General features: G+C 43.7%; 16 protein-coding genes and 1 long non-coding RNA gene across 37 annotated transcripts; 7 read left to right on the top strand and 10 right to left on the bottom strand.

The window, feature by feature from the left end:
- Positions 1-2459: 2459 nt before the first annotated feature.
- On the bottom strand, positions 2460-27417 carry LOC121715482 (pikachurin). 2 transcript variants are annotated; one of them, XM_042101274.1, is made up of 25 exons: positions 27083-27417; positions 23901-24010; positions 21254-21340; positions 20783-20809; positions 20458-20575; positions 20043-20178; positions 16605-16785; positions 15129-15186; positions 14565-14680; positions 13941-14421; positions 10936-11036; positions 10655-10755; positions 10138-10282; positions 9585-9774; positions 8197-8322; positions 7513-7756; positions 7105-7216; positions 6320-6436; positions 5750-5930; positions 5340-5363; positions 5068-5146; positions 4278-4415; positions 3901-3984; positions 3619-3722; positions 2460-3321 (listed from the first exon to the last, which is right to left on the bottom strand). In XM_042101274.1, the coding sequence occupies exons 1-25, from the start codon at positions 27186-27188 to the stop codon at positions 3170-3172; spliced, it is 3318 nt and encodes a 1105-aa protein (XP_041957208.1). In that variant the 5' UTR covers positions 27189-27417; the 3' UTR covers positions 2460-3169. The 2 variants fall into 2 exon arrangements, with proteins under 2 accessions (XP_041957208.1, XP_041957209.1); XM_042101275.1 differs by lacking the exon at positions 15129-15186 and having other exon boundaries at positions 16619-16785.
- A 9635-nt stretch (positions 27418-37052) lies between these two features.
- Positions 37053-39268, top strand: LOC121715706 (glial cell line-derived neurotrophic factor). The gene is made up of 3 exons (XM_042101596.1): positions 37053-37121; positions 37639-37858; positions 38742-39268. Exons 2-3 carry the CDS (start codon positions 37666-37668, stop codon positions 39266-39268), a joined length of 720 nt encoding a protein of 239 aa, XP_041957530.1. The 5' UTR covers positions 37053-37121; positions 37639-37665.
- Positions 39269-50542: 11274 nt separating this feature from the next.
- nipbla (NIPBL cohesin loading factor a) lies at positions 50543-76566 on the bottom strand. 3 transcript variants are annotated; one of them, XM_042101069.1, is made up of 46 exons: positions 76425-76566; positions 76163-76328; positions 75804-75934; positions 75155-75263; positions 74837-74982; positions 74459-74514; positions 70776-70866; positions 70304-70549; positions 67807-68220; positions 67141-67272; positions 66766-66918; positions 66458-66529; positions 66279-66368; positions 66002-66102; positions 65809-65895; positions 65218-65449; positions 64741-64892; positions 64468-64548; positions 64155-64255; positions 63799-63922; positions 63131-63213; positions 62895-63027; positions 62555-62698; positions 62134-62220; positions 61633-61859; positions 60895-60997; positions 60658-60756; positions 60337-60483; positions 59824-59958; positions 59439-59537; positions 59240-59293; positions 59006-59114; positions 58620-58750; positions 58302-58442; positions 58101-58194; positions 57759-57913; positions 57563-57653; positions 56704-56877; positions 55901-56091; positions 55658-55765; positions 55209-55409; positions 53805-53951; positions 53205-53569; positions 52713-52887; positions 52350-52547; positions 50543-52100 (listed from the first exon to the last, which is right to left on the bottom strand). In XM_042101069.1, the coding sequence occupies exons 1-46, from the start codon at positions 76486-76488 to the stop codon at positions 51741-51743; spliced, it is 6699 nt and encodes a 2232-aa protein (XP_041957003.1). In that variant the 5' UTR covers positions 76489-76566; the 3' UTR covers positions 50543-51740. The 3 variants fall into 3 exon arrangements, with proteins under 3 accessions (XP_041957003.1, XP_041957005.1, XP_041957004.1); XM_042101071.1 differs by lacking the exons at positions 74459-74514; positions 74837-74982; positions 75155-75263; ... (1 more) ...; positions 76163-76328; positions 76425-76566 and adding an exon at positions 71588-71686; XM_042101070.1 differs by lacking the exons at positions 74459-74514; positions 74837-74982; positions 75155-75263; ... (1 more) ...; positions 76163-76328; positions 76425-76566 and adding an exon at positions 71520-71665.
- LOC121715390 lies at positions 70873-76431 on the top strand. The gene is made up of 3 exons (XR_006033595.1): positions 70873-71085; positions 74866-75001; positions 76130-76431. It is a non-coding gene; the product is annotated as an uncharacterized LOC121715390 (long non-coding RNA).
- A 2406-nt stretch (positions 76567-78972) lies between the features above and the next one.
- Positions 78973-87705, bottom strand: slc1a3a (solute carrier family 1 member 3a). 3 transcript variants are annotated; one of them, XM_042101806.1, is made up of 10 exons: positions 87558-87705; positions 86609-86856; positions 86210-86347; positions 82994-83198; positions 82660-82702; positions 82097-82368; positions 81444-81677; positions 81157-81351; positions 80835-80969; positions 78973-80154 (listed from the first exon to the last, which is right to left on the bottom strand). In XM_042101806.1, the coding sequence occupies exons 2-10, from the start codon at positions 86787-86789 to the stop codon at positions 79953-79955; spliced, it is 1605 nt and encodes a 534-aa protein (XP_041957740.1). In that variant the 5' UTR covers positions 86790-86856; positions 87558-87705; the 3' UTR covers positions 78973-79952. The 3 variants fall into 3 exon arrangements, with proteins under 3 accessions (XP_041957740.1, XP_041957742.1, XP_041957741.1); XM_042101808.1 differs by lacking the exons at positions 86210-86347; positions 86609-86856; positions 87558-87705 and adding an exon at positions 82811-82897 and having other exon boundaries at positions 82994-83027; XM_042101807.1 differs by lacking the exons at positions 82994-83198; positions 86210-86347; positions 86609-86856; positions 87558-87705 and adding an exon at positions 82811-82982.
- A 6172-nt stretch (positions 87706-93877) lies between these two features.
- lmbrd2a (LMBR1 domain containing 2a) lies at positions 93878-103191 on the top strand. Its single transcript, XM_042101701.1, has 18 exons — positions 93878-94029; positions 94522-94756; positions 94842-94948; positions 95146-95244; positions 95589-95756; positions 96996-97206; positions 97493-97567; positions 97685-97798; positions 98059-98242; positions 99182-99363; positions 99665-99798; positions 99891-99996; positions 100154-100251; positions 100480-100583; positions 100922-100968; positions 101091-101199; positions 101334-101439; positions 101644-103191. The coding sequence occupies exons 2-18, from the start codon at positions 94583-94585 to the stop codon at positions 101705-101707; spliced, it is 2082 nt and encodes a 693-aa protein (XP_041957635.1). The 5' UTR covers positions 93878-94029; positions 94522-94582; the 3' UTR covers positions 101708-103191.
- A 1920-nt stretch (positions 103192-105111) lies between these two features.
- On the bottom strand, positions 105112-111078 carry LOC121715492 (UDP-glucuronosyltransferase 3A1-like). Its single transcript, XM_042101284.1, has 8 exons — positions 110150-111078; positions 108247-108303; positions 107942-108043; positions 107698-107818; positions 107007-107535; positions 106361-106592; positions 105837-106056; positions 105112-105531 (listed from the first exon to the last, which is right to left on the bottom strand). The coding sequence occupies exons 1-8, from the start codon at positions 110253-110255 to the stop codon at positions 105267-105269; spliced, it is 1632 nt and encodes a 543-aa protein (XP_041957218.1). The 5' UTR covers positions 110256-111078; the 3' UTR covers positions 105112-105266.
- Positions 111079-112542: 1464 nt separating this feature from the next.
- On the bottom strand, positions 112543-129186 carry spef2 (sperm flagellar 2). Of its 3 annotated transcripts, none has more exons than XM_042102447.1 (38): positions 128998-129186; positions 128648-128750; positions 128202-128454; positions 127790-127960; positions 127545-127685; positions 127322-127386; positions 126865-127072; positions 126419-126607; positions 125938-126125; positions 125243-125411; positions 124840-125059; positions 124635-124735; positions 124449-124539; positions 124145-124203; positions 123947-124050; positions 123541-123788; positions 123309-123453; positions 123009-123163; positions 122544-122693; positions 122043-122138; positions 121783-121916; positions 121544-121671; positions 121186-121324; positions 120557-120694; positions 119706-119866; positions 119211-119300; positions 118830-118953; positions 118184-118358; positions 117756-117872; positions 117342-117480; positions 116833-117062; positions 116632-116738; positions 116231-116413; positions 115820-115912; positions 115430-115603; positions 114838-115026; positions 114423-114545; positions 112543-112667 (listed from the first exon to the last, which is right to left on the bottom strand). In XM_042102447.1, the coding sequence occupies exons 1-38, from the start codon at positions 129053-129055 to the stop codon at positions 112602-112604; spliced, it is 5424 nt and encodes a 1807-aa protein (XP_041958381.1). In that variant the 5' UTR covers positions 129056-129186; the 3' UTR covers positions 112543-112601. The 3 variants fall into 3 exon arrangements, with proteins under 3 accessions (XP_041958381.1, XP_041958382.1, XP_041958383.1); XM_042102448.1 differs by having other exon boundaries at positions 119211-119297; XM_042102449.1 differs by having other exon boundaries at positions 123309-123450.
- Positions 129187-130210: 1024 nt separating this feature from the next.
- Positions 130211-149944, bottom strand: lifra (LIF receptor subunit alpha a). Its single transcript, XM_042102456.1, has 18 exons — positions 149806-149944; positions 143521-143649; positions 142981-143123; positions 141924-142077; positions 141258-141542; positions 140748-140877; positions 140348-140475; positions 136602-136747; positions 136249-136402; positions 136003-136067; positions 135588-135807; positions 135192-135374; positions 134991-135092; positions 134661-134810; positions 134237-134374; positions 134037-134130; positions 133683-133749; positions 130211-132619 (listed from the first exon to the last, which is right to left on the bottom strand). The coding sequence occupies exons 2-18, from the start codon at positions 143585-143587 to the stop codon at positions 131999-132001; spliced, it is 2847 nt and encodes a 948-aa protein (XP_041958390.1). The 5' UTR covers positions 143588-143649; positions 149806-149944; the 3' UTR covers positions 130211-131998.
- Positions 149945-150159: 215 nt separating this feature from the next.
- Positions 150160-163718, top strand: osmr (oncostatin M receptor). Of its 4 annotated transcripts, XM_042102455.1 has the most exons (18): positions 150160-150973; positions 151778-151926; positions 152013-152178; positions 152371-152646; positions 153193-153322; positions 153739-153887; positions 153993-154126; positions 154357-154504; positions 154662-154741; positions 154889-155111; positions 155280-155477; positions 155565-155666; positions 155972-156130; positions 156259-156411; positions 156503-156584; positions 156670-156754; positions 156870-157212; positions 163138-163703. In XM_042102455.1, the coding sequence occupies exons 1-18, from the start codon at positions 150904-150906 to the stop codon at positions 163176-163178; spliced, it is 2688 nt and encodes an 895-aa protein (XP_041958389.1). In that variant the 5' UTR covers positions 150160-150903; the 3' UTR covers positions 163179-163703. The 4 variants fall into 4 exon arrangements, with proteins under 4 accessions (XP_041958389.1, XP_041958388.1, XP_041958387.1 ...); XM_042102454.1 differs by having other exon boundaries at positions 152013-152646; positions 153784-153887; positions 163138-163718; XM_042102453.1 differs by having other exon boundaries at positions 152013-152646; positions 163141-163713.
- A 74-nt stretch (positions 163719-163792) lies between these two features.
- On the bottom strand, positions 163793-188685 carry rictora (RPTOR independent companion of MTOR, complex 2 a). The gene is made up of 38 exons (XM_042102451.1): positions 188608-188685; positions 188445-188492; positions 187234-187331; positions 185107-185171; positions 184462-184593; positions 183632-183695; positions 183025-183151; positions 182015-182184; positions 181720-181787; positions 181559-181626; positions 181314-181396; positions 181100-181187; positions 180880-180970; positions 180726-180792; positions 180136-180216; positions 179864-179964; positions 179413-179578; positions 178627-178728; positions 178402-178448; positions 178157-178292; positions 177646-177845; positions 177387-177513; positions 175927-176091; positions 175430-175506; positions 175133-175211; positions 174894-175003; positions 174704-174791; positions 174375-174467; positions 174057-174163; positions 173316-173545; positions 171779-172970; positions 169530-169707; positions 169124-169205; positions 168790-169011; positions 167890-168048; positions 167201-167324; positions 166918-167056; positions 163793-166670 (listed from the first exon to the last, which is right to left on the bottom strand). The coding sequence occupies exons 1-38, from the start codon at positions 188681-188683 to the stop codon at positions 166596-166598; spliced, it is 5325 nt and encodes a 1774-aa protein (XP_041958385.1). The 5' UTR covers positions 188684-188685; the 3' UTR covers positions 163793-166595.
- A 2947-nt stretch (positions 188686-191632) lies between these two features.
- Positions 191633-202486, top strand: pias2 (protein inhibitor of activated STAT, 2). 5 transcript variants are annotated; one of them, XM_042100127.1, is made up of 15 exons: positions 191633-191707; positions 193067-193154; positions 193538-193994; positions 194078-194165; positions 194252-194302; positions 196976-197066; positions 197310-197444; positions 197689-197794; positions 198676-198749; positions 198841-199001; positions 199085-199218; positions 199343-199520; positions 199754-199893; positions 200002-200039; positions 200180-202486. In XM_042100127.1, the coding sequence occupies exons 3-15, from the start codon at positions 193541-193543 to the stop codon at positions 200372-200374; spliced, it is 1845 nt and encodes a 614-aa protein (XP_041956061.1). In that variant the 5' UTR covers positions 191633-191707; positions 193067-193154; positions 193538-193540; the 3' UTR covers positions 200375-202486. The 5 variants fall into 5 exon arrangements, with proteins under 5 accessions (XP_041956061.1, XP_041956060.1, XP_041956063.1 ...); XM_042100126.1 differs by having other exon boundaries at positions 191656-191772; XM_042100129.1 differs by having other exon boundaries at positions 191678-192049.
- On the bottom strand, positions 202155-208668 carry eef2l2 (eukaryotic translation elongation factor 2, like 2). Of its 2 annotated transcripts, XM_042100122.1 has the most exons (15): positions 208587-208668; positions 207576-207790; positions 206974-207155; positions 206173-206384; positions 205541-205725; positions 205238-205343; positions 205017-205130; positions 204767-204905; positions 204401-204596; positions 203974-204232; positions 203776-203883; positions 203336-203689; positions 203034-203216; positions 202584-202716; positions 202155-202454 (listed from the first exon to the last, which is right to left on the bottom strand). In XM_042100122.1, the coding sequence occupies exons 1-15, from the start codon at positions 208587-208589 to the stop codon at positions 202261-202263; spliced, it is 2583 nt and encodes an 860-aa protein (XP_041956056.1). In that variant the 5' UTR covers positions 208590-208668; the 3' UTR covers positions 202155-202260. The 2 variants fall into 2 exon arrangements, with proteins under 2 accessions (XP_041956056.1, XP_041956058.1); XM_042100124.1 differs by lacking the exons at positions 206974-207155; positions 208587-208668 and having other exon boundaries at positions 207576-207747.
- A 3327-nt stretch (positions 208669-211995) lies between these two features.
- fancg (FA complementation group G) lies at positions 211996-220039 on the top strand. Of its 2 annotated transcripts, XM_042100480.1 has the most exons (14): positions 211996-212194; positions 212363-212453; positions 212556-212681; positions 213032-213219; positions 213812-213956; positions 214961-215091; positions 215263-215409; positions 215539-215699; positions 217765-217843; positions 218022-218344; positions 218481-218521; positions 218669-218821; positions 219488-219602; positions 219806-220039. In XM_042100480.1, exons 1-14 carry the CDS (start codon positions 212132-212134, stop codon positions 219909-219911), a joined length of 1869 nt encoding a protein of 622 aa, XP_041956414.1. In that variant the 5' UTR covers positions 211996-212131; the 3' UTR covers positions 219912-220039. The 2 variants fall into 2 exon arrangements, with proteins under 2 accessions (XP_041956414.1, XP_041956415.1); XM_042100481.1 differs by lacking the exons at positions 211996-212194; positions 212363-212453 and having other exon boundaries at positions 213816-213956.
- A 562-nt stretch (positions 220040-220601) lies between these two features.
- On the top strand, positions 220602-230984 carry LOC121715108 (valosin containing protein). Of its 2 annotated transcripts, none has more exons than XM_042100479.1 (17): positions 220602-220760; positions 222696-222807; positions 222928-223100; positions 223225-223367; positions 223473-223603; positions 223910-224041; positions 224132-224234; positions 225365-225498; positions 226016-226151; positions 226285-226397; positions 226512-226676; positions 226920-227042; positions 227169-227381; positions 227812-228120; positions 228422-228577; positions 229750-229901; positions 230338-230984. In XM_042100479.1, exons 1-17 carry the CDS (start codon positions 220744-220746, stop codon positions 230441-230443), a joined length of 2418 nt encoding a protein of 805 aa, XP_041956413.1. In that variant the 5' UTR covers positions 220602-220743; the 3' UTR covers positions 230444-230984. The 2 variants fall into 2 exon arrangements, with proteins under 2 accessions (XP_041956413.1, XP_041956412.1); XM_042100478.1 differs by having other exon boundaries at positions 220603-220760; positions 229747-229901.
- A 929-nt stretch (positions 230985-231913) lies between these two features.
- Positions 231914-236849, bottom strand: akr1a1a (aldo-keto reductase family 1, member A1a (aldehyde reductase)). The gene is made up of 9 exons (XM_042100482.1): positions 236786-236849; positions 235870-235993; positions 235485-235604; positions 235062-235213; positions 234027-234222; positions 233035-233234; positions 232665-232737; positions 232248-232334; positions 231914-232152 (listed from the first exon to the last, which is right to left on the bottom strand). Exons 2-9 carry the CDS (start codon positions 235951-235953, stop codon positions 232087-232089), a joined length of 978 nt encoding a protein of 325 aa, XP_041956416.1. The 5' UTR covers positions 235954-235993; positions 236786-236849; the 3' UTR covers positions 231914-232086.
- A 2575-nt stretch (positions 236850-239424) lies between these two features.
- Positions 239425-256027, bottom strand: dnajb5 (DnaJ heat shock protein family (Hsp40) member B5). Of its 4 annotated transcripts, none has more exons than XM_042102031.1 (4): positions 255991-256027; positions 253244-253499; positions 249071-249747; positions 239425-241928 (listed from the first exon to the last, which is right to left on the bottom strand). In XM_042102031.1, exons 2-4 carry the CDS (start codon positions 253452-253454, stop codon positions 241695-241697), a joined length of 1122 nt encoding a protein of 373 aa, XP_041957965.1. In that variant the 5' UTR covers positions 253455-253499; positions 255991-256027; the 3' UTR covers positions 239425-241694. The 4 variants fall into 4 exon arrangements, with proteins under 4 accessions (XP_041957965.1, XP_041957963.1, XP_041957964.1 ...); XM_042102029.1 differs by lacking the exon at positions 255991-256027 and adding an exon at positions 255827-255979; XM_042102030.1 differs by lacking the exon at positions 255991-256027 and adding an exon at positions 255188-255683.
- Positions 256028-275000: the final 18973 nt, after the last annotated feature.

Below are 275000 nucleotides of genomic sequence, written 5' to 3'. Positions count from 1 at the left end.
GCACCATAAAAACAAAACAATTGGCAAAGTTGTTTCTGACTAAAAATAAATGTGCAAGATGTCAGCAACATCAAGCTGGAATTTAAATTATTGAACTGAATTCCATTAGCAAACACTATCTAAACAAAATGTCAAACAATATTTCAGAAATGTTTGAAAACCTGATGATGTCTATAATTCCCTTCTAATGGCGTTTCTTTTAGCTAACATTACACATGTCTCTCCTGAGAGCCAGTGGTGAGTCTCCGTCGGGTGAATATGAGGTTTGAACATGAGGGATTATCCCTGATTTAGTCTAATCCCTTCATGTTGTTTAAAGATGCAAGGAGAACGCCATGGCATAGAAAAAAAGATATAATCCCATTAATTGTATTGACTGGCTATAAGATCTACACAAGGGAGGCTGTTGGGTTGGGAGGTTTTTAGATTTTTAACAGAAGCCTTCTATTACTGTAAAATCACCTAGTACTTTTGCAAGGAAATTGAACTAAATTGACATAACCATTCAACTGTGCACAGTGGCATGACAGAAGTAAGCGGGTTACACTGTGTGTCTGTGTGTGTGTGTGTGTGTGTGTGTGTATGAGAGAGAGAGAGAGAGAGAGAGAGAAGAGAGAGATAAGAGAGAGATTCTATTTTCAATTTTGTTCATTTCTATAGTGCCAATATACACTGAAATTGTGACAAGGCACTTTACAGAACCTGAGCCTGACCCCGACCAAGAAAGCACTATAGCTACAGTAGCCAGAACTAAACTCCCTTTTACCAGGAAGTAACCATGAGCAGAGCCCAGCTCATAAGGGGGGGCCCATCAGCTAAGAGACAAGCGTGCATAATCAAGTTGTCACTGCATTCAACACATTGGGCTGAGTCTGAATATTTAATGCATCCAATAAAAACACCCTTCTGGAAAGAACAATGACCCAGAGCACTGCGCCCAATTATGTAAGACCAATTAAGGAGAGGCAGTCACACTGTAACGTGTGCAACTGCTGCAAATGAAACATTATTTCATGGCAAATTTCAAGCAGTTCACTGCACTACGCTACTACATTAAACCTTGTGCATGTCACAAAAAAAATCATCTGATTTGGTGGGCAACTGCATGGGAAAAAAAACTTCAATTGAAAAAATAATTTTCACATTGATTTAAATCTTTTAGTATGTCATAGCCTTTCCTCTTTCTCCTCTTCTTTCTCCCTCAAACAAATCCCACGTGTGATGTGACAGCTAGCCTGCCTCTACTGTAGGCCTATGTTAGTATGTGCTCTTAATCTTTCATTAGTTTATTGGTTTTCCGCAGGACAGATTTTCCAAGAAAAAAATGTCTTTGCAGAAAGCTTGCCAAGTTCTTATTCCAATGGGAATGGTCTGCACGCTTTGATGCCACCAGAACTCACTTCAATAATGATGAAATATAAGCTTAGTATGCTTTTGCTACTCACAAAGAAAACATAGTTCAGCATTCTCTTAATCTTTTGCTTCTTGGGATTATTCTTGTTTCAGGTCAGGTTGCATGCATTTTTAGGTCGGACAAATAGTTGTGATTACAAACTGATCCTTCACTCCAGTTAATCTTTTGCCCAACAATGCAAACCCCGTCCTGTCATGACTAAAAGAATGACGTCATGACAGCACCTTGGTATTACACAAAGATTATCCACAGCTGAGATCTGTGATTCAGCACTGCAGTTTATCAGCCAGGCATTTTAACAGCAGACAGACATCATCCCACGGCTCTCTTGTGCAGAACGATCTCCCAACTGATGTGCAAATGATCGAACAACAAATGTGCAACTGTGCACACGGCTGTGGGGTTTGTGGACTTCCAAGTCTCTGAAGCCTGACCCAATCAATCACAGTTATCAAGGTTATCACTGGCATAACAGTTCGCCACCTGGAATATGACCCCATGTCTCAGTGCATGCCAAATGCACATCATGGGGTGAGGGTTTTAGATGGCAAGGTGAGGGTTTTAGATGGCATGTTGAGAGATTGTATTGGACTGCCCTGTGCCTCCATGCCCTGGGTGTTGCTGTTGCTGGTTATAGCGTGTGAGCGGAAGCCCTCTGTGCTGCAGGCCCACTGGGTCCTGGGCATGGATAGACTGTACTTATCGACCTGTGCTCCTGATATTATAGAGGAAACTACAGCGTGGCCCATTCACTTTTAATTAACATACGGGTGGCCAACCGACCAATCCTGATATGCGGAGCACTACGCAGACTTTCTCACAGTCTTCAGGAGTTAGTAAATGCTTTCCGTGCTTACAGAGGCATAGCTGGTTTGAGTGGTTATGTGTCTTCAGCTGACACATTGTTTCTACACTGGCTTGTAATAGATTGATTTTCTAAGGAGGCTGCTCCCTGTATCACAAAACAAAATAAACCACAAAACCTTGTGATGAGAGGAAGTAATTCATTTTTGAACACAAGCCACGCTCTCTGGCAGAGAAAAACAGGCTTTTTCCAGTGGCAAGGCAGACAATGAAAACAGGGATAATTAGCTCCCACAAATAAAGATAGTTCTCTACCAAAAAAAATTTGCAAATTCAACACTCAATAAAAAAGTGGAAAATCTTGTTATAATTATAATAATATTATTACACTGAGAACAGAAACATCACACAAGGGAGGGTAAAGAAATTATAGCTTTGTGGTCATGAGATATCCTTTCATTTCCACAGCTGTTAGCCTATGAACACTTAACAATGAAGACTTTGAAACAGATACAGAGAAAAGAACAGGGATCTAAAACACAAAGACTGTTGCATTCAGAGAATTCCATTTGTATAAAAGAAAAGAAAATTCTAGAATGACCATTCCACAGACTTCTCTCACCTATCTCTCATGTCTACATCGTTTTCCCTCCAGAAACATCGCTACATTTCAACATGTTTCTCCCTTTTTCTTAAGTTATTACATACATACAAAAAATAAATTAATCAACATAAATATAATACATCCCAAGAAACCGTTCCTCATAGTTCTGATTTCTCTTCTGTAAGAGGAGGCAGTGAATGCTTCAGCTGGTCCTGTGCTGAATGCTAGTTTGTTTGTATGTGGTTTTGGCCCTAGGTTTTTTTTGGATGGCAGCGTCGGCACAGCGCCTCTGGCTTTCCCACTGGTGTGGTGAGAGTGTGTGGGTGGGATGGACGTCGGAGCCGCTCTCAGTTGGTGCAGGTGTTGATGTTCTTCCCATCGGTGGCGTCCTCCACCAGGGCCATGTGGTAGTCGGTAGAGAGGGTAAAGTGCGACACGCAGCCCACCAGCCCACGCATGTACTGTCTGTTGGTGTGTAGCGCGATCTCCTTCATCCCCCCTGTGTCGACAACAAGCATGAACACCATCATCCTCCCTCCAATGCCTCCAATCATCTTCAGTTCCATGCCACCATAATAACCCACATTTATCATGACCCTCATTCTGATCAAATAGACACAATTAAACTGGATTGTACAGTACAGTACTGTACTACATGGATGCACAAAGCCTCACAATTCATGTACTTTGTCACTTTTAAATACAAAAATGACATCATGACTCTCCATGTCAACCTTCATCTTTGAGGTCTTTGCCCCATTACTATGATTATGTATTGCATGACTGCGTGACATACCGACATATAAGATACCGTTGATATTGAGCTGCCTCATTTTACCCGGAGACCTCCCAGTTTTAGCGCCGTAGTCGTCCACTGTCAGTTTTCCAAATTGAGCGTCCCTACAAGTGTCAAAAACAGTGTCAGTCTCTGACAGCACACATGATTTCTTCTGTAGCTTAAATTATAGTAGTACAGCAATGCTCAAATGAAAAGGGAATGACAACACTTTAAAACACAGGTTTTTTGAAACCGCATAATCAACAAAACATACTATTTCATAAATTAATAAAGACCCACCTGACTGCTTTTACTCTGTGCCATCTACCATCATGGAAGGTTCCGTTGAGGACAACAGATGTTGGACCACTGCCGAGGTTATAACTGTGAAGAAAACAACGAAAATGAAATGGAATGGTAACCTAATTGAAAAGGAAACACAAAAACAGTGACAACCAAAACAACCAGTGAAGTCAGAAATTATCTTTGAATCCCCCCCCCCCCCCCCCCCACACACACACACACACACACACACACTAGATGCTGCTCAAAAACTAAATTGATGCAAAAACATTACATTTGTTTTGGAGCAGCATCTGGTCTAACTACTTTCATTTGTCTCCAGAATGATGCATTACGTGCTGTGAATGACCATAAGAAAGAGGCCGACCGCTCACCTGAAGACCAGAGCTCCGTCCTGCAGGCCCAGGGCCAGGTAGTCGCTGTTGGGCCTCATGTCCCCGCGCCACAGCAGCAGGCCGTCTTTGGACGTGCTCTTAAAGCGCATGAACATATTGGTCCTGACACCAGACACCCTGGGGTCCCAAGCACACACACAACACAGATGTCAGCAGCAGTCATGCTCGCAAACGCACCCACAGAGACACAACGGGGGAAAGAAAAGAGAGAAAGAGAAATAGAAAGAGAGAGAGAGAGAGAGAGAGAAAGAGAGAGAGAGAGAGAGAGAGAGACTCCAGCGAAGGCCCTTATTTGTGATACTACACCTCCCGCAGGGCGGTCGATGCATGTGTGATGGGAAAGGGGGGGGGGGGGCTTGCGCCTCTTTGCATCAGTCCACTGTGACACAGATGCTTTTGAACAGGATGTGACCCTGGGCAGAACTCCACGAGTGCAGCAGCTGCAACTGTCGTCCCTTCCGCCATACAGCCTCACACTCGTAGTGTATTTAAGTGGACAAAAGCCTGACAAAGGGCCCCGGCCTAGGATGATACACTGGAACTGTCCTAAGGTGGCGACGTACAGTACGTCATGGATGTGCCAGGTGAAGGCTTTTATAACGACCTACCACTTGTTGTCTGAGTCAAAACTGATGTCTCTCTGCGTGGACAGGGTTGGGATCGTGCAAGCAGTTGTGCGTGATAGAGAGTCTGTTGTTCTTTACAGAGTAAGCAGGAAAATTGGTTGCAGTGAAAAGAGGATTTCAGCTCTAATGCGAGGGGGAGTTACCTTTTTAAGATTTCCCGGCTGTCGTAGGTCAGATAGCTGCGGCCTGTGAACTGGGGTATTTCAATTGGCTCAGTTACAGCTGGGGGGGAAAAATGGATAGAGTTGTAATTACCAGAAATGTCCACTAGGTGGCAGCCTTGAAAAGCCTTACAACAGAACACGAACACAGTTGCAATAGGACCTCTTTTGTTTGACAAAAACCAGTGGAGATAAACAATACATAGCCACTACAGCCAAGCACAAAGCCAAACAGTGACAGAGTTAAGACTTACTGTTCAAGCAATAATTCCCACATTCTGCTCATCGAAAGCAAAAAACAGAGACAGACAAGTTTAGTAGGAAAGCAGTGTTAATGGAGCGAACAGTGAAACAGTTGAGCAGAACAGCCTATTTCTTTATCCATATCCTTAAAAATGTGACACTGACATAAATTATATATGAAGAAAAAGCCAGCTAATGAGTGCTAATGTAACAAAACAGTTTCTGTAAATACTCTTTAAATATAATAAGTCAAATAATGACAAACATTAAGGACAGGCTAGTGCATGCAAAGAACCCTTAAAAACATCAATGTGCACATTCCTGGTCCAAGGTGCATCCAAAATCTACTAAAAAAAGAAGTCTGCACACTTAGTCCTGTGCGGACCTCTTTTCATAGTTATTAAACAGGAGCTCCTCTCACCCTTCTGACAGTGTTTGCCATCGTAGCCCAGAGCACAGTCACACTCATAGCTGTCCCACATAGGCCGGCACGTCCCGCCATTGGCACAGGGGCTGTGCATGCACGGGTGGGCCGCGTTCTCTATGTTCACACCAAACGCAAAGTCCTTGGTCAGTGGTATGTTGCGGTCATTTAGCACGATCTAATGACACATGGAGGAGAAAACATGAGTGGGAAAGAAACTGCATGAGGGACAATGCAATTAGGAAACAGATCAAGCAAAAAGACACACAGAGAGAGAGAGAAGAGCAGCAGGAGCAATAGAACCATATTTTATATTCATGCAAAAAATAACTTTTACTCTGACATTTAGTCTTGCTTTTTGCGTACGTGGACGGCTTTCCATTACATCATGTGCTCTAACTCATAATATTTTATAATATAACAGGGAGCCATTTCATCTCCAAACATTGTCTACTCTCCAGTTTTTTTGCCACTGGCCAGTTAAAGGCAGAAGCCAGGTTTTCCCATCCATTCTAACCTCTCCTAACACGCTCCTGTGGGGCGAGGTGATGTGGTGCAGTGCTGTACCTTCTGAATGGTGCCACTGAAGGGCCGTCGGACAGCCGCGCTGCTCTTGGTGGTGGCGTAGTCCGGGACGCCTCCAATGTAGAGAGGAGAGCTGCACTTGATCTGAGTGAAGGCGCCCTGCAGGGGGCGACAGAGAGGCCAGCACTGAGTCCACAGGGCCACTGGCACTCATTACAGAGAACAGCAGCCTCTCACCCCACAGTGACCCCCTACGTTTGTGCCCAGTGTTAGCAGGCAACTGTGTGATGTACTGTTTAAGTGTGAATATGAGCAGGAAAATTATTAATAGTTTACTACCCAGAGAAATGTTGAGTTCAGTTACTATGCCATACTATCCTACACTATATTATACTATACTATACTATACTATACTATACTATACTATACTATACTATACCAGAGGTTTTGGGGCTAAGGCACAAACCAAAACGCCAAGGAACACCATCTTTATGGTTACTGATAATAAAGTAACGTTATGTCACACACATTACATAGGCAGGGGTGGTTATTCTAACGGCCATATTTTTTCTAAACATAGTATTCATGAGCTGAGACCACAGCAATAGGCATATGCTCACAAGATGTTGTCTTAGCTTTTTAATGAAGAAGCCCCCACCCCCCCCCCCCCCCCTTCCCCATCACATTAAAAAATAGCCTTATAGCCTATTTCGTGGACCTGTATAGAGAGCGCATTGGGTTCCTCAAAATTCCACGGCACACCTAATTTTTCCTCGTGGCACACCAGTGGAGGAAGATAGACCAGGTGAAATGAGTGCGGTGGGTACCTCTGCTTTGCCCTCGCTGGGGCTTTGGTTGTCCACTTGCAGAATGCCACTCTTTGCCGTGCGCGACACCCGCACCTCGTGCCAGGAGTCCATGTCGATTGCCTCCACACTTCTAAGTGGGAGATGACAGAGAAACAGTACCAGATAGCTCCATCAATCTGTTCCAAATAGCTGTGGTGAATAGATTGGGCAATGCATGGGGAATGGATTATGCTGCTACTGTATATATATGAGTTCATATAATTGGGTCATTTAAAAAAAAAAAATGCCCCCAACAAGAATGAACAAACAAAGTAGTCATCAATGCATTAAATATTAATTTGGGCAAATGGTGGGGTCACATACTGCAGTTACTTCTAGAAATGGACATGCATGGACATTGAGGGATTTTTAACACCAGTACCGCACCTAATGACAGTTGCCCCAGAGCCACAGTCGAAGCGGAACTCCACGAAGCCGTCCACCAGATTGATGGACAGAAAGTCGCGGCTGCCGAAGTCGTCGCTGTAGAGCAGAGTGCCGTCGGGCCGGGCCGGCTGGAAGACGATCTCAAACTCCATGAAGGAGAGGTAGCTATGGGAGGACTGGGGCCAGGGGGCGCTAGCGTACGAGCGCATGGTCTCGTTGAAGAGGGGCAGAGCCAGCAGGAAACCTGGAGGAGGAGAAGAAGAATGATGGAGACTCATGGCCAGTATAATAGTGTAGTAGTGTGGTAGTGTAGTAGATGATGCAGAGTTGAGTGTGTGGATGTATGTGTGTGTGAGAGACAGAGAGAGAGTGTCTACGTGTGTGTTTGTGTGTGTGTGTGTGTGTGTGTGTGTGTGTGTGTGTGTGTGTCTGTGTGTCTGTGTGTGTGTGTGTTTGTGTGTGTGTGTGTGTATATGTGTGTGTGTGTGTGTGTGTCTGTGTGTGTGTGTGTTTGTGTGTGTGTGTGTGTATATGTGTGTGTGTGTGTGTGTGTCTGTGTGTGTGTGTGTTTGTGTGTGTGTGTGTGTGTGTGTGTATACAGTATGTGTGTGTGTGTATGTGTGTGTGTGTGTGTCTGTGTGTCTTAGTGTGTGTGTGTGTGTGTGTGTGCTTGGCATGACTCACTTTCCTCGCAGAGCTGGCCTCGGAAGCCGAGCGGGCACAGGCAGATGAAGTCGTCTGCGCGGTTGGCGAAGCACAGCCCGCCGTTGGCACAGGTGACCTTGTCGCACACACCATCACTACACTCGCCTGGCACGTAGAACACCAAACAATGACACAAGAAAACAAAACAGATCTGCTGGTTAGCTCATTCATATGGGCTTCGTTGTTCACATATACTCATATACACATTATATATAAGTATGCATCCTTTGAATGGAGGTCAACATGGAGGTCAACAACTGTCAAATCCATAGCAACATTTGTTGAGAGCTACTGTTAAACAGAAATAAGTGAATGGTACTAGTGGCTAAGCATGTGCCCTCTTCAAACCAAAAAACCAAAAACAACTGCAAACCTCAGAGCTTCAAGCTTTGAGACTGCCCAATGCCAAACTTCTAAAGCCATCTATTGTCTGATAAATCCGAACATAACCCTGAACAACCTCTGAACAACCTCTGACTGAAAATAACAAGTGCATTCATAATGTATTTCAAAAGAGAGCCAGCCAACAATATAGAATACACTCTTAAAACATAGGATTATTCGTAAAGTTGGGCTTGAGAGCATTCCTCTCTGTTTATGTGGTATTGGTAGCGGTCATGGGTCTCACTCCATGGCCTTCTTCTGTGTGCCTGATGCGAGATTGTTGGCTGAATTCAAAGTCGAGTGTGTTTAAAGACGAAAGAGGACATACTGTAAGAAAGAGGAGTAGCCGCATTGAAAACCTTCCATATGCTCCTTGTACAAATGGACAGGGTCAGTACTCTTTGTACAGATGTACTGGGTCACATAACTTTTGAATTTACAGACTCAAACTCTTTCCTAATGATGCTGCACTAGTTGTAGGTGCTATGTACATGTGTTGTAAGCCCAATGAAAGAAAATATTACAGCGAACATCATCTGGCAATTGGAACCTGGCTTGTATTAATCCCAAAGTGCAGATCTGTTCTCTTACTTTGTTTCCCTACAGCAAGTGGCAGGTAGGGACTTCACAATATTGGCAGGTAGGGACTTCACAATATTGTCTGAAGGGCTGATCATTCATTTCCATTGATTGGTTTGCCTGGGGCAGATAGGGGGGGGGAAAGTACTTGATTCAATACCCTTCATAATCTTTTTTCCTCCAGATTTCCTCCAGACCTTTTTTGTCACTTGCAGGGGCTCTGATAATCACTGTTTACCACATGGTAAGGGCAATTTCTCTCTTGAGCACAACGGGGGGAATATTCCGGAGGGCCTCTGAGGACAAGAGAGGAGGCAGCAGAGCTGCTGTGCAGCGCATGCTAAGCACGCGTGGCGTCTGTGGCGGCCGCCCCGACCGGGCATCTGCGGCTGGCACTGACTCACCCACGTCCGCTCCGCTCAGGGCACTGCCCAGAGGCCAGGGCCGCAGGTCCAGCAGCCTGCCGTTGACGTTGAGCGACTGGATGCAGCCCTGGAAGCCGCGGTTGGTGCCTGCCGCTCTCACCAGCCAGTAGACGCTGGGCGCCCCGCCCAGGTACAGCGGAGAGCGGAAGGTGATCTTGGTGTACTGGCCCTGGTGGTGAAATGAATTGAACACAGAGGATTTAGTGATGAAAGTTGCAGTTCCACATACATGTCTATTCTATGTCCTATCCTCATATATTGCTGTGAGTCTGTGATGTATATACAAGTAAAAAAATGGTGTTAATATCATTGGAATGCAGACAAATTTCCATACCAAAATATATTCATATTGCAATGCAAAATATTGCAGTATATCAGCGATATGAATGTGAAAATAAATAAATGACTGCCTGGATTTGCCCTCAAGCATTTCTAGGGGCCACAGCTTCTTATGTCAAGATTTGCAAGGTCATTAAGTGTCATCTAAACAGTGGTTTCTACATGGCCATACAGATGTTAAGCATGACCTTACCGGTGATCGTCCCGAGACTGGGGTGTCGTTGTCCATGCGGAGCCAGCCGGTCAGGCCGTCCCTGAAGATGGTGACGGTGTGCCACTGTCCCAGCACCACCCTGCTCTCACTCATGATCTGGGCCGCGCCAGTGCCGCAGTTAAACCTGACTCGGCACCAGACAAGCATCAGCCATTCAAACCATTACATACATTTTTAGATAATTAAATACACATCAGCCACTCAAGGGATTGCAATTACGTACCGTACATGGTTATATAATTAAATATTATCTTACTGTAAATAATCCATGAGTATTTGAGCGCAGCTAGAGCACTTACAGTAAGAGGACATGCTCAGCGGTGGTCAACATGAAGTCCAGGAACTGAATAATAGCACAAATTACTCACCACTGCCCTATGCTGTGCCTTCATTTTCTGAGTGGCATCAGAGTGAACTGGACAATTTAGTTTAAGGCCAGCCTAGCTGAAATATTCCTGACTTGGAATAAAGCTGAGGATGGGTTCTATTGCCTTACCTGTAGTGAAGTTTGCCCCGGACCAAGGCCAAGGAGGTGAAGTCTCCTCGGCCATGCTCATTCTCCCCACAGTACAGCAGTAGTCCATCTTCAGCCTCCGCCTGGCAGACGCACACACACACACACACACACACACACACACACACACACACACACACATACACAAATGCATATGAACATTGACAATGACAATTACCTACTGTATATACACGTATTCAACAAAGCATTGACTGAGATAAAGATGCTGGGTCTATTACTATGTATGGAAACAGTTGAGTTACCTTAAACTGTACCGTCATCTGAAATGTCTGGTAAGAGTTCTTCAGTGGCTCAAAGGTCACGTGCGAGTAGCCATGAAATTTAGGGAACTGCACCATCACACCTGCACCACACAAAGCAGGACACAGACTCGCATATTTTACACAGACACAGGACAGACTTTAATTAGTTGCATTTGTCACTGCAAGTACATCCTTGGTCAGGCTCTAGGGGAATTTAAATCCATTTATCTAGCTGTAGTGGACAGGAACCTCATGCATATATTTCTCCACGCGAAAAAAAAAATGTATGCTGTCAACCATCACTGCTGGTCCAGTGAGTTGGTCCACTCATTCACTCCAATCCATTAATATCACTTCTCCACAAGACAGCACTCGAGGGGAAGGTCAGTGTGAATTTATCCCTAAACACAGGCTCTCATGGGCATGGCAGAGGCCATCACGTCCAGTCTTCTGTCATTCAGCAGACAGCAGCTAGCCATTTAGCACATAGTCATAGACCACTGTGAGAGCCCAGGGGATCCACCATGTCTGCTAACTGAAACATTACATTACATTACATTACATTACATTTGGCTGACGCTTTTTAACCAAAGCGACTAACAACATGGTAAACAGTAAGTTTTAGAACAATTCTCACAATTTTAGGACAGTTTAAAAAAACATTAGAGTACAGTAAGAATAAGTGCGTCGGTGAGTGCTGTTTTTAACAGTTACTTGTCAGTTTAAAACGGCTGGTGAGTGCTAGGATCAGTAAGACTTGTTGTAAGTGTTGCTATGAGAGTAGATGTTCTCTAAAGAGCTGGGTCTTCAGGAGTTTTTTGAAAGTGGAAAAGGATGTCCCTGCCCTTGTAGGAACTGGCAGTGTGTTCCACCAACGAGGAACAACGATGCGCAGTCTCACATTAACCCGTGCTCGCATGCGTGAGCCACTCCTCTCTCCTTAAAGTAACACGATACTGGGATTTAGTAGCATCTAGCACTACAGGGCCACCCAATTTGTCTAAAAGGATTGAAAAGAGTCATGTTCCTAACCATGACAGCAACATTACATAGTGCCATACCAGGCATTCTGGACTCACATCCGTAATGTCAGAGACTCCATCTAGCATCAAAATGAGTTTGAAGCTGTAACTTTAAGGTAAAAGAACTACAATGTGTTGTTTTAAGGAGACTACTGGGAAGCGGCTCAAACATTTCTGGTGGTGCCCTTCACAATCATAATCGGTGTGTACAAAGCGTGTCAGGCATACATATTGGACGTACATGACCCACAACAAATCCTACATTTGGATTCCAATTCATCAGCAGACACAAATCCTGCCATCTACTGTTACTGTGATGCCATGTTGCTATTTCCAATTGCAAATCCTGCCAAAACATCACTGAAAATGCCTCAAGAGTATGTTTTAAGCGACAAATCTGATATACACAAACCCTGTTCTGAAGAAAATCTGTTGTGAGATAGGACATGGTAATAAAAAATATATTTTTGTTCCCTCTAAAAAGGCTCCAACCTCAAGCACAAGCACCGCATGCATACACAGGGGTTCATGAAAAGGCTACAAAGAGAGAAATGGTGAATTGGAGGGAAAACATCAGCAAATGGTCTCTGACAGAACAGAGAGGACAGCATCAGCAGTGAGTGAGGAAGAGGAAATGATGACTTGCTCATCCAAAACTAAATCCTGCCCACAGAGAATTAAGTAGAGGTTAGAGATATGCGAAACATAGACAGATAAATGGAGGGAGGGAGAGAGAGAGAGAAAGAGAGAGAGAGAGAGAGAGAGAAGAGACACATATGATCTTTGGGGCATCTACGACAGCTAACACAGACATGCTGTCTCAGAGGAATTTTTCAGGCGACAGAGAAGAAGTGAAGCAAACTCTCTGATTGCGAGCTGAGTCAGTCCCTCTGAGGAGACCAGCTCTATAGGCACCTCCAATTTAAGTGCACAGCAATTCTGCCACTTGGCATGAGCCGCTCAAACGCAGCATGCACGAGGACTGAATAAGAATTCACTTCTCCTCCACAAGTTGGGTTTCCAGCAGGAATCTGCACTAATGAACTGCGCTAATGGGATTTCATACTCTAAGAACACCAAGTGAGATTGCAACATAATCTGAAATAAAATTCACTCTGCAAAACTCAGAAAAACAGTTATATTACCACTTCACCCAAGAGAGCACTTCAACACTCTATGTAACTTTATGACGTTATTAACATTCATTCTATGTCTTTTTTGTAATGGAACACTGTGGGCTCTATTTTGACGGACGGTCACATTTTATAGACATTAAAGGTATAGCCAGTTCACATTCGTTAATTTAATGGCGCAATTACCGGTATGTGATCAAACGTAGAGGAGTTACTGCTTATCTCGTGATAGTGCATCTTCAGCTGTGCTTTATATGCGCCTTTCGCAATAGACCAGTTTTTTTCTTGGTCAGTGGCGTAATGACTTTTAGATGGTGTAAGATAGTGATTTTTGGAACATGCGCCAGATCACACCTTATGTTGCTAATTATCACACACCGGGGCGCAAGGTTTAATAAAAGTGAAAACAGTGAAAAGTGAAAACACTTACACTGGGTGTAAGATAACAATAAGCTTTGTGTTGTGTTTTGTGCCACATTGCGCTGGGTGCAAGATACAGTAGGGGCCTGTGTCTTAACAATTGTAATGATGTGCATCATTGTATGGCAAAAATCACTTTTTACCCATATAATGATCAAATTCAGTGCCACTACCTAAACTGTAATGGTTCTTAGGAATTATCGACCAAATGATTGATTAAAGAAGAAATATCTACATGGAACCCTAAGCTTTCATAGTACTTTTCCAGCATTGAGATAGGAAAGAGCTACAGGTAGGCCTTAGAGGAGTGTGTGCTTCTAGAGAGGGTTGGTCTGGTTTTTCTCCAGTGGTGTAAATGAGCTCTGCCATTAGCCCATCATGTGTGGCCCTAGCAAGAGAGACACGCGGCCAGCTGTGCCTCTGGACTTACCCTCAGAGCAGGTGTCTCCACGGCGACCCAAGCTGCAGTGGCAGCGTGAGCCCCCGCTGTCATAGTCACTCAGGCAGAAGCTGTCGGACGGGCACACCGTGTCCTCGCACGCCAGGTCATACACCCGCGGCACGTCGCCCTTCCATGGGGTCAGGGGTCGAGAGAGCGTGGGGTCAGGCAGGACGGGCGTGTCTGCATCGGTGCGGGATGGGGTGGGGATATAGGCGGTGGTGGTGGTGGTGGGCAAGGCCTGGGTGGGCGCAAAGCCACCAGTGAAGGAGGCGAGAGGGGTGGAGAAGGTGGGGCTGGCGGTGACGGAGGGGGAGGGGGAGATGGAGGTGCTCCACACTGGCACGGGAGGGGTGCTGTTGGAGGACTTTGGACTCATCCGGAAAATGACGTTCCCATTCCCTGGAACTCCAGTTCTGGATCTCAGCTGGGATCTCCTGTTATCGCCAGTGACGGCTGGAAACTTTTTCAGCTGTGGAAGTAAGACCATGGGATTGAGTATGCAATGGATGGGCGGGCACAGTGAACAGTGTGTTCAGTCCATTTGTCAGTACTTAGTTATGTACCTGTTGGTTTGTTAACAGCCTCTCAGGAAAACCATGGTGATGAACTTACCTCCTCAATGAAGACGTCATAGTCGGAGTCATCCACGTCAAAGCCATCATCATCCTTTATCTTTGATTCGGTGATGTAGCGCTGGCCATAGTCTCCACTGCCAACATCTGCTGAGCCTGTGTGTGTTTGTAGAAGCAAACATGTGGGATTAGGGCATATTAAAGTGCATCCTTAAATAGCAACATAATAAGATGAGTGGGTGAAAGTCCTTATATTTTTGGCGATATACTTCCAAACACATGGGGATAAATGGCATCCTACAAGCTCCCTGGGATGCATAATCACGTACAGTAGCACGATTACACAACACAACACAAGGGAGAGATGTTGAGGAGGAGAAATTAATATAAAGGTTTCTCCAAAAACAACATGGAACCACAACTCAATTGACAAATTCAAACACAGTCTCTCAGCATGATACGCAGCATGATGGCATGTCTTGTGACTTCATTAAATCACAGCTGTTGTTATGATGGTGGAGCACCATGATCAACGACACATAAATGGAATTGGAGATGTTATGAACGTGGAGCACCATGACCTCTGACACTGTCCAGCATATACCTCTCCGTCTGGAGTCGCTAGGCCTCACCACGTACTGGAAGCTCTCACCCCAAAGGGCCTCGGCCCAAGTGGGGAGGGGGGCTTTAGGGAAACACAGACAATCAAACACACACCCCTAAGTGTGTCAGTCAGTCAAGGCAAGTTAGACACCCCCCACCCACCCACAGCTGGCTGGATGGCAGCTCCTACAGCTGGTGATGTACCACTGCATATTACTGACACCTGGTAACCTGTTGCTACGGGGCCTTGAACACTACCCAGGTAGTGACAGTGTTAGTCTTTTTCCACTGATATATCTCCCATGGACATAAGCACGCTATGCAGCAGGTAGGAGAGCAGAAGCAAGCGCTGTAGTGTTGTTGATCCCTGGAGCGTTAGGTGGATAGGTGGGGTCCTGTGTGGGATCGCTTTATTTGGATGGGCCTGCCCTGCACCACGGGGGGCCTTTTTGCTCTTAATCCCGTCTGATGAGGCCAGCGTTAGTAACCCGATTTCAGCATGCGTGTGTATGTGTGTGTGTGTGTGTGTGTGTGTGTGCGTGCGTGTGTGTGCATGTGTGTGTGTAAGCATTTGTGTGTGTGTGTGTGTGTCTGTGTGTGTGTGTGTGTATGTGTGTATAAGTATAAGTATATAAGTATATATATACAGTGGATTTCAGCATGCGTGTGTATGTATGTGTGTGTGTGTGTGTGTGTGTGTGTGTGTGTGTGCGTGCGTGTGTGTGCGTGTGTGTGTGTAAGTATTTGTGTGTGCGTGTGTGTGTGTGTGTGTGTGTGTGTGTGTGTGTGTGTGTGCTGTATCTGTGTACTGTATCTGTGTGTTTGTGTGTGAAGGGGTGGCATGGGATGCCTGAGTGGATGGGGGGTGGAGGTGGGGGGGTTATAGTCCCTCCAAACAGCCAAGCTTTAAGATGCTTAATTCAATTAGCCCACTTTAACCCACTCACGTCCTCAAGGCATGCAACGTCTGAGTGCAGCTAACCCGCACTCTGGGCCAAACAAGACGCCCACGCACAAAGCCCCACCCCGTGCACCCCACCCCGGCCAGACCACCACCCACAATCTCCATCAGCACTACACCTCAACACGCACCACCAGGGGAGCTGGGGCTTAGCCCCACCAGCATTAGTGCTTACTCTGCTGCACATCCATTAAGACATTACAATGGGAGTGAAAACAGTATTGAATGTTATCTATCCGCGTCTTTGTCAATACATATTCAAAATAATGGACCTCATCCGCTGGCTTTTAAATAGATTACTGTCATTACTGCAGGCCTTACTCAGTTCATGCCCCCTATGCCATTGCACGCATGACAAAAGCCCATGCACACACACACATACACACACACATACACTGTACACGTAGGTCGTACCATACACCAACACACACACACACACACACACACACACACACACACACACACACACACACACACACACACACACACACACACACACACACACACAGCAATAACAGCAGAGCACTCACCAAGGGTCCGCACCGCATTATTGATGGTGCTGGGAGGGCTCAATCCATGGATGTTGACGGCTCGCACCACAAACTGGTACTCCGTGTCGGGGAAAAGGCCTTTCAGCACCATGGAGTTGGACTCCACCGGCTCCCGGATGTAAGTCCACTCTGTGTCCATTTCTGGCCTGAGGCGGAGGCAAGAGAACTGGGTTTAATTATAGGTTTTATAATGTTGAATAATAAAGGCCCATTTGTCACCTGCGTTATAATATCCTCAAATTAATTAAATGTGTTTTTATAATTCAGAAAGGTCTCCCATTTAGACACTGATGGATATCAGTTACAAAAAAGGATCTGCAACCAAATCTATTGTGTGTTAACCTGCAGAGATCATATCTATGTTTTCACCTGGAAGCGCACCTCGACAAAGGTGACTCACTACACTTTATGGATAGAGCAATATGACACACTGTGCTGCTTGTGCTGTGTAGGTCAGGGCTCTCCAACACTTCTAAAAATAGCCAACAAGTCGCCTGAAGATCACGCTCTAAAAAACATCCTCCTCCAAGTTCTTAATAGGTATTCAATTGTAGACCAGTACCATTTTCAGAATTTATGTAGCCTTACATTTGTAACATAAATTGGTATTGATGATAATTACATTGATGATAATTACACATTGTAGCAGTGTTAAATTTTAGCCTAGGGGGTCTAGCGGGTTGGGGGGGGGGGGGGGGGGTGGAGCTCACTCGTCTAGTGTAGCCAAAGGAAACATATATTTTGCCATAGGGTTTGCATGATTACTTAAGGACCGAGAAATTATTGCTTCAGATCACAGGCCTTTTCTCCTATGTAGTCTGCTGCCTGGTGTAGCTATAGCGCCAAAAGTCTTGCGGCATGCATGCCGTGAAATAGGGCTGCGCATTACCTGGTAAAAAAAATGAAGCCATTTTTGTCAGATCATGGTGAGATTTTAGATGTGCATAAGTCTTCATAAGTTAGGGTGATGTTGGTGATTGCTATTGAAATGTTTTAAAAAAAAACTATTGTCCACTGAAATGTCCACAGAACTTTACCAGCTCTAACTCTGAATCGATTTTGGCTAAAATTGTAACCTAAATTATGAATTGCACAAGAAAATTACATTTTTTGTTTAAAAATTGAGATTAGATTCCCCATACAACATTTGAAATTAACAAACTGAACAAAATGTTGGTAGTGTGTTGCATATTGATATTTAAGTGTTAAGCCTACTGAAATATTGAAGAATCAGACGTCTATGCGTATATGTAGGCCTATGTGTCTATTCACTATTTAGGCTACTTCACATATTATTTAGGAGGATTACCCTCGCAAAGAGGGGTGAGGGTCCCCTGGTGTAGGCCAATACTGCATCTTTCTACTTGCTGTAAGCCCATTATATTTGCAAGAAACGTGATGACATTGTTAAGTATGTCAGGGGCCAGATTAACTATAATGATGATAAATATCAAAATTGAAGTGGTAAATAAATTCATAAATCCATAAATTAATTTATGACAGACTTTAACATTATTTGATCCCAAAAGAGATATTTTCTGCACGCACCATGAGCATGCTCCTGTCCAACCAAACCACAAACATCATGGCATTAGCCCCCCAAGGGGAGATCTCACAATACACAGCACTGTCCAAACCTTCTTCAAATGGAGACAATACTGAACCACAGATTCTATTCATCTAATAGTCCCTCTGATGGCTGAGCAGTAGCCTTTCAGATCTCATGCTATGTCAGGCTCAATAACTTTGTTGTACACAATTACAGTTAAGTATTGTATTGTGGGAACACGCCAGCCCTTCTCCACAAGGCCACAGCCTCTCGAGGTCTCTCTAAGGGACTCAGGAGCTCACAGAGCCTGGAGACAAGTTGTCCCACTGCCACTATTGAGAACTTCCCGACTAGCAGAAAAATTACTTGAGATACACAACACAGTGCTGGAGTCTGTTATCCACTTTCTATTTAACCAGACCAAATGAGAAATGCAGTAAAATCCTGTGTGGGCTTCTACTGAGAATATCTTCATAACAAACAAAACAGTATTTACCCATTTGTATCTATTGTTATTCACTCGTTAAATAGCTTGTGGAATTGCTTCACATGAGATAAAGTAATAAACTGGCACACAGTCCTGGGGTGGGTGTCTCGTATGGGCTGTGGTTTCGGTCTCCCACCCAGACACACAGTTCCAGTGGTCTTTACCTCCCTTCCTCTGCAGCCTCAGGGACCCAGTCTGGACGTGAGGTAAGGGCTACGGTCAGCACACCACACCACACCACACAGCACCACACCACACAGCACGGAGCAGGAATGCACATCAATAACCTTGTCAGTCCAAGGGCAAACATGACTTTGCAATCATCCTCATCTAAACAAGCCACCTCAGTTCAGCCTCCGCTGTGCCCAGTCACCCGTGAGTGGCGGTCTCAACTCACTCAGTCAAACATTTATTTTTATTTGACTTTACTTACTGTCGCTAAAATATGTCATGCAAACTTCCCAAGAGATAAAATAACTCCTCAAAATGTACTGACTTTTAACATACTGTTGTCAGTCCACATAGCTTCAATAATTAGTGTGTAAGTGTATAAGTGTACCACATGTGCATATATAATTATATATTATATCTGATATACAGTACATACTGTATATATAACTCAGTAGCTCTTTTAATTAAAATAAGATCTCTTAATATTCTCTTCTGCGTTACTGTTATTTTTTAAATAAAACACTCTGACCTAAGTAGAATGACAGCTGTTTAAATACACTAGCACTTTGTGAGATTTTATGATTAACCAATAACCAGTACCTCCACTGCTGTTTTACAGGGGATAGGTCCAAGGTGACATCAGAGGAGCATTGTTCTGCACAGTATCTAATGAACACCACCACATTCCAACAACAGAGTCCAGAGAGAGGGGTAAAATGATAGCTGTAATGACATGGTTCTGTCCACGAGAACACAATACACTCGAAAGGCGCTCGTGTATCACAAGAACTGTACTTTCTCCGCAGAACAACAACCGACTGCTGTGAGTTCAAAAGTTTAAGAATCTTGTGTGGAACTCATGAACGCCAACCAAAGCAGGAGTTCCCTCACCATAGGGGATGTGAGCAGAGAGACTCAAGAAGGGGGAAAAACTGTGAATCACCCATCATTATAATGGGCAAAGACACATTTCTGACAGATTCTCAGTAACTAATTCCAGACGGCTCGTGGGAAGATTCAAAGGCAGTAGCCATGTGACTCCTGGCAGACTTTCTGACATGTTGGTGTGAGTTTTTCTCTGCCTAGATAAACCATAGGCAGCCCTTGACCACGCGCGCTGGCTGGCTGGCTGGCTGGCTGTCTTTTAGTGCCACTGGGGCTGGCGATGAAAGGAGGCTGAGATGTGTTGCTCCTACCTGATGTAAGCCACGAGAAAGTGCAGCACAGGAGCGCTCCCCTCGCTCTCGCCCTGTTGCCATGACAATGCCAGCTCAGTGTCGGACACCGCTACGACACGTGGTTGCGTCGGGGGAGAGGGGGGCATACACATCTCTGTGGGGGGGGGGGGGGCAAAAGGTGAAGAGTTGAAAGACTCAGTATCTTCAATAGGATGTTAGATATGACAGTGAATAAACATGTAATAACAAGTGAATGCTTTTAAGTGTATGCTGGCTTTTACAATGCAAGGCACACAAATGAGCAAAAAACAGCCAAACAAAAACATATTACATTTTTCCTTTGTTTGAAGCAACGATTTCTAAGAAAACAATCACACTGATGCTGTATAATAACCCATAATCTTTGAAAGTGGTTGAGTAGACTTTTGCCCACCATGTGAAGCAGTGCTGACGTCCCGCGGCATGCTGGGACGGCCCTCTCCGGCCCATCCGTATGCCCCAACACTGACCCTGTATAGGGTGGCCACTTTCAGGTTGGATATGGCCACATCCTGAGAGATGGGGCAGGGGAAAAAACACTTTGAGAATCACACAATTAGTTTTTCTTGGCTCCAAGTTATTGGCATCCTTCACATGAGATCATTTTGGAGGTTATTTTTCTGTTTCTTTTTCTTAGTAATAACAATCTCACTCCTAGTTGTTTCTAGTGGTTTCGGAACAAGTACCCAGACAATGAAATGTTGAAAAGAAATACTTACAAACCCAGCTTGTCCATCAAACTGGCCCTGAATGTGAAAAAAGACACCCTCTGCTCAGTATGTTATTAGACTGTTGGACCTCCTAGCAACAATCCATGACTATATTTCTGTTTCTTCAACAAGAACACTGCATTTGGACTGAATTGTAAGTCTATCAAAGGCATATAGCATAACCTTGTTATAGGAGATTTGTTTTTATGTTGCCATTTACATTCCTGACATCTCTCATAGCAGTGAACAGTCACATCTTATTAGTCACATATTATTGGAATATGCCATCTGGCATTAGGAGAGCTCAATAACTTTTGCTGTAATATCATTTCAAATAAACTGTACAGTATATGGTGATTAATGGTAGGATCAGGCACAAGGAATGGTCATGTCATTCTCTTAGAAGATTTGGTTATTTCACTGAATAGCTGTCTTATTTCCATATGGTTTATGTCCAAGTGAAGGCATGATTACTCTTACAGTGGTCAGCATGTCCAGGCTGAGAGGCACATCCAGTGTGGCTGCATTTCCAAACGTCCGAGCACCTCTCATTTCAGTGTAAAAGACCTGAAAAGCAAAATAAACATTCAAACAGTCATATTACATACTGTCAGAATATCACCATAAGGCATAGACCAAATGATAAATGGCATTCTAGCTGGCTTTCTGCTCTGCTGAAATTAATGCTTGAGTAAAGCATATTGCACATGAAATATGCAATAGAAACTGGGTCACCGACAAGGTTTCATAAATGGAAATATTCACCTTTGCAATCCATTGACAATAGAAGAATTTCTGCCCTGTGTGGCTAATTTATTTATCAAAAGACCTTTATCTATTAGCTATGTAGCTTATTCCTCATTGTAAGTCATTTTTGTCAGGTAAATGAATAACTCTGTGTAAATGGACATTTTCTATACAACAATGAGATCAGACAGGTCATCATTTTTAACACAAAAAACAGAAGTGGGACAGCATCCGTCTGAAGAAATGCGGAAGGGTTGAAGGGCTGGATGGCTGAAGGATGGCTGAAGGGCTGAGGCTTAAGATGTCTGGCCCCTTTGGCTGGTTGGAGCCAGAGGTGGGAGCTATCTTTCAACCTGGACGGCTCTCTGTCTCTCACTCCTGGCTCCAACCTAGCCCTGACCGACTGCATGTGCACACACACACACACACACACACCTCCATCGCATAACCAACTGCCTCTCCTTGCCACATTAAGCCTCTCTGACTGTCTTACCTTCAGTTTCACTGCCCTGCCTAAGTATACACAGCCAAGGCGGGAATGTCTTAGTCTGTGCACCCCCACACAATGGCGCCACGGTCAAAAGTTCAACTTGGTGGCTGATGGAAAGTGACTGGTATGACTGAGTGATCTAATAAAGGATTTCATGGCAGGAAAATCAAACTCTATGTCAATATAATTGAAGGCTGGATTACAAAGACTGTTGAAGTGCTGTTTATGCCGTAATCACAATCAAATTTGTCAAAGCTAATGGGATCCTATATACTGGAACTTGAGACGACCCCCATCTAACCAAGACTTCATGTTCAGTCATATAGTTGTATAATGTCATAAATCATCATAGGAAACAGAAAATCGGTGATTTCAATATGACCCATATTTCTTGGCAGCACTAAATAGATTTTGATGTGATACCTATGACCTGTGAAAAAAGACCACTATCTCACAGATCTACAGAGGAGTCATTCAGGCAGAATTAATAAGTGCTTATCTTACACACACTTTATCTCTTTAGGACTGACATATAGCCTGCACTCAGAAACATAATGCTAAACTGATACTTCCTGCATGAAACCTCCCAGAAAACAAAAATCACCTCAGATAGCTGAATATTTTGTCTCCACCTTCTCAGTGTGAGTTTAAATAGGTTAAGCCCTTGCAATCAGGCCGCCTGATTCCTGAGTCACTCTGATAAGAATACCAGAATTCTCGTCTCACAAGGATGCGGACCACATTGTATCTGAGACAGTCATCATCGGGTTATAATCCAATTACTTGGAAACTCATTGCCGCACAATGCTGCATATGAGAAAGGTGTTTCGCGAGGGGTGTCTGTTAAAAGTGTCTCACACTCAGGTTTTAAAAAAAGGTTCTCCAAGGGCCAAACAATGTGCAAAGTATTTTCATCCTTCCTCGCGCCTCGAGACATCCACTTCCGTGCCCTGTGCTTATCTGCAGGTGCAGCTAAGGTGATTCACAGGCTGGAGGGAAAGCTGTAGCTTGTTGAGAAAAAAAAAAAAAGTATGAACACCTCAAGTTTATTTGCTTTGGCAGCTGTATCTATTCAATGGCTTCCCAAACTACACGGATATCATGTGAATGAGTAGGATAAGTTTCTTTAAAAAAATAAAAAAATTCAAAATATTTTTCACAGAGCACTGGAAGGTGAGAGATTTATTTATCTGAGGTCTGGCCAGCAGCGGAATTATATATGACCATATATTCCGTCAAAAGCTGCAGAGGGGATATTATGTACAGCAAGGGCTCTGGATATCAGCGCATGGACTTTAAATTAAATGTTAACCTCTCCGCACGAGAGCTGTGAAACATAATCTTGGGAGGAGTGGTGTCTTTTCAGGTGCAGATAAAACCTACAGCAGGAAAAGTTGAGAATTTGGCCTGCACGTGAGTGAATGTAATTCTGTGATGAGAGTGCAGAGAAAATGACTTTTTCTGCACGGCAGAAGATGTTTGACTTACACTCTATTATCTCCGATGAATCCATTTTGAATTCCGAGACTAAAAACATCCTGGTGAGCTTATGTGAAGATGGAATCGCAACAGATGTGGCAAAAACGACACCTCATGGCCATTAACACGTCGACTGTGCTTTTCTCATTTCCTTTTCCAACCTGCTACCTGACAGCCAAAGCAAAGTTGATGGATTTGCCAGCCCCTCTGGTAGGGGTGTGCGGAGAACAGGAGGGCTTTTAGGGGAGGAGTACTTACTTATTCCGCGATGCTCCAGCAAGCAAGGAAAAATCCCTGACAGTGGCACAGCATGTCAAAACTGTGCTAATACACAGGAATTAGGGACGGGGCCCCGTGACAGGTGCAGGGCAGTGTTAGGGGATGGAGGCGGGTGGAGGCGGGGAGCGCTACCTTGTACCCTGTGATGGTGCTCACATGGCGCCTGGGCATCTTCCAGCGCACCCGCAGGGCTGTGCAGTTGAGCGTCTCCAGTTGGATGTCCAAGGGGGGGCTGAGGCGATCTGTGTGTGTGTGGTAGGGGGGGGGGGGAGGGGATACAGACATGGGAGATGAAATGAAACGAGTAAGACAGGTTAAATCCAGAACTTTGTTGGAGCATCGCAGTGACACTGTCTGAACTGCGTTGAAAGGATCAGAATGGTGATGAAAGAGCATACATTAGACATTAGGGGCAAGCTTAAAGTATTCTGCGTCTAGACATAGCTAGACACACACACACACACACACACACACACGCAAACACACACACAGCTTTCCTGCTTAGCTGAAGTAAGAGATAAAAATAGAGAGAAACATGAGGATGCACACCACGGTAGGCTTGCTGTCTCAGCGCAACAATACAGCCTGATTTTGATTTGGTGTGGATCTCTGTCAGCTTGCCCATTCTCTACGGGGCTAAAGATTGCATGGAGTCACAGTGTCACAGCCTCTGGTGTCCTTGAACAAAAAGTAAAATCAACGGTTTCAATTAGACATTCCAGCAGGCACTAGCAGCGGTCAGCCTGCATTGGTGTTCCTATAACGGCCCACAGGTGACAGCACACGGGGCCGGGGAGGACAGGTAGGTAATCCGCAGTGGTTAAGTGCTGTCAGCTGTGTTTTGGAGAGCTGCCCTGAAGAGTGACACTTCTCCAAGCCCCGAGCTTCCGATCCCGTGTAGACCGAGACACTTCAGTGGCTCAGAAAGTTACACACACTTGCGCCACACACACACACAAGCACACACATACATGCACACACACACACACACACACACACACACACACACACACACACACACACACACACACACACACACACACACACACACACACACACACACACACACACAAACATACACTTACTCACAAGCATGTGCCCATACAAACACACTCACACACAAACACACTCATTCACACACACACATGCACACACTTCACGAGTGCTTTAGACAAGTGAGGGAGTGGACAGCTTTCCACATGGCCTGTGCCTGATAGTAGCCAGACCTTACAGACACTGACCAAATGGATAGCATGTGTAGGGAGCGCAGCGTGTCCCTGAGCAGGACCCAATCATGCAGCCTGTCAGTGGCAGCACCAGTGTCCCCCCCTGGGGACGCCTCAGCCTTGGCCAGGACAAGAGAAACGGAATAAGGCCGAGAGCAGAGTGTTGCAAGAGGGACGCTGAGGTCAAGCCCTCAAGCCGGCAGCAAGTTTACGAGAGCATTAGCCAATGCCCCAGTCCTCGACTCCAATGCCACTGCAGAATGCCAGGAGTCTAAACAGGAAGTGGGTCCAGGGTATCCACTGGAATGAGACCCATATGTCAAAACCAGAAGCAATCAATTTCTGCACTTGACGCACTTAGTTGTACACAGTGGCCTCTCTGGAGAGGGACCTTCAGCTGCTTTGCCAGGAACATACATTTCACAGTGTCAAAACCTGAGGGATTCTTTAGCATAACCTAAAGGTAAACATGCTTCATATTTCTATAGACAAATCTGCATTGTATAAATAAATGTACATATACTAACAGAGCGAGTATATCGTATTGTTCTGTACAATATGTTTTTCTTTTGTTTGTTTTTTTCTGTTTCATTGTTTTAATGTGGCATATGCTGTGATATATCCCAATTGTAAGTATACACATAGCAACTTGTATTTCTTATTCCTTATGTCCCTCATACTTTGTATGTCCGCTTTGGCAATATTGATGTCTTATTCGTCATGCCAACAGAGCATTTGTTTTATTAGCAACATATGCATAAGAGTGGCTTAAGGAGGTTGGGAGACAGTCAAGGGCAGACTTGGGAATTGTCCGACGTGAAGAACTAATGTTTCCTCAAAAAGTCAACTACCATTCCACTAACGACTTAGAATGGTGGCAAATGCCCTCACTTCTTAACCTGAGTATGAACTGAGGTGTCTGTGATTGTTTGAATGGCATAATGTTGAGGGGTTGTTGTGCACATTGAAGTCTTTCTGTCTAGACAACCTGTAGTGTGCATTGAAGTCTTTTTCGGTCTGTCAACATTTCGATCGATTGGTGCCTGGTCTTGTTCAACTTCCCCTGCAGTCAGTCTCAACACTGAAGTATATCAGAAGTTCAGATGGACTCTCAATGGCGTGACTTCTTTTCAAGTATGAGGTGGATTTCTTTCATGTTGTGTCCTTGTGTCCAGAGGCAAGCATGATCATGGAGACTAGTGTGACAGTGGCAAGTGGTTTGCGACCTGCAATTGAATACTAGCTATGCCTCGTCATGTGATGCTCATGTGTAATCTGATTAATATACTCTTCATTCTCTGAGAGAGAGAGAGAGAGAGAGAGAGAGAGAGAGAGAGAGAGAGAGAGCAGGTATTGTTGAAGGCGACACACAAACCATTCAAACAATCACTCATCATTCAGATGGGTCTTCTACCTCTGTCATATAAAGAGCACTAATAGATTCATCTCCCTGTTCTGATGATGCCCACAATCAACCTGAATGGCAAAAAGAAAATGAATACCTGAGTACCTGTGAACAATTGTCTTAATGCCTAATGAGCAGAAAAGTGCATTCCAAATGGCTAAATTGATCACTGTAACTACCGCTGCCACCATCAAAATTAATATCAGAGATGGTCTGAGTGACTGGTTGTTAGCTTGGAGATACACAAGGATTAAAATATCTATGAACAAGTCTCATAACACCAAATTTTACATAATTTTTCCTATATATTCATGTATACTGTATCTATGTCAATGTAAGCCACAACCATCACAATTATTCCTTGCAAAGTCAATGTTTATAGTGGTAAGGTATGAGACCACATACTAATATAGAATAATATTCATATTTGTTATTGTCTATATGAATTTGGCGTCCAATTGGGGGTGAATACAACAATTAATAAACAGTTTCAATGAGGACAAGAACAATGTCCATGACATTCCCTTCGATACAGACAGAAGCCTAAAAACTATCAAGTCACAGTGAGGTAGAATTTAAAAAGTGATCACATGCATTGTATCATATAGGATATTGTTGTTGTTGTCTTCGCCTTGGCAGCCTTTTGTGCGACTAAATGAGATGATCCGTACATGCTACCTCACCTGATTTTCTTGCGTTGCCTCTCTTGACACAAAATGAAATATCGATCATGGTCGTAGAAAAAAAGAACATAAACAGCAGGCATAGCTCTTTCCTCTGCAGAAACATCCTCTCCGCAATTGGGTCCGCGTAAAGTTTGAAAAACTTCAGCGGTTAGTGGCGTCTGGAATAAAAAAAAAAACAATCTGCAAAAATAAGTCAGTCGGTCACATCCACGATTTGGCTGTTAAAGTTCTCCAATCCAGAGACAGATTTCGGGGAGGCACGGTAGCTCTGTATGCTCAATAGCGATGGGTTTGACACTGATGAGATTACAGACTGTTAAAGATCAGTCTAACCGACGGCACGCGCTCCACGGAAACAGGCACATGCACTCGTGTAAAAGCACTGGAAACGGCATCGCACGAGTTTGGCTTGTTTTGGGAGACAGCTTTTCTGTCCAAAGGATGTGCGTATTTCTTTCACTCCTTCCCGTTTGATTCGGAAGTTTGCAAAGCGACAAAGAAGAAGAGGACTGAGAAGACACACCGAGTTAAGAGGATAATCGCAGTCTAATCTACCCAGATGGAGACTTGAAGCTTGCTCCAGCCAATCAGACTAATATAGAAACACCATAAGCAATCACTAGAAAACAAGAAACAAGGGATAAATGGAGGTGTTAAGTTGTCATGCTTGAGTGGACTTTTGCTCATTAAAACTCTAATTAAAGCACTTATTTCTCCTTACTATCATTTTTAGCTATATATTATGGTTAAATGGATGTCTTCACATTTGTTTTCCTATAGTGATTGTAAATGTAATGACCTGCATAGTTTTGTACATTTATCCTCCTCATCAGCATAGTCTGTGGGTTGCTGTCCAGTTTAGCACTAGCATATTATAAAATGATATTTTTTTTTACAAATGTCATCAAATTACCGGTATATAGATATGTCTAATCACATGTATGTGCATTTATTTTTCTGAGAAACATCCATTAACCCATTTGCTTTTGTGTTTTGTTTCTGTGTCTCTCATTGATCTTGGCCCATGACTTACAGTCCCCTCAGGCTATGTGGTCGTTTCTCTACCACAGTCAAATGAGTTGGCAAATCCTTGTTTTAGTGTCCTGTTGACCACTGTAATGGAACTTGCTGTCGCGCCGCGCACTCCAACTAACTGACAACAAGCTGAAGCCCTCCATAATGGAGGTATTAAATTTGTTTCCACACAAAGGTAAATCGATTTCTGACACTCCAGGCACTACTCTTCCCTGTCAGGTTCACCTTGACAGTCCGCCCTGTCAGACTGATATAGAAATAATACATGCATTTCACTTGGCAGACACTCTTGGGCACAAAATGGCTCCTCTGCGATGATGGTGGCGCATTATTGTCCCTGTCACTGGACGAGAGACCGCCGGCGACTGCTCTCCAACCAGTCTGTTATTAGTGCCAGCCAGTCTTCCACATCTATTAACTTTCCCGACAGGTCACTGCAATTTAACCTTGCTCTGCAAGGAAAGGATATTAGGAATCACAAGCAGAAGTCAAGAGAAAATTGTTGAATTCATTACCTGTCATATTCCCTGTAGTGATTCTGTTTCCTTTTATTTCCTCAGAGGGCATGGGGAGGAATGCTTATAGAATGTTGTCTTGCTTCCACGTGAAAACAAGAGTTGAAGTGATAGAGCAAATCAGAGAGACGAATCAGACTTTATATGAAAATCAGGTCAACTTAAGAAATTAAGAAATTAAATCTACCTTACAAAGTGAATGATACGAGTGCATGATGTATGCTGACATGCCCTTATTGAATAAAGGTGATATTGGGATAATGTGTCATAATCTTCTTTCTTGGCTCTCAGTGTAGTGCCTCTCAGACAGTTTTTAGTGATCACTAACGCCCCCAGGCCAATCATTTATTACTCCATTTCCAATTGAGTTTATCTTCAGTAGAATGAGAAACAGTAATTTGCTATCCCAGTGGTAATAACAACACAACTACATCTGTGCTGAGACTAGAGGCCAAGCATATTTCAACTGAATTCAACAGAGAAGGAAATAATGCTGTCGCTGACAACTTTGCAAAAACATCTCTTTATCATCTTCCCCATCCTTCCTCATCTTCGTCCACATATCCCATGCAGTAAACATTTCACATTTAAAACCAGTTTCAGGGACAGAATTCTCCGTCTTGGTGCCAGTACCCAGTGGCTCTCTGAGATAGTGGAAGGAAGTCATGCCCCACAGCTGTGCTGACGCCTTTCTGGCACCAGTCTGGGCACGGGGCCCTGGTCCCCACAGAGAGCAGGCATCACCGAGGACACCAATGTCACCACGGCGGGGGCAATGTCATGCCACCAGCTGCAATGGCGGGGCACAGCATCTGCTCTTACCTTCTACCACGCCAGCGAGCTCAGCGAACAGGACAGTAACCGAAGAGAATGGCACAGCTCAATGTGCGGCGCTACACACAGCACCTCCAAATGACATGTCCATACAGGAATATTTCCCCCCTTAATTAAACAAACAGTTCACAAACTTCTGACAGTTCGCACATTCCTGGAAATAAGGATGAGGATTGCATCACATGAACATGGGTCAAACACAGATGCTGCTGTGTGCGGTACCAAATATACAGCACGCAGAACCAAAGGGAGGCAAAAACAGTATCAGAATGTCCTTTAATGTGTGTGGTGTACCAAGCCAATAAATGCCAGATGATCAAACCAAGGTTATGTCTTCCTGTATTAGCCCTTAATCTTTCACCCTACAGGCTGCATCTGCAGAATGAGATTACATTGTGAACACAGGCCTTATTGTATGAACTGGGTGCCAATCTCAGTGTAGTGGACAGCTCTGGAATTTTACAATTTGGTCCTGGGTGTGTGTGTGTTGGGGGGGGCGGGGGTTGCAGCTGGATAGATTAAAGTAATGCATAAAAATAGACTGGCGGCACACAGTCTAGATAGCTATCCTCAAACTATGGGAACAGATGGTCTGTATTTTTTCGTAATGGCTGCTTTAAATATAGTAATGTGATTGAAAATGGAGAGAGACAAACAGTATATAGCTAGAGCTTGGACATCAGACATCTTTTTCTTTTGTGGTGAAAACCTTGCCTGGAGGCTGAGTTTGAAGCTGTGGTCTTGGAGAAACGGGGCCATTTCCCCCCTTGTGTAGAGTGAAAGTGGAAGTAAACGTCCAAAATAAATATTCAGAGAGGATAGTGAATGTTCAGATGACAATGAGGGTGAATGCATTCTTTTGTGGTCCATTACTGATTTACTGAATCTGGTATGGGGATAACTGCTACCAGTGCCTTAGATATACAGTATGTCTCTGACTGCTCCATACTCTGATTGCCCTCTGCTGGTCTGCCAATGACATGACATGCATTTTCTTGTAAACAGATATTCACTCTAAATGACACATTTATGCTAAATGACACATAATTGTTTCAAGTGTCAGGCCTAATAAAACAAGAGATTACATTTGTAAAAAGGGCCATTAGCAATATTACCATTCGCATAATCAGGACCGTCATGTGATGCTCTTTCAACTAGAGGGCTAAACTATAAGTAAACAAAACTGGGGGCTAAACTATAAGTAAACAAAATAAATCATTCACCTATAGATCAGAATGTGTGTGTGTGTGTGTGTGTGTGTGTGTGTGTGTGTGTGTGTGTGTGTGTGTGTGTGTGTGTGTGTGTGGTGTGTGTGGTGTGGTGTGTGTGTGTGCATGTGTGCGTGTGTGTGCGTGCATGCGTGCGTGCGTGCGTGCATGTCTGTGCGTGCGTGTGTGTGTGTGTGTGTGTGTGTGTGTGTGTTTGTGTGTGTGTGTGTGTGTGTGTGTGTGTGTGTGTGTGTGTGTGTGTGTGTGTGTGTAGTGTGCGATCAAGTCTGTATCCATATCCATATTTACTAGTGGGACCTCCTGCTCCTCTGTGTCTGGGGACTATATGGTGCTGTTTGACCCAGTTAAAAATGTAGAGAACAACCGTCACAGCATCATTAGAATGACATATGGCACACGCTATGAGCATATGGACTGGAAGCATGATGCTAATTTAGATTGGTTAGCTTTACACTGACCCTGTGCGGCTTTATGCTGCTTGAGGCAGCCTTTGAGGTTATAACACATGGCTCCCAGCTCTCCTTTCTCCTGAACATCCGTTTCCCCACTGGATCGTGGCTAATTGTGAAGGACATCGCAAGCATTTGTTACCGATGGGAATACAGAGGATCAAGCCAATGATACATTCAACACATATGGGAAGTGTTCCTTACCCTCCTTACATACAGGTGCCTCAGGTGAGACATACAGAAATGTTGAGTAAATGCATCATAATTTACAGTTTGTAAAGAGATGTTAAAATTACTATCTGACAATCAAACACAATCCATTGTCATTAGAAATATTGGTAACACTTTACTTGACAGTATCGACATAAGAGTGACATGACACTGTCATGAACATATGACACTGTCATGACACATGAACCCTAATCCTAACCCTAACCTTAAACCTAACCCTAATCCTAACCTCTAACCCTAATCCCGAATGTCACTTCAAAACAGAAGAATTATGTCATAAACGTTTATGACTTGTTTATGACACATTCATGACAGTGGGATATCACTCTTATGTCGATACTGTCAAGTAAAGTGTAACCGAAATATCTATTGGAAAGGTTGGTGCATTGTAGACGCGACAATGCAAATTGAGTAATTATGACACAGGCGTAACATTGCAACAGGCAACAAATCCAGTCATCCCAAAGGACAACATGGAAGAGAAAGCTCTTATCCAACAAAACTAGCTCATATACCTGTTCTGTGGCTAGAGAGCGCTGACAAGTGAAATTGGTCTAATCTTAAGTTGTTTCATAAACTAACTCCAACATGAACATTTTAAGTTTTAAGTGTTTTAGATCTTAAAAGCACCCCCAAAATCTACACTGTTGTGAAGTAATCTTTTGAGTATCTGGAAGTGCAAGGTTCCTCATAGAGTGAGTAATCTGCCATCAAATAAAACATATCACACTTCATAAATATTTTTCTTAGCAATGATTAATCACTTGGTTAATGAAAATACCCTCTGGGGGCAGAGTGTAGCACTGTGGCTGCCTGATAGCTCTAGCTGTTGGCTGCAGCAACTCAAGCTAGGTTGAACCGATTGTTTTCTGGGGGGTTTTTTTTGTACCAACAGTACTCGGTGACCTTAAAGCTGCAGTTGGCAAGATTTTTTTGATCATATTCACTGAAACCGACACTATGCTGAACAGACACTATGCTGACAGAACAACATAAATCAGCCGGTTGAGCAGGGCTGTGTGAGTATCAATCACAGTCTGGTGCGCACTGACGAGCACAAACTTGATGAGAGGGTGCTCGGTGGTAGTGGGGGAGGGGCATGAGAGTTGTAAACATTCAACATTTTGGCTAAGTCCCCTAAATCTGTCAGACTTGCCAACTGCAGCTTTAAGAAACAAAGTCTATGTGAAAAATCGCGCGGAACTCTCCTTTAATGAAAAGTGACATTACAAAATGGGTCCTACGAACACTGGCAAAAGATTTTTGTTACCATTTGCCAAACCTAGCAAGAGAGACTACTCAGCCAAAACATCAGACAGAGATGAGTTGTAGTGCAGTAGTGGGTCAAGCCACAAGGGTGTGTACTTAGCAAGGCTGGCAGTGGACAGACAGGGAGTGGTGAAACTGGAGATAGTTTTACTATTTTGCAGCAGCTTGGTGGTAGTTCCATTACAAGCATATTTACATAGTGATTCTGGTAGTTAAATTCCTTTTTTGTATGGTTGCTTTTAAATTAGCTTACCCTTGAGAAATATTTGGCTATAGCTTTTAATGTTTTGAATCTGAATGCGCAAAACTAAATGTGAATATGGTCAGTTAGTCAATTAGTCTGTGCCGTTGACCCCAATTCCGAAAAAGTTGGGACGCTGTGTAAAATGTGAATAAAAACAGAATACTATGATTTATAAATCATGTTAACCCTCTATTTAATTGAGAATAGTTCAAAGACAACATATCAACTGTTGACTGTTGGAGAAAAATGTTTGTTAATTTTGAATTTGATGCCAGCAACACCTCTAAAAAAAAGTTGGGACTGGGGACATTATGGGGCCACTATATTGCTCCACCTATTCATTTAACAACATCCTGTAAATGTTTGGGAACTGAGGAGACCATCTGAATGAGATTGAGAATTAAATGTTGTCCCAGTTTTGCCTGTTTTAGGTGCCTTCTTAATCGTCTTTCTCATTCCATGATGTACCAAGTGTGACAGGTCTTGTCTGCAGACAGGCCATTTTAGAACCTGGGCTCTTTATGGAGCCATTGAGTATCAAACTGTGCTCATAGACAATTGTTATCGGTAGTTTTCTGGGGCCATACAATGATTTCCTTTACAGAAACAGGATTGGTTTTAATGCAATGCCATCTGAGGTCCAAAAGACCCTTTTTGGAATTAGGGTTGTATGTTGTATCAATTCTGCACTAGTAAATGTTGTGCTATGAAGGCCTGAAAACACTTCAGTTATTTCTCTATAAATATTTCTGTTTCTACTGGTACAATTAACAAGAAAAATATCAGTACTGGAACCGGGTATCAACCAAATTGTTATTTCATACACTGTATCGATATTGGCCCAGAGTTTCACAATCAGTGCATCCCTAGTGAAGATAGAATGTCTGTCAACATCTTCCACTTCCAAAGACCTATATGGCCTAAAGGCTTCAGCAAAGCTATGCTTTTAAAGCAGCTACCACAACACACTGAGATTCCTGTAGTGCTGCAACCTTCTCATGTAATCCTGAGTCATGATGAGAGCTATTAAAGGGGCAGTCTTTGATTATGATCCATTACGCTATTCTTCAAATTCAGCGGCATTCTCCTCACATTCCTCTAGCTGCCTGTGCAGTGCGTGCTCTGCTCTCAGGACAGCCCCATAGAATTCCTGCACAGTGCTGGCTCGGTAAATGGGAAGCAATCAAAGTGGTTTGAACTGAGCCATAGCTTCAAAACATTGAACAACATTTTTTCAGGTGTACAGAGAGGAGTGTATTTGATTGGCTGTTGAAAAAATATCATCAACCTCTCGCAAGGGTCAGAGACTACACTGGCAGAATGCACATACTGAAACCATAGATGGATTACCATCTATAAAAACCAGGTTTGCCACATAAATGCACACATAGTTGAGGGCAACCTCTGCACACAGAATCAGCTGGTAGCGCCACTCTCACACGAACAGTCCAAATGCACATGTGGTGAGAATTAAGACATTAGCATTGCCCCTTCTCCTTACTTAATCACACTTCCATTAGAGCTGTCAGATCTTCCCTCTGGGAGGCCTGCAACTGGACTTTTGTGTGTGTGTGTGTGTGTGTGTGTGTGTGTTTGTGTGTGTGTATGTGTGTGTGTGTGTGTGTGTGTGCGGGTGTGCGTAATAGTGCTAAATGTTCCTGCAGGACTAATGGCAGGCCAAACGGCCCCGCGAGGGCCGCCAGCACTGATAAAAGCACTCGTTCATTTGGCGTCAGGAAGAGAGGAAGAGAAAGGCTGGGTGTCTTCTCTCCATCTTGTCCTCAATTGTTGCGCTGTGTGTAATAATTGCCGCGGCATGCTTGATTTCCACGGCGCTGCTTGGAGAGGTCAGGGGAGGAGGGCGGCAGCAGGGGTAATGGCAGGTGATTGCTCATGCGTCCTCGCGGTCCGGAGCTTTCCACCAGGGCTGTATCACTCCCAGCTGCCACATGGCTTTGCACGACGACTGTGTGGGCGGCTGGATATAGAGCATTAAAAAGTTCAGAAAGTCATTCACCCATCAACCCACAAACACACACACTGAAACGCAGACACACACACACACACAGACACACTGACATACACACACACAGACACACACACACATTTCCTAAATGGGTTTAGACCACCAACACTTTGACTACTACCACTTTGAATTCAACTTAAATATCAAAAGTTGCTTTATTCTAACTTTTATTTTGCAAACTCCTAATGAATGATGAAAACTTTGAACCCTTCTGTAACTGGCTAATTTTAGTGGATCTCAGTTTAATTGGCCCTTTGTATCTTCCTCCTTATACTCAAATTTCAGACGTGATTGATGCAGACACATAAAGACACTCTTCTTTGGCTATGAAGGATCGTGGTGCTTGATTTCTCCCAATCTGTGCTTTACTTCACCCAGATTGGACTCTCCTGGAGTTACTTCAGTAATTGCAAGCATTCAGTTATATCATAGCCTTGGGGATCTTACTGTGAGTGCATGGCCTGCTAACTGTCATCAGTCCACTCCTGGATAACTACTTAGAACTTCCAGAAGAGTATATGTTTTTAATTGTTTTTATTTTTGCCCACTTACCATTATTACATAAGTCAGAAAAGTAGGGCAACTTAATTCACTTCATACAAGGGTTCCTAGAGTTACTGTGGTCCAGTGTTGGATGTTACATGAATGTGTGTGTGATAGTCAGTCCACTGTACAGAAGTTCACAACTACAGCATGGCCCACTAGAACTTGAGCTAATTTTCTGCCTTACGTGTCTTAGGTAAGGAAAATGTTTGTCTATATATGAAAGATACAACCACACAGTATTCCATGATATCTAAATGCAGTGTGCAGCCACCACTATCTGTAACAGTAGTGCCACAGAGATGTGTGAAGCCTCTAGGGTAGCAAGGTTCCCAAACAGTCTATAGAGGGTGCAATTGCCATGTAGGCTAACATTCTCCACAGAGCATATTCATCTCTTCTAACACTTGGCTACAACTGATGATACTGATACACATTTTGTTGTAACATATCAACTCATCAATCATTTAGAGAGAAAAGAACATAGGGTTTAAGGATTGTTTTTATGTTTTACATCATGTTCAGCTACCAATTGCCGCGTGTTATCTACTTGTAGGCCTACATTGTGAATCATGTGAAATGTTGTTCTAATTATAAAGTGGCCTACTCTTACTAAATCGTTGTAAGGTAGCCTACAGTGGTAATTTTGCCTATAGGCATCGATTCATCACAAGTTATTATTTCCATGCCTGGGTCCCAGTGAAAGTGAACCTCATGAGGTAAAGCACTTTTGCAACCCCCTGGTGTTCTATCTGTCATCATGCTACGCCAGGCATGAAGAAGGCAACTTGTCTTTAACTGAAAGGTTTCTGAAAAGTCCATCCAATCACACGTTGCTTTAAAATGAGGCTCGAATAACAGAGTAGCCTCCTAGCCTAAAAAAAAAAAAAAAAAAAAACATTACTATGAAGTTGTCTGTCCGGCTTTTCGCTGGCAGGGAATTCATCGCGGTCTGGGGCTGTGGTTAGGTCTCCATCACCTATGTAAATGAACAGCTCATTCTGCATTACCTCATAGAGTGGTTCCTACTACATCTCAGTCCTACATTTGCAGTGCGCACTGTTTCTCAGAATGCAGAACTCACAGAAATTTCAGAAGCTTTCCGTGTTCATATAGTCTACAGTGAAATAACGGATCGGCTTTCTTGACAACGATAAAGTTTAAGTGTGAAAGTTGCGCAAAGGGCAATTGCTTTCATTATCGGCATCAGCAGGAGGGCAAAGAAGGCATTCTGATATTCAGGAATTTGATGAAAACATTAAACTGGAGATATTTTGAACGCCACTATTTTTATCTATTTTTATTTTATCTACCGACTATCAATGAGGCCCCTGGAACGGGTTTTACCATTTCTGATCAAAAACTCTTCGCTGTTCACTTAGGCTATGTGATCAAGTGTGGGATTTGCTCCGGACCATCTGCTTGAATCCCAGTTTTGCTTACGGATTTTGTCTGAACTCTTATTTGACATTTCTTTTCATTCTGGGATGTGATTTCATGTTGTATCCATACCATTTCGCGTTGCAAATAACAGTTTGGATATTAGTGAGCGCAGAACTGAGTCATTTGAAGAAATACTTCACTGTTGTCCATCATGGATGTGAGCAACAAATGTATCTCTTGTATTCTCTGATGAATTTCAATCATGGACCAAGTATAAGGTGAGTCACTGTGGCTATGTTGTACCTTTAATTTAATCAAATTGTTTTTGTTTGTTTGTTTCAGTGCACTCACTGCTTTAAGTTTTGCTCTTGATTTGCTTATGTTCATAAAAAATAATTAGATTGTTTTAGTTTTATGTCGGTTAATAGAAAATTACAATAGCCTACAGCATTAAACATGGTGCAGTTCTTATATTCACAGAAAATGTGTTTTACAGGACACAAAAGCTTTTACAGCAAAATGCTCCATTCACTCAGATCACTGTTGTTGTGTGCAGTTTTACATTAGGTTTGAGTGCAAATGTTGCCTCATCTGGTGGTAATCCAGACACCCTGGCATCCCACTGTTACTTAGAGATATGTCAAAGTCATTAGCTTCAGTCAAATAAAATGCTTATGCCTGGAAATATACAACTAAGCGAAGTCTGACAACCCTGTGTAGGTAAAACTCAGATATCAGTAGAAGACGATGGCATGATCATCATGTTGCTTGTAAACTTAAACTGTTTTGGTGCAGATCCCCCCTGTGGAACTAGGACCTATCATGAAGTTATGGGATAAAGTTTTCACTTGTTACTTGCTGCTGGACCACGTCCTCACAAACCCACTGCTGAGAAGTTTACAGTCCCTCCCAGCGGGACCGCTCCGTTATGACTCACAGAGGAGGCTGGATACATCCTCAGCATCTGAGTCAAGAAGTATGACGGACAACAGACAACAAAAATCACCATTCAAAGGTAAAATGATTCATTTCTGTGAATTGTGAAGTGTGGTCAACCAGACATTGTGTGCTTTTTAGTGAGTCCAACTGCCAGCATCAAACTTATCAGACCCCTCTGTGCATCCATGCTGTTAAAGTAAAACTTTACTCTATTGAAATCATAGGAGGGCGGGGGGTTATGTAATTGTTAAACTGTATTGATTTTGTCGGATGCAAAGAGGTGTGCATATGTAGGCCTAACCTTGCCTTTTGAAGTGCTCCTTCTATGCAACCCATTATCCTGTTTCATACGTCTACAATTTATGGTTGTGTGAAAGAATTATGGTGCTGCGGTTGTATTTGCACCTTGGTTTACAGGTGTCTTTGGAAGATCATTATTAGACAGTGACATGGCGATTATCCTGGGTCACACCTGATACTGTGGTTGATTGAGTGAAGTGAGGTGCAGGAGTCAGGTTGCATGTCATCTGTGCCAGGGACCGTTGACACCTCTGAAAATGAGCTCTAGTTCTGGCCTGCACCTGTTTGATGGTTGATGGTTTACACCTAGACCTTGAAGCCCCCGGAGTACACCTTTTGAGCCATTATCTATGCCGTGAACAAAACAGGCATTATGAAAGATATCTTTTATGTAACGGTATGAACCATATCATATGTTGGTAGAGCTTTGTGTCAGGCTTCATTGTGTGTGGCCACTTTGAAAGCAATCACCGCTGAAGTGCAGTATCATGTCTTCTTAGAGAGACCTTGAAGGACTTATCTTGGGTCTTTTTTTGGTCAAAAAAAGAAGTGTGTGAGATGTGGTTTTTGTTGTTAAGAAGGAGGGGGGTGTCTGCGTTCCAACGTGACAGGCTCTGGGGTTAATCGCTCACACATCTGTTTGTCTGTTGATCTTGTAGACGATATGATAACCCAGAGCCCCCAGCAGCTAGAGGATGTTCTGGACTTCATCAAGAGCACTATCAGTAGACTGAGGAGATCAGCCGAGCAGGGCACAGACTTGGCACTGATGGAGAAGCGGCCGAGGAGGAGGGCACAGGCAGGAGGGAGGAGAGGGCAGAGTGGGGGCACGTGGGCATCGGGTCAGGGCGGCGGCGGCGGCAGGCGTCGAGGGAAGGGAGGCAGCGGCCAGGCTCATGGCTGCAAGCTGAGGCAGATCCAGCTGAACGTGTCCGACCTGGGGCTGGGCTACCAGACCAGAGAGGAGATGATCTTCAGGTACTGCAGCGGGCCCTGCACCAACTCCGAGACCAACTACGACAAGATCCTCAACAACCTCACGCAAAACAGGAAGCTGCTGCGGGACAGCCCGCCACACGCCTGCTGCCGTCCAATTGCATTTGATGATGACCTGTCATTTCTGGATGATAACTTGATATACCACACCATGAAGAAGCACTCGGCCAGAAAGTGTGGCTGTGTCTGACTACCACTTGAACAAGACAGGAGGGCAAGGTTATGAAATGGATGGGGTAACATTACCCAATGCCATATTGATAACTAAATGGTATGTACTGTAGTTACCCCAGGGATATGCCACTCCGTTGGGATTTCCCAAGGAGGAGTTTTAAGAACAAGAAACGTATGTGATGCCCCTACAATACAAAAGTTTAAATTTATCTACAAATGTAGAAATTACAAAGGCTATTCTAGTTTTAGTTCTCGATTCTAGTCCCCCAAAAATCAAAAGTACCTATTTATGTGGGTTGAAGCATGAAATTAAGTTATTATTATAACAGTTTATTTATTTTAATGTTTTTGTTTGCATTCTTATATTTATTTCACATCTTATAACGTATCGGAAACTGGTGCCAAACATGATAACTGTAACAGTTACAGGTTAAGTAACATTAAACCTGACATGAGATGAACTTCTAAGGACAAGTGCTTACAATTTAAACACGTTAGAATTCATTTTTACATAGTTTTCAGAGGTGAACATACATTACAAAATCAGAATAGTTTCCCATAGTGAGTAACAGTGTTCTGTTGTGTTTGTTTGTGCGTGTCAGAAATCATTTCATTATTGGGTTAGGGTGAATAGTGGGTTGAAATGTGTTTCCCATTCCTTAGGAATTACAATAGTTTGGTTCCCTCTCTTTTGGAATGAGTCAGATAGACTGGATTGTGTGACTTACTCCGTCCTAGACCTTGTCCTCCTAACATGCACAATCACACACAAGCATACAGTATGTACATACACACACACACAGACAAACACACACACACACGCACACACAGAGTTGACGAGATGAGTATGATAGATGTGTTTCAGTAATGATACTGACTTCATCATTCCAAATAAGATATACAATTTGAAAATGATATAAATTATATTTATGTCTTGATATAATTTTCCAAAATATATAAGACTTTGTGAGACAATCATCTCATTGCAAATGTTGTAAGTATTACAAGGGCATTCAAATATATTACTGTATATCTACTCCTGCAATGGATATTGAAGCAAAATTACAAGCTGAATTATCATGCTATCAGTCCAAAGTTTCCAGATTTATAGAAATCAAGTCATACTTGCACTGCATCCCCTCCAATTCAGTAAAATATTAACTATCCAGGTGGAGTGAGTGAGAAATAGGCTGTAAATACTGTAAAATGGTCCTAAGTTTGAATGCAAATAATAGATGTTGACAACCAAGCGATATAACAGCAACAGACTTTATTTTTGTACTGTATTAGTTTTATATTGTCATCATGAAGTAAATAGTCTGAATGTAAAACCTTCATTTGTATATTGTGTTGTTTATGTCAGATGATTTTCATCCTCTTATTTTCAAGAAGATATGCAATTGCAAGCCAGTTGATGGTTGTGACATTGCTGTAGTTAATTTTTTGGTCTGGTCATGTTTTAGAAAAACTACCCAGTGACTGCGTGTAAGATCAGTTTGGGCCCATCTTCTGCAACAAATGTAAAATGGTTAAAAGTAATTATCTCTGTTCAATAATAATCTAAAGATAAACTGACTCCATGACTATCATGGACACTATTTGGCAGCAAAATGATTGCAAATAACTCCTTACAAAATACTAAATCATTTAACAGCACCTTACTTTATTAGTGTTGCTTCAAAATGTTCTAGATTCAATCTTTGGAATCATTGGACTAAGGGTGTTGAATGATAACCTTTTTTTTGCTCCTGCTTGTAGCCTCCATTGTGCATCCATTAGATTCCTCTTTAAAGGCTAACATAACAGGGTCATTACAAACAGCAGCAATCATCATTACCAGTAAGGTGAATTCATTAGCACATCTCATCTATGTAAAAGCAGTCATCCCTCACATCCATGTCAAACAAAATGGCAGAGGGTTACCGCCAGGAACTCACAGGTGGAAAGAACATCTGAGAGAATCTGAGATGGACCATGGGGCTGACAGGTGATCCACAACATGCAGTTCAAATTTCTGTCTTCCTCCCCGTTAGTAGCCGCTCCCTTGCATGTGGGGGTCTCTTACAATGAGTCAGGCTGGAGACATGAGCTGGAACTACAGCTCAGGCAATTAGCCTTACGACAGACACGCCAGGCAGCAGATCACTGGTCAGATAAGCATGCACACTACAATGGCCCTTGTTAAAGTGTCATTAGCAGCTGTAAATGAGTAATTTGACCACGGGGGTGAGTGATGTGCTGTGTGCCTTACACTGTTTCACTGATGCATAAACCTTGCACACACACACACACACACACACGTCACATCACATAAGCCCATTTTATGGTCATTCCATAGAGCGAGTTCCAAAAATGACTTGATGAGTTAACAAAGACACCCCCTCTAAGGGGAGACTGAGACACAGAACAAGTAGACAACATGTGCGGTTATGATGTGTGTCTGGGATTTTTAAACGTGAGTCAGTGGTCTGGTGCGGTGGTGCAGGTTGCCTGTTTCAACACAGGGTGTGTGTGTATGTTGGGGGAAGAGGGGCAATAGAGGGCATCAAGTCTGCCATCAAACAAGCCAACCATCATGCTCTGGCCCTTGGCCAGACAACTACGTCAGCCCAGTGACCAAAAATACCCTCCTCAAGCCACGGCAGAATTTAAAGTGTGTGAATGTGTTTGATTTCCTCTATGTGTCATCGTCAATCTCTGATGCTTTTTTGACATGGTCATGCAACACTGACCACACAAATTACCATGGTTGGTGCATTCTTTACACCAAAGCAACGCAAGCACTTAATCTGTTTTCAGTAAACAAGACAATATAAATCATGCGGTTCTGTGACTTATTCTGGGAAGCATCAGTGTGTGTGAGAGAGAGTATACAAATGTGTATAGAGTAAAGTCTGCAACTGTGTGTGAGTGAGAGCGTGTGTATGTGTGAAACACTGAACGGTAAAAGATTGACTGCCCTTTTGGGTTTGCAGGGAGAGACACAAAGCAATTTTCCATCCAGGAGCTGTTTTCCCTTTAGCGCAAACATAATTGCAGGCAGGAGCGCTGTTTGGTAGAGACGGTCAATACTCTTCCCCTGCACAGTACATTAAGCAAAAAGGGTTAGCACTGACAGACTCCACTTCACAATGCTTTTCTGTGTGGTTTTCCAACACGTGCCATCATGGTACTGCTAAATTGGGATCACTCACCTTGGAGGACCTGTCAGTTCCCCTGGCTAAATTACTACTCTGAAACTGGCCCTAATGCCTGTTATGGCTGACAGCTGAAGAGAGAGAGGAAAGCCCAACCAGGAGTTATTCCTACATTTCCAATTGATAGCCTGGGTCCTTGTGTAGCATAGTCATTTTCTTAGAGGCATTGTCCTTACTAGTGGTGCAGAAACTGTTTTTGAAATTAAAATGTGCTTTGAAAATGTGTTCCATGTAGCCTGGGGCACTTCAGAACATGTGTTGAGGAAGATCAGACAGCTTTATTTCAGACTGCTTTTTTCCTGCAGATCACACATTGAATAAAAAAATCATGCGAATTCAAAATGTGCTGAAAACACCTTCATTTCTTTGAAATTAGACTTTTTAAAAAATGAATTTAACAACAGCTGTGGTCCATTTTGATGGATATGCCTCACCCAAGAAATACTGAGGCCTCACGCTTGGCCTCAGTCACTGAATGCACAGATGCAGTGGCAGGGAACTTCAAGTACACCTCTCCAGTTGATCATTTATGGACTTTGCTTGTGAGGCAAATCATTTTCCACATGTTGGAGAGCAGTGTTTCTCCAGTGGAGCTTTCGGAGAGGTTCTGTCGGAGTGAGCCTTACTGTAGTTTACGGGCATTAATCCACTGCCTCTGAGATCTCTTATTTCTCCCCTGCATGCAAAAGCCACTCTGATAATAAACATACACACCAGGAAGCTTGGCACAGAGAGGAAACATTTGATGAAATTCAGGTTATTGTGTGCATGTGTGTGTGTGTGTGTGTGTGTGCATGCTTGGCAAGAGTAGCCTGGTTTCACCAGACTCACTAGGCTACATTTGATCTGGCTTAACCATTGTCCAACTGTTACAGCATTCTGTCTGCACCTCAGACACTGTCAGCATGGACATTCAGCCACTGATTCATGAGTATCTCTAATTAATTTAATCCACTGGCACAGCTCTTATACAGGTTATCTAGGAGACTGGGCCATCTGAAGTGTCCAAGTTGAGATTAATTGACTTTAATTAGATTAATAAACCATTTTTGTTCTCAATCAGAGACTGGGGAGTAATACACCAACATGTTAAATCACTTCTTCCACAAACAAATCCAGCTAATGCAATTACAGGATTCTCTGCAGCCTGTTTCCAAATGTTAGCTTATGTGGTTTTATACTCTGAAACTGTTCAGTGTAGGCCTACACCCCAAATCGCAACGGTAACATTTAAACTTCAGTCTCCCTGCTGGTACATACATTTCAGTTGACAGGGACATTCCCTTGAAGAAATGCCTGTGTGAATGGGTTCTGTTTCGCTTTGGACCTGACCAGCCGGGTTGTACAAGAGACCTGACACATCGTGAGGAATAGTGCGGAAATCACCTAATCTCCTCCGTAAACACAGAATCCCTGTTTTACCCCTGAAAGAGGAAACGCCGTCTCTGAACATCCATGTTTCAGTGCGCTGTCCACTCTTTCATATGTCTGCGTGTGCTGTTCCTGGCAGGGCGCCAATTCCCTCTCCTCACCGCCGCGCGCTGAAGTTCCCCTGAACTACACAGTGTACACAGCTTCAACTTTCACCTGGGCTAACGAATTTAACTATTTCGTCATCGTATGTATAGTCATTCCATATCAAACGTCGTGTTTGGTTTTGTATAAAATTGTTTGGTATAAAACTGAGTATAGGCATGCGAATGTTTCTGAAACTCGAGTGTAGCCTATTTGCACCATCAGTGAGACCACTGGCCTCAACATCATGCTGTAACGTTTGTCTCTCAACTGTATTTACAAGACTATTCCACCTTAATTTTTTGGCATTCGTTGATTGAATCCCGGAACATGAGCCCATTGTGTATTCATTCTCCCAGCTTCAATGTTTATTCGTGTCGTGCCAAATGTCTTCTCTGCAAGTAAAATGGCAGTTGCCTGGTATACCTTGCGTGTTTACGTTCCAGTGGATTTCTGTCAAGCCCAGACACACCAATGTTTCTTTTTTTCATCGACCAGGGTTCTGTGTTATGACTGTGTTTCTATTTCTATTCTAAATATCAGAATACCAGGCGTTCGGCTGTTACCTCAAGTGTCCCATTGCGCAGCAATATTGTTCATCATCCGTTCAGAAGACACCGATCATCAGCCATCTCCGTAGACCTACTCTGCATAGCAAAAAAATGAAATTATTCATTTAGGAGGACCGGCTCTTGTCAAAACTTTTGTTTAACGAAAGATGTAGCTATCACATGTAGATATGGATTTTGTAAATCATATGGATGTGTGTTTCATGCAAATGTAGGCTGCGCGCAGTTTTCCAGAGGGGGGAATGTTTTGTGAACACAATCACACTTATTTTTTTATTTTAAAGATTTGCCCTGGTTCATAGGCTCTGAGCAACCTGTCATTCAGTGCTGTGTAAATTACCTGAGGGTATTGCAAGCCTGATGCTCCCCCTAAAAGCAGGCCCTAATAAATTACAGGTTTATTCTATAGGCCTACTATATAACTGTAATCAGAATCCGTCTTCACCAGGATTTTAGATCATTGGAGTTAATGTACATAATGTAGGCTACATTTAATTCCGATCACTTTGAATTAGCTATCTCTACACCATACATTTGCCTCAGTTTATTAAAATGATTAAATCTGATATTATGTTGTCTGTGTCCTGCATCATCCAGTTATTACAGTATCAAATCTGTTGTTGCCAGCGTCCTCTTCTATGCTGGGGAGGAAAGCACAAAGAAGAAGGATGCTGGGCGACTAGATAGGCTGGTAAGGAAAGCTGGCTCTGTTGTGGGAGCCGAACTGGAGTGCATCACTTCAATATCAGACAAAAGGACCCTGAACAAACTGATCAACATCTTGGACAATGAATGTCATCCACTCCACAGCACTACAAAGCAGAAGAGCTTGATCAGCTGGAGACTTCGCTCACTGTCATGCACAACTGACAGACTGAGGTAGTCATGGGCCATTGAACTGTTTAATGCTTCACTTAAGGGTAGAGGAGAGATAGACTTCTTTATCTCTTCACCTTCTCCATGTTTGTGCGTACTGTCCACTAGCCTACTGTTTTTACTACTACACTGTTTACATGATATATTAGCACACATGCACAACCCCTCCCTCCCTCCCACAGCCTGGATTGTGGCCGCACTTAATGCTTAATACCTTATACTTAATACTTGACCAATGGTTGTAACCCTATTACCTCAACCTTGTACTGATATAGTTTTTTTATATTACCTTGTCTACATTATACATTATTCTCTTATATGTCCATATTTATTTTATCCTGGTCTCTACACTTTATTCTTCAACTGTTGGACTTACTTATTTGCACCATCACCATGACACTCACTCTCATAGAGCACCTTACAATGCACACTGAATTATAGGCTCAGTCCCTGCCCTGTCATGCTTGATCATCCTTAAGCACACTATGTGGATATTTTATTTAGTTTATATAGTATATTTAGTATTTTTATCTTCTACTGTCTCTGCTGTTTGTGCATGTTGTGTGATGTCTGTATGCTACTGAGACCTTGAATTTCCCCTTGGGGATCAATAAAGTATCTATCTATCTATCTATCTCTTATAAAAGTAGTAGCCCATGAACTCTTCACAGGATTGGAGTTGCCATGGTCAGTCAGTGGTGTCACTGCATATCAACAGATCTGATGTAATTTCTGCCCTGCTGTGAAATGAAAGGTTTAACAGTATGTCTCTCTCATCAATCTCTGTTCGGCTCAATCACGTACATTCACAGGGGACAGAAAGGCTGTCGCCACGCACAATAGACAGGAAATGGTGTGTCCCTGGGATGGAAAAACCCCACTTGTGCAGGTCCTTCCATCAACATCCAACAGTTTTCCATCACATGAGCACCTGCCCCGAGAGCCAGGAGGATTTTCCCCTCCCCAGTGAGCAACACACTTTTGAACACAGAATCCTTCCCACAGTAAATGGCACAAATATGCTAAATTGTATTTTGCCCACAGTAATTCACACAGACATCACATAATAATTCAACTTAAATGATGACAGTAGGGGAACTGTGACTGACAGAAGAGAGGAAACAGATTGACTTAAGCATTCACACTATGCTAATTACTTAAATAAACTGTCTTGTTTATCATATACTCCCAGAATATTTGACATGAAACACAATTCATATTGCTCAAACATGTCTTTTGAAATTGATTTATGGAAAATTAGTGTAGATCAGAAGTGACAGCTGCATATTGCCAACATCTGTTGAACACATTACTGTGTAGGACAGAGGAATGGAGCCTTTCAACAATGAAAAGCATATTATGATGGAGCTTATGCTGGAATATGTTATGTTGCCACATCCATTATGTACCATAATTTAACAAACAGAAGTCAAATGCAAACCTGCATGAATGGCAAAGCCGGCTTTCATCCTTCTGTTTTCATATGAAATAAAGATACAACATGACATATGTGATGCAATAAATCATCGCTATTTTGAATGTCACACTTGTCCTCAGCACAGTCTCCAAACGTATAGCTAGAGACCCACATGCCTTCGCTTCCATGTTGCTCTTGAACATTTTTGGACTGGCTCCACACCTTCACTGACCCGGGCAACATTATTCGGTCCCACCGGTGCAGACAGGAACACACAGCGTATTAACAATTAATGTTCCCTATCGTTACTTCTAATGACCCAGCAAAAAAGAGGCCTGCCCACAGCATTCGGAGCACAAGACCCCACCAGACGTGGGCCATGCGAGGGCCTCATCCAGGAGCAGAGCTGGGGGGGGGGGGGGGGGGGTACTGGTGCCCATGTGTCCTGACACAGTGAGCCCGACACAGAAAAGCAGTGAGAGGGAGAGGTGAGGGTGGGAAGCCAAAAACATGTCAGCTCTCTTGTGAAAGTCAATAAATCACCCCTCTGCAGTTTTTTGTGGAGTGAAAACATTTTGTGGCCAGTAATGCATTGCTAACACAATGCTTTGGCTCAGGCTGTTGAGAGAGTCTCGTTTTTTAGGACTGTTTTATGTCACTGTAATGATCTGCATGGATGATGTTCTCTCGCGAGAGTCGACATATGAGCCAAAAGAGGAAACCATTTTCATATCATTTTGACACCCCAACTCAAGTCCAAACAAGTGTCTAGATCTGCTTATCACTGGACCTGCAAATACCATCTATGACAGAACAGATGCCATCTCAGACACTAAGAAGCAATATCTTGATGATGTGATCTTATCTCGGACAAACAGGTGAGTGATCTCTGGCGAGGCTGAAAGAACAATTTACCTGGTCATCAGAATCTTGCCAAAGCACACTGAACATGAACAGCTTTCATCTGTAGACCAGGTTTGCCAACACCAATCCCTATTTCTGTGTTGTGACTTACAACAAAAATGTTCAGTGAAACCAGGCTGTTCATTCCCTTGGTGCAGCAAGCACTGCTCAATCAAAAGGGTGTTGGTGAGCTACTGTAGAGCCGCTTGACACTGTTGTGAAGCAAATCCAAACAAAATACTCTTTACTGAAAGTTTCACAATGAAACTTTGTGCTCTTTCCCTCTCTCTTCCTCCCTCCCTCCCTCCCTCCATCTCTCTCTCTCTCTATCTGTCTGTTCTTGGAAGCAGTTTGTGGTCAGGGAATCCACACAGAAAATATCACAAGAAAAGCTAAGGTATGAATCCTAAGCTGGAGAGGGGGTGGGGTGGGTTGGGTGTGCTTTCAGAGCTATTAACACATTAGCACATGCCTGCAGGCCTGAGTCTCTGCGGGGAAACTGGCCCGCGGCCACGCAGGGTGGAAGTTATCCATCACCCTCTCTCATCTCCTCCCCACCAGCGCTGGAGCACATCACGCTCCTTCTGAGCCTCCACACACGGCCTGCCAGCCCTCCCCTCTCCAGATCCAGCTCAGCTTTGAGTTACACAAGACTGTTAAAGAGAAGCAACTAATGATGACAGGTCATTAAATACTTGATGCTAAGGTCTTTTATGTATTTTTTTTTACTAGATACTAATAAGATAAATGTTTTATTATCATGTTCTTGTAGACAATGTGGGCCTCCCTCCAGAAGTTACTGCTTATTCTCCCAGCCCTCTCTGCTCCTCAGCAGGTGGGGAATCTCTAGTATTACAGCCCCACAAACTCCCTCTATACAAATCCTACATTACAGCATCCAGGCCCACCAATGACTAACACAGTCTCATGGTAATCATACATCGAGAGAGTACTTCAGGCCAGAAGCAAGCTAATCCTCTGCTGCAAGGCATATCATGTCAGTCATGTAATGTTCCCGTGCTCTTCAGATAAATTGTGCAATTTCTGGGGTCTGGGAGAGCAGTAATCTGCAGAGCTGAAGCCTGTAGTGTAGGCTAGCATACAGAAGTCTTTGATAACACGAGCAGGCCAAAATAAACTGCACAGGAATGCAAAGTGCACATCTTGAGCTGTCTGAAGCACCTATGCTTAGTGTCAGATACTTTTCACCCAGAGAGAGGGGGAGAGAAGGAGAATACCTGAAAGAGTTCACTGGCAGGGTGACCATTTGGGAATGACTAAAAGGCAGTCACAAACAAATCAGGAAGTATAAACAAACAAACTTTCTCTCTCCCAAAAATAGCATAATTAGGAAACGATGCAGATGCTATCATCAGAAATAAACTTTTCTATGGGCTTCAACACCATCAGAGTATATGGATTTCCTTTCTATCAAGTACAAAAAAGACATATACAACATAAACATGACATTACACACACACACACACACACAGTGAAGCAGGAGTCATTCATGCCCATGTACAGCACATCAGCACCCAAGAGCTTTTGTACAAGACCACTACGTCACAAAAGCATGTAATTTCCCAGTGAACTATTCTGCATACAGTGTGCTTGCAGAGCTGGTATGTATATTCAAATGTCATAGCACCATAGGAAGTCAATGAAAACAAGGCACTGACATGAGTGAATGAGGTAAGAAGATGTCGAGGGATATAAATGAATCTAGTGAAGCACTTTTTCCTCCCCAGCAGTTCATCAGCAGTGAGAGAGACTAATCTACCAAAGCCCTGTGAGAGCCCCTGGTAGTCCCCTAACACAAAAGCCAAAACACGAAGGGGACATAGACATCCCAACGAGGAAAGTTCTAGACTAATGATTCCTTCATTGGCGTTATGGATTACACTAATTCTGGCACACACATTAGGTTTCGCTAGGGAGTACAGGAGCTCTTGGAGCCTACACACACTCAGACATACTCAGACACACACACACACACACACACACACACAGCCTGGTTACACAAGGGATGAGGATGGAGCTCTGGAAGATCCCCATCTATCACAGCCCTTTAGTGTGGTCCTCCTGGAGCCAAGGGGGGAGATGAATGCATCCGTTTGCAGTCAGACGGCATGCAGAGAAAACACAGTGACTTCCACCCAGGGAACATACATTCACACCGCCACACCACACAGGAGTGGGGCGGTGCCTGGTTTACACATGCAGTACAAAAAGTCTGCAAAAAAAAGGTTAGCTAATGCTAGTTAGTTAATTAGTTGGCAGTATAGTTGGTTAGTTAAATGATGACATAATATACATTTGTGAAAAATTGGGTGTTTTTGACATTGAATTCTTCCCTCAAAGGGAATATTTCTATTCTGTCTAACAAACAATGGAGAATATTGACTCCAGATATGACTCGATGTAGCTATCAACCAACTGGCAAGAGCCTGACTACAGGTTTATAACCACTACCAGACGCACTCATTCACACATGGCTCAGACCAGACCAGCTGCCACCTGGTGGCTGAACAACTCCCAAGCAACTCAAATTGAACTTGAATTAAACAAGACACTTCAAAATAACATTAAGACAGATTACAGTCATATTGTGATGAAGTATGGACTAACAAGTAGTACAAGTAGTACATTTATATCATTATGATCCTAATTGTTTCACTGCAGGACAGCTGCCAGACTGCTAAGAGACAGCATAAACTAGTCAATACTGTTAAAACAAATAGAATAGAAAGGCCTCACATGAAAACATTTACACAGCACTGCATAGGAAAAGAAAGAAGCAAGATAGGCGTCTGTTAAGTTACAATATTATTTTAATAGCTCTTTGCCAAAATCCATACAAGAGTTCAACTACGTGGCTAAAAAGAATTATACTTTCATATAAAACCATTCCGATCATATTATCATAAGCTTAAATAAATGTCCTTGTTTTAAATATCAAACTAGCTGCAAAGAGAACACTGTCAACCTTCTACACTTCTGCTCACACGTTAAGACCTAGGGTATGTGAGGTAGGAGGTTTTTCGGTTTTGATTTCCAACAGTTGGCAAATTAGTGTCGTACAAAAGCCGACGGCCTGTGCACTCCAGTAACGCAAAAGGGAGACAGATATGATGGGGATCAGAGAGAAAAAGCACACAGTATTATTTTTTATTCTGTTTTTCTTTCTTTAAATTGAAACAGTGTGCTGAATATATCCACTCCACCCATAGCTTACAGGGGCTATATTGCCCCCCTGGGAAGCCAAAGCAAAAAATAAACAATAATAACAAAAATGCAAGTAAAAAATGAATTGCAGTATGTGTACTGCCACAAGTGCTTGAATTTTTTTTTTGTCTTTGTTTCTTTTTGATAACCAGAGAGACTAAATACAACAAAAGGTACATTTACAAAAGGAACCCTTCGAGTAGCTCAGAGGTACTGCATGCGTAGGGTTTCGTCAATAAATTACATCAAAAAAGTATATCTCTGTTATAGTACAGCATAGACATACACAAAAAATGGAACAAAATGGAACAGAAATGGAAGAGCTAACTAATATAAAAGTCGTTCGGTGCTCTATTACTCCAAAAGAACTTTGTGTCTCATTTTCAATAAGAATGTTAAGAAACTAATTTATTCCCCCAATATTCACTGCATCTTTTTACACATGTCATTACCTTTCAGATATATAAAGAATTTTTTGTGTTGATGTGAAAACTTTTGTACACTCAAAGTAGAAATCAGACAGCTGCACAACAGCGAAGGAGCACCCAACAATGTTTTTCAAACATTATTTTCCTTAACCGCATCCTGGGATCACTTTTTTTTTTCTTTTTCTTTCTTTTCTTTTAAATATATATTTAATATATGAACAAAAAAAAAATATGCACAATATAAAGCAAGGATGCACCGTAACGCCGCTGGAGTAGTGTGTTGGGATTGTGGCCTCTGAGATTTGGCAGTTTTGTGGGGAGATCAGGCCTGGGTTGGGATTGAGGGGTTGGGGGTTCACTAGCTGGAGGTGGCCTTGGACGCATAGAGCGCCCGCAGCGTCTGCGCTACTTTGTGGGTCAACTTGTTGCTGGCGGTCAGGGGGAGTTTCTTGTAGATGATATCCGACTCCTTGATGGTATCCAGCCAAGGCACTTGTTTGCGTCCCTCTCGCCTCTTGGCCTCCGTCCAGGGGCTGTTGTAGGAGCCAGACAGCCAGCGGATGCTGTAGCCGTCAGCGGTCCTCTGTATCACGCGGGCAATCTGAGGCCGGTCCTTGTACTGCGGACGCAGGAAGGCCACCAAGTCGGATGGCTCCACGCTTTCAGACATGTTCCCCACTGCTTCACCGCTATCCCCCCCACGTTTTGCCTTCCTGGCCTGGAGACAGCAAAATGGTAGACAAAGATATTGGAAATACAAGGAAAGGTGAAGAGGAGAGCGGAGGGATTAAATTAGATAAGACAACTGAGACCAAACCATTCAAGATCTAGATGTCATACAGATCAGTATCATTTTACTAAAAAGTAAAGAAATATTTCTGAAGCCTTGATAGCAACTGCATATGTGTAAACTATTCTAGTAATGAGCACATAATACTGTATACTGTGTCCCTGAGTGGTGTCTTACCCCAGGGGTCCTGTCTTCGGTGTCGCTGTCATCCTCCTCCGTGTCCGCTGCGTGATTCCGGGGGCTGTGAGCCGGGCCAGCACTGGGGCCAGACCCCCCCAGCAGGGCGTTGATGGCTTTGTTCCGGGCGTTAGCACCTGTCTCTCCTTCTCCCTCTTCATCTTCATCTGGGTCCAGGTGGTCCATCAGCAACTTAAACTGGAGACGGGAGGAAACCGGAGACAGTGAGACAATAGCAGACATGATTATGCAGAAAACGTTTGGTGACCCAGCAGAGGCCTACAGAAATTATAGCACAACTTTAGAACTGAAGTAAAATGACGCTAATTTGGAGATCGTCAGTATGTGCGATGGGCAACTCACGTCGAGGAACTGCTGGACGATCCTCTTCTTGAGCTCGAAAGTGAGCTCAGCGTTGGCTACATTGTTGGACAGGAACTCGAGGGTCTGGCGAGGGTTGAAGTGAATATTTGCCTTCCGATTGACAGCCTTGTCGTATACCTTCGCTGACTCTGTGGGGGAGTACTTGAGGATTTTGCTGTGAAACAAGCAGGCAAAAGAGTCATTAACAGCCTTTAAAAACTAGTTAAGTCTTTCACCCTCTTCTTGTAATAACTTGGCTTAATTGGTCGTTTTATTTCCACCTGCTCAATGGTTAATTCATTTTCCTTATCTGTGCTTTTATGAAACTATATGCCAATACTGCAGCACACCTGAGCTTCTAATATGCAACTTAATAAAGTTTAACCTGAACATCGCTGATTGGCTGATTACATGCTCAGGACCAGATTTGCAACTACATTATTCTACAAACAGGTTGGCTCTTGTGTGCAGTAGTTATGGTAGGCAGCTCACCCGTCTGAAAAGCCGTAGAGAGCTTTGAGGTGCTGCTTGAGGACCAGCAGCAGCAGGATGCCCTGCGAGGCGCGGGCGAACTCCATCAGGGGCATGGTGTCCTCCGGCAGCCGCTCCATCACCACGTCCACGTCCTCCAAGTCGGAGTCGGACTCCGACTCGGCGTCGGCTTTCTTGTCGACGGGCGGCGGCGGCGGCGGCTCCTCCTGCTGCTCCTCCTCTGGAGGCTTCTCCTTTGTGCCGTCGTTGTCCACATCGACGTCAGGGTTGTCCAGCTCCTCCTCGCTCACGTCCACGTCCCACGCGGTGCTATTGGCCTGTCGCTCCTTTTCTTTCTTCTCCGGCTGACCGGGCTTCCGCAACGACTGGGGGTATAGAAACAGCAGAAGTCAGCGGGAGACAATATTATACAGTTATCAAAGCAAGTGTGTTCAAATAAAGAACTTAGACATAAAAGGTCATAATGGGGACTGATAGCGACTGTGTAGTGTGTAAAAGAGCACATTTGGGGAGTCTGTTTCAGAAAGAGAGAGAGAGAGAGAGAGAGAGAGAGAGCTTATGCATGTGTATGACGGGTAGTGAACACGGATGAGTGAGCACCTCTTTGAAGGTCTGCAGCAGATTGCTGCCAGACACGGACAGCCTGATGTCGATGTGGTGCATGATGAAGAGCGGCTCCTCCTGGCTCTGGTAGGGGAAGTAGGCCAGGTTGTCGGCCACAAACAGCAGCATGTTCACCTCCACCTTCTGCAGGGCCGATAAAAGCACATTCACGTTAGCCGCACATGGACACACTGTACAACTCTTCCCTACCGTAATTTAAATGGAAACATTGTTGTAAACAACAGTAACAGCCTTATGTAGTTGTATTCATTTATTTATCAGGGGTGTGATTGGCAAAGGTACAAAAAAAGGAAAATATACGGAGTGACAACCCCCCCCCCCCCCCCCCCCCCCCCCCCCCACACACACACACACACACACACTGAACTTGAATCAAGCATTCTTCAGAACGCAGCTGATCAACCCGTCTACTTTCACTTTCAATGAAATCCACTAGTAAACAGAATACACTACTTGCGGCGTGATATTCGGAAAGATGTGAAGCACAAAGCCCGTTGTCATTGTCGGCGGCCTGTTATAGCCTACATAATGCATAATGGCCTGTGTAATACAGAATAGCCTACCTTTGACCGACAGGACCCCCCCCCCCCCCCCCCCAAAAACAAATCTCAGCGGATCTATACGAATTGCGTGGGTCTCATTTTCAAGTAAAAAAAAACGGAATTCCGTTTAAAAACGGAAGAATCACACCCCTGAAATTATGAGTGAATTCGGGCACAAGAATGTCCTACAGGATTAATAAAAATACTGTCTGTCTGCTTGTCTGTCTGTCTGTCTGAGCGTTGTCTCTGAACATGAGCCACACGTCTCCCTCCTGCCAGACAGTGGCGGGAAAAGTGAGTGAGTGTGCAGCATTGCGTTTGGCTCCAGCCCTACTCAAGCAGAGCACATTTGGCTGATTAAGCCGTCATGAGAGCAGAAGGAGCAGGTGCTTCGGACAGGGCCAAGAGCAGAGGTTGAGCGACCGCACAGACTGCAGCCGTGAGTTGGCCCGGCGAGAACTTCACTTCTCAGTCCACACTAAATACTCACGGCCGACGCAGCCCTCTTGCAATCATCTGTCATTTACCTGTCTTTCCTTTTTTAAACCCGAGTCAACTGGAAGAGTGCTGCACCAGCAATGCCAAAAGTAATGAGACACAAGTACTCCCAGGGAACTCCACTACTTTCATTTACCTGTCTTTCCTTTTCAAATCAAAGTCAACTGGAGGAGTGCTGGACTAGCAGTGCCAAGGGTAATGAGACACACTCCCAGGGAACTCAACTTTCTTCACTGAGGTGCATTTTGGAAATGCCCTTTTGTAACTGCAGTGGGAGGTCTGTCTCCATCGCCATGTCCCTCCCACACTCCCCTCTCCGGGGGCGAAGAGGCCAACTCACCGAGGTGTCATCGAACAGGTTGAGGAGCGAGATGAGGAAGGCGCGGCGGTGCTGCCTGTTGCTGCGCACCATGGAGTAGAGCTGCGCACACAGCGCGCTGATGGACTCCTCCTGACGGAAGCCCCGGATGATGCCCTTACGCTGGGCCATGATGGCCTCCTGCACCTGGTAGGACATCTTCATCCCGGCCGCAGCCTTCATCTGCAGGGGTGAAGAGAGAGACATACTGTTGATGTGCATGTTCATTATTGGATTCAATGTCCTATATCTGGGGACTGCTTTGGCAATACAAGTGCCTAAGGGGACGGAGTTAAGAATTGTTCATATATCCATCTGTCAATTGTTCACAACTAGCGGAGAAAGGTGCTGGTCCAGCCCATAGACAGAGTAAACACCTGCACGGGGTCAGTTGTGTCTTATGTTTCAGTGAACTGTGGACTGTGACTTACGTGAATGAATCCGCTGTATTTCTTGTCAATCTCCACTATCTGCTGGTCTGCCTTGTTCCTCATAGTTGGCTCTGTGTCTGTTCCCATTGCAATAAGGTACGGAACACACTACACACAGAGAGAATGAGAAGCATGAATAAGCATTTTCTTTGTACATAAACAGGTTATTTATATACAACAGAATAAATAAATAGTCAATGGAATTTTAGAACAATGCAAAGCAACTCCACAATAAATCCGTACCTGCACAGGGTGGATAAGGCCTTGGTTGAGAGTGAGGGCGATGACGCTGAGGGCGAAGTGACGCACGTTGGACTGTGTGTGGAAGAAGGCCTCCAGCACCTGCTTCAGATAGAGCTGCATGATGGAGCTGCTCATGCCCGACGTGATGTCGCCCATCTCCTTCAGGTCCTCCTGCTTGGACAGCTTGTTCCCTGAGCACAGGAGGGTCAGACCAAGACACAAAGGTCAGAGGTCAGCGCTCAGGGTCCTTTACGCATCTTTGGCCCTCGCTCTGACAGAGGTTATATGCTTTATGTTACATCATATCTTGGGGAAGGCTAAACCTTTTGTAGACCGTCATGGGCTGCCAATAAACTGGGAGATGATCAAGGTTCATGCAGAGTGACAACTTGGCTGCAGCACATGCAGCTTTACTGCCTGCTTTATCATACTGGGGGCAGCCGTGGCCTACTGGTTAGGGCTTCGGACTTGTAACCGGAGGGTTGCTGGTTCGAACCCCGACCAGTAGGAATGGCTAAAGTGCCCTTGAGCAAGGCACCTAACCCCTCACTGCTCCCCGAGTGCCACTGTAGCAGGCAGCTCACTGCACCGGGATTAGTGTGTGCTTCACCTCATTGTGTGTTCACTGTGTGTTTCACTAATTCACGGATTGGGATAAATGCAGAGACCAAATTTCCCTCACAGGATCAAAAGAGTACTATACTGGACTATGGCGCAACATGTCTAACGTAAGGAACGCATAAATCATATAGAATCCATCTGGCGACAGACGCCACTGGTGTGCGGGTGCGTAAGAGACTCACACTCCCTGTCAGCCTCCAGCATGCGCATGTCTTCCTCCTGCAGATACATCTGCAGGTTCTTCAGCACCTGGATCTTCAGGTTCACCGGGCTCTTCACGTCAGACAATAGCCCGTTGTAGAGGCGCTTCACCTCGGGAATGAACATCTGGCTGGGGTGCATGATGAGCAGGTTGCCTGTCAGACGAGGACAGCACAGGTGAGACGATGGAGGGAACAGATCAGGTGAAGTTATACAGAGATGAGTGATGCACTAATATAGTGGTGGCGGGCCCTTCCTATTGTTTTGCTTACACCATATCTCTGCTTACGAACCCCACGGGAGTATAAATGCTGTATTGATGTATGTCTAAGGGAAAGTAGAGGTATTTCCTGCGCATAAAACCACTGCCTATTCGCAGTGTGTAAATTACATTATCCATTTCTTTACTCAGTTGCATTGCAGTTGCAGTTTAGGTATTAAAAGCCCTTTGTGGTGAAACTAGTGTTCAGAACACAATATCTGATCAATATAACACTTACTTCTTTGTGTCAAGGAGCCTATGATTTTGGTGCGGTTTGTTTATGTTTTTGTTTATATGTATGCAGGATTACACAGAAACGTTGGCCTGGTTTTCATGAAATGTGATGGAAAGGTGAAGCATGGACTATAGAAGAGCCCGTTTAGTTTTGGAGCAGCTCCGACAGGGTGGCTCTACCAATTCAGCGTTACGAATTTGGCCTTGGCAGAGGTCTGCGCTCTCCAAGTGCTCTTCTAGTTTAAATACACAGCATTAAGTGTCTTAAGTGTCTTTTGCAGTGTGATTTTGCATTTTGCCTCAAGGAATGGAAAAAAGATGTTATGTACTTTTTTTATTCTTACCTAAACCAATGATGGCTTTCACTTGCACTTCCTCATCCTCATTGTTTATGAAGTACAGAAGGAGTTCCAGAACCTTCTCTTTGATAACAATCTAGAAAATATGTTTTTTAAAAATAATGAATTTTATGATAAATATTGAAACAAAGAATCAACCATCAACACCGAAGGCAGGATGCGTCACCCAATAAGAACTCACTTGGCTGCTGCCCTTGAAGCGCTCCAGGTCAAAGTCGAAGTGGCGACACAGAGCGCCCACAGTGAAGAGGGAGCGCATCAGGATCGGACGCTTGGCGTCCGTTATGGAGTGGTTGGAGTCCTGCTGGTGATGGACCTTTAGCTTGGTCAGGACACCTGTGGAGCAGCACCACAAACCATCACCCAGCCATCACTGAGAACTCACTGAGCACATCCCTAAGCAGGAAATTCCTCACTGGACATTCATTGATATTCATTGAATGTCCAGAGGTTCTGCGATGTACGACTGACTGAAGGTACTTTATTATGCATCAAATGTAAACATCAGAGGTGTTGAGCTTACCGTAGTATCGATTAAAACAAGCCCAAACAAACTTGTAGTTGTGTGTCACTTTGTTGACCACTGCACCAAGGCAGCTCACACAGTGTTGGACCACCTGCGGAATAAAAGAACAAGCTTTCAGGAACCAAAGCAATGTAAGTCCTCGAAATTGTGAAGAAGTGCCTCCTTGTAGTTTTTTCTGAGGTCTAAAAGGTGACGCACCAGCATGCCATATTTGATGATGAGCTTCATCAGGTCCTCCTCAATTGTGGTCAGGAAGCTCTCACTTGGATGCTCCATCAGAGGCACCACCAGCTCCAAGATCTTCGCCACGTTGCAGATCACCATGAAGTCATTCGTGGACTGCAATTCACCACCAACATTGTCAAACATTATTTTACAGAAATGAGAGGCCATCAATGAGACCTTTGAGACCATCACTGAATGTAAAGTCAACGTACAAATAGGCATAATAAGGTGATTTATAAATATATCCAGTGTTGTTATGGTAATGGGTTGAATAGTGAAAAGCTATCTTACGTTACACTTGGTGGTCAGGTAGGGCTGCATAGTCATGGCATGTTTGACCATGAAGTCGGCCTTGACTTTACTGAACAGATAGAGGGTGGTGATGCAGGCGACAAGCCGAGTGGAGTTCACATTCTTATGCTCTGCAGGAGACAAAAAGAGGGTGCTCTGAGTTCATCCAACAGCAAAGTAGTGGTGTAAACATGCCAGTTCTAGCTGCCCTGGCTTGACTGACTGAACATTTGATGGTGATGAGCTTTTGCTTGGATTCTAAAACTGCAGTGTACTACATCTACATCTGCTTTCATTCAACTGTAGGAAGCACCACTGGAAACCATAGCATTGGTTGACACATGGCTAGTGTAGATTATTAACACGTCATGTTTTTCCTCTGTTACCTGAGAGGGACTCCTCATAGCGCAGGATGTGATCCACTAGACTGTCAACCAGCTGCACACAGGCCTTCCTGGTGGGCTTGTAGGAGGAATCCTCCTCAGACTTCAGCAGCTGAGACACAAGAAGGAATGGACACATATTACAGCACTTTTAAACATTTATTGTAGATAAAGCAGAGCCCATATAAATTTGTCTCCTCAACGGGAGTCCCATTATGTTATTTCTTGGACACTTACATTCTGCAGAAGCTGTTCAAACCAGTCGTAACCACTGTCTTGGCAAGCAGCAACCTATGAGGATTTCATTTTGAAAGGTTGCATTTATAAAACAAAAACAATATATCAGCAATATTGAATATTAAAGATCATTTTAATCTACAAAGACACACTAGAGGAACAATGCAAACACAAGTCCACTGAAACTATGTGCACCCACCACATCTGTGATGTTCAGAATCTTCCTGTTCATGGCCTCTTTGTCGTTGCCTGGAGTTGGGGTGAACCACAACTTCTGGAATGTCTCATTGACCAGTTTCTGTGAGTCAAAAACCAAACAAACAAAAAGTGGTCAAAAAAAAAACACAACAATTTACAAAAAATCTAAACTAAACGAACAAACGAACAAAAAAACTACCCATCACCCTCTAAATGCCTTAATAGCTTACAGCTTAATGGTGATCACCATGATAATCTAAGCATTTTTAAGACAAATGCAGATAACTCATTTTGCCTTTCCATGGAAAGAGAATAGATTAAATATATGGAAAACATATCGGAATGACCGCAAGTGTGGCTGCTGTTCAGCAGTAGGTTTGGGTCACCTTGATGCCCTCTTCGTCATTGACCCTGCGGATCATCTTCACACACATCTCGGTGATCTTGCTGAAGGTGGGCTGCTCCAGGCAGATGTCTCTGAGGATCTTAATCACCCTCTTCCTCACACTGATGCCCGTGTCCTGAGGAGAGAGCAGGGAGAAAACATGAGCAGCTGCCATCACCTCTCTTAAGAGCACTGCTGAGTCAGCCAAACTTACAAACGCACACTGGGGAATGCTCAACAAAGTAGCTGTGAGCAACATTATGGAAATAAAAGGGCTTATTAATGATTAATTAATGTTATAATAAGCCTGTCAAAAATCTCTTATCCCAAACGTGTTGCCCAATTGTCCAAAACCATTTGTGAAACACACTTAGGTTCCACAGGAAAAGCCATCTTTAGATTTTAAGAATTTAACACGCCACAGTAACCCTGCCCATCTAGAGCTAGAACTGTGAACAGACGGAGCTTTGCAGGCTCTTCACATCCAGCAGGCTGCTGGGGAATGAGCACGTACCAGTATCCTCTTGATGAGCATGTCGTAGTACTGCTCTGTGAGCTGGGGGCGGCTCAGCACGAAGCGGCCCAGCAGCTCCACTGCAGCCTCCCGCACGCTGGTGGACGAGTCCATCAGACGCCCGTGAACCCCGTTCTGCATGTCCTTCTGCAAGGAGAGAGAGCATACGGCAGCTTCAGACTACTGAAAGACACCCTGCAATCTTCCCTATACATTCTAAATAAATACAAAATATAGTTACAAAATACATAATACTTATATATTACTATAAAAATACAGTAATACAGGTTGTTTAATTAGAGGTAAAGAGAGCTTGCTCACCCGTGCCAGTATGCTGGGGTCCACGGCCACCACCTCGGACAGACATTTCATGGCTTTAGTCCTGACGGCTATGGCACTCTCGCCCAGGACCCTCAGGATCTGTAAAAGCAACAGCAAACAGACATGTTGCTCCCATCAGGGAAAGGACTGACCAGACGACCTGCACTACAGCCTCTAAGGAAAGGTTTGGAGGGATGCAAATAAATGACAGCATTGTCCAGTGTGACAAATTCTCACCTGGGTCAGGTAGATGTCAAAGCTTTGTGCGAATGGCCTCATAGAGGCTAGGTAGCGCACAATCAAGCCCGCATCATCATAGTCCACAGTGTCTGAGTTCATTCTAGTGAAGAGAAGGTGACAAAATCATGTACTGAATCATGTTTCTATTCACACGTAAGCAGTGATATAAAGGTGATGATAGAGAGAGCATTTTTTAACAATGCATTTTAACGATGTTTGTGCACTTTCCTACTTTAACTGTTAACCCATGTGTGCATAAAGTATAAAAATAGTATGTTACAAAAAATGCCCAGAGTTTTTTTTTCTGTAGGCAGCAAGGATGCAGGAACATGAAATGTGGTTTGATACCGCTTAGGACAAGTGGTCATACATACCCTAATTTCCTGCCTATTAATCAAGGTTTATACCATGATTTTGCCAAATTTCTTCAGCTATGAGGTTAATACACAGGAGCAGGCTATACATGGGAATGCTTTTATTTTCTTCATTCTTCTTTATGATTAAAGCATGATCTGATTCTGATGCACTGGGCTATTGAGCACTAGGGTTAATACATGGTCCTGTTTAATTAAGTTTTTTAATCTGCGTAAAAACGCTGTCCTGCGGTTTATACACAATGCACGAGAAAATATTGTATATTAAAAAGGTTCTCCTGTGTGGGTTAGGGATGCTATTAACAACCCACCAAATTGCAACCACATTTAACAGATGTCTTTAAAAGGATGTTGTAAGTACCTGAGTGTATTAAACTGGGCAGGAGTGGTCTTGATTATGTTGCGCAGGAACTTCTTGCGGGCCTCGGCCCGCTGCATGATCTCCCCAGTGCTCTTGAGCTCCTTGGCGTGACGCCGACCCTCCGTGGCGTCCTCGTCCTTCTCCTTCTCCTGGCCCTTCTTCATCGCCTTCTCCGCCTCCGTGGTGGAGTCCCTGAACCATTGCGCTATGTAGAACTTACGCGCAAACTGAACAACAAAGTGGTGAAATGAGGAGATGAACGGACATATCCAGTGTTGAATGAGCACTGACATCAGTAGAGATGTATGTGAATATGCTGGCTTACGGGAGCAAGGAAATAAATAAATGTCTTCAACTGTTTTTTTGAGACAGTATTGTATTGGGAATTTAAACCACAGTGACACATCGGGCCATGGTTACCCAGATTTACCAACGTTTTCCCAAAGAGAGGAGTGCAAACTACTAGAACAAGGGGGCAAAAGAAACATCAAGATAACTCACAATCAGTGCAGGTGCAGTCTCTGCATTCTCTTCCAGATGATCGAGCAGAGCCTTCTGGAGCTGCTGGATCTCATCATTACCTGAGGTCTGGAGAGAGAGGACGCAAAAGGCAAAGATCAAGAGTCAGAGCTCAGGGCATGGAGGGAGCAGACGAGGTGATTCATTAGAGTGGAAATGAAGTGGAAATGAATTCAAAGTGATTAAATTCAGCAACACATGTAATTACCGGTGACACATTTAATGAGGTAACACCAATTACCAGTTTCCCTTGCGTAGCCACCCCCATTCCCAGGCTAAAACTAAATTTTACCAGTTCATGCAGGATCACATTCTGTGCTGCCTTTTATTGCCCTGCATTGAATTAACTCTTGAGTGGTAAAGTCTGTATGTATGTGTGGGGGGAGGTTGCTCTGGCCTGTACCTCTTTGAGGATGCGGTCTATGGTGCGTTGGTCCATGTTGCTGGTGATTGCGTCTTTGCGGAGCCTGGCCGCCACGGTGCCCAGGTAGTCCAGCGAGGCCACCCTGAGAGCCATCTCTGTCTGCTTATTACTGAACTGGTGGACCTGAAACAAGAACAGAGAGAGTTAGGGCTACAACAGGTAGTTGTGATTAAAATGATAGAAAGATGTAATATGTAAGAAGAGTAAATAGGTAAGAAGACAAGAGGAATAAGAGCTCCAATGAGGGTGTGTGTGTCTGTGTGTGTGTCTGTGTGTGTGTCTGTGTTGTGATGATGGATACTATTAGTGAGGAACTGACCAGTAGTCTCCCCAGCAGACTGAGTAGCAGCTCGGCTGCTGGCCACTCGGGCTTGTTGACGGTGGACAGCAGATCCTGCACAAAGTTCTCAAACAGTGGCCGGTAGTCCTCCTCCCCCTGCTTGCTCCCACACCTAGAGGATTGAGGAGACATCACAGACAGTGGGATTAACCTCCACCATGTCCCCTTCATACACACCATGCCAAACTCAGAGACAACAGAGAAAGTGAACTCACTTCTTGAGGAACACAGAGAGAAAGTTCTGGGCTGTCCTCCTGGCTGTCTCATAGGAGGTGTTGATGAGAACATCCTCATCCATCTGTGGACACAAGAATAAACTTTACACCATTGAAAAAAAACGGATCTATTTCTACCTACCTACCAGCTCAATTCATTTTGCATGGTTATAACAATGAATCAAGGCCATATGCAGTGGTTCTCAAACTTTTTCTGTCATTCCCCTATTTGAAGGTGGGGAATTTTCAAGCCCCACCGGACCCCATCAACCCGGCAAAATGGTAACGTTAAAATACTTTTTTATCTTAGTTCCACATCAGCCTACATATCCTGTCTCAGTCCACTGGATCAGATATTAGTCAAATTCATATGTCAGTCTGTTAATGACTCTTATGTTTGTGTGTGCCTATTTTGTTTTGAATCTATGATCTTCCTTGTCAAAAAAGAAAAGGCATTATTAAAGATAGGAACAGGAGAAAGTTTGTTCTTTTGTGCCTAACGCCCCACCTGTCATGTCTATTCCCCACTATTGGGGCCTTCCCCATACTGAGAAGCACTGGCCATATGTCAGGTTATAAGTGATTATTTGCCAGCTATGCTACTACTGCTACCTGACTGGTGTGTTCTTGGAGGGGCTGATGGACCAGTGACTGTGGGGATTTCTTACCTTACTCTCCTCAATGGAGTCCTGGTCAGAGGGCAGATGGACCACGCAGTGGATGAGCTGCAGCACCAGGGCCGTCACCATCTGGATGTGCACGGACTCACCGTCCGCGTCGCTGCTGTTCAGCCTGTCAGCACACAGCCCGTCAACACAGCTCTGCGTTAGTGTCTCACGGCCTAACCATCTGCTTAACACCTACTGGGTACAACACTGCGGTAGGGGGGAGGATGTGAAGCATAGCATGTCAGCCAGTGTGTGTGTGTGTGTGTGTGTGTGTGTGTGTGTGTGTGTGTGGTGTGTGTGTGTGTTGGGGTGTTTTTCGTTGGGGTTGGGGGTGTCGAGGGTGTGGTGGTTGTCACCTGAAGTTCCTGAGGCTGCGCTTGCTGGTGGGCAGTCTGGCCAGAGAGGTGAAGATCTCCTCCAGGATCAGCTGTCTGTGCTTCTCGTAGCGGGAGAACACCTGATTGGGCACCAGAACAAAGTCAGTGAGCGAGGATGATGACAGCATGATGATACAGCAGCAGAGCCGCCCAAGCGTGTGGTTACTGCTTTCAGCGCGCCTCTGCAATCGGACATCGGGCCTTCTGGGTCCGTGTGAAAGTGTTAACTGGGACAGCAGCATAATGGTTGTTTTTCCTGAGCTTACTGAGGCTGTGAGAGGAGGAAACTCACCACGGTCACCAGCTTGATGGCACACAGCTGCAGCTCACTGATATTTTCCACAAAGAAGGGCGTGATGCCCATGGAGGACACCTGTCAGGAAGTAAGAGAGCGAGACCATTAAACAGACAGATCGCTAGTGGCAAGGGAAGGACAGAGTGAGAAGGATGGAGAGAGACAGAGACACCAAGGCAGAGGGAGACACACAAACAGAGAGAGAGAGAGAAAAAAAAAGGGAAAGAGCTAGAGACGGAGAAAGAGAAGTGTGAATTCAGAGGCACATACCTGCAGGATTGTGGTGTCTGTCAACAGTTGGATATCAACCAACTCAGAGATGCTGCTCACAACGTCGCACACTTTGTTGTAGAGCATGATGATGACTCTCTGCTTGCTCGTCGAGCACCTCGCCCGCTTGGCTCTGGAAGTCAACAGACCTCCTGCAACAAACAGCACAAAGCTTCAGTTTGTAGATGTTTGGGATTAATAATGTGTGTGTGTGTGTGTGTGTGTGTGTGTGTGTGTGTGTGTGTGTGTGTGTGTGTGTGTGTGTCTGTGTGTCTGTGTGAGCATCCATGTATCTATCTTTACTGTAGTAACTCCAGTAGTTCCAAGAGCTGAGAAATGCCACCAGAGGATTTTCCATATTACACCTAAGCTGTAAATACCAATGACATACCTACACCCCTACCCTACCCCGTGTCTACAAGACCGGCATCAGATCACAAGACTGTCCACTCTAAAGGTGTCCCGGAGTCTCCTCACCTCCCTGAGGGTCCACCCGGTACACAGGGTCGTACTGGGGGTAGAGCGTGTTCTGCAGGTGGAACTTGGTGTACTGCAGGGTCCTCTCAATCACGTCCTCGATGTAGACGGCCTTGGGCATGTGCGGCGACGTCATGATGTTGAGCGCCGTCAGGCACGCGTCCGCTGATTTGGTGACGCGCTCCATGATAAGGTCCCGCCACAGGCGCTCCTCATCCTCCGTGTCGTTCTCCTGGGTGAGGACAGACACGGGCGCTCAGAAGATGCAATGTGACTAAATGACAGATCAGGGGTTCCAAGGCTCCTCTGAAAGTTCCAGGCTCCCCAGTCACTTTTCCTGACATTGTAAAACATCCCCCCTTTCTAGAACTACTGAACCATGAAACATGAACATCTAAGAGGGAAATTCTCCATTTCTAACATGTAACTGAAACCTCCATCAATTCCCTCACTGTGTCCTTTCTCTCTCATCGGCTCTCTCTGGGTTTCGCCCTTCAGATGATCTCAAGTGCCGCTGATGAACATTTCATATGTAGCAGAAATCTTCAATATTATCAACAGTGTGTTAAGAATAATCTCAGCAGAACTCACAGGGTTCATCAAGGTAGAGAGATTGCCCCCATCCTGAATGTTCTTCTCCAACATGCTCAACACCTTCACCAGTCTCTCAGATGGAATCTGGCAATGGCAATGACAGAAAAAGTCAAAAGGTAATACACAAACTCATTCATTACAATCAGTATGAATGAAATTATGTGTTGCTGAGCTCTTCAGGCATTGTTACCTTGCAGGTGATGCCCATGGCTTTGATCTTGGCTGACTCACTGGCTAGCTCACTCAGCTGCTGTTTGCCCAGAAGCAACTCCTGTGGAATTTCATCATCATCTGCCAAGCATGAAAAAAAGGGCGTGAGTTTAGGGTTCAGATCTCTGCTAGAATTCTGAATGGCTCAAACAATAGATGTGTTAAAAAAAAAAACTAAGGTATGTTGACCTTACTAATAAATAATTAAAAGATGTTAGGAAATGTATGGCTAGGCCAAGATAGGCCAAGCTATTCACCCTGTATAGAGAAGTCAACGTCCTCAAGGTTTTCTAGAATGCTGTCCAGACTGGCAATGAACCTCTTAAAGGTGGATGACTCCATCATTTCTGCAAAGACATCATGTCAATACAATCGTCCAATTCAAGTGCTTAATATAGATACAGAACCTTCAGTAAATTAAAAACAGGTTGGCTACCTTCTGGTGTGAGCTTGGGCTCATATGCCTTTCTTTTCTTCTGCTTCTCTTTCTTCTGGAGACTCCTTGCAACTGCAAAAACACAGAACACACCAGTTTAGACTCTAAATATGTCGTTCTAAAATCAACACAGGATTCTACTTCCATCAACAACTCTCAACATGGAGAGTTGGAGTAACAATAAGATCTCACAAGATCTCACAAGACATCTGATCTGATGGTACTGAAGATTGCATAAGTCATTTTAGATAGACACAGGAGAGGTGTTCAACTCCTTGTGCTGTAGGCAGGGCATTCCCCATACTCACCATCACTCAGGCTGGGAGGAGGCGGTGAGTCCCGGTCGGAGGAGTCAGGGCTGCGGTCTCCATAGCGACTGCGTGAGCTTATGCCTCTCCTGGACTCGGGTTCCTCGTACTCCCAGGCTCTGTCATTGTCCTTCCTCTGGCGCTTCCTCACAGCTGGGAACAAAAATATAAACACAAACTGGTTAGGAGCTCACTCGACTCACAATGGTCAAAGAAATCCAACTGGGGAAAAGTCATTCTTTGTTTTTCATTTAAAAACACAACTGAGTTTTAGGCAGTCTGATGCCAAAAATCCATTTAGATGGCTTTGTGCCACACCGTCAGACAATCTACATTACGAAATATTATGTGTGTCACTGTAATACGTCTACTTACAGTCTCGCTCGGGTTCGCTGTCATCTCCAGAGCTGACCTCTGCATATCTGGGTCTGTCATTGGTTGCGCCTCGTCTGCGCTTGCCAAGCTTCACCCTGTCAGCAGCGCTGGAGTCCATCCCTGCCTGCATGTCTGAGAGGAGAGACACGCAAGGGTTCTAGCTGTGCCGTATTACAGTCACGTCTACACTGTTCAAAGTGAGCATCAGGTAAAGCCAAACGTTATGATTCTCAGCAGTAGTGTGTTATTACTGTATTTGTAAGAGCTTATCAGTGGCAAAATTTCAGTTAGAGCTTCAACAAGTTTACTGTCCCTTGTGGCACAGTATTGCCCGCCTGATAACTAATGAGCATATACTGCAGCTGTGCCAAGTTCTGACATAGCCAAGTTGAACGCAGCAAAAATGAAAACAGATATGCCCAAGGGACTAGCCATTTGGGAGCCTCCAAGTCAACAAATACATTTCTAGTTCAGCTAATAGCTTGTAAAACATAACACAGGTGCTAAATATCCATCATGGGTGTTGACTGTTGAGCGTTATATGGCTTCAGCAGAAGCAACTCTCACTTAATAACTACAATTTATTACAAGAATTTCCACACTACCCATCAACAACTAGGCCTATGAACAGCAAAACATTTACGGCCTGTGAATCCCTTCACATACCTCTGCTGGAGCGCTCTGAGTGGTGATGGTGCTTGTGTGAGCTTCTGGGGCTCTTGTGCTTCTCCTTAATCAGCTTCTGCACCTCCTCGTGGGACAGCTTCTGGAGCACCACCACGGGTGCAGAGCCCTTGACAATGTCCCTCTGCTGCGTTCCTTGGTCCTCTTTCCTGTCTCTCTCCCCTTCCGGAATGTTCCTCTGTGACCCCGACTGCCGGAGTCTACTCGAGCTGGAGACTCCCGGGCCCTGCTGGGACTGTTCCTGCAACCTCTGGGCATCCGAGTGGGAGTGCTGTCGAGTGGTGCCGTGATCAGCCGCGCCAGCCTCCTGAGGGGCCATCTGGGTGCCGAGTTGGTCCTCCACCGCTCCAGGGTCCTGAGGGTGAGGGTCCGGTCTCCGCTTTTTAAGCGGTTTGTCTGAAATGAAAGTCAAATCACATAAACTTCAAGAGCAAAGAGCACAAGATGTCCTCATACCCTGACACACAATGGATAATATAATGCCCACACTGCGTTCCAAATTATTCAGATATCAGATTTTCCTAAATAGTTGATGCAAATGACAGTCAGTATAATTTTTAAGTCATCAACCGTATAATTCCAATTTTATTGAACAAACCTCCCAATGATAACAGTATTTTTTTTTTCAAAAAGAAAAAACTCAAACTGCACTGTTCCAAATGATTATGCACAACAGTGTGTCAAGACATTGTATAGGTTGTAAAGAACTAAAAATGGTCATTTGTTTAATATTTGCAGCATTAGGTCATATATAATTAAATCAAAAGTTATTTCAATCAAAAACATCTTAACAGGCCAAGTTACATGTTAAGATAGGACCCCTTCATTGATATCACCTTCACAATTCTTGCATCCATTGAACTTGTGAGTTCTTGGAGAGTTCCTGTTTTAATGTCTTTGCAGGATGTCAAAATAGCCTCCCAGACCTGCTTGGATGTGAACTGCCCCCCACCCTCATAGATCTTATACTTGATGATGCTCCAAAGGTTCTCAATAGGGTTGAGGTCAGGGGAAGACGGGGGCCACACCATGAGTCTCTCCTTTTATGCCCATAGCAGCCAATGACCCAGAGGTATTCTTTGCAGCATGAGATGGTGCATTGTCATGCATAAAGATGATTTTGCTACGGAAGACATGGTTCTTCTTTTTGTACCACGGAAGAAAGTGGTCAGTCAGAAACTCTACATACTTTTCCGAGGTCATTTTCACACCGTCAGGGACCCTAAAGGGGCCTACCAGCTCTCTCCCCATGATTCCAGCCCAAAACATGACTCCGCCAGCTCCTTGCTGATGTCTCAGCCTTGTTGGGACATGGTGGCCATTCACCAACCATCCATTACTCCATCCATCTGGATCATCTAGGATTGCACGGCACTCATCCATAAACAAAACTGTTTGAAAATTAGTCTTCATGTATTCCTGAGCCCACTGCAACTGTTTCTGCTTGTGAGCATTGTTTAGGGGTGGCCGAATAGTAGGTTTATGCACACTTGCAAAATTCTTCAGGATCCTACACCTTGAGGTTCGTGGAACTCCAGAGGCACCAGCGGCGTCAAATACCTGTTTGCTACTTTGCAATGGCATTTTAGCAGCTACTCTGAATCCTATGAATTTGTCTGGCACAAACCTTCCTTATTATGCCTTTGTCTGCACAAACCCGCCTGTGCTCTGAATCAGCGACAAATTTCTACACAGTACGATGATCACGCATAGGTTTTCGGGAAATATCCAATGTTTTCATACCTAGTCCAAGGTAATGCACAATTTCACGCTTTTCAGCAGCAGAGAGATCCTTTTTCTTTCCCATATTCCTTAAAACCTGTGGCATGCTTAATAATGTGGAACATCCTTCTGAAGTAGTTTTCCTTTGATTGGGCTCACCTGGCAAACTAATTATCACAGGTGTCTGAGATTTATTTCAATGATCCAAAGAGCCCTGAGACACAATACCATCCATGAGTTTAGTTGAAAAACAAAAAAGTAATGTTTGTGACACTTAAATCCAATTTGCACAATAAATTGCACAATTTGCACAATTTGGAACACGGTGTATTTATTTGAACATCAGCACCTATTCACTTTCAAAGCTAACTTTAAAACATGTATTGTTACATAAATCAGTGGTTCTTAAACCTTTTGTCTGGCCACGCCCAATAAAATATTGCCCAAGTCACTGGTCATTGGTAAGCTTGCGCACCGCATCTTCAAGATCAAACACTCACTAGTCATTGCTAGAGATGCAGATAGAGATTTCAGTTAGCATAAAACAGAGCATCCAGTCCATTTCTTTCTTTTGGAGAAACAACACTGAATTGTAGGCCTACATTGTGGGCTACTGAATACCTCAATTTTAAAACCTGTTTGACTACTTTTTTTAAAATTAAGAAAACATCTTTAATTCAGACAAATGATGCAAAACTAAAATGATAAAAGAAGGATGCATAACCCATTCACCTGGGTATGCGGCAGTAACACCCACCTTTTTCCTGTACTGGCTCTCCTGGCATGAGTCCCTGGCCTGCCTTCCCTGCATTGAACGGCAGCTCATCTTCTGAGGCCATAAAGTCGTAGGTGGCAGCCTTATCAGCTTGCCTGCGTTCACCTTGGGTCACCTTGCCTCTCTTCTGCTTGTGGTCAGGGGAGTTGAGCAGGAGGTCTGGTAAGCCATCTTGAGGTGAGGAGTATTGCGGAGGTGACTGCATTATAAGCGGTGGGCGGGAGGCAGCTGAACCAGAAAAAAAAAACAAGAGTGGAGCAATGTGACTGCATCTGTGGTTCACAGTATATTGCCGATTACCGGTAATCTATTAATTTCATAAATGAATATGTACTGGTTAAATGGTACCCCTTGTCTGAGCAGATCATATTTTCGATAAATTATTACTTAGTTATTACAAATTTTTGCAAGCATTCTGAAGAGAAAAAGACTCTTCTGGCAGTTTTTTTCTCACCTTTGGGAATTCCATCTCTGTCTGGTGGTGAGCACACTGCCTGTGGTGACCTTAAAGGAAGTGAGGGGTTTCTTAAGGACTGGTCCCTCTCCTGGAAATATCCCATACAAACAGTAAACGCAGTGGTTTAGTATACCAATTCACAACACAAAGAGTTCAAAGACAGACATTTTGATCAACGTGATCTCAGATCACTCATCATGTGACCTCACCAGCAGGACGTATCCAGAGAGGATCTTGAGTTAATGTTACATGTAACGTTAACATGACGCGAACAATCACGGATACATAAAGACCCACTTTCTTCAAGGTAACGGCATTTGAATACCGAAAGTACCGTGCCATAGTCCTCAATATAACGTTAAAGTCTCTACCGTTAAGCACACGTTACAGGGAAAACTCTTTAACTTTAATGTTAACTGCTATACATCATCACCTCACAGCAGGCTTACGTTATCACAATGTTAGCATAACTTATTAACCTTAACTTTAATGCTAAAATAGTCTCTTAAACTTTTCCACATGAAGAATTATCTATAGGTTGATGCATAACATCAACAGATTTTAAGCTTACGTAAACATGAAAACTTGTTTCCTTACAGTGGATGGCTAGCAGCTATCTTGATAACCAATGACCTTAACGTTAGATTCTAGCTGTGCAAAAGTAACCGCTAAGGTTATGCTAACATACGTTATAACATATCATATTCTGGGAAACCGGGACAGCTGATTTTGACTGCCTACCTGTTGATGACCCTGTTAAATTACCTTAAACTTATCTTAAAGTGCTTTAAATACCGTTTCATAATTACCAACGTTATGGTTCGTAACTTCCTGAATTATGTTGGAATAACGTTAGCAGCTACACCTCACTGAGGACCAACATTTCTAACGGTTTACTTCAGACTCATGCGCAGACAATGAACTAATGACAGAACCTAAGAAAGAACACCTGGGGTGTAGAAGCTATTCCAGAAAGCGGGTTTACTGGGTAACGCCTGAGATTTCAGTTCCAAAATGGTCAGGCTATGTACCTAACCTGGTAGGGGGTAGGTTTTGTTCAGGTTATTTTCAGCTGTTTTGACACTTGTCACACAATGGCGTTTCCTTTTGAGGAAGGTCCGAATCACAAATCATCCGTGCGTGGATTTCCATACAACGTCACGAAAACATGCGTGCTCAACCAAGAGGCAGAAAGCAGCATAGAGCAATGCAAAAGAGCAAAATAATAAAATGAGTTTTTGTGCTGAAAACTGCACCAATTCGAAATCACAATGGTTAGAGAATGTTAAATATGTTCAATATTCCTACAAAATACAATGTTATAGTAATAATGCAAATGAACGGCAAACTTTGAAATATAGTCTGAAATGAGATGTTATTATCATTGAGACAACAGGGGTATACAAAAAAATCCGATTGTAGCTTACAGCAGCTGACTATTTAGGTTAAGTTTATAACGTTGTGGACGGCCACCAAGCGTCTTCTGACCCACGGCTGCGCGCGCATCTAGTTTTGTTGGTAAACGGGGAAACCCCTGTATTCACCGTGAGAGGGTAATAAGGCCACGACATATAATATCCTTTCTTTACCAAAAGGCGAGAGCGCGACCGTTTATCACAAAGATACTACTGACAGTGTATTTATGCGTTTTTCAGAGGAATCCTTAATATACTTGAAAAACATTCCTCATTCCTACATTGTGGATCAATTAGAATAGAATAGAATCAATCTTTAATGTAGCCTATACCATGGTGGACATTTGTCTTTGGCCCGTCCAGACATACAAGACAGATGGACATACAGACATCTCAGACACATTAAAGATATCATTAAAACAAGTAAGCTACGGTAAAAAAGGAACAAATATAGAAATTTCATAAATAAGTTTAAATAGGCATAGAAAGTCAGCCCAGTCAGGTATGTGTGTTGTCATTTGGTTTGGTTAAGAATGCTGATGACATTTGGGATAAAATATTTTTTAAATAGGCTACACTTTTTGCCTTTCTCCAAACTATGTGCATCGGCGATCACTCTTTGACTGGGAGTTTTTGTACAGTGTTGGAAACGCAGAGCATATCAGCAAAGCAACTGTCGGTGGTAGAGTTTACTTTCCACTAAAGCGGTTCCTGTAGCCTGGAAATCCAGACCCAAATCTAGAAAGATTTAGGGTCTGGCTATGAGTAATGAAAATGGCCCAATTCGAGGGGCGGCACCAAGCATGCATTTGAAAAAATCACTGCACGCAATTGGATAACACTACGACCAATGTTTACTGACTAATTCCGGACTTTGACGCAATTGGATAACATTACGAGCAATGTTTACTGCCGTCATCTGTTTAGCTCGCCTCTGGCCCACCTATATCATATACACCGATGTGATTGGTACAGCTCGGCTCCAAGGGCATGGGTAATGAGCATCAATATTGATTGCCAGAGTGACTCGCTGAGCAAATTCAAATTGTGTTCTCACGAGAACTCTGGATTTCCAAGGTATGGTTCCCGCGCAACTTCATTCATTTTCCTGGCCACAAACCTGTGAGGGTCATTAAAGTGTAGTTTCACCAACTGGCAGGTCAGCATCACCTATTTTAATTTTTCCAAATTTGCACCGAAAATATCTTTGCTTGGCTATTTCAGGCATTCCTAACATCGGCTCCATGGATGGGATGTAAGTGCCCATTAAAGCGTCATCCATAAACGAGGCAGATTATGTCAATAGGTTTCCACAGCATACATGTCCAAGTAGGTCTAATGGATACGCCACTTATTTTTGGATGCTCTCTTAATGGTGTTGGTGTTTAAAACACATTTTTATTTTAATAATTGCCAGATGATATGTGATGCGTCAAATCTTATCACAAACGTGGAGGCGAAATGGCCAGGGTCAGTACACAATGCCAGGAGGGTGCATTAGACCTATACCTTATTGGAATATTATCATATCCACTACAGGCTAATTAATGCGTAGGCTCTAACTTGTGCAATATGTGCAATTACAGGAGAACTTGACCCATTCAATTTCTGACAAGGTAGACTAGTTTAAGAAAAGCATAATTCAAAGCAGTCAATACATAATGTCCACTGAACTATTTAATATATTGTGCTTTTGACATTAATAGGCTATCGTAAACGTACGCATTTACACAGTCAGTTAGGCTATTCTCTGCCAAGCAAGGTGTCATTCTTGGCAGATGCTCAAGTATTGCTTTTTTGTTATTACAGCTCTCTCCTCCTCGTAAGCCTCGAGGAGAACTTGTTACTCCATCTCTGAAAAATAAGGTGCTCTTCATTTCGTCGTTTTCACTCATGGTTTCGACTCTCAATAGGTCGTGAATGTGCACAACTCTAGGTTAATTAACATAGGGTTGATTGAACTAATTGGTAACCGGTGTTTTGGAACTGACAGCTCGGGTTTAGTCGCCACGGGTTCAGACATCCCAGAGGTTAAGTTTTATCTTAGTGTTTGTTAAACCTCCTTCCTGGAATACCCCCCTGACCTGTCAACCTAACAAACATTTACGCCAATGGGATATTTAGTTTTTAAAAATCTCATCTCCATCCAGTGCACTGGTAATTAAATTGTTGGCAGAATTAAAATAATGAATAGATTAATTCCATGAAACATCAATTTAATTGTCTTGTCTGATTCGATAATACCCATGTGAACTGAATAAATACCTGATTTTCATGAATGTTCCTCATGCCACCAGGGATTGTAGGGCTCAGTACAGACACTGTAATAATACAAGCATGACAACACATGATTTAAACAAATACAAGGTGTTGGCCGACAAATTATCATATTTTGATGTGGCCAAAAAAACAGCTGCACAACAAAATTCAGTTCATACTACTCTGAGACATTATCATATCTTACTCGAATTAAAATGAATCCTACTTGTTTTCAACTAGCATTAATGGTTCATTAATGAAACGTACATTTAATACATACATTCAATCTGTGCAATCGAAAAAAAAGTCTGTTTGTAGAAGAAGAGAACATATTTTTTTCTGCTGATACGTATGAAACATGTTTATTCTGACATGAGCACTCACCTTGCTGCATCTGTTGCTGCTGATTGTAGCCAGATGGATGAGGGTACTGCATGTACGGGGCTGGGCTCTGAGGTGTGTAGGGGCTGGACACATGGCTGTTCTGGGGAAACCTGCTGCCCGGACCCGTCTGCTGGGGGACAAACCCACTACAAACGCAACCAGAAGGTAATGTAAGAAATATAGCCCAAGACAAACAACCATGCTAATGACTCAAAATTTAAAGAATGTAACAAAGCATTTAGCTTACAAAGAATCACAACATTGATAAGCCTACTTCTGTAGGGTGGAGACTGTGTCAAACTCTATTTTTAAACTCACCTTGTTGGGCTCTGTGCCATGGAAGCAGGCTGGTAATTTGATGTGGCTGGGCTGTTCTGCATGGCATTCTGGGTTACATTATATTGTGGCGTCATAGGCTGCCTTGTGCCTGTAAATATGAAAACACCAGAGCTACATTGGCACAATGCATTTACTATGTTCTATCTTTCTAAAGATGCTGTATTGCTTTGAAGTGGGCCTCTAACCACATGTTTGTATTTAAATACTTGTGGGTATAAGGAAATCTAATGATACATCACATTATTACTATATCGGACTTGGGATAATAGTTCACATTTAAGTTTGTTTATTAAAGTGTGGCGAGGGGGTGGGTCTAGGACACCACTGTTGAGCCTTCTGGAGTTGTCATGGGCCTAATTCAATGAAACACTGATGAAGGAAGGTGCCTGCTTAACCCTAGTGAAATACTCTGTAAGGCTGTTCTGTTGGTGGTGGGGTTTTTTTGCCCACAGAAGTTGCTTTCTTAGTGATTTTGTTTTTGACAGTAAATAGACTTGATTGTTGATTGGTTGCTGTGTGACATCGCCTATCCATAGAACAAGGATTTTACCATCTCTCCTGTGTATATCTGAAATATGCGAGTACATTTTGATTTTACAAAAAAAGTTACGCAAAATGTGTCACTTACCATCTGGAGTCCCATATTGAATTGGCATATTTTTTTCCCTGAAGATATTGGGGCTCCTGGACAGAACAATCTGTAGCAGGACTGGCATATCACCTTCCAAGTCATCTCTGCCCAGGTTGTTCTTCAGTTCTCTATTGGGTACACAGTTTGATTTATGTTTAAATGCAAAGTGGTGTGACAACTTTATTTGTGGACCATTCATGAAGTATTTGTTACTTTTAGTAACTACCTTATTAGGAAAGTGTTTATTACATTAGATACCTGTATATTGTTGCAAACAGTGGGAACAGGGATTAACTCATTTTAACATAAATATTTTCTCACAGCATGATACTCGGAGGAGAACTGGAGATACTTACATGTGTTCAGTGGACACCTGGCTGAGACTCTGAGACAGCTGAGCCACCAGATTCTCATCCTGGCAAGCCAGAAGACAGCTGACCTTCTCAGCAATGCTGCCATTGTACAGTAAGCTCTTAGTGGTGGTAGCAGGGTGTGGGGAGGGAAGGGGCAGTTGGTTCAACACTGCAAGAAACAAAAGGAGATATATGAAACAATCACTAATACACCTGCTATTACAATACCAGAACACCTCACTAGAATGTCTTAGCGCATACTTACAGTCTGTGAGACTAGTGATTCCTGCTACAGTGGTGATGGGGACATGGGGCGTATCCCCATTCATACTGGAGACAGGGTCAGGTAATTGTGTTGACGCACAGATTGCTCAGTGTTCACAGCTCTCTGGCCTCCTCTCACATGACAGTGGGTCTTCAGAAAGTTCATAAGTTGATGGAGGAATTAAGCAGACAAGCGTTGTTATTATTATTTTCATTAATTAAAACTTCGCAAACAACATGAATGATTAATACATCGTCTGTTGCTGTTGGTCAGCAACTCACCATAAATATGTGCGCTTGTAACTACTAAACTCATATGAGTTCAATGCATTTAGGGCAATATGTTATCATACTTTAAAAATGCACACACTTACGTTAAACATCATAGCTACATTCGCCATTAGGCTAACGTTACTAAAATTACGATTTCAGCGTTTATATTTCCGTGGTTGCAACAAGGATGTACGATGAAGTTTGTTAACGTTACTGATTGTAACCATAACGTTAGCTAACGTTAGTCAATTTGCTAAACAGATCAACATCATGTTCGATGAAAACATATAACGTTACGTTATAACAAAATGGTCTAACTGTGTCATTACTAAGAGATGCTGGGGCAACTAACTATAACGTCAGTATTTTGCAACAGAAGGGGTAGTTTGCTAACTGCCTTGCAACATCCAATACCTGTTAACGTTAGCTGGTTAGCTATAACATTAGCTAGTTCACTATCCTCACTCGCAACCTACAATCATCAGTTCTATGCTTGGTAGATCGATACGTTAGATCAGTTAGTTAACTTACAAATGTCTAAAGTAAGATGGATTCAATAACAGCTTCCTAGATTGTGTACGAATCGTAACTTGTTAGAAGAACATTGCTTAGCATAGATTAGCTTGCTAGCCACTGTAAAGGATGTTGTATAGCTCACGTTTAGCCACTGCTTTGAATCAACTTCTGCACAGAAAGCTAGTCAACGTTAAATGGCTAACGTTAAAGCATAAATACAACGCTAGGAATGTTGGCTTGTAATTACATATATCTGCAGCTGTAAGGCGTTGTCAATGGTAGTGTGTACAGTTTATGAACGTTCATATGAATGCACAAAAATCAAAACAAGATGTGCTCGGTTTATTCATATCTGATCAAACCAATGGATAACGTTAAATGAACCCAGAGTTGACTAGCATCTAGCATAGCTATGCAGCTTAACTAAGAAGATAATGTCTGAGCCTTGGTTGACCACCGTTTCGCCTATTTACGTTTTTTTCCCCTTAAGAAAAACCGCCACGACCACATTAGCTACAGATAAGACACACTTGAAGCAACTTTACCAGCAAGCGTAAACAAACGGCTCATTTTTGAGAGATGTTACTATCATTACCCAGAGGCCTCCACTTCTCACGATGACTTCTTGGAATCCTCGGACTCAAAACAAGACAATCACCGCACGCATACGCCTCTCAGCGGGGAAATTGCCACATAGTCTGGCTGTCCATTATCGTCAAATCTACAGTTTATGTTAGATGTTCATGTCGATACAACGGCATGTATGAAAAAATAAAATAATTAAATGTTTTGTAAATCGCTTTAGAGTCCCAACAACTATGTGCATGCAGTTATATTTACCTGTGGTTAGGAGACTGCTATAATCAAAGATGGGCTCAGCTCTGGGTGGTATGGTCTGTGGCTCCCCCTCCTGGATGTAATACTTACAAACCAAAACATTGCGACGTGGGATGGTCGACAATTGAGCTAGAACGTAGGCTACATTGTAAGCACACATTCGTGCTAGAACCTTTCTTTTACTGTCTATGGCTAGAACACGCACTGTATGCAGGACTTCAATCCAATAGAATAGTATAATGTCTTGTTGATTTTTATATATTTGTCGTACTTAGGCCTATACCTATAAGCATATGACTTGTGAGGGACATTTCTACCAGAAACTTACACCTAAAAAATCTTGGAAAACAAATTGTTCTTATTCTTGAATCAATCTTGAACTATGAGAAACACCTATTGTGCCATCTCAGGATATGTTTTATTCTGGAATAAAATGCATTTTTGAAAATACCTAATAGGAACTAATAGGCGATTTGTCAGACCCATCACGCTCCATCTATGGCATTAATGTAGGGCTGTGAGAGGGCCTGTTTTAAAGTGGTGTTTTATGTAAACGTAATGAATCATGACTTGGGGACAGTTGTAAATTCCCATTTATTTCAAGAATTATGTTTAATTTAATGTTTTTGTTTGTTTGTTTTTTTAAACATCAGTCTTTATCACAACGAAACTGTGAAAGAAGTAGCTCAGATTTGGCTGGTGACAGCCCATTTTTCAAGATTTGTATTTTTTTGTATGTGTGCGTGTAATGTGTGTATCACTTAACACAACTTATTGCATGTGAATTCAAATAATACAGGGATGATCTGATTATATATTTTTTTCATGCAATAACATTTAAATATTCAACACTAATAGATAGTTCCAGTGCATGGTTGTCTAAAGGATTGCATACATTACATCAAACTGAAGACAAGGGGGGAAACTGTAAAAGAGGGGCTTTTATTAGCTGTACAATTTCAAAAACACCTCTTCACCAAATGTGAAAGAGGTATGCAGGTAGACTTTAAATCATCCGAACCACTGTGGTTCACAGGTTTATTGTAAGTGGAAAGCAAATGTCCACATCTTTTCTCTCTCCCTTACTCAGTACCTACAGGTTATCACATTTAACAAAAACAGTTTGTTAGCTTCCTAGAATAAATGTAAAAAGCCATCACTGACAAGTCACATACAATCAGATGTATTTTAAGCTGTCTTTGATGCCTCAGCGTGGTATGGAATCCATGCAGCTTGACGTCAGAAATGCACATATGCGGTTTGGTGTTGTGCCTTCTTTGCCCTTAGAAAATTCACTGTTTCTCACAATCTGTTTTATTTCTATGTTATACTCACATAATTCTATCACAACATTATAACCATAAGAGTTTGAACAGTTTTGTACAGTTCCACTTAGGCTAACTATAATTATAAAGATTAAATCTAGGTAAAAACAATTGTTGTAATTTGGCAATTTGGTATTAACTGTTCTATTCCCCGTGGTTGCAGCACTCTAAATTTGCTGCCCAGGGTTCATAACCGACATAACAGTTGCAGTTACTCCCTCCCAAAAGTAATGCACCAATGTTTCCAGTTGACAATAGAAAAAAACGTAAAAACAGACCCACAGAAAAACAAAGTTACAAAAAAACACACAGAATGTAAAGCTACCATCACAGCATTTATGCTTGTAATTTTGGAAAAAAATCTAATTGGACATTCAAAAAAATATATATCCATGATTGAATGGTTAAAAACTGTACACAGGCCTGGGCCTGTTTTGTTTGACACTAGCTTAAACCTCAGCTTTGTTTTACCTTAAAAAGTCAAGTTCCATTATTACTCAGACCATTAGGGAAACATCCCCGATTTGTACACCATTCTCCTGTAGAAAAATGACACCCACAAACTGCATGAAGCTGCTCTACATATTGGTTTCACTATCAGGTGCTTTGTTGTCATAGTCAGGGATGAGCTTGTTTGTCTCCTCCATCCGTTGCCTCTCCTCCACCACTGAGTTGCCCACCTCCGCATCCTTAACTTCCAACTCATGTCGGGATAGGTGCTCCACAATGCCTGCTCCAATGGAGTCTCCAAGCACATTAGTGGTGGTCCGCAGTCGGTCACTGTGTGGCAAAATCAGAGGGGAATGAGATGATTTGGAGGATGAAAATAGATACCCTATTAGCTGGCCTAATTACTTGTGATATTTGTGCAATATTAATAACTGACTAGAAAATAGTTTACAGTTTTGCTAGTCTATATTTCCTTATCTGTTGTAACCTATTTCTTTATAAAACTTACAAGGTTGAATGAATATTGCTGACAAAATATAAGAATAAAACAACCTAACACTTAGATACTGAACTGCAGTTATTCAATACTATACACTAGTGCTTGTTATATGTAGCCTGGGAATACCCATACGAACTTTTGGTAAATTTGGGATTTGCTCTGCAGGTCCGTCTGGCCAAGAGGCTATTGAAACCCATTTCCAATGTCCCTAAAAATCGGGCATGCAAATACAATTGCTAATCTGGCATGGACGTGTATTTCTTTGGAATTGAGTAAACAACTGCATTTTAAACCTTTGTTTACAGCTACACTTCTGAGACAATTTGGTAAGAGTTTAATGCACCGATTTAAGTTTAATTTCTCTGCTAGTAATGCCCTTGCTGGAAGTCGTAAATCAATTAACCTTTTCCAGATCCACTTCCAATTGAGAAGGGTCGGGTGTCAACGAGCCTATGTTATAGGGTTATACTTTAGGAAATACCAAGCAGAGGACACAATTAACTGAACTTACAGAAACCAGTCCACAGCGATGATCAGGGTGATGTCATCAGTGGGTAGTCCTACAGAGGTCAGCACAATCACCATGGTGACCAGACCAGCCTGAGGGATTCCAGCTGCACCAATACTAGCGGCTGTGGCTGTAATGCTGTTCCAGAGGGAAAGAAAATACACTTTTCTCACTAATCAGCTGGGATCTTCTTGTATTACATGTATATTACACATATACACATGAAGTCATTTACACGGGTGAAAAGATCCTGGAATGCACTTAAATTAAGTTCAATATTTCCACAATCTTCTGGAATTACTTCTGAAATCAAGAGGCACTGCACCTGATGGTGAGAATCTGGCCAAAGTTCAAATCCATATTGTTGACCTGGGCAATGAAGATGGCGGCCAGAGCCTCGTATAAAGCTGTGCCGTCCATGTTGATGGTGGCCCCGACCGGCAACACGAAGCGCGTCACCCGCTTGTCGACTTTGTTGTTTTCTTCAAGACACTTGAAAGTGATAGGCAACGTGGCAGAACTGTTGAGTAGCAGTAATTAAGAGCAGTGAGAAACACACCGTAAAACAGAGACCTCGCAGCACAAACACTCTGGTGAGATGGCGTCTCTCACCTGGACGACGTGCCAAGGGCCGTGATGAGTGCCTGCAGCAGACCGCCGATGAACACGAAGGGGTTCTTCCGTGTGACAATGAAGTAGAGCGTGGGCAGCACCACGATGGCGTGAATAAGCAGGCCAGTTATGACGGTCACCGTGTACATGGCCAACTGGCTGCCCATCTGTGTGATGTCATCCATCTCCACAATCTTCCCAGCAATCAGGAACATGATACCCACTGGAGCATACCTGTCAAGAAACACACACTCATCAGAACTGCTCCACTTTTCGGCTCCACTTTTTCCTGTGACTTTGTAGACAGCTCTAGATAGGTATTCACTCACCATACTGTAAAAAGAACTATGCATGAACAAAATATCACTAATCAAAAACAAATGTCTTCCTGAGAAAATGCAGTTATGATATTATCAAATTGGGAGGATTATGGACCTCCAATGTGGGAAATATTTTCTCAAAGATAAGTTTTGTTTTTCCCTCAAGTGGTGTGGCTGTAACATGTGGCCTGACTGACGTTCTTACAATCCTAAGCATGAAAACACTTCAGTTCAATCCTGAGCATGAAAACACTTCAGTTTAATAGTGTGGGACACCACCAAATTGGAAATTACTAGATTTCTCATACTTTTAAGCCATTTCCAAGCTCTTACCACATAATGATGGCAACCAGTCTCATGATGGCCTCGTTGAGGCAGTCGAAGAAGTCTTTTAGAGGCTGTCCCTGCTCCTTCATGCTCCCAATGATGAGGCCAAAACACATGGAGAATACCACCAGTCCCAGGGCATTAATGCTGTTCACCGTCCCTAGGACAGGGATCACCTCCTCCCGAGTGATTTCGTGAGAGCCATTAGTCAGGTTGAAAATGGAGTCATTTACTGTGATCTTCACATGCACCACTCGCTTCCCATACGTGGTCTTGAACTATGAATGAAGGAGAGACCATGACAATGGTGTGAGGATTGCATGACGATGAATAATTACTTAGTGAAATACTGATGGAAATTATGTACAACAGTGTATGCAAGATAAACAAGAACTGAATGGTTCTTCAAATGTTATGAACTGTTAGGTACAAGAGACACTTGTGTACACACAGTAACTGAAGTCCTGCACATGAAGCTCATGCCTCATCAGCCTCAGTACTTTGAAGATAATATTTTTACAAAGACAAGATTTTCTTTGGGAGAAGATAAGCAACCCTAGCAGTATTACCTGGTGTGTGCATGCTTGCACAATATTCGGTGGGAACATGTTTCTGTAAAAGAATAAACAGAAAAGTAAAATTATTCCGGTAAAAGACTAATGACAACACTGCAACAAACGGCTTTTCTTGGTTAGTCAGTAAACTGTTAATGAATGTTACCCTCATGGACTGTTCTAGGGTGCTGTTGCAGTCACAGATCAGAGCTCTGGGCCAAATCTAGTTTGGACAGAGTAACATGGCAATGTGCTGTGGAAGAACCAGAGAGACACACAGTCCGTATTTTCTCATAGCCCCCTCCAGTGCAACCAACCTCACCACTCCCCCTGCCCACCGTGAGAATACCTGATGAGGTCCAGGAAGGCGTCGGCCGGGCTGACTTGCTCGATCTTTTCTTGCTTGGTGAATTCATCCTTGCCACCTTTGCCCGGGTGGATTATGAGGACCATGACGATGCCAATGAAGACGGCGATGATGGTGGTGGTCGTGTAGTAGACCACCGCGCGGATGCCCATCTTGCCAGACGCTCGGCTGTCCAGAGCAGCCATCCCTGGAGTTCAGCGGAGGAAAACAGTCAGTGATACTGTATTTGGCTGTGATTTTGGGCTCTTAAGCAATGATTTTAAACAGTTGAGCGCTGGAGCTCTGTCAAAATTAAATTGTGCAGCCCGTGAGGCAGAAGGGCTGAGGGGACTTCTCTGGGTTTACAGAGATTGTACAGAGAGATATGAGATTCCTGCATAAGTAGATCAAATAGAAAACTACAATAGTCAGGGGCATAGCCTACTGCCTATTGTGGGTTGAATTGAATACATCAATATGCTCTGCACAGAATGCAGTTTTCAACAAAATTCACAAGCTTTCACCCTTCAGAATATATAGGTGAACCAAAGAATGTGGCATAGCAATAAATGAGAGACACTAAGCTAGAAGCACAAGAAGCACAAGAAAAGAAAACCTCAGAGAATAGGAACAGAAGCCCTGAAAAAACAATAGATCCATGGGGCAGTAAAATGAAAGGTCTGGTATTTTTTTTTTTTTTTTTTTTTTTTTAACTGTCAGCCGCCATTCCACATTATTATTGCTTTTCAGCTGCTGTCCAAGCAAAAGCACTTTTTGTGTCGGTGAGATGTATGTGTTCTTTTGATAGTGAACTACATGCCCTCTCCGTGGCCTTGGGCCTCCTCCTCTTTTACCCCCGCACACACTGATCTCATGGCCCTGGACCTTTCTCTTTCTTTGCTATCCTTCCTCTTCCTTTTTGTCAGGCCTGGGAAACTTGTTGACTAGTCATGTTCGCCCCCTGACACAATAATTACCCTCATCGCCCTGGAAACAAGGAGCACTGCAGCCGAAGGCTTATCCTTTCGGACAAATGACTTTCTTATTCAGGGAGCTGTTGCAGGAACAAAGTGTCACACAAAAGTGAAAATGCAGTGCCGGCCCACACATAAGGTTGTGCCACTTCAAAGTTGTTCTCAACTTCTGGACAGAACTAATAAATAGCAATTGCCATTACGGAAGCCTTTTGTATTCTAAGGAATCACTAAGATGGTGCATGTACAATAAAAGCAGAAGTTTTCCCTTAACTTGGAATACTCTAAAAGCAGTGCTGTGAGGATATCACAACTTATCGCACATGTTTTAGACATTAAAGGCACATTTAGTGATCATATGCAATTTCATGCCCATGCTATTTTTTTGTCACATTCACATCTCACTCACAATCCTGTCTAACAATCATATCTCACAATCTAACTCACAATCCGCTAGGTGACTATTCTGTCACTGTAAAAAAAAACGGCCTCTGTCCTCTGTAGGCAACCTGGGCTACGAAAACTGGAAACAAACAAAGTGGGGGCAGTCTGTCCCCCAAACAAAAATGAAATGAAATGAAACCCTGTATGGAGTTTCTCTTGGAATACTGAAGGGGGAGGGGTGAGCCACCTCCCTGGCGTGTTTCCTTTTGTTCTTGGTTAAAATATAACACAATGTCCTGCACAATTGTAGTCTGTACTTTTAATTGATGGGCCATGCTATACATTCACTGTGATGTGTGAGGTAAAGTTACACCATTGTAAGCAAAGTACTTTAGAGACACATGTGAAAGCTGTAAGACAACTGATAAACAAAGGCTTTCAATACAAACTAGCGCATCAGATGTGTAAATGCCTTCCAAAGTAAAGGTGTTGCTGCTGAAAGCAGACAGTTCATACTCCGTGGGTTTGGGCTCTGTTTTGAGACACATTCCTCTTAATTGCATTAACTGGTTAATTGGCTCTGCCTTTCATGTTTACCTATTCCTTCTTTCTCAGCGGCAGGAAAAGCTTTATAACTGTGAAATGCTATTACAGAGCAAGACAGAGAGAGAGAGAGAGAGAGAGAGCGCTTCAGGGAATCTACAATAGAAATGACTGCTTTCAGTGGCTGGTGAATGAGGCTTTTGTGTCCTCTGTCCATACCTCTCCACGGCTGTAGTGCCCTCTGACCCCCCTCAGACCCCCCGTGCCCCCCCCCCCCCCGCGCCAATCTCTAGCTTTGAAGAGGAGCTTACTGAGGACTGACCACACAGGAGCGGTGCACACTGGACTCCTCCTGTGGCACACAGGTCATTTCCCCTGCCCTGCATCACTTGCTGTTCTATCCATCTGTGCTCCATGCATCTGGATTCAAGACTCATGTTTCCTGAAGAGACCAACCCCAACCCCACCCCCCCCCCCCCCCCTCCACTCTCATATCAAAGAGACATCTGTGCATTATCTAAATAAGGTGTAGTGTTTCTGGACTGCGCTGCTCAAGTGTTGCTGCTAATGCAACCCAGGTCTTACTTTCATGCTGACCTTGTGGGAAAAATCGTTTGTGGTGCTTTAACTGAATGTTTTCTGAAAAGTAACATTATATTTAGTTTTGCGTTCTTGTGATTAGTCTACTAAAATTAAACAAATAAAATGTGACAAGATATTACTATAATGTAAAAAGAATATCACTCAAAACTTGTTCAGTCGTGGGCTTTCAATGAAGGTTTTTTTTAGATATTTCCCAAAATACCTGTTTTAATGAGAAACAAAATGTTTCTCCCATATAATACGTTAACAGAGAAGGCTTTCTTTTACACTGGTTCCCAAACAACAATGCTGCCATTAGATATTTGCCATCTGAGAGAGTATCAAAAATAAAATGTCTACTGGGCACACACAGTCTAATCACTGCCTTGTCCTCAAAGGTGCATGGCACATTCCCAAAACAATGAATAAACAAATAGGGGCAGAGCCTGAAACTATGCTAAAGATTACTAGGTCATTCAGTCAAGGCCATTTTCCCGCAACACCTTACCATAACCCAATGAAAGGTCAACATAGGCCTACATAAAATGGGATACTCTGAATTTATAGTATTACAGTGTATTTATGATTTTTGTTCAAATTGTTTGTGCCCCACTAATCCTATAGCAGATGTGCAATGGTTGTGGAGTGAATATGAAATATGAAACATATTGCTCCGGGAGTTGTTTTATCACCATGCAATCGAAGGTGGCTGATGTGTAGCCTTGGCTTCACCTACCTGTAATTAAACTGGAGACCAGGAGTGGAAGCACCAGCATCTGCAGCATGCGCATGAGCAGCTCACCAGGAAAAGAGAAATATTGCACGTCCCGGTATGACATCTTATAGGGACGCAAGGCAAAGCCCAATGCGATCCCTACACAACAGACACAAAATAGTGCACATCAATTTCCATTAACTCACAGAATGAAAAGATCACAAATAATACCAAGTCCATCAAGAAGTAAAGTGCTTTTTCTTGAAAGGTGCTCTGCAAAGCACCCTTAACTGTACACCGAGACATCTTTACCAAAAACTGGCAATTTACTAATTATAAAGTAGTTATTTTGTCGCAACATATTTTTGGCATATGCATATGGCAGTGAGTGGGGGAATATTACATGTTACAAGTTCTTACCTAAAATAACTGCAACGACGGTGAGAATGACAAAGGCATTTTTGTAGAAAAAACCCTTTACGTCCTCCTTGGAGATATTTTCCACTTTCTTCCTGGCCTTCATTGAGCGGCTCTGTATGCCCTGCCGGATTTGCTGCACCCGATTCCTCGGTAGCGGATTCTCCTTGTTACTCTGAGTCATGCTTCCAGATGCCAGAGACCTGTCGCTGGATTTTTTTGCTCTCTTATGGAAATGGATTCCTCTAGCCCTGTGGGAGGAACGTTTCCTGAAGTGAGCTCATCTTTCAGCTTAATGAACTGGTTAGTAGGTGGACCTCAATAGCCACAAAATAAAGAAAATGGGGCTTTAAAGAAAGCTGCTTCTTCTTCCTGTGGTGTTGATGTCCTGGATTGCCATGTCACAAAACATCTGTTAAATTATCCCCTCAGCCATCAGCTGGCTGGGTCTCGTGCCACATCTCAGAGGGAGTGCATTCCAAGAGCCATCAAGCATGCATAAAAGAACTCATTCATAAAATTAAGTTTTACAAATGATTGCCGATTAGGAAGTTGAAACACACACACACGACAAAGAGCAGTTAGTTCCCTCCAATCGACTTCCCCAAATGACATCTTGGGGACATTGACCACATGGTGAAAAAATCACACATGAGGATAAATTCAGTTGATGGCAAATGTAAATAAGTGTAGTTATGTAACTACTGGACGCGTGCTCAGCTTCTGTCGCCGTAAACACAGAGTTCGTATGAGCTAAGCCAAGGAGGAAAGCCAAGCAAAGCATGACCAAACTCTCTGCACTCCACCGAGCCACAAAAGGAAAACAGCCTCACATGGTGTCAATGATAAGCACATTGTTCTCCAGACTAAGTCAAAACAGTAAAACTATCTTGGTAGTGATCATATTTTGAATAAAAAGGGGGGAGTTTAAGGAATGAAAGAGTGCATTTACCTCAGGAGACGTTTCTCAGTCTTGGTTGAAGAATGAAATGGAATATCTTGAGCAATATCAGCCCTGAGCAGCTATGTGTGTGTGTGTGTGTAAGAGAGTAAGTGAGGCGCCAACTCCAGAGGAGAGAAGAGGAGAGGAGGGACTGAGGCGAGTGGAGAATCAAAGAGCCAATAATAGAGGGGAGTGGGGGGCGGAGGCGGTGCATGGGACTGCCAGCTCGACCCTAGAAAGGGAGGGGAAAAGAGGAGACTTTCCTCTCTCTCCCTCTCCCCCTCTCTCTCTCGTTCAGAAGTAGAATTGCTTGTGGGTCTTCCCTCCAGTTAAAGTATGTCAAAGAATAATGAATTGGCAAACAGATCAAAGTCTTTTTTCCCCTCCCTTTCTCCTCTCACACTTATGTTGCACACATGGTCATTGGATGAGATACTTAACGTTGGTCATTATAGGCCTCATCTTAATTTGTTGTTTCCAAGTCATTATGACCCGGTTTTCAAGTACTATAAGCAGTCTGAAAGTAAATATTTACCCACCAAAGTAATGTGTGCTTTTCACCTACTTTCAGCAGTGGAAGGCTCTGTCCAGTTAAATTCATGGAAAGAGATAACAAAATAAACAGCCCACGTCAGCTCACTTTGTGTGGTGTGGTTTGTAGCCTGTCATACAACGCAGTCTGCTCCTACTCAGTGCCTCTGAACTAACTTTAAAAGTGGTAAACATATTGAACACAGTTGTCTCTGTCAGATTATCTTTTTTTAAATATCATAAATGAGTCATTGAATGACATAACAATAGTGCATGTAACTATTCAGACATCCATGCTATCAACAGTAATAGGTTTCCACGAGAAATGGTTTATATTTATGCAGAAGTATCCATTAGCCAGTAGCCAATAAGAATGTGGTAAAACAGTTTGACTGTGTGAGCAATCATCTTGGCTGCTGACAAAAGCCATTGTCAGTATTTCAAAGCTAAAAATGTTTACTGCTGTAATGTATTCCTTATGTTAATAGATCATATATTCTTATTAGAGATAGCCTTGCTTTTGCAGGCACAGCAAGTTAAACTGTCTGACTCTGTGGTGATGACCGGGACATGTAAGTCAGGTTACACAGAAACCGTGTGTCAGTTTGTGGACACATAGCACTGATGAGCACTCTCTCCCAAACAGTATAGGGTGCAACTGCCATGGGAATGGTAGGCCACATCATATTACTTTACAAATGGATTAGCTAATGCTGAGATTTGGGGAATTCAATACCAGCCTGGGCTGACGTCTTTTACATGCGAAAACCACTGGTATTATAATGTTGAAGGTGGTCCCTGGACCCTGACAGGTCCGCACAGGTGCAAGTGAGGTGCTGTTGGAATGCAAGCAGCTGATGGTACAGTACCCACAGCGTGGTGTAGAAAAGACTCCCAGGAGATTGCACTGTTTACAAAGCTCGTGCAACCCCCTGAATACACACAGACGGGTACAAAAGTGAGAAAAGAGCCAAGAAAATAACTGTTTACCCATTATGTAACTAACACTGGCTGATGGGAAAGAACATTGACAATGCTTTCGAAGTGTGACTGACTTGCACATTAGAGACTTGTTGAGAAAAATGACTCCAAGATCTTTGTTTTGTGTACTAACAGTCCCACAAAGGGAATTAACGCTGCTATCAGCAGACATGTGAATAGATCTTCTGTTGTGTCTGTTATGCGAAAGCACAGTCCTGAGGTTCCAATCCTCAGCCTCTCGGGGTCAGGCTCATTGCTCTGTGGCCGTATTCACCAGCAGCACCTGTTGGCCATGCTCTACTTCGCCCGGGCCCCTTTCCATGAGTCGTCATAAAGGTGTGATGCAACCCTTGGAAATCAAGAGAGAGAAGTGGAGAGGACGGTGTGGGAGGAGGGAGGCAGCTCATGTTTCTTGATTGTACGTACAGTCCAGCGAAAAACACAAATGTGTTACATTTACACATTTACAGGCAGCTCATGTTTCTTGATTTTGTACGTACAGTCCAGCGAATAACTCAAACGTTTGACCACGTTTCAATAATGTGTTCCTGCGCAGGGGAGGACCTGAAGTCACTCTGTAGTGAGAAGGGATCTGGTCTTGGCCTTCAGAGTGGTTTCAAAGACACAGTTTTTCCGGAGCATTTGCCTTTTCACTTTACATGCTGTCATTGAAAGCATTGTTCTCCAGCGAGCATGACGTCCTCTTCTGTACTCTCTCTCGTGGATCTTCAGTAGTATCTGTGGAATAGATTAGAGATGGAATGTGGAGCTGGAAGACCTCTATACACCCTACCGCAGTTTCAACAGGCTTGGCAAAGGTTTGGTGACGCTGATCACAGGCGGAAACTTCAAACCATAAATTATAACACATTCTGCCCTTCATTGACTCCTGGGGAATGCCTATTTCATATCTGTGGTCCATAAAAGCATTCACTCACATTTTTAGGATATATGTATATATATATATATATATATATATATATATATTGGCTTTTTGGTCTTTAAAGCTACAAACACAGCCTTTTGATGAATTGAAGAGTCAAAGCACACTTCGATAAATAATCCATTAAGACAATCAGTTTGTAGAAGTCATAATTTTGTATTGTCCAGTCCTGTGTAATATTGCACAATCTGTTCATTTACGTCAGCTTGACCACAGACTGAGCTCCAGGTGTGGAGTAATTGTTGAATCCACTCATGGAGACAAATTATTCAGTATAAGTACTGAACACATTGTCTATGTCCTTTTCTCCAGTCAGTCTTTGTAGCTCCCTTCAGAGGGCAAACCTTGTTGGGGGAGTGCCTGGAAACAGTGGCTGGAAAAAAACAAACAGGTGTGTGTAAGCGGCACTATCAGCACCCTGAATGCCCGGGATGAATTACACATGAGAAAGAAAAACAAAACAAGAGTCCCTCAGAACTAAACAAGCGAGGGAGAGGGAAGAGGTAGCATCGGTATCCCATACCACACTTGGGTCTATAGTGCCCATGGGGATAAAGGTTCGAATCCGGCCTGAGGTAATTTCCCGAGACCACTCCCCGTCACTCTCCCACTCATTTCCTGTCTAATCTTTACTATCTTGCCAAGCCCCAAAATATAGCTTAAAAATGGTAGAAAAACATCTAGAGTTACCACCATGATTACAAGCCTGCTTAACTTCAATGATAATTGCCCGCCCACCGCATACAACAGAATGTCCCGTGTTTTACTGAAGGATACAGTAGTTGCAGGCTCTCCAACTCTCATGAACTGCAGAACACCCTGCCCTCGATTGCCGCATGTAAGTCTACACCTGATTGTTGGGTTATCTCAGGCAACCAACATAGGTAAGACCAGGGAGGGGCCACACCCAAGGGACTTAATTTGGGGCAGGCTACGGGATCCGTGCTCGACGGTGCCACCCTTGGGACGGACAGCACTGTGCCCACATTGTCCCCCCAAATCATTGTGCCCAAGGTTTCCCATGGATCAAACTTCAAACAAAGCCCTCCATGTTGCCGTACCTGTTGTTTTGGGCCATGCTGGGGACAAGGCAAGCTGCTTGTTCTCACATCTCAATAGGCCCCACTGGATCCACTCAAGGGCCCTCGGCTAGTCTGCCCCGACCCTGCAGGGGCGCCCCAAATGTGTCAGGAGCAACTTCACTCAAGCACAGAGAAGGAAGCAATCTTGGTAGACTTCAGACAGTAAACAGAATAAGCCATGAATCTGTCTTGATTACGTCAAAAATGTCATCTTTTCGCATTAAAAAAACCCAGCAGTCGCTTTGAGGTAAACTGTTTGCCCTGACTGGCGCCAAGGGAAAGCCTCATCATCCAAACAACAGCCTTTGTTAGCAAGTGTTTTAGGTTACGCTCCTTTGGAAAGAAGGAAATGTGAATGATCCCTGATACTTTAGTTTGAACTGGCTGCTTGATACATGCTATACACATAAGACGCCATCAAAAGTAATAATCTTTTGAAAGTGATACAGAAAAAAAATCACAGTTCAAACAATGATTGTTTTGAAGAGAGAGTGTCTCTTGTTTCTCAGGGCATTGGTATCCAAAGAGAGGGATAATGTCATCTCAGGGTTCATTTAGTGGTTTGGCACCGTCTGTGACCCCAGGGCAGGGACACACAGAGTGCTTACTCGGATGTGGAAGTGTTTTCATCAGTGGCATAAGCTATGCTGTTTCCTCCTGCTGCTGATGCTGCTGTAGACAAAGGAATGGGCATTTGAATCATCACTACATGCTTTGGAGTTCACTTTGCAAACTATTTGTTTTTCAAATCAAAAGAGTAGTAATAGGGCCTTTATACAGTAAAAACAATACAGTAAAAAACCCAGTTACATTATTCATATATAGAATATAAATAAAATATGCTCTGTGTTTGTGTGGTTTAGCCTATGTTTGTTGTTTAAAAGTGGAGCTCAGAAAGTATTCTCTGGCAAAGCCACATATGGACCAATTTCTACATTGAACGCCACCTAGTGGCCCCTGTAAAAAGCACCATTCCAGCTGATCTGCGCTACTGCATGTGCCAACGGTGAGGGGAAAATGTAAAGGATGAGGCTTCTGTCTTGATTAGAACTTTATGATAGTGACTCTTGACAAATGCACAAGACACATGATTATAGCTTCATGATTATGTCAGATTAGGAGCTCTTGCTCAATGTCCCAAAGCGCCTCTGCAGTTTGACCTTCCATGCTGAAATGCTGAACCCTTGAGATAACTTTCCAGAATGTTCTCCTTCGACCTCTCTCAGGGGGCCTTTCAATGCGACATCCTGTATTCTCTTAATGTTTCTTGAGCTTTGAGTTGATAGCTGTTTTGCTGTTTTCAGACGGAAACGAAGATTCATCTATTCATCTGGTTTGCTCCTACAGTATTTAATATAACTGATGACCACTGTTCATAACTCAATACATTTCTTGAAATATATTTAGAGTAAGTATCAGCAGTGTTGGTTATTGTGAATGTCAGAAAACATCCAAGGTGCATGTAATGTGGTGTATTTTATACTATTGAAAGACTTATCATTCTTATGTAATATGTATTTATTAAAATAATATTGAAATTACATCGGGTAGGCTACAGTTATTGCATTCAAGAGGGATGAGAAAACTGCCATGCTCTGTAATCCTCTGCAAAGTACCTGCGCCGTGCACTATGGGTAAAGGGTTTAACCCCAGCAGAGGAAGCAGATGGCCAGCATAAGCACTTAGACACACCTGTCCAACCGACAGTAACAGCTCCACTCCAAGCATGCACCGCGTGAAAAGCTTTCTGAAAATTAATGAATAACAAGGAGCACAAGGTGTATATCTCTGGTTTGAACCAATCATGGAGGAGTTATTTGAGGATTGGCCACTGTCGCTGGACATGTTTGGATCCTTGTGGTTGACTGTCCTGGGAGGCCCAGACCTGTGCGAGGACTGGAATTGCTGCCTGGGCTTGCTGGAAAACCTTTGTTTAGATCTCCTGGGAAACATAGATTCTCTGGTAGAAGACCCAGATGTGTGTCTTAACTTGTTGGGATCACTCACCTCTGACGACCCTTATTTTTGGACCTACACAGATCTGTGAACAGGACACTGTTTTCAGAAGGGACAGCTTGTGATTATTGTACACCATGTGAAATCTGGGAAGCATCATAGGCTTGAAGGTCTCCAGCAAAACAGGGAGACCATGAAATGTTCATGTGACATAAATCAACCTCCAGATAAATCAAATCAATGACTTGGAAAAGCCACAAGGTGAAAGGCAAAATCTTTGTTGAGTAAATAAAAACACTTCATGGCTGTTGTCACATGAATGTCCTTTATAGGCTAAATAAACTGTACAATTTATGCTCATTTTGTCAAAATTATTTAAATGATGTTTACTACTTGAATGAATACATGGATGAATCAATACATTTGCATGACACTGATAATCATGTGCCTATGTGTTCAAATGAATTGTGAACAGCAGGGTCAATTAACTTTTAATGGAACTGAGTTGCCTTTCAGTGATTAGTCTAAATATGAGAAAATACTATTTTTTACTTGTAAATCACTGACAGTGCTGTGTAGGGTATAAATTATCATCAGTCAGTAGGTCTAAACAGGCTAAAACAATATAGAATAGGAGCTTCAGGTCTGCCTACGCACCCCTGATTGTAGCATATCTAAGGAAAGAGTTAGATTCGTAGAAAAACCGATAACATTTTCAGGAAATCTATATTTCTATAAGTTATAGCCCATGCCATGCACACATTTGACAATGGAACAGAGCGTCAGCTATATGGCTACGTCGGGTTAATGTACTACACATCCCACAATACATAGCTCAAATAGGAAACGTGCAGCTTCAGATTACGCAAGACTCCCAAGGTTCAGAGGCAGCACTTAGTACGTTGCCTTTTGACACGCAATGACATCTAGAAATAGGAATGGGGTCTGGATTTTGTCACCAGTGTCTATGTAACAGACACACAGAAATGTAAGACTTCATTTGTCTATTTTAATATTTTGCCAAGAGAAGCTTTTGAATAGATTCCATCTCAGTAACGTTACTGGAGCTAGCACTAGCTAATGTTAACATAAATGTGTTGCTTTCACAAGGCAAGCGTTGTGTGTCAGACAACCAACCAAGCAGACAGTTGGCTAATGTCGCTTAGATATGATTTTTAGACGTTTACTCTGCAATGTAAGAATTGTTGGTAATGGGTATACCTAAGTGTGGGTAATTCCACACTAGTACATTTGTTTGGGTACTTTTATGGGGTAAAACGATATCCCCGTCGACTCCTCATTCGAGCTCTTTTTTCTGTCAATGTTAACAGTAAGGCTACTTCTGTTTATTTTCCCCCTGAGCTAGCTATTTTCTCTTCTCTCCCTGAGCTAGCTATTTTCTCTTTGAAACCTGCCTAGTTATTTCATTGTGTTGTACACGTGAACACAGTTGACGCATCTCTCTCATGTTTCCGATAAGGTGTGTTGAGTGATGGCTTAGCTCAATTTGGTGTGTTTGGACACACACTTCATCTGTCAGAATGAGTGGTGTGGCCCTGGGCATCGAGATTGTGGTGGTGTTTTTCCTGGCACTGTTCCTTCTACACCGCTATGGAGACTTTCGCAAGCAGCATCGCATGGTCTTGTTTGCAACTCTTCTTGCCTGGTTCCTTTGCTTCTTGATCGTTTTCATCCTGCCGCTGGATGTCAGCACGGTGAGTTGACACATTCCACACCTTGACACACACAAGACTTTATCTTTATCGTACATTGACACCTCCTATGTGTTTCTTATTGCAGAGTATTTATAACCAATGCAAGATTAATAGCAACAAGGAAAAGGCTGCCGTTTTACCAACAGTATACTCAAATCAGTCGACAAATTCTTCTATTTCTCCAACGACAAGGTCCTTTTAACCGCCTCCTTTCATGCATTCAACTAATGTCATATTTTCTTGATCTGAACAAAGCTGCTGAGGCAATTATTTCAGGCTGTTGGTCAATTGAACAAGGTCATATCAATGTTTTCCTTAATATTTTTTGAGGAAATTAGATAGACTGTGTTGTGTAAAGTCCATTCTTTTCTCCATGCCATATACTACAGTACAAAAAAGGTCTGTCATAAGCCTTGGAGCTACATACCTGATGGAATTCTACCTGTGTTCTGGCGAGTAGTATACTGGACCTCACAGTTTTTGACATGGTAAGAAACACACTGTATCATGACATTAATCAATCATTGGCTGTTCTTTAATATTACATTACATGACATTACATTTGGCTGACACCTTTTTAGCCAAAGCGGCTTACAACATGGTAAACAATTTAAAGCTTTTTAAAACAATTCTCTCAACAATTCTAGAAACATTTAAAACAATTTAGAAGGTAAAGTACAATAAAAAAAAAGTGCATCACTGAGTGCTGTTTTTACAATGTAGGTTATATGATATGTGTGTATTATATCGAGGTAAGTGACTATAATAATAATTTTTCTTTCTGGGTCTGGTTGTAAAAAAGTTCATCATCATGCATCATCTTTGTTTGCAGGTTGCTCATCCCGTTTATGCAGTCGTATGCACGCTCTGGAGGCTTCTCCATCTCGGGGAAGGTGAAGACGGCTCTGATTGAAAACGCCATCTACTACGGCACCTACCTGCTCATCTTCTGCTCGCTGCTCATCTACGTGGCCGTGAGCCCCAAGCTCAATCTCTCATGGTGAGCATTTCACTGCTTCCACACTTTTGTCCCACAAGTCCTGGAAAATTACCTCCAAGGGGCAGATATTTCCAGTCTAAGGTATGGTTGAGAAACTGCCAACAGACTAGAGGCATAGTCGTGAGACCTTGTAGACGACTAAACACAAGGTCTGTCAGTTATCTAGTTGTCTTACACGATATATTAGTGGCTTGTCATTTGTAAACATTTGTTCATAAGACATCAGAGATTGTAGTACTCTATATCTTATCATGACCTTAACATTGGCACATGTTGTTCACAAAACCCCCACTATTATGTACGACTTTGTGATCTCATAGCTCCAAAATGTCAAATGGATACCAGATTACCAGTTCACAGTCCAATCACATTATTATGACCGCCGCGCAGCGAAGCGGCGGTCATATAGGTTTAGTCAGATTTTTTTTTTTTTTTTTTTTTTTTTTTCTTTTCTTTTTCGCATGCCCAAATTTTCGTCAATGATTCCCGGGACACTGAAAGACCAGGGTACACGAAACTTGGTGTGCATGTAACCCCACATGGATAGCATGGAACCATCGTTTTTCGTTTTGATCTGTAGCCCCCCCCGCTGGACTGGACCCCCCAGAAAGGAGGGTAGGGCAGACACAGTTCTCTGTGAATATCTTGAGAACTGTAGGGCCTAGGATGACCATTTTTTTCCGTATGTTTGCCTCCAGGGCTCATGTTAACCCATTTCATGTGCACACATGTGCACAAACAGATACACACACACACACACATACATTCACAGTAATCATACGTATGACACATACTCACACAGTAGACATATGTATGCTTGCATGCACAGGCACACACACACACGCACACACACACACACTCACACCCACACACACACACACACACACACACCCACACACATAACATAAACATAACACAAACAATCAAGAATTTCTCAGAATTATGAACAGGCAAGATGGAGGTGGGGTTGTATAAAATGAATTTTACATGTGAAATCTATGAACTAATCATGTTTTGGTACTTGTTGTCTAGCAGATACCAGTGAGAATTGAGTGTGGATAATGCAATTCAGTGAGACAGTTAGAATCATATAGGCTTTTCAGCGTGATTTCTTTTTGTGGAAAAAATGTGCTGGACTGGGTGGCGGTCATATTTTGTACCGCTCTGCGGTACATCTAGTTTATGTGCAGTGTTGAGACTGGTGCCTGATTGTGTGTCTACTTGGGTGTGTCTGTCCAGGACTCAGCTGCAAGTCATCGGTATTACAGCAGCCAACACCTGGGGCTTGTTCCTGCTGGTGTTGTTGCTGGGCTATGGCTTGGTGGAGATCCCGCGCTCTTACTGGAATGCCTCCTGTCACGGTCACCTGCTAGCCAAGACCTACTTCAAGGCCTCCAAGCTGATGACGGAGAAGGCCGACGCCGAGGAGAATCTGGAGGACGTCATGGAGGTGAGGGAGGTTAATGGATCTCAACTGGCAAAATAGTGCAGCCATTTCACTGAATACCTCACATTTCCTCCAAACGTTGGAATGAACCATTTAATTCATTGGAACTTCCTGCAGTAGTTTGGAAAGCCTTATATAAAAATTGGGACAGATGAGCTCCTATGATACAATGATGATTATGGATTGTTTGTGTCCAGCCAGCCAGATTTGTCATAATGCATAATTTGACAGTATTTGCTCCTAACTTTATAAATATACATGACATCACAATCATATCTCCACTCTCCAGGATGTGAGGAATGCCAGTGAGGCAATCAAATATAACCACCCTCTTAGGAAGTGCATTGACACAGTTTTAAGAAAGGTAAGGTCAACATGGGAAAGAAGTATATTTACCAAGTAATAAAACAATATTGCAGCGACCATTCTGCCAGTGATTGGTATGGCTGTAGAGTGAACTCATGATCCCCTTCTATTATAGAGCCCTACTGAGTACCAGGAGAAAATGGGCAGGAACATGGATGACTACGAGGACTTTGATGAGAACCGTAACCCGTGTCCCAGTAAAAAGAGCCTGGTGAAGCTGCACAAACAGGTACAGCAGCTGCTCAGTTCTCAAGGCGTGTTTGCTTAGCTCCCTGGCCTGGCAAATGACATTCAGTTGGGATTTAATTAAGGCCTTCAAGATTCAATAAAGCTGCTGGAGGCTAAGCATATCAGTAAACAGCATTACACTTATCAGGTCTGAACCAGAACACGGCTTCATCAGTCACGACCGTGTCACTCATGTGGTCCTAAACACGATGGACATTGTTTGTGTGACCCGCTAAAGCGTTTTCTCCATCACCCCCCCAGGTTATCTACGCAGTGCAGCGGCACAACCGCACCCAGGTGCAGTGGCAGGCGCTGCTGGAGGAGGCCTTTCACCTGGAGGACGTGGCTAAGAATGAGACCAGTGCCGCCCACCAGTTTGTGCACAGCTTCCCCTCCTCAGAGCCACCCGGGTGGCTTAGCAGAGTCCTCTATACACCCACCATAGGTATGTATGGTATGTTAGGTCAGAGGAAACATGGTCAACTTTAACCCTGGTAGGAAACCCTTGTTTGGAAGCATCTTGTATAGGTCAGAAAACTACTCCTGAAAACATATGGAAAGAGTAAAGACAGTTAACTGTGTGGTACTAAATTGTGGAGTTAGACCATTAAACAGGACATCATCATGTTCAGTGGACTTTACCGGAGAGAAGTGACACGGATTACTCGGTATAGCACTGTATGACTGGCTCCATACACTCTCACTTTATGGCCCCATCGTGAACATTACTCTATACCTAAGCTAAAAATTATGTCATGAACATGTGACTTTCAGTCACGCAGGAGAGAAGTGACAAAGTCTTTGTTTTATGTTTCTGCAACTCTGACATAGCATTTTAGAAAGTGTCACAGTGTGAAAAGTTGTGTATTATCTCCATGAAGGAGACCAATATCCACTTTATTCCACTCCTTGTAGTTGTGGCATTTTATTGTGTTCTGGGACTTCAGACCTGTCTATCTAGATGTCTGAGTATTGGCCAAGCCCTTCAGATTACTTGAGTAGTGTACAAAGCCCTTCAGATTACTTTCTAAAATCTTACAAAGCAGACACATCACCAGTGTTTATTTTTTCAAATCAAGAGGTTAAATATTGGAAGGGGAACAGGACCGAATGAATCACGTACCATCATTGTTAGATTATTAAAGGGAGTGTTATACTCCCTAACTGCTAATCTCAGTTTGATATGACTAATAAGATATATGGACTTCTGTGTATGCAAACCTTTCAATCATTCAGTCAGCGCTAACAATCTCCTGAAAAGACCCTTGAAATAGTCAGGTATTAGCAAGATATATATATACATATAAGATGTATATTGTGCTCTGTGAAAGCATTAATAAATGTAGGTGTTTTGTGTTGTTGTTGTCTTGGTGATTGTTTACAGAGTGGTACTGGGAGTGTCTGCTGCGGCGCTGGTTCTACAGGGCGCTGGCCGTGCTCCTGATGCTGGTCTCCGTGGCGGTGGTCTGGTCCGAGTGCACCTTCTTCAGCCCCCGTCCCGTCCTCTCCCTCTTCGCCATCTTCATCCAGCTGGCCGAGAAGGAGTACAACTACTTTTACATCGAGGTGAGAAGGACCCTTGGAGGATGGACTGTGAAGCGAGGTTACTGGTCTATCCAGCTCACTTTGGGAAAGAAAACTGCACCAAGCATCATCTATTGTTTCAAAATTGATGTGTTCTTTTGTTAGTTACGTCATTTTGTATAGTAGCCTTCTGAATCTGCATTCTAGCAGGAGCTAGAATGGATAGAAGTCGTCATTGAAATCTATCAGTGTGTGTAACGAGTGAGTGAGTCATCGTCAATGCCCTACCCTTACCCTCCTGTTTTTGGGACTGTCTGATGCCATGACTGCTCTTGTCCACCAGATGGCGTGCTTCTTCACCATATTTTACCTGTGCTACTGCGTGTACTCCACCGTGTTCCGCATCAGAGTCTTCAACTACTACTACCTGGCCCCGCACCATCAGACGGATGCCTACAGCCTGCAGTTTAGCGGCATGTATGTCAACAGTATCAGTGATGGAATAATGTAGCATGCACTGTGTTTTAATGTGCTGTGCAGCCGCAAGTCAACGCTAACTCTGTCTGTAGGTTGTTCTGCCGACTGACTCCACCCCTCTGTCTGAACTTCCTGGGTCTGATCCACATGGACTCCACCATCTCTGGCCAGCAAAGAGAGCAGACCGCCTACACTACTGTGAGTTACTACGCAACTGGTGAAACCTGTTTACTACAAATGAGTGAAACCCGTTTACTACTTTAAACCAAACAATGGATGGTGCCCTTTAATCACAGATTCAAGCATTCTTGATGCTTATGTGTGTGGGTGTGTGTTTGTGCACTGTCATCCTTAGATTATGGGGTCCATGAAGGTTCTCTCGTTCATCGCTAAAGGGTTCTACATCTACTACCCCATGCTCATCCTGCTGCTCTGCATTGCGACCTACTACAGGTGAATAACCCGTCTGTCCACACTCTGTCCACCACTAACCAATCTGTGGTCAGAAAGAGAAAGAGAGCAGGAGTGGGAAACAAATTGCGAAACAACAAACATAAAATCCACCCAATCAGTGCCTGGGTGGAGTAAAACATAGTAGTTCTTTTATGTTCTGATTGAACCGCACACTTGTTATGTTGTGTGACGTCAATATTGTGTTTGTTTTGTCTCTTCTATCTGCAGCCTTGGAACACGCTGTCTGAATATGCTGGGCTTCCAGCAGTTCATGGGCGAGAGCAACATGACCACAGACCTGGTGGATGAGGGCAGAGAACTCATCAAGAGAGGTGACCACATCTCCTACATCTTACTTACAGTATAAAGTTTGAATCTTTTTAAACAGATGAAATGACATTTAAATAAGCTGTGTTAAATGAGGAATTTAGAAAGGATAGGCCTCCTACCAGTCAAATTTCATGTACTCTTCATATGGGGCTAAATAACAGTGTAACCCAATCCATGGAATGCATCTGGTTGGCCTGTAATTAAAATGTGCATTATTTATATCAGAGTTGTTCCATTCTATGTATAGAATCAGCCTTCTATTCCGTTTTTCTGTCTATGTCTTTTTAGAGGCAGTATGTAAGTTGACCTCTTTTCTGTGTTCTGTGTTCTGTGTTTGCAGAGAGGAGGAAGCGTCAGAGAACAGAGGATGGGGAGAACCGTAGGAGAGTATGTGTACTCCAGAACTATTAGAACCACGAGCAAAACACCAAACACAGCCTACAACATCTAGCGTGAGGGTCCAGGACTGGTTCACTGAGATCTTTGTTCTGGTTCTGGTTTTTTTCCAGGAATGGAGGGAACGGTACGGAGACCCACGAGAAAAGTATGCCAGCCGGAATCGGAACACGTATTCGGAACTGAAGGAGAACAACGAGTCAGTTATGAACAGCAGTGCATGTGAGTAGAACCACAGCTCGAGAGCTTGTCAGCGTGGAGTGGACCGGAGCGCCAGGTAGCATTATTCCTCCATGTGAGAGAACGGAAAGCTGGAGTGGGTGCTGACTGGAGCATCTCCCTTCCTCTCCCTACAGTTGCTCCACTGTCCAGGAGAGACCGGAGTGACCAGACTGAACTCCTGCAAGACGCTGAACCTTTAGACTTCAACGCAGAGGAGATCACAGAGACCGAGGACCGGCGGTAAATGAATTATTTCTTCACTCAAAAGATAAATGATTGATCCATCGTTGGGATGATTAGTTATTTAGTTGACTAATTGATTGATTAATCACTTTATTAAAAAGCATGATTGAGCACATGACTTGAGCCCTGTGTGGAGTGAAAGATAGCAGGATCATGTCACCTGACTTTAGAATTCTGTTTTTATTCATGTTTTCTCCTCAGGTACACTGGGGGGCGCTATCTAGCCACATCATTGTCTCGTGGTCGCATATTTGACGACATCTGAGTGAAACGTACATCCCAGTGACAATACTGACAGACTTTTCTTACTCTGACCCTACGAGTGGACAATGGAGGATATTGTAACGGAATTATCATGATGTCACCAGACTTGTGGACCTTTTTAGGACTTTGTTGAGCTGTTTCCTGGTGTTTTCATAGTCATTGTGTTTATTTATTTGGGGCTTGCACAGTTGTGTATGGTTCTAACCAGCCGAGGGCTTCTAACCAGCCGAGGGCTCCAGCATTACATAGGGTGGATCCCGTTTCGTTCACTGCACGAATGAACGAGTGAAGCTTTTTCAGAAGGGAACTAGCTTCCAAAAAATGTCTATTTTTATGCAAAGGGAATTGTTAAAGAATCACAGAAGTGCTGGTTTTGAACACTATTGCAGAGACCCCAAATTGAGAGCCCTTTTTTTTGTGTGTGTAACATTATTGTGTAATATTGCTTAAAACCCCTAGCAAAGAGTCTGTAGTGGAACATTGTGAAGTGGCACTTCAGCACTATCATGTGGACAGAAGTTAATGTAGATCTCATCATCAGCGTTTCTGTGCTCCTGAAGCATTGGCTGGAATTTGGTGGTAGATGGTGTTTTCCATCAAAAGTGCCAAGACCGTATACAATCTCCTTATTTTGAGCCCATAGAAAGGACACCACATAGCTGAATTTCACAAAAAAATATGTATTGGATTAGAGTCTCAGACTACACCTTTAAGGTAGAATAGAAAATTAGGGAGGCCTTTTAATCTATTCACCAGTAGAGCTAATACATAAGATTAGTGTTCCAGCTCAGATGTAACAGTCAGAACTGAGGCCACTTGGTAAATAATCATCTCCACTTCCATTGTCTTTTAGTTGTTATCCTTTTGTTTGTTTTTTTCCTCTTCTGTAAACAAATGCCCTGTATCTGTGAGCCTCCTGTGGAAGACGTCTCTGTATTGTTGTATGAGAGCCGGTCACCTCCTGACCCTTCACCCCTGGTGTGGTGCAGCCTACCCATGGCACCACAGGGCTTTCCAACACAACAACAAGAAGTGTCACCTCTGACCTCAGGGATAGCTTTAGCCCAAAAAGGGTCGTCCCCCCCTGACGCACATGCTTCCTCTTCAGCTTGCTTCCTTGTAGGTATACGCTGCTGCCAGTTAACTGTTTGTTGGCCCGCAGTTCCATGTTGGTGTGAGCAGGGGAATCAGTGATTCTTACCCACTGCACAGGCCTATCTGATCTGAAAACAGTTAGAAGTGATATATGTTTGCTTTATGTCCGTGTTTGTAAGGGGACTGCCAGTGCCTTGAGTTCATAGTGGCAGAATGGATGTAAAGAGACACTGGTCCAGTGAAAGATTGGCCAGACTATTTTTGAAAACTCATTCCTTTCGCATATCATGTATATTTTTTATTAACATCCCCCTTTTCATTGTATGTGTTACTTGGTCTGACTTGGAGGTTTTTTTTTTTTTTCTTTCTTTTTGAGGAAATTTGTGTAAATCAAGAATGCTGTGTACAGTGTGCGTGATGGTATTTATGATTTTTTAAAAACTCCTCTGAACAAAAAAAAATCCTACTGTGTCACGTGACATTTGTTTATTTATTTCCATCTCTTCAATACCTCAAATAATAATAATAATAATAATAATAAATAAACTTAACAGCTTCTGTGTACATGTTATTTCACTCAGAGTGAGACGCTGTTTAAATAGACAAGTGAGAGAGCGAATGACAGGGTTTAAAATTCTCTGGCACCATGCCAGAACATTTGCTTTAAGGCCAGGAAAAAGATGAGTATGTTTTCCCGCTGCACCTGTGCAGGGTGGGGGGGGGGGCTGGCCCTGTGCGGGCTCTGCTGGGGTTAATTACTGCTTTGGAAACAGTGGCAGAAGTGGCCAGCCTGCCGTTAACGCGACTCAGCGCAGTGCTCAGTGCCCCGTTAATTCCCATTCAGGCTTGCAGCCTAATCAGGCCCTGCAATCAAAACCACTCAGGCTCCACACACAACACAGCGGGCCCAGGGCTTGCGTGACAGAGAGCGCTTGTCTGCGAGGGGACACTTGTCACCGCGGCACCTGGATCTACGCATAACCTCCCACCAACCCACACTACTCTAATTGCTTATTATTCTCCCTGATTTATATTTTCAACCCCGATCAGCACACAGATGTAGAGTGGAGGGAAGCTCTCTTGTCACGCGAAGGGGCAGTACAGTTACGGTTCACGGAAGACGGATACTCTTTTGTCTAGGCGGTGACGCCAAGGAGGGGTGGGGAGGAGGGGTTGTGTGTGTTTGGGCGGCAAATGGGGCTGGGAGGAGACAGGTGGTGGTGCTGGTGGTCACCACACGAAGCCCACTAGTGGAGACTCCGACCCACCCACTCCGGTGGCCCCTGCCTTCCCTGCCCTGAGCACTCAATGAAGGCCAGGGAACAGAGAGGGAGGGAGAGAAGGAGGGGGAGAGGGACAGAGCCCATCTTCAATAGGGCTGACTCCATCCATCCAGCCATGGGCCGGCTCTGGGGGCCTGGCTGGGGGAGGGCTGCTTGGGCTGGAGGGGTGAGCAGGGGTGACTGGCAGTGAGGCATGACGGTGCAGGCCTCATTTGCGGATCGGCGTCGGGTCAGCGCTGCACAAAGTAGCACTGCTGAGGAGCAGGAACCAGGGGAGGCTGAGTGACACAAGCAATCAGGACAGCCGTCAGTTTGGAGGAAACATCAGTCAAGTGCCACCCTAAACATCCACTGCACCCCTCCCCCCGCACCCCCCAACACACACACACAAGGCCTAAAGTGGGCTTCCCAAAACCTGCCAGGGAGAGTGGGTGGAGAGAAGTGAAACGTCCAGGCCAACCCTCCACACTGGTCAACCAAATCCAATAATTGTAGAGCAGCCAACTGGGTATGTGGCTCCAGGCGCTATTTCCTCGTTTGTACTTGTGTGGGAAAAAAAACGCCTTCACGCCTGCAGTAGAGCATATCAGCCTTTGAGTCATTATTTGATTGTCACTCCAGATTATAACTGGCTGCATCAATCAAAGGACCAATTATCAGATGATCCAATTAATTTATCTCCCACCGTGTCCACTGGATACACAACACTAAATGTGACATTTGTGTACAAGTGCAGCTTTGCCAGAATCTATTTTTAAAAGGCCCTGTTTACAGCCATAATAGAGTCACGCAGACTGAGCTGAAGACAGGCTCAGAGAAAAACAGGATGCTCAAAATTCGCATGAAGACAGAAATCACATTTCAGATCAGCTTGGAGGAGCGTCAACTCTAATCATTCTTCTAAGGAAAGGACAAGTTTTTTTTATGAAAAACAGAAACCGCACTTGGTCGATGGCCAATTGTGATAATTGAAATGTTTTTGATAAGCAAGCATGCTGATAAAAACAAAACCTCTTGCAGATATTCAGTGTGTCATCCATTTAATTAACTCATCTGGTCCACTGCAGCAATATATGCAAGAATATAAAAGCATTACTTCAATCCATCAAACCATCCAAGTCCCTGTATGTCGGTTTCACAGCATTATCCAAAACAAACCCCTGCACATGCACCAGTCCTACATCAGTCCTGTTTAAGTTTGCTTCGCCCCTCGTAGCTCTGAAAGGCCGCTACTCCCAAGTTCACCAGTCCGAGCGTCACCAGGGCGACGAGGAGAGCCACGTCCAGCAGGCAGCGCTGGTACCAGGGCTGCTGGAGCGAGAAGGGCCACAGGTGAGACCCACCGCCACTCTGCATCACATGCTCCACCCACAGCACCAGCCGCTGGCCCGGGGGGTGCGGGAGTGACCGGTGGATCCGACTGAGAGACTCAGCGGAGGCTTTATACCTGCAGGGGGACACAGGAGTGGGTCAGGGAGATGACACGTTGATAGCAACACAATACACTGACAAAAGCAAAAAGACAGCTTCTACCCAAGAACAAGTCTGTTCAACTCTTTATGTTAGTGTATATAGTAGATGACATAGTTGTTAAAAAGTAACATGGACCTTGATAAAAAAAATAACAAGGACTATTAAACCATGAAGTATTCGGTATTCAGTTTTTCCTAGAACCTGTGGAGGGAGAACACAACAAGTATAGCCTTTTTTATCCTTGACAACATCATTGCGTCATCATGTTAGCCTCTTTACCTTGGGTCTGTTATGAGTGTGGTCACTGTGCCACTGAGGACATCTCTCTGGATATCTGTGGGTTTGACCGCTAACCCCAGGCCTTTGGCTTCCACTCGCACAAGGTTATCAAACTGGTCGCCGAAGAGAGGCACGCCTAACACCGGAACAGCGTGGTACACGGCCTGCAGGAGGCTATTCTGACCTCCATGAGTGACCAGGAGACGCACCTTGGGATGCCCTGAGGAAAGAAAAAGGCAAATGGAACTCCAATACAGCCAGGATCAGAATCAGATTTCACTGGCCAGGTATGGTTACACATATATAATAATAATAACACATTTGTTTCTGGCCATTTGGAGTCACTCTATCAGTACAGACAATACATAGACAATGATGATATATACAGTATATAGGAAATGTGCACAATATATACAGGCAACACCATGTACATATTATTTACAGACATGTTACATACAGATAAGACATAATAAGCAATAGGCCAACGTGTGATGTTTTTTCAGTATTTTTGACCACACTGGTACCTAGCAGGTCGTTCTGAGGCAGCCAGTCCACCAGTTTTACATTGGGTGCAGGTTGAATGTGGGGTGGCCATCGCAGCGGGTGGTACCTCCAGACGACGCCCTGAGGGACTTGGGCGAAGCCTGCGTTCATCTCCCTCAGCAGCTCCTCCAGAGGGACAGAGGACACCATGGAGCCCAGGGTGACCACTATGAACCCCTCCTCTGGATACTGACCAATGAAGTCCTCCAGGTCCTGCAAAAAAAAAACTTTTTTTTCAACATTTCCTCAAATTCAATTAGCAGATATGCAATTGTGGAAGACATAGACAAGTAGAAATGTGTGTACTAAGTATTTATCTGTGACAGCCCTACTAAGGCTGATGCTGGCCCCTTTTAAGATATTCATTAGATCCTAGTTCTGGAGGGAGGAGAGTGCATTATGTGGAGGGCATGTGTTGTGTCCAGTGAAGTCTATCTCTCTGGGGATAACTGGCTTGTGGCTGCAAAGTCGTTTTTTGACCCTTCAATGTCGGCTCTTCTTATCATTGTGAAGCAGAATTCACCAAGTGTTGGATTGTTCACGCACTAATAGGGAACGTGAGCTGGGTTAGACTGTCGTGAGACAGGTTCGTTTTACCCTACTGATTTGTTGTTGGGGACTGGGCACCTGAGACAGTGGCCTGGCGGGTTTGGACAGCAGTCCCCCCACACACACGGTGTAGGGCATCAGTGGCTGTGGGAACTCCAGGGAGAAGTCTGTGTTAAAGGCCCACAGCTCCGCTCGGCTGTACAGCTCGGACATGGCCGGCGGCGAGAGGAAGTGGCGCTCAGCCACGTGCTGGAACCTCTGATGGATCAGCTGCTCCGCGATGGGGGATACCAGGGAAAACACGACATTCTTGAGACGGCCGAAAAGCCCCATCCGGTCAGACAGCTCAGAGTTGAAGACTGGCACGTGGGACAGGGGGCTGGGCAGGCCGACGGAGAGGGGTCCGTTGAGGGACCCGGGATAGAACGCCACATAGCGCAGGCCCAGGAAGTGGGCCAGCAGGAAGGAGCAGGGGTTGAAGGCGTCCAGTATGGCCATGTCAAAAGATTCCCTCCGCAGTAAGTCCATCAGCTCAGAGTCACTCAAAATGAGATCGCAGTGGTAGGCCAGGTGTCCCATGAAGTTCAAGAAGCCACTAAAGTTACTCCTGTGTGCAAGTTCATAAATGAAGACAAATGAGCATCTCATATCATGCCATCTTCGCTAGTATCTCAACCTCTGTTTGTAGCCCACTTATTAACATCACAAACGTGAAATCTTCTAGTTTCTAAACAAAAATACAAATGAATAATACCACAAACAGCTTCACCTGCCAAGAAGAAACTCTTTTTGCTGCACAAAGAACCATCCATTGTATTCTTCAATGTAATTCTCACCAGGTGACCAGGTGGTTAATTCATAGCTGTTTGGGCGTCCAGCATACTCAAGTCCTAGAATGACAATATGTGTTCCACTGTTGACCAACTGCTACTGTCAGCTTCATCACAACCATAGAAGAAGAACAAAAGTGGAACAACAGGTGAGTGAAGTTTCCCATCTTCTGCCAAGCTCACCTTTAATGACCGGATTGCCCAGCTGAAGCAGCATCCGTACGCTGTGGCCACTTTGGTGGAAAGAGTGCGAGACCTCATCCATGAGCATGTAATGGCTGCCCCCTGCAAGGCAAAACCAACCATCTCTCACAGCCTCGGAATAAATGTTCCAGCAGCGGTCACCTCTACAGTACGTTTACATCTTCGCTCACTTGGAACTGGCCAAGCTCAAAACACTTACAGTAAACACACACCACTTACTGCGGAACCACCAAACCACAAAACAGTCCCCAGCCAAAACACTTAGACCTTACTGAGGTACTTACCAATCAAACAGACTGTGAGGATCTTGGCGCTCTGCAGGAGGACGAGCCAGTCCAGAACTAGAAAGAGGATCACAAACACATTCGCCATGTCAAATCTCCAGTGCTGCCTGGTAGGGGCCGTGCATAAGATGGTGCCTGAAGTCTGTCTGGGGATGAAGTCTTTTGGCTGGATTAGTACACCCAAAGGTCTGTGGACAAAGAGTCGGGGCAACAGAGAGGGAGAAAGAGGGAGAGAGAGAGAGAGAGAGAGAGAGAGAGAGAGAGAGAGAGCAAGAGACACATTCCCAACCCCCTTTCATTCCCTTGCATAACCGAGTAAGACAATGGAGGCAAAGGACGGCGCAATTTCAGTTAGTTCTGTGCGTTTTGGTCTGAAAGTGACCATCATGTAATATATGTAGCACAAGACACAAAACTGTATCATGAGCCTTTATAAAAGATATAGAGGAAAGTTTTACCTAATGTTTTCAGGTTATTATCAGAGAAGTAGCAATTGGTTCAGGTCAAATTGTAGCATTTCAGGTCAAAATGCATCATTTATTTGAGTCTTATTAATCTTTTTTTAGAACACCTCATTAAGCAACTTAATTTGATTTCAGTAATAACTACACAAATGTAACAAAAAAAGGTAAAAATTCCTCTCAAATTCCATCTGCCCTATGTCAGTCGTTGCAATGTGTGCATTATCTTCTACAGACTTTTAAGAAAAAAATGCCCACACTAACTGGTAGATGTCCAGAAGATACAGCAGCTCTCTGATGTTCTCAGAAGTACATACGTCCCGCGCTACCTTCAGACACAAGCGCCTGTATTGCAGTCACTCATGGATATCATGCACACAAAAGAATGCATGTGTGCTTTAATAGTCTAAATTGTACATGCTTTCAGATATGTCTTAGATTTTGCCTAAATGTACGGAACACTACATTAATAGCAAAGCCGGACAGTAACGGAGTACATTTACTTGAGTACAGTGTACTTGAGGCCAATATTGTACTCTTTACTCCACTACATTTCTATCCATAACCGTGAGTACCCGTTACTTCTTCTAAAAGAAAAATCTCGGAAACCCTCAATTTGTTGTTTCCCTCTCAAACGTGATTGGATTGTGCAGGCACCACTGATTGGGACAGCCTATCAGCAATCACCTTCAGCTTTCCGCCAAAGTCAACTCCATGGTCAGATTTAGATAAGAGACGAAACCATGGACGAAACAATGGATGAAGACGCAGCAGGTCCATCCCGGGAATGTGCCAACCCGTGGCCCCACCTCGCCAGACTATTTCAATTTTCTGAACAAGTTAATGATAGTTTTCGCTTCAAGTGTTTCAATTACAAAATAGTATTTTGTATTTGAAATATGTATTTTAAATACATGTATTAGAAATACTGCCCATCCCTGGCAACATGATAAAAAGATTAAACTGAGTTGATTTTACTTTCAATTCCTTTTACATTCACCAAGGTACATTAACATTTTTCATAACTCCATGTAGGACGTTTTTGTACATAAATGTAAGCACTGTGGCAGTACTAATGCAATATTTAAAAAATGTAGGCTACTCTTGTACTCTTGATACTCAAGTACTTTTAAAAACAAGTACTTCAGTACTTTTACTTAAGTAGACATCTGACTATTGTACTTTTACTTGTACTTGAGTAAAATTTAGCAAGGGGTATCTGTACTTTTACTCAAGTAATGAAGCTGTGTACTCTGTCCGCCTCTGATTAATAGCACAATCCCATTTTCATGTCCTGTATGTCTGCACTGTATAACACATTTTACTGAAGATCAAGTGATGTATTTAATCTAACTAAACAATACGTATATACCCATCTGAGGGTCACATTCTTCACTGAAAGACACTTGTAGATCACACGTCATGGCTGACCAGGAGCTCACCATAAGCCTGCAACTCTGCAGCATCTTCAGCCTTTCCATAAATGCCTTTCTTCACGCATTTTTTCACGCAAAGCTGACATCCGCAGATCCCAGCAGCAACATTCATCCTTTCCCCACATTGGCACTTCTGGATGCGTACGCGCGTGGGCTCGTCTCTTGAAACATAAACTCTCCAAACAGACTAAAACCTGGAAATGAATTCAAACTGGACTCGGCCATAGCTGGCACAACCACAGTAGAAACAGCTCCAACATCTGAGATCTGAGAGAAACGGTCATCATTAGGGGACTGATGGGCGGCGCATTGGTCTCCATAACTGAATAATAGGCAATAGGCTCAATCCTCTGCCAAGAGGATGAGGAGGTGGATTTGCATCAGTAAGTTTGAAAAAGGTGGTGGCCATACTGTCTCCTGTTAGATAGTGCTTAACGCAACACAAAATAGGAAACAAATCTGTCACAGATTAAAATATGGTATATCATATGCTATAAAATATATAGATAACAAATTATCCAACATTAACCTGGCTAAAATAACACTAAAATAGTCATCCAAAACTAATATCAGATTACTTTAAAGAGCAACATACAGAGATGATTTTATATATTTAAAATGAATGCTAAATAATCCTTCAAATATATACACACAGCATCTATATCAGTGCACTTTGCATACTCATCGGCATTCTCCATCTTTGTTTGTTTGCGTTTGCTAATCAAATCACTGCCGTAATTACCACAGAAACCAACTAATGATGGCAGAGTCATGGCAGACACTGGCATAAGTTGGGACTTAGATCAATTATATCTGTTGCCAGTGATTTTGTTAGGACAGGGGCTGTTAAACTGTATCAGGGCATCAGCGATCTCTAACTGATGTTCACCATCCAGTTCACCATCCAGTGTGTGCTCTGGTCATTCATTATGATCTAAAAGTTTTTCTTTCGATATTTATTTATTGTGTTCATATTTTCCAATTATAAACAAGATAACTTTATCACTGAACAATTTAGTTGAAATTAGACAAAAATGAAATTTAGTTTTCCTCCAATCTGACCCATAGATATTTTAGCTCATACAAAAACATAGGCCTACCTTTCATAACATACTGAGATGTGCTAGGGCCTAGAGTTAGTGTTAGTGCAGCTTTTCAAAGTAGAGAGCTTTTCAAAGAGCGTGTATAGGACTGTGGAAAGCTTTTACTTTAATTATGTGATTCAGCAGTGGCAGACGCATTATGTCAATCAATAGTGTCTATCCGTATTAAATGATGCATTCAGTTCAAATTATGAAGTCGCATTGATGCTGTTCATAGACTGGAAAACAAGTAAAGTTACCATAACAATCCCTACCATGCTCGCGAGTGATATGGTTCCGAGTGAGCCGATTGGCAGTTGGCAATGAGTCATGCTTGACATGTTAATTTCCTGGACAAAAGCGTCTTTGTGTCCTATCAAAAAAGTATGTGAAGTCATTAGGAGAGAGGGGCGCGCGGAGTCTCCTCACTGGAGCTCTGGGAAGCTTTAATGGCCCACTCATTTTACTGGGAGCTGGACAGTTACAACTATAGTGGCATTTATACAGTAAGAGTAAGAGTCAGGAAAGCTATTAAGATGGTCAGTATTGCGTCATTTGAGGTCTCTTTTACTCCATCTTGGTAAACTTGTAAACGTTTAATACTTCTGAACAATAAACAGACACAAATAAATAATTCTCCTTACACTTGTTTTTATTTTTGAGAGGCTGAGAAGGCAAAGTCCACACTAAAGCTGTATAATGGTTGTACGACCACAGGAGCAGAGAGATTGGCACTACACAAGACCAGTCCATAATTCCTTGGACCAAAACTGTCAAAGTTTCTATTTATCACAAACATTTTAGTATCTGTCCTTACAGTATATGAGATAACCAACAAATGGATTGTTAGCTGCAAGAAGCCTGTTCTGAATGAAATATATCATATGAAGGTTATTCAAATGACTGGGCACTGCTGAGCCCACTTCACTGTCTCTCCTCTGAGTAGATGTGTGTTTTTGCTTTGGAAACTTCCACCTTGGACAATTAGAGATGGCGCAGAAGGCCTCCCAGCTCAGACAAAAATAGACGAGAGGCTGTTGCCTGTCTTGCCTCTAGGCAATATAAAACACATCAGCGTCAAGGGCCGATGATGCACATCTGACTCGCACGCATCATTACTACAGGTGACTCTCAAGAGAGCAAATTATTTCCAGATCATTCTTGGAAAGAGTGTACGACTGGGCTGTAGAGTCACGGTGAATTCACAATGCATTTCCTTCAATCCTGAACATTGGGACGAGAGATACTGATTACCTGTTGTTTGCCAAGCACACTCTAAACTATATGCATTTGGATAGAAAGGCAATTATGCATGTATAAAGAATAACCAAGTTTATTGTGGAGATACAGTGGGTACTTATTTTGGATGGTGTAGTTTATGACATGCTGAAGCCCAAGGGTTCTCTCCTACTCTGCGGGGCATACAAGATCCTATGAACATCCTGTGGGTCAAATAGCAATGACAGACTGAGGATATTGCAGGAAGATTAGTTTCAAGACTGTTTTATGCCATGATGTTAACAATAGCACAATAGCAAGTGTGTGTGTTTATGTGTGATTATGTGTGCCTTTACAGTGGGGAAATAAGTATTGCGCCTCAACATTTTTTTCCAATGAAGCTATTCACATGAAATTTTCCCCGGACTCAGGAAATCTACGCATATAAAGAAATTCAAACATTAAAGTTCTTAAATAAAGTTATATTTAATAAAGTGGAATGACACAGGAAAAAAGTATTGAACGCAAATTTGAACACGCCCAACTGAAATGTCTTAAATACTTTACGGAAAAGTCTTTGTTTGTAATGACAGCTTCAAGATTTCCTGGATGAAGGAACTAATCCGTCGCAGTATTCAGGTGTGATTTTGGTCCATTCTTCCAAGTCTGCCAGTACCATGAGATAAATAACAGCCCAATACCATGATGCCTCCACCTCCAACTTCACTGTTGGTGTAGTATTATTAGGGTGATGTGAGGGTGATTGTTTCTCCTCCAAACATGGTGTGTAGTATTACAGCCAAAAAGTTCAATTTTGCTCTCGTCTGACTACACTACATTCTCTCAGTATTTCATAGGCTTGTCCAAAGGTTGTGTAGCAAACTTTAAAGGGACACCTGGCAATGTTTTCGTGTTAATTAATCATCTTCGTAAGTTGGTATATGGTTAAATGACTCATTACAGGGCGAATGAAGACACTCTCGCCTGCCCCTACTGCCTGTTGGAAGAATATCCCGCTTGCAAGTTCGGTGTATCCTACCCGCGACCTTCAGTCTCACAAGTCTCAGATATCGCAAGAAGCAGGATCAGTTTACATCCTGCATCCCCAGCACAGAGGCAGGCTACCGAAACCCGGCTAGCGATTGTTGCAAACGTGTGTATAATGGCAGAGCCGGCGAAGAAGCAGCGAAAACCCTTGACGGAAGATGCAAACAAAAAGAAAAGAGCTTCAGACCGAGCGAGGGCTCGCACACGTATCGACATGTACAGACGCTAGGGGGAGCTTTGTAGAGAAAAGGCACTCAGGCAGAGACTTTCTAATGAGGAGACACAGCACTCAAAAAATCCTCCATAGAAATGCATGGGGCTAGTTTGTAACGCCGTTACTACACATATCACACCACTTCCTCGGCAAAACGTCGACATGTGAATACATTGAGCCAATCATGTGGTGTGATGTGAATACACTGTGTTGTGAAGACATCGCGCCAACCATGTGTTGTGATCTCGCCGCTGGAGCAAGACTGATGTTGTGAAACCTTGCGCACGCGCATTTCTGCCGAAATGGATGCCCGACGAGTGCCCAAAAAGCGTTTCCATATGGCCGCCGAGTGGAGGGACTTGCCTAAAAGGACTTGCCTGGTGTCCCTTTAAACAAGCTTCAACATGTTTTTCTTCTGTAATGGAGTCGTGAGGTGAGCGTGCATAGAGGCCATGGCGGTGGAGTGCACTGTCTATGATTTTTCTCTGTAACAATTGGACCTGGTGCCTCCAAGTCTTTCTGGAGCTTTCTACAAGTGGTTCTTGGCTCTTGGGCTACTCTTCTGACTATCTTTCTGACTCAGAAAAAAATGTGTGACGTGTTCAATAAAAAAAATTGTGACGTGTTCAATATTTATTTCCCCCACTGTTTGTGTGATTGTGTGTGTGTGTGTGTGTGTGTGTGTGTGTGTGTGTGTGTGTGTGATTGGAGGACTCACAGGGAGTTGGTACTGCAGGGTGCTCTCCATCAGGTTCTGAATCCAGGGCACCTGGGACAGAAGTGAGAACGGAGCCTTCTCCTCCGGCCCAAAGCCCAGATCCTTGTAGATCTTCATTAATTCCTGCACGGCAAACCAGCCGCCATGTATTAAGATCATTAGGATCGATTGTTGAATCAGTTCTTAGCACTAAACAGATTCAATACCACCTTGCATCATACATATTATTTAACATTAATGTATGTATGTAATGTAATGTATGTATGTAAGTATGTTTCTGAAGCATCAGTGAAATTGGATTGGATTGGAAATATCCAAGACACTTGTGTAGTGTGTAAGTATAAGTGGAGTGTATAAGTTCACTGTGCTGAATAGTATATAATGTAATATGAGTATGTATAGGTGTGTTCCAAACCTCCTTATACTCCTCCTTGCTACTAAGGTTCGGCTGAAAGGGGTTGTGGCAGGAGGTTTTGCTGTCTCTGTGGCAGACCACGTGCAGCAGGGCAGAGATGGTCACCCCCTCGCCGTCAGCGCCCTCGGGGCTCTCCTCCTCCTCCGCCTCGGCCACCTCCTCAGCCTCCTCTCCCATGTATAGCACCGACTGGGGAACACACACACACACACACACACACACACACACACACACACACTCTTCAGAGTTAGATAAGAACGTGCGCTCAAATTCGCAAACATAGGCGAACGTTTGCAAACAGGTTTCTGTTTGCCTTGAGTTTTTGGCGAGCGATTGCAAAGACTCGCAAACAATCTGAGGAGGTAGTTCTCTGCGAACATACAGTGGAACTGGACGTGAGCTTGATGAAGGTAACAATGCAATTATCGTTACAATGGAATGTTAACACCAAATCGTTCAAATTTAACTGTTGAGAGAAAACATGTTCACCACAAACGTTCGGCAATGTTTGCCGAATTTGAAGGCACCTCAGAGCTTTGAGAAAATCGTATAACCTTCTTTCATGAACACACATCAGGTGATTTCTACTGACCTTGAGCAGTGAGCTGGTGTTGGACTGGTAGTGCAGAGGTTGTCCAGTGACCAGGCTGAGGGCCCGGACAAAGCCCTGGACGGCGTCTCGGTGGGCGGCCAGGTACAGCAGCATGTCCATATAGTCCAGACGGGCTGCAGGTGAGTCCGGCTCCGCAAACAGCGTGAAGAAAAACTATGCAGCAAACCCCAACGCATGAGGAGTGATATTAGGGTTAGTTATGACCCCAACACATGAGGAGTGATATTAGGGTTAGTTATGACCCCAACACATGAGGAGTGATATTAGGGTTAGTTATGACCCCAACGCATGAGGAGTGATATTAGGGTTAGTTATGACCAGATACTGATATATGCGTTATAAGTGTTGCCTGCATGCATAGCAGCTCACCTTCTTTAGGTTAGCCAGCCTGTCATATGGCAATGGTTCAGAGGGGTCATCAGGAATTGCTAAAGTGTCATCGTTTGTAAACCACAGCTCAATCTGAGAAGAAAAAGAAACAGTCTGTATATAAATAACATACTAATGAGCTTAAAGCGTAACTCTCGCCAAAATGCAACCTAGGGTCTTTTTGTGAATGTACCCGAATCAAACTTTCAAAAGGCCATTTGACCCAAAAACGACAATACAGTCAATCTTAAAAGTGGCACTTCCGTCCTAATTATGCTTTTAAATGAAATTCACAAAAAGACCCTAGGTTGCATTTTGGCGAGAGAAAAAGCAAGCAAAAAGACTAATCAGTATTTCATCAGTTGCTCATCAGTACTTTCGTGGAGGTGGGGGGGGGGGGGGGGAAGGTACCTGCAGGTACTGGTCCTCTGTGATGAAGCCCGTGTGTTGAGGGTCGGCGGCCCGGAAGCGGTTGAGCACCTGGAGCAGAAGCTGCTTGGTGGGCATGGGCCAGGGCAGCGCGGCGCTGAGCAGGAAGAGGCGCCAGTCCAGCATCTCCGAGTCCTGAGACAGGACGGTCACCAGGTCCAGGATCTACACACAAGTCATGGCTCATTGAGGTCAGTGTACGCATGGTTAAAGCAACTTTAGAACTTGCTTCTGTAGGTGTATGGTGTCTGGTTACTATTGGTTATCTGTTACAACCAGACAGTTTGGTTCAGGCACTCCATGTGATTAAGAACTGCTTTGTGTTGTATGTGTATGTGTATGGGTGCTTTGTATGGGTACTCGACAAGCATGTAAACGAGTACCTGAGACTCTGAGATGTTCATCCAGGTGTCTGGCAGGTCGTTGTCACCCATGTTCATTAATGTCAGCTCCTTTAGGATCTCTGAAAATTCATTACTGGACAGCATCCCTAGAAGCACGTGAGGGAAAACAGGGCTGAACATATCTGAAAAAGGATCGTCAAATACACACCACACAAAATAAGGTGAGCTCCCGTTTCTGACCTGAGGGGGCGACCTTGAGCAGCTGGCTGTGGAAGGCCTGCAGCTGGAGGATGGTGAGGGTGGTGTCCACGGGCACCTCCTGGGCAGGGGGCCGCGGCGGAGGGCTGGGGCTGGGCAGCACGCGCAGGTCCCCGTCCACAAAGAAGTCGGTGCACACCAGCATGAGCTCGTGCGGGACTTTGGTGGCCGATTCAATGTGGTGGCGCGCCACCTCTGCCAGCTGATCGATGCTGTGGGGTGTCACAAAAACGTTTCCATCACACCACACTGCATCATTGCTGAGACAAACAATGCACACTAGAAATGTTCTGACACCACAACGACTTCACACACACATACACACACACACACACAAAAGCTACAGTGCTCAGCAGTGATGTACTCACATATACTCCTTATGCTTGACCATCACCCACACACATCCCAAGATGTCCCCTCTCCAAAAAATGACGGCTCAAATCATGTGCCTCAGCTAAACACCTATCAATGAGACCACAGGCTGCCCTCACCTGCCCATCTCAGCCAGGAAGCGAGCGCCCAGCCAGTCCTCCAGGGTTCTGAAAGTGTGGTCAGCGCGGGTCTGCAGGCTCTGTATCGTCTCCACAGCCTGCCGCTTTATCAGCTTCAGACGCTGCTTCACCGCACAGTCTGACGGGCGCACAGCACCACACACACAGACACATAGACATGCGCACGCACACACACACACACACACACACACACACACACACACACACACACATACACACACACACACACACACACACACACACACACATACACACAAAACCAACAGAAGGGGGAAAATGTGTTTCATTGTTCGTGGTCACACTATGTCACTCTCGAGACCTAAGGGAAGATTTTCAGACCCATATGTGATGTGCTCAACATTTCCCAACACTGAATGAACACGCGGCGGTCACCTTCATGCTCCAGGGCTGCCAGGTACTCCTGTCTGATCTTGGTCCTGAAGGCCACCTTGCGGGCCTCCTGCAGGTCCAGGACAGGCGGAGGGCTGGGCTCCTGGGTTGGGGACGAATCTGAGAACCAAAGCAGGCCCAGCGGGGGTAAGGTCAACACAGAGAGAGAGCAGGGCTCACAGACAGAGCGAGAGAGAGAGAGTGAGAGGGAGAAAAGAGAGCAAAAGAAAGAAACAGAGAGAAGGGGAGGTAGATACAAGGGAGAAGAAAGAAAGAGAAAGATTAAAAAAAGAGAGAAAAGGAGAAAGAGAGAGAAAGTGTGAGAGAGAGAGAGAGAGAGAGAGAGAGCGAGAGAGAGAGAGCGAGAGAGAGAGAGAGAGAGAGAGAGAGAGAGAGAGAGAGAGAGAGAGATGGGTGGGGTGGGGCTGCACCTTTCTTCTTGGCTGCTCCTCCTCCTCCTCCTCCTCCTCCTCCTCCTCCTTTCTTCTTGTCCTTGGCGGAGGTGGCGGGGGCCGAGGCCTGGGACATGCGGAGTTGACGCTCACGCTCCAGCACCTGCTTGTCTCGACTCTCCTCCACCTCCTGCTGCTGAAGCTCTGCCTGCATCTGGACACACATCCCACACAGCGCAACTTGACCAACAAGCCCCAGCACATGCCATTACATCTGGACACCCAACACAGCGCAACTTGACCAACAACCCCCAGTACATGCCCCTATGACACCTCATAGTGCTGCTTTTGTAGAATTACATCATTGCTGTAAATCAAAAAGATCTTTTTTAACGAAACTACTAATGACACCATTTTTTTTTACCACAAATAAGTAAAACGGATCAGCTACTATGACAACCATCCCCTTGATTGAAACTGGCTCTTAAATTCCAATTAAATTCTTGAATTTCACTTGCATTTCAATTGAGGTAGCAAACAGGAAGTAGAATTGCAATTCGAATTGTGCACAACCCTGGTGAGAAAGTCTTCCAGGATGATGTGCAAATAGATTGTATAATAGTAAAATGATTCCCTGTTCTGATGATGATGGAGCAGACCAGGCCATGTGTAAATAAATACCCACCAGGTTGTTTACAGCCGTCAGGGCAGCTTGGTACGTGTCATTGACCAGCTTCTCATCAGCTTGGGATGAGCCCCTCTGCTTTGCCGAGTCTGCAGTAAGGGGCCTCCTCGCAATCAGGGGGACGCTGAAACCAAACGGACAGAAGTCAGTACTTACTGTGAGTGGGACTGATTCAAAGTAACCCAATCGACGTATTCACTTCAGACAATAAAAGATAGAATGTCTATGGATTCTCTTGAAGACAATGCTCGACTCTACATGCAATTAAATGGAAGGTTTTATTTTTTCAATTCATGGTTTGATCTAACATAATATGATCATTGTAGCACTGAACATTGAGCACAGTGCGGTTTGATCTTAGGCCTTCTGGGCGTCACTTACATCTTTGTTTTCTTCTCCTCTGGTCCATCTGAGTCCTTTTTCCCGCCACTTTTGCTGGCTCTGTCGGGGGTCACTGAGCCAGGGGGGCTGCTTCACACACCGGCACAACACACACACACACACACACACACACACACACACACACACACACACACACACACACACACACACACACACACAGCATTGACCTACTGATTCATTGACTGATTGACTAAAGGCCTTGGTACTGCAGTAGGAAATCTAGTTCACTGACACTATATAGATATGAAAAAAAAAAAAAAAACACACACACAAAATCAAACCTGTCCCCAAAACTTTTTTTGACCAGAGTCGGTGTGTGCAAAAATGATTGACACAACATAAATTCATACCTATTATTTAATTGTGTGAATATTTCGGACGAGAAATCTGGGCTCCGTGTGCAGTAAAGATCTGCAAAAGGCCTTTGCAATAAAGATCCCAAGTGTGACTGGAGCCAGACATACCTATACTTACCTTTTGGATTTTTCTCCAGCGTTCCCCTCCTCGTCCTCCACGATGTCCAGCAGGGGAATGCAGGTGAAGTCAGCAGGTACCTCCGGCAGCACGGTCCCACGCATGCTGTAGTAGTAGTCCCGCAAGAGACGCAGGGTGTCCTGGAAACGGTCCACCTCCACCTTGTGTTGTCCGGACAACACAACACAACACACAAACAGGCTTTTGTGATGATGTGATATCCTGAACACAGTTGAGTTACAAGAGAAATCTGAAAGGCCAGCCCTGATGAGAATCAAGTTTTGAACCCGGTTAACATATGTATGATGTCTGCCACATTTTATAAGACATCATGAGTGAAATAAGCTGTCAAAGTCATGGCCAAGGATTTCAACCAATCACAGCGCAGGTGGGCCAATTCAGGCATCAAGAGTGCACAAAACCAATCCTGAATACCTGGGGACGAGAAAATTCTTAATGAAGATGCTAACAAGCTAGCTAATGTGTCAGCTGCAGCAGCCAGTAGCAGGTGAGCAGTGTGTGGAGAGGGGGCGGGGCCAGATAGTTAGGTGTAATAAGGTGTAATATTTAAGCCACTTTAAGGCCATGACAGGATTTTTTTCATGAAAACAACTTCTGAGTGAATGTAGACTTCAGAGGAAAAGAGAAGAGATTTAGGGGTATAATAAACTGCTGGAGTGTGTCTTGAAATGTTCTGCAAGGAAAGCTGTTCAACTCTATTCCACATAGAATTTGTAGACTTCCCCCTGTACCTCTATTCTACCCATACGATTGCGTTGTCATGTACGCTCATGGTCTGGGAGTGTGGCTGCCTGAGAGACTGGACAGACAGGGCTCCCTCCACACTGTACCTGCAAGAGCGAGTAGAAGTGGTTATGGAGCAGCGCGGCGTGGTCCTCCAGCCAGCCGTCCTCCGTCAGCGCCGCCCGCTCCTGCTCGGCCTCCTCCTTCTTCCGGTCGCAGATGTCCCACAGGCGCTCACGCAGGTCCTGTGGACGGACACGGACGGGGACACAGGAGAGCGGACTCAGAGAAGAGAAGAGCTGACCGTGGCGCTCTAGTTCTCTAAACAACACACACTCAAGAAGAGCAACGCACTGACAGTGTAGCGACAGCAGCTCATGCAGAGCTGTAGCTATGTCATGGCCTTTAAGGAGCCCATGGGTTAGGGATATTGCAGTCACACACAATTGCTCTGTTACGCACTCATTGGTTCTAATACAAGAGGCGATATATGAACAAATCTATTCTTATTTTTGGTCGTACTCATTGACTTCTGGGATTCACCAGACACACAAGTTTTTACTCGTCTCATCAAGTAATCTGTTGGCCCACAGGCGGAGTCATGCCAAACATTTTGTGATATATTAGCACAAATGTAGGCATCCCTGATATGTGAAGTGCTTTTCCTTAAGTGTACTGGTGCTTCTTTCCTAAGCAGAGTAAGTGTATTCAAAGGCTGTCTCTCTTTTTCAGTTACATCCAAGCGCTGGTGCAGCTCTGCCTGGGTTTCCTCGTCCTCCCTCATGTCGTCTGGGATGGTGTTAAAGTCCTGCTGCCACTGGCACACAAACTCCTGCTTCAGGTCGGGACGCTTCAGGTACTGCTTAAAATCATCCCTACAACAAGCAAAGGTAAACAACCGGCTAAAACAACCAGCTAAAAATGACACCTATGTTTTTCACTAGTTTTCAACAGAACTTAGAGAGAAGTCAGACATGAGTTTGATCTCAAAAATTAGAACTGCATTTCAATGTGTGTCCCTCAGTGTGTGTGAAACACACACGCCTTATGATACTAACATCTTTGCCAGCATTAGTGAACACTATATTTGTTACCTCACACTGTGCAGGTGATGGATTATCAGGTTCCTCTCCCTGCGTAGGTTCTGCATCACTGCCTTCACGTTTGTCACATAGGAGTCACACATGTTGTCCCAGTAGGGAACCAGATACTCAGAGACCTCCTGAACACCAAACACAAAAGACAGATGAATGGGCAGATGGTTAATAAGGCCAGTCACTGCATTCTGAAGAAGGTGGCTAGACAGAGGGAGAACCCTGGGCTGTGGTGGTACCTTAGGCAAAGGCTCGTCCACGTACACCCAGTCATCAGACCCTGGAACAGCTGAGGCTGGACTGCTACTCTCTCTGAGAGCATGCTCAAAGGAGGAAGACACTGATAGCCTTCTGACTGGCGCCAGCCCACTTCCTAGGAATCAAAAATGTATGATTAGATACTGTGTGAAAAAGTAATCCCAGACACGCATGCACACTTAGCTTTCGATCTCTAAATAAGTGAGGGAAGGGAACCGATAAAGGAGTGCTCTGCACCTACCAGAGAGTTTTCCAGAAAGCTGGCGGCGTGAGTCCTTCCCCTCGATGGAGTGAGTTGATTTTTTTTCTTTGAGCCCCTCTATTTGACTGAGTGATGCTGTAGGAGAAACAGATGTTAACTGGAGCAATTGGATCTCCCAGCTTCAGGTATGATAATATGAAGACTGATGTCTCCCCTCATCTTCTCCACTGTGTCTACGCACTCCGATTTAGATTCTGATTGACACTAAGGGCACTAATTTACATGGTGGGCAAAGTGCAAAGTCTAATGTCTAACCAAAACCAATTTCATAATGAGGCAAAATCTATTTGCTAATTCAAGAAAACTTTAAGAACAAACACTGGTGGGTCCGCTGCTCCCACATGCCATACCATCATGTGCCTTAGTTCATGTTCAGGACTAATTGCTCATAATTTACTGTATGTAAAGTCTCTAAAAATATACTGGGAGGGGCTAGTAACATCCAGGACCTGACCATGGTCCACCTGCCAGCCTGCTCACCTCTGGGGGACTGGGTTATGGACTTAGAGCGGGGTCGCTGGGTGGTCAGGCCCTCCTGGGCCAGAGCAGATGAGGAGGCAGCGGGGGTCGTCGTGGACAGAGGCGGTCCGGCCACAGATGAGACCGACTCCGATTGGGCAGAAATCTCAGCTGACAAACAGGGCACAGCACCTTCAGAACTGCCATTCAAATTGCTAATCTAATCTAATTACCCCCCCCCCCCCCCCTTCACACACTTAACCTGACAAATTCTTAACAGACAAATTCTAATATGACAATAACTCTATTTCCGGAACACAGACCTTTGTAGCGTCAAGCCAATATGGCCATCAGTATTCTGCTTCAAAATCAGCAGCATGGACTGGGTTTAAACTTTAAACTATAAAGAGTCACCTCTAAATAGGAACAAAAGATGATGAGCAACATGAAACAAGGGAATTGTACAGTATAGTAAGGTGCATTTACCTTTCTCAGTGGTTATTATGGTGTCTTGAATAATTTGTTCAACTTTTTTGAAGACTGTCACTTCATCTGCTTGAGCATTGACCTTTACCAGAACATTTTGCTTCCCTGAAAACCACTCCTCCAGTTTGGGCCACGTGTCCTGGAAACCTGTTATCCTGTCACAACGATGACAAAACATGTTTTCTTTAATTTTTTAATTAACAAATAATAATAATGAACTTACACAGACAGAGAAAGAGAAAATACTTGCAAACTAAATACCAACCCAGCTCTCAAGAATAGGGGCAAAAAAGATCCTACCAGTGCTGTAGCTGTTTTCCCTTCAGGTTAAGTTTTGAGGAGCTTCTAACAGCCTGTTCTGTTGTGTCGTCCTGAGTAGTGGGCACCTCTCCTTCAGGTGTTTGGTCATCGTCCTTCACTTGGGCAGGGCTCTGCTCCTTAACTACTAGAAAACATTTACATGTCATGCCAACAGGAACATAGGCACAATAAGGCAACCTGGTGGATTACGACGTAACACACTGTTACTCACTGGCCTGCTTGGCAGCGCGGTCAAGAACAACGTCGTCCGCCACCTCCATGAGGATGACCAGGTCCAGGGCTTTGGAGGAAGGGGGCGCCTCCTGAGGCACGTTCTTGTCCACGGCCAGACTGGCTTTGCTGCTATTCCCGCTGGGCTTGTCGGGGTCAGAGCCACTCAGGGCTTTCTCCAGGAGCTTGGCCTGGGCCACATCAACAGGGAATCCATCCAAAATCCAGCCACACCCTGCTGGAACATGCCTTAACAGAAAAAAAACACACGGTCAGAAAAATAAGTGTCCAACACATGTATTTGACAATACTGAATGTCAACTGTTGCAACTGAGGTATTAAAATGAATACATAGCATTCAAACAAAACACATAATGTACAGCACATTACATGAAACATTTCATCACCTAATAGCATCGACAATAATGTCCACTAGAAGCTCATTGGGGACCGCCTGGCCTTCCCTCAGGACCTTCTCCACTGCAGCTCCATGCTGCGCTCTCATGGACGACTATGGACAGACACCTCACGGCTGAGTGACTCAGGAACCCAAGACAAGTCTCTGTTAAGGTCTGAATTCCCTATGGTGTGTATGACGAACTCACCTGAGGCGTGACCTCTTTCTCTGGAGTTCCTTTCTGCTTAGGATCCTCACCTGGTGTAGCTGATAATAAGATCACACATTTTTTTTCTCATCTTTTGCAAATGAGACCTCAGGGACACCTATGCTATCTGAATTGCAGTTATTATACAGCATGGAATACCAAAATAGGTCTGGTACATTTCCACATAAACTATCCAGCACAATCACCTTGAAAAGGTTTTGCCCATAGTTATGAAAAGAACATCAAAATGGTGGGGCTCAATGAACAGAATAGCACAAACAAAAACAACAAAAAACGCACAAACCAGCTTCATGTGATGTGAGTGCCTCCTCTTTCTCACTTTCCCTTTCTGACTCATCAGCATCCTTGTTTGGGGAATCGATGCCCTCTACAGCCTGGCACCAAACAGAAAAAAAACAGAGTTCAGGGTGTGCTTCAAAAACGTCTCATGACGCCATCTGGATTACTCATCGGGGCAGATATCACTGACCTCACATTCTTTCTTCTCAACTACTTCAGTTTCTCCTGCTTGAAATGCAGCAAGGGCTTCTTGAATCAAAACTGTAGCTGAGAGGACATGGATGCCATGGACTAAACAAAACAAAATAAGAAAACACTTAAATACACACAAAGCACTGACAACTCAGAAATACCAATTACTGTACAAGGACAAGGTGTTCCCAATTCAATCAAACCTTGTGCAATTTTGGACAGGCAAGTTGTCTTCCCAGAGAGAACTTTTCCGAGGACACAGGCTTTCAGTAAGAAGCAAGGAAACAGAGGTGGTGGGGTCCCAGGTTTAGGTGGGTTCACAATGTTCTGCAGCCGGTGCACTATGTGTCCAAGGATATCATTGTTGGATGGTGGACTTTTTGGATCTCCTTCCTCAGGCCAAGCCCAGTCCCCTGTCATGCTCTTACAAATGTTATGTATTTTTAATCTCATGTAATAGAGCTCCTTGAATCTTTTTTAAGAACATGTCTGCTAGTTTTGTACTATGAAACACTCAAAGCTTAACATTTTCATATGTGTAAGTAAAGTATGTACGGTATAGTATTATGGAAAGAAAAATAGTGCTGCCCCCCTTTCTGCACTTACCACATACTCATCATAGTCCTGTCTATTGAGCAGTGCCTCCTTCTCTAACTCTATGAGCTGCTCAGGGGTGGGTTCTGCTGGTGCTGGGTCCACACAGGCCTGCTCATACAGGGGCTTCCCACTAAAGAACAGCTCCTTCCACTCTCGCATCATCTTAGCGGGGATGAGACTGCAGAAACATGGGGTCTCATGTTACTGAACACAGCTACTTGCCAAACAGTGGTGGTGGTGCATTATACAAAGCAAGTACCTATTAGATTGCTCTCACATGCAACCATGTTGATGAATGTAGAAATCAGTCTATTTAATACATCATGGGACATGGGATATTATCTGATATGAAAGGTGATTTTTGATTAATACTGGTTAATTGGAAATTAAAATGTATTCATAAATATGTTTCGGTATATTTCCATATACAGTTTATGAGTTGCAGGAAAAGGAAGCAGACATCATTTACAATAAGTTACATTTTTTATTTGAACACCTCATGATACCATATAAAATGACAATATCAGGGTCTAAAAACTGAGCTTATTAGGATTCCAGGAACTCCAAAACAATTATCACGCACATAACTATAACAACATTTGAGTGAGTCAAATAAGTGAGACAGAATGTACCGGTATTTGGACAGGAACAGTCCATCTATCAAAACTACGGCATGGTGCACTTCAGAAATATGCTGTACATACTTTGCAGTGAAGAGGCGATACTCCCCAGCTTTGGTGGCCAGGTCCACTACTTGCTCCAGAACCTCTTTGCAGAAGTCATAGTGCTTCCTGTACCGCACCTGGGCCCGGTCAGCTGCAATCCTATCATGTAATTCAATTTCCTTCTGGGCCTCCTCTGTCTGCTCCAGTCTGGCCTGCCTGGCTAGAGCCTGATAAATAAGGTTAGCGCTTCAATCACCTCTCACATAATCATGATTAGCTAATACCTAGAGTATACAGTATGCAAGCATGTCAAGCAGCAAAGAATGCAGTAAACTGTCCACAAGATTGCAGCTACTAGCATGTTCATGTTCTGTATGTGGTTGTGTATCTCTATGTCATAGTCATTTTCAGTGTAATGCATGTTTTCAGAGTGACGTCTATCTACCACTGGGAACACAGGAAGTGATGGCCAGGAAATGTGAACTTTGACCCCTGTCCACGCAGCCCACCGCTATCTCACCGCTTCCCTGTCCAGCGCCTCCTGGAAGTCCCTCTGGCGCTGCTCCTGGTGCTGCCTCTCGCGGAGGATGCGGTTCTGGCGCAGGACCTCCTTCTGCTGGCGCATCTGCATGAGCTGCACGGCCAGCCGTTTCTCCTGCTGGGACTGATGCATCAGACGCTCCACCAGCTGCTCCTCCCGCAGCGCCTCCTACACGAGCAAGCGCGCCACTGACTCATCAGCATGCAGTTTACACTGAGACACAGTGCTACTGTATGTCATTTTAGCTGCTCATGGAAATTGTGTTGACTTATAACACTGCACATTGGGTACACAAATGACATCTCAGGTGCAATAACAATTATGATCAGATCCACATACATGAATGGCTCAATGTGAAGCAGCAGGTGAACTATTATGTCAAATAAGTTAGTAAGACTAGTAGAGTCCAGTCGTGCAGTGGTCACCTCCTGGGCCTCGTGGGCCCGAAGCTGTTCCACCAGGACCCGGCGCCGCCGCTTCTCCCTCTGCTCTCGGGCCGCTGTGTCCTCCTCCAGGCGCTGGCGGATCTTCTGGATGTACTCTGAGTTGGCTTTGATCATCTCGTCTGGGCTCAGGGTGTGATGCAGCACCTGGGCCGTGTCCGTACTGCAGTCAAAGGCCACCTCTCCATCACTGTCACAGAGAAAGAGAGAGAGAGAGAGAGAGAGAGAGAGAGAGAGAGAGAAAGAGAGAGAGAAAGGGAGAGAGAAATGTAGAGGGCGGCACATGATCGAGATAATCAACCACTTTCTATTTGCATTACAGAATATCTGTTTGTAAGAATCTATTTTCATCACAGAAAATATCAACATTAGGACATAAAATTTATTAATTAGCATGAATAATACCATAATCAGAGAACGCACATAATAATTTAAATACCTCAAGCCTGGAGGACACAGTCTCTTTATGCTCTTCTCAAACTGGGCAATTTCCAGATGAACATTCTAGACAAAGCAAAGTTTGTCAAACACTTGTCTTACTGGGTGAGGATACCATTGGGATTAGAAGTGACTCCTACTGATGTGGCAAATCTTTTCCACTTTTCCAGACGATTCCACTACACCCAACTACAGGTTAATGCTAAAGAAGATTATCTCTCTACCTTGGCCTCAACCTGTTTCCTCTGGTGGCGTTGCCTCTCGAGGGCTTTGAGGGTGCGGTTCGGCGGGGGCTTAGGAATCTGGATGCTGGCCGTCAGAATGCGACTCATGATCTCCTGCTGTTTCTTGCGGGTCAGTCTGAGCTGCAATAACATTCCAACAGAGTAAATATGAGCATAGAATAAGTATTCAGTGCGGTGTCACTAAAACCAGACAGCTGTTTCCCCCCATCTCTCCCACTGAGTACCTTTTCTATATCCTGGAGTCTCAGCTGCTCCTGTTCTTGTCGCCGTTTCTGGTCCTCCACCAGGTCCGCCATGACGGACTTGTTGTACATGTCCTGCGCTTTCATCTCGAACCGCTGGCTGATCAGCTGCATCTTGATCTCTGCCTCTCTCTTGACCACCATTTTGAGACGCTAGAAGACGTCCGAGACAAAAACAGACACATCACAACAAATCACACAGTGGGATGATATTTCAGTGGGATGATATTACTGTGACCTAATTTATTCTGATTTATTCTTATGTCTGATTCTGTCTGAGTCTGGTTTTGTGCATAACATGTACAGCACATTGAAGGACCACTGTGTATGACAACGTGCTATATAAATACATTTTACCTAGGCAGAGCACTCATTGCTATGATGGCCAGCTCACCTCAGTGTATATGTCATTCTCCACCCGGTGTAGGCGGGCAGTGGCGGCCGGCTGCATGGTCTCCATTGCTGTGCCAGTGAGCCCTGCCTTTTTCTTATTCTGCAGCAGGATGAAGAGCTGGTACAGGAGCCTTGTGGCTGCCCCAGGCTGGCCCTGCATGACCGCCTTTGCCAGGGCCAGGTCAAAGGGCACACCAAGCAGGTGCAGTGTGGGTTCCATCCTTGTGAAGTTGTTGAGCTTAGCATTTGATGAGCTAAAGGGAGGGTGGAAGATAGTGAGCTGGATCTTGATTTATTGCATCATATTTGAAATCCATGATGAGAACTCTGAATCTAATATTTCTGGATATGAAAATATTGAGATCTTGTTTTTTGACTAACGTTACTTAATAAGCACTCTTAATTTTTCGAGCATCCAAGTAGCCAAGGAACTAAAGTAGCAACTACCTGCTCTTTGAGAACTGGTCGAAGTCATTCTGAAGTTCGTACTTATGCAAAACTTCACCGATCAAATACCCATTTGAAAAATCCTTGGAAATAGTGGACTGCTCTGTGAATATCAGCATAAATCACGGTTACAATAGCTTCTAATTACATTTTTAGTGGCAAACAAAATTACTATAACATAATATTTTTCTAATAATAACATTTCCTACCTTGCAAGAAAAACATAATTAACGTTTAGTTTGCCAGAAAGCTAGCTGTTGGGTTGGGAAGCTATCAATCAGTAATAACGTTATCATATCACTGCTAACAACAACTGAATAAAGATGCTGAATAGTTAGCGGGCTACTTACCCACAACTTTTGACAGCCGAAGCTCTGAGTTCAGCCATCGGCACAATATATCAGACATATTGCCCAAGATAAATCATTGAAATCTATTGATTGCAATTAGATAACGTTATGGCTTTCCATGGCTTTGGTTTTCTGGCTAGCACGATATCTTAACCAAATTGTACACAGACATCCGTGACTGTCGTTGCCGTGGTAACGTGTCAACTGAGTGGAAGGTGTCGTCAGGTGCTGAGAGCAAGAGGTGGCCGAGACATACAGTACACCAATAGGGTTTCACAAACGAACACGCACAAATAAAAGTGCATGCAAAAATCTGCTTTTTTACTCTGCTCCCTATTTATTTGTTAAGTATGAATGTTTTTTTTTTTTTTTTTTCCTGAGATAAAGAGGATTGAGAGACTTCTTCCCATGCACAGGCGGCCAGTGGTTTTCAAAGTGGGGGCAACGAGAGGGTGCCAGGGGGCCTCAGCAAGTTGGAGGGAAAAATAAAAGCAACAAATAAATACATTTGACAATTTTAAAATATACCTATTACTATGAGGGTTGTTATACAATGCCATTATAATAATGTGACGCATATCTGAAAATTATTATTATTTTCCATGATAATGACTGGGAATAATAGTCGTGATAGCTCTCATATAGCAGAAAGCCCCAAATACAATTTTTACACACTGTATGCTCCATCGCGAAGTGCTTGTGGCTAAAATAATTATTAGGATTAGCTTAATGTATTTTTACATTTGCCGTAGTATTGTCGATGGGTTTAATAAGGGGGTCCTTGGCCAGAACCTAGTGGTAGGCTATTTGGGGGGCCTTGTCGTGGAAAAGTTTAGGAACCCCTGGGCTAGGCTACCAATGTGCAGTTTAGTTACTACATTGAAACAATTCAGACATACAGCCTTTTCTTTTGATATAGGATAAAATACATTTATTTATTTAAAAAACTTTATTCAACTGATTGCTGTCCTATGTTACTTAATTATTGCCATGAAATGCCTGCAATTGTTTGGCTATTAAGGCCCTTGAAACCATAGAAAATAGGTAATGACAATTAATATCCAATGCATATTTTGTGATAGGCCTATGCAATCTGAAAATCAATGTGTCTCCTAATATTTTCACCCATAAAAAGAAAGACAGACACATTTCTGATACATGATTAAACTTAATGTTAAATAATGACAAAAAGAATACACAAACAACACAGTTATAGGGGTATTCAGTGTTTTAATGGTTATATAGTTTATGATAGCTTTATCGTAGTCATAATATCATGCACAAGCTGTCAGTTATTAGTTTAACAGTTGATATAAATACTAAACCACACAGAAGCAATGAATTACAGTTAGTGTTAATTACATCTGCGATGCATGCATGTAAAGCAGCAAAGAATGCAGAAATTTGTCATCAACAAGATGACGGCTACTGGCAAGGTCATATTGTTTTTGTCATTGTGCACCATCACATCTACAGATGCGTCCTTTTTATCCAAGAGCTACATCTTCTCTCACGTTTGCAATTGTAAATGATGCACTGATGCATCTCGTGCCTGCAAAAAACAACAACAGCTGTCTGCACTTCTGACCCCCTATTTCACAGTTTAAAAGAAATATACCTGACTCTTTCGCACACACACACGCGCACACACACACACACACACACACACACACTGCCTACTGCACATATATCCTCTTAACATGTAATGAAAGTCTTTATAGGATTTAAGTCACAGTAGCACTTACTTACAGCCTCAACACAACAGGCTAAGAACAATAGTAATTTCTAAACACACTATAATATATTATCTAGTTACATGATGCCCCCGTGTCTTTTGTTGTTATGTTTTATGCTTCACATGCAACTCCATGCAAGTCATCCCATTCCTTAACCTGAGAAATGACCACTGCATTTTTGTAGTGACTCCAGTATAACCTGAACAGCAGTTAAGGAAAGAAAATGTCCTGCCATATATCATGAAGAGTATCTTCACAGTAGTCTTTCAAAACATTGCCTTATCTGCCCTGACCAACTGCACCATTAGTGTTGCCTAACACACTCGAGCTAAACCACAGTGTTGAGTCTGACACAACACTGTAATCTATCAAAAGAAAAAAAAAAAACCCCTTAGCATTGCAGATTGCACAATGTTCACAAGGCAACAACACACACACACACAGCCACAAAGAACATGTGTCTACAATGTAGGATTTTACCTCATCTTCAATAAACTGGGACCTCATCAATAACTTGATTTTGTTGTACTACAACCTGTACTACAATCTTTGGACCTATCTGTTACAAGTCTTTTGGAAGTTTTGTCTTCCTAAAAACCAATCCCTTTCTTTAGACCAGTAGAACTCACAAAGAGGATAGTGTTTTTGTTTGACTGGTACAACACAAAAGGAAAACGAAAAGTGCATTTTGTAGGCAGCATAACAATTAAAGGCATAATGTGAGATAAGGTGTTGAACGGTAAGCTCCAGTAAGAGTTTGACTGTTAGAAAATTACTGAAGAACACAAAAATGTGTTCAAGTGTGTTTACATTTCGTAGCGCATATACTTCTATTGTCCAAAATATCTGTAGTGTTTTTGTCAGCTTATTAAAAATATGAACATGGACTCTCATTGATAAACCATCATAGACGCACGCACGCACGCACACAAACACAAACAACACTTAATAATACTTGCTTAACATCAATATTTAACACACTAACGCATGTTTAAGAGGTTCACCAAGACAAGTCTCTATACTTGGCATCCTCTTAGCGTCCGCAATGTCCTTGTCTTGTCTTGTCAGTAGTACAGGTAGATTCTCATTGAGCTGCTCAGAAAAAAAATATCTGTGAGTAGTGTATCAATCAGACATAATTTGATTAGTGTTAGTACATGCTTAGGTGAATGTCAAACTTTCAAACAAAGCTCAACGGAACAGCCCTTCAGTCTTTGGGGTCAGAGCCACTTTTGGGAAGACCAATGTGAAGACCTGAGCTGGCTTCAGGGCTTGCTCGACAGAAAGCTTGGGATCCACGTGGTCGAGGACGCAGGGTTCCTGGAATCCTCCGAGGAGACGTCAGGGATCAGAAACTGCGAGGAGTTGACCGACGTGGGGCTGCCCACTGAGCCGTCAATGGCGTTCCCATCTGGGGAGTCCGGTCTCCAGGTGCACTGAGGCTTGTAGCCTCCGAACGAGGCTGACGAAGGAGCTCCGGCATCGGCATCTGACCGATCCACCTGCTGCTGCTGCTGCTGCTGCACTACTTGGCCCTGGGGTCGGTACCCCCCAGCGGCCATAGCTTCCATCTGGGGCGGGGTGTCAAGGGGCCCCGGGGACGTCTGGATGCCTGTGTAGGTGACGTCGGTGTCAGCCGAGCCCACCGAGCTGGATGACGAGTCGATGGGGAGGCGCAGGACCTGGCCGCTGTCGCCCACCACCTGGTTGTAGTAGCGAAGCAGGCCCGGCTCGTCCGAGTCCGTGTCGGTGGGCTCGCTGCCCGACTCGTCGCCGTCCTCGTCCTCCTCGGACACGGGCACCAGGCCCTCTTTGCTAGAGTCCCACTGCGGGTTCTCCACGATGTGCACCATACTGTGAGGAGAGGGCTTCACGTCCACTGTGGCCTGGAAGGAGAGATTTAGCGTTTGGAAATCAAAAGAAATAGTGACTTAAAATAACAAGTTCCAGGTGCGCATCTGCAGTGTCAAAGACTCTGTTCTCTTTATTTTAAGTTAGTGTTGCATCAAAATGAATTTAAAGCCATTATTTTAAAGGAGAATTCCGGTGTGATATTGACCTAAAGTGTATTGAAACATGATACCGAGTGTGAACGTATGTCTCATAGCCCATCTCGGCTTGTCCCCTGCACTCCAAAATCTGGCGCTAGTTAGCCGATGCTACCAACAGCTTTTTCAATAGTGGTGCTTCGGCATCGGGCTAGCCATGCAAATAAATCACTGTTTTACACCCATTTACGAGGCTCAATGTATCTCCACACTTCATTGGTAGACTTCCGAGGGCCCTGACATTTAAAACGAGACATTGAGAACTTTGAAAAAGCACTGGTAGTTTACTTACAAGACGATTTATACAGACAGTATCTTCACGAAGTTTAGCGTTTGCAGCCATCTTGAATTTAGTCACGATAAGTCGAGCAACGAGTAAGAATGAACAGGTATGATAAGGGATCAGATTCCAAAAATAATTCAGTGGAAATGCATGGATTCCAGTTTCTTCCAGTAGCAGCAACTGGAATCCATGCATTTCCACTGAATTAATTTATTTTTGCATGGCTAGCCCGATGCCGAAGCACCACTATTGAAAAAGCTGTTGGTAGCATCGGCTAACTAGCGCCAGATTTTGGAGTGCAGGGGACAAGCCGAGATGGGCTATGAGACATACGTTCACACTCGGTATCATGTTTCAAGACACTTTAGGTCAATATCACACCGGAATTCTCCTTTAAGGTAAAAAAACTACATTGCATTGCTTTAATGACTTCAATCTCTATTTGAATAACTTTTAACACAAACTTTGCATAGTATTGTCTGTGTATTCTTTTAAACAGTATGGTTGAATGTTCTATTAAAAAAAAAAGAAAAAAAAAAAAAGAGTTTAATTCATCTTAACATATTTCTAATTTACTTGATTTAATGCCACAAGAAGGCTAGACCAAGGGAAACTCACCTGGGATGTGCGCCACTGCCCTGGAAGCTTGGGCTCAGGTATTTCTGGGTAGAAGGCCTTCTTCACCCTGTGACAAAGGAGGTCAAAACCATCAGTGAAATTTTTAAAATAAAAACATAGGCATCTCTATATGAAGAGTTTCGTTCCAAAAAGCTATATCCTCCATTTTAATGAATTTTCATAAATCTTTTTTTTTTACATAAGTATTAAGTAAGTATAAGTATATATACTTTTTTGATCCCGTGAGGGAAATTTGGTCTCTGCATTTAACCCAATCGGTGAATTAGTGAAACACAAACAGCACACAGTGAAGACATATTCAAGCCAAAAAGGATTAAAGTAATGAAAGAGTACCATTGTCTTTTCCTATAGCACAAAGCGGTAACCAGGATGAAAAAAACACTCATGGCTGCCAGAGAGATAAGTATCTCAAACACGAGGAGGTCAGCTGGAGAACACAGAAGACAAGATAAGGGGTTAATGACTCTCACTCACTCCTTCATCATCTACTCAAAAGCCCACATTAGCATCTGAATGAGTGTATCAAAACGTACTGTAAGGCTCCAACATAATGGAGACCGTAGAGCCGCCATCCTCTCCCGCTGAGGTGTAGGCTCTGACAGTGAACTTGTACGTGCCAAGGCCAAGCTTCCTTATAGTGCAGTTCCTCACACTGGGATCTGAAATCTTTGCTGTGGAAAGCATACAAAAAGCTACGTTATCTTAAATGATAACATGAGATTGAGTGTAATGGTTGGACATGAAATATATTACTAATACAGCTTCACTCCAAAAAGTGCAATCCATAAATATTTTTGTTGGCCATTTTTTAATCTTAACACCACTTACACAAGCATAAACATGTGCAGGCATTCCTTTCTGAATAAGTACTTATTTTGGTCATGGTCCAATCTTTAAAGAAAACCATGCAACCGTGCACTTGCTATTTGAGATCTGTATCACTGGGTTTAACGTTACCTAAGAGGGTGTTTTTAGCGACATTGGCAAGATAAACATTGTATCCCCGAACAAATCCCCTCTGGCTGTGCAGGGGGATCTCTTGCCAGGTGAGCAGCACACTGGATTCGTACTGACTTGCCTCCAGAAATGGAACAGGTTCAGCTGGAACTGTGTTAAAAAAAATATATAATGAAAGCAAGTGAATCAAACAAGCCCAAATCTCCAACCTTGGGAAAGAATGTCAGATGAGAATAAGATAAGGAGTGGGTGCCTGTCTAAGATTACAATGGGACTGAGACTGCGGGCTGGCTACGGTGCTGCGACTTGTCTGGGAAGTCTCCTCCTTACCCATTTCCTCAAGGTACCCGTGCCTTCTCTCCAACAGCTCTGGGGCTTCATCGGAGAGGGTGTACACAGAGATGGTGTATCTTATTCCTGCCTGTAATCCACCTGGCAGAAAGACAAAGGTCACACATGACATGAGACACAGTTAAAGAAACCAGTGGGATTTCAGAATGTGGCCATGGGTGAGCTGTAGTTTACACTCACTTGACTCAATCCTTGCACTCGTATTAGTGCCTGGAACTTTCCGCCAGTCCACACTACAGTACTGACCGCAGGAGGTGTTGAACCATTCCACCACATACCCACGACTCGCGTTGGCAGAGGCAGGCCAGGACATGTCGAAACCTCCATCACGGCTGGAGATCTCAGAACCGGTCACATCTACATCTACAGGAAACGAGCGGTATGTGTGTTGTGGTAACCATTCAGTTCCTGTCAACGTGCTTAACTGCCCATTATAATTAAAGTGTCATGCACACTTCCAACAGACAAATGGTATCATTTGTGCAACACCAGTACTTAAACTATTCACCGAATAGAATAATAATTTTTAAAAAAAAGAACAGTATCTTACAAAGTGACCAGGAGATGTTCTCCTACCTGCCCAGTATTTGGGAACCATGAGCTGTGAGGTATGAGAAGTCCATTCCGAGTTGTGGGCGAGGAGCATGACGACTGGCTCACTGACGTTCTGCAGGCCGAGCGGAACACTCAGCTGGCTCACTGGCACGTCCAGGCGCTGTGCTCCATCACCCGACACACTTCCTTGAGTGACCTCATAGCCAATGAGGTCTCCATTGCTCTCTCTCTTAGACAGAGGCTTTGGGGAAGAAATGTCGAAAAGTTACATAATTGGTGTTGTTATGTGGGCAATGTATGGGATACTTTTCTGCTGATGTTGGATGCTTGTTTGCTTTTCCCGATTGTGCATTTATCATTGTGAAATCCATTCCGTATTAAGAGTGAAGATTGGGTTTTAAGCTGAGAGGGACAGTGATTCTAGAGAATTCCTTACTTTCCACAGGATCTGGCCGGAATTGTCACTTTCCATCCATATCCACATATCTGGCGTCCCTGGCCCTGTAAGTAATAACAATGCTTTTAGCACACACTACCTTAGTAATTTAAAACCCAAACGAAAATCAATACAACATTAGTCTGTTCTTCTTGTAAGGCAATCAGCTTAACATGGCAAATCAACATCTGACTACAGGGTCCAGCATCACAGAGGATCTGCAACAACAAATATGAAGCGACTCACTGTCCATTTTGGTCTGGAAGCTGCTCTCCGAACTCCAGTCACCCCACATCCAAAAGTTGTTCTCAGCTCCACAGCGGACACGGACCCTGTAGGTCTCATAGGGCCACAGGTCCTCCAATACGACCAGGGAGAGTCCTGCTCCTGAGTAGTTACGCTGGTTGGGAAGGAGACAGGGAACAGTCAGGGAGAAGCAGTGTTGTTTCAAGTCAAGTCAAGCTTGTCTAGCTTTTGTGTTTAGAATTGTCTAGTTAAAGAGAGGAAATATTACACCATAGAAGATCAATGCAATGAACTAGCATAGACTAACTGTCTGTGTGTCAAAGGAGAATGAAATCCATTCGATTTAAACTTACTGTGACTGACACTCCATTAGAAGCCACATTGACCTGGCATATCAAGGGGAAAGCCTTATATCCCAGATATTGCCAAGACCACTGTAAAGTGGCATTCCGAGAATTTTTCACCAAGATTGACAAATTCTTAGGAGCCACAGGGTGCACTGTAAAATACAAACAGCAAAACAAAACAAATCAAGACAAACAAGCAAAGAAAAACGTGAATTAGAACTAGACTGCATTTCCGGCGGGAACTGCGAAAGTGTGCTTGCCCTGGTCCGGTCACCAACGTGAGCAGACAGTGACATACGCTATGCTGAACCTGGCTTGATCCAAGCATTCTAACAGTACCTTTCAGTGTTGGAGCAGTGGCAATACCTCAAAAGCTCTATTCAACTATTGCCTTGCGGGGTGAATGCAGTTCGTTGGATTTTACTTTTTACCTACGGGGCAGCCGTGGCCTACTGGTTAGCACTTCGGACCTGTAACCGGAGGGTTGCTGGTTCGAACCCCGACCAGTAGGCACGGCTGAATTGCCCTTGAGCAAGGCACCTAACCCCTCACTGCTCCCCGAGCGCCGCTGTTGATGCAGGCAGCTCACTGCACCGGGATTAGTGTGTGCTTCACCTCACTGTGTGTTCACTGTGTGCTGAGTGTGTTTCACTAATTCACGGATTGGGAAAAATGCAGAGACCAAATTTCACTCACGGGATCAAAAGAGTATATATACTTATACTTACTTACTTACCTGTGGCCTGCCTTCGAATTTAGCTTCTATGACTAAAATCAAATCAATAAAATAAAACAACAGCAGTGATTGGCTGAAAAAATAAATCAAGTCACGCGTCTTGCACCTCTCAAACTGGGCTATCAGGTAACCTAGAGAAAAATGTGAAATTATGAAATATGACTAAGGCATTAAAATGCTGCTTGTTTGTCAGGATACTTTTTCACTTATTTTAAAAATATGAGCTATGAGTGTGAATGTTATATATTCCATCCCCTAATTCTGTTTTACTGGTTTATTTGACAAATAATCTATATGGATTTGCTCTATAAAGACCTTATGTCTGTTTGGGATTGTTTTGAGAGCCTATTGATGTATCTCAGAATAAAGGAATGTCCACAACATTAGTGATGTTTTTTTTGTGTGTGTGAATGTATTTTACTTAACTCATTGAATGTAGCTGGATACTCATGAACGCATGTCTCTAATAGCCACAATAGGAGTAATTTTAGAAACACCGTATTTTGTGTGGCCCATAACGACCCAGTGGATCATGAAAACGTGCCAAAATTCACATTCCTTGCTTGTTGTTGGTACATTAATCCCATTCAGATTGCCACTTATCTGTGATGTAAGAGTTCAGTATAGGTTTAAGGTCTGGGGCAGGGATATGACATTCTATGACTTCTTCATTGAGGGCTTGCTTAGCAGCACTGTCCGCTTTCTCATTTCCCCTCAGACCAACATGGCCTGGGACCAAGCAAAAAACTACATTCAAGTTCTGGTTCTTTAGGCGTTCTAGTTGATCAAGCTACGCTTTGGTTGTACTTTTTGCGTGACATTAAAGCCTACTGGAAAGATTTTTAATTGCAATTTAATTGAATGCAATTTACTTTTACAATTAAATAAAATTAATTTATCCCTCTCACCCATAGTTTTCTATTTATTTACAAATGTACATAGGCCTACTGTAATTACATTTATACATAGTTATTCTACTGATCTTCATACTATTCATCCTGCACATAGACTTATTCTTACTACTCTTATAATGTTGTTTCTGCACTACAATGACACTGTTTCCACACTGCACATAGCTGTATGTTATGTACATATCTGTTATATATTTGTCATATTGAATATCCATATTTATTCTGTTTTATTATATTCTGTTAATACACTGCATATATCTATATTATTATTTCTACTATTATAATGTTACTGCTACATCTACTATTCTACTTATTGTATGAGATAACTGCTAATACACTGCACATATTTATATTTAATTCATATTACTCTAAACCACCTTCTGTAAATCAACTGTATACTACTGTCTACATTGCACTGTATTTCTTGACCTGTCTCTGTATATTTCATCACCTTTCTATACTTTGCATCACAATGAATGCATACTGTACATGAATCACAGCTAAGATCTTTGGTTGCTATGAAGGCCAGTCGTTCTAAATGGATGCTATGGCCAAAGGCCAGTTCTATCTCTGCCGTTGTCAAGCGGGCATATCCTAACCTTATCTTATTTGATCTTATCTATTTTACTTAGCCTAATTCCAAACAGCGAGTCCCATTAAGAAGTGGCCACTTCATTCACACTTACCGTGATCCACGCAGCAACATTATTAAATGAATCTGTCACCATATGCCTATGCCAACGTTTGCAAGGAGGAGAACCTTTTAATTTGATTCACAATGAAACGTTACATTTAATGTACATGTTGACAATGAGTAGGCTAGTTTTGGTTGTTGTTGGTGGGGTTACTGCATCCCTTAGTTATGCCTACAATGCAAAATTGTTCCCTCGCGATTGTTAGCTCCTGCAGACGCATTTCAAAACATCGCGACGTGAAATGCCACCACAAAAAATTGTTCGGTCTTAGTGAGTTAAGAGTCTTCGCGACTTCTTTTAAGCAGTCACAGACTCAGGCGCTACTTTTAGGGCTAAAATGCTTCCTGAATTACTCTTAGTAAAAAAAAAATAGGAGTCCTAAAGTTACGAGTACAAGCATCTCATATCAAATGACCATGGCATCACGCTTAGCAACATAAATCCCATACAGCAACATCTCCTCCGTAGCTTCTAGCCACACAAGAAATGAATAATGTTAAATCTCTGCTTGGCATGCTTCTCCGCTTAGCATTCTAATAACAGAAGGGGCACGTTTATGTTGACCACTACCATATGACTCATTATATCTGTAACTGTATAAAACACTTACTTTCATAAAGGACGCACACCATCCAGCACATACACATGGAAACCGATATTTTAGGCACTTGGCCACGAACTCAAAACGTGTCTCTCTGAAGCTCTGTTCTAGAATCTTTGCTCTGTTGTTCCCAGAGTTGCTAGGCAACAACAAATAAACTAAATGACAGTCTTTGATACCAATGGTATCAAAAGTGTACGAGTGATTACGAATGGATGTGTGTGGTTTGCAATTAGAATAAACAAGAAATAACATTTCCAATAATTTCCCATGATCGGGAACCCATGATTTCGTCCTGACCGGACGTTTTAAAGTTGGAACGGTGTCTCTGTCTCAAAGGGCCTAGGCGCTAGAGCTGACAATAATAATAATAATAATAATAATAATAAAACTTAAGAAGAACAATAAGTGTGCTGCTTTGCAAGCACACTTAATAAATATATGAATGGCCATGAATTAAATTGATATAATTAGCCATGGGTTTCCCAATGCTTCCTTATGCGCACAATTTTATTCACGCTGCTAGGCAGCCTGGATTTCATGGACCCGATTTTTACCTCAACGAAGGAACCGATCACAGAACGGAGGGGGGACAGCAAGACGATGACGACACACCAACGTGGTTTTGAGCTACGTACAGACGCATTTGATAGACATTCGTAGCGCTCAATTAACGGCTCTGAGCATTCGTAAACCACATCTCAAATACGAGAAAATGAATGTGTAGTTCCCAGACCCCATCTCAATGAGATGAGGTCTGATGTTAGCCAGGCTATGTCCATAGATGTAATAACTAATGGAAACCTCACCTCTGTGGCTGAGTGGTGCTGAGTCTTTGATCTCTTTCTTTCCTAAGGGGTTTTTGGCCACGAGGGTCCAGTTACCCTCCCACTGTTCCCAGGTACATCTCCTGACATTCTTCACGACTTCACAGGTTCTAAAAGAAAAGACCATATACTATTGAGGAAAAAAGCCACAAACACATGAATAAACAACCAAGTTTAGCTGAGAGCAGTGTTAACATATAACCACATTTAAAATTTCACAGGGAAAACTCATGTAAATAAAAATAAAAAAATATTTTGTTACAATTAATTTTAACAATTTAGTTAAAATTACTTCTAATTATTATTTGTATTATTTGTGCTTCAAAATTACTAATAATTGTATATATAGGTGTTTGAAAGAGAAGGGCAGAAGTATCCAAACCTTCCGTTCAGGGTGTAGCGTGTGCGCCGTAGTTTGCCTTTCAGGTGAGTATAGCGGCCTTCTTTCCACTGGCATATGGCAGACACCAGGTCCTGTGTCTCACACATCAGCTCCTCATCAGCTGGTGGGTCTGCACAAAGGCACGTGTCCAAATATTCAGAAAACTCTCAAGAACATGTGATGTTAGACATCAACCACACTCAGTCATACAGAACAAGACATCATAGCAGTTATAATTTTACCAACATATTCTCAAAATCGATTTTCTCCCACAGTGGTTCTGACTTTGCCAAAAGCCTATACAGTATATTGTATTAGAGACACCGATGGTGGAAAGCAGATTTTCAGCAATTCATTCAGCTACACTGGGCTTCGTTGCAATATGGCGTGTGCCTGGAAACGCTCTTAGCTTAAAATAAAGGTCTACTCCATGAGTGTATTTAAATGATTCGTAAACATCATTGCTCTTTGAAATCAGTTCAGTCCTTCTAAATGGTAAAAAGTGCTTACATCCCACAAATATGACAGCACCCTCCACAGTGGTCTTCATGGAGGCATCGGTGGCGCGACAGAAGACGTTTGTCCCGGAGGTGTTGGAGGGGGGCTGCAGGGTCTGAGTGACGGCGTAGGTCCTCCGGCTCAGCCTGACCTCCCTCATGATGCTCCTCATGTAGCGGATGTCCTCCAGGACCTGCCCCTCACCCAGAATACAGCAGAAAGTAGTGCTGCTCCCAACCAGGACCACCTTGTCCAATGGATACACCTTGGCCCCTGTGTTGTCCGGGAGGTCATCCCCTGAAAAGATAGAAAACTAATTTGAACCTATGGGTTTTGCATTTGTATACATTAGCAGGCAGACTGGTCGGGTTCCTGTGCTTGGCGGTAAATGCAAAAGAACTTCTTTATATTTCCAATGCAAAGTCAGTAAGACCACAGTTCTTTTTAGGCTGGATATTTTGAAAAACTGCTGACTGAAATGAATCAATACATTGCTAGCATAGAAGGAAGGGTGGCACACACATCGCAATGTACCTTACAATCAAAAATGTTAATGCTTAATTTTAGCATTGATGAATATTGACTTATTTTCCTACATTCAATTCAAACTGCAACCATTGTCATTTTCCATTTTTAAAAAAATAATGAAATTCCAGGAAAGTGCTTTCAGATGTCTACCCTCAGTGGTTTGCAAAGGGCTCCAATTGCTGACGCGTAGCTGGTCTCGGGAGCGGATCCGGACTGAGAGAGAGGTGCACTCTAGAGGCACCGCCGAGGTCCAGTTCCAGTGGCAATCCCCTGCGTTTTTCTCACCACTCAGCTCCACCGTCTCCTGTGAAAACAGCACAGGAAAACATTAGCAAGGGGCAAACGGAAAATAGTCAGCAAAAATGATGTATTCCCTGAACGTCTAAACTTTTACAAATGTTCACAGACACAGATTTAAATAATTGGGTGTTCAGCAAGCTCCTTGATAACCACAAAATTAAACTGCAATTCAAACCCACTCATAGCTCATTGCTTATGACTATATAAAAATGCAGGAACTTAATAAGAAAATGTTCTTGGCCTTGACCTATTCCCACTGAGCTGAGGAGGTACATGGTGCCAGTGAGTTGAGCAAGAGCAGTTGAGGAGTCAATGGAAGCATCCCATCTCTCATTACCTCAAGAGACTCATGACAGAGGAATGTTTGGTGGAGATGCATAAACAAGCTTGACGTTAGCCTGGAGTACACTGACACCTGAGGTACAATGAAAACCTCGTCTATTTTTTTCACACCCAACAATTATGGCCTTGTCAACCTATCACTTGTCATACGCTAAAAATACAAAGACGTGATGGAAAAACATTTATTAGGTGTGGTGGGTGGACACATCTACGATGGATGCACCAATGCAAGGTGTGTCCGTGTCAAGTGGTGCCTTGCAGACACTTGCGTAAGAGAAGCGGGAAAAGCAAACAAGTTCAAGGAGTTCAACAACCTGTTTACCAGATATATTGTATCTTGCTAAAATTTTCATCAGTGTCATAAAAGGCTTGTTACCATGTTTTGGAAACAACACATAACATAGTTAATCCCCATTGACTCACTGAAACAAATTGAAAGAAAAAATAAAACTTTTCCCTCTGTGACTATTTTAAGTGATACCTTGGAGTAGAATATGCCAAGTTGACATTACATGAATGAACACAAAAGGTCACATTTAAAATAATGTATTTTTCTAGTACTTACATTAAAAACAATTTCCATTAACTCAGTGCGGTAGATCTCAATGTCGAAGACAGACACAAGGTTACACTTCCATGTGACAGACAGCCTCTGAGCCTCAGAGTCTTTCTCTAGGCTGATCTGTTGAGGGACACCAAGTGGGGAATCTGAAAGGACAAGGGCATCGTTAAATTAAATAAACCAGTGGCCTGTCTCTCCCTCTCTTTTTCCCTCTTGCAATCTCTCCTGTGCTAAATTTATTTCAGACTAGGCTCTTTACTCCAATTTCACAAAGAGGTGAATGCTTCATAGCTTTATTGCTTTGCTTTCAAACCTGCACGACATACATCAGTATGCATACATCTTACAATATATATTCATTCATATTTCAATCAGTGTTACACAGAAAATGTTTGCTGCATATCTGAGCGTCAGGCATTTTTACAGAAACACACAACTAATAGCCTCTTAGACTGGCTATTACAATACCACTAAGTAGATATTCAATTTCAATTTAATTGTACTTATTGTACTTATAGAGCGCCATTATCACTTATCACTTACCATCTTGAGACAAACTGGGTCTAACTGTGAGTATCAGACACAGGACGCAGAGCAGTGTGGAAAACATGCTGGGAGGCTCGTATGGGTGCAGGTTAAACAGTAGCAGCTGAGATTTTCCCCTGTTCCTCCCTATATTAAAAAAAACAAAGTGAATCAAAAAAGGAGAGATCATGAGGAGCTAAATGAGAGGCATTCAGGTCTGCCACGAGCACCTCATTAATCTGGGCTGGGTCTCGGTCACTGCCCACGAGGACGAGAACAACAATCCAACCGTTTACTACCACTTCGCCCCTTCACCAGCCTATTCTAAAGTAAACAAGACACCGCTCCTGGGGATTAGCTGTAGCCTCCAGCACTTTTTTAGGGGGGCCCATCGGTGAGTCAGGGTGTGCGTTAACGTTTTACTGAGCTGAGGCCGAGCTGCCTCGAGGCCAGTTCCAGCAAATCAGTCACCATCACGGTTGGCGCTCGGCTGAAAACACCCACAGTCTGATGGCAAACACGCAACGACGTGTGTGTGTGGGCGTCAATGATTTAGTTGCTGCGGCAGTCTTTTATTTCCTATAGCATTCATTTTATTTGTCATTTATTTTTCTTGATTTTAGTCTTATCTTATTTTGGACTTTTTAGTAGCCCCTTAATTTATTTATGTCTGTTTTATCTCTAGTTTTATGAGCATTGCAACCTTTATTTCTGGCTTGTGTCTTACTGTCATCTTAACGCCTTTACTATATATCCCCCCTTTTTTATTTTTATTTTATTTGTCATTTTCCAAGATAGCCTTACCTGTGAAGAACTTTGGGTCAACTGTTGTTGTTTTAAATGTGCTATATAAATAAAGTGACTTGACTTGACTTGCCTTAACTTGACTATAACAATAACAACGGTCCCTTCACCGTGTGAGAGGCATGTGAGTTCTGTTCGGTAATGACACCAATTAATTAAGGATGCGAGAAATGTTCCTGGAGCTCTTCAAAACAACAAGGGACAGATGGAGACACCCACAAGCGGGTGTGATGAGCTATTACTCAGCAGCCCAGTCCAGCGGGTTACTTTATGCCATGAAAGTTTAATATTTCCAAGAAACCTTCACAGACCATCCCCAAAAGGTTTTCAGCCTTCGTGCGCCATACCTTGAGTAGAAGAGGGCTAATCTGAAATATTAATGATGTATGCCAGGGGTGGGCAAACTGCGGCCCGTGGGCCGGATCCGGCCCGCCAAACATTTTCATCCCGCCGAGCATTTCATTTGATTATCAGGCTGCTCGCTATTTTTTTCCTGCGATACAGACGACGTTGGTTAGCCTTACTGCAAACTGCTTTTCACTCTCCTTAGAGAACGTTTGCAATGTCAATGTCAAAACATCATGTTAAATAGAGATAACATCATGTTAAACTAAGTTAACTCTTAGTTCTCTCCTTTGCAGCAGATCTAACGTGAACATTATGCGATCCATTTAATTGGGAACAGAGCCATATAAAGGTACCTTTATATGTGTTGTGCGGCCCGCCGGCCAATTTTCAAAACCCATTGTGGCCCTTGAGCCAAAAAGTTTGCCCACCCCTGATGTATGCAAATGTCAATATGTTTATATCAATGATGCATGTCAATGTCAATATGTTTATCTCTTCCCAGAAGAGTGCAATGCAATACTGCACTGGGTCATTCCACGTCAGTTCAACCAGGGCCCACGCACTTAGGTCTCAAAAAATTCTGAAAAAAATACCAGGTGTACCTATGTTACCCAGGAGACACACTGCAAAATTACTCTTATGTAAGATCAATACTTTCCAAGATACAGCCAGTTTTACAGGGGGAGGGGGGTGGCGATTTTGTTCGGCCTTTTTTTTTGTCAAAGTTCACAAGCCCTCAAATTTTGCATGCTGGTACATAAATAGGAATAGTATGTAGCAAAATCGTTACGTTTGGTCTGGATAATCCTGCATGGTCATAGCTGTCCCTCAAAGTTGATACAAATTTTATTGGAGTTTTTGGCTGGGCTCTGTTTAAGCCTTTAGAAGACATATTTGTACTCAACATAGGCTCTTGATTTATTTTCCTTACTGAGATAAGTAGAAACACTCTCACAAAAAGCAATGACAAGAAAACAAATCCCTTCAGGGTCTGAACAGCAGACCTCACAAGTCTGAAAAATCATTTTGGTTATCATTTTCAGAGCACCCAAACACCTTGGGAATATACAAAGATTTTTTAAATATGTTTTTCTTTATTCTCCATGATCCCTTCTTTTTGAAAACACCAATTTGACTTGTCTTATGCAAATCTTTCTTTTTTATTTTCCACCCTGAACATGGGCAAAATGCCCCATTGACATTAATATGTTTTATATAGTCACCACACTGCCACCTGTGGTTGTATAGAGTAACCTGTGGTAGCTCTATACAAAACATATTGATGTCAATGGTGCATTTTGCCCATATTCAGGGTGGAAAGTGAAAAAGAAAGATTTGCATAAGACAAGTCAAATTGGTGTTTTTAAAAAGAAAAGATCATGGAGAATAAAGAAAAAAATATTTAAAAAATCTTTGTATATTCCCACAAGGTGTTTGGGTGCTCTGAAAATGAGAACCAAAATGATTTTTTAGACTTGTAAAGTCTGCTGTTCAGACCCTGAAGGAATTTATTTTCTGTTCATTGTTTTTTGTGAGTGTGTTTCTACTTATCTCAGTAAGGAAAATAAATCAAGAGCCTATGTTGAGTACAAATATGTCTTCTGAAGGCTTAAACAGAGCCCAGCCAAAAACTCCAATAACATTTGTATCAACTTTGAGGGACAGCTATGACCATGCAGGATTATCCAGACCAAACGTGACGATTTTGCTACATACTATTCCTATTTATGTACCAGCATGCAAAATTTGAGGCTCCTACATGGTTTAGTTCTTGCGCTGTGGGCTTGTGAACTTTGACAAAAAAAAGAGGCCAAACAAAATCGACACCCCCCTCCCCCTGTAAAATTGGCTGTATCTTAGTATTGATCTTACATAAGAGTAATTTTACAGTGTGTCTCCTGGGTAACATAGGTACACCTGGTAATTTTTTCAGAATTTTTTGAGACCTAAGTGCGTGGGCCCTGGTTGAATTGACGTGGAATGACCCCACTGTAATATAACATCAGATTGAGTTTTGATTGCTAAACATTTTTTAACAAATTTCGACAAAAATATGAAAGGGTCTGATTTGTATATTGGAGTCAACAAGCAGGGGGGTGGACGACAGGAAATAGCTATGCTTCAAAGGGAGTCCACCCACACGCCAACCTGACAGACAAAAGCTCCTCTAATACAGGAGTCAGGAACTCCACAAGGAAAGGAAACTCTGAGGGAGTATTAAGGGAAGGATATTACTATCCGGAACCACCTAGAACACACAGCGTGATTCTAACCCCTTCTGGGGGACTGAAAGAACAACATACATTGGGAAACAGTAGGCCTGGATCCAAAGTCTCTGGGAGAAGAAATTACTCGCACAGATTATGGCAGCCTAAATTCATACTGAAAGAGAAAGTCTCCAACAGTCTCCAAATTTACTTTCACTTGTAGGCTGGGTTAGGACCAGAAAAAGTCCCGTTTTCATCTCCAACAAGCCTAAGCTTGACACATACAGTTTGTTATTACCTCGCTTGATCAATGCATGCCATCGTTAGCACAGCTAGTGTGCAGGCTATACTGTGCTGGAAACATCTGATTTTGATACTTTTGAACAAACCTAACACTGACAACACCTGCCTATCTCATCTTGTCTTCAGTTTTACATTCACTGATAACTACATGTCTTCCTAATCCTCACAACTGTTAAAGGGCACAATGTGCTGCTTAAGTCAGACATTACACAGTTATTCCTTCACAGAACTAAACTCCTGTAGATGCACCTGAGCACCATCTGGTCCTCTGACAGTTTCTCTCTGTCTGGCACTCCCCAACTCGAACCCACAAAACTACTGGAAATGAAGCCCTCATTAAATAAACATGCTCCAGTGTGGTCAATTGATTGTGGGTCTGTAGGACTGCATTTCTCTCAGACTGTGGTCATTCTATGACCTCCCAGTGAAGCAGAATGGTCTCTTCCCACTATGCCAGGCCCAGTGGCCTTCATGCACGGAGAACAAGGCTGCAATTTTCCTTCTTGGCCTCAGAAAAGTCACAACACAATGTGGTTTTTCAAATGAATCTGTGTGTGTGTGTGTGTGTGTGTGTGTGTGTGTCTGTTGAAAGACAGAAATGGCCTCATGTTCTGCAGGCCTTGCAGTAAATGACAGCCGAGAGAGCGTAAAATATTGCTGCAGCTTTGAACTAATCGGCCATTTTGAGCGCACCTGTTGAGTTATTTGACAAAGTGCGTGTGCAGTGCTCACTTGTACAAGTGCACATTTGCACAAAAGCCTCGGAAGAAACCGACAAAAAAAACATTCCAAACCAAGCCTTCCGATAAAAAAAGCTTCATTTTCTTCTCCCGGAGGACTACTCCTTGGCTTCACAACTGGGTGTGATTTTTGAAGGGAACTTGCGTTTAGAAATTTTGAAGGGAACTTGCGTTTAGATCTCTCTCTCTCTCTCTCTCTCTCTCATTTACATTTGTTTTTACATGTGTGTAGTATCTATACGGGGACAGGATGAGTTGGCAGAGGAGTAAAAGGTCATTTGATGAGTGCCACCGTGTCCCTCTCCACAGAGATGGCTTCTGTGAGGTCATTAAATATTTACATGGTAGGGCCTTGCTGTCCATTTAAGGCAATGAACACAAGATTCAGTCCATAGACTGTATTCAGTCAATAATTTACTCAGGGTAAATTTACATAAGAAAATTGAGTGGGATATTCTTGCACTTTTCAACATTTTTCTGCCTCATTTTTGGGAAACAATTTGTACACACAGGGGCGCAGACTTTGGTCTAGCCTACTGAGAAATGAGTTCTGAGTGGTGACAGTTTCAAACATCAAAACACATGTTAACACAGGTTAACACAGGTGAACAACTCAACTTTAGCAGCTGCTAGGCTTCGGAAACCACAACAGTCTTCCAATAGCAAACAGGTTTGTCCAACAATATTCAATTGTGGGCTTCATCAATCAACATCATCTCTTGTATGAATCAATCATAAACTTTATACAACACCAGGTCTTTGCAGGAATGCCAGGGCTTCTGTTCAAAAGCTTTAATCCAAGCAAAAGATTTCAAAATGAAACAGTGGCCAGAATGAAAGCCATGGAAGAGAAGGACATCCAGGAAGAAGGGAACCTAAGGGTGTCTGTACAGGGTTTTCATAATTTGTTTGTCATAAACTTTTAAATTGTGGGCAAAAAACAGTTTGACGAGGTTTTTCCCCCACATTCTCAATGTTATGTTGAAAATCAATAATTTTGGGATAGGAACATTAATAGGGATAATTCGACCATAGGGCATATTGTGGTTTGGACCTTTATCAACACTATCAAAGCTGGCAGCTTTTCACGTCAGGGCCAAGCACTGATAAGTGCAGTCATTTATAAATTAAATCTGTTCTCTGCATTCTTTGCATAGCACTGAAAAGACATTGAAGTGCAAAAATAGGCCTATTCAATCAAGCTGCCTCAATCTGTAGGCCGTTTCTCGGAAATTGTCCCACTAACATTTTTTTTTTTTTTTTGTAGGCTAGTCTATATTACAAATAATAACTGTCTGTTATAGTTTTGGTTTATTGAGTTTGTATCCTATGTAGCCTAACGTTAAACCCTGACTCAATATTCTACCAACATCATGACATGCTTGCCTTTTCTGTTGTTGTTTTTTTGTCTGTTTGTTTTTAACCATTGTTTTGTGCTTCAATAAATGCCAGTTTACACTCTAAACATGTATGCCAGTTAACCTAGCTGAAGGTGTTATAAAGTAGGCTAGCCTAGCCTAACTGAGCTGATGAACACAGTGTAACAACAGCCATGTCAAGCCACCAACAACATCATGAGAACAGAACGGTCAACGTCCGAACGCAAATATTCCCCAAGTAGCGTTAGCAGATTAAAAGATAGCACGTTTATAGATTTGTGTGTTTGTTTTTCAATTATTTTACTGCCCGATAAAGGTAAGCCAACTTGCTCTTTTCCAGACATTGATTGACGCAACAGTAGCGAAATGTTACAATGGATGTACTGTTATGTAGCAAATCTGCTAGGATATATGCTAACTAGCCCACTCACTCCCTCCCTGGGAAAAATGAAAAAGCGGTGGCTAACGTTAGCAGACTAGTTACGGGCTTCACCAAGTAGCGACGATTGGCTTCGTGCTTACCTGATATTATGTTTGAGAGTATCCTTATTCCAAAAAGTATGACCGAATATCATCCGCATGGCAATCTGTAGGTATCCTGGATGGACTAGTTAAGCTGTATTTTACAGTTGCGCACATGATACTCTCAACCAACAATTCGGTCCCTCTATCAGAATTCCCAGAACTGGAAGCATAGGAAGAGCAGGCGGAGTGGAGGGTGGGACCGAGAGAGTCGACGCGTTGTGGCTTCCAGTAAAATGAGCCAACTGGCATGGGCCAGTATAAAAACATATGATCAGAGAGGTTGAAGCGGAGCAAACTCTGTAGACTATAATTGGGTCGCCTTATTGGATTATAATATTGGATGAAGAGAAGCCTAAAATGTTATTTCAGATCTTAAGTCTTTAACATAGGGTTATTACTTAGGGTAATTTTCATTGATTTTGTTTTGGTTAGGCCCTGCTGCCATGGTGTCAGGTGTTATCCATCTCATAATAAGCCTTTACTATCGTAGGCCTATTTTAATAAAAGCCTAAGCCCTAGCCTGTCGAAATTAAAACTTATAATTAGACTACTTGAGACCTTTTCATAACCTGATCATAATGTAACAAACCAAAACACTTTAACCACAGGGCCTAGTCAATAACCATTTTCAGACAATTAAATGCCTAATAGGCTAGACAGAAAGAAAGAAAAAAAACAATGCTGAACCTCATCTCTAGATGGCACTGCGTAGTGAGAATTAGTAGCGCGGCTAGAAATCTGATAGACAGATTCTTCACACTTCGCATATCTCTAAAAAAGGCGTAGACGATGATCTGACATCAATAAGTGACCATGTAGACCTAGGCTACTACAGTAGTCTCATAGATATAGGCCTACGGTAGGCCTAAGATAGCATTACTTATAGGAGTGTGGATTAATTAGCCTACATCAACTGTGAGGGTCACTTGATGGATGGACTACCTGAGAAAATCTCTTGCAACCACGAGATGCAAGCAAGCCCATAGATTTTACCATAGGCTGAACGACTTGTTTTTCATAGCCTAGCCTATATTTTAGCTATTCATATGTGCTATTTGTGTTTTGGAGAAACTGAGGAGTGATTGATGGAATCCAATGGATCAGGCGTTGTGGTGTACATGTCTTATACTTGCGATCATTTGTAACGGCTGGTGCAAAGGTTTTGGTAAGTGAACACCTGCTGCTGCTTGCTCATACAGACAATAGGCTATAACCGCTGTGTTCTGGTCCGTTTACAGTTTTTTTAATCTCAAACTAACAAGAATTAGGCTAATGACATCCCTCGACCCTCACCATTTGAAGATACACAATATATCAAGACTCTCAGCGATTTTTTTCACAGGCTACTCTATTTTTACATTGTTACAAATGTGGCCGCCTGGCCGGCCTCTGGTCAAAAATAATAGGCTACTTAGAGTAAAAAGTTGTCAGGTACATAGATTTCAGTCAGTTGGGAGTCGATTTAAAAGATGTGTAGTAGGCTATCCTACAATCATAAATCACACTGGTCATTTGACTGAAGACTCAACAAGTGTTTTCTGGGGTGGGGGGTATTGTAACTATGAAATTACATTTCCATATAGGCTATTTCAAATTGGCCTATTTGTTCGATCTCAATTCTTCAATAGGCTAGCCTATATTGTTAGATTTAGATTTGCACTTGTGTTGAATGGGATATTGCAAATTTCCCATATTTCCTTTTATATAAAAATGAGGTTTAAAAACTATAAATTATGTCAACAATTAAAAACAAAACGTCATATACACATTTAGGCTACTCAGAAGTTTTAAATCACCATACTGTAGGTCAAAATCAAGTGGTTACTGTTAAAGTGAACATTTAGGTCAAGGTCTGGCCAAAGAACTATGTCCAGAAACAAGTGTAGCCTAACCATATATTGCAAACACAACATGAAGGTTAAACTGATTTCTAGGTTCAAGCTGTCCTATTTGTCATCCTGTGTCTCAGATTTTATGGACTTTACACCGATTAAATTTAAATTGTATCCACAAGATCATCAACATATTGTGGTAAACTGGACAGTAGACAGCGCACTTGAAAATGTTACTTATGAAATCCAAGTGGCCCGCACAGAGAACTTCAACCTAATTGAAAGTGTAAGTAAAGCCTGCAAATCACTTCAAAGTTTAATCAGTGACAGGCTACTTTGAGTTTGACATTTAAAATACATGTTTTTCCCTAGGTAAACATAAGCACTAAATCACAAAACTCTGAAGAACCATTCCAAACTTGGACATGGACATCGAAATTGCCTTTACAGTGCACTGATCACTCTGTGAGGATGAGACTTATCTACAACTACAACTCTACTTTTGTAGATTCCTGGAGCCAGTGGAAAACTCATACAGGTAAGAAAATAAATGTTATAAACTGTTATCATGTAAATGAATCAGTTATTGTAACTGATGAATGTCTGGCTCATGATTACATTCGTTTTTTATTAACTCGGTTCTCCCCTGAGTCTTCTCCAAGACTGTCTCCAAGATGTTTTTTGGGGGGGGGATTTTGTCCATGTGTGGTTCGTTTTTTTTTTTCTTCAGATGAAGGTGCTCATGATGTCTGGGATGAGCCGCAGATATTTCCATCTGAAGAGGTTTTCCAGGAGAGATCTGAAGTATACTTCTGTTGTGTGGCACCAAGGGACGCCCAAGTCACCAGCATAACCTTCAACAGAACACGATACCCCCTCATCAGCATCAGTAGCCAGGTCAAAGCCATCGCAGTGGACAATCTTAATATCACCTCTGAACTGGGGGTCAGCTTAGTTTGTCTTGACTCCAAAGGCGATGAGGGCATCACTTCAAACTTTGTCACTTGTTAGTATTCTTGATCACCATTGCTTTGTAATCAACAGCTGGAGCTGTTATAATAGTATGGCTGCCCAAATGTGTACATTTATGATACAGTGTTTTAAGCCAGTGGTTCTCAACCTGAGGGTTGCCAGATTGTGTAAAAAAAAACATTTGAATTCTATATTAAGCCTTTACACTTTCACTTTTCTTTCATTTTGGTGAATTGTTACTATTTCTTAGTGCACACACACACATGCAAATAGCATGGTTGTTCACAGTCTTTAGGCAGCCTGGCCTTAAGCATCAGTGAAATTGACAATAGTAATATTGTAGACTTGGTGGGCTATTTGATTTGATGTCATGATAATGTAGTCCTCTGCTGCTCCATTAGCTGTGCATTGTTGTTTGTTGTTTGTTGTTGTTGTTTATGGTCAGGAACTGTGGTCATGAACATGAAAATGTTGTCCTATGTATTTGTGTGTGTGTGTGGGGGGGCCTGATTATTCCAGGGGGTCGCGGCTCAAAAAAGGTTGAGAAAGGTTGAGAACTTATGAAAACATGTATCACCAGTCCCTCCACAGAAGCCCAGAAATGTGAGCTGTGAGACGGAGGATTTGAAAGTCTGGAGCTGTAGATGGGATCCTGGAAGACCGCCTAACTTGCACAAGCGCCACGTGCACCACTATGCTCTGCTTGTAGAGTAAGTTAAAATTGTTATGTTTAAATTTCGTATTGTTATTATTGGGAACCTCTTCCTTTTTTTTCAGCAGTTCAGTGCCACAAATTCTTTGATGTTGAATTTAATCTGTAAGGACTAAACAGAAATATCTGTAATATGTTGTAAAAGGTGCTATGTCGAGTTGTGTTTTTTTTTTAAAACGTTTAAAATGACATAGAAATATCAATGGAATTTGAAGAAGCAAACATTTGAACATTAAGTAAAAAATGCTGTGTGTTGTATCTCTGTGTGTCAAATGTCCACTGAAGTTAGCATGCAAACCACGTAATGTTGGCACCCGGCTCTCTTGTATTATCACTATACAACTATGTGGCTGTATTCTAGAGAGAAAATGGCTGTCCAAGCTTTATCAATGCTTCATCTGTGTCTTTGTGAAGGAACTCAGGCCATGATCTCATCAGGTGTGACATGTCCTCATGTAGCTTTCTGGCTGTTTCACACCTGAGTGAGTATTATGTCACTGTGGTGGTAACAAGCAGTCTAGGGCAAGAAATGGAGAGCATCAAGTTCCATGCACTGGACAGAGGTTAGTTTGTTGTCTAGCAAACCACAAACTTGAATGTTATTGACTATAATTAATGTTTACAGTGTCCTGCCTAGAATGTTTAAATATTTTGATAATTGTGTCCAGTTTTTCCAGTTGCCAAGAGTTTGTCTGTGATTCCTGACGTGCATCAAGCGAATGTCTCTTGGACTATAGAAGGGAACTTTACAAAGATTCCAATGATTTGTCAAGTCCAAATTATTCCTGAGGGAAATGTCTTGGTATGCATTATATTCATACACTCTTGACCAAGTCACCATACAAATAATTATAAACATTATATTAACACAATTTCAACGACATTCTATTCATAGTTTTCCGTGTATATCTATTCACAATTATTAATTAATTAATTTATGTATTTATTGTAAAGCGACATTTTGCATTGTTGTAACCCATTAGATTAAACTCTTGATGTTGTGTGTAAGGTATCTGTGAACTGCTTTTGTAGACCATTGAACAGACTGGAGGTTTAGCGCTACACTTTTCTTGTCAACTGGAAAACTTAAAACCCAGCACTCAGTACTCTGTGAAGGTACAATGTGCAGTTTCTGGGAGAAGATGGAGGAAGTGGGCTGGCCCACTATTCTTTAACACACGTAAGTTCACTATGAAATTCACTAACATTATGTGTCAATGTGTCAATCTTTGAGCCCTTAAACCTTTTTTAAATGTTCATAGACCACAATTTACATTTTTCTCACAGAGATGACATTTGTATATTGTATAATCTTTTTTACTCCTAACCTTCATCAGATCCCCTGGTTCTTTTGGACATCTGGAGGAGTATACAAGCCCTTCCAAGTGGTCGCCGTGTCATTTTAACATGGAGGACAGTACGTTTCAACCACAGCAGGACAATGACCTGATGAATAGAAGAAATACCTCGAGATAGTTTCAAACAGTAAACAATCATTATCTATGACATTGCTATAACAGTAGTTGCTTCTCAGTATGTAACCCAAACTTGCCATACCTTTCAGTATACCAGTGACATGCAGCTTGATGTCAAGTCATATGAAATTCGACTGCAGCAGGAGAACAGCCTGGGAACGTTGTGGACTAACACAACGAGTGTTAACCCACAAGTTAATCAGACTGAGTTCTTCATCGATGAGCAAGGGTGTAACATTTCTGTCTATGCCAACATCACAGCTGGAATCTCTGTTGCATCTCATATTTTCATCCCTCCTGCAAAACACTCTGGTGGGTAAACAGTGGGCTCTGAAATGTTCTCCAGTGGCTGTCCCAACATGTATGATATTCAGTATGTAAATATTGCTTTATACTGACTGGTTTGTCTGACGGTGCATTTGCATAGAAATGTACATAACTGCACCTGATACATTATGTATTTTTCCTGTGTCCCCACAGAAAATGCTGTTATCCCAAAAAGGGTGGTTGGCAGTGTCAGAACTGGGTTTATGCTGTCATGGACAGAAGATCCTAGTGCTGTATGCGGGTACACAGTAGAGTGGTGTCACAATGGGAGTGGTGTACTGCCTTGCACCCCTAGCAACCTTCAATGGCAAACAGTGCGCAGAAGTAACACATCCTTATCACTCAAAGCAGGTACAAATCTTTGCTCTTCATAGCTGTGAAGATTTGTATCAGTTTCCATGTAGCAGAGGCTAATATCAAGCCCCATCTGTTTTCTAGGATCTTTTATGGGCGGCTGCAGATATACATTCAATGTGTTAAGGTGCAGAGAGGATGGACATCACCTGATTGAGACACACATTGGCTACTTACAGGAACAGAGTAAGCGTTGACAGGAAGAGGCCCTTTTCCTGTCTTCTGCACTGTCATAGTAACAGATAAAGGCTGTACATGTTGCATCAGACCATAGTCAGAAGAATTGCTCAGCAGCATACATGGCTTAAATCACAATGTCTTTGTAAAGTTTGAAAAAAGCAAAAAACATTTGAATTTGAGACCATGCGACGTGATCAATACCGAGTTGTTAATGTGGTTACTTAGGATTCTGAAGCTATTAAGGCTCAGTTTTCTTTGGCATAGAGAACTTTAGTTGCCAACATTTAATTATTTGAATCTTTATTTTACAGCACCCACACAGTTCGTACAAATTCAGAATTATCCAGTGGTGACATCTTCCTCTGCCACAATTGAATGGAGTTTTCCGGAAGATGATCCCCGGCACCCCGGTTTCATCTCAGGCTACCTTGTGACTTTTCAGAATGGCCACTGGAGTGACCAGAATCATAGTGAGTTCAAGGATCCTGACTTTGCAAGTCATTGTTACTTGCTGTTCACTGGCCTTTTTTTGAGTGTATTGGGGGGGGGGGGGTTAGTTGGGAATCAACCTATTCACAATGCCACATTATGTTCCCAGATTCCTACAACCTTTCAATAGACAACCCACACAGGAAATCCATCACAGTCAACAGTCTGTGGGAGAGCAGAGAGTACAGCTTCTGCGTCCAGCCATGTACGTCAGCAGGCCCTGGCCCCTCTACGTGCCGCACATTCAGAACCTCCCCTGACTGTGAGTATCAGGCACAAACCCATGATCGTGTAACATAAGGAAGGCATTCAAGATCACGTACAACTGATGGTGACTGGATCTTCTTTCACAGACACTCACTTTTGGGTGAAGATTTTAATCCCGGTGATATTCCTTTTTGGTTGCTGCATTCTTCTTTGGCCATATTGGAAAAGGTCAGTACAAAGTTCAGACATTTGTAGATTTGGGTAACATCTGCCACCGCCCCACCAATCTTACAGTGACCCCTGTATTCTTCAGACTGAGGAGTACAGTTGTGGAGATTTTCACGCATCCAACCAAGGTGAACGTGAACGTATTACAGCTGGACAGCTCTCTTTACGAGGTGTGTAAGCATTCCGCTATCACTCCAATCTCACTTAAGAACAAAAGACACACGAAGACGAGACAAAACACGACACATAGAATTGTCTCAATGTTCTCTCCTCCTGTGCTACCAGACGAGCGAGAGGATTCGAGCCCTGACTGTGGAAGACTGTTTGTGCTGTGACCTTGAGATCATAGAGGTCAAGCCTGGCGTGGCAGAGTGCAAGTGTCTGGTCTATCCCAACGAGGCCAGTTGTTCTTTCGCCCCGTTGACGGCCTGCTGCTGCACAGAGCTGACCGACGACGTGTGGGGCGATCCCGTTAGTGAGAGGGGCGTGAGTGTGTGCAATTTCACATACTCGCCGACCTTCACAGAGGTGTCATTTTGTCGGTCATCGTTCAGCTCAGATGGTCTCACAGAGGGACAGCCTGTCCAACCACACGACACATGTACCACAGACTATGTTGTGTCTGCAGGTATGCCGGCATGAATTCTGTCCTGTATTTTTTGTATTTATGTCCTAGAATACTCGGATATAATAGGATATAATATTTAACATGGTTGACACCACAGTGATTTGAAGGACCAGTATCCATAGACTTTCACACATTATTGCTGTGAATGAAGACTTTATTAATTGTCATGAGCTCTCTCTCTGCCTGGTAACACGTGCTGATTGAAGTCTGATGACCTCCACCTGTTCCTGCTCTGCTCTGCCTCACCCTCGTTACCTACCAGCTGCACTGCATTCACCACTCATCATGCCCTCTATATAAAGCCTTGCTTTTCAGTCCACACTTGTCAGATCGTCTGCAACCAGCACCAGTTACCTGCCTGTTTATTGAAAACGCCTCTGACTCTTTGCCTGTGATCCCGGACCCGCTCGACTACTTCTGTGTTCTCCAGCCCCGGTAATCTTGACCTGCCTTCCGTCCCTCTTCTACGAATACCGCCTAGTCCTTGACTGTACTGCTGCTTCGTTTCAATTGCTGTTGTGTGTGTGTTTCCCCCAGGACTTCCCGGATCATCCAGCTCCTGCCTTCGCTGTTCGGCTACTGGGGGAACACACACACTCCTGTACCCCCCCCGGAACCCCTGAAACCCCCAACCCTTAAATAAACTTTTGAACGTGACGCAATTGTGGTCCTCGTCCTGTTTGGTGTCTGACAGTACGATCTGACCAAACATGGACCCAGCGCACGGTCGAACCAGCATGGAAACCGACGAACCAGAACCACCCACCGCCATGCAACGCCTGGAAGAGACAGAGAGAGAGGTAAACCGCAACACTGCTGACATTGCCTCCCTACTTCAAGCCGGCTTGAGCCAGCGTCAGCAGTTCCAGCAGCAACAGCAACAACTTGCAATGATCATTCAACTTCTCACCAACCTTTCTTCTCTGCCTGCTCCCACCGGCCCAGCCCCAGCCAGCCTGCTCACCGGCCCAGCACCCGAGTCTCCTGCCCAGTCCACTGCTACCGTGGCTGCCGGAGTCCCAGAACCCAGGATCGGCAATCCAGAGCGGTTCAGCGGCGACCCAACCCAGGTACGGGCGTTCCTGACGAGCTGCCGTGTCCAGTTTACCCTGCAACCCAGGACTTTTGCCACTGAAGGGGCGAGGGTCGGTTACGTGATCACTCACCTGACGGGCCGAGCTCGACTCTGGGGAACGGCGGAGTTCGAGCGCCAGACCCCAGCATGTGCAACCTTCAACCTATTCGCAGAGGAGATGCTCAAGGTATTCGATTTGGAATCCACAATAGCCGAGGCATCTCGGATCCTGATGAGTATTCGCCAAGGCAGAAGGACTGTTGCGGATTACTCCATCGACTTTCGAACCGTGGCAAGTCGGAGCTCCTGGAACATGGAAGCATTGGTGGATGCTTTCCTCCACAGCCTGGCGGACTACATAAAGGACGAGCTGGTTTCCCATGATCAACCCCCCACTCTTGATGAAGCCATTGCTCTGGCTGTCCGCATCGACCGCAGGATCCAGGCCCGCCGTCATGAGAGAGGGCGCCAGAGTCCATCCACCAGCACACGGAGTGTCCCAACTGCCCTTCTGCCCGCACCTGCCACACCATCTAGCCAGCCGGACCAGTCTGAACCGATGGAGATCGGCCGCACCTCCCTAACCCCTGCAGAGCGCCAGCGACGCATCACCTCCAACTTGTGCCTGTACTGTGGTGGTGATGGTCATCGAGTCGCCACCTGTCCAGCAAAAGCCGGAGCTCACCAGATGTAGGAGGAATCCGGATGAGCTCAATGAACATTCAGCCCTCCATCAGCCGTAAACCCCTCATCCAAGTCTGTCTTCACCTGTCTGATTCCACCCACACCCTGGCAGCCCTGGTGGACTCTGGCGCAGAAGCAAACATTATTGACACAGGACTTGCTCGTCAGCTGGGCTTGGAAAGCCATCGCTTGTCCACTCCTGTTCCAGCCCGGGCCCTGGACGGTCACGCAATTGGCACAGTTACCAGCATCACAGCCCCCATCTCAATGATGGTGTCAGGAAACCACCGAGAGACCATCCGCTTCCACCTGCTCAGCTCTCCAGGCCAACCCCTAATCCTGGGCTACCCTTGGCTCCGTCTCCACAATCCTCACCTCGATTGGGCCTCCGGAACTGTGAAAGAGTGGGGAAATGCCTGCCACCTGACCTGTTTGCGTGCTGCCTCGCTGCCCCCCGGCTCAGTACCCCCCAGCATTGCCCACGACATTTCTAATGTCCCTGAATGTTACCATGGCCTCCGAGAGGTGTTCAACAAGACCAAAGCCACATCTCTGCCCCCACACCGTCCGTACGACTGTGCCATTGATCTCCTCCCTGGGACTGCTCCACCCAAAGGTCACCTCTACTCACTATCCCCTCCTGAAAGAAAAACTATGGAGGATTACATCAGGGACTCCCTGGCAGCTGGACTCATCCGCCCGTCTTCCTCTCCTGCTGGTGCCGGGTTCTTCTTTGTGGGAAAGAAAGATGGTTCTCTTCGCCCCTGCATTGATTATCGAGGTCTGAATGATGTCACAGTGAAGAACCGGTACCCTCTGCCTTTACTCACCTCTGCTTTTGAATTGCTCCAGGGATCCACTATTTTCACCAAACTGGACCTTAGAAATGCTTACCACCTAGTGCGAGTAAGGGAGGGTGACGAGTGGAAGACAGCATTCAACACCCACACCGGCCATTATGAGTACCTGGTAATGCCATTTGGCCTCACCAACGCCCCAGCGGTATTCCAGGCGCTGGTGAATGATGTGCTGCGGGACATGCTGAATAAATTCGTCTTCGTGTACCTGGACGACATCTTAATTTTCTCCAGAACTCTGTCCGAACACACCCGTCATGTCCAGCTGGTTCTTCGACGGCTCCTGGAGAACTCTCTCTATGTCAAGGCGGAGAAATGCGAGTTCCATGCTCAGACTGTGTCATTCCTGGGATACATCGTCGCTGAAGGCAATATCCAGATGGACCCCGCAAAGGTCTCGGCAATTACCTCCTGGCCAGTTCCGGGGAATAGGAAGAAGCTGCAGCAATTCCTCGGTTTTGCCAATTTCTACCGGAAATTCATCCGGAACTACAGCTCCGTCGCCGCTCCCCTCACAGCTCTGACCAGCATCAAACACCCCTTTTCCTGGACCCCAGAGGCCAACACAGCCTTTCATACCCTCAAGGCCCGGTTCACCACTGCCCCCATCCTCCAGATGCCGGATTCAGACCGGCAGTTCGTTGTCGAGGTGGATGCCTCAGACGTGGGAGTCGGGGCCATACTCTCTCAACGGGCAGAGGAGGACAACAAGTTGCACCCCTGTGCATTTTTCTCTCGCCGGCTTTCACCTGCAGAGCGCAATTATGATGTTGGAAACCGTGAGCTGTTGGCTGTCAAGCTTGCCCTGGAGGAGTGGCGTCACTGGCTGGAGGGGTCCACAGTTCCGTTCCTGGTCTGGACCGATCACAAAAACCTCGAATACATCCGCAATGCCAAACGTCTTAACCCCAGACAGTCCCGCTGGGCCTTGTTTTTCACCAGATTCAACTTCACCCTGTCATACCGCCCAGGTTCTCGGAACACCAAGCCGGACGCTCTCTCCCGTCAGTTTCATAAGGATGACGCCCCTTCCCAGGAACCTGCATCAATTCTGCCCGATCCCTGCGTCGTAGCTGCCCTGACCTGGGATATCGAGGAGGAAATTCAAGAGGCCCTCCGTGACCATCCCAGTCCCAGTGCATGCCCAGACGGTCGTCTCTTCGTCCCAGATAATTTGAGGTCCCGGGTCATACAGTGGGGACACAACTCCCGCCTTGCCTGCCACCCGGGCTCCGCCCGCACCTGCCATCTCCTTGCCCAGCGCTTTTGGTGGTCGTCTTTGAGAAGGGATGTCCGAGAATTCGTCCGTGCCTGCCCCACCTGCAATCAGAACAAGTCCTCCACTCGGCCCCCCGCTGGTTTACTCCAGCCCTTGCCTGTGCCCACACGACCCTGGTCCCACGTCTCCTTGGACTTTGTAACTGGCCTCCCACCATCAGGTGGGATGACTGTCATTCTCACTGTGGTTGACCGGTTTAGCAAGATGGCACACTTCATTCCCCTCCCTAAACTGCCATCTGCCAGAGAGACTGCCCAGGCTGTTCTTGATCATGTCTTCCGTCTACACGGGCTGCCCAGGGATGTTGTCTCTGACCGAGGCCCGCAATTTACCTCTACATTCTGGAAGGAGTTCTGCCGTCTTCTAGGGGCCACAGTGAGTCTCACCTCTGGGTTCCACCCCCAGTCCAATGGTCAATCCGAGCGGGCAAACCAGGAGCTGGAGAAGGCGCTGCGGTGCATGGTTTCTCGCAAACCCCAGGCTTGGGCACAACAACTGATGTGGATAGAGTATGCTCACAACTCCCTCACCTGCTCTGCCACTGGTATGTCACCTTTCCAGTGTGTGTATGGCTACCAGCCCCCCCTGTTCCCCAGCCAGGAAGGAGATGTGTCCTGCCCGTCTGCCCTCGCCTATGCCCGCCGTTGCCGTCGTACCTGGTCACAAGCTCGTGCCACGCTACTCAAGTCAGCTGTCAGCTATGCCACTGGGGCTAACCGCCGAAGATCGCCGGCACCCGCCTACCGTGTTGGCCAGAAGGTGTGGCTGTCAGCCAAGGATCTCCCACTGCGGGTGGAATCGCGTAAACTGGCACCTCGATTCCTCGGCCCGTTCCCTATCCAGAGGGTCATCAGCCCAACCGCAGTCCGGCTCCAGTTGCCAACCTCCATGAGGGTGCACCCTACTTTCCATGTTTCGAAAGTCAAGCCGACGCATGAAAGCCCGCTGGTCCCCGTGCCGCTTCCTCCTCCTCCTCCTCGCCTCGTTGACGGTGGGCTGGTGTACACCGTTCGACGCCTGCTTCGGTCCAGACGGCGAGGTAGGGGCCTCCAGTATCTCGTCGACTGGGAGGGCTATGGACCTGAGGAGAGAACCTGGGTGCCAGCCAGTCGGATTGTGGACCGGACACTCATCGCCGACTTCCACCGTCTGCATCCTGATCAACCTGCAATCCGTAGGGGCCGCCCCAGAGGGGTCCCTAACCGTCCTGCCCGCCCGGCTTCCTGTCATGTGCCTGACCCTGACCCTGTCTCGGTACCTGTCCCGTCTTCTGTCCACGACCCTCCAGCTCCCTCCGAGGATGAGGATGTTCACTCGGACCGCTCGGAGGAATTCTAGCCCTCCACCGGCTCCCCTCCGCCCTCCCGACGTGGTGTCACTCTTGGGGACTTCTGGGGCCGTCCCTTAGGGGGGGGGTTCTGTCATGAGCTCTCTCTCTGCCTGGTAACACGTGCTGATTGAAGTCTGATGACCTCCACCTGTTCCTGCTCTGCTCTGCCTCACCCTCGTTACCTACCAGCTGCACTGCATTCACCACTCATCATGCCCTCTATATAAAGCCTTGCTTTTCAGTCCACACTTGTCAGATCGTCTGCAACCAGCACCAGTTACCTGCCTGTTTATTGAAAACGCCTCTGACTCTTTGCCTGTGATCCCGGACCCGCTCGACTACTTCTGTGTTCTCCAGCCCCGGTAATCTTGACCTGCCTTCCGTCCCTCTTCTACGAATACCGCCTAGTCCTTGACTGTACTGCTGCTTCGTTTCAATTGCTGTTGTGTGTGTGTTTCCCCCAGGACTTCCCGGATCATCCAGCTCCTGCCTTCGCTGTTCGGCTACTGGGGGAACACACACACTCCTGTACCCCCCCCGGAACCCCTGAAACCCCCAACCCTTAAATAAACTTTTGAACGTGACGCAATTGTGGTCCTCGTCCTGTTTGGTGTCTGACATTAATGGTATTAATGGTGTCATTAATAAAGTGATGACGTTTGCACTGTATTAGGTTTATTTTTCCCAAATGTTCTTTCAGAAGATCAGGATGCCACGGGCCCAATTGTATTTTCAACGTAATTAAAACTACTTTTTGTGAAGTAATACTGAGTGGACAATGGTGCAATATTATAGTCACTTTTATCCACTCATTCATCACCTCTCGTCTGGACTATTGCAATGGTGTCCTGTCTGGTCTGCCCAGCAAGGTCCTTGACAGGCTATGTCCAGAACTCAGCTGCCAGGGTCTTAACAAGCACAAAAACCCTGGCAGCATATCAGCCCCCCCATCCTCATACAGCTTCACTGACTAAAATCCTCCTCACCTAGAAATCTCTCTACACCAGTATCTTACGGGTTCCTCACGGTCCCTGTGGTCCTCTGACAAGGATCAGCATGCCATTCCCCGCACCAGACTCCAGACCTTTGGGGACAGAGCCTTCTGTGCTGCTGCCCCCAGTCTATGGAACAAGCTACCCCACCATATACACACTGCCCCCTCCCTAGGTGTGTTCAAAAAACACCTGTTCTCTGAGGCCTTTGGCCTCTGACCCCCCATTCCCTACCCATCCCTTTATTTGTCAAGAGACCTTGAGTATCCTAAAAGGCGCTATATATTTAAACTATTATTATTACTACTATTACTACATATACTCAAGACCAGTTTTTTTGGAAATAATTCAAACCATTCGCCATTGTCTTTTTTTCCTTTTTTAATAATATATCCCTTTGATTGTATGTTTGTCAAGGTCAACAGCACCTAAAACATACTGTACACATTATACACAAGGGAGTCACAAATTCAGCCAAAAAGGAAAAATGGGGAAAAACCCAAAACAAGAAAAAAGTATTTTAAATTATACTTGCAATATTATCTTAAGGAAAAATATAAATATTCTGTCTTTTCTGGTCTCTTTCTCGCTCGTTCGCTCTCTCATTCACTCACCTCTGGTACACATACACAACATTGATCAACTCAGTCAAAAGATTTAAGTGATCCGCAAGTAATCTCTACAAATCCAGACAAGTAGCAGCATATTAAACAAAAACAATGACAAGAAACAGGGTGGAGGGAGGGAGGGAGGAAGGAAGTTCAATTGCCCCCCACAAACTCCACCCTAGGCATCTTACTTGTACTCTTACACAATTATTTCCACCTTTCATGAAATACGCTAATGTTGAAATCTGGGGAAAAGCGGATTTAGACGTGTACGGTTGACATATAGCAATGGATAACAGTGAGTGTAGTTTGTCATGCATGTTCCTTGAAAAGCTTAGTATACAATGCTGAGAGTATGCTGTATGAAAGATGCTGCAAGGAGAAATGTATTGTATGTCTGTTGTAGTCTGCACATCTACTAACATTACAACTCTTTATGTTACCAGTGCTTTAAAGATTTACTTAATCATAAATAAAAGATCTGACAAATTCTGGATATAGAATGGTTCTTCAGAAAGTACACAACCGACCTTGTTGATTAATAAAGTGACCAGGCATAAAAGGAGCTCCTTGCTGTGTTGATATTTCTTAAATAGAAAGTTAAGACTATTGTAAACATTTGAGAGAGTGAATGTAAAACAAAAGTGTCAGAGCAGTTGTGCAAGGAAACGGTGAAGTCAACATAGGGTTGTTCAATACATGGTCTAATTCTGCACACACACGCTGCACAAGTTACATCATGAGTTGGTCAGAAAACAAAAACATGTTTTCAACTGTTTTTCATTGTTTGTATGGAGTAAGGAGTTAGTTCAGGTCTGACATACAGCCCCTTGGATCTGAGGCGTAGGGAAGAGGTACACTAGTGATGATCTCACGGACAAAAGTATATATTAAAACCACAGTAACCATACTTATTTGGCTTCAGGATTATAGAGGATGACATGGCAACCATTTGATTTTTGCCGAATCTTGAAGAAAGAAGATATGATGTCCCTTCAGTGATGTACGTAGTAGGTCCTACGTAGTATTTTAGCAAATAGTATTTATTTATTTTTTCAAAATAAAGGACCCCTTGCATTGACTTGCTCTGGTGGAATGACACGTCTTCGCAAGGAAAAAAAAGAATAAAAAAAAAACTTCTTACAGGATCTATCTCTCCTCAACTCTTCGATTTATTCCTGTTGTTGGCATACAGAAGCAAGAAAAAGCAAGGGACAAAAAAAAAAAAATCCTTTCAGCTTTTTCTTTTGTCTCAATGTCATATTGCTAGTTCATATGCCCATGTGCAAAATACCTGTGAGATTCTCACCTCTTGGGCTCAAACAAGCTGCAGGGACAGGGTCTGTTTGCTCTAACAGGTCTAACAGCACACAGCGCATAGCCAGGGACATGCGTCTTCCTTTGACTGGTTGAACATTTAGTGGGTGAAATGCAGCTGGGTTGTGCATGATGACAAAAAAAACTTGCCTTCATGGAAGCTCCAAACTGAAGAAAGTACCAACGCCTACAGCTGAAACTGAAATAATAATAATAATAATAATAATAATAATAATAATAATAATAATAATAAACAGCTCTCTCCAGAAAAAAAGAAGGAATTAGAAAGAGAAATGACATGGCTAAAGACCGAGTGTCCCATTGAGGAACAGTGGCAAAACATGATGGATGCTCGATGTTTTGAAGGTTGTAATAATTAAAAAAATGCACCATAAACTATGAAAAAAATACACAATAAATAAGATAAAACAACAGCTGCTGTTGTGTGATTTCAGTCCTTTGACTGAAGGTTTTGAAAGATAAAATCCATCAAGTCGTCATATGATTGTTTGTCATGAAACTGAGGGGGACCCTGTCCTGTAATGCTTGTTCCAGTTGAGGACACCTCTAGTTTTCTGTAGTGTTAAGAGAATACTGACAGGCTTGAAGTTCTTTAGCAACCGTGTCGATATTCGGATCCTTTTGAGAATGTTGTCCTTCATTGCAGGTAGAATTTACAAAAAAAAACCTGTTCTTTACTGTCGCAGTAATGCTGAATTGGTTTGTTCAGGTTTACAGTTAGTCATTTGAATTTGTGTTCGTTGCTCAACTGGCTCCAGCCATAATATTTGGTAAACGTCTATTTTTGTTTTGACAGCAACCGAAAAGAACACTAAGTTTTGTCTGATTTGCTGTTATGGTTTGGGTTTTCCTGTGTTTCTGACTGCAGCCATGATCCATGCCCTCCTCCACTCCTCCTCCATGCCGCACACAGAGTGAGATACGTAATTCTCTCCATCTTTCCATCTCACTCCTCCATATCCCTTCTTCCTCCACCAGCACACTCGTCTGTCCTCTTCCCATCAACTCGCTCCTGTCCTCCAGCTTCTCTCTCTATGCACTCTTTCTGGCTTCCTTTGTTTCTCTGCGTGTGAGTGGGGATGTGTGGAGGAGGATGAGAAGTGTGTGTGTGAGAGGTATCTCTCGAGCATGAGGGGCTTGTGTGTGTGTGTGTGTGTGTGTGTGTGTGTGTGTGTGTGTGTGGAGGGAGGTTGGGGTGTTGCTACGCTTCTACGGGAGGATCAGGACACAGCAGCAAACTCTCCTTCCTCCTTCTTTGGTGGCATCGACAAGATGGTGTCAGCTTCATCATACATCTTTTTGAAAAAAAAAAAGAGGGGAAGAGAGGAAAATGAACAAACAGATGCAACAACAACTGCACTAAGCTGAATAAACTGAATGAAACCCCTCTAGAAACGCTGAGGACAGAAAAATATCCACGATGTGTGTTCAAATGACTTTCTACTTGCATTCAGTAGTAGGGTCAGATATCGTTTCTGGTTTATTGTGAGAACACTAAGAAGAGAAATTCAGTGGAGTAGGCTTACGGGGAGAGAGACTTACGGGGCTGAACTGCACGTCCTGGAAAAGCTCCTGGATGAAGCGGCGGGAGGGCAGTCGGAACATGCAGTGGGCCAGCAGGTAGGACACCTCCGAGTACAGGCAGATGTCATCAAATGCGTGGGGGAACTTCTCTTTTATCCTGCGGAGAGGGCAGAAGAGATAGACCTCTGGTTAAAAGGTGAGGGTGATGGTATTAGTCACACTCTAGAACTCAAAATCATGGAGCGAAAGCACAATTCTACTTTTTAGGCACACACACACGCACACACTCTTTCTGGCTTACGTGAGGAGGCCTGTTTCATGGCCCTTGGTGCCAACGGAAGAGCTGAGGTTGACCACCAACCGCAGCACCTCCTTCCTGAGGAGCACTCTGGATGCCGGGCTGTCCTCAGACATGGTCTTGCAACCTAATGGGGCACAAAGGTGAAAGAAGAGGTCATTATTAGGTCAAGTCACTTTTATTTATATAGCACATTTTTGTATGCACAGAGTGCAACCCATTTGTACATTTACTCTGTTTACCTACACCATATTTACTAAATACATACATTTGTGTGTGCTCTCTGATCTGTGTCGAGTATCTGCACGCTTATTTTGCAGACCATGAGCTGATCACATGAACATGCAAGTATGGGCCTTTGCCCCCATGTCCAGCATTGATTACTTAAGTTTAGATGATTACACAAGTTCAGATGGTTTGAATATGACAAGACAGATGGCCCAGATGGTCAGAGATGTGGCGATAACCTTCCAGACATACAAAAAAAAAATGTTATATCATTTTAGGAACTGATTTGAAGTGCAGACACCCCCTAGTGGGCATACGAGCTTTCAGCTGATGTCAATGTTTGGGCCCGTCAGAATCAAGCAAGCTTTTTCCCCCCTCCAACCACTGCAGACATAGCCAAAGTTCAACCTAACCAATGAATCAAATAAAATCTGAAAAAAAAAAAAAAAAAAAGCCCCTCTTACCCAGGACGAGGACTGTGCTGGGGGTGCTACTGTTGACCGAGCCGCTGGACACCGCGTCACTGCAGCCTGACACGCCCGAGTACTTGGACTGGGGCACCACCTCCAGGTGGTTGTGGCTGGTTGACCCAACCCATGGAGGGTACTGGTTGTCACTGCCTTCTGATGGGAGAATGAGACAAAATAGACCTAACTGAGAAACTCCTGATGTCTGGTTCACTTGCAATATTAACATTTATTATGAAAAACATTTTGGCCCACAGACCTTCATCAGCTTAGGTAATACAGGTAATATATTTAAAACAACCTCCTACAGTTAAAAAAAAAAACTCCACTGCCTGAAGAGATGCGCAGCGTCCTCATCAGTGGAATCAAAATAAAAGCAAATCAAAAGCAATCCATGTATCAAACTAATTCATCTCCTTCACAAAGCCGCTCAGCGCGACCCTTCTCCGATGATGTGGACTTTGACTATTGCCCTTCTCTTTCTTACAAGAGCCCAATTTGAATAGTCTCTGCGAGACACTCTGGCAATGAGTAATGATGCACGTTACTTTTGCCACTTGTATCGCGGGGAGCCAATCACATCGGTGTATCTGATATAGGCGGACCAAAGGCGAGCTAAACAGATGGAAGTCGTAGTGTTATCCAATTGCGTTGAAGTCCGGAAACAGTCAGTAAACATTGGTCGTATAGTCGTATGACATTTTCAAATGCACGCTTGATGCCGCCCCTCGAGTTGAGATCTTTCTAGATTACCAGGGTCTGGAATCTCCAGGCTACTTCTCTTTGACAATTGCCCTTCAATGCTTTCATTTGTTATTACTGTTTGCTTTTGTTTATGTAAAGCAAATTGAATGACCTCTGTGTATGAAATGCACTCTATAAATAAACTCGACTCACCGTTGCGGTTGTGTGTGGAGTTGAGGTGGTTGCTGCCGGCGTTGCAGCCCAGCACCACCAGGCCCACGCAGTAGAGGCAGTTGTCCTCGCTGTGCTCCTGCAGGCCTGTCTCCTCAGGGCCTCCCCCGGTCTCTGGCTCCCCCTGCTGGCCTGTGCTGTCCTGTCTGGCCAGCAGCTCGGTGATGCTGAACTGCGTCTTCAGGGCAGGGCCAGAGACGAAGCCTGATAGGGAAGACGGTCAAGTCCTTGTTATTTATCTTCAATTCCAATTATGTTAGCTCACATTTTTATTATGTATGTAAAAATGACAAATGAGATTGTTTAAAAGCATTACCATCTGACTCCCCAAAGAATTTAGCCACTTTCTCCCCAGCTGTTGGACTTGTTCGTTTCTGGAAGTATGAGGTCTCTTTAATCTGCAAAAAAGGAAACACAAGCACATCATAAAATGAAACTGAATCCCTTTCACCTGCCAGTGATGAATTGTTGTAAGCCTCTTAAGGCTGGGACCGCAAATATATTGCAGAGTAGATAAAAGCAATGCTGAAACACAGCCAGGAAAGCAGGTAATCTGAGCTGTGTGTCCCAAATCACTCATGGTAGGATTAGAAGTAGAATTATGAAAAATACTGGATGTCTCCAGACCTAGCATGCATCAGTCTACCGGGCTCCATGCCACATCTGGTTGTAGACATGGTAAAACCCACGCGGTCATGTTCCCCCTGCGGATTGGACGTTACCTGGAAAATGTCGTTGATGTCCACGGGCAGCGCCAGGCCTACGTAGTCGTCGGAGCAGCCGTAGGTGGCGCTGGACACCATGGAGCGCACGGAGGAGGAGCGCTGCAGCGTGGCGTGGTTGATGGGGCTCAGGAGGTCCTCCTTGTCCAGGGAGGCGAAGCTCAGAGCCTTGAGGAACCTGGAGAACGTCAGACACACACAGACGGTGAGGAGCAGCACACACTGGAGCTCAGGGCAGAGGTGTACAAGTCTGGCTTCAGGAAGTAAAACCCTGTCCTGTAACATATTTGTTTCAACCATTCACAAAATCAGCTGATTTACATCAGCACATCTCCGCAGGCAGGTAGATCCATAGATATTAGAAAGCTAGATGCCGCATTGTCCGTTGAGTTCTATTAGGTGGCATACGTCAACGTGGCCGCCATATTGCTGGGGGCAATGCCTTTACTCTCTATCTATGGGCAACACTTGCCGGCAATCAGAGACACCTGTCTGATTTCCAATCAGTCACATGCTTCTCCATCGGCCTCCAGTGATTGTTGCCCCCACCAAGATGGCGGCAGCATTTCCGTACACTCTGGGGCCCAATGCGGTATCTAGCTTTCTAATACCTATGGGTAGATCAGCTCCAGATTTGTGAAATCGCCTGTGGTAAGTGCACACTGCAGAAGCAATACATGGGAGGACTTCTACTTTCTGAAGCCGGATTTGTACAAGTCTGCCTCAGGGCTGGGCTGATGGGGGAAGCTAGTCCAACACTGTGACCAACAGAACACAGAAGAAAACAGAATAAACAACTACCAAAGACATGGCACTGCATCTCAACTCAAAATACACCACAAAGCTTTAAAAAAAGAGGAGCTATTATTCCTAATGCACAAACACCAAATGAGCTGCCTGGAATGATGGTCATACTTACCAAGTCATCGTCAGACTAGACCTTACTAATCAAACTTGAAAAACTATATAATTAAACAGCATCTCACTAGAAAGACCACACCCATCAAAAAAGTGACAAACACAATCATCAAGCAGCACCAAACTAGGCTGTACTATTAGCTAGTCTAATGGCGTAGCTCAGTCTGAGGGAGAGGCACGACACTGTACGTGGTGTCTAAGGAAGGGAACTGTGGCACTGGACGTTCTGTAGTACTTCCACAAAATATCCGCACACTGCCGCTAAGCGGTGGGCTTACAATCCTCTACAGGGGCAGGGAGGAGGCATCAACCCACCGTGGGAGAAAGGTGTCGGACACCCTGCGGTTGCCCCCCACAGGTAAGTAGCCTGAGCAGCTGTGGCGCTTTTCATGGGACGAGTACCTGAAGAAGCAGCAGATTACAGCAGTGCGATTAAAGCCCTGGAAGAGCTCTTCTAGCTGGGCCTCTACTGGGTGCGTTAGCGCCTAGCCTACGGGAGGAGACCAAAGAGGCGATGAACACGCACCGTGGGAGCAGGTGGCGGGACACCCTGCGCTGGTAGCCCGTGGGGATGTAGCCCGAGCAGCTGTGGCGCTTTGTGTGTTGCGGGGGCAGGTGGTGTTGCGGGTGGAGGAGTGGTGGGTGGTGGTGGTGGTGGAGGTGCGGGTGGTAGTGGAGGTGCGGGTGGTGGTGTTGGTGCAGGTGGTGGAGCGGGTTGTGGAGTGTGTTGTGGAACGAGTGGTGGAGAGAGAAGTGGTGCGAGTAGTGGAACGACTGCTGAAGCGAGTGCTGGACTGAGTAGTGCAGCGTGTGGTAGTACCTGGAGAACCAGCAAATACAAGGCCACAGATGAACACGTCCTACAACTAGGGTCTACCACAAAAGTCAAGAGTTAGACTGATTTCAACTGATTCAGGGAAGGCACTGAGAAACAACAACATATATTGCAGATGCATTCCTCACGCTCTCAATGACTGGAGGGCTGTCCCTTTTGAAATGAGAGTAAATAAGATTTGTAAAGGCGTCATTGTCACAGGTCAGTAAGAACAACAAGCTACCATCTACCTCATGCTGGTCAACTACAATCATTACAAAGACAAGACAAGACCTATGGAAACTTCAGACAGAGAGACAGAAAGTAAACATGTCAACAGCAAATTAAACTTAAGCAACCGTTAATATTCATTATAACTCAATCTGTAGCAAGAATGCAACTGTCGCAATGCAATGCCTTTCAAACTTGCGGTCAGTGAAAATAACTTCCACGATTCCACTCAGGATTCCATGCAGATTTGCACTCCTCTGTGCTGCCAGTCCAGCTGCCTCCTTACCTGCGTGAGGTGAGTCTGGAGTCCAGGCTGCCCGTCTTCATGGTGATGGCGTCGGTGAAGAGCACGTCTTTAGCGGGCGAGGCGAGCGCCTCGCTGTGGGAAAGTGAGGGGTGGATGCGCTGCTGCTGCAGCCGCTTGAGCGTGGCGTAGCCCAGCGCGTCGCGCGGGCTCGTGTAGATGTAGCTATAGTCCATCAGGCCCCTGACGGCCGCCACCGAGGGCGACTTGAGCGACTGTGCCCGGCGGGGAAGCGTGTGGGCCGAGCCCGGCGGCACCAGTGACACCGAGCTGGCCTTGGACAGCGGCATGTGGTTGGATTGAGGCGGGGGGGTGAGCGAGCCCACCGTCTTGACCGGCTTGCCGCCGGCCACCGTGTCCAGGCTGGCGCAGTCGGTGTCGTTGGTGGCCTCCACTGTGGTGGAGGCGGAGGAGGAGGCGGTGGAGTCCGTGACGGAGGAGCCCGTGGCCCCGGGGGTGACGGCGGTGCCCCCAGCCGTCTCGCGGGAAGGGCTGGAGCTCATGGAGCTGATGCCGCTGGTGGTGGTGTCCGTGTTGAAGCTCTGGCTGCGGCTCTTGAAGGTGGGGCCGCCCGAGGTCAGGCAGGACGGGCCGTCGCTTGAGGCCAGGCGCTCCCGCTGCTGGACAGTGCTCGGGTCCCTCTCGCCGCTGCCCCCCCCTGCCGCCTCGGCCCCCGGACCAGGCCCGGCCCCGGTGCTCTTGGGCAGAGACACCTCGATCTCACAGACGCTGGAGCTGCTCCCTCCAACACCACCACCCCCCCCACCGCCTCCAGACTGGGCCACTGCCGTCCCCACCACGCGGTTGCCCAGGAACGACGTCTCCAGGCTGACGGTGGGGCTGCGCGGCGGGTGGCTGACCCCGTTGAAGAACACTTCGGACGAGGGGCTGTAGGAGAGCGAGGAAGGCTCGGTGACGGTGCGGACTCGCCGGCCGCCACCGCCACCGGGCATCTGCTCCTCGTGGTGTCGGCCGCTGAGGCTCTTGGGGTCGCTGGTGCTGCGCGGCTTCTTGCCGGCCAGCGAGAGCGAGGTGAGGAAGCCGCGGGGCATGAGGCGGCTGGAGCCCAGCAGGGTGAAGCGGCTGCGGTCTTTGGGCTTAGAGCGCACGTGCTGGCAGTGCTCCTCGGCGAACGTCAGGCCTTCGCACCGGTCATCCTCCAGGTAGAAAAGACCTATGGGACAACAGGCAGGGAGTCATCTCCTTTCCACTAAGTAGGGATACGCTTAAATGCACAAAGTAAAAGCACTATCTATTTATGGTGAATTTGACCATAATGCCCAATATCCCTCTTTTGCTAACTTGCTGCTAATACAAATTGTGTGAGCTACTGGACAAATGAATTTGAATAAAATGTCTATGTATCTATCCTGTGTTTTTGTGCCATCCAAAACAGCTAGCTGACTTAACGACATTGAGAAATGATCATTAGCAGGTAATGGACAGAGACATATAAATGTAGACAAAGACTGTCTCAGACATTGTACGTGACCATTGTCCACTGTTTGTGGGCACTCACTGGGCTGTGACTCGCTCTCGCTGTTGTGCCGGGAGCTGGTGGACTCGGAGTTGAGGCTGAGCGTGCTGGGGACCGACGACAGCTCGGTGGCCAGCGGCTGCTCCACCTCGTCCGGGGCTATTGGCCAGGCCTGCCGGCGGCTGTGCCGCACCGCGTCCCAGCCCTGCTGTTTCAGCACGTCACAGCCCTGCTTCGTCTTACTGATCAGCCCCAGCACGTACAGACACGTCCTGCACGGAGGGAACGATAGATAGACAGACAGGCAGGCAGGCAGACAGACAAGCAGGCAGGCAGAGAGACAGACAAACAGGCAGACAGACAAACAGGCAGACAGACAAACAGGGAGACAGGCAGGGAGACAGGCAGGGAGACAGGCAGGGAGACAGGCAGGGAGACAGGCAGGGAGACAGGCAGGGAGACAGGCAGGGAGACAGGCAGGCAGGCAGGCAGAGAGACAAACAGACAGACAGACAGACAGACAGACAGGCAGGCAGGCAGGCAGAGAGACAAACAGACAGACAGACAGACAGACAGACAAACAGGCAGACAGACAAACAGGCAAACAGGCAGACAGACAAACAGGCAGAGAGAGAGACAGACAGACAGAGAGATAGGCAGGCAGGCAGACAGACAGAGAACAGGACGAATGGTTAAGGCTGAAGATTATCTTTTAATAATCCTACAAAAAGGAAAATCCCGCAGCACACAAGGCCAGGCTCAGGAAGAGAGGATGCTACTTACCCTCGGATGGATAAGACCTCACAGTGCTGCGCCAGAGCTACAATGTCTGGAATCACACCCTCCTCTTGGAGAAGATTCAGACCCCAATTTGAGGAACCAATATTACCCTGCAGAGGAAAGACATTTTAAACATTAAATCATTCAACATAATGTATGTTGAATATACCTAAAAGACCACACATTTTGACACTTAAACATACTGAAAAGAATATATAACATAGATAAATAAAAAGCAATGTGAAGCATGTATTTAAAATATGATTTACTTTAATTATATGTCTATAAATCATTTCAACTAAAAAAAAAGTTTGAACTCACCAAAGCCCACAGCGCTGCCTTGAGCTGTTTGAGGCCCTCCCACTTGTCCAGCACTGGAGAGCGCACAGTGTAACTCAGGTCAGGAACAACATTCTAGAGAACAGCACAGCGCAAAACACACAAATCCTTAACAATGGAAATATGGTGCAATGTAATATATAATATATGAGTAAAGTATAGTATACAGTACAAGAACATCATTAATATGCCATTATATCATACATTAGTGTACAACACTACATTAAAAAAAATATGCATCCATGAATCATATCCATATATAATATTATGGAATTTATCTTTAAAGCCATATAAAAGAGAAGGGCTTTTACCTGAGCTTCGATAAGGTGGCAGCCAGTCTTATCATGCACAAGCTGGCCATACAGGTGCACAGGAATATATACATTTGGTCTTTGTAACCTGTCAAAAGCAAACAGTTATGGTTCACATGCAAATCAAAATCAAATTATGCAGCTGAGCAAGTAAGCCAAGAGCAGCTGCTCAGGGGGTCATCGCTCTGACCTTTGGTTGCTACGTCGCACATAGTTATCCCCATCTACAGGCTTGCGGTACGTCGTGAGTGCTTCGTTCAGTTGCTCTTCGATCAGGTCCACATACTTAAGGTTATATTCCTGCAACAGAGAAAATAGATCACACTACTTTCAAAGCACAATGATGTCTTCTAAAGTCAGCCACTGAAATACAGTAACGGTCACACATTCCCAATGACGAAATAGTGGCCACTAGTATCAATGACTTACTCTCTGCCATCTCTCCAACTGTTTGGAAACATAACCCCTCTCGTTAAGGTAGGAAAATCCCTTGGGTATCGACAGGAATCTTGAAGGACAAAAAAAACAAAGGAGAGGGTGCTGTTGAAACGCATGACTCTCTCAAATCATGATCTCACTGCTTTTACAGATGGATCTTACTGCTGTTTCTATGTAGATTGATTTTGATTATGAGTTGCATTATTGACTTTGATAATAACCACAAATACCTAAACATAGCTACAATGATGTGTGATGAGGGTTTCCTGCCCTTCAGTGTCCACTCACCTTAACAGTAATAGGATTCCTTTGTCTCCAAGGTGAGAAAGTGCTGGCTTCATTTGGATAAGTGTGTGCAGATTAGCCTTGAAAGCATCCAAATCAGCATTAGTCAGCACAGGGAATATGACACCATAAGGACAAGCAAAAGCATTCCCATGTCTTCCAGAAACTCAAGCTAAGGTCATTGTTAGGTCGGTTACAAGTTCAATTACATTACATTTACAATAAGCAGAATTGTATCTAGCTCAATGGGTTAACTGTCCTCTGTATCTCTTTAAACAAAAGCACTTCATGACTAAATAGAATTCGGAACTAATGGGTTGCATTTAGCTGGCACTCGGACAGCCTGAGAACTGAGCCTCTCATCAGCTTCTCATTATCATGCCGAAGATGGAAAACAGAGGTCACACGGTCTTGCTGTATCGACTCCTAGCTGCCCTCACAGTTCTCCATTTATCCTTGAGGTGACCTTGAGGGCAATGGTCATTCATTCCCACGCTCACCTTGTCCTCGCAGGCCTCGTCCAGTATGTCTAGTGCCTCCATGGAGATGGCCTTGTTGTGGTCGTGCAGCTGGGTCACCAGAAGCTCCATGCCCCAGTTGCTGAAGAACTCCACGTTGGCCCGCAGCAGCACCCGAAGGTGCTTGGTGGCGTACATGCGGCAGGTCTGGAGGAGAGGATAGGGCGAGAGGGGGAGAGGATAGAGAGAGAGAGAGAAATAGAGAAAGAAAAAGAGAGTGTGAGAAATAGAGAAAGAGAGAGAGAGAGAAAGAGTGAGAGTGAGAGTGAGAGTGAGAGAGAGATAGAGATAGAGATAGAGATAGAGAGAGATAGAGATAGATACCCACTAATCATTAACATCAACAAAAGAGCACTCAATTTTCTGAATCACCTTAAATCCAGCCCACAAGACACCCTTCATTCTAAAGCCCTCCAAACCCAAGAGCTGAACCCAGAAAAAAGTCCCCTACACCAGTTGTTGCAGAGACTAACTGCCTTACCACACACCCACTCTGATTAGTCTCACAACAACACTGTTTTCCAAAAACCAATCAAGAGTAAACCAAATTATGAAACAATGTAAAGTAGCCTATTTGGAATATTGGAAAGAAGAAACTAAAAATCAAAGTAGATTACAATGCTATCTGTCCCTAAACCGAGAATATAAAATAGCAGAATATCTTAATACTGTCAGAGATAGAAAACAGAGACTGACCCTAACCAAATACAGGCTAAGTGACCACAAATTGGAAATCGAAAAAGGAAGACTCAGAAAATCATGGCAACCAAAAGAACACAGAATATGTGGTTACTGCATGACAGGTGAGGTCGAGACAGAGATGCACTTCCTCCTACAATGCACATCCTTCAATCAAACAAGAAACCTTTTCTTCAACAAATTTAACTCAGAAATCAGAAATTTTAATGAACTTAATGACATATCAAAATTAAAGATATTATTAGGAGAAGGAGATAAAGCATATCTTGCTGCCCAATATATATCAACATGCCACAATCTGAGGGACAATGAGTGACCTATATCACCAAATAAATACACACACAGACACACACACACAGACACATGCAGACAGGTGCGCACACACGCGCGCACACACACACACACACACACACACACACACCACACATACAAACACACACACTGCATCATACACTACATTTTACTTTATTTTACCTATTTATTTTATTCCTATGAAAATCTACTGACATGTATGTGTTCAGATTTATTGTATAACTGCTTTGGCAATATAAGTGAGCTTGTCATGCCAATAAAGCATTCTTGAATTGAATTGAATTGAATTGAATTGAATTGAGAGAGAGAGAAAGAAAGAGAGAGAAAAACACAGTTTGTCACTCAGAAGCAGGTTGACATGGGGACATTGCAACCGAAGTGGAAAAAATGCTGCCTTAGATTACGGTTCTGAGGGCTTATTCAGTTCTTACATCTGTGGCTGCCGTGAGAACCTTTGAGAGAATGACCCGTGGGAGGCCTTCCCGACTGTAGTCCAGCGACGCCACGGTGAGCTTCAGCATGGCGTCCTGGTTCTTCATGGAGCACATGTTCAGCAGGCTGGGGGTCACCAGGGAACAAAGGGCCATTAGAATCACTTCCAACAAGAGGCATCACAATAACCCACGCATGGCTTCAACAGCACAAACAAAGGCTGCTGCTTTGGATTCTGGGTAAGATACGGGCGCTCACCACTGGAAGACGCTGCACTTCTCCAGGACCTTGACGCCGTACGGCTGGGACGACAGCGTGCCCAGGAACAGGAAGTAGTGCTGGCTGAGGGTGTTGAGCAGGCCGTTGCTCTGGAGACTGCGTTCAGGCTTCGCCCCCGAGGTGGACGGGAGCCATTGCACCACGTCCTTCACCAGGTCCTCCAGATACGCCTGCCCTTCCTGAGGAGGACACATGGACACAATAGAGACAATCAGCAAACTTACCAAGCAACAGTGGAAGAGATCTACACATGAAACCAACTGAGAAATGTAATAGATAAATATAAAATACTTGGTTGAGATGCCTAAACTGAAATACGAGAGGAGACCAGACTAATGGAGACTGTTCATTTCAGAGCAACTTGGTCAAAACACAGAAGGATTCATTCTCTTTAGGCGGGACACCCAGAACCATAAAAAGGTACCTTAATATGGCTCTGGGTACACCAAACACTTGGCCTGAGAGTATTTGCTTTGTACTGACTACTGACCTCCTCAGAGTCCATGAGAAACTCGACAAACTGGCAGCCCACCACGGTCAGCTGCCGGCCCTTGCTGTGGTCTAGCTCAAGGGCAGCGTACAGCTTGCTGCTGGGCTTGTAGAAGTACAGCAGCCGCCGCACAAACCTAAAGAAGAGCGAGATCGGCTCAGTCAATTAGGGTTTCCTGTGTTAGGGGTCTGTTCATCAACAACTATTTGTCATTATTCAACAGGGAGTTGGTGAGTCAAGCTTACCTGTGCATTTGTTCATCTTTGCTGTTTTTGAGGTTAGTGCTTGGCCACTGGGAAAAAGGTTTCAAAGGTTTGGTCAAAAGTTCTGATTAATAAAGTAATCTATTATACAAACAATTTTTATTACGGAACTCTGGGGGGGGGACTAAAGATTTTTCTTCCATTGTTTAATCATGTTAATCATGTTTAATCATATTATATTATGTCACAGACATATCTGTGTGTCACCTTCAGTATAGTGGAGATCAGGACCCAGCTCCACTCCAGGTTCTGCTTGTGGTTGAGGATCTGACTATCCCTCAAGTTCATCATAAGTGCTTCTTCACTGTCCTGGAAAGACATGGGGCACGGGGGCATGTAAGAACCAATTTGTGACAAACAATCTTCAATAGTTTTGGGGGCCTGGAATTAAATGTGTGTTGTGCAGACTTGCTATAGTATGAAAGGAACATCTGAAGAGAACATTAAGACAAAAGACAACACTAAGGAGATAAGCCACTTAACAGATCATAAGCAATGCCATACATTTCCATACCCTGGAAACTCCAGGGTTCTCGCAAAAGCACAATTTGAATTGTCTCAAACACTTCAAGACACTCTTCGAGACACTCTGGCAATGAGTAATGATGCATGTTACTTTTGCCACTTGTATCGCGGGGAGCCAATCACATCGGTGTATCTGATATAGGCGGGCCAGAGGCGAGCTAAACAGATGACAGTTGTAGTGTTATCCAATTGTGTTTAAGTCCGTATCAGTCAGTAAACATTGGTCGTATCGTGTTATCCAATTGCATGCAGTGAGGTTTTCAAATGCACGCTTGGTGCCGCCCCTCGAGTTGGGCCATTACATTATTCGTGGCCAGACCCTTAATCTTTCTAGATTACCAGGGTCTGGAATCTCCAGGCTAACATTTCCATACAACACCAACAACACATAGTATAAGTAGTTTCTCCCTTCCCTTCTTTATTGTGTTTTGTTTTTCCACACACACACACACACACACACACACACACCTTAATGGCGTAGATGTCCTTGTGGGTGCGCACAGGCTGCTCCCTGCGGTGAGGTGAAGCCGCGGCCTTGCGGATGATCTGGTCCAGGTACAGGCTGTGGGGCCGGGGGCCTCGCCTCTTCTTCTCATGGAAACGCTTCAGGTGGTTCACCGCTGCACTGGCACGTCTGGGCAAACAGAAATACACTAAAGGTTAAGCATGAGTTAAGATGCTGGAAGATTATGAACTTCCGCATTACGGAGGTGAAAATAGCTTGAGTTACGCAAAATGTCTGCAGCTGTGGCTCAAGTGATGGAGCACAGTGCTAGACATGTCAGACTACTAAGGCACTAACTAGACCACTAAAAAACAGGGAAAGGATCAGACATGTATAATAACCATAATCTAAACGACACAGAAAAAACAGTCTTTTGAAATGTTCCATATTGGTGCTCAGTAAGCTGCGACTCACAGTCTTTTTTCCTGGGTGATTTCAGAGGAGGCAGCCATGTTGATGAGGGTCGGTAAACAATGCAGGTGATGGCTGTGCGTGTGAGGGAGGATTGTGTTGGCCTAAGGGAAACACAAGCACCAAAAAAAAGAAACGTGCTTAAAAAAAAAAAGAGCCAAACATTTCTGTGAAGTTAGCACTTGTTTCTTAAATGGAACACTTCAACAATGTTAGAGACAGGATAAGGGCTTTTGGTGGGGGTGAGTGTTGAGTGGTGTTACACGACACTCTACCATGTGCAGAAGTTCTCCAAGGAGGATGGTGGATCGCACAGCAATCTGGTCGTCACTGCTGGTGATGACCTCCACAAGACCCTATCATAGGAAACACAGTTACTTCAATGAGCCCATAGTCCTCAACACTGCTTTCAAAAAACAAAAACAATAATTTTTGCCACAATGGAATGCAAAATAGCAGGCAGAATTTCCCAACTATTAGCTGTGGCTAATACATTGATTTTGCAAAATTTCTTCAGCTATGAGTTTAATACACAGGGGCTGTTAATATGGTATTAATATGGGTTTGTTTCTTTTAACTTGCATAAAACACTGTCCTGCAGCTTATACACAATGCAGCTAATACACAGGAAATTACTGTATGTATTTTAAAGACACTGCACATACAACGCAGTGGCTAACCATCTCCACCAACTTTCATGAAATGTGGTGGAAGGGTGTAGCATGCACCAAGGAGGAAGCCATTAGAATTTGGAGAGGATCTGAATCACAAGGCGGATCCTCAAATGTAGTTCCACTTTCGTTAACACAAGATTAGCATTCATGTGTCCTTCTGATTAACATCGTTATGAAGACGGATAACATACCTCCAGAAGTCCACTTGTGATGAAAGCAGATAGTACCAACGCTAGGTAGTTGTCCATGAGGTCAGGCCTAGAACACAAAACCAAAATGTGTTTTTAAACTTGCCCCGTGGGATTGGAGATGATCAACGGTCTGTTTTTGGGCAGGAGACCTCACCTGGACCGGGCCCGATGAGGAAGAACAACCTTGGCCTCAGCCGCCACAAAGCCATCCGAGAGTCTCCAACTGTCCTGAAACCTGCTGGGGTCTGTGAGGAGAGACCGATGAAAAGGTGATCAGGACTTTTGCTGGCCAAACACAAGGCTACTCAGTAGTGCACTGAATGTTGATGAGAGTCTGGTAGGGGGATAGGAGACTGGTAGGCAGGATCTCTCACCAATGCTGTGGAGGGCTTCTTCAAACTCTTCGGTCACGATGGGGACAGGAAGTCGAAAAATTTCATACAACACCTCCAACAACCCTTTCTGTAGGGGGCAAAAGACAAAACTATAAGGATACATGTACAGTACACCATTTCATCACCAAGAGAGATGTGTTACACTGTATTGCATATCACATACAGAGTTTCAGTATATGACCGGCCTACTTACTCTTACTTCCATATTTGGTATACAGAGTACACCAATTAGAGACTGTATTCCAGAGTTTCCAGATTTACAAAGGTTAATGATTCCTGCACACAAGAACATATTGTTAACATCTTGAACATGAACTGAATTAAAACAAATCCCCATGCTCATCACCATCATCATCATCATCATCTATATCATCAACAGTTTAACTGACACCAAAGCCGACTGACATGCTAATTAGTGCAGTATTGAGTGTAACTCACCTGACCAGGAGCGGAAGGCTGCCACGATGGCCATTTTACTGGCTAAAAAACGAGCTTGTTTGTCCTCTCTACAAACACAAACATGGAGAAAAATAGGTCAGTGTTAAATACTTGCAACAAACATTATTGCTGATGTGCCACCAATACCACAGACAACTCACTTGAGCTGGGCTTCGGTCGTGTCTGGATTGTGCCTGTAGTGGAAGTCTGTATAAGGTGCTAGGATTTGCTGGAAAACAGAGGATAATTTGACCATTAACAAAAATAAATAAAGATCTGTATTTATTTCTTGTCACTATTTACTAAATCAAGTCTGAGTGTCAAATATGATCCAGTTTTGAGATTCTTCTGTGGATGTATAATTTATCAAACAAACCACCATCAAGGAGAGTGTGGCTACCTGTGGTTTCAAGGTTAACAGAAGTGCAATCGAGCCATTAAATAACGGGGCCTTACCTCCAGGTCGACATCGGACCGTACGTACTGGCGCGTGTGGGGGTGGTTGAGGAGGTGCAGGATAGTGGTGATGAGCGCCTCGTTGATGCGGCTGAGCTGGCAATCGATGACGTTCTTCAGGATGGTGCACAGCCCGCCCCTCTGGGCGACCACCGCGGGGTTCTTCAAGGCTACAGGGGTGGACGAGACGGGACACTATTCCAATACTGGACGCATTTGTGCTACTGACTATAAAAGTATTTAGGTGGAACAACAAAGGGACACTGCAGTAAATGTTCCAACTTGGAGATGAGACCAAAAAAAATAGAGGACATATTCCTACAGCTGTCGGTGCTTTTACATTTATACAACTTTTGTGAACCATTTATTGCTTTTACATTTTCCACATGAAGGTTTGTTTAGGTCCCAAAACGAAGACCTGTAAAATAGTTTTGTTCAATTCCAATCTTTTCATATTTTCTTGGATTTTCACTCTATAAATGCATATCTTGGGTGTGATGTTTGACCATTAACATCTTGAATGCATGCTAGCATACTGAATTATGCTAGCAGTGAGCATGCCTCGCAAACTTTTAACCCTTAAAGGTGTAGGTTTTAGAACATTCTAAGTTCCACAACAATTGAAGGTTCTAAAATTCTATGTTGAATTCAATGAACCCAGATATTCTTTAGAATGTTAATTTCCCAACATTCCGTACTCCTTTAAGGGTTGGTTTAGTCATATCTTCCACTGAGAACATCTCTATTTCCCATCCAGCCGTTTGGGCTGGCTATGAATAATACTTGTCATATTAATGCACAAACATTGCTTCCCAGACAGCCAGGGCAGAAAAAAAATTGAAGACATAGGATTTAAACATAGATTTTTTGCAGGCCTTGGTTTTGGGACCCATTAATGATATAGACCAGGTTTAAACAAAATCTGAGGCTGTGCAGCAATAGCATTGCTGATTTGCCACGGAATGATCCTAAAAGCTTCGTAAGGGAACTCCTTTAGGGGGAATACCAACCCAGCTCACAGACGATGGCGATGCAGGCCCGCACCATTGGGTCTCGCTCCTGCAAACCATCATTACCAATGGCGATCAGGGAGTTGGTGACGGAGTTTGGGAAAAGCAGCGCATTCACAGTGATCATCTATGGCAGAGAGGGTTGGGTTGGGGCGGGGCAGGGCGGGGGGAGGAGAGGTCACAGGGTGGAGTTGGAAAGTTGGAGTCATGATACAAAATATAGCTGAAAATTCCATTCCTTAATGTGAACTGACTTGTGTCCTTTCAAGGCTATATATGAATGTGTGGGCACGCACACATATGTACACATTCTCACTCTCTCTCAGTACTGCACACGCACAATGGCAAAATGAGCTGCTCCCCAGAGCAGCCTGAGGCCAGTTTTAATTGAGACATGCTCGGCTGCAACAGGAAGAGAGGCTTGTCATTGTGAGAATTCTGCAGTGCCTAAATAGGCTTACAGTAAAATACAGTCACCATAACCAGCGAAGGCGCCTCATACATGAGCTCTCTGTTTAAAAAAGGAGAGCGTCACAATAACAACAACTCACAGCACAAACAGAGTCATCTCAGTGGCACATGGAGAGGAGAGTGGGCAGAGCCTTACCTTCCTGACCAGCCGCAGAGCTTGCGTCCGTTCCACCTCATTACTCTGCTTGATATCGATGCACCTAGAGGGTGTTTGTATAGAGATATCAGAAATGACCTTGAGTTGAATCATATTTAGCAACACGACAACAATGTACTATCCAGTGATGATAATTATATAACGACTGAAATTCAATACCATATTCAAATAAGGTCTATTGGCTTGATGGCTAAATACATTAGCACAAAAGCATCCAACAGAAGCCAAAAAAAGAAGGAAGAACTCTGGGCACATTTCACGTTGATGCACGCGCACTGATAGGAAAGGAGACAGGGAAGGGAAAAACATCACCGTGGCACTGAGGAATTATCAAAGAGGACACTTGTCTCTAGTCTATTTTAAGCACTAGCCGACCATTAATGAGATTTGCAAACTCAATGATCTAGTTTGACACATTCTCCATGGCTCCCATGTGATTGCGTTCACATGCTTTCTCCCTGGCCCTCACCAGAGTGCCAAAGCTCTGACAAAACGACCGAATCTACACCAAGCTGACCCTTCTATTCTACCTTGCCTTTTCTTTTATTACTTTTTTTACTACTTTTGCCTTTGTTTGTTTTTTTTGTTTGTTGTTGTTTACTAATTCTTTATTTTTAAATGATTTTACCTTGTGTGTTTTATGTTTTCTTTTTATTATGATCTTTACCTTTTTCTTGACCTTTTTACTTGAATTGACCGTACGAAACTGGGCGAAATGAGCAAAAATAAGCCAAGAGAATGAATGGAACAGAATCAGTAATGAGCATTCACAAAACCCTTCATCTAGGGTCCAGCTTGTTGGGGCTCACCGGGAGATTAGGTAGTCCACCTGCAGCCGGAGGATCCTCTGCAGCACGCTGCTGTCTCTCATGAGGTAGCGCAGGGCCCGCAGGCCCGCCGCACGCACCTCTTTAGCCTCGTTGAGGAGCGCCAGCCGCAGGCTAGAGAGAGAGAGAGAGAGAGAGAGAGAGAGAGAGAGAGAGAGAGAGAGAGAGAGAGACGTGTATTGCTTTTCACAACTTTGGTTTGTCATTTATTGCGTTTATATTTTCAATATTTTGGTTCTATAAAGACAAGGTGTTCCTTAAGAGCTTTGTAATGCAACTCCTTTTTAGGAAATACCAATAGGAGGTAAAAATGTTCATGTCTTCCATTATACATATGTAATCTAGCTGGGTCTATGAACAGTGAACCCAACCTTTCCACTTTGTTTGGTCTGACGCATTATACTAAGCTTCTCCACAACAAAATGAATGCACATCTAGGTCACAATTAGTGACTAAACGGCTCTGCCGACTATTTTTAATCCAAAGTCATTTGCATTGGAGGAAGAGCACAGGGCTTAAGGTACCTCTGGCCTTGAACATCTTACCCATGCTGGTGACATCATGTTCCACACAAAAATAAAGAATAATTCATCTGACAAACTGCCATAGCAGACAGACAAAACTCACCAGATAATTATTTCTTCATATGTAAACCCCAATGTCTTCACACAGTGACCAGTGCTGCAGAGAAGCTAAGGGGACACCAACGCAGAAATCAGTGTCACAAGAACACAAAGAGCATTATTTAATCAAAAAACCCAGTACTCTCTGATCTATGTATTCCTCCTCGAGCGTTTCATGTCTGAGACACAGTGTGAAACACATGTCAGTAGACTCCATTGTGTGTCTTAGCACAGAACATCATAAAATGCAATATAAAGTCTGTGTGAAATGTGCTTTTGGGCTTTAAAAAGCTCCCTCAGACATGGCTTGAGGACTTGTTGTGGCAACAGGGCACTTGCGGGGTACAGAGTTCAGCCCCTCGTGCCAGTCCTGTGTACTCTTGTGTGTTGTTTGGATCAATGCTGATGTCAGAGCAAAAAGTAGGCTATGGGGAGTGGCCTGGACATGTGACACTGGGGGGATTTAGTCACCCCATTCCAGGCAGGACCCCTTAAAAGGGGATGCGGGCTAATGCGCCCTCCCCATCAGACAGAGTGGGAACCGGGGAATCAGGTGCACAGAGATGACTCGGCCGTTCCGGAGGCTCCACATGCCCGGCTCTGGACTAGAGTCAGAGAGTGCTGCGCATATCTCCTAGTTCCATGGGAACTTTGGGTAATGGTGGTGTATACTGTGTAATAATGGGAGTTTGGCAACTTGTGTGCTGAGAAATGTGAGATGCTGTATAGTTAGAATCCAACCAACATGGAAGAGGAAAACAGCACGTGCAAAAACAAAACATATCTTTTGGCAAAACACATGGGAAGCTATTCGATTAAATCAAACTGCAATTTTAAAAGGCCTGATGAAATTGTCAGTGGTCACTATAAATTTCAGATGTTGGTTATGAATACTTTCATATGCTCCAGGTCTTATTTTGAACTCCAATTCTTCAACTAATGTTGAAGAATTACAGAAGATCTGGGATTACAAAAGCACCACTGCCACAATTTGTGTCCAACATACTCATCTCAATAAAAAGTGTGTTTTAATTCAAATGTTATCATATGCTGCAATAAACTTAAAACAACTGTGCTGAGCAATGTCATCAGGGTTAGACAGACAATGAACAGGTTATGGCTAAACGGTTTTGGGAAATCTAATTACGATTTTTTTTTTCTGACAAATATAGCAACTGCATTGCAAGTCAAACTTCAGTAAAATATTCCCCATATAATATATTCCTTGAATCTGATATAGTCAGTCAGAAATAGTCTGAAATAATGTCCATAATCTTGTCTAATTGGGCAAGACCAGCTCTAGTTTTTCTTGCTGTTTTTGCTATACATTCATCATACCAGCCTGTGGTGCATTTCCAAGTTGCTAGTTCGTTGTGCTGCTTCAGGAGGTAACAACTGCTTGACACAACAGGTTTCGCATTATACCTTTGTTTGCACGTCACTTAAATCCAAAATACTCGCAAATAATGAGTCACGAGCTGTACAATTGGTTTCAGCCTTCTTAATTTGCTGATTACATTAGTAGAAATTGCCATTTCAATAAACAATTGATTAATCTGTCAGCCCTTGACCAAGTAAAAAACATGAATGAAATTTCACCAAATTAAACTAAATAACATATGTTCAACAGTGCTTGCAATATAGCAGTTTGTGCACCGAATGCTAGCAGTTGTATTCTGTGCCATTCACGTTGCTAGAAGCAATCCTTTCTGAGGATGGCCATAAAATTAATTGCATAGATAGATACCTTTGCATGCCAGTCATTGCTACTCTACATGACATAATCAGCTGTCTTGGTAAACCTAGACTAGGGTTTGTGTACTACCCACCATATGTACTAGAGTTAGAAGTGACGACATTTCACAAGTTATGGGTTGTCACAAGCCATCAGCATGGACAACGGGATCACAGGAAAATACCTACATTTGTTTGTTTAGGTCTTGGTGTCACGGGTACGCTGGCGGGTACGCCGCTCCGTCCGCATCTTTTGTCTTATGTATCAATGTGTGGAGCGCTTTGGGTTGCGTGCATGTTAAATGCGCTATACAAATATAACTAACTTGACTTGAAGCCAGCATGTACAATGGGACCACAGGAAAAGACCTATGTCGGGGGAACTCAGATGGCTTACCTTAATGAAATTGTTCAGATGGCCTAGTTTCCGCATGTTAGAGACTCCATGTGGCTTGGCTACATTCTGAAGGATTTCACGCATGATATCGGAGGGCACTGGCATAAAAAAATGTCAGACAGACAAGACTTGTTTACATAAAGCAGGCATAATCCTTGCATTTGTGGTATACACTTCATTCGCACAAATTATGCTAGATAATAACATGATACACAACTGGTTCGGTATCTTAACATGCGTCAAATCATTCAGTATTCACAAAACGTGGCTTAACGTTGTGGTCCCAAAACGTGCAACATATATAGATGATGTTTGCCCTGACTAGAAAACCAAATGCATCTTATGGATCGTCTTAGCTTGTCTAGTACAAGCCTGAGTATAGCCAAAGCGTTTGCCTGCATGGGTTACTTCAAATGTGTTCTTAGCCTCCTTGGTGTGACGGGATGCAAAGTCTCAGTGACTTGCCAAGTTATTTCATTGCCTAACCAAGAAGTGAAAGCATAATGATACAACTAAATGTGGGTATCATGGCAAATTACTAAAATTAAGGATTTTTTCTCAGTGCAAACGGAATGCAGCATTTGACACAAGATAGGGGCGTTGCTCTGATAGTGAAGCTCTCTGTAACGTTAGCTTTTAAGCTAACGGCTAGTTCAAAATCACAAAATCACCATCAGTGTCTCAATGTGACAAGTGCATTTACTGCGCCAACTAGCTAGTTGATTTAGCGAGCGAAGATAGCGGTTGCAGACATCTCGACAAAACCCAAACAATTCATTCAACAAGGTCGGCGTTAACAAGCAGTCAGCATTACCCCAGAATAATGTAGTGGGCATTAATACATTGCGTGTTCCATAACATTTATATTCAAAATCTTGAATTATTACTAAATAATACAAATGTAACGTTGAATTACTATCCACCCAACAGTATCTGATGTGGTTTACACAGACCTGAAAAAGTCTAGTAATGTGGGTGTGCGAAGCTGCCCGCATCGATCTAGCTAGTAAAGCTAACCAGAACTAGCTATGAAAGGACTGGGAATTAATGAATAACATGACGCTTCTTGTGTGAACGCGTTTAACTGACTACCACTCCCAACGAATAAAGCATCCGTCTGTCACAAGTGGCCTGCAAATAAATCATTGTACTGATTTCAGTCCTGCAGTCATCTGGCTAGCCACTAGCTATACCCGCTAGCTAGTTGTTACCTCTAGTGAGATCCAGCGGTACGTTTTCCTCTCCACTGTCATTGCGACCTGTCAAAGGAAATCAACAAAAACGTACTGAACGCAAATTATCAGCTCGGTAATTGAAACACCACAACAACTTTTATTTTGTCATAATTTATCAGTGCTAGTCGATCATATTTACATCGTTTATCTCGCAATCGGACACTTCGGATAGGACGGCCGCGGACGCTTGCCGCCATGTTCCCAGGGACATTCATCACAACACCGGAAACCTCGCGGAATCTCGCGTCTAAATAGTCTCGCCTGGTCTCACAGATAGGGGGGGTTCGAGGGCTAGTGGGAGATTGATTGAGAGTCTAGTGAAGTGCAACATAACTTAATTCATTGTATTATATATTAGAAATAGCCTACCAGACAATCGTGTTTCAGTTCAGCTTTTACAATTATCTTTTTTTTTTAATTTCGAAAGTGTCAATCAGACCTAACAGACCTAAACTAACCTAGACTAGAGCAACCAAGTTTCAAGTTTCAAGTTTTATTGTCACATACTTAGCAGTAGGCTAAAGCGAAAGTCTTCTGCCACAGTTGCATTAGTGCAAGAAGGTGTAAATAAACACATGGGGGGGGGGGGCAGTAGGGGGGACCTTACATAAAGAGAGTTGAAGAAGGACTGTACAGTAGCCTACCATAGCCACAATATCCATATATGCTCACATTATAGACCCTTTCAACAAGGTAAACAAAAACAATGCTTGAACGTTCTATTTGGGCCCCAATCTACTTCCTCTGCATTAAGATAACATATGGAATGTTAAAAAGGAAGCCTTGTGATGCTGATACATAGATGTGAACTATGATGCTGATAATATAACTCTCTTGAAAGGGTCCATACAGCCATATACATGGTGCTGGTCATATAATTAGAATATCATCAAAAAGTCGATTTATGTCAGTAATTCCATTCAAAAAGTGAAACTTGTATATTATATTCATTCAGTACACACAGACTGATATATTTCAAATATTTATTTCTTTTATGATGATTATAACTGACAACTAGGCCTAATGAAAATCCCAAATTCAGTATCTCAGAAAATTCGAATATTACTTAAGACCAATACAAAAAAGTTTTTTTTTTTAGAAATGTTGGCCAACTGAAAACATGAAAAGTATGTACAGCACTCAATACTTAGTTGGGGCTCCTTTTGCCTGAATTAGGCCTACTGCAGCAATGCAGCGTGGCATGGAGTCGATCAGTCTGTAGCACTGCTCAGGTGTTAGAGTCCAGGTTGCTATGATACTGGCCTTCAGCTCTTCTGCACTGTTGGGTCTGGCGTATCGCATCTTCCTCTTCACAATACCCCATAGATTTTCTATGGGGTTAAGGTCAGGCGAGTTTGCTGGTCCATTAACAGGAATACCATGGTCCTTAAACCAGGTAGCTTTGGCACTGTGTGCAGGTGCCAAGTGCTGTTGGAAAATGAAATCTGCATCTCCATAAAGTCGGTCAGCAGCAGGATGAAGTGCTCTAAAACTTCCTGGTAGATGGCTGCATTGACCCTGGACCTCAGAAAACACAGTGGACCAACACCAGCAGATGACATGGCACCCCAAACCATCACTGACTGTGGAAACTTTACACTGGACTTCAAGCAACGTGGATACTGTGCCTCTCCTCTCTTCTTCGACTCTGGGACCTTAATTTCTAAAGGAAATGCAAAATTGACTTTCATCAGAGAACATAACTTTGGACCACTCAACAGCAGTCCAGTCCTTTTTGTCTTTAGCCCAGGCGAGACGCTTCTGACGCTGTCTCTTGTTCAAGAGTGGCTTGACACAAGAAATGTGACAGCTGAAACCCGTGAAACCCAGCTGAAACCGCATACATCTGTGTGGTGGTTCTTGAAGCACTGACTCCAGCTGCAGTCCATTCTTTGTGAATCTCCCCCACATTTTTGAATGGCTTTTGTTTCTCTCCAGACTCCACTCTGCAGTTATCCCTATTGCTTGTACACTTTTTTCTACCACATCTTTCCTTCCCTTCGCCTCTGTGCTTGGACACAGCTCTCTGTGAACAGCCAGCCTCTTTAGCAAGGACCTTTTGTGTCTTGCCCTCCTCGTGCAAGGTGTCAATGGTTGTCTTTTGGACATCTGTCAAGTCAGCATTCTTCCCCATGATTGTGTAGTATAACTGAGAGATGTAAAGGCTTTTGAAGGTGTTTTGAGTTAATTAGCTAGAGTGTGGCACACACACACACACATATTTACACACACAACCACTATACTTGCATGTAAAGCATAAATAAAATCTCATGGACATATGGGACATGTCATTTAGGATTCTTGTTGGAAAAAACTCTCTCTGAATCGTGTGCGGGTGGTAATGCTCCGAAAGCGCTTGCCAGAGGGAAGCAGAGAGAAGGAGTGAGCTGGATGGCTGTCATCTTGATTATAGAATCAGCCCTCCTCTGACAGTGTGTGGAGATCATTTGAACCTGAGAGAGTTCAGCCCCAATGATTTTGGATGCAGTCTGACAGTCGACTCGACAACACTTTGAGATCGTGAGCAGACAGGTTCCCCAGCCACACTGTGATGCATCCAGTCAGGACGCTCTCAGTAGTGCAGCGATAAAAGTTCACCAGGGTTTTTGTTCCCACCCCAAGCTTTTGCCTCCTCAGAAAGAACAGTCTCTTCTGTGCCTTCTTGAGGATACAGGTGGAGTGTAGGGACCATGAGAGGGAATCATGCAGGAACCGATCTGGTCATTTCCACAGGTGAATCATTGATGCAGAGACGGACGTGATCGACCTTTCTTCCTGAAGTCGATCTCCTTTGATGTTCAGGGAGAGGCTGTTGTTGTGGCATAGCCTCACTCTCTCTCCTCCTTTCTGTAGGAGCCTATATTGCTAATCACTGTAGTATCTTCTGCAATTAACTTGATGATACTGTTGAAGCAAGGCCAAATTTGGCCGGAGCATGACTGATAAACGATATTCAAAGTCTGTAGCCTTCCCAACTTTTTTTTTTTATTTAACTGAGGGACGTTAAAAACCTTTCCTCTTCACCATACACAAAGTAGTCTACCACTGCATTTTGGCAGTGCACTACAGGTTTGTTAGCCACTCAACTCTGAGTTGCAGTTCTTTTGTCTACAGATTACAAAACATTTTAATTACGAACTTCGCCGGTGCATTATTAATTTATTCCTTAGTCACGTGAGGCGCAGCGGCCGATTCGTTTAGGATGACCACAGAAAATGGCGGATGTTGAGGAGTTACGGGTAGGCGAACGTGTTATGACAGCTAGCGACTGTAATGCTTTATTTCAAGTTTACAGTGCTCTGTTGTAAGTTAAGAACATCATTTTTTAGTTTACTAAAATTATAGCTTTACACTTTTCACGGAAGGGGCAATGAGGCTCATATTTTACCATCAGGCGGTCACCTTTAGGCCAGCGTAAAAGAAGAAATGTTCTCATCTATCACAGGGTTCGCTATCCAGCTAGCTAGATAGCTAGCATATCTGCTTAGCAAACGCTAGTCAAGTTAGAAGGTTAACTTTTGAATAGTTTGCTATTAAATACTAAAATAGCCTAGGTGTATTCAGCTTAATTAGATGGTGAGGTAGGTAAGTAACTTCCTAACTTACGGCTATCTTAGTGGTAGTTTTGATAATTCCGCACTGTTCTGGAAAATGTTTGTTATGATAACTAGCCATTCTTCGACACACTGCTAGCAAGCTGACAAGTTATTTTAGACAACTGCATTTTGTATGTTTTTCCATTACCCGTTACGGGTTTGTTTGGTGTGCGCTTGCTTACTTAGTCTATCTAGTCTTTGGAAATGTCTCCCATGTGAAGTGTTATGCTAAAGCTACAACTTGTGGTCGTGTGCTATTTTGTCTTATTTTTCCTTGAATGTTATTTTAATCGGGCAAGGCAAATTCTGACCCTGCGATATAGCAATGCTATTTTGCTAGCTACTTAGCCAGGTGATGGTAAACAACTAACCGACATGCCTCTTCTTAGTTTACCTGGACATGTTTTACTTTTGTTTTTCCAAGTTAACTTGATATGTATCTGAGATACAAGAACGTTATATCTTAAACTAGAAAAACATTGCAAACTCTTGCCAACAATTTCGCTTGGTTTGGTTAACATTAGAGTTGGCGAGCTCTGCCATTGTTTACATGCAACCACCATCACTTAGCTTGCTAACGTTAGCTGTTGATGTTGGATTAGCTTGCTATCCTGATTATAGATAGGGATTTGTTTATCTGATGCATTGCTGAAATCCTGTGAAAATATGGTTGAGTATTTGTGTCACTATATCCCTATTTAGCTAGACTCCACAGCAGAGTACTTGTACAAACCCCAGCAGGTCATATAAACTTCAGTAAATCAAATAAGTTAGTATGTTTGTTGGGGGTAAGATGCAGGGGGTCCCTTTGTCTTATTAGTTCGTGGTCTTTCAAGTTTTTAAGATCATGTGAGCGTGTTTGGTAATGCTTTGAACAAGATTCCGTGAACTACCTTCTAAATTTATGTGGGATCTGATCATTAATTTCTGGAATTCTGGAAACGTTGTGTGATGTCTCATTGTTAATCTAATGGGTCTTGGACTTTATTCTCAACATTTTAGATGCTTTTAGGTCACATTTGTTAAGGATTTAAAAAAGAAAAATGGATAAACACGTAAGAACAATCAAGCATGGACCATATAATGAAGGGTCAGTCGGGGTTTTCTTACTCTTCTGTGGGATTTTGAAACGGGATTGTTTGGGAGGGTTGTGGTCAGTGTCTGGGCTGGTGTTGGTGGGATCTTATACTCTCCAAAAGTCATAATCCTCCATGTGTTCTGTATAATTACGTTGTGACGTTTTGAAGTATATTTTTACTATTATGCTGTGTGTTCAAGAAAATGTGAGCCTATAAATTTGGATGACCTAATGCAGTATAACAAGTTACTTTCTGTTCTGTTGTTTTGATATCTGACACAGCTTTGCTTATGTCCTCTGCTATTCTTGTGTCCTGTGGTTACAGTAGCCATGTTATATGTTTGAATGTGTGTTAATGCAATGCCTCTGTGTGATTTTCACGTTTGTTTTTGCAGAACATGGTATCAAGTTTCCGAGTTTCCGAGCTACAAGTGTTGTTGGGCTTTGCTGGACAGAACAAAAGTGGTCGCAAGCACGAACTTCTGCTGAGGGCCTTGCACATGCTTAAGAGTGGATGCAGCCCGGCAGTGCAGATCAAAGTCAAAGATCTTTACAGACGACGCTATTCAAGGGCAATTGATAGTCTTCCTAATTTGGCAGCCTTCAAGGCAAACCTGCAGAGCTACTTTCAGGCAGAGGCTGAGACGGCAGTTGTTGCCACTGACCTGTCTGGTTCTGGGCACTCGGACTTGGAGCATCTCAGCCCAGATTCCTCTCTCTTTCCGGAAGCGAAACCAACGATAAATATGCAGCAGGGCACGCCACTCATGCCTCCTGTGCATCCTGATGTGCAGATGAAGTCACTTCCGTTCTATGATGTGCTGGATGTCCTGATCAAGCCCTCTAGTTTGGGTAATTGTTAGCCACTCATGTGATTCTTCAGCTCAGTGTCTTTGTGATTAATACAATTACCGATCAAATGTTGCTATTTGCAGGCCCATGTACTGCTCAGAGGTTTCATCAAGAGAAGTACTTCATCTTTGCCTTGACTCCGCAGCAAGTGAGAGAAGTTTGCATATCCCGGTAAGGCCTTTTATTAAACAGTAAGAGCACGATCAGTTTCATGTGTATGCTTCACACCTGAACCTCTACTTTGTTTTTTGGCATAGGGATTTCCTTCCTGGTGGCAGAAGAGACTATATGGTCCAAATTCAGTTGAGGTAACAAATTCTTGTCATCATGGCGCATATCTAGCTATAAATTTGTCTGTCTGTCTGTTATTCGCATATCTCTCAAACCGTTCATCCGATTGATTTCAAACGTGGCAGGTGTCTTGCCACGGGCACAAGTAAAGTAATGCAAATTATATAGTTAAATATATCGGTAAAAGAAGCACACGTTGGCTTTCTCTGCTCTACTTTATCCACTCCCCCTTTCACACAGCACTGTAGGCTTGCATATTTATCGAACCGTTAGTCCGATTGATTTCAAACTTGACCGGTGTCTTGCTACGGGCACGAGTAAGTGCAGTGCCAAGTAATGCACAAGATATCGTTTCTCTATATTGGTAGGAGAAGCACAGCACTGAATCAGGGCACAGCGTGGGTCAAGATGCAAGATATTTGGATGATTACCTAGCCTGACGTTGTCATACTAAAATTCTAGTCAGAATATGAGTCTGATACTGCTCCATTGGGACGTAATTATGGGGCGTGTTTTTAACCGATACAGGGGGGGAATGCCTCTGCACTCAATTGGATAGACCTAACCAATCAGAGCAACAAAATAGCTTACCGTGAGATGTAGGAAGAACACACGAACCATCCTTCTTCTTCACAAATGCCTTAACATTGTTTTCTGGTCTTTTGTAAAAGTTATTGTGCCGTCAATATCTCCTACAACTAGGGATGTAACCATTACCGGTATAATGGTAAACCGCGATAAAAATGTTGACTAACAATTACCGTTTTCATTTAAAATATCATAATTATCATGGTTGATTACCGCGGTGTGGAAACCGTGTGTTTAATCCTTCCCAGCTTCATCGAGCCTGCTTCTGACATACAGTAGGCCTGGTACAATGAAACAAAACTGGTACCCTACTGATTCTGTTGTCTGATGGTTTTAACTTGGATTCGGATTAGGCTACACCTGATTATAAAAGGCGGAACATTTTCACCGCAAAATGTGCACTGTATCATGTAGCCACTCTGCGTATTTTTATATTTGCGTCCACATTAAATCCATCCCACTCACATTATCAGGAGAAGACAGTAGCCTAAAGTTTTATTTTAAACAATTACCTTGGTCTCACTCATTGGATCGAAATAATAGAAATGGCAAACTCCAAGTCATGGTAGGGTAAGTTAAGCTATAAGCACATAGCCAATTAAACATGACCAAGGAAAAAGTGAACAGGACACTTTTTGAAACTAGTTCAGCTTGTGTAGGCCTATCAGTGCTTTCTGAAAATATTGAACAAACTTTTAAAAATACCGCGATAATACCGAAAACCATGATAATTTTGGTCACTATAACCGGTTACATTTTCATACCGTTACATCCCTACCTACGACACTCGTTAGCGAAATCTAAGAGATACGTAGCAGGGTAGGCTATTAGGAAAAACTGATATTTCCCCTCCGTTTTTAAAAATAATTCCGTTGAACACAGATATGCTACAAACATGTTATAAACAGCTGGGGAAGGTTGTCGCAAATCCCTCGAACAGGTGGTCAATCAGAGATTTCAAACGAACGACAGAAAAACATGTCACAATGCAACACGCTGTTTTCCCTTAATGAAAGTGAAACCATGAGTTTTCCCACATCTCATCTTTGGCCAAAGTTTTCAGCAATTATTGTTTTCAGTGATGAAACCTCATTGAAAAAATATGCATTTTTCCATATGGGGTCTGTTTCCTTCTAGCCACAGCGTTTTTGATGCAAACAAAATCCACCTAAGCGTGCTCAGATGACATGATAGACAAGGCGCTGTTGCTCACTTGTCTATCATCGTAAAGCCTGATTTGATTGAACAGAATTTGTCGGAACAGCTGGTTCGAGCATAGTTGCTCCACAACGGAGCAATGCCACACCGAACATCCCGACCTCAAATGTTGTAGGGGGGGCTAAGTTCGGCTGGCACCCAGGCTAATGATTACCATGTCTGACCTCAACAATAAAGACTCCTTGTATACAGTTTGCTTGCATAAAATGGTTTCCGCGAAACAACACGCCATAAAACAGTATGCAGTGGCTATTCAAAATGACGTGCAATAAACTGACACTTCGAATAGCCCAGGCTACTTTGGACTTGAGACTTTGAATAAACAAACGACAATTCCGACTGCAAGGTCCCAAATTGAAACAAGCGATAGGCTAATGGTCCCAAATTTAAGGACGTTTCAGAATGCCACACAGCTAGACGACGAGTGGCAGACAGAGCGACATGTCACTATAAAGGCTACCAGAGATTGTTGACTCACATCGTTGCAAATATCATACGATGATGCATCATTCCACAAAATGCTTTGTCTTCTCAATCAGGAAGTTACTCAATAAGCTTAACAATAGACGTATAGCCTTACCTCAAAACAGCTGTTTGGCTTATGTCACATTAATTATAGGCTAGTATATTATAATATAATATTCAGTATTCATTATTGAATGCTTAGCTTATTTGTTTTTTTCCTATCATCCTATCTATTTTTAAGCAGGCATACATGCGAGCATGTTATTGGGCTACAGGTTTTCTACAGGAATGGCATATTTGAATGGGCACTGCACTAGTAATTACTAATTTGGCAAGACTGGGAATCTTATACTGAGACTTAATTAATTATTCAACAAGTTCTTTCAGAATATGTACATGATCTGTGTTTTCTATGCTAGGTTTTGCCTTTCGGAGACCAGCTGTCCTCAAGAGGATAATTATCCAAACAGCCTATGTATCAAAGTCAACGGAAAGCTCTTCCCACTACCTGTAAGTGGAACAATAAATGCCACTAATAAGCTTTTATTCTATTCCAAGAAGACTGTCTACAATGATAATGGATGATGAAACACCAGATCCTGCTAAAATTTATTTTGGCAATATGTGTGAGATCATCTCTACGTTGCACTTGGAAGACTAGAAATGGAAAGGGAAACTGAAAGAACGTTTAGAAAGCAGCCATGAATTAATTATTTAAACGTTTTCTCTGTTGTTGTTGTTGTTGATTTCAAGGGGTTTGCACCACCCCCTAAAAATGGAGTGGAACAGAAAAGACCAGGGAGGCCTTTGAACATAACATCACTCGTCAGACTGTCTTCTGCCGTACCCAATCAGATTTCTGTCACATGGGCACCAGAAATTGGAAAGGTATAAACATTTTTCTTATTGCCTTCGTCCCCAGGTAGGAGGTTGAGGAGAGTGTTGTAATCGGTTATGTCTATGTGTCCGCTCAAATACCGTAAAAAGTAGCTTCCTAGTCCGTTTGGTACTTCAAAGTGTTATATAAGTGTTGTGTTGTGTCAATTCTGTAGTTTGAGGTCACACTTTGAAGGTGTTTTTTATTTTTTATTATTATTTCTACTTAATTAGTCATGTTTTGTGTGTTTTGCAGACATACTCCATGTCGGTGTACCTTGTGAGGCAGTTGACCTCTCCGTTGCTGTTACAGAGGCTGAAAATGAAGGGGATACGGAACCCTGACCATTCACGAGCATTGAGTAATGATTCTAACCATGCACAATATTACACATGGCACTGATACAGAAATTTACTGGAAGGTGACCTAGGTAGACAATTATTCTAACCATGCACAATATAACACATGGCACGGATACTGAAATCTGCTGGAAGGTTTAACCGAAACGGATCACCTATGCAGGTCATTGTTGGCACAGCATCAGGCAATAAAAAGTGCAGTAATCTGAGTTTAATACATGATTTTTCATGTATTATTTCTAGTTACATGAATAATGTTATAGTTTCAGGTAAAATTAATTTTAATACACCACCTAGAGTGATTTGCATAGTTTTGTTTTTATTATTGATTGAGGATCATTCCAAGAGCCATGTAGAATTCAGGCTTTGAGGCTGTACCTACACATTGGTTCATTGTAATCACCTTTGTTTGAAAACTGAATTGGGGATTTATGTGGTTTTAGGTAGGTACCTTTATAGATATTGTTTTTATACATCCAAGTAGAGATCATAATGTGACCAAAACGTTCTGTAAAACAAAAAAATTGGACTTCTGTTTCCTTTCTTAAATATATCCCCCATTTCCTAGATTCTTCTCAAAAGTTTCAGTGGTTACGAATAAATGTTCAAAATTCTGGATAGTCACAAACTCACAAAAACGTAAGTGACTTTTAGTATCACCCAAAAGACTGCTTTGCCTTTTGAAATACTTGGTTATCGTTAATTGACAGAATGTAGACCCCTTTCTCTTGACTTGTATTCCCTGTGGTATTCAGTAGAGGGCAGCAACATTCAAACATCTTGTTCCTGTAATTCCACACCTTAAGTGCTACCTCTTGCTACAGTTTGTAAATAGTGGCTCAGATTTCTCTTTTCAATTGAAATCTACTCTTCCCTTCTGCAGTTAAAGAGAAGCTCACTGCAGATCCCGATAGTGAAGTTGCCACAACCAGTTTACGAGTCTCCCTTATGTGCCCAGTAAGTGTCTGTCCCCTCTCTGCATTTATGTCCACTTTTGTACATTTATCGTATTGGCTCCTTCACATGATGACTCATTATTTGTGCGCAGCTTGGGAAGATGCGCCTCACCGTGCCATGTCGAGCCGTCACCTGCTCCCACCTGCAATGTTTCGACGCGGCGCTTTACCTGCAGATGAACGAGAAGAAGCCCACCTGGATCTGCCCAGTGTGTGACAAGAAGGCCACTTACGAGAGCCTCATTATAGATGGGTGAGCCACACGATTGCGAGTCCTTGAGTGTAGGGTGTTCCACTGAGCAGCAGTTTAAATAAGTGGTCATTTCCTCTGTCTAGGCTGTTTATGGAGATCTTAAACGATTGTACGGATGTGGATGAAATAAAGTTCCAAGAGGATGGGACGTGGTGTCCCATGAGACCAAAGAAGGAGGCGCTAAAAGTGTCGTCACCATCCATCCCCAAAGTTGAAAGTGAGAAGCCTACACATGCACTTGCAATAACAGCCACTCATGAACTCACACATTGTTCACTTACTACTGAACCATCAATTCCACATTAAGAGTATAAGAAGTAACACCTGTGTGCACCTGGTAGGTTCTGCACCTGTGCGGCAGTGTGCCGTGATACCTCACGCCGAGGTGAGCAGCTCCAAGAAAGCTGATGTGATTGACCTGACCCTGGACAGCTCCTCGGAGGACGAACAGGATGTGGAGCCTCCCCACAAAAGACGCTGTGTGTACATGTCCAAACCGGAGGACATGCATGGAAAGGGGTGAGCTGTCTGGCTAGTGGTTGAAAGTGCCACCGCTGCCTTGTAAATGTATTTATGCACACTATAGTTTCACTTTTGTTAACATTGGGATATGTGGTATTTGGTCTTGGCGGAGTTCTGCAGTCTCTGAGAGCCCTTCTAGTGTTGCAAAGAACACTCATGTAATGTGCGGGTGATCTTTAGGTGGTAATGGTTTGTTTGTTTGTTTGTTTGTTTGTTTTTTATTTATTCAGGGTGTTGGCCTATCAGCCCCCAGCTGTGCGGGTGCCAAATGTGCAGGGTCTGGACCCAACTTACCTGGCGTCCTCCTTGGCAGACTATGCAGTACCATACCATCACTCAGCCCTGTCCACTATTCCTGCAGATATGCAAGGTTTGCTCATGTGCTTCTAAGTTTTTTGTTGTTGTTTTTAATGCAGAACTTGAGTGTAATCACAAAGTCTGTGGAATACAACTTCATTATTTCATTTTCATCCTTTAGGTCTGGATTTGTTTTCTTTAATTCAAGGAGACCCACAGGTATGTGATTGGCCTAATGTAGAATCCCTTTGAGTACATGAATGGGAAAAGAGGTGTGTTATCACTTCTGAGTATGTGCTTTGAAATGTATAAGTATTTATTTCTTACATTCCATGTGGGTGTTGCTCTCTGCTCCACAGCATTATCGGGCGCCCATGTTCCTGGACAACCTGTCCAGCAGCCTCCAGAGTGCCACCACCAGCGGGAGCCTGGTGTCGTCCTCGAGTCAGTACGAGACGGTCGCCACCACGCACAGCACCAGCTCCAGCCACGAGACGGGCGTCATCACAGGGGGAACGTCCACCAGCATCTCCGACATAATATCACTAGACTAAAGTTCACTCAAAGCCACCGCCTTCCTGCTCTCCACTAGCTTGGAGCAGAAGGGCCACTCTAAAGGACCTCCCCCAACCAACCCAAGCCCTGGGACTATGAGGCCCTAGAACTGATTATAGGGCTGTCACTCACTCGCACCAGCCAAGGGTTATTCATGATTATGACAACGATGATGTAACGAGGACTTTTTTTTTGTACGTTGTCTTTCTGATGGGACAGGTGGAACTCACAAGCTTTGAGTGCAAGGACGATGAATGCTGGACACGTCGCGACCGTGCTCAATGCACACGCAGCTCCGTGAATGTTCAGTGAAGGCTTTCTTCGGCAGCTGATTTCTGTTTTATTTTATGTTACCTAATTCTCTACAATTCATGCAGTGAAACGTTATCTCATTCTTTCGGTTCTACTTTAGTTCCAGCAATAAAATGTCTCGTCATTTAAATATTGTACATTTACGTATGAACTGTTGATGGTCCAGATTGTGCCCTGGTGTATTGCATCAATTCAGCTGTTTTTAATAGTTTGTTCCTGGGTTTATTTTATATGTGGACATGTGAAAAGAACTTTGTAATACATCACATGCTATCTTCTATTTCACCAAGAGACTTAAAGGGCCAACGTTGCTTCCCTTTTGAAGCTATTCAAATAATTTAAATGTAATAACCTTGTTTCCACACTACATTTGGGAACTGCCCTCTGCTGACCCAAGCAGTATAGTGTACTTGATGGCATACTAAGAGAATACTTGACAAGTGATGTTTCCATAGATTCTTATGTTTTGTGGTGCTCGCTTGCACCATCACAATGTCAAGAGCACTATTAAATTGGGATATTTGTAATAACATTGTATGTACCTTTTCCCAGCAAGCATAATGATATTGAAAGGGATTCAGTCTGTCATAATCCGCAAAAAGCAAGAACAGAACGACCTGTAGTCACATGGTTATTGTATTTGTAGACTTGTCATTCTTGCTGCATCACTGACATGTGAGCGCCACATGAACTGTTACGGCTCTTACAAACAGTTGCAGTGCTGGAGATGCATCCCATCCGTTTCTCCCGTCGCTCGCGTTGAGAAGTTCAGCTGTTGCTGCACCGACAGACGGCACCGGCCAATCAAGCCAATCGACTGACGGCACCAGCCAATCAAATTACTGTTATACTTCAAGTCATTTGCATAGCTACCGTTGGGAACACCCACTGGCATGCGTTGACGGAACGCAACTGTGTGTAGGAGCGGTTACAGATTTGACATGGTGCCACATTAAAAGAAAGAAATCCAAAATGTCTTACTGGATATGAGCCATACATTTAATTACAAGTGAAAGCATGTCTACATTTGGTGGTGTCAAATATGAATATTGATACTAAAGCCCTCCTTTATAACTATTTAGTCTTTTTAACCATTGAGACTAAGGTTTCATTTAACAAAAATTGTCCTTAAAAATTAAATGCCCTCATGTTTTTATTATGACCTGTCTGTAACAGATTGTGTATCAGAAACAGTTCCGTAAAACAAGCCGTCACAAGCCTGGTCAACTTGTGGAATTTACATCAAGGTTTCTTTTGTGCTTTCGATCTTAACAAACTGCTACAAGAAGCAATTGTGTAGTTGAAATGCCATCTAGCCAAACTAAGCATGGAAGCCATGTTATCATTTAGAATTATGAATTGGCCATGGAACACAAAATATGGTGCTAAGTTTTATTTGCTGTTGATATTACAATACTTAACACTGTCCTTTTTTCTTTCTTTAATTTTTTGTTTTATACTGTAAACGTTCAGCCGTACACTTCTGTATTATTTTTCTGTATTTTCTTTTATTATTTTACATGTAATAAGCAAGATCTACATTGGCCAGATGTATTCTGGACTGTCATGGTGATTACAGTTTGTCCAGGAAGTTGTCAAGAGCTGGGATTCCTTCCTTAAGGCCCTTGCGTTTACGTGTCTCAACCACAACCTGGCATGGCTTGCTGGCGGCGTCATAGGGATCACCTGGGAGAATCTGCCAGTGGTCAAAGACACATTGGGGAAAGGCTTGGCCACCTGTGTTGGACCTCAGGTCTGCTGTGAACCCTGGTGGAAAATAAATATTTATATGTAACATACTTGAACTCTTAACTTGTGTTTTTTCTTTGCTTTCATCTTATCACTGCCCCCCAGTAACCCCATTTGGCGTTACTGATAGCACTTGATCAAACTTACCAAAGGACTCGTTTACAGGGAGGAAGGCCTTAACAATGAAAATAGGTGTTCCTGCAACTTGGGACTCCTCAAACACATGCCCTCGTTTCCTATTCAGGACACCATAGATTCCTCCAACAACTTGCTCTGGACACTGAAACGACAAATGAACAGTTCAGCAGCAATATACAGTATATTACTAGTGGAGCATCTTTATGCACAGTAATTTTCAGTGTATTAGCCGCATTGTGTATAAGCCGCAGGACAGTGTTTTATCTAAGTTAAAAGAAACAAACCCATATTAATACCATATTAACTGCCCCTGTGTATTAACCTCATAGCTGAAGAAATTTTGCAAAATCAATGTACAAGCCACGGCTAATAGTTACGGTAGTAGAGTTCTTATGTTGGTAGTGTTGAAGTGCAGTGGTTAAGGGACAGGTACATGTGTGTAACAGCAACTGAAATTACCTGGATCTCCACCAGATAAATGGGTTCCATCAGCCTTGGTTGTGCTGTCAGCGCAGAAGCGTACAGAACCCTGCGGGCTGTGGGAATGATCTGGCCACCACCTCTATGGATGGCATCAGCATGCAGAGTGACATCATGAATGTCGAATCGTGTTGCACGCATGTTCTCTTCACAGAGAACACCCTGGAAGATGACAAAGTTCTCTCATTAAAAGTGTGCCTCCACAACTACCAAGGACCACATCATTTTGGAGAATGTATGCATTGCTGGAGTATTATTCTCAAATGGTGCGTCTAACTCACTTCTTTGGTTGCCCACTGAAAACCTGCTACAACACTGTCTTTGATCTCATTCAGGTACTGAACTCCTTTGGTCACATCAAGCAGGATGTTGGGTCCAGTACCGTCTGGGCCGAAGCACCAAATCTTGCGGGCCTCGCCCACATCCCACTCGTATTTCTCGGCGAGGTAACGAGCACGCGTCTTCAGCTCCTGTCGTGAGGACACGTCGCCCTTGTCAATGTCCTCCGCCAATCCGTCAGGGAAGGGTTTGGCCTTCATGTACAGGCGGTTGTGCTTGTTGGGGGACTTGGACAAGCAAACTTGATCGGATTCTTCGCTAACTGTCTCACGGTATGACACCACCGGGTCAGATTTCTGTGGAAAATGGAGAGTGCATAAAGTGTCATCTGCCATGACCATTTCAAAATGAGGAAAGTAGGCTACACAACAAGCTTTCCAACCTTGAGAGGAATACAGGCATGGTCTTCCTCCAGGTCTTTCAAGCAGATCTCCAGATGCAACTCTCCAGCGCCGGCCACAATGTGCTCACCAGACTCCTCAATGATACACTATCAGAAAGATACACAACTTACTTTGAATCTCAACATATCTCCAACCAGTTTGGGGTTGTCCCTGACACCAGCTAGGCTCCTACTAACCTGGACCATAGGGTCAGACTTGGCCAGACGCTTCAGGCCCTCCACCAGCTTGGGCAGGTCAGCGGGGTTCTTGGCCTCCACGGCCACTCTCACCACAGGGCTAACGCTGAACTTCATGACACGCAAGTTGTGTGCATGTTCAAATGTGGAGATGGTGCCTGTCTTCACCAGGTACTGGTCAACTCCGACCAAGCCCACGATGTTGCCACAGGGCACGTCTTCGATGGGCTCCACATAGCGTCCCATCATGAGAATAGTTCTGTGTTAAGAGGAATCAGGGGAGGTTTGTTGAAGAAGTATATCAAAGGACTACCCTAAAGGCTGTGCTCTGTGAAATACAATTAAAAGTTCACCAAGCAAATACTGGTTGTGTGAGATCTTCAATTCTAGATTTCGAAGACAGTACACACAATATTTAAGAACAAACCTCTGGATTGGCTTTATATACAGATCCTCCTTCTTGCCAGGTGTGTAGTTCGGCCCCATGAGGCGGACCTTTTGTCCTGTGGCCACCATGCCAGAGAAGACACGACCGAAGGCATAGAACCGACCTTTGTCGGTGGTGGGCACCATTTTGGAGATGTACATCATCAGAGGTGCTTTTGAATCACAGTTTTTAATACCTATTGGAAAACAATATTATTGACATTATTGACAGTGAGTGTAATATGGTAAATAGTACCCTACTCTAGGACACTCTATTTCAATTAGCTACAGTAATCATTGTATGTGTGTCCAGTCATTTCATGCGAGGTAAGTGGTGAATGAGCAGTGGAGTACACTAAACACTGACCCATTGCAGCCTCATCGTCACCAGGACCCTCGTAGAGCAGCTCGCAGCGGTACTTCTGGGCTGTGACTGGGGAAGGAAGGTGAATGGTGATCATCTGGAGCAGGGCATCGCCTGCTGGCAGCCAGCGACGCATCACTGCCTGGAAGGCAGAGAGAAATACTGGGTTGGGGTTTGACCATAGTGATGCACATCAATGTCTGTCAGTTCTTGTTCTTTACATCACTTTTTTGTCTTTTGTTCTCTTTCTCACCTTCAGAAGGGGTTTCCCTTCCTTTTCCCTGTCATCGACATCAAGCTTCACGTCAAGTTTCTCAATCAGCTTCTGGGTTTCCTCCTTGTTGAAATTCATGATGGCATCGAAAACCTTCACAAACAGAAGAACTAGTGAGTTTTCAATGGAAAAGGTGAAGGCTGAAACAGATTCAATCGGATGTTGTATGTGTTTCAGTAAATAGTTAGTAAAACACATACCTTAAAAATAGGATCCAAGACTAGTTGGCAGAATGTACGCGGGAGTTTCTTGCCCTCTGCATTGTTGCCAGTTTTGCTGAACTTCCCGTTAGCTGGATCAAAGTATCTATAAAATTAAATAGAAACAATGAAAATAAAACACTAGAAAACCTATTACTCATTAATATAAAATACCAGCATATTAAGCACCAAGACCTTAATCAGTCACCATACTATCAATTGTGCATGTATACATAAATAATATAAATGAAACATAGACACCACCAGACACAGGATTTTAGAGGCTTTATGAGCAGAACATACTTATCTCCCCAGAGCTTCTTCATCATGTCCTCCACTTTCTTGGCACGCTCTGGGGGTGTAAGCTGGCCTTTCTTGTCACTCTTGGCAGTAAATTTGGCCACATACATTTCGGCAAACTGCTTCAGAGTGAACGCCCAGCCATGAAGACCTGAGCCAAATCCAACTGTACCCGCCACAGGGTCCACCTGAAGTGGAAACACATGCCAAGATACAGTTACTACAGAGATTATGCATACTCTACATGAACAAGGAACACGTCAGGCTTCTGTTTATTAATCTAAATATCCAAATAATGTATCATGTATCTATGAAGTCAGCCATTATCTTTTTGCTGTTTTTGCAGTTCTATCACATCAAGAGAAAAATGTTATTGCAATGTATTGTAAATGTTAATGTATTGTACCGGTACATGTTTAAGCTTATTTTCAGAATGAGCAGCACTCAAAGAGTATATAGAAGAGAATGTTCAATATACAGTATGATCAACAAAAACTGCACATTTTAGTACAGCACTGTTTGCTGGTCCTTTACTTCAAATCAAAAGAGTGAAATAATGGGCAATGCTGTAAGAGGCAGGACTGAGAGAAGCTTTTGGACAGTATTGTAAAAGCTGCCAAGTCAAAGCTGCTGACCATGATGTTGCCCATTGGTCCGTGCTCCCCCTCTCCATAGGTAGAGATGATGACGTTCACATTTTCCACGATGCGTTGGAAGGTCTGGAAAAGCTCATCGGGCTCCAACTGCAGCTCGAGCAATGCGCGGTCCATCTTGTTCATCATCAGAACAGGCCTGATCCTCTCGGCAATGGCCTGTCTCAACACAGTCTCTGTCTGCACACACACACCTACCAGAGAGAGAGAGAGAAGTGCTGTCATATAGGATGCAAATATTGTGTGACTGTGGGTTAATTCAAGTGTGTCATTACATGGCAAAGCATCTCAGCAGAACCGCAGAATGCAATTACACACTGAATGATCAAATGATCACTGAAATGTTCCTGATATGTCTCCAAACCAGCCTATTTATGTTTCCATGACAGTCCTCAGTATTAATCAAGTATATGTTGCTACATAAACACAATTACTGGTTGATCTTACCCCAACTTATTTTAAGGTCAGCCCAAATATCAGTTGGTATTGATGGAAGCAGTTATTGGAATCGCATTGCAGTGATCCAGTTTACTTGCCATGATTTTTTGATCATCTGAGATGCACTGCACCTTTCCCATGCTGACTAGGGACAAATTCTCAATACCAATCTGACAGTCATCCGAAAGCTTTTTTTTTTTTAAATATTCTCCAACATCATTGTGTCAGTGCATTACTGTGTTGCGCATGCATGCCTTGCTTTATGCTTAGCAGTAAGAGAGGCTCAAGGCTCACAGTGCACAGCTATAACAGACACATACAACTCAAGGGTCGGTGCCATCATACCTGATACACAGTCTACTACTACAAGAGCACCGTCAGTGACACGCAGAGCAGCAGTCACTTCGGACGAGAAATCGACGTGACCAGGAGAGTCAATCAGGTTAATGAGGAAACCACAGCCATCCTTGCTTTGTTTGATGAAGGCCATGTCATTTTCACTGAGCTCATAGTACAGAGAAATAGCTCTGCAGGGAGGGGTGACACACAACAGGACTGTTAACCGCGGACAAGGTGCGGTGACGTCAAAAACAGAAACTATTTGGGAGTTTCCTTTCGTTCTTAATGCTTGGGTTACCTGTGGAAAATTGTTCATGCCTGTTATACAGGCCTGTACATTTAAATGTTTATTGTTGCAAAATGTGCAGGTCTACATACTGTACATGTTAAGCATGTCAACAAAAAATGAAATATCAACACAAGGCAATACAATTATTAATATTGTTCTAAAACACTTATGGTTATAAGTCAATCAACTGTGAAACAGCAACTGATGTTCACTATTATCAAGTATAATTAATCCACACTTTTAAAGTGGTGTCATCTCACGTGTTCACCAAGTAAACAACCTCCTCCACTATGACCTTTTAACCTGATGAGACACATACGTGGATTTGATGGTGATGCATCTCTCTTGTTCATCCTTTCTTGTGTCAGTGAATCTGGTCTCCCCAGCGCGCGCTGAGGCGATGATGCCAGCCTTGCTCACTAGGGAATCAGTCAAAGTTGATTTTCCATGGTCCACATGGGCGATCACTGACATGTTCCTGATGTTGGACTTTTTGTCCATGATCTCACGAATCTGGTCTACTGTAAAGTTCACCTGAGGACGAAAAACAAGCCGTATTAAAAGAGGTAGCCCACCACTTGCCGTGGGGGGTGCTATTTTACCCACCTTCAAACATTGTCTGAAACGGACTGCGGAGTTTTCTAATATGTAGCCTACCTGCTGCTGAATATATGCTGCAATATCTCGCAGACTCCATGACTGTAGCTAATAGATGTCTACAAGCTAGATCATTTGGTCACATAAACATGGCCACTGAAATATCGTCAGGATGACTGAGACGTCTCCCTTGCCCAATCTGTGGACATGAAACTTTAATACGCACATCTCCTGGAACAGTGGGCGTTAACGGACTATTTATAACATGGGTAACGGTATTCCGGTGTCTATATTCGCTGCATGGACAGGCCTCAACCCAAATGCAAGATTAGAAAACATTATAAATGTGGGCACTTTTGGACGCGATGTGTTTAAAAACCCTTTATTCGAAATGTCCAATGATCGATCACTAGCCTGTGTCATGGTCACCAAAATGATGTGGCGACACATTCACTTGTTTTAGTTTTGTTATAGTTTTACTGACTAATAAGGAATGAAAGTCATATCCTTCATGAAATTGTTTTCGGACATTACGCGTGCCCAAGTTCAAGTGCGCATAATAGTCATACGCATGTTATACAATTACGTCATTGAATGGATAGGTAGGTAGACAACCACTGCTATGTTATTCCAAAACACTCTAGGCTACTACAATTATACGAATTCACGTATCGTTTAAGAATCTTCTAAAATGCAGCAGCCTAATTTAAGTGATTTAAATCGTATATCTCACCATTTTGGCTGTTGGTTCGGTTCCCCGATTCAAGACAGCCTCGGTTGCAGATACCTGACGGTTGTACCTCTCCGTCGGAGGACTGCGGGGGAAAGAGAGAGAATATGACGTAGAATCTCAGTTTATGCTGCGACCAGCTGCGACACGCCGGACATCGAGGGTCATGTGGAGCAAGTCATATGGATCAGAAAAAACTTCACAGTCACGAAGTGTCTGCCTCAAAACAGTAACTGTCTAATAAATTAGCATAGATTTTTTTTACTGACACCCTGACACCTTTTTTACTGACAATGAATGCAAAGTGATTAAAACCTGTAATGCCAATGTGCGCAGTTAACACTGGTCGAGACAACTGTAGTAGCTACGCATCAGATAGCATATCTACTTTGTGCAGCTCATACAGTTGGCTTAGGCATAAATTATCTAATCTTCGGTTTGGCCACCAGAGCTGTAGCTCTTCAGCATGAAAGTCCAACCCATGCCCAAGGTCTAGGTAGACTACTTCTGCTGCAACAGAGAGAGCACCTTCAATTCACAGTCAGTCAACAGAACCAGGAGCAAATCAGCACCAGATCCATAGCAACCCCTTCAAAGTAAACATTTAGAAACAGTTAGGATATGAATGAGCAGATAGCAATTGTTATAGGCTACTGTATGCCATATTATAGACTTAACACAGGCAACTGGGTGAGAAGCATCCAAGTCGGTAAACAAGTCAGACCCTGAAGTTGTATACAAGTCAAACCCCAATCTTAAGTCAGAGCAGGGATGTCAAACTCATATTAGGCAGTGGGTCAGATTTGTTGGAATGAGACCTCATGGGGGGCCGTCATTGTCATTTTCATTTCTCTGGATTGGTATCAGAGTGTTGTTAAATTATATACTCCTTTACTATACCCACTTATGAGCCAACAAGTATAAATCATTTACTCATAGTCATATCCTGCTCTTTCTCTCTTGAAACACCCTACTTCCATGTCAGTTTTTTGGCCTCTTCCTTCCTGAGGATGGTCTGTAGTGCTAGGTTTAATCAATTTATCACAGAAATTGCTTATTACAAATTGTTGAAGACAGCTGGATGTGAATATCTTTTCTTTCTAATTTTCCCTTCCCAAAACATCTTGGGGGCCGTATGAAACCTGCTGGCGGACCTGATCTGGCCCCTGGGCCTAAAGATATCAGGATTCTTGTGATCTTAGATCTCTGAAGACTCCCCGTAAAAACATTCCTTAGATAGACTTTCATATCATGGCAGACAGCCTACATACCGGTAGTCTTATCACAAACAAGAATGGATTTATTTTATACTGGAAAATGGCTTCAGAACACCAAACATTAGCCCAAATACAGAGCTGGGAACATCTTTTTTGAGGTGTGCTAAGGCAGTGGTTTGCAATAGGGAGATCGGGGCCCACAGATCAGAAAGAGTCAGGAAGCATTTGCAATTTATATGTTGTTGTGAATTATGGCATCTATTAACTTTCAAACTCTGACACATATGGAAGTGGGCTATTGATAAATGAGGCCCATTGCAGAATGCTTCAATCACAAAATGTTAAGAACTAAAGTAATCATTCAAGTAACAAATAATAAGAAAGGAAATGTTATTATACAGCAATAATCTTTTTTACCCATCTTCATCTTGACCCAGCTGACGTGCGGAAGACACTACTCAAGGTGAACCCGAGGAAAGCTGCAGGACCCAACAACATACCTGGGCGTGTCCTAAGGGAATGAGCTGACCAACTGACAGACGTCCTCAAGGACATCTACAACATCTCCCTGAGCCAAGCCATTATATCATGATGAAGTACTTTGAAAGGTTGGTCAAGGACCATATCATCCATTCTCCCCACTTAAACGATTCCAGTTTAGGCCTACATATCGTTCCAACCGTTCTACTGATGATGACTCATCTGGAAAACAAAAACAGTTACGTGCCTGAGTAAACTTCAATAGGCATCAGCACGCCACTATGCAACTGGTTGCTGGACTTCCTTACCGACAGACCACAGACAGTAAGAGTTGGCAAAAACTCCTCAGAGACCACCATCATGAACACTGGGGTCCCCCAGGGCTGTGTGCTGAGCCCTCTGCTGTTCACGCTGTTGACCCATGACTGTTGTGCCAGACACAACTCGAACCACATCATCAAGTTCGCAGATGACACAACAGTGGTGCGGCAATACAGCGATGGTGCCTGCAGCGATGATGCCTACAGAGAGGAGGTAATCTACTTTCAGCAAAACAAAATAAATCACTGTGGAATTCAGGAAAAAACACATGCCACACACCATCAATAGCAGAACTGTGGAGACTGAAAAGCACCAAGTTCCTGGGGGTGTATATCACAGACGACCTGACATGAATTTCCTTGAATTTCCCCTTGGGGATCAATAAAGTATCTATCTATCTATCTATCTATCTGGTCCACAACTACTACCTCCTCTGTCAAGAGGGCACAGCAACGCCTCCACTAGATGAGGAGAGCTGATCTTCCCCCTTCTGCCCTCACCACTTTTTACAGGGGTCTGCTCTGTTGCCAACCAGAAGGCCCTGCAGAGAGTGATGAGGGCAGCAGGAAAGATCGCTAGAACAGCCCGACCATCCATCCTGGACTTGTATCCGCCCCGCTGCAGTAACAGAGCCACCGATATCAGACCTCACCTCACCCACTCACACAAATTGTTCACCCTTCTACCATCCGGCAAACACTGCCAGACTCAGCAACAGCTTTTTCACACAGGCCGTCAGACTACTTAGCTCACTCAAGAAACACTTTACCTTCATATCAGCACTTTACACTTTACCTTCATACCTCAATTGTTTATATGAAGAATTTTTTTTCTTTTTTTTTTTATGTAATACTTGCAAAACTTTGTCTTGTCTGTATTTGTCTCTGTGTACGCAATAATGCCTGTCTGTCTATGTTTTTTGGGTAGCCTACCTGTTGCTAACTACTTTTTTATGTTACGTTGTTTGTTACAAACCAGCACATTGGAGTGTGGAGAAGCGCAATTTCATTGACAACAAAGTTCACTTTGACTTCACTTTTAACTATTTGCGGATGTATGGGAAGAGGGAAAATTATATGCTTGTGATATTTAGGATTGGCCTGCGACAAAAGTAGTTTTTGAGCGTTTTTATAGGCCTAAGGGTCAAATGGAATAGGCTACTAGGCTTGCTTTACAAACTATTTTGGACTAGTGTGTGAGTCGCAATGATGTCAGGTTACTTCGTCTCCTCCTTTGGAGGTCCCAGTTCCTCGTGAAAAGGGGGCATTGATGGCAAAAAGGCAAATCACGGTGCTTGGAAATCCCGTCTATGGGAAATCCCGGTTTGTTTATTGTGTTCTGTTCAAGCAGCACATCTCCACATCAGCAGGTGGCAGTAATGTTGCGCTGTGGCGCTGAGGCGACTGCTGGAAGAGGGAAACTTGATTTTTCTTCTGTAACTACTGTTTTCATGTTTGATTGTTTCTTTTTAAGGGGTAAAACTAAAATATCTAATTGGATTTAAATGGGAATTGCCTCAAACTGGAAGATATGGACGCTTGTCTTTTAGACAAATGGACACAGCAAAACAACTTCTTCGTGAAAGAATGGAAGGTAACGTCAGAGAATGTCTAATAAGACGGGCTCTGGTAACGTTATTATGTGGTAACGTTAACGAAATTGATCATAGCTAACATGTTCAAAGTAGCCTAGGCTATTTATTGTAAATGTAATATGGCAACGTTATGTTATGGTGTTGCGATATAATTTACTTTATTTAAGCTGTCAGACAGACGAATCGGCGGGAATCAGCAGCAGGGCACTAAGGAAAAGTGTCATATGGGAACTGTCAAACTACTCCAGATGATACAAGGTAGCCTATCTGTAATACACTTTGACTTCTAGTTTCAGTGCTGAACGGTGCTCAACCATTATAAGCGAAACCGGAAGATAATGTTATTTTCACTCTCCACAGGTGTTCCTGCTGACATAGAGCTGATTCAACTTGAGTTGACTGTTGCTTACAACACTCTTGTGTTCTCTTTCAATTTGTCCACGTTGAGTGATGTGCAAGATAATCTCACAAATACTCTTCTCAGAGGTAGGCCTACAGTATATAAATGTATGTATGTATGTATGTATGTATGTATGTAAAGGGTTATATGCAAACCATAGGCTGGCCTTGTGATTTTCCTGTTTTTTTTTTTTTACTTCTAAATGGGTTGTCTTCTAACTCTTAGTGAGCTATGAGCTGCCTATGGAGATATACTGCATTATAGGCTATGTGTGAAGTTCTAGTTTGTGCTAGAAATTGCCACCAATCATAACCTCAAGTTCAGACTATGAGGGCTCCCACACCGTTGTGCTGATTGCATTGGCTACAGTGGTAGGCACTGCAAAGAATGTTGGTTGTTGTAAAGACTATTTGATGTATATTGTCTCCCTTTGCAGCTCATGAAGCTGTTGGCTGTCAGACATTTACCAGGGACCCTGTCATGTTATGGCATGCCACATTGAAATCCTTCAGCGACACGGCTCATCTGTCCTGCCTTCACAACTTGTTGTGTGTGCAGTGGGCTCTGTTGTTGGCCTCCTGTCAGATGAAGAGCATTCACCAAATGCTGAGGGATGTTACTCAGGTCAGGAAAAAGTTCACTCAGAAAAAAGTTCACATGCATTCATAATGCTGTTCATCTTTAAATGACATTAGGAATCTATCTGAGAAACCAATCTGTGAAAAAGGAATATAAGTCACCTAACTCATTCGGTTGACTTCTTAGAGAACCATCGCTTGGGCACTTTGCACTCATGTTTGCTTCTACTAGGTCAGTGGAGCACCGTTTATGAAACTAACAATCTTGCATTACTGCAGGGGTATTTCATCTTGTAGCAACGTGTCTGTGCACTGATGAATTAACACAGAATTAGGTTATGAAAAAAACAATGCATCATTCATAGGGATGTGGTAAAAAACTGAAAACACAAAGCCCTAGTTGCTCTGAGCTGCATTATTAGAAATACTAGTTCACCACATGTACAGAATATTGGTGAGATACACAGCAGAAAATGAAATAGAACAATCAAAAACGCAAAAGCAGAGACAAATTCTAAGTACATTTATGATTTATTGGATCTATGAAGGCATTGTATATTTACAAAAAATGCTAAATAAATAAACCAACAAATGTTATTTATTACTGTTATGACTCATAACATTTGTTTTTGCCTCAGGAAGAAGTTACAGTTCCATCACAGGATCTTCGTGCAGTAATACAAAAGCTCAGGCTGTCAGACAAGGAGAACTCCAACATTCTAGTTGCTATAACAGCCAGAGAATTCAAAGACCTCCTGCAAATCTGCACTGTCCTTGTTGAGGGTACAGTATCTGCACAGTACAGTATATATGCCTTATGTAGATATATAGTAAAGTAGTGAAGTGCCTGTTCAGACAAGTTATTCCCGTAGCCCAATTACATGCCCACAGGTAGGCCTGCTTTACAAATATAGCATTCGGCTATTATAATAATATGCAGTAAGCAGAATATAAACGTGGCTGCATGTGACATTTTTTTCAGATGAAAATGACAGGCGTGCAAACTCACAAACATAGGAGAACGTATACAAACATTGGCAAACAGGTTTCTGTTTGCCTTGAGCTTTTGGCAAATGCTTGCATCACAAACAGTCTGAGGTAGTTCTCCGTGAACATCCAGTGGGGCTGAACGTGAGCTGGACGAAGTATTAGCATTACAATGGAAAGTTTAGACCAAATCGTTCAAATTAAACTGTTCAAAGAAAATATGTTTGCCAAATTTTAATGCACCTCTGTTTGGAGTTAAGACTATATTGTATATGTTTAACCTAATTGATAACTTGATGATAGAGAAAACAAATTATTTTGTGGAATGATTCATTATCATATGAAATTTGCAGTCTTTCTGGTAGCCTATAAGTGACATCACGGTCTGTCTGCCACTTATTGTCTATAGTTGGTCATGCTTTTCATGTGTTACATTCTGAAGCCGTCTTTAAATTCTGGACCAAGCTTGGGACCTTGCAGTCGAAATTGTCATTTGTTGAATCAAAGTCCAAAGACAGTCCAAAGCAGCCTGGGATATTCAAGTGTCAGTTCATTACACAACATTTTTATGTCGTTTTGAATAGCCACTGGATAGCCTACAAAATGTTTACTTTTTGTGTACTAAGTAGCAAGACACCTGGCAAGTTTGAAATCAATCGGATGAATGGTTCGACAGAAATGCAAATAACACACAAACACAGACACAGAGGTTTCTGTCATTAATAGATAGATGTAGAACAACTACTGAAACATATGTAAAAGTGTTTGGCTATGAAACAAAGTTTTACCTTATCTCTTAGGTTTGGAAAGCCTGAAGCAAGAAAACTACTCTGCAGCTCTTGTGGCTTTTCTCGAAGCCATGTCCTTGCCTGCCCCCAGGGCTCTTCTGGCCCAGGTCCATACACTTACTGGATTTGCCTTTGCCAAGCTGGTAAGACAGGCTTCGAGCCATCGATTTCATAAGTTCTTAATATAACATTATCATTGTAGCTATTGTTGTTGTTGTTGTTGACAGTGATGGTGGTTTTGGTGTTGATAAAGATGGTATGTATAATGAAATAAAATGGCATTATGATCATATATGAAATTTGATTATATTTAGAACCAGCCTCAGAGCGCTCTACAGTCTTACAGAAAGGCTCTGGAGGTGGATTTTGGCTGCCATAGTGCACTTTACCAGAGTGCACTGGTGTATAGGCAGTTAAAGAACACCCAGGCTGAAATTGAGGCCCTGCGCTTGCTCCACTTGGTAAGTGACCCAACTTTACTGGAGGTGTTGGTGTCGCTCTCCAATTTCAGGCCATGGTGCTTATTGACCGCACACCAGGTGTTAGGAAACTGTAAAACAATGGGGCCTCCTTCTCTTGTGCTATCATAGGCCCTGGTTCAGCATGCAGAGGAACCAATGGACAATAATGAGGTGATGGTGATCTCTCCAGATGTGCTACTTAGCAGCACATGTATGGATTCCGTTTTGGCAGTGCCCGCTACTCAGCTGATCTTGCACTGTCTGGCATACACATGTGTTCTGCATGACAGGTGGGTTTTAAAGCATCTGGGCAACAGGCTTGTGCAAAATTTCCGAATTTTAGAATGGGTCTCCATTCAATTAATGAATTGGAATTTGAATTGAATTGGCTCCACCCCACAGGAAGTTGAATTTGAATTGGAATTGGAATTCATGGCAATTCAAAACAATTCCACAGTCACACAACAGAAATAATGTGTTGAATCTCACATACATTCAGTTTTGGGAAGGTTACTTTGCACTGTAAAATGTAATAGCTATTCTTACTTAAAAGTAACTTACTTAGTTAGTATCACTCTTTTTTTTTTTTTTTTTTGATTATGTTTATTTTACCTTTTGAGATTACTTGCCTAAGATGAGTGTAATTTAATGTTGAGGTGGAAAAGTAAACATGATCATTTAAATCAAGTAAACTATACTTGAATTGCTGAAGTTTTGCTACACTGTGAAGTTAGTTAGTTAACCTTACTTAAAGCTGCAGTTAAAGTCTGACAGATTGAGGGGACCAAAATTTTGAATGTTTACAATTCTCATGCCCCTCCCCCACTACCATCGAGCATCCCCTCATTGAGTTTATGCTCGTCAGTGTGCACCAGACTGCACCAGACTGTGATTGACAGTCAGATCTCACACAGCCCTGCTCTGATTGGACCAGAAGAACCGGGAGCTGAATATGATCAAAAAAATCTTGCCAGCTGCAGCTTTAACCTGTTAGTTAACCTTAGTTTAAAAAAATATGCAAACCGATTGCCTTGAAATTACAGACAAATCTGGAATAGGAATTGCAAGTTGTGCAACAGTCACAGTCCCACAGTCCCGGCCCACATATTTGTAAAGATATCACATATTAATCCTTACTGAAATTTAATCTTAAATTACAATAAAGTGACAGTGACACTAACGGTTATATATACTGGTGTTGTGTAATTTATGTTGTCGCATCACACCATCAAGTAGATGACTATCCAAAACACCCTAATGTTGTGGGTAGAACATCAACAACAGGTTACAGTGTTTTAATACACTTTGAGAGTACTGCACAGTGAAGGTGGAACCTCACTAAGCAGGGGAAGGGGCTAGCCACCAAAGATTCTAGAGCATAGCGCTCTAGAATCTTTGCTAGCCACTAACACCGCCATTTACAGCAGCAACATAAGTTTCCAAGGGGTTCTCCCATGAAAGCACTAATCAAACTCACATTTGCTCAGCATCAGTAATTAAGCAGAGACAGGGTACCTGTATGTATGGTTTCCGGTTACAGATCTGTGTCTGTGTACAACTTTGTCAGCACTACTTCTACTAACAGGATTAGTGTGTTTTGGATAGTCATCTACTTGATGGGGTGATGTATCAACATAAATTGCACAACAACAGTATAGCCTTTAGCGTCACTGTCACTTTGTTATATATTGTAATTTAAGATTGAATTTCAGTGAAGATTAATATGTGATCCCTTTAAAACAAATATGTAGGCTGGGCTGTGGCATTCTGGAAATGCATTGTGGGAAATGTTATATTAGTTAGCTGAACTGTGACATTAGTTAGCACAACTTCAATACACATGTTGTGTTTAATAAACATACAGTATACTTTACTTGTAATGACCAAGTTAGTTGAAATAGGAATTCTCAGTAGTGTAAGTGCACTACACTAAGTGAGCATTTGTTTGCACAACTTGAAATTACAGACTAATCTGGAATAGGAATTGCAAGGGCAATCGGTTTGCATGCTTTTAAAAAGTAAGGTTAACTATAAGTAAGGTTAACAAACTAATTTTACAGTGTAGCACAAACTTCAACAATTCAAGCATAGTTTACTTTACTTGATTGTTTTCAAAATGAAGTAACACTCATTTTATGCAAGTAATCTTCACAAAAGACAAAAACTGAATTCTACTTACTAGAACATTTTAAGTAAGGAAAGCTATGTTTTACAGTGTGGAAATGTAATTTGTTACTGTTTTAAGTTACAAGTTGTGTGTTTGATGCAATCATATCTGACATACTGTGAAGCTTCATTGTTAAACACTACCCTTAAGAATTTGTGTACATTAAACTTCCTGTTTATGTTCTTCAGAATCTCAGAGGCAGTTGAACTTTATCTGGATCTGATGTCATCACTGCAGTCAGATATCACACAGCCTGCAAGACATAATGTAAACAAAATGCACAGTATAAAAAACGAAATGCTTTGTGCTGAAGAATTGACCTATCGAATGTTACTTGGAATACATACATACATATACCGGTGTATATATGTGTGTATATATATATATATATATATATATATATATATATATATAAAATATACTCATAATCAAATAACGCTTACAGGTGCTTACAGAGGGTGATGTGTCATTTCTAAGAGTCGCTGTTGTATACCTTGAGGCTGCATTTACCTTGCTGAGAGCCAAAAGGATGTGGGATGCCATTACAGTCTGTGAAGATGTCATCACTAAGACCATGAATCTGATTCCGGAGAAATTACTATTCGATCTATCAGAGGAGCATTTGCTTTTCTCCATGGAGGGACGCTCAAAATCCGTGAAGCATGAGAGACTAGAGAATGTGTTATGGGCTGCAGCTGCCCACTACCTTCAGGGCCTGGCCTACTGTAAGATGAAAGACACCAAAGAATCAGTGTCCAGTTTCACAAGGTAAGAATGAAGCTATATTCAAAGTCACTTTCTGGTTTTCTGAACAACTGAAAGGATTGACTGCTCAAAATAAATAATAAGAGTGTTTAATATACCCACTAGTTTTAAGACATGAAAATTTTATATTTTGTTTTAGATCCCTAAACTGGCTGGCCAAAGTGTCCCTTAAAAGTACAGGTTAGTGTTCCTGTATATATGCTTCATGATCTGAATATTCCTCCTGTTTTTCATTTTGTTTGAAAATTGTTTTTTTATTTATATATATATATATATATATATATATATATATATATATATATATATATATATATATATAATATATAGTGGTTGGAAACCACGGAGACTGGGAGGTTAAGATGAAGACTTTGCAGAGACTACGGGGCCTGGCTCTTGCTGGCAGAGGGGTCAGCTTTATGGAGAGGGGCCAGTTAAAGGAAGCATTACGGGACCTGAAGCTTAGCCTTCAGTCCATAACAGGTACTTGATCACTTTTCCCCCTGCACATCGATCACATTTTAACTGTGAAATAGTAGCTATTATACATCAATACACATACATTTATGAGATTTATAACCCTGAGGGATCAGCTTCAGAAGAGCTCATACAATCAAGGATTAACTGGTAAGGGGTTACCTTCCTCCCAAATGTTACATCTACATCAACAACCTAAGGGCAATTGCAATTATTGTTAAATATGATCTATTAACTAACACTTTTCTGAATGTATTCAGTAACAAAACGTATAAATTGCAATGCCCTTCGTGTTGTATACTGACTGGAATGCACTTCAGTGTGGAATGCAATTCAGTGTATTCAGGGATACCAGCAGTGCCCGTTACCTGTCTTTTATAGATGTATATGTACTGACTTTACTCATATAGCAGAACAGCACAAGCAGGGATATATTTGATCAAAATGTGTACTCCCTGGTCATTTAATCCATGGTGTTTGCATTATTAGAACCCTGCCCACCTTTCTGTAACACATGAAGAGCAGAAACCTTATTATATAGTGATTTATAGTCTACATTTATAGTATACATCTCTTGTTATGATGCTTTTTATTGTTGTAGTTCATGGTTACCCAAAAACAATGTTCGTTGAGTTGACAAATGAATCACTGTCATCCCTCATGTACCCTTAGATTTACAGATGATAAAGTTTGGACTGGTGGAGGTGTACCGGAGGCTTGGGCGTCAGGAAGAAGCCATAGCGTGTTGGAGAGAGCCACACATATCAGCTGAGGCATTTTCCTCTGGGTAATATTATGTGTTGGACATATTTAATTTGTGTCTAGTGTATTTTGCTACCATGTGTAGTCTTGTACTGTTCTAGATTCCAAAATCTTGTTTACATCCTAGTTTATTGTTAAGTTGGGAAAATATAGATTATGTGATTAATGACTAATTTGATTCATATTCTGATTAAACAATGGTAATTTTCTTTTTGAACTTACTTTCAGAAACCTGCCTCTTTATCTTCAAACATTCCCTGATATCAGTTTATGTTTTGACATCAGTGACCTGAATAAGATGATGGAAGATGCTTTTCACAGGAGAGGAGTTTAAAAAAAAAAAAACATTTCAGTAAAAAAGACCTCAGTAATTTGTCTAATGAATGCATTTCCTTTATTTTTTATTCTTAGCATACTTGTATTTATAGCCTACTTAATAAATAAAAGTGAACTTTTATGTAATTGTTGTGTATGGATGTCAGGTAACTAGGTCACTTACAAAATTCAGTGTAATCCATGCTGCTGTCACGATTTGCAATGACATGTTTGTTGTCTAAACGGGATGTTGTATCAATGATTTTGTGACACCAGACACTCGAATAATCTAATTAGACACAATTTTATTCATTTTTTATTAATGTCATGATATGAATGGTATGCTATTAGAAGTAATAACCTATTTGTGGTTATGGAAATATTATGATTCTGCGACTGTAGGATTCCCAATAGCGAGGAGCCATGTCGCATTTTTCAGCAAATTATCTTCTTACATACGAAACCAGAGTACATTCAGAACCAATCCGTGTAGATTTGGGTTCCGCCTTACTAAAATACGCTAACATGACAGGTACTGAGTGTGGTTTGACCAATGGCCGTTGTTTGAAATGACAACTCTTATTTTTTTGTAAATCACAATTATTTAATTGGCCAATAGCTCACGTGAGTTGACCAATTGCGGAGGAGAATCACTTGGAACGCTCTCTGATTGGCCTCCGGAAGCAGAAAGAGAACTGATACTTTTCCGCAGCTTTGATGCGAGCAAGCTAAGCTGACGTTTTGAAATTCAGTGCAGAGGAAAGAATTGTGAAGGTTGCAGTCGGTCAATCAAGAGAGTTGCTGAAGTATATTGTTACATTTTATTTATATCGTTATTCGGGAGAAGCAACATGGCTTCGGGAGGAGAGTGAGTATCCAGAAAATAATATTTATCTATTTATGTTCGTCTGTCCACCGTATTTTCAGCGTTCGCTAGCTAGCGAACTGACAAGCTAGGGGCAACCCAACTACGTTAGCTAAACAGCTAATGTTAGCATATCGCGGTACCGAACGCATTAGTCGAGTGATATTTTACCATGGTAATTTACCAGTTAGCAGGAACAGGGTTTAGGTATTGAAAGGCATACGAATATAATATGGCTAAATCCTGGCAATGACAATTGATGTACGTCGACAGCATTTTCAATATATTTTTTTTTACATCGGAACTCGCATTCAGCCTAGCTAGTCTACTTTAGCTGTCGTTCTGCTCCCAATAACGTTGTTAGCTAAGCGGCTAACTTAGCTAAGCATACTGAGTCATTCTCGTTCTCCGTGGGGGGAAGTTTGGCCTACCGGCATCAACTGAGTTTGACATGATCTGTCCTGCGCCACTTATTACGCTTCCTAATTAATTGATAACACGCACCGTTTTATCCGGGTGTAATTAATATCTATATTGAAATTAAGCCATGACCCTTAGCCCAGTAGTATATGACGTTCTGATTTATGCTCTGAGCTTATGTTAGTTGAACGTTCCTCTCATACGAGTAGGCCATTTCACGGCGACATCATTTGCCCTGCTTTTGTGTAGCAATGTTGTCATCCAACCCAAGTCGCAGACAGCACATCAGATATGTGGCCATCGTAGTCATCGCGATAAATGGGTGTCCTGGTTGATGGCCCACCATTAATTTGCAACGATGTTAACCAGCCCAGATACAACGTATCTAATTCAAGAGGCAGATGGGCAAACCCTCTGGTTAAACGTGCTACCGCTAACTGATTAGCTTTAAAGCTAGCTAGTCGGATAGCAAGTCCGTTTAGTCAGAAGCATTTGCTGTGTCATTCGGCATATAACCAGGCGATTGCTAGCTATTGAGTTAGCTTACCTTAACCACAAAGCGTTATAAAACAAGGAATATAGGCGTCAACATCGTAACTGTTGACTTATTTGCCTGCCGTCACCAGCTATGAGTTTGAAAACACTAACTGGTTAGTGTTTCTACGGTACTTGAACTCTGTAACTTATTCTAAACTAACGAAGCTACCCAAGCGTAATTTCAGCTTTTGTTTGAACAGGTAAAGCTAGCTAGCATGGCTAGTCATAACTAGTTGAACTAGAATTTCTGTGACTATCAGAATTTTCATACATCCAGGTAATTTAGGAAAAAATGACACCGTAGATGGTAACTAGTCGATTAGTACCCGTAAATATAAATGAATAATAAATTATTAAACTAATCCCATTTTAACCTGGTGAAAGTTCTATCTACCCTAGCTATGTTGTTGATTGCCAAGTTCGCTGAATGTGACGTCGGTCAGAGTTACAGTTTCTCTTTTGTTTCCTTTCTACCTCGCATATCAACTAAGCAATTTACCAGAGGTTTCCATTTGCTACACGTGTAAACCTGGTAAATTCAGACTAGTATGATGAGGCCAACAAGCCGTGGGGCTTTGGTAGGAGGAGCCGAAAAAGTTAGTCTCCTCACACACTGGCTAATTGAATTATCAACATAATATATTATCTGCCATAGTTGCCCACAGTCACTTTGTCCCACGATGTAGGAAATTTCTCTTGGGGTTACACTCATGCTGCATCCATACAGAAAGCATTCTACACAAGACAAGACATTAAGGATGGGATGCGACGGCTAAGAACATAACATAATACAAAGGCATACTGTAAAAAATATTGTATATTCTATAGTAAGTTCTACTGATTATATTTCTGTCTTCGGGCCATATGTCTAATGGCCATCTCCATTTTTGATTGAAGTGGAGAAAAGAGTTTAAAATATGTTAGATGACACTGTGGTATTCACTAAAAGACTAAGAACACTTGTGTCTAATCTCTATGCAGATCCAAAAATGATGACCTATCCACTGCGATCCTGAAGCAAAAGAACAGACCAAACAGGTTGATAGTTGATGAATCCATCAATGAAGACAACAGTGTTGTGTCACTTTCTCAGGTAAAAAGTGTTGGTATTTCTGTAATGGAGCATGTTTTATTGTAATTATGTGACGTGGTTTTACACGAATTGTGTCATTTATTTCAGACAACTCAAATATAATTTTTTTTCACTTGGCAGGCTAAGATGGATGAACTGCAGCTCTTCAGAGGAGACACTGTGCTGCTCAAGGGCAAGAAGAGGAGGGAGACGGTGTGTATTGTGCTCTCTGATGACTCCTGCTCTGATGAGAAAGTCCGCATGAACAGGGTGGTCCGTAACAACCTGAGGGTCCGCCTGGGAGATGTCATCAGGTATTTGGGATTGCACTTTTAAAAACTGCTAAACTGGTTGCTCTAATGTTTCACTTAAAAAAATATATTAAAAAAAAACCTTTGGTGTAGTCTTTTACATGGTATGTACCTTTGTTGTCCATAGCATCCAGCCTTGTCCAGATGTCAAGTATGGAAAGCGTATCCATGTCTTGCCCATTGATGACACAGTTGAAGGCATCACTGGCAACTTGTTTGAGGTGTACCTGAAGCCATATTTTCTTGAGGCCTACCGGCCCATCCGTAAAGGTAAAAGGCTTTATAAGACGAGGAACTACTGCCTTGAAGTTTTATTTGGTGTACTCGAATGTTATCATTCCTCTGAAATGCTCATAAACATGTTTTATTCTTCAGGGGACATTTTCCTGGTCAGGGGTGGTATGCGTGCAGTAGAATTCAAAGTGGTGGAGACGGACCCCAGTCCTTACTGCATCGTGGCCCCCGACACGGTCATCCACTGCGAGGGGGAGCCCATCAAGCGTGAGGTATGCTGTTGGGAAACATCCACAGCTCGAGGTGGTTTCAATCATAGCTTTTAGAGTAGCTGGAGAGGTTTTTAAGTGAAGCCTTAGCTTTGCTCGGAAGCAGAGGCCCTGACTCAAGATCAATAAGTACTGTATTATGGCCCCAGCAACACCCAGATATGGATGGGGTGTAATTTTATACTGATCAATATGTATTGCTGGTACAGGCAGAATTACAGGCAGACATATTTTCATTTTGGTTTGGAGTAGTGCTTCTATTGGAGAGACATGATCGTGATCGGGTTTCTGTTTCTTGGTTTCCTGTAGGATGAGGAGGAGTCTCTCAATGAGGTCGGCTATGATGACATTGGAGGAGTCCGTAAGCAGTTGGCTCAAATCAAAGAGATGGTTGAGCTCCCTCTCAGACACCCTGCCCTGTTCAAGGCAATTGGCGTGAAGGTGAGGAGAGAACACTTTGGTAGGATATGGGCCGTTAAATTAAACAGTACTACAACGTGAAGCTGTAACCATGCTCTTTGTGTGCATCAGCCTCCCCGTGGCATTCTGCTGTATGGACCTCCTGGAACTGGAAAAACTCTGATCGCCCGTGCTGTCGCTAACGAAACTGGAGCTTTCTTCTTCCTCATCAATGGTGAGAACCCTTCAGAACAATTCATGGAGGTTGATTTGGAATTAAATGGCGTATCAGTCCTTGACCTGAATGTCATTGTCACCCCATTACTTTGTATAATAGAAAAGGACTTGCTTGGTAGTGTGGATTGAGTTTCCTTTTAGAAAGTGTTCTAAATTGAATAATATTCTAAATTCAAAAATGGGACCTCACATAAAGCAGTTCTATGACCTACAGAGTCCTTAGAATTGATTGCTGTCCAGCTGACCTTTGCGCTCCATAACTCCAGTGCTGATGGCTGATCACCTTACAGTGTAAAGTAATTCCAAGTCTAGCTGTAAGGTTGGAGAGGGCAAAATCATCATTATGCAACCTTAAGCACCAGCCCGATGTTCGTAGTAACGCATATTGCATTACTGTTTCCTTTTGAAAGCTTGTGTAACTAAATTACTTTAAAATATCCGAAGGTTATGTTTTGTTTTGCTTGGCCAGTAGTTGGCCTCATGTTGTGATAGATTTTCCCTGCTATTCCTCATGACACATCTTGGATCATCCTTTTCTCATGTTTCTGCATCTTTTCATCGTCCCATGCAGCACGCTCTCCTTGCAAGCGATACTCCTCTTGTTTCTTGCTGAGGAGGACAAAGGCTAGCTCGTGTTTCTTTAGCTGCACGTGAAAGTCCTGCAGATCACCTTCGCCTTATTAGAGACACATGGTGTAGCATGCCATTTCCATTTCTCTGGTTTTCCTTTGCAACTTGATCTGCTCCCCTCCGACAGCTAGGTGTCACCCAAGCACCCTTGAGTCTTGCTTAGCATACTGGGTTTTAAGCTTTCCCAGATGCCAGTTCTGTAGCGTGCTTTTTATAGGCCGTTTCATCCATGGTACTCACCCTGCTAGGTTGACCTGGATAGAAGTATGTCCATGTTGATTATCCAGCAGATTAACTCAATACAGTTGCGGTAATTAGAATGTGTTGTGAGGTCATAAGCATCTGCGTAGTATAGGATCAGATTCACTCTTGAGTATTTAATCTGTGAGTCTACTAACTTTGTCATAGAAAAATGAATGTGTGAAGAGAGTAGTTTCACGGAGTTCTTTGGCTAGAGGTCAAATCTCATCTCCTGCCACCACTTTCTATGTGACCCAGGCCCTGAGATCATGAGCAAACTGGCCGGCGAGTCTGAGAGCAACCTGAGAAAAGCCTTCGAGGAGGCCGAGAAGAACGCCCCCGCTATCATCTTCATTGATGAGCTCGATGCCATTGCCCCCAAGAGGGAGAAGGTGAGTACATTGTGCTCTGGCCTTAGTTACATCCATTCATATCAAGAACCTCCATCCCTCCCTGGGGACTTTGCTGCTTAACATTTTAATTGCATCTGTAATGGGATTCTGTGACCGTGCACAGGGTTTCAAGTGCCATTGCTGGAAGGAACTGAATTTCTGATGGAACGGCAGGACTTGAATGTCTGTCTGGTTTTTAACTAAAGTGTTGGTGTGTGTAGTGCACTAGCCATACTTGTAAACATTCAGCATGTGACCTGGCTCTTATTTTATTACTTTGGTCTTTCAAATTATTAACAGAATAATCCCATGTGACTGTGCTTCTCACAATGTGTATTAGGCACGTGTATTGAAATTGACTGATCTAAACATCAGTACTGTCAGCATTTCAAAGCTTACAGGTTTATATTGGAGTCTTGGTGTTCATCAGTACATTTCACACCTTTTTAGAAGTCTCATCTCATATTGCAAGTAGTTTTTGTGAGTTGTAACCAGAGTTCGCCTGGTGTCCTTGCAGACCCATGGTGAGGTGGAGAGGCGCATTGTGTCTCAGCTGCTGACCCTGATGGACGGCCTGAAGCAGAGGGCTCATGTCATCGTCATGGCTGCCACCAACAGACCCAACAGCATTGACCCGGCCCTCAGGAGATTCGGTAAGTCCTATCGGTAGTTCAGTTGGTAGCCATGAATTTGCAAATTGGTGCTGTTCTTCACCAGAAATGATTAACCTTTACTAAAATCATATTGATGGCTTGGGTGTCATAACTTGTCTCCTTTAAATCCCAGGTCGCTTTGACAGAGAAGTGGACATTGGCATTCCAGACGCTACAGGCAGACTTGAGATTCTCCAGATTCACACCAAGAACATGAAGCTGGCTGATGATGTTGACCTCGAGCAGGTATGGTTCACAGCAAAAGGGCACAGCTGAGACTCGATACGAAGAAACAGCTCTTGGATTGGATATACTGAAACGTTGAATTGACCCACTCTCTCTTCTCCTCTGTTTCCTTAGGTTGCCAATGAGACCCATGGGCATGTGGGTGCTGATCTGGCTGCCCTCTGCTCCGAGGCTGCCCTGCAGGCCATCAGAAAGAAGATGGACCTCATTGACCTGGAGGACGAGACCATTGACGCTGAAGTCATGAACTCACTGGCCGTCACCATGGATGACTTCAGAGTAAGTGGGCGTGGGATTTGTTTTTTGTTATTATTCAGTATGCATTATTTATATATAGCAGGCACAACTCGAATTTCATGGCGGACTAGTGAATCTGCCTTCGATCATGGCTATTAGTGGTAAACGTCGCCGTATAAACTGGAATACGTTAATTCAGATCGGTACACAAACCAGGTTCAATAGCAAGATCCTTTTTAAGTGTCGACTTGCCCTCTCATGTGTCCTGTCTGCGTGGTCTTTCAGTGGGCCCTGAGCCAGAGCAACCCATCTGCCCTGCGTGAGACTGTGGTGGAGGTGCCCAACATCACCTGGGAGGACATCGGAGGTCTGGATGACGTCAAGAGGGAGCTGCAGGAGCTTGTGCAGGTACAGAACACTAACTATAATATAGTATATAATATAGGTATACAAACTTGCCCTGACCATAACGATGAATGGGATTGATGTATTGCCTAAGAATCCTCACTGACGTGTTTCCTTGTTTTTCCTCAGTACCCAGTGGAGCACCCCGACAAATTCCTCAAGTTTGGCATGACCCCATCCAAGGGTGTGCTGTTCTATGGACCACCAGGTTGTGGTAAGACACTCCTGGCTAAAGCCATCGCCAACGAGTGCCAGGCCAACTTCATCTCCATTAAAGGCCCAGAGCTGCTCACCATGTGGTTCGGAGAGTCTGAGGCCAACGTCCGTGAGATCTTCGACAAGGTAAGATTTCAGAACAATGGCCCAGGATCAGCCAGGTGTTAAACCTGGGTTGAGTTATCTATTTTCATTTACTCAGGGTTCCCACGGGTCATGGAATTTCTGGAATATCTTGGAAATTGTCTAAAGTCCATTCCAGGCATAGAAAATCAGGGAATTCAGGTTTTTCGTCAGGGAAAAGTCTTGGAATTTTACATCTGACTTAAAGTGGGAACCCTGATTTACTTCACATTTATCTCGCATTCATTTACTTCTTCATTCACAAAATTGACTTAGTAGTAGATTGAAACTCTTGGTCCACATGTTTTTTTTTTAGCCACACACAAATGAGATTAGTTTAGGTTCCTAAAATGTTTTCAGACATTTGCCTTTAGACAGCGCAATAGTTGTTTGCAGATATTTGACTGCCCGTTCCATTTGCCTTCAATTCCAGGCTCGTCAGGCTGCTCCATGCGTGCTCTTCTTTGACGAGTTGGACTCCATCGCCAAGGCCCGTGGTGGCAACGTGGGCGATGGTGGCGGAGCCGCTGACCGCGTCATCAACCAGATCCTGACAGAGATGGACGGCATGTCCAGCAAGAAGAACGTCTTCATCATTGGTGCCACCAACAGGCCCGACATCATCGACCCAGCCATCCTCAGGCCCGGTCGTCTGGATCAGCTCATCTACATCCCCCTGCCCGATGAGAAGTCCCGCATGAACATCCTCAAGGCCAACCTCAGGAAGTCTCCCATTGCCAAGGTCAGACTCGCCTTCTTTATACTGACTATAGTCTTGTTGAAGTATTAGGACTATACTAAGTAGACAGGCATGAGTTGATTTTAAAAAACATTGGTGAGCTTCAAGGCTCTGTTCTTGTTGTGTATATATAAAATGTATATTTATTTTATCATTATTATGTTTTCATGTCTATGTATGAGATTTCTGAAAATGTTACTAATGCTACTTCAGACCTTCATATCTCCATGACCATATAACATTGGAAAAATCAGAGCAGTGCGACTGTAGCTGAGTGTCTTTGGCCTGTTTTTCCCCACTGTAGGAAGTGGACCTGGAGTTCCTGGCCAAGATGACCAACGGCTTCTCTGGAGCTGACTTGACCGAGATCTGCCAGCGGGCCTGCAAACTGGCCATCAGGGAGTCCATCGAGAATGAGATCAGAAGGGAACGAGAAAGGCAGACCAACCCCTCAGCCATGGTGAGAGAACTTTATTCAGTTATCAAAGATAACCACTTCATTTTAAGTCTGCATTATGTACTCTATCAATCAGTAAGCAAGTATGGGTGTTTATATTAACCATTTTCAATATTTGAAAATCTTGACCGTGTCCACGAACAGTTACTAGCAGAGCTGGCCATGATGCCATAGTAAATGTTAAATGTATCAGGAAACTTGTGAAGCCTTGTGCATGTGTGGTAATGGGGATAGGACTAGTGATGTAAAGTTATCCAGATATTCGACTAGTTGACTAGAACTTCAATGGTAGCTGTAACACTGTCTGTAAAAGTTACAGCCCAAGAGGCTCTTTTAGAGAGCCACGGACCTGATTTCATTTAGAATCCGTCGAAAGACTCCAGTATGACATGGAGACACATGTATCTAGCTTCGTTGGGTGACAAACTTAGACGGGAGGCGAGTGTAATTCACTGATATTAATATTAGCTGTGCTAGATAGACTTGCATGCTTGTTACAAGGACACTGGGTCATGTCATGTAAGGAACATGGTACTGCAAATAAACGGGAACATAGCCTACGTGGCAGAGTGACTTCAACTTTATTCATTTGTCAAACGTTGGTTATTTACAAGTCTCCTCCAAGTGACAATCATATTATACACAATGCTGAGAACAATAAACATCCTTGTTTATCTTACTTACATGGAGTTGACTGTGTGGCTTAATCCACAGAAGTGGTGGAGCACTGTTTCGTTATGGTTTGCTAAGGAGTAACCCTTTGCTTAAAAAGGGGAGAGCTGGGAGGAGAGAATTGAATCTAATTTGACATAATTACAGAAAGCATAATTTCTGTGTATCGGTGTTGTGTTAATCCCACACGTCGTTTCGCTGTCCTTATCAACTTACGTCACTATAAAACCTGACAAAAATCATGGCTCCTAATGCATTTCTATGGTGCAGTGAACTGAACGTTGTCGGAGTGCCTGCCTGTGCTGAGCTACTGGACTGCCATTGGCTCATCTGCGTTCGATGGGTGGGGCTTGCGAACGATCAATTGCGAACACAATAGGGTGCTCTGGTAATGTTCCTTTTCCCTTTGAGGACTTGAGCACAGTAGTATTAGAGAGGGCCTATGAGTTTGTGGTTTCAGTCAGTACAAATTAAAGGTGGACCCTGGTTTGTGCCCTCAGGAGGTGGAGGAAGATGACCCCGTTCCTGAGATCAGAAAAGACCACTTTGAGGAGGCCATGCGCTTTGCTCGTCGCTCCGTCAGTGACAACGACATCCGCAAGTACGAGATGTTCGCACAGACGCTGCAGCAGAGCAGAGGATTCGGCAGCTTCAGGTAAGCAGCTCATAACCTGCTGTCCAATTCACAACTTTTCAGAGTAATGCAGACAAATTGGCCACAAGTATTATTGGGTCTGTGCACTCTTAAAACATGTGTTGTCTCTATCTGGACACAGATGTGTTCAAAAAAACGCAAGTTTTAAGAGTGTATATTAACAGGATTCACATAATGGTATAATTAACAGAAGATGAGGCTATAACCAAATCACAAGCCTTTCCACATACTTCCCCCCCCCCATGCCTGACTCAGAACGTGTCATTTTAAGTTATGGTTATGATGGCAACTTCTGTACTATGCATTAATCTAGTTTGTAGCTTCAGTCTACTGACTGATTCTGGATAATAGTCACTAGAAATGAGCATTTTTAAGTTTCAAAATTAGATTTGGCTTTAACCCCACCACCACCACTCTGTGCCCTCCCCGTCTCCAGATTCCCCTCCAGCAACCAGAGTGGCAGTGGACCAAGCCAGGGCTCATCAGGAGGCGGCGGCGGCACCGTGTTCAACGAGGACAACGATGATGACCTCTACGGCTGAAGAGACCACATGCCTGACTGACGCTTTAGTCCTCTCAGGCCACCATGTACAAAAAAAAAAAAAGAGTGAAAAAAAAAATCTACAAAAAAAACCAACCAACTATAAAATTCCACATTTTTAGGACTCCTGTGCTTCTTTAATGTCTTTCTTTTTTTATTATTATTATTCCCTCCAATTCAATCTATTCTCTCCCACTCTTTATTCCCACACCTGTCGGAGAAAAAGCATGTAGCTGCTTGTACTTGGCTCTGGTTTGTGAAAGGATGATTATTGCTGAAATCTTGATCTTTATGTAACGTGGGTTGGGGCGGGGGGGTTGCATTTCCGTGAATACATACCAGGTTAGAGTGGCTTCATTCTTACTTTTTTCACAACCTATGCGAGCAGCTTTAGTGATGGGATTAACGCTATAGCCTGTTGAAAGAAAACGGATTTAAAAAAAGAGGAAAAAAATGCTAATTACTTCATTTTTTTATGAATGTAGCATATAATGTATTACAAGTTTGAAAATGTTCCAATAAAATTCACGAAAGGAAATAAACCTGCTGGTTCGTGGGTGTCTGTAGATTTGCGTTTACATGCCTGCTGGTTTGTGGGTGTCTGTAGAGTTGCGTTTACATGCCTGCAGCCTGGAAATGCCCCATGTTCCGTTAGTCTCTCTGAGAGGTGTAAATTAGTTTTTCTGCTGAAGTAGAAACTGTAAAAACTTTTTTTTTTTTGCTAGTGTGTTAGGTGGTGCTCTGTTCATCACAACTTTTCTCGCTGTCCCTGTTTTTACATGGGCGCTGCATGCTGCCATCATATTGAGAACTTGGTGCATTGTCAGATGGAATCGCTTTTGTCTTTTTTATTGACCTTGCTTTGTGTGTTGCTTCTATTTTTATTGGTGCTTTTATCAGCATTAATCAAGCCGTAAGTGAACTGCCTGCACGTCAGGAAACATGTTTTGACAGGATTTCTGTTAACATTCTGAGCAATATTCCCCAATAAGCTTAATCATAATAAACCCCTGTGTACAGTGGGCATCTGTGGATGGCCATCTTTAACGTGTGAAAGCTACATCTGCCTTTGGCCACTGGATGTCACCCTTGATGCCTTGTGGCCATCTTGTAGTAGTTGCTTTCTCCAAGCTGAGTTCTAGAAGTCCACTATCACAAAGTGAAAAGGCTGAAAAGTTCCAGGTGGTCTCTAAACCAAACAATCCAAAGGGCTTGTGTAAAGAGTAGCCTCACATTTAAACAAGTGAGCACTCAACCAGCCTGGTCATGCGATTCTAGAACTTTCCACAGACAGAATGGGGACAGTTGTGTAGCTTGGCATAGCTTGGCTTATTTGTCCAAATGACCCTTACAGTGTTGTTCCATTGTTTCAGTAAAGTCATTTTATATTTACCCATTATATCTACATAAATGAGATCTACGTGAGTCTGTGGTGGTACTAGACAGTGAAGTAAATGCAGCTGACAGATTATGAGGTGAATGCCATGTGATTTTTTTTATTTATTAATTCTTGAGGCTGAGTATGCAGTATATGTTACTCAAGACTTGAATGTCACTCTTCTCAGTGCTTGGTGCAGTAGCTGGGGAATTCAGAAGATGGTTCAGCATAGCTGTCCTTCCCTGGGTGTGGTTGCTCGGTGAGAGTTAGTAAGGATCATTGAAGGGAAAGTGAGGGTGAATCGCATCCCTCCACACCCTCACACCATCTTTCTGTGAGGAGAGTAAACCAACAACAACTCAGCTGCCATCCATAACAGTGTTAACATGGCAGACATACAGGCTATTTTATATAGTATTGGCTTTACCTCTATCGTGGGTATGATGAGTCTCTCGTTACGATTGAAGGAGGCAATCTGCTTCACGTCTTCCTCTGATATTTCAAAGTCAAACACCTTCACGGGTACAAAATGATAAACAATTAAAAGCCTAATCAAATTCATGTCAAGAACAACAGAAAGTTGTAAAAATTGTACCAAAAGCACACCAGGAGGCCTACTGGTAATTCTAATTACATGCTTATTTCTCCTCTCTCCCAAGGGTAAATGAAGTGTATGTGTGTGTTATGGGTGAATGTTGTAGGACAAGCCAGCTTGCTAAATATGGAACAGCATTTGCATATAACAGCTCTTGGCTGTCTGCTTTGAAATGGGCTAATCGACCTTTTAAACAGTAGCTGCCCTTGAATTCAGCACATTTGAATATGAGGAGTGCAGCGTCGTTACCTCGAGGTTCTGCTTGATCCTGGACGGAGTGACGCTTTTCGGGATGCATATGACTCCCCTCTGCACCTGCCATCTGTTAGCGAACCAAATAGGTCAGCTCCAATATTTTGCCAGGACACTCACTGTTAATGACCTCAGCCGAGTGTGGGGAGAAACCCTGAGCTGTGGCACAGTTTTGTCGCCTAACATTAAACCTAATTCACTTCATATTAGTAATTTTGCAGCAGGGAAGTAGCATGGGATTTTTGCCACGAAAGAAATGTGTGCTTCATGAGTATCAAAATTCTGATCTATCTGGGTATTCCTGGAATCACATAAAACTTGACCAGTTATACCAGCTCATAGAGATGTGAAGCGGTAGTCCTCTCACCTGATGATGACTTGGGCTGGGGTCTTGTTGTAGTGTTTGGCCATGGTGAGGATCCGTGGGTCTTCTAACAGCAGGGGCTCACCTGGGGCGGCCCAGGGACGATCAGGTGACCCCAGGGGGCTGTAGGCGGTGACGGCCACCCCTCGGCTCTTACAGTGGGCCAGCAGCTCTGACTGGATCAGGTACGGGTGGCACTCCACCTTTTAATGATCAGTTTGGAGAAGGCAAGTTCAAAGTTCAAACATAATCACAAAACCAGTATTATCTTTTCCAGAGTGAGCACTAATTCTAGCTATTTCATACTTAGGGCTTCCTTGCCATTTTTTAGTTCCATAATTAGCAATAGTTCCAATCTCCTTATAATCCCTCCATTCTCCGCTTAGTTTATTTTATAATAACTTGTTCTGTTTTCTAATCCTATTTTTGGCAGAATGTCTAATGCAATGATTCACTAGGTGGAGTGCTTGTAGCATGACTGTATGGCTTTGACATTTCACTTCTATCAGAGGGTGAAGTCACCACTTCGATACGATGAGACCAAGTGTGTCTCCATCACTTAGAAACCTAAAGTGCTCTTCTACTGTTGGTGTAACTGCTATTTCCATGTCTCACTCTGCTCAGACACAGCTTCTTATGTAACAGCTGTCATAAAACTAAATTGATTCTCAGAAATTGAGCCGCTGTCGAAACAAAAGTGTTGATTGCTGTCTGGGGTACCTTTGGCTCCTCTGAACCAGAATGTTACATAATACACATGATGAGTCACAGTATAGAAGAAAATGGCACATAATATTGCAATATATCATTGCACAGACTATATCTATGGCACAGACCATACCCTGTAACTCAGAAACATGGACATCCAAAATACCTGTTATGTATTGAAGTTCATAAATTTACTTTTAGCGTGCCAGGGTGCCATGCCAAATAGTTTATTAGCATACAAATCTGTGAAGGATATAAAATTGAAATGGCTACTGACAGTATTGTACCTGGTTCACAACTGGTTTGTGCTTTGCCACGCTAAGAATGTCATCAATCTGCTTTGCACTGAAGTTGGACAACCCTATAGCCTTCACCAGACCCTGGTCCACCAACTTCTCCATGGCCACCCAGGTATCTCGGTAGTGGGTATCTGCATAGCGAACCGTGCCATCAGGCCGTCTTGGCATCAGCTCCACCCCCCTCCTAGAGACACAGATACATTATTTTGAGTCATTCCAGATCTGGACCATCTTGAACCAACATCTCAGCATCTCATCCCAACAACTCTTAAACCCGATGTTAGACATCATGAACTGAAACAGCTTGATGGGAACCTTGAGAACCCACATGGCTGGCCTCGTATATTTGAGTTGTCTCTAAACAGCTGTAACAAATAGTTTAGCTGAAAGTGCTAGTCATTCTTCGTCTAGGCTGGTTTGTGAAGAAACACCTTTTTTGGCAGTCACAGTCACACATTTGGATGTTGAGTAGCAGCATAGAGATAAGCCTGGAAATGTCACAGCTTTAGTGCTGACAAAACAGAGCAGGGTTACTTACTCCACAAGCTGCTGATATTTTAATTCCACAAGAGTCTTTCAGAAGATGTGTTCTGACTGAGACCTTACCTTCACATTACACTTCATGTGCTTTTTTGTGCACTTTTATGCTTTTTTGCTAACTGCATTTCGTTGTCTCTGTACTTGTACTCTGCGCAATGACAATAAAGTTGAAATCTAATCTAACCTAATCTAATCTAAAGCTCTGCTACTGTCGTCCCAAATGCTTTATTTAAATGGTTTGTTTTATGGAAGTTCCTTATCTATATTCTTACCAAAAGTTCAGCCAAAAGGTTTGAGTCATATGAGGATAAAATTCAGGCGGACTGTAAGGCCACACTTCAATTCTAAAACACAGGTCCTTTACAAACATCCAATCTTGCTCTATCCTGTAGTTTACTATTCTATCACATGATCTGTACACAGAACCAGTCAGGAAAGCTAGGAAGAATCCTATCCATCCAGGTGATTCAGAGGTTCACTTACTGGAAGGCCATGGGCCAGTGCATGAGATACAGGTCCAGGTAGCTGAGCTCCAGGTCGGAGAGGGTCTTCCGGCAGGCGGCCTCCACATCATCAGGGTGGTGTTTGGTGTTCCACAGCTTAGAGGTCACAAAGACCTCCTCCCGCTTTAGGGACTAGGGGAAAACATGTTCCTACTCAACAAAGCTTTTCTACTCATTCTTCAGCATTCAGATTGGGTACCTCCTGTACTAGAGTCACATCTAATTATCCCCTTCCATATGGTTATTACTGTACTTTATTTCATACTTATCTTCGCCGCAATACCCGCCATCTAGAACCCATTAAGTAGATGTACCGAAGAACCTGGTCTAAGTAGAACCTTAAGGTTTAGAACTTTTTCTATACCTTTTTTTCCCCTCTAAGAGAATGAAGACATTTTCTTACCTTTCCGGGCCCAACTCTCTCAGCCAGAGCCTCCCCCACCTCGTGCTCATTACTGTAGGCCGCCGCACAGTCGATGTGCCTGTAGCCGCAGTCCAGTGCAGCCAGCACCGCCTGCTTCACCTTCACACACATACACGCACAAACACACACACACACACACACACACACATCCACAAAAATGACCATCATCCATCAACTTCACACAATTACTTATATCACCAAGGCATCAGGCATACGCTAATAAAGGTCGGCTCGGCATGTATGGAGTAGCTTTAGCTGTGACTGATGAGGCTTAATAAGCAGGGTGCTGCCGAGATGACGCTCTTGGGGTTTAACGGATGAGTTATATGGTGAGGTATATCTTGGCCAGTGGCTGCAGTCTGACCTGCCCAGGGCTACTCTTCCAGGTGCCCAGGCCCACGGCTGGCAACCTCTGGCCTGACGAGAGTGTGACGTCTGTGCAGCTCATGGTCGGTCCTTGTTGTGCCACCAGTGTCACATTGAGTTATCTGCCAAGAGAAGACAAAAGTAAAGATTTTCTGACAGCTATTCTGAATCGAGTATGAATAGGAATACAGGTTTGCCCTAGAAATGACAATACCGGCTCAAGGACTGTGAGGTACTTACTGTAAGTAACACAATAGCACTTACTCATAATGACAAGCCACCCTGTGTTATTCATTGTGGGTGTCTTGATTGATTAACTTTTTAACTATTTACAATTATACACACACACACACACACACACACACACACACACAAAACATATAACATAGAAACTGCAGTAGAAGCATTGCGTGTAAGCAACCATTACTGCTCTTTTACTCTGCTAGAACATGTTGACTTTTCACTTTTGACCTTAAACATACATGCAGACCTTTATTCATTCCTTCAGTCCCACAGGCGGTGGGGAACAAAAGCCTTCATCTCTGTTTGTGCTGTGTCGTGTGAAAACCAAATGAGATGCATACAGAATTTGCACTGTCCTACTTTTGCAACACAGAAGTTTTTAGCAGCATCTGAAAGTTAGATAAAGTCTACAGGGCCGAGGGATTCATAAAATCGTATATGTGCCATTTATTCTTAATTCCATTTTTTTTGTCACAGGAAATGCAATATTCCCAATTACTAGTGACTGTTGCGAAATCCGTTCAGATCTTTTTTTTTTACCAAGCTGGCCACAAAGATAAAAGCACAAAATCAAGATGCAAAGTGCATTAGTTACAGTGACACCATTATCCTTTATACATAAGCCTAACATTCTTAACATATGGTGATATAAAAAAGCTGACAGTTCTTACCGTACAGAGGGACTTACTCCACAGTCAACAGCGCTCTCCCTTAGTGCAATGAAAACCTTAAATAGACAGGGGTCAAAGTCTCAGTTTATCTATTACTTAAAAGTGAGTGGGAATTGTCCAAAAGGTAACCATCAAGCTCACAAAAGCTGCATTAGCTAGATCTACAAGAACTCTGGTTAATCAACTCTTGGAGGTTAACTTAACTTTAAATTGAACGTATCATCAGAAAAATAGACATTACAAAATCTAATGGTTTTCAATTGACATCCATTGTCATGGTTTCATGTTGGTGATAACTCATCTCTAGATCATTTATTTTTTTACAATTATTTCAACAGATGCGTTTCTATGTACACATACATAAATGGTCTTTGGACTGTTTGTGAGTGAGGTATTGGCCTCTGAGGGGCTAATTGTTGATTTCCTCTGAAACCTTGAGGAGACTAAGGAGCCCTGAGCACATTCTCCTTAGACTGGCTCAGCTGTTGTGCTTCTCCCCTTGTACAAATATAGAAGTCGAACATCAGTGGAGCTGCTACATTACACTGTCAACTGATCGAATGCTTGGTCACACTGGAGTGTGTGTGTGTGTGTGTAGTAGTGAGAGACTCTGGGACCCACTCAATCTCCTTATGAAGCCAGCCGAGGGGGAAATATTCTTAATCATCCTGCACACTAACAAACTTCTTTAGAGCCTTGAAGGAACATTCCAGAAGCAAGGGTAGCCAAGCAGAGGGAAAGCCATGGATGTAGGACAAGTTTTTGTGCTTCGTCAAACAGCCTCTGGGACGAAACCCGTGGGATCCTATGGGAATGACTCCTCACATATAACAAGATTATCACTGCTCATTACAGAGAAATTGAGGCTTCTCATAAATCCCATTTCCCTGTTTTGACATTGTGTTGGACAGACACAGACAAACAGCCACTGCCATTTTACCGTGTCTGTGAGCAGTGTTATATAGGCCCGAGGCAATTATATGGTGCATCATGACTGAATTGAATGATTACAAGATCAGTGCATTGGTTGATGGCAGTTCAGCCTTCAATTTCCCACTTTATTTATTTTCGTTAGTGTGAGGTAGAGTGGGTCAAACAAGCAGATTGGTTTGAGTTCAGGCTGTCACAGGTTTCAAAATGCAGACATGACAAGAGGAGCTGGATCACTTCACACCTCAAACAGCTTACAGTGTCCGCATGACTCTTATCAGTAATTAGTCTCATTCAGAAGTGGCTGGGGAAGAACGTCCCAATGGAAAAAGAACAGGGTTAGATTAGATCACTAAACCCCACATTATACAAACAAGGCCAATAACTTAATATTATTTTTATTTTTATGCAGACCCTACCCTACATATATCTATGTACAGTAAACATGTACGCACATATATACATACTGTATGTGGATATATAGCTATATACCTATTTAGTTATATAGTTATATAGTTATCCAGCGGTGGGGTAATGTCCATGGGTATCATGAGACTGGCAGGTGTTGTGGTCACAAGAGGGCAATCATGCTCACGGGAGCACAGAGGAAGTACCTCACGCACACAGTGACTCCGCAGAAACAGACTCTGGGACACAGACAGAAATGTGTGCAGGATTTCATGTCACATTCACATCTATTCTAATTATGTCTTGTGCTGGACACAGTTCATTTGAATAGAACTAAATTAAGCATGTTGCACCACATGTTGTTACAGGTTAGAAACCCTTAAATGACACTGAAAGACAAAGAGTGGCAAGAAACAATAGTGGAAAAAAGACCATCTGGAGAGTGTGGCCCAATGCAGAGGCATGTGAGAGGTGTGATGGAGCATAGCCAGATGGGGGCGGTTTATCATTTTATCAGCAACTTTTTGTGTTGACACCACTTCTTTAGGTCTCCCAGTAGAAAGCCTGCAGAACATTCTGGAACTCACCAGCAGACCACAGCAGAGGGTATTAGACTGCAAACTGTTCTTCACAACAACTAACAGTCAAATCACAACTCTAAGCCCCCCCCCCCCAACACACACACACTCCCCTAATTACAGCAGCTGTGTGGGTTTGGAATCCAGCCGATGCCAGCTTTAATATCCCAGCCCACTCCCACTGGGGGCGATGACATCACACGTGCCATTCACACTTGGAGACGAGAGCCGAGTCTGAGCTCCAGAACGCTGAACACTAGACCCTGGGGACTTGAGGGGGCAGTGGAGGGTGTATGAGGGTGTGTGCACTGTAGGTAATAACTTTTCCACTTTTTCCACTGTGTCTACACATTTGGCCTTCTTAGCATTCTGATAGAATTTTCACATTCTAATTCCACAACCATTACAGTACAACTAAGCAAATGAAATGCTACACAATTTTGTCATAGTTTCTATTCTGTAAAGCGTTTTACTAAGGCACACTGAGCATATGTGCATCAGGTTCTGGGAGGGGAGAAACATTTGTTTAGAACAGCCACAGCATCCTAAAAATCAATCTTTTGTTATATGAATGGCCATCGCAACATATTATTGTTCACTCCAATAGGAACTGACATGCAGCACTCCACTAGGAACTGACATGCAGCACTCCACAAGGAACTGACATGCACACAGTGAAACAGATACAGTAAACCGTTTCCCTTGGAAATCAATGTCAACAGATAATTATACCAAAATATTCAACATTTTTGGTTTATTTCATTTCACTGTAAAATGCTTTACCAAACACTGAGGGGTACATACACACTGTGACTATTGAAGGTTGTAAGATTTCCAATGACATTCACTCACTCTCATTATACCACAGCGAAACTGCATTCAGAGAGGGGTCCCCAAACACATCCACTTGCCCTCTGTCTCATTACAATGTTCACCGTTATATCCTCCATGATCACACAAACTCATGAAATTAGACCTTCCAGGTCAGATATGGGTGAAAGACATACAAAGTTCTGATCAAAGTTTCTTTCATTCCACTTGAGAACTTTCCCCACACGTTCTGCCACTGTCACTGGAAGCATACTTTTTGGGCATCCAGGCCTCCACATCTCTTCCATGGTGTCTTTTTGGGGAAATAAGGTTTAAAAATCCATTTAAATGTGGGAAAGAGAAATTTTGCCATATTTTACCAGGTTCATCCAAACAGTGATGGACATTTGAGTCATGATCCAGTCGTCCACCATGTCCACTTGACACCCCCTCCAACATCTGTCCCAAATTCAACACTTGAGACAGAACATTAACCACACGACTGCTTAAATAATTACACATGGACTTGCGTCCAAAGTCACTGCCTCAAAACAAATGAAGCAGCAAGGGTCCACCCAAATGCAGACTACCAGTGACTTTTTATTCCTTTCTTTTTGCAACAGTTTTCACATACTGCTCCAGAGCAGACTTACTGAAATCCTGTGGCTCAACTGCAGTGTCAACAGCAAGGCTTGACCAGTTCATGGTATAAAGACGTATACTAGTATATTACTATAAAGAAGTCCTGAAAATGTTCTTCAAACATCTGAAACTTCAATTTCAGGTAAAAACTTAGCAAATTCAGATAAAAGTTGTTTAAACTTGTTTTAATACAAACACCATTTCACAGCTCCTTTTAAAAAAAAAATGAAAACAAAAGTTTGTAGAAATGACAAGCACCAGGTTGTGGTGTGAAGCAAACAGAACCCCTGCAAGTAAGCCTATTTTTAACAAAGCAATCAGCAGTATTAGGCTAAAGTTCTAGGTGTGCGCACTGAAGGTTGTGTTGTGTTTATAAGGTAAGTTCCTGCTGAGCACCCTGTCATTAAGCCTTTGCAATTTACTCTCATACAACAAATCATGATTCATATTATTCAATAGGTTAGTAAAGCACCAGGGAGCTAACGGCAGCAACCTGCCAGCTGTCTGGTCATAAACTCATGGAGTGTTTCCGGAATGCTCAATGACAGTGTGTTCAGTGTTACCATGGTTCGAGCCCAAACTGAAAGTATAATGTCATATGTTGCCTGTCAACAAAAGCCCATCTGACAGATTGAAGTCAGGGGCTGTTGACATTCGTGTCTGCAAAAGATTAGATTGTGATATTATAGCTATTGTATATATTGTCAGTGTTTTCCAATCACCTAGCACAATGATTTTCTGCTTTAGTTATTGTGTGATTGACATGGTACCCAGCACTTGTATCAGAGGAATGCTGGTTTCAGCCAAGTTAAGGCACTCACACAGTGTGAGATGTGATTTGTACATGTATGCACCCCAAGGTTAAGGCAGTATGCCACAAAAAAAGCACCTTGTTTTATTTGGGCTCTGAGAATTCATCAAGTAACCACCTAATGCAGCTGGTGTGTCCTGATTGCCTGTGCTGTGACTGCAAATGAACTGTAGCTTTATCACAAAATGCGCTTTATTGAGGGCTGGAGTAAGAAAATAAATCGGCTGAGATAAGAACGTAGTCATAATAACAAGAACTGGTAATGTTTTTCATGACTGGGAACAAAATGAAAATCACTCAATAGCCAAGGCAGAGTCAGCTCCAAAAAAGGAGCACCCTCCTGCTTATAGGCTTCTTCTGAGTAAATCCATGATCGAAAACAGAACATCCAACTAGCTTTTAAAATGAGAGGTTGCCTTCCAACCTATCCTGAAGTCAAATAAGAAAAAGCATAAATAAAAAAGGGGTATCCTTTAGAAAATGTCCCGGATTAAAAAAAAGTAAGCCAGCATCTACCCATCTCTATTTGCTTACAAACAGCGCTTGTGGGGAAAAAAAGTGGGAAAAAAGAACTGAGGTTCCTCTCGGCAAATTCTTTCACTCTCCGTTTCAGTCTTCAAATTATATATTACCATCTGTGTAAAGATAGCCATTATGTTTATGAAAGTGTAGGTTTGTGTGTATTTTTAAAAAAGCAGACGAGACAAACATAATCCCAATGCAGTCCCGTCTAAGACTGGGGCAGGTGCTGTTTGATGATTTCCCGAGACTGTGGAGGTATCCTGTCCGGGAAGCGCACCTGGAACTCCACGACCAAGTCCCCGCGCTGGGCCGGGTTCTTGGGGTAGGGCAGGCCTTCGCCCCGCAGTCTCTTGGCCGTGCCCGGCTTGATGACGTCGTTGCAGGCCAGCGGGATCACCCGGTTGTCGAGGGTGGGAATGTTCACGGTGCAGCCACACAGCGCCTGCAGGGAGTGGGATGGGGGGGTGGGCAGAGTGGGAGCACAGTTGTTCAGCACTGGACATTGGTGGGGATTTTCCAACATACTACTCGTACATGGAATGAAAACAGAGGGTGAGTACATGGACTATGACCAAAGCTTTTTAAGTAGGGTCTTTACAACTGATCTTGTTATTACAACGAGAAGTTTGCAATGATGTCATAACTTCCAAAACTAATCAACTTAACTGACAAATAGCTACACCATTTTTACAAATGTTTCACGAGTACATTTCATGAGTATATTTTATGAATACATTTTACTTGTTTCTAATACCACCATTTAACTCCATTTTTAAGGATATTAGTCATGTCTCAATTCTGACGGCTAGTGACTGTTCTCTCTTGAGCGTTACTGACATGAGTGGAGTCTCCATGTGAATGTTCAAGCACATGTGGAAGCCTGGAAGATACATAGCAGACCTTTTCACTTTACCATGTCTGTAACATGTTTGTGTATTTGTAAGGGGAGTGTGTGTGTGTGTGTGTGTGTGTGTGTCTATGCTGATGGAAGGTGGTCGAGTGCAGAGGAAGCTAATTTTAGCAGGTGGTCTCATTACACAGAGCTGATGAAGTAACAGCCGAATCAGCTGAGGTCGTAAATAGCTGTCAGGTTTATCAGGCAGCCTCGGCTTGAGCCATGCTCAGTGAGGATGATGTGCTGTTACAGAGGCGGCAATCTGAGGTCTAAGGCCTGGAGACTAGAGACTGATCCTTTGTTCTTTACCCTATGCACAACATCCTGTGTGACTGACGCGACATTCATCTTTAAAAAAACAAAACCAAACTTCAGATGGTGTCAAATCAGGTTTTAAAAAGTAGGCGGCACCGCTTTTAATCCAAAAAGCTCGAATCAGCTGAGGTCGTAAATAGATAGATAGATAGATAGATAGATACTTTATTGATCCTCAAGGGGAAATTCAAGGGTCTCGGTAGCATACAGACATAACACACAACATGCACTTACAGCAGAAGTGGTAAACATAAGTGTAAGTATAAACATATAACTAAACTCCACTGTACAATAAAGACAGTAGAAGATAAGACAGATAAGAAAACTAAAAACTAAATACACTGTATAAGTTAAATTAAGAAAGTCCAATGTGCTTGAGGGTGATCAAGCATAAGACGCTTGTAGTGACAGGGCCGGGACTGGTGATGTGCTAAAGGGAGTGAGTGTCATGGTGAAGGTGCAAACAGTAGTCCAGCCAAAAACTAAATACACTATATAAGTTAAATTAAGAAAGTCCAATGTGCAAACAGTAGTCCAGCCATAGTCCTTAGTTATGTGTGCCTGGCAAGGTGCTCAAGAGAGTGAGTGAGTATCATGGTGAAGGTGCAAAAAGTAGTCCAACAGTGCAACAGTGCAAGAGTAAGGTCTAGAGACCAGCATAAATAATATAGACAAATAGGGGAGTAAAGTGTAATGTAGACAAGGTAAAATAAAAAACTATTTCAGTGCAAGAACAGGTTGAGGTAATAGGGTTATAGCCATTCATTCATTCAGTATTGTATCAGAAGCCTTACCGCAGCCATTGATCATGTGTGCTAATATAGCATGAAAAAAACAGTGTAGCAGTAAAACAGTAGAGAAAACATTAGGCTGTGTACAATAGTAGAACAGTAGTAAAACAGTAGTAAGCAGTAGTGGGCAGTCAGTACTCAAAAAACATGGACATGGAGAGGGTGGAGAGGCAGACAGACTAAGCAGAAGCTGTCAGGTTTATCAGGCAGCCTCGGCTTGAGCCATGCTCAGTGAGGATGATGTGCTGTTACAGAGGCGGCAATCTGAGGCCTAAGGCCTGGAGACTAGAGACTGATCCTTTGTTCTTTACCCTATGCACAACATCCTGTGTGACTGACGCAACATTCATCTTTAAAAAAACAAAAACAAACTTCGGATGGTGTGAAATCAGGTTTTAAAAAGTAGGGGCACCGCTTTTAATTCAAAAAGCTCAGCTCATGGGGGAAAAAATAAAAAGCAGTATCCAACTACCTACTTCTACCTTTGATGCCTTGAAGCTTATAAGAGAGGTCTTTAAACTTGAATATGCTGTTAACACAGGACATCAATGTAGCCCGACAGTTGAGCCCTGCTAAGCAACTGCCTCAGCTGATTGGTGGAGGAGTGCTGCACGGCTTTCTGATGACTTCACTCTTGCTGCCCATCTATCCCCCTGTGCCCCTGGCAGTGGAAAGAAGGCGAATTCATGGAAAGTGGACTGAGCTGAGAGCTCCTGCCCTTCTCCTCGGATGGCCTAATCTGCCACGCAGGGCCAATCCATTAGCTGGGAAACTGGGTCTGCCACACGCACAGCCATAGACACAGCGGCGTGGTGCTGCCGTGGCCTACTGGTTAGCGCTTCGGACTTGTAAACGGAGGGTTGCCGGTTCGAACCCCGAACAGTAGGAATGGCACCTAACCCCTCACTGCTCCCCGCTGTAGCAGGCAGCTCACTGCGTCGGGATAGGCAGCTCACTGCGTCGGGGTGTGTGCTTCACCTCACTGTGTGTTCACTGTGTGCTGAGTGTGTTTCACTAATTCACAGATTGGGATAAATGCCGAGACCAAATTTCCTTCACTGGATCAAAAGATACTTATGCTTTACTTACTCCGTCTTCCAGTGAGATTGAAACCACAATCTGAGGAGACAACAATCACTTGAGGGTTTGTTAATAAAGGCTTGTTGAGGTTGGTGCTATGGTGCACTCAGCCAACGAGAGAGAAGGGATGGCAAGAAAGGGAGAGGGAATTTGGCTTTAATGGCGCAATAACCTCTGGGTCATTAGCACTCGCTTAACGAACAGACGAAGCGTTTTAATTTAAAAAAACAAGGACGGCCCTGACGGTGATGTTGCTGCACTGACCAGACAGCGGAGATTTGACAGGAGATGGAGGGGTGCTGGCGGAGCTCCAGAAAGAGCTTAATTGTCAAAGATGACTTGACATTTGCTGGGGTGGGTCGGCTGTTTATGAGGGGATCTGGCGCGCTCGAGAGTCCGGTGCAATAAAGTTGGAGCCCATTATTGCCTCTGCTATATTGCAATTTAAGAGGCCTCATCTGATTTAACTGTCGACATCCTTTACAAGAACAGATAAACAACATTATTACAAAAGACATAAAAGTCCGGGGGAAAGCTGCAGAGCGCCAGGAACAAAAGCAAATTAGTGTACACAACACAGTCTGAAGGTGGGACTAATCATATCACATGCTGTACTGGGAATCCCAAAAGACAGAAAAATCACACTGAGAGCAGAACATAAAAAGTATGTCTGCTAAGGGTCTCTGATTTCATGATCTCCCTGTAATTACAGGCAGGAGCTCCTTGGACCTGACCTGGAGCTTTGTCTAGAATGCCAGTACTGTGGAAATTCACAATATCTAAAGTAGATGCAAACACTGCAGCAAAGCTCAAAAATGCTTATCACCAGCTTGCCAGGTTGTGCAATCTCAGCTCTGTTCTAAGTGAGATGCAGGGCGGCAAGTGCATACAGTACATGACTGTTTTGTGTTTTTTTTTTATTCAATGACTGTGACTCCAGGACATGAAAGAGAGGATTTTGACAAGACAAGAGAAATCGGGAGTATAACACCTAGAATTCAATGATGAGAGCACCAAATCCTGGCCACCTTATCTCTCATCCATGGAATGCTTCAGAACAGAAAAACACACTAACAATCTAACTGTTCATGTCGTATAAAACGTTCAAAATATCTAAATGTGTTTAAGACTCGCCCTGACATTTTTGGTGGTAAAGGATACAGTATGCCTCTTTTTCAGCACTCTCAGAAAGCTTTCATGACTAAATTAAAGTTGGAATAGCTTGTGAATCCATTTGTGTGAGTGTTTTCATATGTGAAACACTTTTGCGTTACCCAGGGGTGCCGAGTACAAAACAATATTCCCTTTACAAGGACAAATATTCAAGTTTCAACTTTAATTTAACAGATGGGAGCCTTGCGCCTGAAGTGAACAGAAAAGCACCGACTGACAGACTGCTTGCGGAAATACACATCAGCATTCAGCAGAACCGTTGGTTTCCTGCATGACGGTTCCAAGAGGTGGCTCATGTTCTTTGGATCTCATTTTCTATGGATATACTCCACATACTCCCAGTCACAAACCACTGATACGGGCACTATTTGTGGCGCTGATGCCAGTCGGTGGTGGGTGTCTGATCCCTGGTGTTTTTCTGGGTCATAAAAAAAAAAGACGCGAGGACAGCAGGTCCTTAAAATGTTGGTCAGCGCTTTTATTTAAACGTGTTTTGTTTTTGAAAAATGGAGGGCAAAACAGAGTCAGAGGAAACCAATGGGCCATCTGGAAGGTTGTGAATGTCATTCCATGTCATGCAGCGACAGACGATCTCGGTTGGCATGAAATTTCGGCTGGCTAAAATTAATCGTATGGTCCCAGGCTGCTAATTGGCGGCGGAAGCCACAGCCGCGCATCCGGAGACACGCTGGCACAAACAATGCCATGCAGCAACGCACAAAAACAAGCTGCCATCTCCACTTTCCTCTAGTTTTCTCTTCCCAGATTTCTGGTGAGCTCGCTAATGAGAGTCATTTTTTCACTCCTTCTGTCATCCTTTTTCCCTCTCAGTCAGAGCTCAGCGCAGTCTTGCAGCAGAGCAGAGCAGAGCAGAGCAGAGTAAAGGAGATTGGAGCGAGCTGAGGAAGCTGCACACAGTGCTGGCTGAGCCTCGTGGGTCGGCGCTCCTGCAGAAAGCGCTGCGGGGAGGCTCTGCAGCAGCACAGCAGCTATCTGCTGAGTCACATCAAAGCTACTGCCTAACCGAGTTAACACACACACACACACTCACACACACACACACACACACACACACACACACGTTCAAGGGACTGAATTTCAAAGGAGGCATACAGTGAAAAAGAATAAATGCCACAATTTTTCATCAATGCAATGCCAAATGCTATCAATGCAACATACTGCATCATTGTGACATTTGAGGGTAGAGGTACTCCAGATAAGTACTCTAGATAAGCCTATTTTTATGTCCACATAACCAGTGCACTACAGTATAATAGCACAATGGTAGCATAACAGTAAAAACTATATCTCTTGCTGTTAACTAATGCACTGGTGTGATTACACATTCTACGAGTATGCAAGACCTGAAATAGCAGCCAAATCAAAAATTCAAGGTTACCCAGTAGCAAACATCAAAGTGCTGGTCAGTCTACTAATGAGCATACTATGCACCAAAAATGGGTCATACCTCTGAATTATTTTTTAATTAACGGTGCCTGATTATGTTACTTGGAGCAAAGATTAAGGATCTTTCCATATGCGTTCCATTTCAGGTGATGATCGGGACAGCGCATAACGTTCCCTCCTAAATAGAGTTCGCAATTAAACTCACGGCTTAAAATGTCCCAGGCTTGGCTGTTGCCACCCTACTACAACAATTTCCACCCGCGGCCGTCCCCGCTTGCTGGCCTTGCCTTTCTCGGAGACGGTCTCCACGGGCAGCCACGGGTGACACTGGGGTACGAGATTCCTGAGGACTCACACCACGGTGGCAGAGGGTAAATCGGTGCTGCCTGCCACAAGGCCTATCAGCCCCAAGTGCTCATGGGAAGACTGAGAGCCCCAGTGGCTGGTCACCACAGCAGATGGATGAGGACCGAGGGAACGGGGGCTATGGCTAGACAGGAAAGAAAGGAGGAAAATGGGGGCCTCTGACTGGGATTAGGGCCCCTATTGGTCTTGGGTGGGCCTCACAAATATCAATGCATAGTTCATTGCTGCACTGCATCTCTCCCTCTCTCTCTCTCTCTCTCTCTCTCTCCCTTCCTTCCTGCAGTGCTTGAAGGGTTGACTCAGGGTCTGAACGGTACATTACCCCTGACGAGGCAGTCTGGGCCTGGACAGACAGACCTGAGCTGAGAAGTTGCTGAGGAGCAGAAAAGAACGCAACTTTCCACTTACCTGAGGCTGTCACTCAGACTACAGAGATTAGTGTCTCACTTTATCAAGCGAGCTAGCTAAGGGTATTTTTAGCTGCCTCTGGGTAACTTTAAATTACAAAGGATTCTAGCACACTAGATGCTAATGCACAAAATCATGTTTAATGCCTTGGTAAATCATTGGTATCAGTTACATCTATTTTTACACCAACTTGCATTTTTACAAGAACACATGTGCATACATGTGTTTTTTTACAGCTGATAACCTTACATCATAGGAGGTCTTCTATCTGACCTTTTATTTGGTTTAATGTAAAAAAGGGCTAAAGCCCTGGTGGTGAACCCTCTCCACACGCTCTCTTTACATATTCTGAGAGAGATCATTTGTGTAGTCAAGGTGATTCATCAGAACTTGTCACTGAGATGTGTTCACATGAAGTTACTCTCAACAACAATACACTGTCTGAGGGGGACATCAGTCTGAAAGGCCCCTCCCCATCCTTGTGGTCAGCGAGGTCGGCGAGCTATTTTGGCTACAATCAGGACAGGACTAAAACAGACCTTGGAAGTTTACCCCAAGTAAATTGACACAAAGGCCAAACAAGGCTCTAGAGATGTGATAATAATAAACCTGTGTAATGTGTGTCTGGACCAAATCTATTCCAAGGATCAGACAGTCCAACTGACCAAACAAACTCCATACACACCAAGGCAAATGGGTGTCAGGTCAAATGACTGCGAAACTATCCTGTATTTATGTAAATCTACAGTATATATCTAGGCCTATATTCTAATACTCTATAGTCTACACTGGTATGGCAATATATACAACTGTATCTACTCTATCGTCCTATAATTTTACATTTTCCTGTTTTTACCAAAACATTTCCTTAGATAGTTGCTATTTACACTAATTACCCAACTATACAAGCTCTCTCTACTCTTCAGCTCTCCGCTGAGACAGAGAGATGTCCAAAAATAGAATCTTGGCAAGCGAAAAAACACAAACAAAGCAAATGATGCCCAATATGGCCAGGAAATGCATGAGCATCTAAAGTGAATGAATGAGTCATTACTGACTAATTAACACATACGGTGCAGAATGGCAGAAAACCGCTGCATCTGCATCTGCAACAGCTCAACCCCCGAGACCCTTCCTAAGGTGTCTTACCTCCTTCAGGCTGATCTTGGCTGAGTAGATGAGGTTGGAGCCGTCACGTTTGAAGTGCGGGTGGCCTTTGTCCTTGAGCACGAAGGCGATGTCGGCGGGGATGTTGTCCGGCGTCTCGTCGCCCTCCTTGGGGAAGGTGATCTTGGTGCCCTCCTTCCAGCCGCGCTTGATGACGATGTTGAGGATCTTGTCCTCGGTGCGCATGCTGCGTCCGTCTGGGTTGAGGCGCCGCCGCGTGATGCGCATGCGCTTGGTGCAGCCGTGGAAGATCTCCTCCAGCGAGACGCGCAGCTCGTGCACCACCGGCGGGTCCTGCATGCGCCGCCGGCCGCGGAGGGGCTCGGCCCGCTGCGCCCTCCGACCCCCGCCGCCGCCGCCACCGTGGTGGAAACCGTTGAGCCCGTTGAAGGCGCTGAAGCTGCTGCCGAAGTGGCCCCAGGGCCCGAAGGGGTCGTCATCGCCGTCCATGTCGATGTCGTTGTCATGATGATGGTCGCCGTGGTGGTCGCTGAAGCCATTGGACGTGTGGTTGCGCGTGCGGCTGGAGCCAAAGAATATGTCGAAGGGGTTGGAGCCGCCGAAGAACGAGGCGAAAGTGGCGTGCGGGTCGCCGTGGAAGGTGTAGTGGTAGGTGCTGCCTGAGTTGCCTGTGGAGCCGCCACCGCCTGCCTTCAGACCTGCAGTGAGACAAGACATCAGGGTTAGTCAGCCCACCCACACATATAGTACCTGAGATAATACTGCCAGAGGACCAGTGTGGAGACAGATAACAGCCGACTAGGGTTCCTGCTTTACAGCAGAGATGATTTTAGCAGAATTCATGATTTTGTAACTGAGATGTTGAAGATATAGCTAATATATATGGCTCTTACTATAGAAACCATGGTTTGGAGAAATTGGCAAAAAATCTGAAGATGTACTGAGTTCTAGTTCTAGTTGGGATTAACATCTAGTGTGCCATCACCTTTCGTGAGAATGGTCAAACCTACATTCAGGTCTTTTGGCTCCCTGTCGCTTTCAACAGTCCTACAAATTGAGGTGCTAAAATTCTCCTACAATCACTGCAGTGTGAAAATCATCAACAGTGATTGAGAACACATCCGGCTTAATGGAAACTGGGGCGCGGGAGGGAGGGTAGCGCACAGGAGATGGGGGGGGGTCGCCTCTGCTATGCCTCAGAGCTCTGTTGAGTGCTGATAAGACTTAAGCCCATGGCTGACTGATCCCGATTTAATATACAGAGCCAGGACACTCCATCGCTGGACATATAGAAAACTTTTTTTTTTTAAAATCTAAAAAATCTATATTCACTGTAATGGCAGCAGCGGCTCACCGTATAGCAGGTCAACATTTCATAGACTCACTTCTGTTATTTACAGTGGTGTGAACCTCCTCAAGAAACCCTCTCGTCTCCACAGAGGGGATGACACATCTTGGGGCAGTGCCCTCAGCTGCTCTAATGAGCAACGGCTACTCAAAGGGACTGGGTGGGTGAAGAGGCGAGAGGGGTGACAAGAGTCCTGACATCCTCTTCCCCGCACCATCTGTGCAGCCACCACAGGGACCCAAGCCTGGTGCAGTGCCTCTCTGCCAGCCTCCCCTCCCATCCCCTCCCCACCTCCCCACCACGCCTCTCCTCTCTTCCCCACTCCTCTCTTCTCCTCTCCTCTCTTCCCCACTCCTCTCTTCTCCACTCCTCTCTTCCCCACTCCTCTCTTCCCCACTCCTCTCTTCTCCTCTCCTCTCTTCCCCACTCCTCTCTTCTCCACTCCTCTCTTCCCCTCTCCTCTCTTCCCCACTCCTCTCTTCTCCTCTCCTCTCTTCCCCACTCCTCTCTTCCCCACTCCTCTCTTCTCCACTCCTCTCTTCCCCACTCCTCTCTTCCCCACTCCTCTCTTCTCCACTCCTCTCTTCTCCACTCCTCTCTTCTCCACTCTCTGCTGGTATTTGCACTCTCCCAAGCCCCCGGACCACTCGTGAGGATCACAGCCAGCTGTGACCAGACATGCAGCTCGGACATCTCCAATATCTACCTGAAGTATCACACTGCAGTGTCACGCAAATGAACCTGACATATGACAGAGGTTCCATATGAATGATATGTGGTTATCTTATTTATCACATGCTTTTATCCAAAGAGATCTGATGAATATGAAAGAATATTAGGAACAGATAAAAAAGTACTAATTCAATGGCCACCAATACTGACTATCAGTGCTTGTAAGGAATCCCAAACAGCATTTCTTTGCCACAGGGCATGCTAACCTTAGTCATGTCCTAAGTCAGTAGTCATTGATTTTATCCAATCACAGTGATGCATGACTCATAGCTTGGGCTCCGTTGCTTCGATAGAAATAGACTAGTGTAGAGGAGACGTTTTAATTCCCAGAAACACTTTGACAAGCCTGAAGCACACAGGAGGAAGAATATCAAACTGATTATTAGAGCTCCAGTGATGTCGGACTCAATATTACTCCATTGCAGAATTCTTCATTTCAGGTTTAAGATGTACATGATCTGTGATGGTATGCACAACATTGTAAATAGTCCTAGGCCACAGAGTATGGTGAAACTGTGTGGCCTAGGACTATATTCTGTGGTAGAGGCATGTGTTCTCTATGACAATGGCATAAGCATTATCATGTCTTTCATCACATTAGGTGAGACTTGTGACTGCCCACGCTTTTCAATTCTGAGTGTCAGACGCACCACAAGGACTGCCAAATGCCTCTCTTTGTATTTTGGTTCTGATGGGAATAAAGTAAAATCACACGACTGAGTGGAGTGGAAATCGCTGGGGCTCTCCTACACAAACAGCCTACCTCAACGGCTATTAATATACCCAAAGCCAAGCCTGTGTAGTGGTCCGTCCGTTGAAAAATGCGTGTCGGAAAGAATACACAAGTCGGATCTACGAGAAGAGCCAGACAGCGTCATCCTGTAAAGCGGGATGAGGTTAGAAGTCTAAAAATGAGCCCCTGTTTAAGGACTTGTGTCTGTTTAATGTAAGCTGTGAGGGCAGCCATCTGAATGGATAAACGCACTCAACCACTCCACCACTGATTGGTCATGTATCAACCACTGGAGGTAAAGTACGAAGATAATTTGCTCATCCTTGGAGGCTTAAGGCGAGTACAGAAAAATATGAGCAATACCAAAAGTCATGTAAGGTTTGCTGCTGTCACACGGTAGGTTAGCATAGACGCTACACAGCAGTGTGATTAAAAATGCATTACAGCCAGTGCTTTGCAAGGGCTTTGAAAATGAGCATACTCAGGCTATACAGATATGCAAGACGTAGCTGGTTGTTAAAATAGTAAGTGGGTCATAGTGAAATAATAGAGTCCTACGTTGACCAGGAATAGGCCCTATCATATGTTATTGGGAAAAATGATTTGCAGCATTCTTTTTGCAAAATCTTGGTGTTTTCCCCTCTTCCTCCTCTATGATATATTTTCCCTCAGTTATGTATTCTTAAATCACCTCAGCCAAGCTCTTTCTAGTCAGGCCCCCCTGCGATATGCTGAACACCCACTGGCTGTCTGCAGTTGACTTAAAGCAACTTTGCTGCAACTTAAAGCATCAACTCACTTTTCAAAAACCAATGGTTTAAAACGACAGACTCCTTAAGATAGGTGCAAATCAAAGGCAGGTTCCCTTGCTATGGCACCGAAGGCATCCGTCTTAGTGTGCTTCCAACTGAAATGCTGGGTTTTCCAGCTGTGCACCGACTAAAGATAGACAAACGGGGCTGGCGCAGGGCCCAGCGGTGAGCCATCGGCAAGAGCTGGAATATCATGTCTCTTTGTCTTCCTCCGACTACCCCCACCACCATCTTGTTTTTTTTTTTTTTTGACTGAGCCACACACGCAAAATTTCACCGTGACAGCATAGCCTGAGCACTTGCCAATATTTGAGTTCAGCATTCAAATTAAATCAGCTTGGAAAATATGACTTTATATGGGGAGAAAAAACAAAAGCTCTCTCTTTGGAGTTAAGGAGCACTCTGCATTCTCGCCGGAATGGTATTGTCCTCTGGTACCCGATTTTATACCCCAAAGCTATTTGAAGAGTAGAGGACCCTAGAATCATTAATGTCTTTTTTTTATCCACATTACCAGCCTTTATTCAATAGAGAATTAAAAACATGAAAGACCAGAGTGGCAAACTCACCATCTTCTCCATACTGGTCATAGATGACCCTCTTCTTAGGGTCACTCAGCACCTCATATGCCTCTGCTATTTCCTTGAACTTCTCCTCTGCGTTGGGGTCCTTGTTTTTGTCTGGGTGAAACTTGAGAGCCATCTTCCTATAGGCCTTTTTGATCTCATCCTCGTTGGCCCCAGACTGGATGCCTAGGGTCTTGTAGTAGTCCTTCCCCATGGCTTTGATGGACAGACAGCCAACGTCTGGAAGCACCCTTGCTTGCTGAGAAATGTAACATGGCAACAGGTTAAGATGACTCATCCAAAACAGAGATATCCAACACAGCTGCACACAACGACACACAGCATGCGAGTGAGAAAACACATAAAAAAATTAAATGAACAAGAATGGGGATCAGTCGCATAACCAATAATGATTTTAGACTCTCACTCGAATTGGTTCAATAGTAAATGCTGACAATATAGGTGTTATATTGTTCTGTATATGTAATATATATTTATAAATGTATTTGGATCATGATACTCTGCATTGTGAGGCTAAACCTTGACAGCACAGGCAGCACCAAAACCAGTAACACTACCAAGGGAATCTACAGGCAAATGAGCCATGATCAATTACTCCTTGAGCAACTACTGTCTTGTGAAATGTCTCTGTAGATAATTCATAGTTTCATTCATAATTTCGAGGTGTCAATCCGGTTTTATCCAAGCCCTTCAGACCCTTTGACACTAAGGAGGCTGTACTTGTACTTTACCGGCTGCCTCTGCCCCATCTCAAAGCGCACTTCACCAAAGACACCTTTGCACCACAAACCTCAACTACATAATTCACTAATGAGCCAAGTTGAAGATCTAGGCTTAGATTTTAGAGAGAGGTGACTTTAAAGGAATTATTCCACAGGAGATAGGTGTAATGGCGCTGTAACAGGTGTAGGTGTAATAGGTGTAGGGCCTATTAAGAAAGAAGTATATCCCTTAATTTCTATCAAGTCAGAGGATATAAAATCAATGTTGTCAATGTACATGGATGTAAATAAACAAACACGCAAAACAAATAAATAAATGAATGTTTGAGATGTGAAGATGTAGGGTATACAGGCATAAATAAAACAGACATTAGTTACTTCTATGGTCAAGTTAATCAACTTGAGTTAATGTAAGCATCCCATCAAGAATCAAACTTATGACCTTCATGCAGCCCCTATGATAAACATGATAGCCTATACGCCACCCTCTCCATTTACATCTCTTTCGCTGGCCATCATTTTGACATGACTCCCCGATTCTTCCAGTCGACCACAGGGAAGCTAAACATGTTTGCTTCTCAAACTGACAGAATCATTTTTGCTTGCTTAATTCTTAATTCTATAATTTGGTCCCATTACCCACCTTCTTTTTGCGCCAAATTGGACCTACCTTGGGTACCTAACTGTCATCCTAATTTAATGCTTAACCATGCCCTCTATGATGTGCACACGGCTGGGAACAGTACGTGTTTCCATTTTCCACTCGCTTTTCCACTCGCTTTCGAATGGTTTATGTCAAGTGGGGAGTTGTAGTCGCGTGCATTTAGAATGAGCATGCTTTACCTGTTCACCAAAGGGCTTCAAAGGGAAAGGCAGGGGGTTTAGGAAGTGAAGCATTACAGCTGAGCTCAACACTTACCACATGCTAGGCTATCCAGCTGATATTTAGGATAGCTGCACCACCGTGGTTCGGAGATTGAAAACAACAAAACATCTGCTTTACTATACCCTACAGCGTCCGCGAAAATGTTGTGCACATAGCCTAGGCAAAGTTCTTTTGTGGCTAAGGAAAATCCCTCGTCTCTCACTACATCAGGCATCATCGAAATGTCTCATTCAAATAAACAGCAAACAGACACAATGTAAAACGAGATCATTAAGCCAACAGAGAAAGATGGAAGACGATAAATAGTCGACTACTCACCCGTACCGTCAGCAGATAATGTGCTTGGTATTCCGCATCAGACCAGAGATTCCCACACAGACACACACACACTGGCTGCACACACCTTCAAGTCTAATACGGTTGCCTACTCCTACAGCCATCCTCCGCTAAATCAATGATGTCACGAAGTCGACAAGCCATCACAAAAGCTGAATAGCCGGTGACAGTCCCGCTAATGGTCAGCGTGACGTCAGTGAAACCGGCAAAATTATCCCGTAGCCTACTGAATTTCTTTAATCGAAATGCAGCCTGACTCCATCTACCACCCAACAAACACTGAACAATAAGAGCCAAGCGCAGCCTATCAAATAATGTCGTAAACTAAACCTGAACTGCAACGAGGGCAGGCTGTTTTATTCGCATTTTTACAAGTGTCAAACACCACTGATTTGCAATGCTGCTTCACCCCGTAGTCGCTCACTTGACAGCAAGTTCATCTGATGCCTTGCCGAACAGAACAGCCTACAAGTTACCGGAGAACTTTGAATTGTATGCCACAAAGCAAATCAGAAAATGGTACAACTTAAAATGACATGATTCATGCCAAGACGAAAACAAAATGAGAGAACTTACGATCATGAAATAATGAGGTATTTTGATTTAAATGTTAAATCTTACCCCGATCCAGCTGTCATAGCAGTGTATGACACGGAACTTACATTTAAAATCCTTTTGTTTTAAACCAAGTTGAGTCAAAATCAAAACCATTTTCTTAGTTAGTAGGAGGTTATATGCTAAACTTCTATCAAACAATCGTTTATTGGAAAAGCCCGGGACCTTACCGTGTCCAAGAATCGCTTTGCTGACTACCGCTTGCAATTTGCCTGACATCTAACTCCATTCGGAAAGCCACGCCTGCCCTGGTCTGGAGTGAAACCCCTGGTACCGCCTCTTGAACACTAGGAATACCCCTCTCTCAATTACAAGTTACAAAATGTTAATAGGCTATGCTGCTACATTGTATTCATTTAATTATTTGGATAACTTCCTGACATTCCAGGCATACCTTCACACATAAATATAATGTATAGAAAGCTGGAGAAGAGATATTGCAAATGTCCAGTTTAAAAACGCGAGACGATGGAGGAGGAATGCCCAAGGAATTTCGATAGGAAAAAGACAAACATTTGGTTAGGTTCAGAGCCGTCTTTCACGCTCCGGATTAGCTTCTGACTAACGTACTGACAATTGTCATTTGTTCCAACTGAACAAGACACAGGGATTCTATAACAATAACACATAATTAATTTGCCTACCAGATGATTACAAAATCCAAATACAATTTTATTTAACACGAGAAAGCAGAGCGAGTAGGCTACGATCAATTTTGCAGTAGCCCATAGAGAACAACACGTCTTGAAACCTATTCCGTCTTATAGGTTTCAAGAACATCCAGGTTCCATCCAGGGTTTTTCTACTAAATGTATAGTTCTATAGCCTACTTCAAAATGACTGATTCTGCTCACTTCTGGGTTTACATCTTCAATCTCTACCGCCCCTCAAAACATCTTCCAGGGTCCGTTTCATCATTATAGATCATGGGCGTCATTAGATCTAACTGCACTGGGGCACAAGCCCCCCTAGGGGTCCGGGGGCATGCTCCCCCGTAAGAAAATTTTGTATATTTTAACGTTTAAATGCATCAATCTGGTGCACTTTCAAAAGAAATTCAGAGGTTAGACAATAATTACATAATATTATATAAAATTATTATAACATATACCTAATTGTGTAAGTTTTACAGCAAAAATGGAAAACAAATGCATAACGTTACCCTTTTCTAGTCAATTTTTGCTTGCTTCTGCTTCCACAAATTCGTGGAACCACCTTCCATGGGAAAGTAGGGCCTAGACCTTACAAAAAGTAACTGTAGGCTAATGTTACTACCTGAACTGTCAAAACAGCAGTTTTTTTTGTAGTTTTGAGTAATGCAGTTTTGGAGGAATTGTTTGTAGAATATTATGAAGCAAATGCAATATTTTGGACTAGCTACTGCACTTTACTGTAGAAATGCAATATTTTGGACACAAAATTGTTTTGCATTGTAGAATAGAATACAATAGAATAAATCTTTAATGTCCACCAAGGTGGACATTTTTCTTTGGCTCACCAGACATAAAAGACAGACATACAGCCACAATATCATCTCAGACATATGAGTTGAAATATCATGATAAAATACATAGAAAACTAGATGTACCCCATAGCGGTACAAAATATGACCGCCGCTCAGTCCTGTATCCGTTCCGCGAACATAAATCACACTAATCAATTTGTATCCATCTTCTACTCCACACCCACTTTTGAATCTTTTGTGTATGCTTGTTTGGCATGCCTGTGTGTGTGTGTGTGTGTGTGCGGGCTTGTAGAGGGTGGATACATTGCTAAGACTGTATGACCATAAGCCTACATGAACTTCATATAAATTGGACTCTAGATGGGTTGTGTGTGTGTGTGTAACATTGAACTATGCGGAGGGTGGGACAGGACTGAATTGGGGTGATTACCATGGTTGGCTGTGAGCCATTCTTTACAGCTGGCCAAAATAATTAAGTGATCAACGAACAACGAGGATTGGTGCAGCGACTGCATAAAAAGAAGCACCGTGGATCTGCACGGGACGAAGGACGCACCGATCACACTGATTTGAACGCCTGCCGCCGAGGTCGCGACACCCTTAACATCCGTCAGCAGAAGGAATTGGAAAGACCCCAAACAACGCTCTCAATCCCACACGTTACAGGAAAGTAGCCCTGCCTTTGCCTGTGTATGCGTGTGTGTTTGTGTTGACTGTCTACTGGCTTTAAGCGCGTCTCCCCTTTATTTCCCAGTCCGGAACGAGCTCGACCTTCCTCCCGTGACGACGGCCAGCCTGAAACTTCTCAACGCACCCGATTTTGCATTATTAAGTCAAGGGCACAGAGATACCACTAGAGGAATCCCCGACGGAGGTGCCTGGCCACGCATTTAAAGAGACAGCGCATTGGTGGACGTATCACTCCAGACTGTTTTCAAAGACGACTCTTCAATCCTGGGGGTTGGGCCACAAGTGGCACTGGACAGTAATGTATTGTTTTCTCTTGACCCAGTTCAACTCCCCTTTATTAGTGTATTGTATGTGATTCATTGCAGGGTTTGGTCAAGTAGTGAAAGGCTGCCGCTGGTACAATACTAGCTTGATTGTGTTACCTACTGACAAATGTTCCTTTGTCACGTGTGTGCGAGTGTGTGGGGGATCTACATAATTTGTGTGCTGTGCTTGGTGTGTAGTGCTTAATATTGCCACTTGTAGTGTAGGCTCAGTTGGGGGGGAAATAGTACCAGTGGCTCCACCCACAACCTGCTTACCCCAAGGTGTTTACGTACAATTGCCACTAGTCGCCAGCAGAGGGAGCCAACCCTTGACGTGTGTTAGTAGCGAGGCTCTAGCGAGTTTATATACTCTGCAGGTTGGCTACTCTTATAGTGTTTTTTTTTCGTAGCGTAGCAGCTTGTGTTAGCATTTCCTCTAGGTCACCATGTATGTGCTTGTGTGTCTATTTTTTTGTTACAAAAGGTTGCTGTGTCTTATTACCATTTTGTGAGTGGTTCTTGTGTATTGTAGCTTACCTCTTTAGCCTTCCTTGTTGGTTGCCTTAGGCAACCCCTAGTAGCGCCCATATATTCAGGGAGAGCCCCTGGCTAAAACGCACACCCCCCCCCTTTTCGGTTGGTTCCCTCTGTACGGAGCCTAACCCCATTATAGCCTGAGATCTCCCTCCTCTAGAGGGTGCCAGAATGTGGTATTTACATATACTAGGCTATTGATTTGTTTTGTAGTTTCAGTTCTTTCATACTGGTCCTATACTCTAAACAGGCTGTGAACTTACATGGGCTATTGATTTATTCTGTGGCCCTTCATTTCTTTCATACTGGTCTTATACTGCAATTGGGTCGTGAACTTTACATAGGCTATTTATTGAACTGTGTTTTAAAACTTGATTGTTAATAAACTATATATTTTTATACTACGTCGTTGTATTGTTGTGTGTTTCGAGGGGAGAACCGCCGGTAATCTGTTACCGTTACAATTCTGGCGTAGTCGGCAGGACCCTCGAATCACACAACAATATGGAGAGGCAGGCACAGATAGCAGAGGCACCACCCTCAGTAACAATAGCAATGATGCCCTGGTTCATGAGTGGACCATGGGTCCCAAAGTTTAGTGGTGAAGGGGGGCCAGGAAAATTTTTAGAGTGGCGAAATCAAATTGAAGCATTTATACGGGCCCAGGGGCTGACTGCTGCACAAAGGGTTGACTTTCTGTTGAGTGCGCTGGAAGGGACCGCAAAAAGAGAGGTCGCATTGTTACCTATTACCGACCAGAGCACTGATGCCAACATCCTAGACGCCCTCGCCAGCCTTTATGGAGGCCAACAATCGGTAGCCCTGCTTAGAACAGGATTCTTTAGTTGTAAACAGGAAGCCGGTGAAGACGTCAGGGCATTCACCTTACGATTGCGCGAAGCACACCATAGATGGAGGGCGAAGGAACCAGTGCCGGAAGGGTCCGATGATGATGAGCTTTTGCGCACTCAGTTCGTCATGGGGCTGAGGCCAGGGTCAGTACAGCAGGAGCTGAGAAGGTTGCTAAGGAGAAACACTACGCTTACTTTTTCAGAAGCCCGGGATGAAGCCAGAGCATTGGAACAGGAGCTACGCAGCACCGAGGAGGCTAGAGCCTGTCCGACTTTTGCCATGACCCCAAAGGAACCCGCTCCGACACCAGACTGGCAGGAGTGGAAGGAAACTCTACGGGCCGAGCTGCAAAAGGAAGTGACTGACCAGGTGACGCGCCTAAGCAGGACTATAGTTGAGGAGCTACATGAGCGGTTGCGGACGGCTCCAAACGTCCCATCACCAGTGGAGGCGCCTCCTCGTCCAGCTTGGCGGCCCCAACCTGATGCCCCCCGTCGCCAACGCCTAGGATCCGCACCCCCTGGACAGCCCTATTACCAGTGGGATGGCCAGGGCCGGGCCATCTGTCGTGATTGTGGGGAAGCAGGCCACATCCAACGCTTTTGCCCCCGCAGACGCCCAGCACAAGCGGGTTTTCGACAACCCCGGTCACAGCAGGGCGAGTGAACCGGGAGGGGTCCTCAGCAGTCCCCCAACCAAGGCCCTCCATAGTAGGTAGATGTCCCGAGATAGAGGCCACGGTCCAGGGCCGAAAAATCCCCTGTATCCTGGACACTGGCTCACAGGTCACACTCTTTAGCCAAACGCTTTTTCAACGCCACTTTGGGGAGGAAGACCTGCAGCACCCTGACCGTATTTCCTGGCTAACCTTAAAGGCTGCTAATGGCCTGCAAATACCATACGTAGGTTACGCAGAACTCGATTTCAATATTGGAGGGGTAGAAGTCAAGAAGAAGGGGGTAGTCATTGTACGTGATGAGTGTATTAATACTGAATATGGGCTCCTTGGAATGAACGTGGTGGCAGATTGCTGGGCAGGGATTTTTCGGGGGGGGCATCCTGGGGTGGCAGCCTTTAAGTCAGTTTTCTCTCAATCGGCAGTCAAAGCTTGGGATGCAGCGTTCTCAGCCTGCCAGCGAGCAGAAGCAGCCACAGCAACAACTGAGCTGGTTGGAGTGGCCAAGTTGCAGCGACAACCACCAGTCATTCTACCTCCAATGACCGAGATGATTGTTTGGGCTCATGTGCCACAGGCCGCTGGCCTACCCGATCGTCCCACACTAATTGAAGACCTTGATGACCACAATCAGGAATGGCGAGTGGCGAGAGCATTGAGCTGGACCCGAAGTGGGAGGGTACCCCTGCGAGTCTGCAACCCGAACCCATACCCTTTGGAGTTGCCTCAACGGCGCCCTCTTGCCACCGTTACCCAGATTGACCAGCAAAACATCAAAGAACGGTCAACGTTAGTGCTGCGAAGCACCAGTCCCCAAGTGGTCGAGGTAGGAGTCCACCAGGTGGAGGAGGGTTACAACCCGAACCACCCGGCTTTAACTCTGCGGGGTGAGGGTTTGGATTGCCACCAACAGGAGCAGCTCCAGGCATTGTTGCAGAAGTGGTCTCATATCTTTGCTGCACATGATGACGACTTTGGGAGGACAGCAGTCGTTACGCATCCGATCCCCACAGGCTCCGCACCCCCAATTCGCGAACGCTATCGCCCAGTCCCCCCGACTCTGTACTCAGAACTGAGGTCCCTATTACAAGGTATGTTGGACAGTGGGGTTGTACAAGAGAGTTCGAGCCCATGGGCTGCCCCGGTAGTCCTCGCAAAGAAGAAGGATGGATCCTGGAGATTCTGCGTGGACTACCGTAAGTTAAATGCAGTGACCCACAAGGACTCGTTCCCCCTGCCACGTATTGAAGAGTCGCTGGCTAGCCTGACCAAATCAGAATGGTACTCCACGTTAGATCTGGCAAGTGGGTACTGGCAGGTAGAAGTAGCGCCCGAGGATCAAGAAAAGACTGCCTTCACCACCCCCTTTGGCCTCTACCAGTTTGACCGGATGCCCTTTGGCCTTTGCAACGCTCCAGCAACCTTTCAAAGGTTGATGCAGCGTTGTTTAGGAGCACAAGTGTACGACCATCTACTCATTTATCTGGATGACATCATAGTCTATTCACCCAGTTTCCACGCTCACTTACAACATTTGGAGCAAGTTTTTACTCGTCTCCACGAACACGGACTGAAGCTGCAGCCACGGAAATGTCACTTATTCCGGCGGGAAGTGGCCTACCTGGGTCATGTTGTCAACAAGAGGGGCGTGGCGACAGACCCCGAAAAGACTGCTGCTGTACGCAACTGGGCTCCACCAACAACGGTCAGACAAGTACGGTCATTTCTGGGCTTCGCTGGGTACTATCGAAGGTTTATTCCCTCCTTCTCAAAGATTGCAGCTCCTCTCCACCAGCTCCTTCAAGGCCAGGCGAATAGACCCTCAGCCCCCATCCATTGGTCGACTGCTTGTCAGACAGCATTCGAACGACTGAAGCAAGCCCTCCTGAGCACCCCCATCTTGGCTTATGCTGACTTTCGGCTCCCCTTTAAGCTATATACTGACGCTAGTCTAGACGGTCTCGGTGCAGTCCTGGCCCAGGTCCAAGATGGGCAGGAAAGGGTCATTGCGTATGCCAGCCGCAGCCTCCATCCTGCCGAACGCAATGACCAAAACTACAGCTCTTTTAAGTTGGAGCTCCTGGCTTTGAAGTGGGCGATCACGGAGAGGTTCAAGGACTACTTGTGGGGAGCGCAAGTTACTGTATACACTGACAATAACCCACTAGTGCACCTGGACACCGCCCGTCTGGGAGCTACAGAACAACGGTGGGTAGCTCAATTAGCTAACTACACCTATGAGATACGCTACCGACCTGGAGCAACCAACCGGAACGCCGACGTCTTGTCTCGGCTACCAGGGGAGACCACCGACGCCGCTGTGGGGGCCACAGTTTGCACAGCATCCGAAGGACCGTACACCGACTCTAAGTTGTGGGAGAAGCGCCAGGTGACCGACCACGACCTACAGCTCATCCGTACTTGGGTGATGGACGGCAAGCCCCCTGTGAGTAGGGACCACTCCACGTTATCTCCCCAGATCCGCCATCTGTTGCGAGAGTGGGCCCACCTTGGGTTCCAGGATGGGATCCTAGTGAGGCAGGTCACCGAACCAGACACTGGCACAGAAGTGAGTCAAATTATTGTGCCAGAAGCCCATGCCCGTTCGCTGTGGGAAGAATACCACAAGGCGGCAGGCCACGCCAGTGGTGATAGGATACTGTCCCTGCTGAGGAGAAGGTTCTTCTGGGTAGGGATGAGCTCTGATGCTCGAACGTGGACTGTGGAGTGTACCACGTGCCTGGTAGCGAAGTCCGGAGCGCAGCCCAGAGCCCCCATGTGCCCAATACCCTCTAGCTACCCATTTGAAATTGTGGCTTTGGACTTCCTGTCTCTTGGTAGACCGGCCGACCCTTACCAGTATATCCTTGTCATCACTGACTTATTTTCGCGTTATGCACTGGCAGTGCCCACCAAAGATCAATCAGCAATCACCACCGTCAAGGCCTTATGGACAGCGCTTATCCTCCCTTTCGGATGCCCAGAGCAGTTTCTTACAGACCAGGGGGCAGCCTTTGAGTGTTAATGCAGCAATTCTGTACCATGTATGGATGCAAGAAGCTACGTACCACCCCATACCATCCGCAGGGGAATGGCGCATGCGAAAGATTTAATCGCACCTTGCTGTCTCTGCTGAGCACTATAGACGTTGAACACCAGGCTCAGTGGCCTGCCCGGTTGCCATCCCTCTTACAAGCCTATAATAACACCACCCATGCAAGTACGGGGATGACTCCGCATTACGTGGTCTTTGGTCGCCATGCCAGGCTGCCAATAGACATGCTCCATGAGGTCAGGCCTCCCCAACCAAAACACGACCTGGAGGGTTGGGTAAAAAGTCATCATACTGCCCTCCTGCAAGCCTACGACACCGTCCGTGCCAATGCAGAACGGCGGGCCAACTGGAACCGGAAGCACTATGACCGCAGCGCCCGCACGCTACCCTTATTGCCTGGAGAAAGGGTACTGTTGAGGAATTTTCGACGCCGAGCACAAGGGAAACTTGCCCCTCAGTGGCTTCGGTCACCATTTGTAGTCATCGGCCAACCTTACCACAACCAACCGGTGTTTGCCATACGGCCCGAGGGGAAGGATGGCCCAATACGGACTATACACCGCAACAACTTAAGATCCTGCCCAAGGGACTCCCCAGAAATTGGACCTCATCAAGCAACCCTCCGAGGAGATGAGTCCACCTACAGTTGGCCACTAGGGCCTGCCTGGCCATGTGTGACAGCAGGACAACCCCAACTAGCCGCACCGCCTCGCCATCAACCGACAGCAACATCGGCCTCACCACCTCCTGCTTCAACAGCCATCCTGCCAACTGCCGCCACAGTCCCCCAGCAGCAGACAGTCCCTGGTCCTATGGACCCCTTAGCCGAGCCCGTACATGACCCACTGCTTTCCACGCAATCAATTCTAGACCACGGCCCAACCCCAGAAGACCCCCAACCAGGCCTCCCACCACGGTATCCAATCCGGCACAACCGTGGCAAGGCCCCAGCGCGATTCCAACACTGAGGTCTACCGTGCTCGGGACGATCACGGACAAAGGGAGGGGGGATTGTAGAGGGTGGATACATTGCTAAGACTGTATGACCATAAGCCTACATGAACTTCATATAAATTGGACTCTAGATGGGTTGTGTGTGTGTGTGTAACATTGAACTATGCGGAGGGTGGGACAGGACTGAATTGGGGTGATTACCATGGTTGGCTGTGAGCCATTCTTTACAGCTGGCCAAAATAATTAAGTGATCAACGAACAACGAGGATTGGTGCAGCGACTGCATAAAAAGAAGCACCGTGGATCTGCACGGGACGAAGGACGCACCGATCACACTGATTTGAACGCCTGCCGCCGAGGTCGCGACACCCTTAACATCCGTCAGCAGAAGGAATTGGAAAGACCCCAAACAACGCTCTCAATCCCACACGTTACAGGAAAGTAGCCCTGCCTTTGCCTGTGTATGCGTGTGTGTTTGTGTTGACTGTCTACTGGCTTTAAGCGCGTCTCCCCTTTATTTCCCAGTCCGGAACGAGCTCGACCTTCCTCCCGTGACGACGGCCAGCCTGAAACTTCTCAACGCACCCGATTTTGCATTATTAAGTCAAGGGCACAGAGATACCACTAGAGGAATCCCCGACGGAGGTGCCTGGCCACGCATTTAAAGAGACAGCGCATTGGTGGACGTATCACTCCAGACTGTTTTCAAAGACGACTCTTCAATCCTGGGGGTTGGGCCACAAGTGGCACTGGACAGTAATGTATTGTTTTCTCTTGACCCAGTTCAACTCCCCTTTATTAGTGTATTGTATGTGATTCATTGCAGGGTTTGGTCAAGTAGTGAAAGGCTGCCGCTGGTACAATACTAGCTTGATTGTGTTACCTACTGACAAATGTTCCTTTGTCACGTGTGTGCGAGTGTGTGGGGGATCTACATAATTTGTGTGCTGTGCTTGGTGTGTAGTGCTTAATATTGCCACTTGTAGTGTAGGCTCAGTTGGGGGGGAAATAGTACCAGTGGCTCCACCCACAACCTGCTTACCCCAAGGTGTTTACGTACAATTGCCACTAGTCGCCAGCAGAGGGAGCCAACCCTTGACGTGTGTTAGTAGCGAGGCTCTAGCGAGTTTATATACTCTGCAGGTTGGCTACTCTTATAGTGTTTTTTTTTCGTAGCGTAGCAGCTTGTGTTAGCATTTCCTCTAGGTCACCATGTATGTGCTTGTGTGTCTATTTTTTTGTTACAAAAGGTTGCTGTGTCTTATTACCATTTTGTGAGTGGTTCTTGTGTATTGTAGCTTACCTCTTTAGCCTTCCTTGTTGGTTGCCTTAGGCAACCCCTAGTAGCGCCCATATATTCAGGGAGAGCCCCTGGCTAAAACGCACACCCCCCCCCTTTTCGGTTGGTTCCCTCTGTACGGAGCCTAACCCCATTATAGCCTGAGATCTCCCTCCTCTAGAGGGTGCCAGAATGTGGTATTTACATATACTAGGCTATTGATTTGTTTTGTAGTTTCAGTTCTTTCATACTGGTCCTATACTCTAAACAGGCTGTGAACTTACATGGGCTATTGATTTATTCTGTGGCCCTTCATTTCTTTCATACTGGTCTTATACTGCAATTGGGTCGTGAACTTTACATAGGCTATTTATTGAACTGTGTTTTAAAACTTGATTGTTAATAAACTATATATTTTTATACTACGTCGTTGTATTGTTGTGTGTTTCGAGGGGAGAACCGCCGGTAATCTGTTACCGTTACACGGGCTGCACAGCAAGTATCCTACTGAATAGATTTGTAGCACTACCCAAAAAATTTGTAGCATTGTTATAAAATCACAGTTCATCCATTGCAACTGGACTGATGAAAGGTCATGTACACCTGTAGGCTACATTGTATTTGGGGAAAGCAGAAGGTATCAGTTTTACATTTATTTAGTTATTTATTTATTAACAAACAAAACAATCCCTGTCATTTCAACAGCTATCAAGAAGAGAGGTCATGCCATGGATTTTTGTGAATGTTTCTTCTTCTACATATGCACGATTTTAGTCATCTTTCGTTCATATGATATTCAACTTTATTGTCAATGCACAAATTAACCAATAGTCTAAAACGAAATGCAGTTTTACATCTAACCAGTGGTACAAATAACTGACATGTCCAAAAGGGCCTTCATGAAATGCGTCGCTAGACTGTTCACATTTTAACGGGCCAAGTTGAGAGCTGCGTCCGTTATTGTTTGTGGGGAAAATACTGATTTCCACATTGCAACTAATCCATGGTCAGGGACCACCAGCAATGTCCTCACGGACCACGAGTGTGCCGCTGACCACTGGTTGAAAACACAGGTGGCTTACAGTATCAAGTGGACTTAAGCTGCCACCTCTTGGCGAAAAGTTGTAATACATTTCACCCAGCTGCGTGAATCACAGAAAGCGCGAATGAAGTGGCCACTTCTAAATGGGACCCACTGTACAGTAGGTGAAGGTCTGTGGCTAAAGCAGCCATAATGAAAGTGTTATCATTGTTTGGATACTTCCCACACACACGTGCTTTTTAATCGCATAGACTACAACTACCAAGCTGGAATCAAAGCACATCATTCACCTCTCACAATCACACCCTGCAATCACTTCAAACAAACAAACAAACAAGCGTCTCAGTCTCATGCATGTACAGCCATAGGCAAAACTGTATCAGACGTAAAGTTAGTAAATCATCCATAGCACAGAATGATTTTTGTAGCACGTGCAACATGTAGGCTACAGTCCTGCCCTGGATAGGCCTACATCTCTCAAAGTGTGCTCTAAAACATATGGTTTAAATAGAGATGTAGCCTAGCCCTAGACCATCACTGGTGCGTTAATAAATCTACATTGTGACGAGTTGACAAAAAATATTCACTTTGACGAATTTATGTAGTCTAGTCAATTGAGCCATGCTCTTCCTTAACATTACTTGAAAAAACTTTTGAAAATAGAGGATCGTTTGGGTTAGCTCAGATGCTTTTTGAGACTTTTTGTTGTCTTACTGTAGGCTAATGCAACATTTTACAAAGCACTGACAGGGCCACCAAGGACTGTGAGCGAATCAACAGCAGAAAAACCTATTTAGTAAGCAGAAATGTCCCAGCCTGTTTAGGATGCTTCATAGACAGGTTATCTTTCAGGTAGGCTAGCTAGGCCTATATTTTCCATTAGAAAACCACGTTAGCGAACACGTTGTGACTAACTCACTTATCTCCTATAGGCTATAATGGTCAAAAGAAGATGACAGTCGAAAAGATACATTACAGCGCTGATATCAATGTGCTTGGTAACTGCATTTATGGTTTTCTACAAATACACAGTAGTCAAATTGGCCTCCATCACTCAACCAATGCTAACGGTAGGCCTAACATTATTTTACCTAGGTCGTAGGTAGGCCTATACAACTTGTATAAGATTAATGTACCTGCAGTTAAAACAAAGCATGTCCGATAAACATTCTCAGATTTATTTCGGCTTCAAGAAGAAATGGGAATTACATTTCATGTGAAAATCATCCTACCCTTATTAGACGTTCTCTGCGGTAAACTACAGCGTCCTTGTAGGACGCATCTTTCCAACCGTTTGCAAATCACAAATGAGTAATTATGGGCTAGAAGGATGTGGGCCCTTGAGACCAACATACCATAAAAAAATCTTCATCCTTGGTGCCACAGTTCAGGTAGTTATTTAGGAAAAAATGCATTTTTGGGGTTTCGGGGGGCCCAGCGCGGGGGAGGGAGTGGCCCCCGGGGACCAAGCGAAATTTTACCGTAAAAGTCTAGGGGGGCTACATACTGTACCCACCAAATTTCATGTGCCCCGGTGTTTCGGTGTCCCGGGTATCGTTGACCAAAAATTCAGGAAGTAGATGACGGAAACGAAAACTTTGACAATCCCTACATGACCCTATATGACCGCTTCGCTAGCGGCGGTCATAATAATAAGAGTAAAAAATACATAAAAATAAAAGAAATAGCATCTCAGTTAGCCTACTTAAAAAAAGAAAATGCATGACTGCAGTTATTTTTTTGCAAGGGGATAGGTTGGTAGACACTGGCTAGATTGTGAAGAGACCACCATGGGTCATCATAGGCTAGCTATTGATGAAATTTTCCATTCCCTTCAGTGTATTCCCTTCAGTGTATATATTCAGTCAGTGAAAACAGTGACCTAGCCTCCCCAATTCATTGAGAACATCTCCTGCCTACCTCCTACTACTACATTTTGCTACTGGACGAGAGGAAGTTATTTCACTTCTGTAAACTTTTGGCCTACTGTTTGACGCTATGTGTCAAAACATTGGTCATACGGTCGTTTCCTTTGGGTGCAGTCATCTGCAGTGAAGTGAAATTTTAGTGCTTTGCTGTGAATTTCCTGTTTGTGTGGAGGCAAGTTCAGAGGATATTTGGCTTCCCTGATCACTGGTCAGCAACATCACCCACACTAGACCAATAATCAAAGCTTGGCACTTTTCCCCTGGCTAAAGCCTGCCACTCCAGGTACACACACCTGTGTGCTGAAATCATGAAACTAATGTGTAGTGAGAACATTTTTTGTGATTACTGTATGAGTTTGACTCATCCTCTGTAGCCCTGTGAGAGTCTGAAGACCAAGACAAAGGGAGCTGAACAGTGGGGATATGGGAGGGAAAAAAGGAGAGAAGGAGAGAGAGAGAGAGAGAGAGAGAGAGAGAGAGAGAGAGAGAGAGAGAGAGAGAGAGAGAGAGAGAGACAGACAGACAGACAGACAGACAGAATGTACAGTGGTTCAGGTTAATGACCCTTCATTTCATTTGCCTCCCTGAACACCCACTGAGCTTCCTCTTCACTCAGGGAATTGTGAAGGCCTCTCTGCTGGAGGGCTATGTTTTCTCTCACAGCCTCTCTCTCTTTCTCTCTCTCTGAGAACACATGGTGAGTTGCTGCAGCCCTGCAGGGTATCTCATCCTCTCCTGTGATCCCTGCAATCTCCCCTCTCACAGGTCATAAAAACAGACATACATACTCCAACACACCATTGGCACCATTCAGTTCCCTGGTTGCATAATCTCTGTTGTTTTTGTTTTTTTCTCCTCTATATGTTTTTTTTTTTTTCACTTCCCTTTTTTTTCATTTTTCATTCTGATTATGCTATTTTTGGTATGTGGTAAGAATTACAGTACAAGTGAAGAGTTTGGTTCCAAAACGCTATATCTCAATTTTTAAAAACATTAATAGCCTCATGTTATTTAATTATGTATTTCAGGTATCAATAAAATGATAGTTGTGTTGTTTTGATATCAGTAAAGACAATGAAATAATTTATGAAAATTCATCAAACTGGAGGATATAGCATTTTGGAACCAAACTCTTCAAGTGTAGGTCGACATCGTTGTGCAATGTGTTTACTTTGAAAATGGTGTAGCAAATTACCTGTCATAGAGTGCAAAGATTATGGAAATGAAGACTCAGCTGGAGTTTCAAATCATTCCTGACATTTCTGGCTACAGCCTTGTCTTGGCTTATTTTGCAATACATCCTATGAGATTTTTGTGGCCTTAGTTAAAGGAACCGTATGTAAGAAATGTATTTCAATTAATCATAAAATGGCCCTGATATGTCACTAGACATTAAGAAATCATGTTCATTTCAAATACTTATATCACTGACAATAGTAGACCGGCCAGGATATTGTCATTTAAAAAGTGAAGTTGATGTTGTGTTTTGTCATGTCATGTTGTGTTTTGGCCTGATGCGCCACCCTCCACCTATCTACTAATCACGAAGTCAGTAGTGTTTTGGCATGTGGGTTGGCAACCTCGAGTCAGGGGGGAGGGGGAGGGGATACACCGCTCTACAGTAATTTGAAAGTGATTGCAGTACTAGTTTTGGCCACAATCTTACATATGGTTCCTTTAAAACCTGAGAAGTAATTTGCTCAATATAGATAATAAAGATATTATACATACATTGTGTTAAAATTGAAGTTTGAGTGTTATGAGTGAAAATATGAGTGTATGATTTGATAACAAACCTTCACATTTGGGTGTTGACTAATTAATTATCAGAGAATACAGTAATAAAAAGGTCTTTGATTTGATCTTGCCAGGACACTCCATATGGCCTCTCAAAAAAATATAAACACACTTCTCCTCCTCCTCTCTCTCGCTCTCTCTCTCTCAGACGGTCATCCTTGTTTACCACAGGTCTGAAAATGAGCACTGGACCGCTGACAAGGCGCAAGGCCGTATCATACGGTCACACTGACATCGAGAGTTCCGGTTAGCAGTCACAGAGGCCTTCACATGAATCACCCTTCCCTTAGATGAGGGTGGCTGTGAGGTGTGAATGAGAGAGCGGGTGACTAATAGGAAGGGTGCCCACTGCACCCTCTCAAAGGACGAGGTGGGAGTCAGAACTGATGTGGCAGTGGGACTGTCACCTGCATTAACGTCACATGCTAAATTAATGGAGAGCGGGTGCGTGAATGAACCTCCCACTATGACATTATGGACTTCGCATAGGTCTAAGCTTCAGTCACACCCTCAAACATCATGTCACAACAAACAGGAGTTGATGCAGGGACAAGTCAAATAGAAATGCTATCCACTTGGGTACAGACAGAGTCTATTTTTTCATGGAGCTTTTACTCAAATAACGACACCTCATGATAAGGGGAATGGAAAATACAAAGTGCAGTGGAAAATGCAAAACATATATATCCTGTCTTTTACTTCACGGTGCAGTTCTCCTCTATGTGTTGTTCCCTCGGCTGTAAAAGATATAGCTTTCTTCATATAGGTTGTGATTCTCCTCCTCTACGTGTTCCTTTGGCTCCGGCTCCACTTTTGTACTGCCCGGTGATGTCTACACACCGCACTGCCGGGCCTCTCCATGGAAACAATAGAGCAGACAGTGCCAAAGCATTAGAGTACAGCAGGCAGAGACTCTCTCCCAATCTCCCAAGCTGCCCACTCACATGTCTGCAAGTGTGACTGGGGAGGCTCTCTCTCTCGCCGAGTGGGCTGGTTGTGTATATATGTGTGTGCGTGTGTGTGCGCGTGTGTGTGTGTGTGTGTGTGTCAGCAAATGTCTGTAGAGAGGGGGATCCACCGGTTGAAAATCTAAAACCAACAGTGAGGCAGGCCTTTGATGAAGATAAAGTACATCACAGTGCTACAACATTTCAACATGTTGTTACTTGCTGACAGATGGGCAATACAAAAGTGATGAAACAGTGAAAACACAATCAGTTTCTGATCAAAAAGACTTGTAGATCTGCACCATAAATTATCATCACAGGTGTGTGTATAGTGGAATTATTCAATTACCTGTCAGCATCGTTATGCATCATTACACAAGTGTTCTACAGAGTGTAGGAGATAGAGAGAGAGCAAGAGAGAGAGAAAGTGAGAATGTTAGTAACGGGTCACACAATGAGAAAGCCTATTGAATAATCTAGATTTTCACATACAATGCACCACCCGAAGGCTCCAGACATCAAGTCTATCCCAAACAACTGACCCCATGGTGGTAACCATGGCGACAGGGCATGGTGCCAGACAGGATAGCCAGACAGTCCATCACGCCGCTTTCACAGATCCCCCATCGTAACAGCTCAGGCCTTGGAACACCAATTAAGTGAGAACAGCATTCAGATTTAGCACCACAAATAACTCATATCTCCTCACTGACAGACGAGGATTTAGTACAATTTGCATTGTGTGCGCAGTAAGACATGCCCAAACGTTTAGGTAAAGGGCAAACGCTGATGCCATGCTTGCCACTGTGCCAGACTGAGTGTAAATGCCCGATTGTTAATGCTTGTTGAGGCAATCACGGTATGAGAGCTCAGCGTTTCTCTGGGTGTTTTCATCCAGTGGGAATGACATTATCTAAGCAGAAGGGTGCTGCCTAACCTACCGTGACTGCTGTGAGTTTGTGGAAACAGTAGGATAGGTCTAAGGCTTGACAACTTACTCCCATACTGCAAAAATAATTGTTTAGTAGATTACTGAACAGCATATTCTTCACAGCCCAGTGTATTATAATCACTTTGGTTCTGCAATACACCAGGAAAGCACAGGGCCATCAGAGACACCTCAAGCATATAAATGGAAAATGATGGACCATTTACTTCAACCCCACACACACTATAAGCAAATTTACTAGTTTCACTCCTGAGACTAATCAACTCTAAGAAACATATGACATGTAAACATACACAGTCGCATTTAATATAGCACGTTACATGGTACCGATAGGTACAAATGTGTCATCAGAATGTCACACAAGGAAGAGGTGGATGGATGATGGTCTGGCGAGGCAGCCAATCAGAGCCTAGCACAGAAAAGGTCTTCACTCAGCATGGTCCCATGGAAGCGTGACATGAACTGACCAGGACTGCTACATGGAACAGCAGGTGTGCCGTCCTTCTCTGGTCCGGAACCTGTGCTTCCTAAATCAGAGTGTGACTCAAGGGGCGCTATCTTTGAGAGTGAGTCCTTCCCTGTTGTAAATACCTCAGGCCCTCTGCCAACGGTCACTGCATACCTACTGAGTACACCAGTCAGCCCTCTGCTCCTGAGTCTGTTTCTGGCCATAGCCCCCTTCAGAGGTAACAGATAGGTCCAGATGTGCACTGCTCACTGTCATGTCCCAACTTCACTGCATGCTGATGCATCTGCAAACACCCACACCCATTTGAGAACTTGGTGGATGGAGATTTGATTTGACCAATTTGACTTTTTGGGCCCCGGAGAGTTAACTATTTGTAGTGTAACACAAGAAGTTTCACACTGCGTTAAAGAGGAGCAGTTTTCATCAGTCTTAATGTGAGCCGCAGGGCCGCATGACTTGGACACTATATTAATAACAGTCTGTCACTGGCCACCAACAGCTGGTTCCCACAGATCATGTGTTTCATTAGTGGTGAGATGTGGAGAGGATCTGCCACACAGGTGCAATGCATACAGACCCCCCTCCAAGTCCATTTCTCGACTTGATCACAATCACAGTAATTGTAAGAACTCTTTACGTACCGTGCCTGAATGGTACCAAATCACAAGTAGTAAAGGTGTCCAGTGCCAGTTTTCCTGCCATATTAAATGCATAAATATCCATGTCACTTTGGTTGTACACTTGAACCAGACCTTTGATTACATTATGATGGAGGGCTGTGTTGTTACACTATTACCCCAAATAGATCTAGACGGAATAATAACCAGATATCAAAATCTGAAGTGCTGCACGGATATTATTTTTCTATTTCTTTGCATAAACAAAATATTTCCGTTCTCAGAAAAAGATGGTTATATTTTTGTGCTTTTGTTATACTGCATTCAAGCTGTAAGCAGCTCACATTGTGCTCATGTGGAATACAAATGGCAGACAGTGCATGCATTTCCCTCTGAGGTAGAGCACCTCTCGTCTGGTGGAAGTTCAGATGAGGCAAGGCTGTTATTCTCTGAACCGCCTGTCTGCATCTACCCCCCCCCCCCCCCCACCCCCCACCCCCCACACGGCACTCCAGTATGCTGCAGGAACAGTATGTTGCTGTGGTGATGACCAAAGTGCTTCTAGAGCACACTAATGAGTATCTCTCTGGTCTGGGAGCACTCGCTGTGCATTAAAATACATGAAGGGTCAGCCAAGGCCAGACAGGGTTTTTCAGTCTCACCGCAAGGAACCCCAAAGTAGAGTGGCCCAGTGAGAGTGGATGTCACCGCACGCTGGTCTGAAGGTGTCTGTCCTCAAACGTGGACCATGTCTAAAAGGTAATTCAAACGGAATATGAAATGTCTGTGATCTCTGCTACTGCAATCTCTGCTACTGCAATCAAAATAGATTTACTGTTAAGTTACTGTCTTGATGTCGCGGGAACGCGTGAAAGGACTGCACCAGTAGTTGAAAACTTACAAAAGATACAACAGTACTAAAAAAAAGGCATGAAAATTTGGGTTTGCCTCCAAAAAACACACAAAACACAAACTTTCAACCTCACTGCAGAGGGGGATCTCAAATCTTATTACAGAAATAAACCTTTGCATTCTACCATAAAACCACTGCAGCTTTGGAGAAAGTCCTGAATGGACGTTTTTCAGTTGCAGTGCAACCTAGAGCTGGACGGCTAAAATTGCAGTTCTACAGCTAATATTTCAAAGTCTGGTGGGTCTGACATAGGGAGCATCATTTGCATTTCATTAGATTCTTTGGATGTAACCCATCAATCATGAATTGCATGCTGTATTCACCTCAGAGACTTTCATCACTGCCGTGTGGGTTAAGTCTGTCTTGTTTTCTATGCAACTGCAACTGCAGGTGTAAGTGAAGTAGGAGAAAGCCCAGTTCAGTGAGTGCACATTTTAAGTTCATTAAGAGGACGCACACACTCATGTCTTTGAACTTTTTTCCCCCCCTCTCTCCTGAGCTAGTGGTGAGAGGATCTATTAATATCATTTCATTAATCACGAAACAGCTTCAAAAGTATTAAAATTGAAGTGAGAGGAGATTTAGTGCAAGCTGCATGATTACTGTCTGAGATGAATGCTGATGAGCTGAGCTGCCCAATTACCCCCCCCCCCCCCCCCCCTACACACACACACAAACCTCACAACACCGGCCAGTATCAGCACTCAA

The sequence above is a fragment of the Alosa sapidissima genome, chromosome 8 (assembly GCF_018492685.1).
Source record: "Alosa sapidissima isolate fAloSap1 chromosome 8, fAloSap1.pri, whole genome shotgun sequence".
NCBI classification, from domain to species: domain Eukaryota; kingdom Metazoa; phylum Chordata; class Actinopteri; order Clupeiformes; family Clupeidae; genus Alosa; species Alosa sapidissima.
Note: the sequence above shows the minus strand (reverse complement) of the source record. Positions and strands in the feature narration are given on the sequence as shown.

Coding starts and splice junctions, on each gene's coding strand:
- LOC121715482 (XM_042101274.1), bottom strand. CDS start 27,188: ATGTTTCTGCAGAGGAAAGAGCTATGCCTGCTGTTTATGTTCTTTTTT. Junction 3,985..4,277: donor GACGGAGCTCTGGTCTTCAG/GTGAGCGGTCGG, acceptor TTTTCTTCACAG/TTATAACCTCGGCAGTGGTC. Junction 3,723..3,900: donor CACAGAGTAAAAGCAGTCAG/GTGGGTCTTTAT, acceptor TGACACTTGTAG/GGACGCTCAATTTGGAAAAC.
- LOC121715706 (XM_042101596.1), top strand. CDS start 37,666: ATGAAGTTATGGGATAAAGTTTTCACTTGTTACTTGCTGCTGGACCAC. Junction 37,859..38,741: donor ACAAAAATCACCATTCAAAG/GTAAAATGATTC, acceptor TTGATCTTGTAG/ACGATATGATAACCCAGAGC.
- nipbla (XM_042101069.1), bottom strand. CDS start 76,488: ATGAATGGGGATACGCCCCATGTCCCCATCACCACTGTAGCAGGAATC. Junction 74,983..75,154: donor ATGGCACAGAGCCCAACAAG/GTGAGTTTAAAA, acceptor TTGCGTTTGTAG/TGGGTTTGTCCCCCAGCAGA. Junction 58,443..58,619: donor ACCTGACCACCAAGTGTAAC/GTAAGATAGCTT, acceptor GGTGAATTGCAG/TCCACGAATGACTTCATGGT.
- slc1a3a (XM_042101806.1), bottom strand. CDS start 86,789: ATGACTCAGAGTAACAAGGAGAATCCGCTACCGAGGAATCGGGTGCAG. Junction 86,348..86,608: donor CGTCGTTGCAGTTATTTTAG/GTAAGAACTTGT, acceptor TCTGTTGTGTAG/GGATCGCATTGGGCTTTGCC. Junction 83,199..86,209: donor GGTCTCCAGTTTAATTACAG/GTAGGTGAAGCC, acceptor GCTGAACTCCAG/GGATGGCTGCTCTGGACAGC.
- lmbrd2a (XM_042101701.1), top strand. CDS start 94,583: ATGAGTGGTGTGGCCCTGGGCATCGAGATTGTGGTGGTGTTTTTCCTG. Junction 94,949..95,145: donor TCTATTTCTCCAACGACAAG/GTCCTTTTAACC, acceptor CATATACTACAG/TACAAAAAAGGTCTGTCATA. Junction 101,200..101,333: donor AGTTATGAACAGCAGTGCAT/GTGAGTAGAACC, acceptor CTCTCCCTACAG/TTGCTCCACTGTCCAGGAGA.
- LOC121715492 (XM_042101284.1), bottom strand. CDS start 110,255: ATGAATGTTGCTGCTGGGATCTGCGGATGTCAGCTTTGCGTGAAAAAA. Junction 107,536..107,697: donor AAAGAGTTTCTTCTTGGCAG/GTGAAGCTGTTT, acceptor ACTTGCACACAG/GAGTAACTTTAGTGGCTTCT. Junction 106,593..107,006: donor CCGCCAGGCCACTGTCTCAG/GTGCCCAGTCCC, acceptor TTTTTTTTGCAG/GACCTGGAGGACTTCATTGG.
- spef2 (XM_042102447.1), bottom strand. CDS start 129,055: ATGTCTGATATATTGTGCCGATGGCTGAACTCAGAGCTTCGGCTGTCA. Junction 128,455..128,647: donor GACCAGTTCTCAAAGAGCAG/GTAGTTGCTACT, acceptor CCCTCCCTTTAG/CTCATCAAATGCTAAGCTCA. Junction 112,668..114,422: donor CCCTGCAGTACCAACTCCCT/GTGAGTCCTCCA, acceptor TTTGACCCACAG/GATGTTCATAGGATCTTGTA.
- lifra (XM_042102456.1), bottom strand. CDS start 143,587: ATGTTTTCCACACTGCTCTGCGTCCTGTGTCTGATACTCACAGTTAGA. Junction 136,403..136,601: donor CTAATGGAGTGTCAGTCACA/GTAAGTTTAAAT, acceptor CTTCCCAACCAG/CGTAACTACTCAGGAGCAGG. Junction 135,375..135,587: donor GGTTCCCAAATACTGGGCAG/GTAGGAGAACAT, acceptor CGTTTCCTGTAG/ATGTAGATGTGACCGGTTCT.
- osmr (XM_042102452.1), top strand. CDS start 150,904: ATGGATCAGGCGTTGTGGTGTACATGTCTTATACTTGCGATCATTTGT. Junction 153,323..153,738: donor CACTATGCTCTGCTTGTAGA/GTAAGTTAAAAT, acceptor GTCTTTGTGAAG/GAACTCAGGCCATGATCTCA. Junction 156,585..156,669: donor CTTTGGCCATATTGGAAAAG/GTCAGTACAAAG, acceptor TGTATTCTTCAG/ACTGAGGAGTACAGTTGTGG.
- rictora (XM_042102451.1), bottom strand. CDS start 188,683: ATGAATGTCCCTGGGAACATGGCGGCAAGCGTCCGCGGCCGTCCTATC. Junction 167,057..167,200: donor CATGAAACAGGCCTCCTCAC/GTAAGCCAGAAA, acceptor CCCTCTCCGCAG/GATAAAAGAGAAGTTCCCCC. Junction 166,671..166,917: donor AGGACGTGCAGTTCAGCCCC/GTAAGTCTCTCT, acceptor TTTTTCAAAAAG/ATGTATGATGAAGCTGACAC.
- pias2 (XM_042100127.1), top strand. CDS start 193,541: ATGGTATCAAGTTTCCGAGTTTCCGAGCTACAAGTGTTGTTGGGCTTT. Junction 193,995..194,077: donor GATCAAGCCCTCTAGTTTGG/GTAATTGTTAGC, acceptor TGCTATTTGCAG/GCCCATGTACTGCTCAGAGG. Junction 197,795..198,675: donor TGACCATTCACGAGCATTGA/GTAATGATTCTA, acceptor TCCCTTCTGCAG/TTAAAGAGAAGCTCACTGCA.
- eef2l2 (XM_042100122.1), bottom strand. Junction 207,156..207,575: donor TGCATCACCATCAAATCCAC/GTATGTGTCTCA, acceptor CCCTCCCTGCAG/AGCTATTTCTCTGTACTATG. Junction 204,906..205,016: donor AAGGGAAACCCCTTCTGAAG/GTGAGAAAGAGA, acceptor TCTGCCTTCCAG/GCAGTGATGCGTCGCTGGCT.
- fancg (XM_042100480.1), top strand. CDS start 212,132: ATGGACGCTTGTCTTTTAGACAAATGGACACAGCAAAACAACTTCTTC. Junction 212,454..212,555: donor ACTACTCCAGATGATACAAG/GTAGCCTATCTG, acceptor CACTCTCCACAG/GTGTTCCTGCTGACATAGAG. Junction 215,410..215,538: donor CCCTGCGCTTGCTCCACTTG/GTAAGTGACCCA, acceptor GTGCTATCATAG/GCCCTGGTTCAGCATGCAGA.
- LOC121715108 (XM_042100478.1), top strand. Junction 222,808..222,927: donor GTGTTGTGTCACTTTCTCAG/GTAAAAAGTGTT, acceptor TTCACTTGGCAG/GCTAAGATGGATGAACTGCA. Junction 226,398..226,511: donor ATGATGTTGACCTCGAGCAG/GTATGGTTCACA, acceptor CTGTTTCCTTAG/GTTGCCAATGAGACCCATGG.
- akr1a1a (XM_042100482.1), bottom strand. CDS start 235,953: ATGAGCTGCACAGACGTCACACTCTCGTCAGGCCAGAGGTTGCCAGCC. Junction 232,738..233,034: donor CCAGCCCAAGTCATCATCAG/GTGAGAGGACTA, acceptor GTTCGCTAACAG/ATGGCAGGTGCAGAGGGGAG. Junction 232,153..232,247: donor TCATCATACCCACGATAGAG/GTAAAGCCAATA, acceptor CTCTCCTCACAG/AAAGATGGTGTGAGGGTGTG.
- dnajb5 (XM_042102029.1), bottom strand. CDS start 255,916: ATGGTTTTGATTTTGACTCAACTTGGTTTAAAACAAAAGGATTTTAAA. Junction 253,500..255,826: donor GCTATGACAGCTGGATCGGG/GTAAGATTTAAC, acceptor TACATTTCTCAG/CAAGCAAGGGTGCTTCCAGA. Junction 241,929..249,070: donor CCAAGATCAGCCTGAAGGAG/GTAAGACACCTT, acceptor CACTCCCTGCAG/GCGCTGTGTGGCTGCACCGT.